At 41.7% G+C, this 253,308-nt stretch overlaps 2 protein-coding genes across 2 annotated transcripts; both read right to left on the bottom strand.

The window, feature by feature from the left end:
- Positions 1 to 16,503: 16,503 nt before the first annotated feature.
- LOC124777349 (odorant receptor Or2-like) lies at positions 16,504 to 59,547 on the bottom strand. The gene is made up of 5 exons (XM_047252723.1): positions 59,437 to 59,547; positions 55,672 to 55,771; positions 49,111 to 49,224; positions 31,627 to 31,782; positions 16,504 to 16,633 (listed from the first exon to the last, which is right to left on the bottom strand). The coding sequence occupies exons 1-5, from the start codon at positions 59,484 to 59,486 to the stop codon at positions 16,574 to 16,576; spliced, it is 480 nt and encodes a 159-aa protein (XP_047108679.1). The 5' UTR covers positions 59,487 to 59,547; the 3' UTR covers positions 16,504 to 16,573.
- Positions 59,488 to 163,772, bottom strand: LOC124783116. Its single transcript, XM_047254000.1, has 4 exons — positions 163,533 to 163,772; positions 138,684 to 138,836; positions 59,593 to 59,927; positions 59,488 to 59,503 (listed from the first exon to the last, which is right to left on the bottom strand). The coding sequence occupies exons 1-4, from the start codon at positions 163,770 to 163,772 to the stop codon at positions 59,488 to 59,490; spliced, it is 744 nt and encodes a 247-aa protein (XP_047109956.1).
- Positions 163,773 to 253,308: the final 89,536 nt, after the last annotated feature.

The following is a 253,308-nucleotide window of genomic DNA, read 5'->3' as shown; positions in this document are numbered from 1 at the left end:
AGGGTGCTTGTGCACGAAAATTCACTATAATACTTCATTAATACACTTGGTTACTGTGGTGCAGTTAGTACAGTACTAGCAGCACATTCATTTCACAGATTCACACAGCAGGCGTCATAGTGGATTCAGTAAGGTAGCAGCACTAGATTCGTATTATAATTCAAATAGGTTCCTGGATAGTTGTAGAAGTAGTTCTAGATTCATCCAATAGATTCCCAACTAGCTGTACTACCGTGACTACACACTTTTCTGATGAATGACAGAAGAGTATGCATAGTGCTCTAAGAATCTCACCAATTCCTGTCCATGGCACAGAGTCGCTACAGCTATGGGACGGAAGACTCAGTTAATGTTCAAACCCCTTGTAAGTATACCTGATTTACAGAGTAGATTCTTTTACCAGTTTGATACAGCTTTTCACTGTAGTACATTCCCAACTGTTCATCTATACATAAACGCAGTACCCTTCATCCAGTTGCACTCAATTAATGTGGTAGGTAGCAGGAGTGTTATGACTAAATTTATAAGGCTATCATAATAGTGATATATATACAGTCTAAATCAATATAGCACAATTCAAGCCTTCTCACACAGACGCACATCCTGCCAGAAGTAAATTTCACACTGGAATTACCATTTGAAAAAAGAGACAGCATTGGTCGTATATTTTTTACTATTGCAAAATCGATTTTCTGTCACTGAGTGACCATCTTCAGTGCTATATTGTATAACTTAAATTGGGATGCACTGTTGTCACTAAGCTTACGACAATCACATAGTCAGTCTATGTGATTGCCATAAGCTTAGTGACAACAGTGCATCCCAATTTAAGTTATACAATATAGCACTGAGGATGGTCACTCAGTGACAGAAAATCGATTTTGCAATAGTAAAAAATATACGACCAATGCTGTCTCTTTTATCAAGTATACCTGTTATCTGGTCATAGTGCACAAGACAACATGGAGTCGCCAATCAATGGAATTACCATTGTAAAGAAAGTTTATGTTAGTGTTACTAGCTATAATTATATGCTCATATGTCGATTCGAGACCTGAAAGAACAGTTTGGAAGCAGGCAAACCCACCTACTTTAGTAAGTTTGTAGAAGACAAATACAAGCCATGTTCTGTAAGGGATTTGATCTCTCTGAACATATACAGGTTGTCTCAAACCTTTTGAGTGAAATTGAATCAGGTGATAGTGCGTCCACAATCGAATATATTGAGACATAGAACCAATGGTCAGAAAAGCAAATGTATTGTGTTATGGATATTGAGACATAGAACCAATGGTCAGAAATGCAAATGCATTGTGTTATGGGCACACAGTGTACACCATGTAACAATAACATAGCTTCAAAGTGACGACTGACAGTCTCAATACATGGATGGCAATGACACAAGAATTTCTGCCACACTCTCTCAAAGCTCCTTGGTGGCTGTTGTATTAGGAGACAGACAGCTTGGATGTCAGCAAGCAGGTCTTCGTCTACTTCTACATGGGTTTCACACACCAACATCTTGACATAACTCCAGAGGAAAAAGTCCAGAGGTGTGAGATCTGAAGATAGCACTGGCTATGGGACTGGGTCTCCCCTTCAGATCCAACGATGAGGCTACGTGTTGTTCAAGTACTTATGGACATTAACATTGAAGTGGGCTGGCACCACTGTGTTGAAACGACACCCTTTGTTGGACAACAAGGGGTACAGCCTCCAAGAACTGTGGCACAACATTTCGCAGGAACACCAGGTAACATGGACAGTCAATTGGGGTGGCAGCAAATAAGGTGGTAATAGATGATTTTGCACAATACCCACCTGCATACGTTGGTGGAGTACTGTTGCTGGCAGTCACCGATGTCGTTGGCGTGGTGTTTGTTCTCACTCTAGACGTGGCTGCTGCAGCTGTTGAACACACCATCATGGATGAATGAAGCCTTATTCATGAACAATACAAACTGTTTGAAGTTCAACAGGACAGCACTGTGATGGACAATACATTTACAGAAAGAACATGGGTCTCAAAATCCGTTGCAGTACTTGCGCAAGTTCTTTATGATAGGGGTGTAATTTTCTATAACGTTTTTCTCTGAACTCTCTGCTCTCTGGAACTGTGGATTACACCATCTTCTGCTGATTTTCGGATTTTTCTGTGTTAGATATATGCATTAAAAAAACAAGAACAATGACTCTAAATTTTTCAGATTGTGTTTTCTCATTCTTATCGCCATGCAGTGGGTCGTCTGGGACTGGAGCGTTTTGTAATTATGCGCTACGGCCATTGCTGAAAGACGATGTACAAGTGTTAGTCTGTTATAATCACGAGTAATTTAGTTTTTCGCCGTAACTGCTGAAAATTAACAGCTTCGTGTTTCATGGTCACTTCAAACCAGATCTGCCACTATCCTATGCCATACGCATTTGTTTTGACAACATAGAACAAGGTGGAGTCATATTCAGTTTGCTTCACTGTCGTCGCAGTGTTGCCTCAATGTGGTATTCTACCTCTACGCTATTCGTCTTAACTGTCTGAAACCCTGTCGATTCTGTGGTCTCAGGCTGCACCTGAGAAGCTGGTCACTGCAGTCGGCACCACAAGGCGCGCCATTTATCTGTACCCATGATGGCAACACCAATTTGCCAGACGTCAGATTCTCAATAAACTGAGACAGAAATAGGATGCTGCCAGGGATAAGTCCACTTTCTAAGTCACTCCCACCTGGGTGCTGTCATACAGTGCCAAAAATCTGCATCTAAATTTACATCTACACTACGTACACATTCTTACGATGTATGACAGCAGGTTGTTTGGGTATCGCTATCAATTACCCAGTTACTACTATTAACTAATAGTGTGCGGTAAGTTTCCATTTCCTCGATTTTTCCGCCAAAGTCATTTTTCGAGATGGATATAGCCCAAATTGATTTATTGCTTGACTCCTCTTGGAAAGCACACTCTCATAATTTTAATAGTAAACCTCTCTGTGGACCACAACGTCTATCTTCTAGCGTCTGTAACGAGTGTTTGACGATAATGTAAGTGACGTAATTGCACTTACTAAACTAGCTCGTGAACAAACGCATCACTGATATCTGGATCTTCCCTATATCACCTATTGGTCCTAACTAGCAACGGTCACGAGCCGGCGAGCAGCCCTTCAGAACTTGTCAGAATGAGGTTTTGTCATCTACATCTTTGTGCGTGAATTACATTTTGTAAATATTCTTCCAATGAATCTTAGTCTGGTATCAGTTTTACCTACATCTAATTTTATGTGGTTATTCTGTACACATATTTTAGAAATTTTTCTTTTGTTACTGTCCCCAGAGACTGGCTGCCGATCTTACAATAAAAAAGTATATTTCCTTTGGCCTACTTCAGGGCAACACATTATATTTACTCATGTTGAGCCTCAACTGTCATTTCCTTCGCCAAGCATTGACCCTCTGCAGGTCTTCCTGCATTTCAGTATGTAACTTTTCTATAAACGAAGTATTATCTGCGAACGGCCCCACAGAGCCTCTGACGTTATCCGCCAGACCATTTGTGTCTTTCATGAAGAGTAACCTCAGAATAGCTCTCCCTTAGAGTTCTTCGGAATTCTATTACGTACGTCGGTTTTGTCATGTTAAGAAGCTTTGAGTTTCGTGTGTTAGGAAGTTCGTAATTCACTCACAAAACTGGTCAGATATCAGGTAAGCTCGTATTTTGTTCACTCCAGTGCGTAACTTTATCGACTGCCTACCAAAGTTAAGGGTCACAGCATCAACCTGGATGACTTTAACTACTGCCTTCTTGATCTTACAGATGAAGAGAGCGATCCGACTTTTACAACACTGATGTTTGCAGAATCAGTGAGGATTCTTACACAGGAGATTTTAAGTCTGCAAAAGTAGCCGTAGCACAGGAGCATGAATCCGGTCAATTGTTCTACAGCAGACTGAGAAAATCAGCTGATCATAGTGATGATCCCTGTGTTCCCCCCCCTCCCCAACTTCGTCATAAATCTCTGCTTTACAACTATACATGAAAGCTTTAAGGGAGAGGGATGGTATTATCTCTGGAAGTAATTGAAAATAGAGACGTGGTGTTCACAGTAACTACTCAGTTAAGAAGAGCAATACCAATAATGGCCTCAACCGCAGCACATCACATCTTTGCAGTACTCTGGTACACTGTGGACTCTTTACTTTGTGATATTCGCTTATGCTGCACCCATTGTTTTACCAAACGGATCACTTTACTGTGATCTAAACTATCCAAAACTTTGTTTGTGGACATACTACGAAATACTGTAAACTGTGCTTTAGAGACCTGTATCACTGTAAGGTTCATTTCAGTGACTGATTCAGTGCATGTTCGGCAGTGCATCAGCTATTCGTTACTATCTTCATTTGTGCTTTGAATAGGAAATAGAGTATATCCAATAGATGGTATTTTTCACAGTTATGAAAGAGTTCAACAATAAACCATAGTGACATCAAAATGACTGATGTATCTGGCAAAAGCAGGACTCTAGCCTAACCTCTTACTTATCTGTAATAGTCCCTACTGTGCTACTATCAAGTGTTGCTTCTGTACTGTAACTCATGAATGATACATTCTTTCTTTTTAATGTGTAACAGAAAACTTAAGCTCGACATAAGCTTTAGCAAGATTACCTGATCTTATTAATCACACCATAGCAATTTTAATGCGTTTCTTATTTTACAGATAGAAGCAACTGAAATTTCACATACCAATTGCATATAGAACTTGAAAACCACTAATTTATGTTCAAATCAAGTTCAAAATGATGACATACAAGGTCTATTCCTTCCTGATTCTTAATACTACTTTTTCAGTGAATAGCAAGTTACTGAAAACATGAGGTAATAAATTACTTGTAACAGTTTCTCTATTTTGGGTAAAGCAACCTTTATAAGTATGCAGATTCACTGTATCAAAAAGAGGTGCATGATATGGCGTCAGGAGGCAAAAGTCCAAAATAAACTGAGCCAGAGCTTAGTGAAAGCACATTTAGTGGCAACAAACGCAGAACACGATTCACTTGTCTCATTTGACTCTGAGTCTACACTATACCTTGTACTTTGCAAGCAAACATTTGGTATGTGATGGAGGATGAATGGCTTGCCATCAGATCTAGAAAAATAAGAAAATAATCAGCAAAGTGTATTGTAGGAAGGATCAATCTCTTTCGAAAAGAACCTACTTGGTGGAAATCACAAGTAGATAAATGCCTACAAAAGAATAAGACCATCCAGAAAACAGTGATGGCTGCTACAGCTATAGGGGGGAGTGGGGCACTCTGAACCACGGGGCACAATGAATCAGGTAGCATAATTTCAGTATAAGGTGGTAAATTATTTTTTCCTCTGTGCATATGTTGTCAGTACTGCTCTACCAACTACCACTTGTTTTCTGCAGGATTTAGTTCCCACCATTAGTGTTGTACTGGTGATATGTTAGTTTCGCGACAGTGAAGTAATTTTTGGGGACATAGATAGATTGAATTTTGTTCAATCCTTTGTCACCAAATTTTAGAGAAAGTAAGTCATTGTAACAATATCAATACTGTATTTTAATGATATAGATCTTCAAATATTAACAATGTTCATACATCACCTCACATGAGATTTGTTTGAAATATGTACTGTTGGGGCACATTGAACCAAGCTCTCCCGGGGCACAATGAGCCATGGTTCATTGTGCCCCAGGAATCTTTTAAGTGTCCAATACAAGCACTCTGTCTTTGTTTCCTTAGCATGGGTAAAACATATGTGTAGGAATTTAAGGCTTTTAAGTCACAGACGTTCAGCAGTCCTGTTTTATATTATCAGGTTTGAAGATGGTTCTTTCATACTGCAGGAAGACGGACAGAGGTAAACTGACCATTACGTTATGCAAGAAGCTGCGCAGGATGTTCTTAATAAGGGCATGGCAGTTCACCAAGCAGCTAAATCTCATTTAATACCTTACCCAACTCTTCATTGATATGTTCAACACATTAAATGTGGTTCCAGAGAAAGATTGACACCAAACTATGACAATCGTAAGGTATTTTCTGTGGAGCAGGAGAAAGAATTAGGTAAAGGATGAAGCTTTTGTTCCAGATAGCAACATACTTTATGTGCTCCCACGACCTGCTACTGATGGTGTGACAAAGAGACAAAAATCATATTTCAAATTTGGAATCAGCTTCGAGTCCATTGATGTTCAGTAATTCCAAAATAAGTAACATGATTGTGTGCCTACAGATTTAATTATATGATTCACACATGGAATATGTGCACACATTACGTTTAAAGTATGTTTACACTTACTTTGTATGCTAAATAGGTTCTTTCAATGAACCTGTTTAAAGTGGTTCATTGTACCCCACATGTGGGGCACAATGAACCATTTACCAAATTTTCTTCAAAGGCCTGCAGCTAAAAAACAATTAATGACAATGAAATCATATAAGGCCATTTGATACTTGAATAATTAAACTGTAACATCTGTAAATCACAACTCTGTAATAAAATTATTGGATGAGTAACATGGAGAGATATTTTTTATGGCTCAATGTGCCCCACTCTCCCCTACACTTTAGGAGGATTAATTTCTGTACAGTATAATATTCATAAAGCGAGGTGGCTTTTGGAGTGTAGATGCAGATGTAGAAGTAGAATTTTTCAGCTATTCTAAAACCACTTTTTAGAAGTTATAGACCGCTTTACTTATTAATAACAGGAATTCGCTAGTGGATGCTGAAAGTTGTGCTTCTGCCTGAATCAGAACGAATCTTTAATTTACAGATATCATTGTTCTTATTGCATTGAGAATATCGAGAATAAGAGACTATAATGATTAATTTTGTGTATAGTTTCTCCTATTGGGATGTGCGTAACATCTAGTATTTTATTTTTGCAACAGAGAAGTAAATCTAGCTGCCAGTGCACCATGATTAGAAATACTAAAGGATGATGCAGTGACATTCCAATATTATGTGCAATCTGAAACACTTATTGAAAGGGACATCCTGTAAATGTGCTCCACCAATTCTGCAACACTAATTCCACCTAAACTGCTCATTTTTCCTTCTAACATTGTGTGTAACATAGCCAAATTTGCACTGCAAATGACACTCTTCACTTCACGAAATGTTCATGTTCACACTATATACATCTATAATGGTATGTATATCCAAAAGAGGTAGTCATATACCCTTATATCATGCAAATTTGGAGGCATGTAACCCAACATAATTCATAAAATAATATCCTGAAGGCATGTGCTGTAGACTAATTGAGTGAAATCGTATCATCTGGCGAAATACAGGTGGGTTATGAGCAGAATACCTGTGCAGCATCCAGAGAATTGAATCCGCCAAGTAACAAGCATATTCTTTTTTCACTACAGCCGATGCATAAAAATGAACTTTGTCTGTTATTGCAGGAACTGCATCACCAGTTGTTTCATTTAAGACAATCTCATATTTTGCATAGGGATGGGCTATGATCACGCTCGAGAAACGCGTGACGCGAAGGCAATTTCTCGAGAATGTCTCGGGTACGCTCGAGAAGTTGACAGTGCTGCGCTCTCTGAGAAATTGCGCAAACCTTCAGTACACGAAGCACTGAGCCGCATCGGTCGTACTCGTCGTACGTACGTGCACGTAAAACTTCGAAATTCTATGATTGATATCAACTGTACTACCGTATTAATGTGTACTGAAGTATTAGTGTATGTCTCATAAGACAAAAATCATAGAATTGTTGTTTAAAACAAAGCACAGAATTCGCATGAAACAGAAGCTTTATTCTTACAAAATAAATTACCTTGTACATTCTGCATGTATGCATGCATGTTTAAACGTAAAAGAGAAGTGCTATAGTCTTTTATATACAGAAACTGCGTACATATGTTTACTTACTGAAGAAAGAAGGGAAACAAAAGTTGCTCAGCAGAAGGCATTTTTACATCCCAATGCTGCACTGCCATCGATTTTTGTTTAGAAATATGATTTTATTAACCAATTGGCCTTTCAGTCTGCTTCTTTGTTTGTTTATAAGTAGTCCTGTTTTCGAAAATATCCTTTCACTGGGAACAAAAGTTGCAGGCATTTCAAGATATTTTTTTGCCACGACAGTTAGATCTGGGTAACTGTTTTAATTTTTTTTCCAGTAGTGTAAAGGATTATCCGTGTGTTGTAGGTATGGTTCTTCCAAATATCGTTGTACCTCCAGGTCTATGCTATCACAACCGCTTTTCATTAGATTTTTATCGGAAACCTCTTCATCGAAAGAAGTCCATATGGCTTTTGTACGAAATGTTAGTCGTGGCTAGTGTCGTTAGCAGCCGAATGAGTAGATCGTATGGTCTCTACCACGTTCGTGCACTCTGCAATTAGGCTTACAATGGCATGTTTTGAATGAATGGGATTCGTAGATGGTAACGTTTTGAATCTTGGGTCGAGAACTGTGGCAACGGCATGTACTTTGTTTGTTTCTATTAATCCTACCCGGGCTATTAGTGAGTTGTGAAGATGTTGCTGTAGCTCTTGCGCTGTCGTGGTAGCCCACTTCCCAATGCGTACGGTTAGGATTAGCTGTCTGATTATTGGAATAGCTTTCGAATGAGAGGTATAGTTTTCAGTTGAGATTTCACTAGTTACCACTTCAAATGGCTCCAGTACACATAAAAATTCGCTCAAAATTCGCCACTCGTCAGCTGTGAGGTCCTCTACACCTGAATACAAAGATGATAAACAGGCTGCAATGCATTCCTTTTGCTCCACTAGACGTTGTAGCATATAAAACGTACTGTTCCATCGGGTTTCGGTTTCCTGAATCAAATGATGAACAAGTTTTTTCATTAGATACTGGATCTCATGGAATTTTTCAATAGCATTTCAACTTGTTTTAAAATAGCTAACAATTTTTCTGGCCTTTTATCACATTATGCAGAGCTCACTGTTGCTGTTCAAAGAACTTTTCACAACTAAATTGATGATGCGTGCTAAACAAGGCACATGTTGCGTATCTATGTTGCCACTGTGAATAAGTTGCACAGCTACCGTCATGTTACTGGCGTTGTCAGTTGTGATGCTTACAACTTTGTTTTCAATGTTTCATTTTGAAATCACGTTATCTAAGGGCTCACGAATATTTAGCGCTGTATGCTTTTCCGGGAAATGGAATGTCTCGAGAGCTAAAGCTTTCAGGTACCAATTAGTTTTAATTACATGACCAGTTTCAGCAATATATGCCTCACTATTGAGTGAGGTCCAAATATCGGTCATTAAAGAAACACAAGTAGAGTCTTCCACGACCAAGTTTACAGCCTCTTTCTGTTTATGGTAATCATCCTCAATCATGAGGCGCAACTTTTTTCGATTTGGTACCGAGTATTGTGGGTCCAACAGTGAAACAAAACGTCTAAAACCAGTGTCCTCGACGATTGAAAGCGGTTGAAAATCGTCTGTTATCATGGTCACTAGTGCTTCATCTAGCTGTTATTACCATTTACTTCCCTCTATGAAGAGAAACGTAAGATTTAGATCAGTGCTCCTGCAAGGGGATATGTTATGGTCGACAACTAGTCCAATAAAATTACATATCGTATCGTGCAAAAGCTAGGATAATATAGGTTTCATTTTGGGGTATGTTGTATGTTATTGGAGTACAATTTAAAAAATCAATGATTCTTAAGCGTGGCGGACCGCTTCGGACACTATCCGAACTTTTGCATGGAATCCACCTTTTGTACCATACGTACCTGGCTGGATATTTTGTCTGCCTCGCACTATTGGAAGAATGAGCCTCTGTATCCACGGACGTCGCTGTTTTATTGCTCGATAAATTGTGCAGTTTAAGATGTCTAATCATGCCCATTGTATTTTTTGATACATTACGCAGATTTTTACTATAGAAGTTGCAAGTAACGTTATCTCCATCCCCCGTAAAGTATTGCCAGCACCATATTGATTTGAATAACAAGTTTACTCGAATGAAACCTGAGACATACTAGTTACGAGCACAGCGAGCAGCGAGCATGTTTGTCTATTGGGCATTCAATTCATAAAACAACAGCGGCGCTGCGTATGTTGTCACAGCCAACTGGTGTGCAGCGGCACACGCCGCCGAGCCGTTTCTCGTGAGCTTATCGAGAATTGTTTGAGAACTAGAGGCTTGAGGAATTCTCGGTGCGCTCGAGTCGCCGCGCCACGCCATTACATCACTGATTTTGCATAGATGCAATTTCAAATCGTTGGGCATCATTTTGTGGATACTGGAGTGGATTTACTGAGAGGTTGACTGCGTGTTTTTGGTGGAATGTTATTGGATTCTTATCAGTCTATACCTCACTGTTGAAGCATTATCCCTATTTTGTACAATTTTGTGGAACCAGATTTTTTTTATTTTGAGCAGACAATAGTTTTTCAAAAGCTCCTGTGATGTGTAATATTGAAATTCGATGGAACAGCTACTATTTCTTCATTGCATATGAACTTACCATAAATAAAAGTTTTCATTATGAACACACAAATTATTATTACGCTGGTCCATCACTACTGGAGTCGCTCTGTATGCCCAATCAGAACTAAAATAACAGTGTTCCCAATATATGGATATTTAAAATAAACCAGATTGCTGGGGTACACCCAGTATTTACTTGTTTCTAATTCTTTATTGCAGAGATTAAATATAAATATACTACATAATATAAAACTAATGCTAAACCATAGTTTATAATTAGTTCATTACTATATCAGTTTAATATTTATTACAGTTCAACTTAAACTAAGGACTGCTGACAACCATATTCATATGAACTTGTCTACTGATAATCAAATAAACAATTATTAAATATTTTCCTATGATAAATCCCAAAATTGTTTTATAAGTGTGAATAATTTCCTTGGTCATGACTTACATTCTCTTCATTTTTGTAGTCAAATCATATCTGTGTCAAACAGATAACTCTCCTGAATCAGTTATGAAGTTGTGTAATAAACCAAATGACAGTAAATTATAGATTCTTCCAGTTTATAAAATTGCAAAATAATCACAAAGAAGTTTTCAGGTAAGTAAAAAATTACAGAGTAGTATACTGTTGGTGAATCTCTGGAAAATGATAATTATTTTCAGAGGAAATGTTGCATGCTATTATGTGGGCTAACTAAGTAGTAAATTACCAGAGAAATTTGCTATAAGGAAATAACACTTTTGATAATGTGCTTTTCTCTTTTGAATTTAAATTATGATGTATTAGTCTAATGCACAGTTATTTTGAAATTTTGTTGGAATTCAATTAAATTACCTTTTTAGTGAAAATGAATAGCTAGTGATGTATCTAGGAATAAATCCTTGAGCATAAACGGGGAGTTATAGAGTGGCTGTAGGGTATGTGTCATGGTGCCAAAACATTAAATTTCTTTTACACCATCTACTTCTAGACGTAGATGTAGATCAATGATGGACACCTAAAATAATTAACATTATATACATGTAGAAAAACGCAGGTTTAAAGTAAAAGTGACAATAAATCATTTTCTTACAAAGAATTTTTACACTTATTGGATGCATGTTGCTGTGGATGTAAGTTACAAATGTAGCCATAAGGCACAAACGAAGATAAAATTTCACTTCATTAATAATATAATCACAACATATATGCTGAGTGACATTAGAAAGTGTTATGTGACTGCACCTAGTGATGTCGTGCCAATGTCTCATGAGTTGAGGAAAATTTATAATGCAGGAGTGCTGTACATGTATGTGTGGTAGAAGTGGGTAGCATGAATCTGTTGGGATATGAAAAAAGTGAACTAAATTCCTTAGACATGAAGTTATTTTTACAGAGTAATAAAATTATTTTCAATATTTTGCATAAACCCATCTACACAGTAAATATATGTCTACAGATTCATGCCACCCAAATGCCCATAAAACCACAGTTGGCCGGCCGCAGTGGTCTAGCGGTTCTAGGCGTGCAGTCCGGAACCGCACGACTGCTACGGTCGCAGGTTCGAATCCTGCCTCGGGCATGGCTGTGTGTGATGTCCTTAGGTTAGTTAGGTTTAAGTAGTTCTAAGTTCTAGGGGACTGAAGACCACAGATGTTAAGTCCCATAGTGCTCAGAGCCATTTGAACCAAACCACAGTTTTTCCCTCCACAATAAATCGTCCTGTGTGCATACTTCTAGCCAAGCACAGTTTTCAAAAAGAAATAAATGTAATCAGATCAATTGCAGTTAATAATCAGTATGAACCACATTTAGTTGATCACATCTTAAACTGTAAAAAATATCTAGTATCTAGTAGATGCTCAAATTTAGGTATGGTATTAACAATAAGAAGATAGAAAGAGAGAACAAGAAGTTTCTTTCAATATCGTTTCTACATAATGTATCATACATAATGGATTCATGAATAAAAAAATATGGTTGAAGAATCAGTCTCCCTGTTATCAGCAATTTGAAACAAAATTTAATACATAGAATCGATGCAGAAGGTGATCTGTACATCTACTTATGTGTATATAGAATTGTGTGTAACGACTGTCCTAATCGTTATGTGGAGCAAACAAGTAGATATTTTAAAATAAGATGCAAACAACATTTTATGGGTAAAGAAGGTTGAAATGTATACAGTTCATGTTTTGTTGAACACTTGCTACTTCCTGAGCACTTGTCATGGGAATTCGAAAATTTAATGCTTTTGAATCATGAAATTAAAGGCCATAGACTTGATTTGTTGGAGAGATTAGAAATCTTTAAACATATCTCTCCTGAAGATGGTTTTATTTTAAATGAACAGGTACAACTTAAAACAGTAATTTTAAGCCTTTATTTTTGATAACATTTGTACTTATTCCTTTTGTATATGGAATTACTTTCGGTCTCTGCTATAGACAGCATATTATGTAACTTGTAATTTTCATTAATGCATTTCATGGTGTTTTTATACTACGTTTGGCATATGTTTTGTGAATTTCTGCTTCGAATTTATGGTGACAGTTACACTGTAGGTAACTAATCGAAAACCCCCTTTCTCTCCCCCTTTTTATTATATTTTCTCATCAATTTACTTACTCCCATCTCCTCCCTCTTTCATCCTCCCCACCTCTCTCCTATCACTTGCAGATGATGTATTTCAAGTTATTTTTTATTTGATTTATGTCACAGGTTCCAAAAAAGTTTTGGATGATTATAAAATAAAATGCTGTATGTTTGTCTTTTCATACAATGATAATGGCATCAAGTTGCCCATTTCTTATGTTAACATGTTAATATTATAATTGTTATCTAGTCAGTTCAGTACCATTCTTTCTCTTACTTTGCCATGCACACACATATGGCACTCTCATGTTCTACATTTTCCTCAAATACTGTGACACCATCATGATATCAGTTCACTAGGTACAATTGAAGCATTTTCTAATGAAGTCAGTCTGTATGTTGTGATTTTATTATTACAGAGGTAAAATTTTGTCTTTGTTAGTGATTATGGCTACATTTTTAACTTAGTTCCACAACATCATGTAACCAGAAGTGCAAGTCGCTTTTACTTTACACCTCAATTTTAATACACATCTAATGTTAATCATTTTAGGTGTCAATCTTTGATTCTTCTGAAGAATCAGTTTTTAAAGGTGTCAAATCATAGGTGAAGAGGCTTTAATAAACTCTTTTATTATTGTAACTGATTTGGCTGTGTTTCACCTTTTGCTCACAAAGACTGAATTGTACAGTTGCTGCCTCCTGACATGTTCAAGACCTTACAGTTGTCTTTAGTCATTAACACTATCCTTATTAATGTACAATCACTATTTACTCATGGAAGATATTATCAGAACTGAACTTGCATTATAAACCTATCTGTAGAAGTTATCCATTATTTAATTTAATTATTTCAGTTGCAAGTGCCAATCTTAATTCTATTGTACTGGATCAGCCAGAGACCTTGAATTATGAGGGTGGCAGTACTTACTGTATTCATGGTTTCCAACTAATTTGAGAATATTATATATTGTGGTTTTTTCTTCAGATAAATGTTTGTCATTCTTTCCCAAAAGCTTGTAGTGCTGCATTATTCTGAATACTGTCATGTATTCAAGCCACATAGTTTTGATAATAGTTTTTTTTTGTATTGCACAATTTGAAAGTGAGTAGGTAACATTTTGAGTACATGAAGTATCAGATTTTACAATCTGTCAGCTTCACTTTTAGTAACCCCTGTGACTGTGAGTGGTATTTCAAACAATTTTAGTGAGGACAAAACTCCCATACAAGCAAGAACACGCAGAGATAGATATAAGCAGTAAAAACACATTGAGGTATGTGGAATTAAGTGTAGGACAAAGTGCAAAATGCATCTAACACCACTAGAATGTTAAGAACAAACAGGTCAATTGAAAGGAAGAGAACCATTGAAACTTCAGAAAAAGAAACGTAGTTTAGTTGAGGAACTGAAACTGAAGGGCTGAAACGATAAGGAATTAATGTCTAATGATGACAAGTACTCATCGAGATGACACACTTTCTTGATTTGTTAAAGAAATATATCAAAAAGCTGATTGTAAGTGTTTGAGGCAGTAAACCCTATTATGTGACTGACATGTGGAATGTGTTTGTTTTCATTTTTTTAAAGTTTTATCAAGCTGGATGAAGTCTTATGAGAACTGTTCACTCAGCAGCTATTTTGAAACGTGGAGAGTTTGTTTTTTTCAGCTAAATTATAATTCTGTGGAATATTTTTTGATAAAAATTAAGCCTCATACAAAAAGTAAGCCTCAAGCAGAATAAGTATTACACAAATTATATTTTACAACACCATTATCTAATACCAAAAATGTCAGTGTGTAGGTGAAGCTGTACTTACTGTTGGTCTGCAGCTGCTTAAATATATCGAAAAGATGTTCACTCTCTGAGGTGTTCAAATAAGGGACTTTCCTGCTAGGTATGACAATTTTTAATAGTTTTATTTCAACAATCATAACAAAACATTATGCTAATTTTGTGGTGGGTATAGCACTGTAAGCGGAGATAAGATAGGATGAGGATCCAAAATCTTCCATTTTATAGACTTGCAGGGTCTACTCTAGAAATGGAATTAAAATATTTAACAGTATTTGGTAACATAAAAATGGAAAATCTGGGATGGAACAGAAGCAGCACATGTTAGGAAAGACTGCTGTTCACCACATAGAGCAAGTGGTGAGCAACATACATGCACATTTAAAAGTAGAATAAGCTGTAGAATACAGTCCTTCTTCAGATTTAGAAAAACACACACATTCATACAATTCATTCAGTTAACACACACACACACACACACACACACACACACACACACACACACACACAATTACTGCTGTCTCTGAGACATGAGATCAGACTGAACGTAATAGTGATCTTGGCTGGAGTAGGTTGTGGGGGTACAGAAGAGGCATGTGGCAGGGAAGAGATGGATAGCAGGGTAGGGGTGGGAGAAGATGACAGTGGGCTGCTGGGTGTAGCACTGAGAGACTGTGCTGCCAAGAAGAAACGGGACTGGAAGAAACAGAAATGGGGAATGGACTATGGAGATGCACTGAGGAGGACAGAAGGGTGTGTGACGCTGGAGTAGGACCAAGGAAGATCATAGAAGCAGGTGGAGAAAAGGAAGAAGCAAATTTTGAGGCCAGGTGGTAACAGAAATGAAGGATATGTTGCAGAGACTGTTCCCAAATATGCAGTTCAGAAAACCTATTGTTGGTAGGAAGAATCCAGAAGCACACCATCTTGCACAGTATGCTGAGCAACTAGGTGAATAATGTATCTTTTGGTCACAGTGGCCATTCATGTGGACAGGAATATTAGCTGACACATTAGAAATCTAGATAATTCTAGAATTTAATAATAATACTGTTATGACCCTGTTCCCAAAATGCAACGAAAGCTTTTTATCTAACACATATAAATTAGTTTTATACAACCATATTTGATATAAAAATAAGGAATTGTGGAATATTTCTGGCAGTGAAATAATTTATTTAGGAATACCAACACATATGAGTTTAAGGGCGAACTTCAAGAACTGGTCATGATATGACAGTGTCTGTAAAAAATAAAAAAATACGAATATTTCATAATGTGATAGTTTAAGAGAAAATTTGACAATGTAGAGATGTGAGATTGCTTTATTCAATTAGTCATTTAGTAAGGTATATGTGTAGCACTACAGGAGCTCATAATAGACAGTGAAACATTTGCAATTAAGTGATGTACAGAGGTCCAGTGTAGTAATATATTGTATACATCAACTGTACATATAATGTTAACTGAAAAAAGTATTTTGGTTATAGAGACACAATGATTGCAATAGCAGAGACACAAGAGACTTTATAACCAGACTGAAGCAACTAAACTGATGCTCTTTAATTTTGCCAAACATTTGTCTACTACGCTCAAAAAGCTGTGTTGTACTTTTCTACATCAAAGCTTTAGACTATTTTGTGTTAAGAGCTTGCTGAAACTCAAGAAACATGCTGGTCTCTGAAATAATATGAGACAGTTATCCACATTTCAGAGGACAATTTCTTAATTTTCTAGATTGGTCTGATACAGTAAATTAAATAATCTGTAGGATCCATTTAGAATCTGAAAATAATGAATTTCATATTATTATTATAACATGTTATAGATTAACAAATAATAAATATTATAACCTATAAAGAGGCAACAGTGCTTACAATATTACCTAACATAACATATATGATGCACATGTAAATCGTGTGCAGATTTATTGTATGCACAACACACACACACACACACACACACACACACACACACACACAACATTAAGATCATGGTATCTGTCAGTCCAAATCTAACAATGTGCATGAGAAATTACACAATAAGTCTACAACAGCACAGCAGGAAAAATGCAGTAGTTTAATCACTACAGTATAAAAGGATGAGTGGATGAGATAGCCATTTTTAACACAGAGACTGGAGTCTTTCAACACACAAAAGTTTAAGAGTTGTATTACATTCGTTTCGTCATCAGGGAAGTTCTCCACTTACCTTTGCTTGACAGTAATGATCTTATAAGTGCATGTGGTGTTGTGTTTAGGCGCCTGCTTCTTGCAAAAATTGCCCCCCTTTCACCAAAGAAATTCAGTACCTGCAGATAAACTGTACTCGACTGTCTCAGCACAAGGAACCAGTTCTTGATGTACAATTAGAATGTGTCGAAAAGCTATCAGCATTGTTGTTTGACACTGACAGTTCGTCGTTTTTCTCATTAGCTCATCTTTTCTTCCCACTGTATGTCTTATCTCTTCATCTCAGGGTCATATTTGTGTTTAGTGCACTATCTATAATCAGGTATGAAAAGAAGTTTGTTTTCCCTGACCAGTCTCCACAAACACCCAAGTGACTTTCCTAATGTTCAGCTCATCATTTCTTGTAAACAGTCATCACTCATTGTGTTATAATTATCAACTCTTGTGTGAGAATGAGATGTGCAGTCTCTCGATTATTATCAACATCATCGTTCACCATCAATCTGGGTTGAGGGCTTGTTTAAGCTTCTGGACATAGATATCTTTATGTACAATGATAGAACCTTCTGCACACTCTTCATCCAACTCTGAACTTCAGTCTTCACTGAGCATTTGGATGTGCATGGAGAACTATCCTTTTCACAAGGCATTCTGTAAACTTGTTTCATTTTTTCAAAAATTAATGAATTCATTTTATTCACTTTCACTACAATGTTCACTACAGCTCTCTGGTCATCAAAATTACTACAGCTTTCTACAAAAATAACAGATTACACATGTATAAAAACAAATATACATCCAGTATGAAGTTGACTGAGTGGCTGAAACAATTAGTTTTTTTATTTTTTGGCAGAGAGGGAGCACAATCACTGTTTCCAACATGGCAGTGTTACTATGGCACCTACAACATATCAGTCCATAAACTTAATAGTCACACCACATTTTTTATACAAAATACTATCTTTTTTATTGCTAATGTTGTTTATGTTTTTGTTTCAGTTTCCCTTTCATTTTGATGAGCTATAGTTTCACATGATGTTATTCTGTTTTTGTTTCTTTCAATAATTTTTGTGTATGTGGTGATGTTGTTGTTGTTGTTGTGGTCTTCAGTCCTGAGACTGGTTTTATGCAGTTTTCCATGCTACTCTATCCTGTGCAAGCTTCTTCATCTCCCAGTACCTACCGCAACCTACATCCTTCTGAATCTGCTTAGTGTATTCATCTCTTGGTCTCCCTCTACGATTTTTACCCTCCACGCTGCCCTCCAGTACTAAATTGATGATCCCTTGATGCCTCAGAACATGTCCTACCAACCGATCCCTTCTTCTAGTCAAGTTGTGCCACAAAGTTCTCTTCTCCCCAATCCTATTCAATACTTCCTCATTAGTTATGTGATCTACCCATCTAATCTTCAGCATTCTTCTGTAGCACCACATTTCGAAAGCTTCTATTCTCTTCTTGTCCAAACTATTTACCATCCATGTTTCACTTCCATACATGGCTACACTCCATACAAATACTTTCAGATATGACTTCCTGACACTTAAATCTATACTCGATGTTAACAAATTTGTCTTCTTCAGAAACGCTTTCCTTGCCATTGCCAGTCTACATTTTATATCCTCTCTACTTCGACTGTCATCAGTTATTTTACTCCCCAAATAGCAAAACTCCTTTACTACTTTAAGTGTCTTATTTCCTAATCTACTTCCCTCAGCATCACCCGACTTAATTCGACTACATTCCATCATCCTCGTTTTGCTTTTGTTGATGTTAATCTTATATCCTACTTTCAAGACACTATCCATTCCGTTCGACTGCTCTTCCAAGTCCTTTGCTGTCTCTGACAGAATTACAATGTTATCGGCAAACCTCAAAGTCGTTATTTCTTCTCCATGGATTTTAATACCTACTCCGAATTTACTTTTGTTTCCTTCACTGCTTGCTCAATATACAGATTGAATAGCATCGGGGAGGGACTACAACCCTGTCTCACTCCATTCCCAACCACTGCTTCCCTTTCATGTCCCTCTACTCTTATAACTGCCATCTGGTTTCTGTACAAATTGTAAATAGCCTTTCGCTCCCTGTATTTTACCCCGGCACCTTCAGAATTTGAAAGAGAGTATTCCAGTCAACATTGTCAAAAGCTTTCTCTAAGTCTACAAATGCTAGAAACGTAGGTTTGCCCTTCCTTAATCTAGCTTCTAAGATATGTCGTAGGGTCAGTATTGCCGCACGTGTTCCAACATTTCTAGGGAATCCTAACTGATCTTCCCCAAGGTCGGCATCTACCAGTTTTTCCATTCGCCTGTAAAGAATTCGCGTTAGTATTTTGCAGCTGTGACTTATTAAACTGATAGTTCGGTAATTTTCACATCTGGCAACACCTGCTTTCTTTGGGATTGGAATTATTATATTCTTCTTGAAGTCTGTGGGTATTTCGCCTGTCTCATACATCTTGCTCACCAGATGGTAGAGTTTTGTCATGACTGGCTCTCCCAAGGCCGTCAGTAGTTCTAATGGAATGTTGTCTACTCCCGGGGCCTTGTTTCGACTCAGGTCTTTCAGTGCTCTGTCAAACTCTTCACGCAGTATCTTATCTCCTATTTCATCTTCATCTACATCCTCTTCCATTTCCATAATATTGTCCTCAAGTACATCGCCCTTGTATAAACCCTCTATGTACTCCTTCCACCTTTCTGCCTTCCCTTCTTTGCTTAGAACTGGGTTGCCATCTGAGCTCTTGATATTCATACAAGTGGTTCTCTTCTCTCCAAAGGTCTCTTTAATTTTCCTTTAGGCCGTATCTATCTTACCCCTAGTGAGACAAGCCTCTACATCCTTACATTTATTCTCTAGCCATCACTGCTTAGTCATTTTGCACTTCCTGTCGATCTGATTTTTGAGACGTTGGTATTCCTTTTTGCCTGATTCATTTACTGCATTTTTATATTTTCTCCTTTCATCAATTAAATTCAATATTTCTTCTGTTACCCACAGATTTCTACTAGCCCTCGTCTTTTTACCTACTTGATCCTCTGCTGCCTTCACTACTTCATCCCTCAGAGCTATGGTGATGTATGGCTCTTATACCATGAGTATAACTTATGCATATGTTGCTCGAACAGTCCATGGGTATACTGCCGGTTCATAGTGTCCAACGGGCACAATATTTCGGCGATCAGACTTATCTCAGGTATTTAAGGAACAGCTAGGCCAGTGACAGGTGACCTCAAATGTAGTCTAGCATAACACATTTGACACACTCACTGTTGTTAACATTGTTGCCGCCGTATAGCTGTACACTTAGTGCCCTAAGTGGTGAAAATGTCAGCCATTTATGAAAGTCATTGCTGTAGGAATAATGTTTTGTGACTTTCCTGCGTAATTTATGAAACAGTTATCAGATGATTGCATTTAATGCGTTATTAAAATATCAAGAGGCGTAAATGACTCTAAAGTAAATGCAGCAAGTCAAAACACATAAGCATAATGACGTAAGCAACAACGTATTCCAGAAGAAATATTTTCGAACTCATTTTGGATTTTTTATTTCGTTCTGCGCTTTTTTTTTCGATGATACCCAGATCTGCCTTAACAAAAAGCTAGAGCGTTTTTTTAAGAACCTGGATCCAATATTTTTAAAATTTGCTTCTCTTGACTAGTTCGTTTTCTGTGATTTTTGAATGGATATCCATTCTTATTATGATAGGCACTTTCCTTGCCACATAGTAATTTAGCACAAGGTTGATAGTTTCCCCTCTATTTCACATCAATTGATTTTGCAACACATGAATAATTTTAATTCAGATACTTTCATTTAAAAGTTGTCTGTTTAATTTTCCAGTGTTGGTGGATCTGATGTTTCTAGCTCTGATTTAGTAAAAATTCTGGAATTAGCTTATTCTATGTGTTCATTTATATTCCATTTGACATTTTATTATCACAGTTGTATGGCAATTTTCTCTTCAGTGAAATATGTGATGGTGTTCATAAAGTGAAAGGACAGTCTTGTCCTTCACAATATACCACCTATTTTATGCTCCTAAAAATAAATGTTAATCATCGCTAAAGGTCTACAAATTACAAGAGATTTTCAGCTATCTAATTATGTAATGTGATATTCATACCTTTCAGGAAACTTAAAGAAAAACAAATGTGTGCGCTTTAAACCCATCCCATTATTTACAGGATGTCTCATATTTTAGGCCAGAAATTTATGTCTCACTTTATTTGTTTTTGTCCAGTAAAATTAGATGAACCCAAGGTTTCTATAAAAGTGGTGGTACTGTCAACTGACAAACCATTGTATTCTGTTTAAAACTATTGCAAACTCTATAGTCGGATCTCTAAACTTCTGGTACAAAAGAAAACTATTTCTGTGTAGTGTTTGTGGTTAAACAGGGAAAACGGCTACAGCAAAAGGGAAATTGCAAATGCTTTCAGGTGTCACTAAAGAAGGACACGTTGTTAATTGGCAGAAGAAGCCAAGCCGGTGGCTTTCCTGCCATACTGTGGGGAAACGAGCAGCAAGTTAGGACGTGTGCTGCAGAGACATGGATTGAGACCAGTGTTCTGACCCGCCCCCAAGATACGAGATATGTTGCCCCCTGTTAAAGACGACACAGCTCTTCATGTGCGCGGTTTGTATTGCGTCCCTTGCGAGATTGCGACAGCGTCTATACAGGCCAGATTGTTACAGTTGCAGTGCGTTGTACCTAGCACAATTGTTGTTGTTGTTGTTGTTGTTGTGGTCTTCAGTCCTGAGACTGGTTTGATGCAGCTCTCCATGCTACTCTACCCTTGCAAGCTTTTTCATCTCCCAGTACCTACTGCAACCTACATCCTTCTGAATCTGCTTAGTGTATTCATCTCTTGGTCTCCCTCTACGATTTTTACCCTCCACGCTGCCCTCCAATACTAAATTGGTGATCCCTTGATGCCTCAGAACATGTCCTACCAACCGATCCCTTCTTCTGGTCAAGTTGTGCCACAAACTTCTCTTCTCCCCAATCCTATTCAATACTTCCTCATTAGTTATGTGATCTACCCATATAATCTTCAGCATTCTTCTGTAGCACCACATTTCGAAAGCTTCTATTCTCTTCTTGTCCAAACTATTTATCGTCCATGTTTCACTTCCACACATGGCTACACTCCATACGAATACTTTCAGAAATGACTTCCTGACACTTAAATCAATACTAGATGTTAACAAATTTCTCTTCTTCAGAAACGCTTTCCTTGGCATTGCCAGCCTACATTTTTTATCCTCTCTATTTCGACCATCATCAGTTATTTTGATCCCCAAATAGCAAAACTCCTTTACTACTTTCAGTGTCTCATTTCCTAATCTAATTCCCTCAGCATCACCCGACTTAATTAGACTACATTGCATTATCCTTGTTTTGCTTTTGTTCATGTTCATCTTATATCCTCCTTTCAAGGCACTGTCCATTCCGTTCAACTGCTCTTCCAAGTCGCTGTCTCTGACAGAATTACAATGTCATCGGCGAACCTCAAAGCAAGAGACATAGTAAACAAAGGGAGCTCGACAAGTCGGTACAGTATGAAAACACAAGACTCTTGGCTCATGCATCAACATTCTGGGACTCTGCTATAAGAGAGGCGGCTGAAGTTAGAATAAACAGCAGCAATTTCAACAGAGCTCAGGGCTACAAGAAGCAAAGGCAGATGCTTGTAGGGAGGCAGGAACGGCAGTTTCGAACGTGGCGCCGGCTCCTCGCGCCACCCGACGTCACTCGGTCTCGTAGTGGGCTGGACTTGTCCAACTCGCCTTTCGCGCATGCGTCGTTTCTGCTCTTCTCTGACTGGTCGCCAGCGGTTGTAATCGTAACTGTATAACCGGAAAATAGTGACAGCCCTGGCAGTCAGTAGTTTTACTCCTGATGACGATTGCAGAGCTAGCCACCGAAAGCTCGAGAATTTTATTGGAATTGATGCGGCTTGAAAACCGAGAAGATTTTATCCGGTTGAATATTGTTTGTCGCATATTTAATGTACGTGACTATGACGAAAATGACACTTTTTCAGTTTCACCAAAAATAAGGAAGAAGTGCAAACAAATGACTTGTTATCAAATATCTTGGAAGGCAACTTATATGGTACTTGGGAAATCAGCACATGGTAATGAGTTCAAAGCGACATGCATAGTATGAAATAGAATTATGGGTCTCTCTGAAGGAGGTGAATCAGATTCGAAGCAGCAAGCAAGGAGTGAGGGACTCAAATTCAACACGTGTTCATAACTTTAGTCTAAAGAAACAGTCCATCTTTATCACAAACTGAATCACCTGAAAGTAATCTTATTTCTGCTGCAGAATTTGCCCTTGTGTTTCACATAATCCGAGCTATTCGAGCATGGGTTGTTCCAATAAGTTAATGTCTGATATATTTTACGCTTCGAAAATAGTAAAATAAGTTTCATGTGCTGAACCAAAGCACCTGATTATGAATGTACTAGCCCCCAGATGTACGGTACTGCAGATATTGTGAAAGTACTCCACCATGAAGATCTGTACTTATCGATTGCATGTGTTGTCAAGATAATAGAGATATGTTTCGGTTATGTTTAACATACTTCACAGTGGAATATCGGATGGAAAACAAATTACTTGACTTCTACGAAACTGCAAATGAATGTGATAATATTATTCCTGAAAATGTCGCTAACATAATTAGTCAGAGTGCTTAAAGAATGTCTAAGATGGTTTCATACTCTGCCAACAATACTAATTTAAATTATGGCAGTCATACACCTGTCTTTAAGCTACCAGTAGTTGAATCTACAAATGAAAAAATTGGCATCTAACTGTTGTGTACATATTGTGCATAATACAACAAAACATGATAATGACTGTCTAGATGTTGATGTGGAATGTCTGAGTATGAATGTGTGTGGCCATTTCTCTGCGTCTGCAAAGAGAAGAGAAGATTTACAAAGGGGTTTCGAATTTATGAATGTTAAATGGAGAGAGATTCTAATCTATGCATCAACAAGCTACCTTTCTTTGGATGCTGCAGTTGATAGACTATCTTTCTCATAACTGGCTTGCTATTAAAAGTTATTTGTACTCAGTAAGGGAGGATTGTCCCAAAGCACTGTAGCAATATTTTGATCCTGAAGATGATACAAACAATGCTGTTGTTCTTCAGCAATAATTGTTGTAAAATGTATCAAGTAATTGGAAAAAGATAATACCTTTATTGTTAAAAAGTCTTTATGTGCATTTCAGCATCAATTCTAAAATTAGAACAGAGCAGAGAAGACAATTTTTTTAAAAATTTTCAGTTAGAAATAATTTGAAACATTTCCTAGGGTCTGACCGAAATAAAAGTGAAAAAGTTAAAATCCCACAAATTTTTATGAAAATAATGTTGCCAAAAGCCTACAAATAATGAACATGGAGAGGAAAATACAGTTCTGTGAGTTGTAACAAGTACTAGAGAAGCTTCATCTGACAAATGACACCAATATGGAAGAATTATATGAAGACATTTGCATCTGTAAAGGTGATTTACATGGAATTTATGGACGTGAACAAAGTCTGGTAGAAAAATCGACTGTTAATGTAAAGCAACATGGCACAGCTAACGTGAAACAGTTCAAAAAGATAGTGCCCTTTATTGCGATTTTTCCATGTTCCAATGCACCTACTGAATGTTTATTATATCTCATGGTGAATAAGTAGACAAATAGAAGAAACAGATGTTCAGCTTCTCTGATTAAGAGTGAGGTTCTGATTAGCATTAATAATAATATGTCATGCAAAGGATTCTATAATGTGGTTACAATGACGTTACACTCTTCAAATGAGCTAAATCTGGCATAAAATACTCTTGGAGGAATTTGTAAAGTGATGGCTGCCAACTTGAGGTAAATAACAGACACTTTAAAGTTACTTTAAAGATGATTTACTTAAATTATTCTAATAAATGATGAATAAGCATTAACTCAATTGTTGAATATCAAACCTTTTTAAATTTCTGACACATTTTTGACAACTGTTTAACATATCCAAGAACCTTATTTATAGGTATTTGTCCCTTTTCCATTGTTGCAATTGTGGCAACCCTGCAAATGTGTGTTCTTGTTACCACTGCAGAATATTACACAGAAAACGCTCCATTCCGTAAATACCATTACCCCTTATCACAAAACAATATAAGTGATATTAGTCACATAAATCATTATATTTAGCAGAGTAGCTTACTGGCTACATGGCGCACTGCAGTCACAGTGTGACTTACAGGTTGTTTAGCACATCACTGTTACTGACTAGCTTACTGGTTACTTGACATACTGATGTCACAGCATAGCTTACTGGCTATTTGGCACACTATTGTCAGGGTGCAGCTTACTGTCTGCTTGGTGAACAGCTGTCAAAATTTAGCCCACTGACTACTTGGCACACTGCTGTTACACTATAACTTACTGGATAGTTGATGCACAATGTAGCTTATGTCTAGTTGGTGCACTGATTTCATGGTATAGCTTAATAGCTGCTCCACAGATTGCTATCATATATAGCTTCCTGGCTACCTGGCAGACTACTGGCACAGTGTTGCTCACCATCAGCTTTGTGCACCATTGTCAGCGGAAAACCTACTGGTTGCTTGGTGCACAGCTGTCACAGTATAGTATACTGGCTACTTAATGCACTACTGTCTTAATGTAGTTTACTGGTTACTTGGCAAATTCCCATCACAGAGAAGCTTACTGGCAGCCTGGCACACTGCTGTCATATTGCTGCTTATTGCTGCTTGCTGGACATCAGTCACAGGGAAGTTTACAATCTGGTTCGCGCATCTCTATTATAGCACAACTTAAAGGATGCTTAGTGCATTATTGTCATAGTGTAGACTGCTGGATATCGTGGTGCACCTCTGCCACAGTATAGCTTTCTGTCTGCTAAGTGCTCCATTGTCACAGTGTAGCTTGTTGGCTACTTGACTCACTGTTATAACAGTATAAATTGTTGGCTACTTGGTGGACCACTGTCACAGGGTAGTTTACTGGATGCTTCACACACTGTTGTCACAGTGTAGCTCATGGCTGGTCAGAGCATTATTGTCACAGTGTAGACTGCTGGGACTTGGCTCACTACTGTGACAGTACAGCTCACTGTCTGCTAAGTGCACCATTGTGACAGTGGCTTACTGGGTACTTGGCTCATTGAAGTGACTGTGTAACTTACTGGCTACTTGGTGCACTGCTGTCACCATGTAGCTTGTTGGAGACTTGATACACTGCTGTCACGGTATAGTTTAATTGTTACTTGGAGCACTGTTGTTGCAGTGTTGCACACTGGCTACTTGGCGACCCAATGTCACAGTAAAGTTTACTGGCTACTTGGAAGTTCACTGTCACAACATGGCTTACTGGACACTTGATGTACCACTGTCATAGCGTAGTTTTCTGAATGCCTGGCACACCACTGTCAAAGTGAAGCTTACTGTCTGCTTGGTGCACAAGAGTGACAGTGTAGCTTACAAGCTACTTGGCGACCCACTGTGACAGTGTAGCTTACTGACAATTTGGTGTACTCTGTCACAACGAAACTTACAGACCACTTGGTGTACTTCTGTTAGTGTAGCTTACTGGCTACCTGGCTCACTGCTGTCACAGTGTAGCTTACTGTTTATGTGGCCCACCACTGTCACAATATAGCTTTCTGCCTGCTTAGTATAATGCTGCTACAGTGTAGCTTATTGTTTGTTTGGCAAGCTGTTGTTTGCAGCATAAATTAATGGCTACCTGGTGTATTGCTGTCACAGAGTGGCTTACTGGCCTCTTGGCCCATCGCTGTCACAATGCAGCCTGTAATACTGATGTCATAATGTAGCTTAGTGGCTGCTTGGTGCACTGCTGCCACAGTGTAGCTCACTGGCTGTTTGCTGAACTGCTTCCACAGTACAGCTTATTGGCTGGTTAGTGCATGCTGTCACACCATAGCTTACTGGCAAGTTGGTGCACTATTGTCACAGTATAACTTGCTGGCTGCTTGATCCACTGCTATCACAGTGTAGCAGTTGGCTACCTGGCACACTGCTGTCACAATGCAGGTTACTGTCTGTTTGGTGCACTCCTGCCATTGTAGCTTACTGGCTACTTGTTGCCCTGCTCTCACAGTATAGCTTACTGGGTGCTTGGTGCACTGCTGTTATAACCTAGCTTACAGGCTGCGTGGCACCTTGCTGTCAATGTGTTGCTTACTCGCTGCTTGATACGTTGCTGTCACTGTGGAATTTATGGGTTGCTTGGTAAATTGCTTCACAGCGTAGTTAGTGTACTGGCAGTTTCACACACTTGTGGCACAGCTCAGCTCACTGACCACTTGCTGCACTACTGTAACAGTATAGCCTGCTGACCACTTGATGTACTGCTGTTATAGTGTAAAACATTAATGTGAATCTGTGTCATGGCTGTATGTGTTAACTGTGCCACAAATGAGAAGCTGCTGGACACTGTGACTGCTATGTCAAGATAGACAGCAGCGGTGTTTTTGCAGTGGGAGTGGGGAAGTTGGTACACAATTACAAAAAATGTGTCAGTTGCAATGGTGATTATGTTGAAAAATATTCGTTACATATATGCAGTGCCTTTATGTAATTCTGTATTGCTTCTTGCTCCTCTACTAATTTGCAGCATTCTCAGAATTTAAAATGAGATACTTCTGCATACAAAAACACTAAGAATATTATAACAGCGAAGTGGTTTGTGGAGTAGTAGGCAATATGGGTGCTGGTGCATTTTGTTAGTTCTGGTATGCACTCAGGGGCATACCTACTGTTCTCCTTTGATTGACAGATCATCAGCCTATTGTTCTGCTAAAAGGATCCTTCCTTTTGATTGACAGGTCCTTAACCTATTGTCCCTCTCCACCACCTCCCCCACACCATACGCCTCAGGAAACCTCCAACCCATCCCCTCCCCCTCACTGATACAGGTACACTTTAAGGTCTGAGTGATTCAAATAGCCTCCTCTCACTGTTATCAATTTGATTCACTACTGAATTAAATTAATCAATTAATTAACCTCTCCCCTCTGGTACCACCCCTCACCTGGCCCCCTCCCCTCTTCTACCGGGAAATTGGCGGCTCTTTGGTGGAGAGGAAGGAGCTCATGACAGGAAATTCAAGGGCATATTGTTTATTTATAAAACATTCTGTTTACAGGGGTTCAATTTCTCTTGCTCATCATTCTCTTCTTTTTGGGAAGATGCACGTCTTGTGAGAAGTAATTAAATGGATTGCCTTTCTTTTTATTCTGATTGCACAAGGAATACTGTCATGAAACACACATCATACGTAATTACACAGTTAAAAATTTTTCCATCATGAAGCATGCACCGCCCGCCATCCCCTGTCAACAGGATATAGAGAATGCCACCGCACATGCTTCCAGTAGTTGGGGTGCATCAGAAGGCCCTACAAAGTGATGACATGACTGTCAGCTGTCAAGCTATTTGCAGGCGTCTGTTTGGGTCCCACAACCATGAGGTGGCAGCATCCCTTTCATACTTGGCACCAGAGAAATTCCCGTCGAAACACATGTTTACCTAGCCACTATGGCTGATGCATAGCCTTTGTGTTAGCGGTAAAGCGAGATCTCACAGCGACTCCCCTCACAGGTGCAGCTAGAAGGTTGTCAGTATTATACTGATTAGAGTGCTGCAACGCTCAATGTTTGACCGGTCACGGCTCGCCTGTTGAAGTGGGGACCGAGCCGCTCGTGTCCGGCCCCATACGACTCGGCTCGGTCGCGTACTCGCCCCATGTCTGTTGTCCGGATTCCGGACCCGCGGATAACCGAGCATGACCGGTCACCGCTGATGTCTCACCTCACCTCACCTCGCCCCGGCTCTCTGCACTCTACTGTACAAATAAAACGCCTCTCTGTCTCTGTCTCTCTCTCTCTCTCTCTCTCTCTCTCTCTCTCACTCACACACACACACACACACACACACACACACACACACACACACACACACACACAATGTATTTGTCTCTCTCTCTCTTTTAATACAAAAGTAACGTTTCCAAGACCGCGTACTTGACACAGCTAAATTCATATAGCTCTTGGAAAGTAAAATGATATTTCAATACAACTGCGGATACAAGACGAGTCTCATTTCCAGTTCCCGTAATCTAGAAGACAACCATCATCATAAAGAAAGCATACAAAGAACATTAAACATTTACAGACGTAACTTGTCATACTTTTCATTTGTTTGTAACAGAAACAAAATTATAGTTATTGTTGATCACCAGTAAATCACTAACGCGTTCCGGATTTAATTGGCGTGGCCATATTTTAGTAACATGCCGGCTTTACTAAAGCATCTTTCACTAGGTGCGCTTGTTGCTAGGATACATAAAATACGTCTTGCAACTGCAGCCAGGCCTGGCAGATCTGTTTCATGTCTGCTCCACCACTTCAAGATGCCATCATCATCATCTCCGGGGTGCAATAAAACGCAGAGATCTACTTCATCTGCTGCGGATGATCTGTTGTTCCTCCATTCCTTGAAACGATATCTCTTTCTGGCTCGTGATGACAAAGTACTTGAAGGATCTATGATAATAAACAAAAGAAACAAGTAATACAGAACTGATGTGGAAATCATCGAAACGTTCCCGTAAAAACGAGGTGTTTTACGTACATTGGCACCCTGGTCGGAGACAAAAACAAAACCGTGCGACATGTCAGGCGAAATGTCCCAGTCTGCCATCCTATCTTCAATTTCTTTCATAATATTTATCCCGTCCTCTTAACGTCCGGGAATTTTGTTGTAAATGAAACATTGTTCACAAGAGACCAGTCTGTGTTAATGTACTGTGTTGTAAGCGTCAAATAGTGCAACTGATTACGCGAATCAGTCTACATATGAACTCTCGTAGCACATGTTTTATTAATAACTTCCGCAATAACAGAAGGGACTATGCTGTTTCTTATTGCATCAGCTTGTTCTTTGACATGTCTGCTTATAGTAGAGGGATGTGGCATGACATCTGCCACGTTAACTTTCCCATAATGCGCACCTAGATGTATTAATTCTTGGCCTAGTTCTCTGAAACCTTCACCGGAAACAGCATTAAAAGGACTGATATCTTTAGCACATATTGCAAGACACTTTGCTGTAGTACTATTTTTTATTATTGCCGGTATCCCTCAAGGAGCTGTATCTTTGTGAGGTTTCTTGCAACTATGTTTCTTTAGATGAGTGGTTCCCAACTCGAAACACAATAATGTTGAGCAGTTTATGCTTGATACGTACCCAGTAGATGCAGTGTTTTCGTCTACAACCAACAGAAATGTACTCCATACTTGACTTTTTAGACCTTCCCGTTTGTTCAGTGTGTAAGCATTGGTTTCAATCTTACGTCTTACTGCACTGGCTTCCTCGCGCAGCATGATTACAGAGAGAGACACACACCACAAATGAGAAGTTTGTACTGGCTGCAGTCTCACACGGATAATGAAATGAAATGTCGTGTGGCTAGGGCCTCCCGTCGGGTAGACCGTTCGCCTGGTGCAGGTCTCAGGTCTTTCGATTTGACGCCACTTCGGCACGGATAATGACACTATAATGTGTTTGAAGTTACGTGCTACGTATCCGGTCACGGCTTCTATGCTCGGTCACTACAACTAGTGCGGGCAGCCTATCCAGTTAGGGTGAGCTCGCCCCACCTCTTATTTTGTGCTCGCCTACTCGGTCATGCAGGACTCTAATACTGATGTCTCATGTGTATGTAAATAACAGCCGAGTCCCCCTCTGAACACACTATAGAAATCTCTTGCAATGCTTCCCAGAATAGCACAGGATCCATTCTTCCTAGCGATCCTAAATGGACAGCCCATCGCAAATGCGAGGCACCTCTGGCCTCGCACTTGTTTATGTAGCCATGGTGTGTACCTGGGAGTCCAGTGGTGGCCTAATTGCAGAGCGAGATGTTTCCATGGCGACTCACCTGTGCAGGTGCAGCTAAAAGGGTTGTCAATGTCATACTGACATCTCATGTCTATGTAAATAAGAGCCAAGTCTCCCTCTCGGAAATGTTGCAGAAATAGTTAACGATCGCTTTTATTGGTGTAGGAGCTATCGTGATGTCTGCATGGAAATTCTTGCCCTAACAGGACCTGTTTACGAAAATAGTCCAGAATAACACCGACTTCATTCTTCCTGATGGCCCTAATGAGGCATCCCGTGCTACCCCTTCCTGGAAATCGTGACGTCCTGCTTTCAACATATGTTATTACAGTAGGTGTAACCATTATTGTGAGCTGCGATCTGTTAATAACCACTACGTAAGAGCCGTAGACCAGTTCTAACGAATGGAGTTTTCTGTGTACTTGGGACGCAAGAAAATCCTAACGGAAAACTTTTAATGGTACTAGGAGCAACCCAGATTTTTATTACGCATTTATGGGCCTCTTCAAACCTGTCACTGACAGAGATTGCTAGGCTGTTTCTCACAGAGGTTTCAGAGTACTGGCCTGCAGAACAGACAGTGTGTGGTGAATGTCTACACCGAAGACAGAGGTCTGTTGCACCTACCTGCAAGAAGGTCTCCCTGGAGAGAGTGTACATCTTGCCGACCCTTATCTCGAGCAGGCGAGCTGACCTCACCATGAACACGGACAGCGACCGCTTGAAGCGGGCATCGGCGTCCGGCCAGGCGCAGCTGAACGCCGAATTCACCAGCCGTTCACTCTGCAACACGGGGTGCATTTCGAGAATCAGTATGTTATGAAGATTCTTTTCTCCTGGAAATTCCATTAATGGTTTGAGTCGTGACTGAATTTACAACAAACTCTTAACAGAAACTGACCAGCAAACGACGGATAAACCTGTGGGTTGTTCATAACCAAAGGAGCCTGAATCTGCCATCGACTGATTGCTTATTAAGTCCTACTAGACACGTCCTTTGTTTGCGGCCTTGTGCGGCCATTACATGTCGCTCTTGGGGAGGTTTGTTGTGTTATACTCTGTCCCAGTTACCCAGTAGTGTTACCATATGACCCGTAGGGCCACCAGTTTTTGAAACCTTTCCCCGAACCCACTCCCCACCATTCAGTTTTGGAATCTTTTACAAAACCAGCTGCCTTTAGTATAAAATAAAAATATATTTTTTATTTATCATTTCAATGTATTTTGAATCCTGGCTCGTGCAACAGTCATCCAGGAAATTTATTACACTTTTAGCACCTGTTTTGTAAATGTATTTTGTTATGATTTGTTTGATCTCTAGTGGGTCTTTGTTTAACTCAGCTTAAAGTTTACAACACCTCTTCTCTTTACTCTTTGTTTTCTCTTTACTTTTATAAAGATGCGATAAACAAGAGAAGCTTCACAGTAATATTTTCAGTGGATCTACATTTTCTGGAGTCTGGGGCGAGTAGTGTGTTATAATATACACAGTATATCGTTATAGGGATCATGATGCCAAAAGATAACTATAAGTGGAAGTTAAAGTTTGTTACAAAACTGAATTTCCTTTTGCTGTGCCAGGTTACAACAAAATGGTTCAAATGGCTCTGAGCACTATGGGACTTAACATCTGTCGTTACCAGCTCCCTAGAACTTTGAACTACTTAAACCTAACTAACCTAAGGATATCACACACATCCATACCTGAGGCAGGATTCGAACCTGCGACCGAAGCAGTCGCGCGGTTCCGGACTGAGCGCCTAGAACCGCTCGGCCAACACGACCTGCAGGGTAAAACAGACATAGAAACAGAACACACGTTAGGGGAGGATGGTACTAGGAGCTCAGGTGGGTGTACGGGATGTTTCTCCTACATGTAAAATGAGAAATCCCATGATTCAGGGGAAAAAATGGATTTTATTCCCAAGAACTACCTCTAAGGCAGGGCTTCCCAACCTTTTCAGCTGGCGGACCCCTTCTTCAGTCGAAAATTCATGGCGAACCCCTAGTCAGTCAAGAGGACAGTAACTTCAAATTTCAGAGCTAAACCCATGGGAACTGAAAGCTTCTTAATGCAGGTGCCATGTTCCCAATGACCCCCCCCCCCTCCACCCCTCCGAAGTATCAATAGTCTTTGGTTTAGAGATGAATGAAAACAACTTTAAATTAACGATCCAATTTAAATTGCCACTGTATCCAGACACTTACTAGTGGATTTACTCCCTTTGTTCAACACACTATAGCCTGATTAAAATTACTTGGTAATTGAAATTTCACACGATGGAGCTTTCTTCCTCCAAGAGCAATCAACGTCACGACCAAACTTTTCGCTGTTGACAAGCTGTTGCTTATGGTCTGTTCATTTCCACTATTTGGCTACTGTTGTGTAAGGAGCATGCATATTTCGTAACAGTCGTGTGTGTGTGTGTGTGTGTGTGTGTGTGTGTGGTTTTTCGTGAAATATGAAGAAAAATGTTCAAATGTATGTAAAGTCTTCCTTTGGTAGTCCTCCCTCCTCATTCATTCCAACTGGAAACTTCCTTGTGAGGGCATGGAGAAACTGCAGCCTTCTTCAATGATCCTGACTTCAGCCACCGATCCATGTTAGAAGTAATAAACTGGTCAAAAATCCACGTATGAAATAAGTAGTGCACTGACAAGGCAAGTTTAAAATTTAATGATGCCTGGGGCCGCATACGTGCCAGCGAGCGCTGTGATTGGTCGACAAAGCTCGCTCCGCGCATGTGTAAAAGGTTTTAGCGTATCTAGCGCCGTGGGCCAGCGCACAAACGACCCCTGTATTGTTGCTAAACAGTCGATCAGAGAAGCCGCATTCTCCGGCACTAAACTGTGTATACGTTCTCACTTAGGAACCGCAAAGGCTGCTTGGGGATACGACCTGAAGTAAAAGTACACATGTTTTTCACACGAAAAAAAAATAGTGATGAATTTGATTTTCACATTTTTATTCAATAATTTTACTCATTATTTTACACGATTTGGTGAAAGATGGCCGCGGACCCCCTAGAAAGAGCCGGCGGACTCCTAAGGGGTCCGCGGACCACAGGTTGGGAAGCCCTGCTCTAAGGGATACAATATTCGTGAAAACTGTCTACAGCCGCGGAGTGAACCGCACATAGCACGGTAAGAGCATTTCACCTTCAATAGGAAGGACTGGTGGACATGTCCATAGAGCAAGGAACCTGGCCGCTACCTCGCCGACCCTCTTGCGTTCCTCACATGACGGCACCCGGTCCTCCCACTGGCGGTTTGTGGCAGAAGATTGGCGTCTCTCACTCAGTAATACCGTGGTGGCGTCCCTAGCTCAACGTAACAGCGCCTGGGAGCCACCCTCAAGTACTGTGGAATAATTTACGTAACTGCTCGCACCACTGCCTTATTTGAACCCTCGAAAAGAGCCAGAGTGGCAAGCAACGAAAATCTGTGTTACTTTTGAAAGGTGTTATTATTGTTATTGATGACTCTGTAGTCTTTGATGAAATAAGTGCTTTAAGATTATAGTACATGACGAACTCTGCAAATTTGGTAGGGAAAACTCTTGTTGATAAATAGTAGCAATACATGAGTGGTAGAATTGATCGCAATAAGAAAGAAGGTTGTATACATGGAAGAACCCTGGAGATACTAGACGGTTTCAGATAGACTATATAATGGTAAGACAGAGATTTAGGAACCAGATTTTAAATTGTAAGACATTTCCAGGGGCAGATGTGGACTCTGACCACAATCTGTTGGTTATGAACTGTAGATTAAAACTGAAGAAACTGCAAAAAGGTGGGAATTTAAGGAGATGGGACCTTGATAAACTGAAAGAACTAGAGTTTGACAGAGCACTGAAAGTCCTAAGTCGAATCATGGCCCCGGGACTTGACAACATTCCATTAGAACTATTGACAGCCTTGGGAGAGCCAGTCCTGACAAAACTCTACCATCTGGTGAGCAAGATGTATGAGACAGGCGAAATTCCCTCAGACTTCAAGAAGAATATAATAATTCCAATCCCAAAGAAAGCAGGTGTTGACAGATGTGAAAATTACCGAACTATTAGTTTAATAAGTCACAGCTGCAAAATACTAACGCGAATTCTTTACAGACGAATGGAAAAACTGGTAGATGCCGACCTTGGAGAAGATCAGTTTGGATTACATAGAAATGTTGGAACACGTGAGGCAGTACTGACGCTATGACTTACCTTAGAAGAAAGATTAAGGAAAGGCAAACCTACGTTTCTAGTATTTGTAGACTTAGATAAAGCTTTTGACAATGTTGACTGGAATACTCATTCCCAAATTCTGAAGGTGGCAGGGGTAAAATACAGGGAGCGAAAGGCTATTTACAATTTGTACAGAAAGCAGATGGCAGTTATAAGAGCCGAGGGACATGAAAGGGAAGCAGTGGTTGGGAAGGGAGTGAGACGGGGTTGTAGGCTCTCCCCGATGCTATTCAATCTGTATATTGAGCAAGCAGTAAAGGAAACAAAAGAAAAGTACGGAGTAGGTATTAAAATCCATGGAGAGGAAATAAAAACTTTGAGGTTTGCCAATGACATTGTAATTCTGTCAGAGACAGCAAAGGACTTGGAAGAGCAGTTGAACGGAATGGACAGTGTATTCAAAGGAGGGTATAAGATGAACATTAACAAAAGCAAAACGAGGATAATGCAATGTAGTCGAATTAACTCGGGTAATGCTGAGGGAATTAGATTAGGAAATGAGACACTGAAAGTAGTAAAGGAGTTTTGCTATTTGGGGAGCAAAATAACTGATGATGGTCGAAGTAGAGAGGATATAAAATGTAGACCGTCAATGGCAAGGAAAGAGTTTCTGAAGAAGAGAAATTTCTTAACATTGAGCATAGATTTAAGTGTCAGGAAGTCGTTTCTGAAAGTATTTGTATGGAGCGTAGCCATGTATGGAAGTGAAACGTGGACGATAACTAGTTTGGACAAGAAGAGAATAGAAGCTTTCGAAATGTGGTGCTACAGAAGAATGCTGAAGATTGTATGGGTAGATCATATAACTAATGAGGATTGGGGAGAGGAGAAGTTTGTGGCACAACTTGACTAGAAGAAGGGATCGGTTGGTAGGACATGTTCTGAGGCATCAAGGGATCACCAATTTAGTACTGGAGGGCAGCATGGAGGGTAAAAATCGTAGAGGGAGACCAAGAGATGAATACACTAAGCAGATTCAGAAGGATGTAGGCTGCAGTAGTTACTGGGAGATGAAGAAGCTTGCACAGGATAGAGTAGCATGGAGAGGTGCATCAAACCAGTCTCAGGACTGAAGACCACAACAACAACAAATTGCATAAAGTGGTGCAATAGTATTTTGCCATACCTGCACATAATGCAGCTGTGTAGAGGATCTTGTGTCTGCTAAATGTTCAGTGGACGGATGAGTGGACTAACATCAATGTTGAAAATGTATAGTTGTTGATTGTTATGTACAACATGAAAAATAAACATGTGTTCAACAATATGACAGAAATACTTTTATAAAAGATTTCATAAAATAGGTCCAAGGAAATGGAACATATGTGAAATAAATCACATTATCTGAGTTCCCCCTGAATTTGAACATTAAAATGTGGTAATCCTAGTGTAAGTGATTAAAACCGCAGAGATGTGTCGAACATATAGACCATGCAATCCCACTATTGTGTCATTGTGAATATAAGTATGGTTGGCGAAGTATCCAATGAAGTGTTACTATTGTTATTGATGACTCTGTAGTCTTTGATGAAGTAAGTGCTTTAAGATCATAGTACGTGACAAACTCGGCAAATTTTGTAGGGAAAAGTGTCGTTGAGAAATAGTAGCAATACATTGTCTTCGCGACATTCCTTCTAAGAATTAGCCATATACAAACACAGTTTATTCATCACAACATACTATTTGTTCATGACGTCTTGATAGAGTAATTGTTTGGGTAATGGGAACGGGGCAAGCAAGTTCCACTCGCCGAAGTGCAACACATAGACAGTCATTGTGGTGGATGTGTGAGGTGGGGGGGGGGGGGGGGAGCGAGGGTTGTACTTTCCTCATGCAGTGCTGGTACTACATGTAAGCTTACTGCGTCGGACTGGCGCAGCACGGTATCACAGTGGCTACAGTATGCACACATAACATATTTTTTGGGTGTTAGCAGCAGCCAAAAACAACCACTGGTAGTCTGAAGTCGACCGCCTTCTACCGACTTCAGTGATCCAGAATTAGGCAGCATGGCCTTACAGGCACATGGCTCATCCGAGTAGGCTGTACTTTTCTGCTGTGTGCAAGAGAGAGTGCGAATAAATTTCGTATAGCTTGGCAAAACTTGCCCAAGGTGACCAATGCTGGCTGACCTAATGACACAGCCCAATGAGCACTGTCCTTGGCCACATGGGCATCACACGCTTGCTCCCACTTGTGCACAAGCTGAGAATTTGCAGTGTGTGCATGCATTTCCCCCATCACTACACATTGTGTTTCCTTCCTATTTCTGCTCAGTGCAGTTAACACCATCAACTATAACGAACTTGTCAGTTCATTTGCTCGAGTTACTAGCAAAAGCCTACACATACGTAACTTGGTTGAAATATATTTGTCAGTGGGATTTACCCATAGACTGAATGCTATCATTATTTCACCAGCTATTCATTCACGCAACTTTAAGAGTCGCTCAGCTAACTCAGTAACCTTCAACGACATTCAGTGTTCGACAATCACTTTAATTTTTGTTATGCGTAAATGTAATGTATCATGTTGTACTGTCTGCAGATTAATTAAATAAAAACTTCAGTATCAGTGAACATGTAATAAGACAAGAAAAAAAGATACTCCATGTTCAGTCACTAAGGGCATCAGCATGTAAAAGTTCCCCAAATCGAAGAAACTTACTGTTCATAGAGAGCGCATTTATATTTACGTAACATCAGATATTACAGAAATTATTTCTGTCAATTTCATAAGAAAGGCTCACAAACTTTTAGAAAACGCGAAGGTGAAAAGAAATTGGATACACCAGCGAGTGAATGCTCTACTCTCTGATTCATTATGGGACATCTCTACTAACTACTGTTCACTGAAGCCATTTTATGTTACAGTTTTCTAAAAGCTATTAGCGCCGAAATGTTAAAACTTGACATTTAATTGTAGCAAGTTCTAACCAGAAAGACGCCTTCTTCATGAATCTCCAATGTGTGCTTGTCTTAAAATAGCTTGCTCTCATAACACAATCAAACAATGGAAAATCCAGGATGAAATATAACAATACCAGAGAAGGACACTTGCTACTCACCATATAGCGGAGGTGCTGAGTCGCGGTAGGCACAATAAAAAGATTCACACAATTAAAGCTTTCGGCCATTAGGGCCTTTGTCAGCAGTAGACACACATACACACACGCACACACAAATGCAACTTGCACACATGTCTGAGGTCTCAGAGAGCTGAGACCACAATGCAAACAGCAGCATCAGTGCATGATGGGAGTGGCGACTGGGTGGGGGTAGGGAGGAGGCTGGGGCGGGTAGGGGGAGGGATAGTATGGTGGGAGTGGCGGACAGTCAAGTGTTTCAGTTTAGATGGAGGGCAGGAGAGAAGGTGAGAAGGTGTGGAGTGGAAAGGAGAGAAATAAAAGAAATTAAAAGACTGTGTGTGGTGGTGAACTGACGGCTGTATATTGATGGAATAGGAACAGGGAGGGGGCTGGATGGGTGAGGACAGTGACTAATGAAGGTTGAGGCCAGGAGGGTTACGGGAACGCAGGATGTATTGCAGGGAAAGTTCCCACCTGCGCAATTCAGAAAAGCTGGTGTTGGTGGGAAGGGTCCATATGGCACAGGCTGTGAAGCAGTCATTAAGATGAGGGATATCATGTTTGGCAGCGTGTTCAGCAACAGGGTGGGCCACTTGTTTCTTGGCCACAGCTTGTCAGTGGCCGTTCATGCAGACAGACAGCTTGTTGGTTGACATGCCTACATAGAATGCAGCACAGAGGTTGCAGCTTAGCTTGTGAATCACATGACTGGTTTCATAGTTAGCCCTGCCTTTGATGGGATAGGTGATGTTAGTGACTGGACTGGAGTAGCTGGTGGTAGGAGGATGTATGGGACAGGTCTTGCATCTAGGTCTATTACAGGGGTATGAGCCATGAGGTAAGGGATTGGGAACAGGGGTTGTGTAAGGATGGATGAGTAAATTGTGTAGGTTCAGTGGATGGCGGAATACCATGGTAAGAGGGGTGGGAAGGATAGTGGGCAGGACATTTCTCATTTCAGGGCACGACGAGAAGTAATCGAAACCCTGGCGGAGAATGTAATTCAGTTGCTCCAGTCCCAAATGGTACTGAGTTACAAGGGGAATGCTCCTCTGTGGCCTGACTGTGAGACTTTGGGAGGTGGTGGGAGACTGGAAAGATAAGACTTGGGAGATCTGGTTTTGTACAAGGATGGGAGGATAATTACGATCAGTGAAGGCTTCAGTGAGACCCTCAGTATATTTTGAGAGCGACTGCTGGTCACTGCAGATGCGACGACCACGGGTGGCTAGGCTGTACGGGAGGGACTTCTTGGTATGGAATGGGTGGCAGCTGTCGAAGTGGAGGTATTGCTGGTGGCTTGGTATGGAATGGGTGGCAGCTGTCGAAGTGGAGGTATTGCTGGTGGTTAGTAGGTTTGATATGGATGGAGGTACTGATGTAGCCATCTCTGAGGTGAAGGTCAACATCTAGGAAGATGGCTTGTTGGGTTAAGTAGGACCAGGTGAAGCAAGTGGGAGAGAAGTTGTTAAGGTTCTGGAGGAATGTGAATAAGGTGTCCTCACCTTCAATCCAGATAGCAAAGATGTCATCAATGAATCTGAACCAGGTGAGGGGTTTAGGATTCTGGGCTTTTAAGAAGGATTCCTCTAGATGGCCCATGAATAGGTTAGCATAGGATGGTGCCATGTGGGTGCCCATAGGCGAACCGTGAATTTGTTTGTTGGTAATGCCTTCAAAGGAGAAGTAATTGTGGATGAGGATATAGTTGGTCATGGAAACTGGGAAGGATGTTATCGGTTTGGAATCCATAGGGCGTCTGGAAAGGTAATGTTCGACAGCAGTAAGGCCATGGGCATTAGGAATGTTAGTGTACAGGGAGGTGGCATCAATAGCGATGAGCAGGGCACCGTGTGGTAAAGGGACAGGAACTGTTCAGTCGAGGAAATGGTTGGTATCCTTTATATAGGAGGATAGGTTCCAGGCAATAGGTTGAAGGTGTTGGTCTATGAGAGCAGAGATTCTCTCAGTGGGGGCACAGTAACCAGCCACAATGGGGTGTCCTGGGTGGTTGCGTTTATGGACTTTAGGAAGCATGTAGAAGGTGGAAGTGTAGGGACTGGTAGGGGTAAGTAGAGAGATGGACTCTTGGGAGAGGTTCTGGGATAGGCCTAAAGATTTGAGTAGTGACTGGAGATCCTGCTGGATTACTGGAATGGGGTCACTGTGGCATGGTTTGTAGGTGGAAGTATCTGACAACTGACGGAGTCCCTCTGCCACGTAATCTGCATCTATCTACATCTACATCTACATTTATACTCCGCAAGATACCCAACGGTGTGTGGCGGAGGGCACTTTGCGTGCCACTGTCATTACCTCCCTTTCCTGTTCCAGTCGCGCATGGTTCGCGGGAAGAACGACTGCCGGAAAGCCTCCGTGCGCGCTCGAATCTCTCTAATTTTACATTCGTGAATACCCCGGGAGGTATAAGTAAGGGGAAACAATATATTCGATACCACATCCAGAAACGCACCCTCTCGAAACCTGGACGGCAAGCTACATGCGATGAAGAGCGCCTCTCTTGCAGAGTCTGCCACTTGAGTTTGCTAAACATCTCCGTAACGCTATCATGCTTACCAAATAACCCTGTGACGAAACTCGTCGCTCTTCTTTGGATCTTCTCTATCTCCTCTGTCGACCCGACCTGGTACGGATCCCACACTGATGAGCAATACTCAAGTATAGGCTGAACGAGTGTTTTGTAAGCCACCTACTTTTTTGATGGACTACATTTTCTAAGGATTCTCTCAGTGAATCTCAACCTGGCACCCGCCTTACCAACAATTAATTTTATATGATCATTGCACTTCAATTCGTTCCGTACGCGTACTCCCAGATATTTTACAGAAGTAACTGCTACCAGTGTTTGTTCTGCTGTCATGTAATCCTACAATAAACAATCTTTCTTTCTATGTATTCGCAATACATTACATTTGTCTATGTTAAGGGTCAGTTGCCACTCCCTGCACCAAGTGCCTAACCGCTGCAGATCTTCCTGCATTTCGCTGCAATTTTCTAATGCTGCAACTTCTCTGTATACTACAGCACATTCCGTGAAAAGCCGCATGGACCTTCCGACACTATCTGTTAGGTCATTTATATATATTGTGAAAAGCAATGTCCCATAACACTCCCCTGTGGCACACCAGAGGTTACTTTAACGTCTGTAGACGTCTCTCCATTGAGAACAACATGCTGTGTTCTGTTTGCTAAAAACTCTTCAGTCCCGCCACACAGCTGGTCTGATATTCCATAGGCTCTTAATTTGTTTATCAGGCGACAGTGCGGAACTGTATCGAACGCCTTCCGGAAGTCGAGGAAAATGGCATCTACCTGGGAGCCTGTATCTAATATTTTCTGGGTCTCATGAACAAATAAAGCGAGTTGGGTCTCACACGATCGCTGTTTCTGGAATCCATCTTGATTCCTACAGAGTAGATTCCGGGTTTCCAGAAATGACATGATACGCGAGCGAAAAACATGTTCTAAAATTCTACAACAGATCGATGTTAGAGATATAGGTCTATAATTTTGCGCATCTGCTCGACGTCCCTTCTTGAAGACTGGGACTACCTGTGCTCTTTTCCAATCATTTGGAACCTTCCGTTCCTCTAGAGACTTGCGGTACACGGCTGTTAGAAGGGGGCAAGTTCTTTAGCGTACTCTGTGTAGAATCGAATTGGTATCTCGTCAGGTCCAGTGGACTTCCCTCTGTTGAGTGATTTCAGTTGCTTTTCTATTCCTTGGACACTTATTTAGATGTCAGCCATTTTTTCGTTTGTGCGAGGATTTAGAGAAGGAACTGCAGTGTGGTCTTCCTCTGTGAAACAGCTTTGGAAAACGGTGTTTAGTATTTCAGCTTTACGCGTGTCATCCTCTGTTTCAATGCCATTATCATCCCAGAGTGTCTGGTTAAAAAAAAAAGTGTGTGAAATCTTGTGGGACTTAACTGCTAAGGTCATCAGTCCCTAAGCTTACACACTACTTAACCTAAATTATCCTAAGGACAAACACACACACCCATGCCAGAGGGAGGACTCGAACCTCCGCCGGGACCAGCCGCCCAGAGTGTCTGAATATGCTGTTTTGATCCACTTACTGATTTAACGTAAGGCCAGAAATTCCTAGGATTTTCTGTCAAGTCGGTACATAGAATTTTACTTTCGAATTCACTGAACGCTTCACGGCATAGCCCTCCATAGCCCACATCGTTTAGCTTCTGTTTGTCCGAGAGGTTTTGGCTGCGTTTAAATTTGCAGTGAAGCTCTCTTTGCTCTCGCAGTAGTTTCCTAACTTTGTTGTTGAACCACAGTGGGTTTTTCCCGTCCCTCACAGTTTTACTCAGCACCTACCTGTCTAAAACGCATTTTACGATTGCCTTGAACTTTTTCCTAAACACTCAACATTGTCAGTCTCGGAACAGAAATTTTCATTTTGATCTGTTAGGTAGTCTGAAATCTGCCTCCTATTACTCTTGCCAAACAGGTAAACCTTCCTCCCTTTTTTGTATTCCTATTTACTTCCATATTCAGGGATGCTGCAACAGCCTTATGATCACTGGTTCCCTGTTCTGCGCTTACAGAGTCGAAAAGTTCAGGTCTGTTTGTTATCAGTAGGTCCAAGATGTTATCTCCACGAGTCGGTTCTCTGTTTAATTGCTCGAGGTAATCCTTGCGGTTCAAAACAACAGTGGTGGAGCCTTTGTCAGCAGGTAGGATTATAAGGTGGGGATCAGTTTTTAGATGGTGGACTGCGGTTCTTTTTGCGGATGTAAGGTTAGTTTGCATGTTGAGGGACTTGGGGAACGTTGTTGAGGCAAGGTTCGAGGTTAAGAAATTCTGGAAAGTTAACAGGGGTGGTTTGGAGGCAGTGGGGGTGGATCACGGTTGGATGGAGGAGTGAACTGAGTTAGGCAAGGTTCAATATTGGTCTTTGGTTGAGTCTGATTGGTCGGGTTGGTAGCGAAAAAATGTTTCCACTATAGGGATCTGGAGAAGGAGAGAAGGTCTTTAACTAGTCCTGCACGGTTGAAATTGGAAGTGTGGCAAAAGGTGAGGCCTTTGGAAAGGACTGATATTTCTGTGGGACTAAGGCTTCTGGAGGAAAGGTCCATAACTGTGTTGCGGGTCTGTTTAGGTTCTGGGTTCTGTGTGATGGTGTGAATCTTTTTATTGTGCCTATCGCGACTCAGCATTTACGCTATAAGGTGAGTAGCAACTTTCCTTAATTGGTATTGTTACTCTCATAACACGCGAACTATAACGCAAAAATAGCTGATACAATAATTCTTTAATCACCCATATGACGTTTTTCGTCATTTTATTGCAACAAATAGTACCAATAACGATTCATGATCGAAATTTTTCAATGTGCTGGTGCTTAGAAACAGTATATATTCATAGGGTATAAAGTATAACATAAAACCCAACGAATATGGGTTTCTGCTGAACACGAAAACTGCAATATACCGTCTCGCTTTCTGCTTGTGATGCAGGGAGAGTTCTTGCTTCTTATTGGGTCTATTTTACATGTTACTTACTTCGAGTTTCACGTGACGAAATGGCTCCTCAACGTGAAATAGCAGGAAATGACGTCACCAGACACGTAGAGCGTCACGTCACCGTCTAGCTATCTCGTCCCATGTCACGACGACAGGGCCACTCGATTCGTACCCTTCACTTTAGTGCGAGCGCGCCCGCGTGATGACGAGTCTGCATATAGCCGGTCGTGTGCTGCCACACCGCGTGCAAAGCGAGTGATGGCAAACGAACGCCGCTGACGCGATTTCGCCACGCGGATGCAGTGATCTTTTTGTGAGCCCTCAGCGAGGACGTTGTGAACAAATAGTACACTAGTTGTGATACGAAGCTTTCCTGGCATATATACTGCTTCCAAGGCTCTCGAGTGTAATGTCGATCCAGTCGTTGAAGGTCCACGGTATTTCGAGGAATAACCGTTCCGCCATCGTCAGGTGGTGCTATTGGAATGATTATCTGCTGACTGGTAGCGGTATTTATGCTTGCCGGTCCAAAGTTCGGTCCTCGCCAGCACCGCGCCATTATTGATGCCATCTTCAAGGGCAGTTGATTACATTATTGCATTCTATATTGCTATTGCAGCCGCCCTGTTCTCGCTTTAGCAGATTATGAGCTCTTACACCACACGTGTGGATTGTTCATGACTGGTGCTGTTATCTGTTACTCGTTTACCAAACGACGCAATATCTTGATCTTTTGGACGACTTTTGGAAAAGCGGACCAAGAAACACCTCATGAAGCTCAGGAGCTTCCACAAAGATAGAGGCACATCTGCAGGACGTATTGACTTCCGACCCGGTGATCTGGCTTTGATTCAAGAGAATGGACGATCAAGACACATGTGGGAGAAAGGGAAAATAGAAAGATGTGTACAGGGGAGAGAAAATAAAATAAGGACGATAATGTTGCACACAACAGAAGGACAGCAATAGCATGTCCGGTTTACAAGGTCATCCCCGTGGAGGTTGACCATGGTGGGGAGGATGTTGGGAACTGAAGTCGTCGGGATATTTATATCTCTGATTAGTGATACTCTTTGTGAGACATAACATATTGTGAACGCTTTTGATATATGTACTTTCGGTGACTGTTAAATAAAGTGTTGTGTTAGACTGCAAATCGCTACTTACTGTTGTGATTTACGACATAAGAATCGCTGTCGAAACCCGGGAGATTTCCACGATTGCTGCTGCGATAACACGATTTTTAACGTACTTCACGCGGCAATAACACCAGAGGCTCGCGCCAGACAACAGTCTTCCGACGGACAACCGCCAGCGCACACAGTTAAGTTAGACTACATTATCACGCTACACTTTTTGCAGTGCAATTTTTAAGAGCATTTGATAACATTAATCTGTTCTATAACTGCTATTGCAGCTTCTCAGTTCTCGCTTTAACGGACTGTCAACTCTTGGACTAAACCTACCGATTGTTTATGAATGGTGCTGCCATCTTTTGGTTGTTTACCAAACTAGGCACTATCTTGATCCCCTTAGACAACTGCAATCGCTTCACGATGTCTGACGGAAAACGCTGATAGCAACCACCAGTTACAACGCTTGAAAAGAGTACAGGTGAGAGCAAGAGCTAATATTACACGTATTTTGAAAGAAGTACACAACTTTAATGACATAACTACCATTGAAGATTATGGATATTTCTAAAAATGGTTCAAATGGCTCTGAGCACTATGGGACTTGACATCTGAGGCCATCAGTCCCCTAGAACTTAGAACTACTTAAACCTAACTAACCTAAGGACATCACACACATCCATGCCCGAGGCAGGATTCGAACCTGCGACCGTAACGGTCGCGCGGTTCCGGACTGAAGCGCCTAGAACCGCTCGGCCACACCGGCCGGCGGATATTTCTAGTATCGATTGATAGGGGGATACATCGGCGCCTCGTAAAACGCCCGTAAAGGACTAAGCGGAAAGAGGGGGGGGAGGAAGAATTTCATTCACCATTTATAGCTCGCAAAGTTTTATTCATGTAAACAATTAATTCAGACAACAATTATAATGAAAAATTTTGCCAAATGAGTGGTTACCATACATCTAAATAGGCACAAGTTTTTCCTTGAGGCAATAATTCTGATACAGATACAATCAGTAAAAGCAACATACTAGGATTAAATAACAATTCCCTGAACAGCTTGTCGTTTTAGTGATTATTAGTTACACATCAGACAGCAGTAGCCGATCTACGCTACGCTAATGCAACTTTCATTGCTATGATTCACAGTATAATGATAGTGTATCAAACGGCAGAAGCCAATTTACGTTAATGCAAATTTTATGGGATTATAGTAATGCGATCACAATAAAATGCTTTCGATATTAAGCAGCTCGAAAACTAGACTGGACACAAACTGAACAGTGACAAAAAAGACTAACAGATAATAAAGAATAAATAGAATAAGCAATTTTAAATATGCAAGTCTTTCATCCGAAACACAACTTAGATACAACCTGAAGAGATCAGGCAAAAATTACATATACAGAAATTACCTTTAAGTTTGTGAACCACGGACAGTAGACAACACTTATAAACACACACATCAAATAATGTTTTGCATCACATCGGTTCCGAGAGTTCCGGAACCTATATAGAAAATTAGACTGGAGATCAACATAAACATCATTCCCGCTCTTTTTATTTATCATGAAAACCACACATTGCATGTTGTACCACCATACAGCGACACTTTCAGAGGTGGTGGTCCAGATTGCTGTACACACTGGTACCTGTAATACCCAGTAGGACGTCCTCTTGCATTGATTTACGCCTGTATTCGTCGTGGTATACTATCCATAAGCTCATCAAGGCACTGTTGGTCCAGATTGTCCCACTTATCAAGGGCGATTCGGAGTAGATCCCTCAGAGTGGTTGCTGTGTCACGTCGTCCATAAACAGCCCTTTTCGATCTATCCCAGGTATTTTTGATGGGGTTCAGGTCTGTGGAACATGCTGGCCACTCTAGTCTAGCGATGTCGTTATGCTGAAGGCCCTCTTTATATCACAACAGGTATGACCATGGAGAAGGCCTCTATAACACTTCACTTGCGCAACGACACGTGCAGTACATTTACCAACACATTTTTGATGGCCTTACAGAGATTTGCTAGTAGATATGAATTGCCGCACACCATCTACGCCGGCCGGTGTGGCCGAGCGGTTCTAGGCGCTTCAGTCAGGAACCGTGCGACCCCTACGGCCGCAGGTTCTAATCCTGCCTCGGGCGTGGGTGTGTGTGTTGTCCTTAGGTTAGTTAGGTTCAAGTAGTTCTAAGTTCTAGGGGACTGATGACCTCAGATGTTAAGTCCCATAGTGCTCAGAGACATTTGAACCATTTGAACACCATCTACACCGCCAATGCAAAGACCTTTCATGCCGCTATCAAAGAATTATCGGAACTATGGAACTCGCAAACCACCTCAGAGATCCAAAGCCTCCTCGCCAAAAACGGAATCACTTACACTTTCATTGCACCCTGGGCATCTTCGTGGGGAGGATGGTGGAAGAGGATGGTGGGCACCGTCAAGCGACGCTTACGGAAAGTGTAGGCACGATCAAGTCTAACTGCAGAGTAACTCTATACAATCTTCGTTAGCATTGAAGCTGCAGTGAACTCAAGACCAATCTCTTCAGGAGACGACGCAGAACCTCTGATACCAGCACACTTTCTGGTTGGTGAAGACCTGTTACATGTGTCCACTGGACCACAACCTGCCGTCACACACGATCTAATCAAATAGTTTAAACTACTGCAGAAAGTGGCAGAAGACTTTTGGGAAAGATGGACCAAGGAGTATATCATGTAGCTTAGGAGCTTCCACGAAGTTAGAGGCACATCTGCAAGATGTATTGACTTCCAACCTGGTGATCTGGCTTTTATTCAAGAGGATAGATGACCAAGACACATGTGGAGGAAAGAGAAAATAGAAAGATGTGTCAGGGAAGAGACAATAAAATAAGGACGATAATATTGCACACACCAGAAGCACAGCAGATAGCTGGTCACTCCCCCCCCCCCCCCCCCCCCTCAACCCCTCCACCCCCGCGCAAGAGGTTGATCAGGGTGGGGAGGATGCTGGGAATTGAAGCCATCGGGAAATTTATATCTCTGATCAGTAATACTCATTGTAATACATAACATGTAAACTATTTTAATATATGTACTTTCTGTGACTTTCAAATAAAGTGACTGCAAATCGCTGCTTACTACTGTGACTTTCGACAGTGGTGGTGACGGTGGTGGTGGGGGGAGGGGGGGAGGGGGGCGTGCAGCTGTGGTGATGGGTGGGTGGAGTCTCAGTTGCCTTCCTCCCGCCACCCTGTCGCATCTCGCGTCCAGATGTCGCGTTCTACTTTGATAGAGCTTAGTACTGGCTCGCACGCCTTGTTCAGTTAGTAGCTTGTGTCCCTCTTGACTGAATTGGCAGCCACACAGAATTCAATCGCTTCTTTGAAAATGGAGTCCCAATATTTGTTGGTGGTTTGCCATTTGTTGTATTTCCTTGGTAAACTGGCTGCTTTCATTGGCGGAATTCAGATGTTCCAAGAATTTCTATAGTTTTTTGGGTCCTCGTGGCCAGATGACAAAGGCGTCGTCGACGTAGCGAAAAAAACAAACAGGTTTTTAGTGCTCAGTCCTCGAACTACACCATGAACAAATTTTCCCATGGCTACGCCATCAGTCTGCTCATAGTATTGTCCATTGAAAATCAAATAGGTCGATGTCAGAACGTGTTTATAAAGCTGCATCAGCTCAGGGCTGAACTTCTAGTTGATTAGTTTTACGGACTCTTCCAAGGGGGGTCGACTGAAATGTGAGACGACATCAAAGCTAATCCTAATGTTGGATCTCTGCAGCCTCAGCTCCTTCAGCGACATGCAAAATTCATTTGCTGGTATAGGAGATTTCAATTATCATGCAGACCATCGTATACTTCCTTTGATTGCGAGTGTAGTGTTAAATGCACAGAGGAACTAATTACGCACGATCCCAGTTGAGACAGAATAACTTTGAGCTCTTCTGAAGTTTCCGTACACCACTTCAGCCGAATACAACAACAAACTATTGAACGAGATTGGACCAATTACTTGCTCGGTACTAGTGTAACTGTCCTCTCCTTTGGTTCTAATACCTCATCTACGGAATATGAGCAAAAAATTAGACAAGTTCTGAAGTTTCTTCAACTTTGTGTCCAGGTATAAATCTGTCATGATGAACTTCGTTACCTACCTGGTCGATTATGGTCTGTCCAATTAAGCAGAAGAGCCCAGTCTGGTACGTGTAGATTGCAAACGCACACATCATCTTGAAAGTCTTGTCAAACTGAATTTCATCCTGCAACAGCTGAAATTATCTTTTAGTCTTAAATCTTTCATAAATGTTAAAAAAAAGAAAAAGATTTCCATTAGAATGAAAACTGTGCTGTGGAGAAATTTTACAAATAATTATAGGACAACACTCACACCCATGCGGTTTAGGGCGCCTTGCCACGGTTCGCGCGGGTACTCCAGTCGGAGGGCATGGGTGTGTGTGTTGTCCTTAGTGTAAGTTAGTTTAAGACACTATCGAGTCACATTGTTTCGACGCCTCTTAGATCTCACGTGCGAAGGAGGTGCGGATCCAAGTTGGAGGTCGCGATCATTTTCCTAAAAACATTTACATTTTGACATATATCAGTAAACAAATTTCTGAGTCAGCTTTTGGAGAAAAGTTAGTAAACTCTTTATTATTTCAAAAGTAATCGCCATATCTTTTAATATATTTGTCCCACTACAAAACGGCCAATACCTTAATGGAACCCGCGCGAGGTAGCCGTGCGGTTTAGGGCGCCTTGCCACGGTTGGCGCGGGTACCCCAGTCGGAGGGCATGGGTGTGTGTGTTGTCCTTAGTGTAAGTTAGTTTAAGTTAGATTAAATAGTGTGTAAGCCTAGGGACCGATGACCTTAGCAGTTTGGTCCCATAGGAACTTACCATAAATTTCTTTTTGTTTTCCTTAATGGAAAAACATTTGCTGTTGTGTACGGTACCATGTTTGTATACAGTCGTGCATTTCTTCGTCCGAAGCAAATCGACGGCCGCGAATCTCTTACAGGGCTCTATAAATATGGAAATCGCATGGGAAGTGATCGGGATTGTACGGAGGATGTGTAAGAACTTCTCAGCAAGAAATACAAACATGGTTCCATAGACAACAGCAAAATGTTTTTCCACTAAGGCATTGACCGTCTTACTTCACAGTGTGATAAATGTATCAACAGTCATGCCGATTGCATTTGAAATAATAAACTCTTCACTTACTTTTTTTCAGTCTGTTCCGTTTTCGTATGTCTGCTCTTAAAACTCTTAAATCAAACGCATGAGAATGTACTTCTAAAATTTTTTGTCAAATGATTTTCAAATGATGTTTTTCTCTATATTACAATTCCTTGGAAGTAACGCTAATGCTATGTTATGGGCAATGAGGTCAACAAATTATTGTTATCATATTAAAAATTTCGTATATTTTACTGTAATTTTAATTATTAAAATCCAAGGCACGTTAAAATGGGGTTGAAGCCAAGTTATATTTGGGTTGGGATGTCGGGGAGTAACAAACTGTTCTATTCCTTCCACCCCCACCCCTTCCCAGGAGCGATCATTGTCTCCTCGCCTGGGCCGTAACCCATATTCCATTACGTAATTTGAGTGATGTCAACTGAGTAACAATGGTCACACAGTTAACTAAAGATTGATAATTTTTACTTACGGACCGTCTGACAGCAACTGAATAAAACACAATTTTAGTGCCATACGCGTTTCGCCTTTATTTTCTGCAAGGCATCATCAGTGGCCTGGAATATACATATGACAGCTATTTAATTTACATTTTTGTCACTGTGCCTATAGGTTATAAACAATTCTGGTGGTAGACCCTATTTCCTATTAAGTAGTAATGTTTTGAACTGTACTTACAGGTTGCGTGGACAATTTCTTACATATTACACTCCTGTTGCATTTTTGGTGTTGTTCTTCTTCTTATGAATGTCAATTTGCGGTTGTTTTCCCCACATTCCACAGCACTATGAACTGAACGCTTGCTTCAATGCAATGTTTTGGTTTCTGTTGCCGACTGTCAAATGTTTTTGCCAAAGATAGAATGTTATTGCCAAACTTTCGAGTGTAATTATTAAAGTATCTGTGATCTGTTCGTGTATGCATTTGTGTGTGCGTTTCTGTATGTGTGTGTGTGTGTGTGTGTGTGTGTGTGTGTGTTTTGGCATACAGCGTTTTACAAAAAGGTACGGCCAAACTTTCAGGAAACATTCCTCACACACAAATAAAGAAATGATGTTATGTGGACATGAGTCCGGAAACGCTTAATTTCCATGTTAGAGCTCATTTTAGTTTCGTCAGTATGTACTGTATTTCCTCGATTCACCGCCAGTTGGCCCAATTGAAGGAAGGTAATGTTGACTTCGGTGCTTGTGTTGACATGCGACTCATTGCTCTACAGTACTAGCATCAAGAACATCAGTACGTAGCATCAACGGGTTAGTGTTCATCACGAACGTAGTTTTGCAGTCAGTGCAATGTTTACAAATTCAGAGTTGGCGGATGCCCATTTGATGTATGGATTAGCACGGGGCAATAGCCGTGGCGCGGTACGTTTGTATCGAGACAGATTTCCAGAACGAAGGTGTCCCGTCCCGACAGGAAGACGTTCGAAGCAATTGATCGGCGTCTTAGGGAGCACGGAACATTCCAGCCTATGACTCGCGACTGGGGAAGACCTAGAACGACGAGGACACCTGCAATGGACGAGGCAATTCTTCGTGCAGTTGACGATAACCCTAATGTCAGCGTCAGAGAACTTACTGCTGTACAAGGTAACGTTGACCACGTCACTGTATGGAGAGTGCTACGGGAGAACTAGTTGTTTCCGTACAATGTACAGCGTGTGCAGGCACTATCAGCAGCTGATTGGCCTCCACGGGTACACTTCTGCGAATGGTTCATCCAACAATGTGTCAATCATCATTTCAGTGCAAATGTTCTCTTTACGGATGAGGCTTCATTCCAACGTGATGAAACTGTAAATTTTCACAATCAACATGTGTGGGCTGACGAGAATCCGCACGCAGTTGTGCAATCACGTCACCAACACAGATTTTCTGTGAACGTTTGGGCAGGCATTGTTGGCGATGTCTTGATTGGGCCCCATGTTCTTCCACCTACGCTCAATGGAGCACGTTATCATGATATCATACGGGATACTCTACCTGTGCTGCTAGAACATGTCCCTTTATAAGTACGACACAACATGTGGTTCATGCACGATGGAGCTTCTGCACATTTCAGTCGAAGTGTTTGTACGCTTCTCAACAACAGATTCGGTAACAGATGGATTGGTAGAGGCGGACCAATTCCATGGCCTCCACGCTCTCCTGACCTCAACCCTCTTGACTTTCATTTATGGGGGCATTTGAAAGCTCTTGTCTACGCAACCCCGGTACCAAATGTAGAGACTCTTCGTGCTCGTATTGTGGACGGCTGTGATACAATACGCCATTCTCCAGGGCTGCATCATTGCATCAGGGATTCCATGCGACGGAGGGTGGATGCATGTATCCTCGCTAACGGAGGACAGTTTAAACATTTCCTGTAACAAAGTGTTTGAACTCACGCTTGGACGTTCTGTTGCTGTGTGTTTCCATTCTATGATTAATGTGATTTGAAGAGAAGTAATAAAATGAGCTTTAACATGGAAAGTACGCGTTTCCGGACACATGTCCACATAACATATTTTCGTTCTTTGTGTGTGAGGAATGTTTCCTGAAAGTTTGGCCGTACCTTTCTGTAACACCCCCCCCCCCTTTCTCTCTCACTCTCTCTCTCTCTCTCTCTCTCTCTCTCTCTCTCTCTCTCTCTCTATATATATATATATATATATATATATATATATATATATATATATATGGCTCTTTTTGTGTGTGTGTGTATTTTGGTGTGATATAATTTTTTTGTGTGGGCTGTCTGTGTGTGTGTGTGTGTGTGTGTGTGTGTGTGTGTGTCCAGATGGTGTGGGGAAGAGTTTTTTTTTGTTTTATGTTATCATTTCCTTTGTTAAGTGTAGTAGGGAGCCTGTGCTGAAGTGTGTTTGTTCATTTATCACATGTTTGTTTTCTGCTATGGCTTTCTGGATGTGGAAGTTTTCTTGCATTTGTGTAAGATGTTTTTCATGGTTGCTTATTCTCATTATTTTGATTTCTTGTTCCATGTTTGTAGGATGATGGTTATGGTGTTTTAAATGCTCTGCAAATGTGGAATGGTTTGTTTCATACTTCCAACATCTGTTATGTTCTTTGTATCTTGTTTCAAAATTCCTGCATGTCATGCCTATGTATACTACATCACAACTTTGACATTCAAGTTTATATATTCCTGATTGTTGGAATTTGTACCTCTTGGCAGCTGGCTGGCTTAGGTGTGATTGGAGGGTTTGTCCAGGCTCATATGCTATTTTGAAGCCCTGTTTCTTTAGGATGTTTGCAACTCTGTGTGTTAGTTTATGTGTGTAGGTCATGGTGTACCATCTGGTTCTTTTCTGTGTGGTGTTGTCATTGTGTGTGCTTGCTGAGTGTGTTTGTAAGTTTTCAGTTTGTGAGTTCTTCTGTATTCTGGAAATGTTGTGTTTGTTTTGTATTTGTGTTTTTATTTTTTGATTGAGCCTGTGTACCACATGCGTGTCATACCCGTTGTTCCTAGCTATTTGTATGATTGTACTCATTTCTTGTTCATAGTTTCTCTTGCTGAGTGGAACTCTGTTTAATCTATTTAACATGTGTCTTAGTGCTGCAAGTTTCTGGCTGTGGGGGTGGTTGGATGTAGAATGTATTATTCTGTCTGTGGCTGTTGGTTTTCTAAAGATGTTAAATGTATGTTTTCCATTTCTTTTTTATTGTAATGTCAAGAAAATTTATTTGATTTTCTTTTTCTTTTTCAAGTGTGAATTTTATGTTCTGATGAGCTTTGTTTATTTCCGAATGGCGTTCATCTATTTTTTCACTTGGCTCATCTACCAGACAAATAATGTCATCCACGTATCTGTACCAATATATGATTTTGAAACTTTCATTAGTGGTTATCTTTTCAAATATCTGATTTTCTAGGTGACTGCTGAAAATGTTTGCTAGTGTTACTGATATTGGGGATCCCATGGGCAGTCCATCAGTTTGTAGATAATATTCTTTCTAAAACTGAAAGTAGTTTTGTTCAGTTGTCAGTCTGAGCATATCTGTTATTTCTTTTACTGCGGCTGTGGTGAGGTTGCTGTGGGATGAGAGATTTTGTTCTATGATTTCTATTGTTTCTGACGGTCCATAAGTAAAAATTATCAATATGCCGTGATATTACACGCAACTGAGGAAGACAGGACTACAAAAGTTGAAGATATTGTAAAGATGTTTTAGAAAAATGCGCGAATGTGTGAGAAAGAAACTTGCACAACAGTGCCCTCACCCACACTGATTTATCAGCGAAATAACTTTGGGCTGGTACAATCATTACAGTTCTTGAACAATAACAACACTCACTTAATTTGGCACCGTGCGATTTGTTCTTCTCTTTGTGAAAATTAACCCTACGCTAAAAAGGAATTGATTTGTGACGGCGGAAGGGATAAAAGACAAATACGTGGGGGAGTATATCTAGTTGAAAACAACTCGTAAGGTGGCTAGACCTCATTATTTATGTTCTGCATATTGTTGAGAAGAGCGTGGTAGGTTTCGTTAGTCCGTCCGCTAAATGAAGAGGAGAAAATAACTCTTTACGATGTTGTTCTATTATTGATATATACTGTATATATGTTTAGTATTTGAAATATTTAAACGAGTTTTGTGCAGTGGAAAACAACATATTATTAAACGATTCATTCAAAGCCGATTCCATGGTAGTAAACTGTTCTGCACGAGTAAATAGGCCTGTCTCCAATGTCAGCTGGTTCAATATTTCTTAGCACTTTATATCATTCAAATAAACAGGTGAGCAGCCATTTTATTCTCTGGTGCAGTGTTTTCTCACACTTGGACGACAATATGGCGATCACGTCCGGGATGTAGTAACGCTTTGTTCAAGTTGACCAGAACTCCCTAGCACTCCCTTACTCCTTTTTTGCAGGACCCCCGAAAAATATTTCGAAATATGTTTGCAAAAATTGCCAATTAGAAAAAAATGATCTTATATATTTCCCTTTCACTCAAAGTCTTCATCTTCAGATTAGTTGCTGTTGTGGTAAAAGCGTCAAAAAAAGAATAAAAAAGAACAGTGGTTTTAAAGTGGTTTTAACTGGTGCTACATAGTATGTTTAGATCTTCTATAAAATCGTATTTGAAAAGAATAAACCACGGTGCCGATCAATGCAAATATTGAAACCATTTTCGAACTTTTTGCTGAATACAGAGTGCTACGATGTCGTCAATAATGCGCTAGTAAAACTGAGTAGCGTGGGCTTCGTTCACATTTGTTTCTTCCCAATGAGTTCGAAAGTTGATATGCAACGATCTATTGCGTACAGATTTCTGTGACAGTTTTCATGGAATGCATTTCATTGTAACAATGTTCCTTCCTGACACATGAAAGTGAAGCTATTTTTGTTAAAATTAAATGAAAAAAACCAGTTTCCCTGTAATTAGTTATGAAGAGATTACAATCTAGAAAATGGGATGCGAACACTGGATACTTGATACACTCAGGAAATTGTGCATAGCTCTCTCTTTCTACCACCAAATTTAAGAATTTTTCCTCGTACTTACCACTGCCGTCACGAAGATGTGTAAGCAGATGCAGACCATATTGGATGACAGGAGTATCAGCGTTGAGTGACTCATCACGGTTTCCAACTGGCTTAGACAACTGAAAGCATGAATTATTGAGTAGCATCTCACTTTATTCTTCACTTTAAAAAAAAGAAAAAGAAAAAGGCAACATGTAACACGAAACAGGACATTGAGTTCTGCGCGCAGAGGTTTTGTTCCCTCGTGACGTGGCAGAACTGTTTCCATTCCTAGATATCAGTGTATTCTTGTGGGGACTACGAACGCACGAATCAATAATTCTAAGTATAAATCGCGGTCACAATATGAAACGCTTGTATGGTGCTGCAGGGTAGGCTGCGCTGAGAAACAGTTGTTTATGAAAAAATCGATACATTTCGCCGTTCCCGAGCTAATTAGCGTTGAAGTTTGCCAATCAGGCCGTTGCGAGAGCAAATTGAACCGGTTCACCAGATACAGTTAGTGTTAGACAGTAACGTACGAGACTGCTCAGCCTTTGGCTTGGGTTCTATTCTTACTACCGACAGATGTCCAGTTCCTGTATAGCTCTCTTGTTCAGTTTTAGGAAAGCAAACGAAGAACACATCTGACAACAGCGTGTGTAACGGGTCGCTTGAATTTGCGCCCGCAACAGTCTGACTGGCTAACATCAATGCTGATTAACTTGGAAGCGACGCGACTTACAGAATTTCTTTCTTAACAGTTATTCCCCAGCACAATCTACCGTGCAACACCTTTATAAACTTTCAGACTGTTTCTGACTATCCTGTGCACGAAACAGGCTAAGGTAATATGATTTTTAACGACAGTCCTTTGTTAGCGTGAAAATCGTTGTGGAATGGTCACTTGTAACTACAAGCACCACCTGATGGATCAGGAGAAGAATTATTGTCATTTATCTAGAATGTGGCTGTATACAGATAAGAATGTACAATACGTTCGAACATATCCACACCAATGACATATGTCTGTGTTTCTTGGATTCTTGTATCTAGATTCCTTTAGAAATGGTAGTACATTCAGGAAAACAAAAAGAGGGAATCAGTCAAGATGTCCTGGCACATCCTGAGAAGATCTGTATCTAGGACTACTTGAAGTACAACCACTCCGAATTTCTACAGGGACAGAAAATAAGGCCGTTCCGAACAGGTAAATTCATAGAGCAGGAAGGTGATTGATACGACGAACATTATTCAAGTTGTGGAGCCCCAGCTTTTGCCGAAGTTCAATTCTAGTGTTCGCTACGATACGACGTGATTTTCCGATCTATAATATCTGTTGATTCATAGTGGATACGGGACAGCGGGAGGTCAGATATTTACCAAAAAAAAAATCACCAAACAGCCGTATATTTCAGAAGTTGTCATTTTATTTACACGACCAGTTTCGGCTGCTTATTCATGTCATCTTCAGGTCCCCTATGCACTCCATATATAGACAAACAGATATGTCGATGTGTCCATAACAGGAGCCGTTTGTGGAGTACACACTCCCTCAAAAAATTCACAAAATCCAGCTATTGACCGCTCCGGTTATGCAAGCATCGATGTATCTGATTCCCCATACAGGGAATGTGTAGGACTTGAAGATGACATTAATGAGATGCCGAAACTGGTCGTGTGGATAAAATAACAACTTGTGAAAACATATGGCTGTTTGGTGATTTTTCTTTCGTAAGGATCTGTAATGTGTGAGCAAGAAAATGTGATTAGAGACACTGTAATTTGATGACTGTGGGCTCACTTCCAACCGGTTGAGTTAATCCGAGAAGATCAGAAGCGGGTAGTCCGCGAGTAACTCCAGTTAAAGATGATCGTTATTATGACAACTGTCCTTTGGACTGGCTATAGAAACAAAATCAAGTGTCAAACCTTTCAGTCAAAGAAATGATACAGAAATTCAGATTAGAAGCTCGGAGGATAATGGTGTGTGTTTCAAGAGTACCGCGGCACGTTAGTGTCTGAAGCCACTGGGCAGAATAATTTCGTGGCTAGGGCACACAGCAAGCAAATGTGATTTATTTTCTGATGAATTGTGATTTAAAGTGGAGTCTGGTTTTTGGAGAAAGGCTGCAACGTGAAACAACCGCACACATCTTGTTTCGATCATCCTATTATTAAGGTGATTGACGAGCAAGCATCGGTACTGGAAAGCATAAGGACCTCTGCATCCGTCAAAATTATTCTTTGACGGCTCAAAAGGACAGAGGGGAGATTTCGTAAGGTTTAGTTCTCACTTATACTGATGTCATTGGTGAATTTTTCCTTTACATGCACGAAAACGGTTCTCCCCCTAGATGACTGTTAAATGACACCGTGCCAGTAAATGAAGCGATCTCTGTAATGTCAAATCAGCATGCTCATCGTACTTAAATCCTACTGATCATGTCTGGTATCCGCTTGAAAGATAAATTTCAATTAGGCAAAAACTTCTCACGACTTTTTCACATGTTAAGATTGCTCTTCGGTGTGCTGACCACACGCCCCTCCTATCCGCATCCTCAGCTGAGGATGGCGCGGCGGTCGGATGGTCGCCATGGGCCACTTGTGGCCTGAAGACGGAGTGCTAAGATTGCTCTTATTGTCTTGAGCCAAAGAAGTCCATGTTCCTGCCCAAAAAAGTTCTCCGATATGCTGAGAAAATGTTCTAGAGCACCTAAACCAGTATATTTCAGTACATTATAGTGTATCTGGATATATAAGTAGAAGCTTTCCTTGAAATTTTAGTTTGCAAATTTCAGTACGTATAACCACTAAAAGCGACAGTTTACAGATACTTAACTGTACATCGTACGGAACTAGTTCCTAACAGTTGTTTGGTTTCGCAACGAACACATTAGCTCTCTTTCTACCCCTTACTTGTAAGTCATTTTCAGCCAGGTGTTCGGATGCTTTTGATCATATAGTGTATGTGTGAGTGACTACCCCTTACTTGTAAGTCATTTTTAGCCAGGTGTCCGCATACTTTTGATCGCATAGTATATGTGTGAGTGACTAAAGTAAATGGTAGTAAGGTTACTGGGATGTTGCCAGCAGTTTTGTAGTAACGAAGAAAATTGCAATTTTCGGTTGAAGATTTAACATTATAATCGATGGTGATTAATAATAACTAATGACATATTTCGAAATATCTCAGAAGCTATTTTTACTAAGGAAGAAAGAGAACGGAAGGGCGTTCTTCCAGCGAGAAAACTTTTAGTGTAAAACAAATAACAGAAAAATAAGGAAATTGTTTGTGACAACAAATTGCATTAACTCATTAGCATAACTATACTCTTGGACAAACCGATTTTTCTCAGTAGCCGATATGAATCCATGCCCAGGATTGGAACTGGATATCAATAAAAGTTTTGCGACCCCAAAGTTGAGTTTTTTCTTAGTAAATAGCTAAATTACCATGACGTTATATCGCTGTTGAAGGGAAACACTTTCACTGCCGTTAACGATAAAGTTAAGATTGATGAATACCGAAAAGAAAAGTACAGAAATGCCTCTAAGTTTTGGATTTGAAACTCTGTAAATGTGTTTGTGTGTGAATCGATTTTTGGAATTGGTTGACGCTGAAGACAAAGGTGCACCCGGCAGCGGACGATACCTTTTAACATCTTTCCGTCAATCTGTGTGGCAGTCAAACATTTCCAATAACTGAGAAACACGTATAAATTATGCGAGAACTTTATATTCTGATGATTGAGTGTCAGTATGGGAATATCACAATAGCGGAAGTAGAGAAAACTTTACTCACCCTATTACTGTTTGGTGGTGCTTTATATTGCTGACGAGGTGACTGTACATTTCATCCTCTGCTGTATCTGTGTGAAGTTCAATGTATCCGAGTCTACCACTGGCTTCGTCCTTTTTCCTCTGCGGCGACACGTCGATTTTGCCGTCCTCCGCTTGCCTTACTTCGGATGGGCCCACTTCCCGGTTGTAGATGGCAGCTACGTTATCGTTGAGGACCTCCAGTTCGGCAGCCAACTGCAGCATCAGGATCTGGAAGGACGTGTCTAGGAAGACGGTTCCCTGGACGACGGCCCAGATGCAGAAGACCTGGACGAGGTAGACGATGTGGTAGGTGGGCGTGGCGCGCATGTCCAGCGGCAGCCACACGGGTACGGGGAAGTCCCGCGCTCCTGACGAGGCCCCCAGCAGCGGCGCCACCGACCACAGGCTCGTGCAGAACACCGTCGACACCTGGCCAACACCAGCACCAGCACACCTGTGGTCTCCAACAGTCTGAACAGATATCACAGCTGCACTTTGCTAATAACACCTAATCATAGCTTGGGACGTGATGCTGTGATTCGCTTTCAAAGTTGTTCTTGAATTATAATGAAACCCCAGACCCACTCACACTCCCCACTCTCTCTTAACGAACCTTCAACACCTTGCTCTCCAAGATAATAAAAGCCATGCATCCATTCTATCAACTCTCACTCTTTAGTTCCTTACCTTACCCCATATCAGGGTTCACACCCCACCCTTTCCACGCCTCCTACTCCTTCTCTCGTCATATCAGGCTGGCCCCCGCCCTAGTCCCATCCAGGGGTGTACCCAGGGGTTGGCAGGAGTGGCCCCCGCCAGGGGCGCAAGAGGAAGGGGGGCGCAAACTCCAAAGGCCGCCGACGATGACGCGACGGAGCGTCGCGCCGAAAAAATAGCGCTGCACCGCGGCCAGTCTGGTACGAGAAATTGTGGGAAAATTTGCTACAGAACGGAGAAGAGATACTAAAGGAAGACCCTCTGATGACGAGAATCCTCTTCGCTTTACTGGGAGGCACTTTCCTCATGTCACTCCAAGTGACCAGTCCAAGAAACGCAGACTATGGCGTAGATGTGCAGTCTGCTCGAAGCAGAATGTGCGTCGCCGCCGGTATTATCTTTTTAGATAAATATATATATTTACTTATATCTGCCAAGAAACGCCTTCACATTTTCTTGGAACAAGGGAAAATATCAATCTCTCACTATTGATAAGGGGGTGCATTCTTTACTTCCTGGGGGGTCCTTTAGAGGGCGCCATTTTAAATTCTTCCAGGGGCGCCACATATGTAGGGTACACTACTGGTCCCATCTACTCACTTTCAGTTTCTTACCATTACGATACCCCTTTTTCAAAATTAGTTGCACTATCGACCATTCCTCAGATGGAATAACTCAGCGTTATTATCTGCGAAGAAAATGATGACATTAATTTCTTTTACGAGGGATTTTGCATCCTTCGCAGTGACACTCTCTCTCTTCTTGTGTATTGTTGTAGACGCCAGTTGTAATTAGAAGTGCAGGTAGTGGTGACTTATTGGCTGGTTAAAAAGGCTCTGAGCACTATGGGACTTAACATCTGTGGTCATCAGTCCCCTAGAACGTAGAACTACTTAAACCTAACTAACCTAAGGACATCACACACATCCATGCCCGAGGCAGGATTCGAACCTGCGACCGTATCGGTCACGCGGTTCCAGACTGAAGCGCCTAGAACCGCACAGTCACACCGGCCGGCGGTGGCTCATTGTTAGTACAGAAGATGAGTACATCTACATCTACATTGATACTCTGCAAATCATATTTAAGTGCGTGAAGTCAGTCGCCTGACGGCGCGTTTCGGCGCGGGCCTGCCCGTTGCCGGCGCGCCGTAAGGCACGGAAGCTCGCATTGGCGCGTATCGCTTCCAGTCGGGTGTGCCGCGGCAGTCCTCACCGGGGGAAGTGATGCGTCTCTCATAGCCTCTCCTTCCCAAGTGGCTCTTTCCGCCTTCCCGTGGTGCCAGATGTTAAGCTTTGCATTCTGCCTTGCGACAAAAGGGAGAGCTGCGACCCAACCCGATGCGAAAGCGAAGGGTGCGTGGCACAGGGGGAGCTGTGTCGAGGGACCGAACACCAGTCCCTTTCTGTTCGCAGGGCACAGACCGGCAGGTGCTCTGCATGCCGGCGACCTCGTTTGTCGGCGTGGGATCGCGGTGCGAGTCGGCAAGGGTGCTTCGCCGCGCCTCTGGGTAACCAGGGCGTGTTCTGCCAAACCCAGGAGGTGGTGACATCGCCTGGGCTAGGTTAGATGGACCCAGACCGCTGAACGACTGGGTGACCGACCCACCACCTGAGTAGGAGTGGGTCCTTGGCCGAGAGGTGGAAGCTCGGGCTAGTAGGCGGCGAAGGACGAGAGGTGCATCCGCCTCTCCGGAGTGCGGGGTGCTCTTGCCGGGGAGCGTCGCGTGAAATCGTCGATGACGGAGCCACCGACGGGGACCAGTGCGCTGGCAACGGCGCGCTGAACCCAGCAGTTCGAGGATGCCCTTGGCCTTGGGGCGAGGCCGGTGGGCGAGCTGCATTAGTCCCCCCCCCCCCCCTCCCCATGCCAGTGGAGCCGGTCCAGGGCAAGAGACGGGCTCCCAACCTTTTTCACTCGTCAAATCAATCATGGCTGAACAAAAGACGAGTGATTCGAGTGTTCTCTCGAGGTGTTCGACACTTACTGTTCCCACCCCTGAAGAGGGCCTGGGGCAGAATGCAGAAAATGTTACTGAATGGCATACTAGAATTAACCAACTGCTAGATTCTAGTATAAAGAATGGCAAAATAAGCAATACACCAGTACTCTCCATCAAAAAGGAACTCGCCGCTTGGGCTATCGCACAAGCGGCCACTAAAACACAAACAACAAAAGAGACCATTGAAAAGGTGTCCAAAAGACCTGATACGGCAGTCTTCCTAAAACCCCTGCCAGGCCAGGACATCAAAAAAGTACAAGAACTCTTTACAACCACCGTAGACCCGGCAGCAGACAAAATAAAAATAAATAAGGTAAAGGCAACAAAAAATGCCGTAATAGTAGATGTTGCCACCGAAGAAGACCGGGAAATGATACTCAACCATGAGAAACTTAAAAAGGTCGTTAAGTGCGAACCGCCCAAAAAGCGGAATCCCTTGGTGATCCTGTATGACGTGCCCACCACAATAAATGAAAACGATATCTATGAAACAATAAATCAACAAAATTTTGAGGACATGAGTCTGGACAATTTCAAAAAAGAATTCAAACTGCCCTTCAGAACTGGACCCAGAGAGTGCGATGTAGTGCATCATGTAGCTGAAGTCTCGGGAAGTATGTGGTGTAAGCTCACCACTATGGGTAGAATATACATGGGGTTCCACTCGATAAACGTAAGGGACTACCTCGTAGTCCCCCGATGTCACAATTGTGGAAAAATGGTTCAAATGGCTCTGAGCACTATGGGACTCAACTGCTGAGGTCATTAGTCCCCTACAACTTAGAACTAGTTAAACCTAACTAACCTAAGGACATCACAAACATCCATGCCCGAGGCAGGATTCGAACCTGCGACCGTAGCGGTCTTGCGATTCCAGACTGCAGCGCCTTTAACCGCACGGCCACTTCGGCCGGCACAATTGTGGAGACCTTGACCATGTACACAAACACTGTGAGCGGAAGCCGGCTTGCTCCAGGTGCGGCGCTGAAGATCACACTAGGAAAACTTGTGGCAAAACAGGGATATGTATCCCTTGTGCAAGAAGAGGGAAAAGAAGTTGTAATGCCACAGGAAGAAACTGCCCCACATACAGGGCTCTAGAACAAAGGCTTATCTCAAGGACTGATTATGGCTGAGTCCATATCAGGCAACAGGAAGTCTAAAAGAAAGTCTCCGAGTAAAAGGGTAAGTGATGCACTTAGGTCCAGCAGATTCAGGGAGTTCCTACAAGGAGCCACTAAAACTCAGACCAGAAAAGTAGAAACAAAAGATGCTGGTGTACAAACGGACCCATGCGGTCAGATTAGTGCTGCCTCTCCCCGAAACCGGGGACTAAGGTCGCTTGAAGAACTAGAACGACCGAAAGGGCGACCTGTGGCAAAACAGCTCTAATAGTAATACCAAATTGTATCAACTAGGAACCACTAATTGCATAAGGTGGTGGGTTGTTATGTATGATATATATATTAAAGAATAAAGATTTTTTTTTAAAAAAAATCACATTTAAGTGCCTGGCAGAGGGTTCGTCGAACCACCTTCACAATTCTCTATTATTCCAATCTCGTGTAGCGCGCGGAAAGAATGAATACCTATATCTTTCCCTACGAGCTCTGATTTCCTTTATTTTATAGTGGTGATCGCTCCTCCCAATGTAGGTCGGTGTCAACAAAATATTTTCGAATTCGGAGGAGAAAGTTGGTGATTGAAATTTCGTGAGAAGATTCCGTCGCAAAGAAAAACGCCTTTCTTTTAACGATTTCCAGCCCAAATCCTGTATCATTTCTGTGACGCTCCCTCCCATATTTCGAGATAATACAAAACGTGCTGCCTTTCTTTGAACTTTTTCGATGTACTCCGTCAGTCCTATCTGGTAAGGATCCCAAACCGCGCAGCAGTATTCTAAAGCGTCGTGTAGGCAGTCTCCTTAGTAGGTCTGCTGTAAAGAAGCACTGACAAGGCGAAATGACCGATTCTCGGGATTAGATGGCCTTTAAAGAAGGTGTGTTTTGTTGAGACTGTGGAAGGTGTAAGAGGAAGATTAAATGATGCAAAGTAAACCATTACATATGTGTTCCATTAGAGGATGAGCAATGCTTGGAATGAGTTTCACACTACAGTCCACGCCTCGAACGAAAAACATACAAACCACGTCCAATACAAACAGTGTTGTATTCTTCGTTATTCCACTTCTGTCGTGAGGAAACGTATGTGTTACGTCAAAAGAAAACGGGGCACACAACAAAGACACTCTTATATCCCTGTGACAAAAAAGCGCGCTGTTTCTTTATTCATTTGCTGATAGCAGCTCGCGTCTATGGGCTAACAGCGAGTTGTGTAGCTATACATTCGTTTCTATAATTTATTTCAATAGTTATTCACCATTTACAAATTGCACTCCGTTTTCATCTCATGTTTTCTTGTCGTTACATACTCGATAAAGCCTCGAAAGTGTGTATATGTCAACGTAATAGTTAGACGTTCCCTCAACGGAAATTAATCATCATCATCATCATCATCATTTAAGACTGATTATGCCTTTCAGCGTTCAGTCTGGAGCATAGCCCCCCTTATAAAATTCCTCCATGATCCCCTATTCAGTGCTAACATTGGTGCCTCTTCTGATGTTAAACCTATTACTTCAAAATCATTCTTAACCGAATCCAGGTACCTTCTCCTCGGTCTGCCCCGACTCCTCCTACCCTCTACTGCTGAATCCATGAGTCTCTTGGGTAACCTTGCTTCTCCCATGCGTGTAACATGACCCCACCATCTAAGCCTGTTCGCCCTGACTGCTACATCTATAGAGTTCATTCCCAGTTTTTCTTTGATTTCCTCATTGTGGACACCCTCCTGCCATTGTTCCCATCTACTAGTACCTGCAATCATCCTAGCTACTTTCATATCCGTAACTTCAACCTTGTTGATAAGGTAACCTGAATCCACCCAGCTTTCGCTCCCGTACAACAAAGTTGGTCGAAAGATTGAACGGTGCACAGATAACTTAGTCTTGGTACTGACTTCCTTCTTGTAGAAGAGAGTAGATCGTAGCTGAGCGCTCACTGCATTAGCTTTGCTACACCTCGCTTCCAGTTCTTTCACTAGGTTGCCATCCTGTGAGAATATGCATCCTAAGTACTTGAAACCGTCCACCTGTTCTAACTTTGTTCCTCCTATTTGGCACTCAATCCGTTTACATTTCTTTCCCACTGACATTACTTTCGTTTTGGAGATGCTAATCTTCATACCATAGTCCTTACATTTCTGATCTGGCTCTGAGATATTACTTTGCAAACTTTCAATCGAATCTGCCATCACAACTAAGTCATCCGCATATGCAAGACTGCTTATTTTGTGTTCACATATCTTAATCTCACACAGCCAGTCTATTGTTTTCAACATATGATCCATAAATAATATGAACAACAGTGGAGACAGGTTGCAGCCTTGTCTTACCCCTGAAACTACTCTGAACCATGAACTCAATTTACCATCAACTCTAACTGCTGCCTGACTATCCATGTAAAGACCTTTAATTGCTTGCAAAAGTTTGCCTCCTATTCCATAATCTTGTAGAACAGACAATAACTTCCTCGTAGGAACCCGGTCATATGCCTTTTCTAGATCTATAAAGCATAGATACAATTCCCTGTTCCACTCATAACACTTCTCCATTATTTGCCGTAAGCTAAAGATCTGGTCCTGACAACCTCTAAGAGGCCTAAACCCACACTGATTTTCATCCAATTGGTCCTCAACTAATACTCGCACTTTCCTTTCAACAATACCTGAGAAGATTTTACCCACAACGCTGATTAAAGAGATACCTCTATAGTTGTTACAATCTTTTCTGTTTCCATGTTTAAAGATTGGTGTGATTACTGCTTTTGTCCAGTCTGATGGAACCTGTCCCGACTCCCAGGCCATTTCAATTATCCTGTGTAACCATTTAAGACCTGACATTCCACTGTATTTGATGAGTTCCGACTTAATTTCATCCACCCCAGCCGCTTTATTGCGCTGGAATCTATTGATCATTTTTTCCACTTCCTCAAATGTGATCCTATTTCCATCATCATTCCTATCCCATTCTACCTCGAAATCTGAAACATTACTGATCGCATTTTCACCTACATTGAGCAACTCTTCAAAATATTCCCTCCATCTGCCCAAGGCATCCACAGGATTCACCAGCAGTTTTCCTGACCTGTCCAAAATACTTGCCATTTCCTTCTTACCTCCCTTTCCAAGACTGCTAATTACACTCCAGAATGGTTTTCCAGCAGCTTGACCCATAGTCTCCAACCTGTTTCCAAAGTCTTCCCACGATTTCTTCTTGGATGCTGCAATTATCTGTTTGGCTTTGTTTCTTTCTTCAACATAATTTTCTCTGTCTACCTGGGTTCTGGTTTGTAGCCATTTTTGATACGCCTTCTTTTTCCTTTTACAGGCTGCCTTGACTGTATCATTGCACCAAGCTGTTTGCTTCATCCTACTTTTACACACTACTGTTCCAAGACATTCTTTAGCCATTTCTAGTACTGTGTCCCTGTATCTTGTCCATTCCTTTGACTACATTCAACTAACTGGTACCTTTCTGAGATCGCTGTTATGTACTTGTGCCTGATTTCCTTATCCTGAAGTTTCTCCACTCTTATCCTCCTACATATGGACCTGACCTCCTGCACTTTCGGCCTCACAATCCCAATTTCACTGCAGATTAAATAATGATCAGTGTCATCAAAGAATCCCCTGAATACACGTGTGTCCCTCACAGCCTTCCTGAATTCCTGATCTGTTATTATATAGTCAATGACAGATCTGGTTCCCCTGCCTTCCCAAGTATACCAGTGAATGTTCTTATGTTTAAAAAAGGAGTTTGTGATTACTAAAAGCCCTTACTGGCACAGAAATCCTGTTGGCCTCCATATCCTCTCCAAATTTACCCATAACCTTTTCATGCCCTTCTGTTCGATTTCCAATCCTGGCGTTAAAATCACCCATGAGCAGAACACTGTCCTTGTCCTTTACTGTAACAACTACATCACTGAGTGCCTCATAAAAACTATCCATCTTATCTTGATCTGTCCCTTCACAATGCGAATATACTGACACAATCCTAATTTTCTTGCTAGACACTGTCAAATCTATCCACATCAGTCGTTCGTTTACGTACCTTATTGCAACTACGCTGGGTTCCATTTCTTTCCTGATGTAAAGCCCTACACACCATTGTGCTATTCCTGCTTTGACTCCTGACAGGTAGACCTTGTATTCTCCCACTTCCTCTTCTTTCTCACCCCTTACCCGACTGTCACTAACAGCTAAAACGTCCAGCCCCATCTTACTTGCAGCCTCTGCCAGCTCTACCTTCTTCCCAGAGTAGCCCCCATTGATATTAATAGCTCCCCATCTCATTACCATTTGTTTGCCAAGTCGTATCTTTGGAGTCCCTGGTTTGTCAGTTAGAAGTGGGACTCCGTCACCTCCAAAGGTCCGAGGCATTTTGCTCTGATTGTTGCCAGCATCATATTTAAAGTACCAGGGAAGCAGGTTGCTAGCCTTACTTGCCCCGAGTCCCATTGGGTTTTACCCCTAACGGCTGAGGGACTAACCGGTGGATTTGGTAGTCTTTGCCGTATGAGCACAAAGGTGAACACGACTCAGAATATGTCCGAGATGCCCAGCCTTATTCCAAAGTAACTGGTACTCCGACTGTCGGGACCACTTACTTGGCCACTCATACGTTGCCCGTGGTTCATGAACTAGGACATGACTACAGGAACCCACACCATGAACCACACGGATATTAATTACTAAAATAAATTTACAGCAGTCTCCGAATAAGTTACGGCTGTATAAATGTATGTATAAACAGATCAATATTCATTGCTCATCAATAAGTCGTTATACTGCTATATAAGTTGCTTTTGTCATTTAGGCAAGTTGGACGTTTTGTGACATTTCAACTTAGTCTTGGGAATGACTATAATGCCGAAATCGTGACTGTGTTACACAAATGAATAGTAATTTACAATTTAATGGCGGAAATTTCTTTCAAGTCGGTTGCGTATGTACACTCTTTGACATAAAACTTGACCGGCGGCCGGCCGCTTCAGAGGCTAAGTCCGCGCGGATCGCGACATGGGACAATAAAACTGGCCAACTCGCTAATTCTCTAAGTCCGGTCATCTGCACAATCTGGCAACACTGCAGACTGCGGCACTTGCTGGAGGAAAACTTGTCCCATGATGGAGAAACTATAGGCTGATTGCACCTGTGGTCTAGCGGTAGCGTGCGTTGTTTCTGTTCATAATGTCAGTGGATCGAGAGCAGCTGGCATAAAATATTTTTATAGCCTCTTCTGCCTGAATACTGAACACGTGAATGTAATAGTAGCGCAGATTCAATCTATTTCGCTTTCTGACACACCGATATCAAAATTTTGTCCAGTAACCATTTTGCGGCAGATTTCCTGCAGACTGTCCTCCTCTGGACGCCGTAATCGGCAAAGCTCCGGGATCCATTTGCTGGCTACTGGCAGCGGCCGTGGCGACAGCAGCGGCGCTGCACTCCCCCGTTCTTTATCGAAAGCGCCTGCTACCGCTCATCGCTTTTGATGATTTAAAACGCTTTATTATTAAATGTTGCTCCACAGAAAATTTCTACGATTTCCATTCACGCTCAAAAGCAACGGAGACAGACGCCCTGATTAGTAGGCGGGTATTATATTACATTAATCGGCAAGAGCTGAGTATGGCCCGAAATTAATTTTATAGACTGGGACGAAATTAAACCACCTCACTACATTCGATGAATTTATAAATGCTTCATACCTCGTTTCTTTTCCTTTCAAACTCAATTATTTGTGCAACTTTTGGTCAATGTTTGGATGTTTTCGTCAAGCCAGAGTGAGCGTCTGTGGTGTAAAGTGTATTACAGTTCTTGTTTCATTTCTTATGGTAAGTCTATGCGATAAACTGTGTGAATACCTTGCAATGCATGCTCTGTAGCAGTGCAGGAACACTGCACATTTGGAGTTCCATGTATGGGTTCATGAAGTATTTATTGTTGATCGGAAGTGATAGTTAAGGTCATCAGATTTAAACCAGAAAAATTTGTCGTTTTGAAGGTTTCAGAGAACGGAAAGGAATTGCTAACGCCGGTGTTAGAAAACGTCTACAGTTAAATGCTATTGCAAAAATTTAGAAGAAGGGAACTATATTAATGAACATGTGCACTTCATAAACAACCTTCTGACATGTTAGACCTATATGACGAACAAAGCTCAAATTTATATCGTTGAAAGTCGGTTTGAATCTTTTCAGGACCTATTTTACAGTGAAGCACCTTGGAATTTGCAAAGCAGAAGTCCATGATATTAACTTAATTTACTAAGTCGAAATCGGACGAAGGTTCATGTTTAAAGGCATTCTTCAGATTTCGCATAAGAAATTTTTACTAGCAGTTTGCAACTCCATTAATTAAAATGGAAAGTAAAAGGTTGTAGTCAGCGGCTTCTACCGTGATTCGAACTGCTATGTCTTATAGTACAAGCACTGCAAAGCACAAGGGAACCTCTGAACTAACGACACACTGGCGGCCAGAGGCGGACTATAGTCACTGCGATGTTGCCTGAGCCTCAAAACGCAACCTTAAACACACAGAGGAGGTGGAGATTACTGTTTTAACGTCCCGTCGATAACGATGTCATTAGAGACGGAGCACAAGCTCGGATTAGGGAAGGATGGGGAAGGAAATCGGCCGTGCCCTTCCTAAGGAACCATCCCGGCATTTGCCTGAAGCGATTTAGGGAAATCATTGAAAACCTAAATCAGGATGGCCGGGTGCGGGATTGCACCGTCGTCCTCCCGAATGCACACACAAACAGGTGTTACTTATGTGAAGAACGCCGTTCTTGGAGTCCAGAAATTAAATATACTTTCTAATTGTGTCATCTTGCAGTGGATTATATCGTACGAGTCTTCGATGTGGGAAACGAATGTCAAGTGAATTTAGCGAGGTAACGCCGACCTACACCCGGAAGTAAATGCACTATCAGAGTGTTGACAAATACTTGCTACGATGCTGCCATTTCTCGGCTCTCTGACGAGGCAGCTCTTCAGCGAAATGCTTGCCGTGATTCTCCGATACGGTTCTTCAGAGTGGAGACGCGCGCGCACGTTTGGTTTTTATGCGGCGTTCTCCCCTGATGGTTTCTGACGTCGCCTTGTGGGCTATGGATACATATGAGACACTCAATTATCATTAATCCAGAATGATACAAGTTTCAGCTTCCGGCGTGGAAGAAGGCTGTTGACGCCGACATTATATCATTTCAACGTAGGGAAAGCAAAACGGATCATTCAATGTTTCTCATTCAACATAAAGCATGTGAGATAAATTTCCGTAACGTTCATAATCATCTAAAAATACAAACGAAGTAAAATTACACCGGAAGCTTATTCGAATTGAATATAATGTAAGATACCAAACGCTTTGCACCTCGATGTCGAATTTGTCCACTTGCAATCTTTTGCAGCATACACATAGAATGTCATGATTACCACGAGAATGAAGAAATATGTTGGTAAGGATGGAAGCAAGAAAGGACGCAGTCAACAAATATTCTATTCCTCATGGCATACATTTCATTTGACACGTAAGAAGAGGTAAAGCGGGAATTTACTTTCGTTAACACGAACGACATGCCGCACATATTGATAGCGAGGAAGTCTGCGTCTTCATACGTTTCCTTAGCAAATATCAACTTTAAATTGCATAACGCAAACATTTTTAACAGACGCGAATTCCTACCCAGCATCTATTGTCCCTGTTAACGAACGACGAGAGATGTTAAATATTGCTTCTTCACAAGTAACTTACTTGAAATGCCGTGAGGTAAAGCTGTGTGTTGGACACGGATTCGAACCCGGAACCTAATCGGATTGCTATCGAAGCACAGTCAAATGTGACATATCGGAATTTTGCGGCAGTAGCTAGATGTTTTAACTGAAATGACGAGACGAAACATTAATTTTTTCCTTCCCAGGACTCCAATCCGGCACCTATCGCTGTTATATTCTAGAGAAAACGAACGTTAAATATGGGTTTGTTGCACCAGCAGTGACATGTGAGCATGTTTGAACTGAAATAATATGACGAAGAGTTCAGCGCTCACTGGGAATAGAGCCCCACACATATCGTTGTTGACTACACACAAAGAGAAGTCAGCTACCGAATTGTTCTCCACCAGCTGCTCAGAATAGCATCTTGAACTTACAGTCATCTCGCAAATAGTTCTGTGTCTCACTGGGAGTTAAAAACGTCAGATATCGTTAGTGTTGACAGCGAATGAAAATACATTAAAAATCAAAATTATTATCCACCAGCAGATAGGTGTTCTCATGATAGAGCTTGATAATACATAATTAAATCTTTAGTGCCGGGCCAGGATTCGATCCCATTCACGCGTAATATGTGAAGGTGTTGAGGAATCTGCAGTTTTGGACAAACAACAAATTGTAGCCGAGCTGTATTGCCACGAAGGGATCAAATTCCGCGTTAAGGGCGGTCTGAGTTGCATTCCCAGTTCAGAACCAATTTTATCGACATACAGAAGCTCAAATAAAAGATGGAATAAGTGTCCTGTGACCATACATAGCGTTTGTGTCGTCACTTGAAATAAATAACTAGTATAAGAAAGGTTACTGGTGATAGAGTTTCTACATGTCGCCACTCCAGACTTTATTGTGGTTCAACCTACCGTCTACTTGGTAAAGAAGGAATATCATCTTTAATGTGAATTTTCAGACCACGCAGCCATTATATCTCCTTCACTTGGTGTAGCCAGGAGAGAATGGAATCTGTCTCTCCCTATCTAAAATCATTGACAGAAGTGGGAATCGAACCCAGACCATAGGTATAACAACCTACCATCCGTCCAACAGACTACGAAATCCCCTTCTCTGCGAGTCATTTTTCTATCGTAACGCAGTTGCGCCACACTGGATGAGAATTCTGACACACAGGCTCCCTGTAGTAATTTGCAGCATGTTCAGTAAATTCATTTACCTGGTTGACCGAATCACCATGAACTAGCTGCCTCGGCTACCCAGTGCATACATTCGACTATTTTGTAATCACAGAAATAAAATCACGTAACTGCCACCTACACACAACTGCCAACAGTGTAGGATGCAGAAGTTTAAATAGGAAGTGTTCCTTTCCACTTGAGCTATTCTATTGCGCTATCTGTTACTAGAAAACGTCGCTCAGTCCAAAAGAAAAGCTGTAACTGTTTGTCTCTCAGAAGTCAAGACCTGGCCATATGCATAATCTCACAGTGCTGTGGAATCGTAAAGTTCTGGAGGAATAGTTGCCGAGCTCTGGAGCTGTTGTAGCTACGTGTCAGCTTGTAGCATAGATAAGATGTCGCGAGTTCGAATACATTCAGTGCCACATTTAATAAAACGCAATTCTGCTCTCTGCTGAAGTTATCAATCTAACTTAATTCCCTTCACTTCTCAACCCAAAGTAGTCGCATGTGGAAAAAGGACTAACTACTGTGACATTTTGTTCTGTTCAGGTTTAATAGACAGCAGGCAGCAGATGCATCTCGAAGATGTGTAGGGAGAGCGCATCGTGCCATAATATGTCAGAAAAGTATTTTCTACATTAGCTGTCGTGTGGTAGTGATATTTTATTCTTCTTCAAACTTTGACAGCTTTAACTCAGAACAAGTTTTCTACATGCATGTAATCAATAAACTGCATGTGCATTGTCAGACTGTCATAGGTAACATCAGAGAATTCGCATATATCGTTGATGATTAATTTCTCTCTCATGTTTACTATTGTTTTAACAACACTAAAGGAAACCTTACGAAAATTGTGCACTGTATTATAAGAAATGAAATAAAACTAACCATGATAACCTTACGACGAAAGTATCTGTACACAAGCATGCCTCTATCGACGCGAATTAGTAAAATACTACTCACTTAGATTTTGATTGGGTCTGTGTTTAATTGGTATGCTGTGTCATACTCAAGAGGTATGCAAATGTGGCATTTCATAAATATAGTTACGTATTCCTAGAAACCCAAAATTCGCTTGTCAGCAGCGGAAAGAGGCGTTACCTGTTGTGCAGCATTGTAAGTTTTTCAACATTGCACTATGAGCTGAAAGCGTTTTCTTGCGATTTCCTTATTGATGTTTGATCTGACTGCTTGTAGCTCTTTCACAGAAGGGATAAAAACGTTACGGTTAGTGAGACTGGAACTGCGAACCGTAACACACGCTGTTTCACAGGTCAGCACGTTACCACAGAGCTGGCGAGGAGGTACGGGTCTCAGCTTCCTATTTCGAAGGCAATAGTAAGTAGAACTCGTAAACCGCTATTTAAAGGTCGAGATCAGTTGCGATTTCCACCTTCAACGACTTTCCTGGGCTGAAAACCGTAATTTTTCAATCTTTTTGTTACCCTTCAAGCGATAATAACTCAGATTATTCAATGGAAATGACAGGTAAAATCAAGTGAACTTTGAGGCTTAATTCCGTGCACACCAGGAAGTAACTCGTCGATCACAGAGTTGCCAAACATACGTTGCCTTGTTGCCAAATCTCAGTTACAGTACCAGCAGGAAGAAGACGAACCGATGTGATCCTACAGCGGTCTGGGACGTGACCATAGCTGGTGTCTCCAAGTCGCGGCTGCTACGGCCTGGAATACGTAATGCGTCTGATTCGCTTTCTGTAACTAGGTTTAGGGACTGGAGCGTAGTTACTAATAATACTCAGAACTGACTGCAAACTGAGCATCATAAATCAGTAACTCTCATTGTTGTTTTTATATTTCTTTCGTAAGTGTACTCAAAACTAAGAAAGTCATTCACAGGCGTTTTCGTGCCTCGCCGATAGTCGAGCACAACAAACAAATAAAAAAAAAAAAGAATGTGTGTGTGTGTGTGTGTGTGTGTGTGTGTGTGTGTGTGTGTGTGTGTGCGTGTGTGTGTGAGAGAGAGAGAGAGAGGGGGGGGGGGGCGGGGGGAATAAAAAGCAATGAGAGAGAGTGTAAAAAATTGTTGTAAAGAAATTGAATCATGGTATTTAAAGAAATTTTTCATTAAAATGACACGTTCCACATCATTACGAAATGTCGTATTCATGATCTATTGAACAAGAGGTAATCTAATGTAATGTAATCTAATCTAATCTAATCACATCATATTGATGATTAGCCATGAAGAGTCATGAATTACCGAAAGTTTTGCCAATACCAGTAACCAAATCTAAACTTGAAAATAAAAGACGACAATTTTTGTAATAAACCGTGACTCCGATCAAGACCCTTTCGTCCCTGTTATCTAACCACGAAAGATGTCTGATATACCTCCATTCTGAAGTAACAAAGTGTGCATGCATTTAAAGATGAAGTGCATGATGTGAAGTTCTGTGACGGAGATACGAACCCAACACGTAATCCGATTGTTAACTAAGAAAAATCAAATGTTACGTATCGGTTTTTCTTACGAGCCGCTAGGTGTCTGACTCTAAAATAAGGATACAAACTTTTGTGCCTAAGCGACAATCGAACTGCACACCTATCGTGCATCCACGAATATGGCGTAAGTATCAGTTACTTACTCATGAACAGTAAGATGTGTGCGTGTTTGACCAGAAATATCGACACCTGTTGCGATTGTTGGCAACACATGAACAGACATTGAAATTGCGCGTTAATTTTCACTAGCAGGTCGGTGTGCACTTGATAAAGCTAGAAATGAAATTATGAATATTTTTGTACTGGATCAGGTTTCAGACCCACATACTTACCTTTGGAGACCTAGAGAAGATTGCAGTCTTGGGAAAAGGAACGAAATGACTGAACTATACTGTTCCGAGAGATTCAGATCCTCGAAAGAGGAGATACGAATTCGAATCACAGTCCAGCACCAAATTTTTAAACGTCTCTAGTTCAATCAAGTACAAGTAAAATAAGAGCCCTGTCCCTTTAAATGGCTATCGGTTCATTAAATAAAATAAAATTTGCTAATGTAAGTAAGCTTACTGGCGACTGTATTTCTGTTTACCATGATTTCCGCTGTGTCATGTCCCAACGTAAACCGGCTCTGCCCAGTCGGTAATGAAGGAACGTGATGTTTAATGCGGATTCTGGATTATAACGTCTTTCTCTTGAGGTTACCAGAGGTAAAATAAATATGTTTGTGCCTCTTAAAAGTAAATGCCTGAACCCACGCATTGCACCTGTGTGTAGATATCTTCCACATGATTTGGTCGACATGACCTGTTTCAAGTAGTGTATAACAGACAGTGTTTTAGAAAATCTATTGTTTCCCTTTGCAATAAACAGAAGTATTTTCATTCTAAGCTGTCCAAGTACAAAATTTTCGCAATATTAGTTCAAATTTAATATTCGCTTCTATAATGTAGGAAAGTCCGCCCCAGTAGCTGAGTGGTCAGCGTGACGGATTGCCGTCCTCTGGGCCCGGGTTCGATTCCCGGCTGGGTCGGAGATTTTCTCCGCTCAGGGACTGGGTGTTGTGCTGTGTTCATCATCATTTCATCCCCATCCGGCGTGCAGGTCGCCCAATGTGGCGCCGACTGTAATAAGACCTGCGATATGGCGGCCGGACCTGCCCCGCGAGGGGCCTCCCGGCCAATGACGCCAAACGCTCATTTCCATTTCCATGTAGGAAAGTATTTCGCAGTCGCAAACTCGCATCCGAAACGTTGACCTTACACTTAGTCGCTGACCATAAAGTCTAGCTCAGAGTGACACCAGTTTAAATAACCTAATGTAGCGAAGACTGTTTGCCAGTGCTCTTTCTCATCGGAAAATACGCAATTCACTCATTTGGCTCCATAACTACACTGTAACAGTAATTTCTGTGTGAAATTTGTCAGTAAGCTTTCGCCTTCCAACCGGCAAAATACGGAAGAGTACGGCCGGTAAACAATTCACAAACCACGATTTAGTGCCGATAAGACGATTTCTTTAAACATTGTCGAAGCTGAGGGAATTTAGTTTCTGCTTAAATTGTCTTAAGCAGCAACGTTCACAGATATCTCAAATAGGAAAAAGCTGAATATCCAGGTACGAAAATTGTAAAACAAACTTCCCACAGTTTGTGTCAGGTTGATCTTTTCGTCTGATAACACTGCTTAAGTATTCTGTCTAAGAGGTATCACAAGTAGTATCCCTGTAGCTGTGGGAATCATTGGTTGAAAACGAGTTTAACACCAATGGGTACAGGGCTGCTAAATTTTCAAAATTATTATCAACCTAAGTCTGAGTCCATCCACAAACTGAGGCGTATTTATAATATTGAAGCTAGACTGTGTATCCTTGTCTTTCTTGAGTGGTCATTGGAAGGCGTTTACACAGACGTATACAATACTATGAATACTTCGAACGGTATGGTTAACGTTGCTCTCTTAAAAAATACATTTTGTTTTAAATTCTTCTGGGTCTTAAGCGTACAATATGTGTTGTAGATACAGTCTCAGACCAAAAAATTGACCGCCGAGTCGTTCACGTAAGGTGGACAATACAGTCATGCTCCTCTCAGAATTCTATGTCTGGCAATATGCTCGATCTGGCAACATGTAGACTGCGGCACTTCCCAGAGGAAGTCTTGACTCCAGTCTTAGTACATTACTCTTGACTACGACCGTAGTCGTGAGGTAAAACGCGAGACCAGCTAATATGATATTGTAGATTCGCTTGTATTACACTCATAGCTTCAGCACCGAGAGGAAAGGGGCGATAAAAATTTTGTCGATATGTGCTTTCGGTCGCCAGACGTCATATTAGCTGGTCTCGCGTTTTACCTCAAGACTACGGTCGTGTTCCAGCAGCGGTATGAATAAAATGATATTAATAATAACAGTAATAATCGAATTATCCGGCAACTTCACACTTCACAGTGGATTTTCTAGAACTACGAAATTTGCTGAATTTGTGAAAAATCAATATGGCTTCACATCCAGCCTATGATGCCTAGAAGAGTCTTTACATCCTGCTGACATGAGAATAGCATAATCTCTGCGACAGAGGCTTGCTTCTACTTGACCATTTAATAGACTCGCATTTTTTCCACCGTGACTAATTTTGTAAGCTAAGCACATCATCCGTTACAGCACACTCCTGGGGCTGGGTAATGTGACCACAATGGTCTGGTGGAACGAGCTATCACAGGTGCAATGCGTGGGTTCAGGCATTTACTTTTAAGAGGCACAAACATATTTATTTTACCTCTGGTAACCTCAAGAGAAAGACGTTATAATCCAGAATCCGCCTTAAACATCACGTTCCTTCATTACCGACTGGGCAGAGCCGGTTTACGTTGGGAAATGACACAGCGGAAATCATGGTAAACAGAAATACAGTCGCCAGTAAGCTTACTTACATTAGCAAATTTTATTTTATTTGATGAACCGATAGCCATTTAAAGGGACAGGGTTCTTATTTTACTTGTACTTGATTGAACTAGAGACGTTTAAAAATTTGGTGCTGGACTGTGATTCGAATTCGTATCTCCTCTTTCGAGGATCTGAATCTCTCGGAACAGTATAGTTCAGTCATTTCGTTCCTTTTCCCAAGACTGCAATCTTCTCTAGGTCTCCAAAGGTAAGTATGTGGGTCTGAAACCTGATCCAGTACAAAAATATTCATAATTTCATTTCTAGCTTTATCAAGTGCACACCGACCTGCTAGTGAAAATTAACGCGCAATTTCAATGTCTGTTCATGTGTTGCCAACAATCGCAACAGGTGTCGATATTTCTGGTCAAACACGCACACATCTTACTGTTCATGAGTAAGTAACTGATACTTACGCCATATTCGTGGATGCACGATAGGTGTGCAGTTCGATTGTCGCTTAGGCACAAAAGTTTGTATCCTTATTTTAGAGTCAGACACCTAGCGGCTCGTAAGAAAAACCGATACGTAACATTTGATTTTTCTTAGTTAACAATCGGATTACGTGTTGGGTTCGTATCTCCGTCACAGAACTTCACATCATGCACTTCATCTTTAAATGCATGCACACTTTGTTACTTCAGAATGGAGGTATATCAGACATCTTTCGTGGTTAGATAACAGGGACGAAAGGGTCTTGATCGGAGTCACGGTTTATTACAAAAATTGTCGTCTTTTATTTTCAAGTTTAGATTTGGTTACTGGTATTGGCAAAACTTTCGGTAATTCATGACTCTTCATGGCTAATCATCAATATGATGTGATTAGATTAGATTAGATTACATTACATTAGATTACCTCTTGTTCAATAGATCATGAATACGACATTTCGTAATGATGTGGAACGTGTCATTTTAATGAAAAATTTCTTTAAATACCATGATTCAATTTCTTTACAACAATTTTTTACACTCTCTCTCATTGCTTTTTATTCCCCCCGCCCCCCCCCCCCCCCCCCTCTCTCTCTCTCTCTCACACACACACGCACACACACACACACACACACACACACACACACACACACATTCTTTTTTTTTTTATTTGTTTGTTGTGCTCGACTATCGGCGAGGCACGAAAACGCCTGTGAATGACTTTCTTAGTTTTGAGTACACTTACGAAAGAAATATAAAAACAACAATGAGAGTTACTGATTTATGATGCTCAGTTTGCAGTCAGTTCTGAGTATTATTAGTAACTACGCTCCAGTCCCTAAACCTAGTTACAGAAAGCGAATCAGACGCATTACGTATTCCAGGCCGTAGCAGCCGCGACTTGGAGACACCAGCTATGGTCACTTCCCAGACCGCTGTAGGATCACATCGGTTCGTCTTCTTCCTGCTGGTACTGTAACTGAGATTTGGCAACAAGGCAACGTATGTTTGGCAACTCTGTGATCGACGAGTTACTTCCTGGTGTGCACGGAATTAAGCCTCAAAGTTCACTTGATTTTACCTGTCATTTCCATTGAATAATCTGAGTTATTATCGCTTGAAGGGTAACAAAAGATTGAAAAATTACGGTTTTCAGCCCAGGAAAGTCGTTGAAGGTGGAAATCGCAACTGATCTCGACCTTTAAATAGCGGTTTACGAGTTCTACTTACTATTGCCTTCGAAATAGGAAGCTGAGACCCGTACCTCCTCGCCAGCTCTGTGGTAACGTGCTGACCTGTGAAACAGCGTGTGTTACGGTTCGCAGTTCCAGTCTCACTAACCGTAACGTTTTTATCCCTTCTGTGAAAGAGCTACAAGCAGTCAGATCAAACATCAATAAGGAAATCGCAAGAAAACGCTTTCAGCTCATAGTGCAATGTTGAAAAACTTACAATGCTGCACAACAGGTAACGCCTCTTTCCGCTGCTGACAAGCGAATTTTGGGTTTCTAGGAATACGTAACTATATTTATGAAATGCCACATTTGCATACCTCTTGAGTATGACACAGCATACCAATTAAACACAGACCCAATCAAAATCTAAGTGAGTAGTATTTTACTAATTCGCGTCGATAGAGGCATGCTTGTGTACAGATACTTTCGTCGTAAGGTTATCATGGTTAGTTTTATTTCATTTCTTATAATACAGTGCACAATTTTCGTAAGGTTTCCTTTAGTGTTGTTAAAACAATAGTAAACATGAGAGAGAAATTAATCATCAACGATATATGCGAATTCTCTGATGTTACCTATGACAGTCTGACAATGCACATGCAGTTTATTGATTACATGCATGTAGAAAACTTGTTCTGAGTTAAAGCTGTCAAAGTTTGAAGAAGAATAAAATATCACTACCACACGACAGCTAATGTAGAAAATACTTTTCTGACATATTATGGCACGATGCGCTCTCCCTACACATCTTCGAGATGCATCTGCTGCCTGCTGTCTATTAAACCTGAACAGAACAAAATGTCACAGTAGTTAGTCCTTTTTCCACATGCGACTACTTTGGGTTGAGAAGTGAAGGGAATTAAGTTAGATTGATAACTTCAGCAGAGAGCAGAATTGCGTTTTATTAAATGTGGCACTGAATGTATTCGAACTCGCGACATCTTATCTATGCTACAAGCTGACACGTAGCTACAACAGCTCCAGAGCTCGGCAACTATTCCTCCAGAACTTTACGATTCCACAGCACTGTGAGATTATGCATATGGCCAGGTCTTGACTTCTGAGAGACAAACAGTTACAGCTTTTCTTTTGGACTGAGCGACGTTTTCTAGTAACAGATAGCGCAATAGAATAGCTCAAGTGGAAAGGAACACTTCCTATTTAAACTTCTGCATCCTACACTGTTGGCAGTTGTGTGTAGGTGGCAGTTACGTGATTTTATTTCTGTGATTACAAAATAGTCGAATGTATGCACTGGGTAGCCGAGACAGCTAGTTCATGGTGATTCGGTCAACCAGGTAAATGAATTTACTGAACATGCTGCAAATTACTACAGGGAGCCTGTGTGTCAGAATTCTCATCCAGTGTGGCGCAACTGCGTTACGATAGAAAAATGACTCGCAGAGAAGGGGATTTCGTAGTCTGTTGGACGGATGGTAGGTTGTTATACCTATGGTCTGGGTTCGATTCCCACTTCTGTCAATGATTTTAGATAGGGAGAGACAGATTCCATTCTCTCCTGGCTACACCAAGTGAAGGAGATATAATGGCTGCGTGGTCTGAAAATTCACATTAAAGATGATATTCCTTCTTTACCAAGTAGACGGTAGGTTGAACCACAATAAAGTCTGGAGTGGCGACATGTAGAAACTCTATCACCAGTAACCTTTCTTATACTAGTTATTTATTTCAAGTGACGACACAAACGCTATGTATGGTCACAGGACACTTATTCCATCTTTTATTTGAGCTTCTGTATGTCGATAAAATTGGTTCTGAACTGGGAATGCAACTCAGACCGCCCTTAACGCGGAATTTGATCCCTTCGTGGCAATACAGCTCGGCTACAATTTGTTGTTTGTCCAAAACTGCAGATTCCTCAACACCTTCACATATTACGTGTGAATGGGATCGAATCCTGGCCGGCACTAAAGATTTAATTATGTATTATCAAGCTCTATCATGAGAACACCTATCTGCTGGTGGATAATAATTTTGATTTTTAATGTATTTTCATTCGCTGTCAACACTAACGATATCTGACGTTTTTAACTCCCAGTGAGACACAGAACTATTTGCGAGATGACTGTACGTTCAAGATGCTATTCTGAGCAGCTGGTGGAGAACAATTCGGTAGCTGACTTATCTTTGTGTGTAGTCAACAACGATATGTGTGGGGCTCTATTCCCAGTGAGCGCTGAACTCTTCGTCATATTATTTCAATTCAAACATGCTCACTTGTCACTGCTGGTGCAACAAACCTATATTTAACGTTCGTTTTCTCTAGAATATAACAGCGATAGGTGCCGGGTTGGAGTCCTGGGAAGGAAAAAATTAATGTTTCGTCTCGTCATTTCAGTTAAAACATCTAGCTACTGCCGCAAAATTCCGATATGTCACATTTGACTGTGCTTCGATAGCAATCCGATTAGGTTCCGGGTTCGAATCCGTGTCCTACACACAGCTTTACCTCACGGCATTTCAAGTAAGTTACTTGTGAAGAAGCAATATTTAACATCTCTCGTCGTTCGTTAACAGGGACAATAGATGCTGGGTAGGAATTCGCGTCTGTTAAAAATGTTTGCGTTATGCAATTTAAAGTTAATATTTGCTAACTGATACTGTCTAAAATCGAGGTATATCACTCTCTGTATGCCTAATCAGGAATGACTGTTAGTGTCCGTCAGTCACGAAATCTTTGCTTAGTCTGCATGAGCTGGGTTTGAATCCAAATGCAGAACAAGACGGTTCGTCGTGTCATTTAATGTTAATACATATTCTCAACTAGCTGCTTGTGAATAACTTAAATTTTTAATGTCATTTTGTGTTAAATAGTTCAAATGGTTCAAATGGCTCTGAGCACTATGGGACTTAACTTCTAAGGTCATCAGTCCCCTAGAACTTAGAACTACTTAAACCTAACTAACCTAAGGACATCACACAACACCCAGCCATCACGAGGCAGAGAAAATCCCTGACCCCGCCGGGAATCGAACCCGGGAACCCGGGCGCGGGTAGCGAGAACGCTACCGCACGACCACGAGCTGCGGGCACATCAATAATAACCTCGTGTATTGCTTCAGTGACTGTTACCGTCTTGTTTGACACCGAGATGATGTAAACAACACAAATTCGGGTCCCTGACAGATAATTCTAGTCTCTTCAGGGACTTAGGCTTGTTTGGTTGTTGTTGTAGATTGGCATTCGCGAAGAATACTACTGTCGCAAATCCTGAGAGGTTTTCGAAACACATACGATACGGAGGGCTAAGAATAGTCTCTCAGTTTTGACCTTTAGAATAGTAGTTGCCGCGCGGTGTGGCCGCGCGGTCGAGTGCGACGTGTCACAGATTTCACGGCCGCTTCTGCCGGAGGTTCGGGTCCTCCCCCGGGCATGAATGTGTGTGTTGTCCTTCGAATAAGTTAAAGTTAGTGTAAGTAGTTTCTACGTCTAGGGACTGTTGACCCTAGCAGTTTGGTCCTTTAGTCATTAGAACTTAAAAAAGAGCACTAGCGGAAGGAATTGATAAGATCAAGCTTCTGCAGAACAACTGGAACTAATGAAAAAAAAAGCAGCTATGGTTACACAATTTGAGCACTTTACTGCAGCAGTGCCTTGTTCGCACAGTAGTAAATACTGCCCTTACCATAATCGTAGCTGACGTATACAGCTCCCAACGTGAAACATGAAGAGTACGACCACCTTTCGCATGAAGCGACCATTTTGAACTGAAATACGTTTCCTAACTCAAAACCACACCTTCTGTGATAATTATTGACAATATTTGATCGAGATGACAAGAAAATATTAAATGGATGTAGCAGATACAATGTAGCCCCACAACCGCAAATCATTCTCATACTAACACAGTTGCCAACAAAGGTGTACGACGTTGTGAGTCCTTGACTACGTTAGTGGCAAGAAGATTCCGTTTCCTTAGCAGGAATTCTTCACGAACGGATGCGGATGCATTGCAGTCCGAATGACAGGTATGGCGGTATGCCTACATGTCTAAAAAGAGCAGAAAACCTAATTGTTAACCCTTTGAGTAATATTCCCACGTCTGTGACTCGTATCATGGTTAAAGCCCATGTATTACCACTGTTCGTGCTTACCTACATCATCAAATAACAGCAGAAACGGAGAGAAATACTTTCGGAGTATACGCCTTGATATTTGAATTCATTTTTGGATGTAGCAGATTTTATTTTTCAATAAAGCTATTGTTTCTATTTCCAGACAACATTTCATATCCTTCTTACTTCTGCGCAGCAGTTATTTTGCTGCCCACATGGGAAACCACGCCTACGACTACCACCGTCTCATTTCCTGACCTAATACATTCTGCATAGCCTTACGTAATTTTACTGCTGCTCATTACCCTTTTATTAAAGGCTATACATCAAGGAAAGAGAAATAACATCTACATGCAATGTTTACCGTGATGCAATCAAAAAATTGTGCTTATAAAAGTGCTCAGAACCGCTGAACGAGCCTTTCAATTTGCAGCACACTCCAGACCGAGTGAAACAAAATAATATTAAGAGGAGCAAGTTGACCATAGCGAGCGTCCGGAGGGTTTGATGTAGTGCCGTGAAGTTGGACCAGTTTCAATCGAATTTAGTTCCTGATAGAACAAAATGTGATCTTGATACAAAAGCATCAGTGTACTCATATGGGAGCTCCTTCCGACGTGTAATTGATAGAATACCTGGTCACGTTAGGTAACGTTTCGCTTGCGACCATCACTGATTTTAATTTCAGCCCATTCCTTGATGACGCACATTTTTTCATTGTTTCCGGCCTCAGATAATTCCTAAAGCGTTATATCGTGTGTTAGTCACACCGTAAGTTAGACACCCATAAAGCTCTGACTTGCTTTAGAGCATCAAATTGAGCAGCGATTCGAAAATACAAAAGACCACTTCTGAAGAAGGGCCTGCTGGCAGCAGCACTGTGGGCAGTATCAATGCCCATGTTTTACGTCACAAGATACAGAAGTGGTTTATATACATTTCGAAAAATTCATTTACTGAATGCTTTCGAGTCTGGTAGCGTATGGGAAGGGTGTTTTTGTCATGATGAAAAGTCGCGTAACGCAGATTTCACTAGTTTCGTTGGATTTGAGAATGGGAGTCAGTTTCTGGGTAGTCGAGTGATGTGATCATGGTCAAGACCGACTGCTATTTTCACACCACGGTGGCTGCAGCAGCGTTCCTGTTTCGTCAACACAAACACCACGTGTCTGGGCCCACTGCTCATGACGTCACATGCTGCGAGTGGCAGTGTCAAGAGGGCGCAGTGTTTTTTCAACATGTTACTCAAGTAATAAGTCAAATAGATTACATGGATATTATAAGTGGGACAGAAACCTTAATTTATCTTTCATTGCTTATTTGTGGGCTGACTTAAATGAACAACAGCATCGTTTAATATTTTGCCTAATGATTATCAAGAATCACTGTTAAGAAAGAAACGACAAAGCATTTTAACGAAGTTTATATTTTTGTGTGTCAGATAACTGAAAAAAGATATTCTTTTATTTTGTCAGTCGTTGTTTCTCCACTGAATTGTAAATGGTTCTCTCTATAAAACGCATGGTAACGTCACAAGGGCGACAGTCGCAATGCAGTCGCAGTGGAATCGAGAGAGTAGGGTGCGCGTGGTTGCACTGATTGAGCATGGCAACTACTCGGCATCAGAAGCTGGAGAAAAGTGTGGAGTACCGGCAAGAACAGCTAGACGCTGGTGGAAAGACTACCAGGAAAGGGGCTATATAGGGCGGAAAAGAGGAAGTGGCCGGCGCCGTGTGTCTACTGCAGCAGATGATCATCGTGTTTTGGAGAATATACGTGCTAATCCATTCCTCAGTTGCCGTGGCCTGAAAGAGCTATCTCAGTTTCCCGGCAGCGGAAAGACTGTTGCGAGGAGACTGAAAGACGCCGGATTATATTGTCGGAGAGCTGCTGTAAAGCAGTCATTGACCGACTATCAGAGGATTGACCGCATGGCTTTTGCCGCACAACATATCGACTTTGACTGGAGCAGAGTCATCTTTTCGGATGAAAAAATATTTTCTTCCTGTAGCGACGCCCCTGTTCAGGTGAGACACGAAATTTTCTCTATAAAGTTATTAGTTTATGCTGTTAGTGACATTACATTTGTAGTAAGCACAAAATAATAAATATAAACAGTTCCCTATATCATGATTTTAGTAGTTCATCCCTCATCTGATAAGTAATTGTAACCCCTGAATTTGTGAATATTTGCATTAACACGCAAATGTTTTTTGCGTTAGGTATACCGCCCACGAGGACAACGCTTCCAGCCAATGTATATTAACGAAAGACAAAGAAGTGGACGGTTCTCTGTAGCTGTATGGGGCTATATTTCGGCTCATGGGGCAGGTCCTCTCTGGAGAATAGAAGGAATTCTCAACGGAGAGGCCTACATTAACATACTGAATGCCATTATGAAGCCGAGTGCTGAAATGCTGTACCCAGACGGTGAAATATATCTTCTGCAGGTGTGAACAGTGGACGTGTGGAACAATTAAGAGTATTTCCGGTTTCTCCTACGATTTATTCATTACTTTGATAGGCTCTACTTCTTATCGAAGCGACTAATCTACTTTGTCCGACGTATAATTTTGATATCTCCACCTTGCTTTGATGTTGATGGCCGTGAAATATAGCTTTCCCGGGCATCATCTTAGTCTCTTTCTTAGTGCCTCGTTCGATAATTGTATGTGTAAGGAAGACGCCGTGTATAAAAAACTGATATACATAAATTTTCCTACTTACCTTTTCTCTTCTTAGGCTTCTCTCCACAGTTACTTCTTACACGACTCTGCGATTCGTTTCTATCTCCGTCTACCTTGTTTTGGTCATTTTCCACAACATTCAGTATCCTGTTACCTGTAGACGGATTATACTTTATTTTTTCAGATTCAGTCTTTCACTTCCAAAGAAAAGAGTACTCCACATCGTCCATTTTGCAGTGTGTTTCTATGTTTCTATCACTTGTATGTTTACTTGAAAGAATATTATTCGTAAACATAAATGGTTTGCTAGCACTTTTATTCGCTTTACTTTTGTTAAGCATCTATTTCTCTCTCATTCTGGTCCTGGCGTGGCTGAAGTGCTATACTTTTAATGCCATCAGTTTTTATTGCTGTGTTCCTATGTTTATTACTTTTTCTCATTGCCATTACCATTGGTGGTTGTTCTTACATTTCAGTGTTATTATCTTCTCGATTTTCGGGTAATACCTGCAAAATGTTGTTCATTTTGTTTCTAAATCTGGAATGATTAGGAAATTGTTAACAAATGTGATGCAGCGTATCTTTTCACAATTGAATTTAACTTTTAATGTTAACTGTTCCGTTGTTTGTATTGCTTCTGTGATATATATACACGGTGTTAAGGAAAGTGGTTTTCCATACTTTGCGAGTCGGTAGTATGGACTAAAACAAGACAAACTGCATATCGTAAGAGCTACACGCACTTCTTCTGTACAAGAAAAGTGTTTTAAGTAGAAAGACAGATGTTTTTCACAGTGGTAAAGGTGAGGAAGTGCTCATTGCTCTTAAGATAATCATTTCAGACTCATTGCTCTTGTTTACTGAATATGTTTGTCTTATTTCTGTCCATCCTATCAGCTCTCGAAATATGGATTTCTTGTTTTTAATACCCTATATTCGAAGCAGATATGTAGACAAAGGACGTCCTCGCTTACTCATTTCCAGACGTCATATTCCCATTTTATTCCATTTGTATTGATTATTGAGCTAATCAACTCAATCCAGGCCAGTTTTTTATAATAGTAAAATTATACCTTCCATTTCGAACCATTCCTAAATCAATGAAGGCATTATTTCTTTATCGGTTCATTTCTTCTCTTTTAACTAGCAGCACATACGAACCTGTAACTGATTTGGTTGTTCTTACTTTGTTCCCGAATTGGCCTGCCCCAATAAACCGATCTATATTTCCTTTTATTAAAATAGTACGATATTCGTACGTTTCTTGGAGGCATGCTGTACTTTTCACTGTTGACTGCCTTGACAGATTTTTCTCTTAAAGTTAAGCATGAGATAAAATATACTTTACAGTACTTTACTAACATTACAGTCATGAATTATAACATTTCCCCCAAGGTATACACTCTTTTTCTCCAGGTCACTTCTCGTAACTTAGAATATAACTGCGCAGTAAACTCCACATGTAAAATTAAAATGTGTTCAACGTCTTCGTAAGTGCATTTCCTCACCTCCTGGCATGGGTGAATGATAACACATCTGTCAAACAGGAGAGACGAGGCCTGTATCACCAAATCCCAGGTCGTTCGCGCTGGTTTCTGGCAGCCACTTTGACGTTGGAAGTGCGTGGTGACGGGGCTAGGAATCGGAGAGTGAACGTACTGGTGACGTAGTTTGAGGTTCCTTGTGTCTCAACCTAAAGCCGCTCACCCTAGTGTGCTTTCTGTCAGGAAATATCGTCCCCGAAAAGTGGACAGGATGGTTTTCTCATCCTTTGAAATTGTGTGATAGCCGGATCAGCACGTTTCCAGGATAGTACACAGTTGTTCATGGGTTCGAGATTTGTTTCTTGTATATCTTTTTCATTATTCATCCTTTACATTCAGTTTTGATATCAGCTGGCAACTGCCCGCATTGCCTTGATTAAAAATTGTATGACAAAGAAACAAACTGTTTTCGTGTTTAATATTCCGTAGGTGCATGCAAATATATGAATTGGGTTACGATTTGCAGATTTCTTGATCTTAGTCATAACAGCAACGTTGCATACACGAATTGTTCTTGAGCAATGAGCATTACATAAAGATACGTACTCGTAGTGATATTTAGTTCTCACTAATATGAAGGGAAGATTATTTTATTAACATTCCTGAAATCAGCCATTTACCTCAACTGCAGGCGCTTACTCCGAGCGCGGGGCCGCGTTGGCACGAGGTGTGAACAGGTGACGTCAGCGGCCACGGCCGCCTTCCGTAAATGCAACACATTGAGCGAACGAGCACGTGTAAAGTCCGTAGAGAATATCTCACTATAAAACAGATTTTTTTCTTCTATATATCTTTGACAGTGGATGTACAGAAGAAAGAATTCTATAGTGAAGGCAATCAATCGTTTTGAATAAGAGAAGCAGATTAGCTTTACAACCATGCAACGAGTCTAACAGTTCAACAGACTGCTGCACTGTATTGAACAACCTACACTCGACCTCATCATTACCAAAGCATAGGAGTGGTCTCGCGGTTCTAGGCGCTTCAGTCTGGAACCGCGCGACTGCTACGGTCGCAGGTTCGAATCCTGCCTCGGGCATGGATGTGTGTGGTGTCCTTAGGTTCGTTAGGTTTAAGTAGTTCTAAGTTCCAGGGGACTGATGACCTCAGATATTAAGTCCCATAGTGCTCAGAGCCATTTGAACCATATTCCGAAAGAAGGCCTACCTGTGTGTTATAACTGGCGCCTTAAACTGTATTACCATTCGCTCTGTATCCTGATCTCCGTCCCAGCACCCTCCCCTTGTCAGCATAGGTTTTTGTCAACAGCTATCAGCAAAGTATTTTGGACTGTGGAATCCTCCGAATGATTTATAGACCTGTAGCTTAGACTACACAGCCATTGCAGTTGTCGAATTTTTTCACAGTATGGAAATTAAGTATTCATAGTATTAGAAGTACTGAATTTCGAAATTAATGGATGATCATTTCTTTACAGGATCATACGCCCGATTCATAATAGCCTAGCAGTCCAGAACTGGTTCCAAGATCAGCAGAGAATAAAACTTCTTCCTTTCGTGCCAAAATCACCAGACCTCAACCCCATTGAAAATATGTGGCCGGAGGTTACGAGGTCGTTACCACCTGGGTCAAGGAATTCGGAAACTCTGTGGGAAAATATAGAGAATACATGGTGGGAGATCAACGATCATCTCAACCTCTCGAGGAATTTAGCCTTATCACTTCCCAGACGCCTTCGAGCAATTATAGAAAACGAGGGAGGATGGGTAGGGTACTGAAAGAAAAATAAAGGTCAAACCAGTTGCGTGGTCCTAAACTGTTCCGGAAACCTACTAAAGCTAAATGGTCGCTGTGTATTCTCATTAAATGTGTCACTGCGTGATTCTTCCACATAGCAACTACTAATTAAATTCTTTACTCAAGGAAATAAATAAACAAATGTATGCACAACGGATAAATGTTTGATTTTGTAGTATTAACCCCAAATTTGGTACACTGTTAATCACCTGACGGTGTTTAAAGAAAAAGCGTAAGTAACCGGAATCGTAACTGGACCTGCATAACAACTCCTCCTCCGTTCTACAATCTATTTCGTTTCATTCTGTCTTACTTTCATCTCTCAAAACATAATAACGGTATTACCAGTAACATACAGGATTAAATTCCCTAACAGATGATCTTGTAACAGCTCATATAAAGATATTTCTACTTCCTATGGTTTCTTACGAAGATAACCATTGTCTCACCTACGGGAAGGAACGAAGGATAGCCCACAATGCTTGATTCATAATGTCACAGCCACACACTATCACTCTTATTACCATTGGACAAAGCAATGATCGTATCTCAACGCGGACTAGTTCTAGAAAAATTCTGTAACTTCTTCAATCACTGTCTCATCCCAAAAACACCTCTCACTTATCGATGTGCCTCGATGTTAACTAAGTCTCGCGTGGTTGGAAAGTTCGCGCGGTCGCGATTCTGAAATTTACGTTCCGCTCATATTCGTGCGCGGCACGTTATTCTAACTGAAAAAAAAACCTCCACAAGTTACTTAGACTGATTTCCTAATAATATCTCGAGACCATTAAATAATATACCATCCAAAACCTCCCTTCCAAAAGATACATAAATACACACACAGAACTTTTCACAATACTTACAGTTCGTGTATAGATTGCATAGCATGGCTACACGAATTACTGTTATGCTGGTTCCCCTTTATTTAATTCAGGAAACCGGTCTCACTGATTCCCACGTATCTTTCAAATCCTGTTGTTCTAAAAATCAGCTTCACACGTAAATTTCTACTGACTCATTTCACAAAACGTGACTTCTTATTCTTTCATATTAAATTAGCAACCTTTCCTTCATCCATGAATTTCAGAAACCCGTCAAAATACAAATTGAAACACATGCAAGCTACAAATGGCTTCTTTGAAAATTAATTTTTTCAGATCAAAATTAAGAACATTACTTTCTAGCATGAATTTCTCGTAGCAGCTCGATTAGTTGAAGCCACGAGTTAATATGTTCCTGCACTTCCAGATCAGATTTTGATACAAACTAACCAAAATCATGAATTGAAATTGACCATTACTAAAAAATTATGGTAAATCAACACATTCCTACTTATAAACTAATGGTTCCGAGCACTCACAAATGGTTCAAATGGCTCTGAGCACTATGGGACGTAACTTCTCAGGTCACCAGTCCCCTAGAACCTAGAACTACTTACACCTAACTAACCTAAGGACATCACACACATCCATGCCCGAGGCAGGATTCGAACCTGCGACCGTAGCGGTCACGCGGTTCCAGACTGAAGCGCCTAGAACCGCACGGCCTCGCCGGCCGTCCTCTCAACCCAGTCGACGTATATTTAGGATACGATAAGTGGGAAAAGTGGGTTTTCATACATTATACCAAAATAATAAACTCATTCAGTTACTCTGATCAATTTCCTTAACACAGCAGGTTGATTCAATAAAAATTAACAGCTCAGATCGAGCGTCTGATAACACATACCTGATACCCGACGTAGCAAGGTATTCTAGCAATTACATGTGGATAGTAATTCCTGTGTGAATATGCTGATATTTTTGTAGTGACAGCGCCTTTGGGTTATCGGGAAGTAAATTCGGAGGAATATGGCCAAATTAAGGGCGCTGCGTTGACAGTGCCCACGCTCAGTATGAAGAGCCTGCTGCTCTTCCTGTTATTTTGTTTCTTTCGTTCTGAGGTGTACCACGAAGTAAAGTTCTCATCCGCTAAGCGATTTTCGCTTCTATTCGAAAAGCTTCTTGAGTAACCCCGCAGTGAACATTACATAGAGATGATACTTATACTTTTTGAAATATGGACATATTTCTAAGGATAACGAACTGTAGTCGAAACTAAACCAGATGATGCTGAAGGAATTAGGGTATGACATGCGACAGTGAGAGTGGTAACCATTGTTTGCTATGTGGGAAGCAAGACACCTGAGGCCTTCAGTTGTAACTTGTATGTCAAATGCAATAACAAGAAATCCTTTTTTATGGGGTAAGGATGCTAAAATGATATATGTCTGAGGTTCAGGAAACATTATCTGAAAGTATATGACAGGCTTCCTGCTATTATGTAATGTCGCTTGCTTTCAGTAAACATATAGATAACCCATAGCAGGGCTTTCTCGTCATCCGAATCACATCAATGGGAATAGCCATCAGAGGGTTATTACTAAATTGTAGGCACATGGCCAAAAATTTGGAGAGCAGAATCTCTCGCGACAGATTGGATGTCTGGATCCTATCATGAAATATTCAGGCTACGAAAATACGTTCTTCTTGCTGTCAGCGTGGTCCTGACTGCAACGTTGTAGGCATCACTTGGCAATCCTGTAGGCATAACAATGATTTGCAGCTGTGGGACAGATTTATTCTGCTAAATTCGCCTGACGTTTTCTTGTCTTCTCTATGAAATATTCTGAATATTTTGTGAATACAAGGTCATTTCATGCAGAAGCTACCCCTTGTCTCATCTTTCATTTTGCGAGTTTATCAGTTATATACTGCAGCCGCGATTGTGGCAATGAGAGTGTTTATGCTGGAATTCCTTGGCAGCGTAGTTGTAGTGACTTTATAAAATGGTAGCTGCCTCCGAAAGCTGTTCCAGGTTTGCTGCAAACGATGTATCAATTCCTTTCAGTAAATTTTAAATCAGGTGATACCTGTCACATGTAAGTGTGTCCTAACAAGTTCGCAGAGGTTGCCATGATCGTAGACCTAACTGATCTTAAGTCACATCAAAATTACTGACAAAATTACTGAACAGATTCGAAGCATCTGTAAGAGTCACGAATTTGTACTTTTTTTAATCAACTTGGTCTGCAACAAGAGGGAAAAAACTACAGGGACAATGACTAAGTTTGTCAGTATACATTATCTGTGGTAGATCTGGAGGTGAAAACGTACGAAAAAGTACAGCTGCGCTTTTGCGAACTGCTTTTTTATTTTCGCATCAATAGTGTTGTGAACCCACCATCTGGTATCGATGCATTACATTAGCATCCATTATATATAATCATTTTGATAGTACACCGGATATTATAGATGAGTAGGACACAAGACGGGACGTATATAATGTCCGTTTGACGTCAACAGTGTGTAACATTTTACTTTTTTTGAATAGGACAATGTTGCTCTCCAATCATTTTAGATTAGTTACAATAAGCTTAAGCTGCAAGAGAATTCGCTTGTATTTTTCAATATGTGATCTGTTATCGGTTTGAAGGTCTTCCATTACATCGGGAACTTAGTGCAGCTCCTCCGAGGGCTCTCTGGAGTAGGGTGCAGATAGCAATGTGAAAGCCGCGAGCTTCATACTGTTAGTGCGATTGGGACTTGGTATACTCTTGACGACGTTTAGCACCTGTGCGGTCAGTAACCCAATTTCAAAATTCATGTTGAGTAATCCTGCTCCATTCAAATAATATTGTCTTTTTATATTGATAAGTAATCTGGATAGTCGTCACGTTCATGTGCCATCTACATCGCAAATTTAATGTTACGATCCTAACAAGTAACCTGCAATACGTTTTGTATTTCATAATCGGAACTATCTGCATTAACCGTCATCAGAGCAGTGTCAGGGAACAGACTGCAGCACTGCCTTGGTAGCTACTTGGAGACCTGCTTGAGTCGTGTTCTAAGGTTCACATTATATTACACTAGCGAGAAGTATCGACTTTTCCTTATTTTCTGCAAACATTCAGAACTAAATTCAGTAACAAAATGCTAAGAAGATTTTGCATTGTGCCAACTCAATGATCAACCTATTTTTATAGATTTTTATTTTCACAGCCATTCTCGTTCTGCATTGCAATAAACTTCATTCATCATTTGCTTGTTCTTGTTACGATTATTATTGTCATTCTCTCACTCGCAAGAGTTTTCACATCCCTATTTGCTATCGATGCACATGAAGAGTGGCTATGAAAGAAGGGAATACTGAATGTTACGTTATGCAGAATACACTCATTTACTTCTACTTCTCGTGATCAACGCTACAGGAGAAAAGAGATACATAAAGTTGACAATGGAGGACAGATATGCTGGCACAACTCTGCAACTATTCCTGTTGTTTTAACACAGCGTTACCAGATAAACAGGTGCTGCGGAATCGAAAATGTAGTACGGACTTTGCCACAGTAGCAGAGAGCTGCTAATTTCGGACCATGACCGTGGATTACCCTTCGGTCAGCTGCTGGTTAGAGTGTTGCAACTGTAAATGGATGACTTTGTTTGATAGTCTTGTGCTGATGTTGTCTGAATAAATTATGCCATTGGATAAAAAACGGTTTAGTTTTGAGACCTAACCCTCGAGGGGAGAAGGCACAGTGGTCTGCTTCATGAATCCCAAGCAAAAAACACAAACAATACAGGAAGGGTTCAAACAACTACTTTCATGCAGAGACACGCATTTGGAACCTGTTCGTCTTTAAGGGCCAAACAAGAGCGTAACATTACAGAAACAATAATCAAGCTACTTAGTATATAATAGAGCATACAGATTTCAAGGAGGAAACGTATGAAGACGCATACTTTCTCGTTATCCATATGTCTGGTATATCTTTCGCGTTAACGAAAGTAATATCCCGTTTTACCTCTTCTTACGTGTCAAATGAAATGAATGCCATGAGGAATCGAATATTTGTTGACTGAGTCTCTTCTTGCTTCCATCCCTACCAACATATTTTTTCATTGTCGTGGTAATCATGACATTCTATACGTTGCTGCAAAAGATTGCACGTGGATACATTCGACATCGAGGAGCAAAGCGTTTAATGTCTTACATTATATTCCGTTCACATACGCTTCCGATGTATTTTTACTTCGATTGAATTTTGAGGTGATTACGAACGTTACGGAAAATTATCTCACATGCTTTACGCTGAATGAGGAACACTGAACCATCCGTTTTGCTTTCCCAACGTTGAAATGATATGTCAGCGTCAACAGCCTTCTTCCACGCCGGAGGGTGAAACGTGTATCATTCTGGATTAATAATGATTGAAAGCCTCAAATGTATACATAGCCCACAAGGCGACGTCAGAAACTGTCAGGGGAGAACGCCGCAGGAAAACCGAACGTGCACGCGCGTCTCCCCTCTGAAGAACCGTATCGGAGAATCACGGCAAGCATTTCGCTGAAGAGCTGCCTCGTAAGAGAGGCGAGAATTGGCACCGTCGTAGCAAGTATTTGTCAACACTGTGATAGAGCATTTACTTCCGGGTGTAGCCCGGCATTACTTCGCTAAATTCACTTGACATTCGTTTTCCACATCGAAGACTCATACGATATAATTCACTGTAAGATGAGACACCTATAAAGTGTATTTAATTTCTGGACTCCAAGAACGGCGTTCTTCACATACATAACACCTGTTTGTGGGTTTAAGGTTGCGTTTTGAGGCTCAGGCAATATCGCAATGACTATCGTGGGCTTGTTGCCGGCAGTGTGTCGTTAGCTCAGTGGGGAAAAAAAAAAAAAAAAAAAAAAAAAAAAAAAAAAAAAAAAAAAAAAAAAAAATGGTTCCCTTGCGTGCTGCGATGCTTGGGCTATATGAGATTGCAGTTCCAATCTCGATGAAAGCTGCTGAGTACAACTTTTCAATTTTAATTAATGAAGTTGCAAACTGCTAGTAAAAATTCCTTATACGAAATCTGAACAATGCCTTTACACATCAATCTTCGTGCAATTTCAACTTAGTAAATTATGTTAATATCATGGATGTCTGCTTTCCGAATGCCAAGATGCTTCACTGTAAAATGGTTCCTGAAAAGATTCAAATTGACTGTCAACGATACGAATTTGAGCTTTGTTCGTCATATATCACTTCCGATCAACGTTAAATAGTTCATGAAACCATATATGGAACACCAAATGTGCAGTGTTCCTGCACTGCTACAGAGCATGCGTTGCAAGGTATTCACACAATTTATCACATAGACTTACCATAAGGAATGAAACAAGACTGTAATACACTTTACACCACAGACGCTCACTCTGGCTTGACGAAAACATCCGAATATTGGCCAAAAGTTGCACAAATAATTGACTTTGAAAGGAAAAGAAACGAGGTATGAAGCAGTTATTAATTGATCGAATGTAATGACGTGGTTTAATTTCGTCCCAGTCTATAAACTTAATTTCGGGCCATACTCCGCTCTCACCGATTAATGTAATATAATACCCGTTTACTAATCACGGCGTCTGTCTCCGTTCTTTTGAGTGTGAATGGAAATCGTAGAAATTATCTGTGGAGCAACATTTAATAATAAAGCGTTTTAAATCATCAGAAGCGATGAGCGGTAGCAGGCGCTTTCGATAAAGAACGGGGGAGTGCAACGCCGCAGCTGTCGCCACGGCCACTGCCGGTAGCCAGCAAGTGGATCCCGGAGCTTTGCCGATTACGGCGTCCAGAGGAGGACAGTCTGCAGGAAATCTGCCGCAAAATGGTTACTGGACAAAATTTTGATATCGGTGTGTCAGAAAGCGAAATAGATTGAATCTGCGCTACTATTACATTCACGTGTTCAGTATTCAGGCAGAAGAGGCTATAAAAATATTTTATGCCAGCTGCTCTCGATCCACTGACATTATGAACAGAAACAACGCACGCTACCGCTAGACCACAGGTGCAATCAGCCTATAGTTTCTCCATCATGGGACAAGTTTTCCTCCAGGAAGTGCCGCAGTCTACAGTGTTGCCAGATTGTGCAGCTTACCGGACTTAGAGAAATAGCGAGGTGGCCAGTTTTATTGTCCCATGTCGCGATCGGCGCGGACTTAGCCTCTGAAGCGGCCGGCCGCCGGTCAAGTTTTATGTCAAAGAGTGTACGTACCGGGAAGGCTGCGTGTCCGCGGTGATACTTGCGATTTCGCGTACTCGCACTCCTTTCTGAAAGAGTCGAGTCCAGTTGTACCCGCCAACAGACGTAATGGCGGGCGAGTGGGTAGCGGCGGTAACTCGCGGGTCGAGTCTACGAGCAGACGGAGACGGCGATTTCGGAGATGACGTCACAGGCCTCGCTGACGAGTTTATACGCTGTATACGGAGCTCATTTCTGATCTCTCTTGGTCTGCCGAAAAAGCGGCGTGTGTGTGTGGATGTATGTGTAAGACTCCAAAGTAATGTAGAACAACGCCTTAAAATCATGTGACTGTGCGATACTTATGGTCGAAATCGACCCACTTGGGATAAGCCACTTCAATGGTGGACAACAAGGGAGACGTGGTGGACCAAAGAGAAGATAACTGGAGCTGGTGTTCGAGACACTGGGGAGTCTCTGGGCTCTGTCCCGCTTGACACGGCTGCCAACTGCACGGTTCCTAGCTCTGAGCTGCCTGACCCCACGGCATTTAACCGCAGTGGGCGGCTGTGTCGTCGGCAAAGGCGAACGGAACTAAGAGTTCGGACGGCCCGTTGCGTTCATACAGGGGTGCGCGCGGCGCGGGCCACGCCGTTCGCCTGCTGTGCAGCACGCACGTCCTGACATCACCTGCTCTCACTGAGGTATTTTCTCAAATATCAATCCTAAAGCAAGATGATCCTAGGTAGAAATAAAAGGCCAATACTGCCCCTGTCGCTCAGTAATAATTTCGGAATAAACTGAGGCGACAAGAGTCATGGGGTACCTCCAAATATCGTGTCGGACCTCCTCTTGCTCGGTGTAGTGCAGCAACTCAACAAGTCGTTGGGAGTCTCCTGCAGAAATATTGAGCATGCTGCCTCTGTAGGCGTCCATAATTGCGAAAATGTTGCTGGTGTAAGATTTTGCATGCGAACTGACCTCTCGATTATATCTCATAAATGTTCCATTGGATTGATGTCGGGCGATCTGGGTGTCCAAATCATTCGCTCGAATTATCCAGAATGTTCTTCAAACTAGTCACGGTCAACTGTGCCCCGGTGAGATGACGCATTGTCATCCATAAGAAATCCATCGTTGTTTAGGAATATGAAGTCCACGAAGGTCTGCAAATGGTCTCCAAGTAACTGAACATAACCATTTCCACTTAATGATCGGTTCAGCTGGAACAGAGAACCAGCCCACTCCAAGCAAACACACACAATTATCGAGTCACCACCAGTTTGCACAGTGCCTTGTTGACAACTTGTGTCCATGGCTTTGTTTGGTCTGCACCACGCTCGATCCCTACTATCAGCTCTTATCAACTGAAATCGGGACTCATCTGAGCAGGCCACCGCTTTCAAGTCGTCTAGCGTCCAACCGATACACTCACCAACTCAGGAGAGGCACTGTAGGCGATATAGTGCTATTAGCAAAAGCTCTCGCGTCGGTTGCCTGCTGCCACAGCCCATTGACACCAAATTTCGTCGCGCTGTCCTGACGGATACGTTCTTCGTACTTCCCACTTTAATTTCTGTGTTTATTCCATGCAGTGTTGTTTATCTGTTAACACTGACAACTCTATGCTGCTCTCTATCGTTAAGTGGATGACGTCAGCCACAGCGTCGTTCGTGACGAGAGGTAATGTCTGAAATTTGATATACTCGGCACATTCTTGACAGTGTAAGTTGCGGAATACTAAATTCCGTAACGATTTCCGAAATTAAATGTCCCATGCGTCGAGCTCCAATTATGACTCCGCGTTCACAAATCTGTTAATTCCCGTAGTGCGGCCATAATCACGCTGGGAAGCCTTTCAAATGAATCACGTGTGCACAAATGACAGCTCCACTAATGCGCTGCCCTTTCATGCCTTGCCTACATGATACTACCGACATATGCATATGTGCATATCGCTATCCCATGACTTTCGTCACCTCAGTGCACATTAATGCAGTGTCTGTAATTCACAGTGTCTGTATAGTTCGATGTGATGTTCTTTCGGAAAATGATTCATGTCCAGAGGAACAGACACTGCAGATAATGGATAACGGTACTAAATCATGAAACGTATTCTTTAAGTGCAAATACGGCACCACAACTGTTACACACTTTACTGGAAACATGTGAAAACTTCTACCGTACCGGGACTCAAAACCTGGATTTCCCGCTGGCCGCGAGCGGTCGCATTAAGTACTGGGGCCGTCCGACCACGCTTTCGAGACCGAACCAACGCTCAATTACGTCCCAGTGTCTGCTTCCCAGCGTGCTCGCATAGTTAAGTGATCCCGGATTCAGGGAGGGACTTATTTTTCTCCTCAGGCTGTCCTGTCTTTGGCATGAAATACACTCATTTTCAGAAAAAAACAGAACATCTTGAACGACTAAAGATAGGACAATCATATTCACAGGACATGTACATCAGTAAGTTCTGCAGAAGTGGTTAGCATTAGAAACATGTCAGCTCGCGTGTTCAAGTTCAACACCGATACCGCGGCGCAACACCACCTACCGATAAAATGTGTGTGCGGAGTCGTTGTTGCTATAAACCGAAGATAATACCTCGGAGACGTATGCGCGACCGTAAAAAAAAAAAAAAAAAAAAAAAAAAAAAAAAAAAAAAAAAAAAAGTTCAAATGAATCTAAGCACTATGGGACCTAACATCTGAGGTCATCAGTCCCTTAGACTTAGAACAACTTAAACCAAAATAACCTAAGGACATCACACACATCCATGCCCGAGGCAGGATTCGAACCTGCGACTGCTGCAGCAGCACGGTTCCAGACTGAAGCGCGTAGAACCGCTCTCGGCCACATAGGCCGGCTTACCGTCAAATCGATGAGTTTGAAACAGGGCTCATTATTGGCATGAGAGAATACAATGCTTCCATTAGACAAATTGCTGCTCGTGGGGAATGTCGTGTTTCAGCAGTGCAACGGGTGTGCGCAGAATGGATCACGGAAGGTCGTAGAAAACTACATGATGGGTCAGACCACACCTTCCAGCCCCCCCCCCCCCCCTCTCAACCCCATCCGCTCCCCCATCCGCTCCCCCTCATCATCTCTAAGCCTGTAAGTACGCTGTTTAGGTTTTATGTTGGTAACGCCATGTAGTGCTCTGTCTGTGGCTGGTTGGACTCATTGCCGGAATATTCGCTTGTGTAATGTTGGGCAGTTGGATGTCAACAGTGCGTAGCGTTGGGCAGTTGGAGGTGAGCCGCCAGCGGTGGTGGATATGGGGAGAGAGAGGCCAGAGTTTCGAGAGGCCACTATGAGAGCAAGATCTGGGCGTGTGTCCGTCAGTAAAAGGAAATTTGTTTAATTGGATGTCACAAAATTATATATATATATATATATATACAGGGTGAGTCACCTAACGTTACCGCTGGATATATTTCGTAAACCAAATCAAATACTGACGAACCGATTCCACTGACCGAACGTGAGGAGAGGGGCTAGTGCAATTGTTTAATACAAACCTTACAAAAATGCACGGAAGTATGTTTTTTAACACAAACCTACGTTTTTTTAAATCGAACCAGGTTAGTTTTGTTAGCACAACTGAACATATAAACAAATACGTAACCAGTGCCGTTTGTTGCATTGTAAAATGTTAGTTACATCCGGAGATATTGTAACCTAAAGTTGACGCTTGAAACCTCCGACGTTCAGTTGCGTGTTGTAACAAACACGGGCCACGGTCGGCGAGCAGCATCTGCAGGGACATGTTTACGATGATGACCGTGTTTACGAGTGTGGCTGTAGTGCACTGTTGTGGTTTGGTCTAGCTGTCGCAGTGTCCGCATGTAGCGCTTGCTGCTATTGTTATTATGCATTCGTCTCAGGACGCAGACCAACTGTAGTACACCGTGTTACCAGACGTCTGTGATAGTGTAATGTTGTAGGAACTGTGACCATGGTGTACTCGAACTCTGAAAAGGCGGAGATGATACTCATTTATGGCGAGTGTCGACGAAATGCAGCTGAAGCCTGCAGGGTGTATGCAGAACGGTATCCGGACAGAGAGCATCCAACGTGTCGCACATTGCAAAACATCTACCACCAACTGTATGCAACAGGTATGGTCGTAGCACGCAAACGGGTCCGTAACAGGCCCGTCACAGCAGAAGCGGGTGCAGTTGGTGTGTTAGCTGCTGTTTCCATGAACCCACACATGAGTACACGGGACATTGCGAGAGCCGGTGGACTGAGTCAAAGTTGCGTCATGCGCATACTGCATCGTCACCGCTTTCACCAGTTTCATGTGTCGCTACATCAACAATTACATGGTGATGACTTTAATCATCGAGTGCAATTCTGTCAATGGGCATTAACAGAGAATGCGTTGCAGTTCTACCTGTTTACCGATGAAGCGGGTTTCACAAACCACGGGGCAGTGAATCTACGGAACATGCATTACTAGTCCGTGGACAATCCTCGCTGGCTCAGACAGGTAGAGCGACAGCGACCGTGGACTGTAAGTATGGTGCGGAATCATTGGTGACCACCTCATTGGTCCTCACTTCATTGCAGGGGCCCAAACAGCTGCAACATACATCGCGTTTCTACAGAATGATCTGCCAACGTTGCTTGAAAATGTCCCACTGGAAACGCGTCGACGTATGTGGTATCAGCATGATGGTGCACCTGCACATTCCGCAATTAACACTAGGCTGACCCATGACAGGATGTTCGACGGGCGTTTCATAGGACGTGGAGGACGCATAAATTGGCCAGCCCGTTCTCCTGATCTTACACCTCTGGACTTCTTTCTGTGGGGTACGTTAAAGGAGAATGTGTACCGTGATGTGCCTACAACCCCAGAGGATATGAAACAACGTATTGTGGCAGCCTGCGGCGACATTACTCCAGATGTACTGCGGCGTGTACGACATTCATTACGCCAGAGATTGCAATTGTGTGCAGCAAATGATGGCCACCACATTGAACATCTATTGGCCTGACATGTCGGGACACACTCTATGCCACTCCGTAATTGAAAACGGAAACCACGTGTGTACGTGTACCTCACCCCTCATGGTAATGTACATGTGCGTCAGTGAAAAAGACCAATAAAAAGGTGTTAGCATGTGGACGTAATGTGCTGTTCCAGTCTCTTCTGTACCTAAGGTCCATCACCGTTCCCTTTGGATCCCTACGTAATTCGGTGTTCTCCGATACACACGATCGAACAGCGGAGGAGTGGTACTCAAGCGTCAACTTTAGGTTACAATATCTCCGGATGTAATTAACATTTTACAATGCAAGAAACGGCACTGATTACGTATTTGTTTATATGTTCAGATGTGCTAACAAAACTAACGGGGTTCCATTTAAAAAAAACGTGGGTTTGTGTTACAAAACATACTTCCGTGCATTTTTTTATAGTTTGTATTAACCAATTACACTAGCCCCTCTCCTCACGTTCGGTCTGTGGAATCGATTCGTCAGTATTTGATGTGGTTTACGAAATATATCCAGTGGTAATGTTAGGTGACTCACCCTATATATATATATATATATATATATATATATATATATATATATATATATATATATATATATATAATGACTTTTGAACGCCGGTAAACACATTGTTCTCCATCAAAATCTTTCATTTGCTACATCTACATCTATACTCCGCAAGCCACCCAACGGTGTGTGGCGGAGGGCACTTTACGTGCCACTGTCATTACCTCCCTTTCCTGTTCCAGTCGCGTATGGTTCGCGGGAAGAACGACTGTCTGAAAGCCTCCGTGCGCGCTCTAATCTCTCTAATTTTACATTCGCGATCTCCTCGGGAGGTATAAGTAGGGGGAAGCAATATATTCGATACCTCATCCAGAAACGCACCCTCTCGAAACCTGGCGAGCAAGCTACACCGCGATGCAGAGCGCCTCTCTTGCAGAGTCTGCCACTTGAGTTTATTAAACATCTCCGTAACGCTATCACGGTTACCAAATAACCCTGTGACGAAACGCGCCGCTCTTCTTTGGATCTTCTCTATCTCCTCCGTCAGACCGATCTGGTACGGATCCCACACTGATGAGCAATACTCAAGTATAGGTCGAACGAGTGTTTTGTAAGCCACCTCCTTTGTTGATGGACTACATTTTCTAAGCACTCTCCCAATGAATCTCAACCTGGTACCCGCCTTACCAACAATTAATCTTATATGATCATTCCACTTCAAATCGTTCCGCACGCATACTCCCAGATATTTTACAGAAGTAACTGCTACCAGTGTTTGTTCCGCTATCATATAATCATACAATAAAGGATCCTTCTTTCTATGTATTCGCAATACATTACATTTGTAATGTAAGTACGCCTATCAGTAGTTAGTGCCTTCAGTAGTTAGAATCTTTTCTTTAGCTGGCAGTATTGGCGCTCGCTGTATTGCAGTAGTTCGAGTAACAAAGATTTTTCTGCGGTAAGTGATTCATGAAAGGTATAGGTTATTGTTAGTCAGGCCCATTCTTTTGTAGGGATTACTGAAAGTCAGATTGCGTTGCTCTAAAAATATTGTGTGTCAGTTTACTGATGATCAGAATAAGTAAAGATAAAACTGCTTGAGTACGTTGAGTTTTGATCAACTGTTTGAAAATCAAATAACGTAAGAGTTTTCCCAGTACTGTCATTCATTACATATAAAGGGGAACTTTCAATTTGAATTGCATTACAGGACAGACCTGCATCCTCCTCGGCTCTGGCGCAGTAGTGGAACAGTGTAACACATCGACCACTATCACGGGAGACAGTCTGTTGCCTCTTATTGCGGCATGGGTTACGTGCGCGTCGTCCAGTTCTCCGTCTACCTTTGACGAATGTGCAGAAACATGCTGGACGGCAATTACGTATGGAACGACGTCACTGAACACAGGAAAGGCATCAGGCAATGTTTTTGGACGAATCCAGGTTCTGTTTGTTTGAAAGTGGTGGCCGCAGTTTGGTTAGCCGAAGACAGGCGGAGCGGCATCACAGTGATTGCATCCGCACAAAACATACTGCGCTAACTCAAGGCCTTACGGTGCGGCGTACAATCACAAATCACAGCTGGTGTGTGTCCTGGGCACTGTGACGAGTGCGACCTACGTGAATGACATCCTGTGACCCGTAGCCACACGGTTCCTACACAATTTCCCAGACGCCACTTTTCAGCAAGACAATGCACGACTACATGTTGCTGTACGAATACGTGCCTTCTTGATGTCACAAGACTTCAGGCGTTTCCCTTGGCCTGTCAGATCACCAGACTTGTCACCAATCGAAAGTGTGCAGGATATGGTGAACAAGTGGCAGTGCTGTGACCCAGTGGCAACCACCACAGATGAACTTTAGAACCAGGTGATTGGAGCGTGGATGGCTGTACCACAGGACGCCATTCGCTCCTTACACGCCTCGACGCCGTCATGAATGGAACGAGTTATCAGGATCCATGGCAGACCTTGTGCCTACTAGGCAACAGGAGATATGCTGAACCGAGATGACTGAAATGGTAATTATTTGTGCAGAACATACATCTCCTGTGAATATGTGCGTCCTGTCCCTAGTTGTTCAAGGTGTTCCATTTTTTTCTGAACATAGGAGTACATCAGTGTAGTTGCTGTATTGGCAGTGTCTGTATAGTTCGATGCAATGTTCCTTCGGACATGCACGCATGTTAACGCAGAACAGCGCGACAAGCGGAAAACCCGCTTTCGAATACCGGTCTGGCACAAATTTTCATATGTTTACAGTAAATTGCGTAGATGTTGCGGCACCGTATTCGCACTTTGCGAACACGTTTTATAATTCAATAAATCAAAAGTAAATTGAAAAGCAGTTGTGGTAATTCAAACACAAGCAACAAAAATGTGCAACAAACGAACACACTTTCACAAGTAGAAACCACAGAAAATGAAATTTAATACACAAATTTAGTTTCATGACACTTTTTCACTCATTTTTCTCTGATAGAAAAGTTACAGTGACTAAAAACAAGAACATCAACATTTTCCGGGTGTAAAAGTAACCGTCTCAGAGTGACAATGCAACTGGCTGACCTAAAATTTCTCCTCGAACCCGCGTTGGATACTTGTATACACAGTATTTTTCTGGCGATGTTATAAAGACTTTTGTCTGTTCGTAAGCAAGTAAGAAGTCACATTTTCTTCTATTTTACAGTATTGTTTTTAAATACTTCCACGACCTGTCATTTTTAGTAGGACTATACTCGATATCCGATCACAAAGCGAACTTCTTTACTTCCGCTGATAGAGAATATGACGAAAGAATGGCCTTTTTCTTGACTCAAGGCCCTTTCACCATAAAGCTTTTCACCCAATTCTAACTACACAAAGACTTTTTGATGTATTGTTTGGCAATTCAGCGCCTATGTGAGCCCTACTGCGAACGTGATAGTGCCACTGGAAACAAAACTAGACGTTCTGTTCTGGAAGATAGTTGGGTCGTTTCGTAGAATTTCGGGGCTCGGGCAAGGTCGGTCCCAGATTCGACCCAGGAATCTGATAAGGCGTACCCGCATATCCTGCACTTATTTTCTATGATAAGAAAAGATAGAATGGTTGGTGATAATATAAAGTGCCATACAGACTACGGCGCACGGAGCAAAGCAGTGCCCCTCCCCGACGTTTCACAGACCACAGCTCGCCGCGGCCGCCAGTGCTACCGCCAACCCGCGGCTGCTCGCAGCGCAGGCCCGCCATTTCTACAGCTTCTGTATAACAAGCTGAATAGTCCGCCACGTTCTCTCCATCTCTGAGGATTAGCAGTGTTTGCGTTGTGGGTGATTAACCTATCCACGCAACTTTTTACAGTATTTCTTATAGCATATTTGATATTGCATGTATGAATGAACCAAACAGCAATTACCGTTTAAGGAAATATTTAAAATGCCCTTTTTATGCAAAAGAAAAACATAAATGTAATATTACACGGCTATAGAAACGGAGGCTCGGAACTTGCGCGATAGTTTTAAACATCAAATGTAATGGGTTAAGAACTCTGTACTAATGTCTTCAAATATGATTGTTGTGCAGTGACAACCTGTGGCTATTTATTAACTTTGCCTGCATATAGCCGTTTGTAAAACAGGTCTTTATTTTTTATTCAAAAGAAGGTACTTTAAGAAATGTCGCATTTTTATTGCACAGAGGTGGGGGAAAGTATAGTTTTATCTTACAGTGATACGAACTTTTATTAACAGTTTCATGTATCCTTTAACCAGTATTCATTTTACGTACTTGATGATAGTTGCTTGTTGAGCTGCGATAAAAACTTCATTCTTTGAAGGTTATGTTACCTGTGCAGTTTCCCTCACAATGACCAGTTCCCAGTTCGCTATCAAAATATCCTAATTATCACTTGTTCTGTCGGGCCTATATAAGAAATGGAGTTAAGTAATATTCAGTTTGTGTATGTTTATGATAAGACGTATAAATACATCAAAAATATTCCTCTTCACTTTTCCACTTGCAAACGTATCACAGCGATCGAAAGATTCTGAGACGAACTGCTTGAGCACAGTGTTCGACTGGAAAGAAACGTAGTTTCATACAATTGGTTTCATATTTACAACCACTTTTATTACCTTATATTTACAATACACAAATAAGCGCTGAGTGGTTCCCAATTGTCTCTCCGGCGGTCTATGGCTCATCTTTTTCTTCATTGGATCACTAGGAAATCTAAACATGCGGAAACCACTTTTGCAACAGTTAGTGCCGTTCACGGATGAGCAGCCACCCGTATTTACGACCAGTTCTTCAATACATTTAATTACAAATCTCCACTCGCATCGTGACTCGTATCTAAACAAGTATGAGTATCCAGAATGAGATTTTCACTCTGCAGCGGAGCACCGATATGAAACTTCCTGGCAGATTAAAACTGTGTGCCCAACCGAGACTCGAACTCGGGACCTTTGCCTTTCGCGGGCAAGTGGTAGAGCCCGAGAAAGGTAAAGGTCCCGAGTTCGAGTCTAGGTCCGGCACACAGTTTTAATCTTCCAGGAAGTTTCAAGTATGAGTATCCTATACTTGCGGAAAAGTGGCGGACACTTCAGCCAGGTTGTAGGAATCTTAGCCCGCATCATCACGTCACTGGTTCGTTTCGTCAGATATTGTTTTGTCCGAGACAATTTACAGAAGATCTGAACTTATGGACTGGTGGTCCAAACAATCGTTGGGACAAGGACCTAAACGTCGAGAGTCACAAAAAGAGGACATAAATTTTCAATCATTATATACACTACTGGCCATTAAAATTGCTGCACCACGAAGATGACGTGCTACAGACGCGAAATTTAACCGACAGAAAGACGATGCTGTGATATGCAATTGATTAGCTTTTCAGAGCATTCACACAAGGTTGGCGCCGGTGGCGACACCTACAACGTTTAGACATGAGGAAAGTTTCCAACCGATTTCTCATACACAAACAGCAGTTGACCAGCATTGCCTGGTGAAACGTTTTTGTGATGCCTCGTGTAAGGAGGAGAAATGCGTACCATCACGATTCCTACTTTGTTAAAGGTCAGATTGTAGCCTATCGCGATTGCGGTTTATCGTATCGCGACATTGCTGCTCGCGTTGGTCGAGATTCAATGACTGTTAGCAGAATATGAATAGGTAGGTGGCTTCAGGAGGGTAATACGGAACGCCGTGCTGGATCCCAACGGCCTCGTATCACTAGCAGTCGAGATGACAGGCATCTTATCCGCATGGCTGCAACGGATCGTGCAGCTACGTCAAGATCCCTGAGTCAACAGATGGGGACGTTTGCAAGACAACAACCATCTACACGAACAGTTCGACGACGTTTGCAGCAGCATGGACTATCAGCTCGGAGACCATGGTTGCAGTTACCCTTGACGCTGCATCACAGACAGGAGTGCCTGCGATGGTGTACTCAACGACGAATCTGGGTGCACGAATGGCAAAACGTCATTTTTTCGGATGAATCCAGGTTCTGTTTACAGCATCATGATGGTCGCATCCGTGTTAGGCGACATCGCGGTGAACGCAAATTGGAAGAGAGTATTCATCGTCGCCATACTGGCGTATCACGCGGCGTGATGGTAAGGGGTGCCATTGGTTATACATCTCGGTCACCTCTTGTTCGCATTGACGGCGCTTTGAACAGTGGACGTTACATTCAGATGTGTTACGACCCGTGGCTCTACCCTTCATTCGATCCCTGCGAAACCCTACATTTCAGTAGAATAATGCACGACCGCATGTTGCAGGTCCTGTACTGGCCTTTCTGGATACAGAAAATGTTCGACTGTTGCCCTGGCCAGCACATTCTCCAGATCTCTCACCAACTGAAAACGCCTGGCAATGGTGGGCGAGCAACTGGCTCGTCGCAATACGCCAGTCACTACCTTTGATGAACTGTGGTATCGTGTTGAAGCTGCATGGGCAGCTGTACCTGTACACGCCATCCAAGCTCTGTTTGACTCAATGCCCAGGCGTATCAAGACCGTTATTACGGCCAGAGGTGGTTGTTCTGGGTACTGATTTCTCAGGAGCTATGCATCCAAATTGCGTGAAAATGTAGTCACATGTCAGTTCTAGTATAATATATTTGTCCAATGAATACCCGTTTATCATCTGCATTTCTTCTTGGTGTAGCAATTTTAACGGCCAGTAGTGTAAGTATTTCCTTACAAAATATACGAGTATTATGAACAAAGTTGGTAACAAGTACAATTGTACTCAAAAGTACTGTTCTGTTCATCAAAAGGATCAGCCTGAGGCAGGTAGCAAGGAATTTCCGCCTCGTTTCAGCATAACTCCGCAGACAGGGCCGGATGTACGGGCAGGCAACCGTTGTATCTGCCCCGTACAGCAATTTCACGAGACGCCAAACTCATTTTCTTGAATAAGAAACCCTTGTTTCACAATGCGCCTAGCATCCTGCGCACGTTGGTCTATCGATTATTCATATGATTTTGAAACGCATCCCAAGTGATTTTTGAACATTTTTGAACACATTCTAAGTTGATTTCTTAACGAAGTTGACTTTTGAATGCGTGCATAGTGCACTTTATGTCTCTGTCAGGGGAATACCCGTCGCCTTGATGAACTTGTGGACAGTATGACACCACCAGGCATGCGTCAATGCAAGAGGACGTGCCACTGGGTATTAGAGTTACCGGTGTGTACAGCAATCTTGACCACCACCTCTGAAGGTCTCGCTGTATGGTGGTACAACATGGAATGTGTGGTTTTCATGAGCAATAAAAAGGGCGGAAATTATGTTTAAGTTGATCTCTATTCCAATTTTCCGTACAGGTTCCGGAACTCTTGGAACCCACGTGATGCAAAACTTTTTTCGAGCTGTGTATTACTACAAGCTTTCCCGCAGACAAAAGGGGACAGAGCTACACGAGCTGAGCCGAATAAACCAGAACGAGTGAATGAGAATCGCTGGTTGTTTATGTGCTTGATGGGTGTGCGAATGGTCAGCGTTGTTTATAATAATTATCATAATCAATAGATTCAGACTAGCAGAGTAGAAATTAGCGACTGACAGGAATAACAGGTAAGAAAGATTACCTATTATCTTCTCGCTGTATCCAAGAGAACGAAATTTTCACAAAATTTTTGCCAGATCGCTGCACTACTGACGACCAGTTGTGCAGACCCTGGTTACCAGCCGCCTTATGTTCTATTCTCGGTATGGGGCAGAAAACGCGTTGTACGAATACGTAATAACGCCTAACCGGAGATTGAACGCGGGCTAACTGAACCGGTTATTCTGGCAGCGTTAATGAAGTTAACCGGAGAATAAGTTTTGATAATGGCAGAATTAATGATGTCCAGATTTTCTATTAGCACGTAGAAGGAGAAGAAATGGGGACATCACTCAAATTATATGGACGAATATGACGATTCCAAATGTATATAAAAATTTCGTGCTACTTCTTTTCTATCCCGTGCTTGAGAAACTGCAGCGTATGAGTGAAATGTGAACTATTTCCTTACTTTTTGCTTGTAGTAGGCCTAATAGCAATTTGATATTGATAATTCGTGAATTAGATTTCGTTCTGTTATTTATGTAATTGAGGTATATAAAAATGACCATCTGTGCCAAAGCAGTCTCGCTTATTTGGCGTTTGTTACAATTGCTGCGATATTAGCAAGGCCTATTTCGTTCCATCTAGCAGACAGTGTAAAAATAGATAATCAAATCGAGAAACCACTCCAGTCTTGGGTACTATTCACATCAACAACGTTTTAAGTGTTAGACAACGACATTTTCATTTTTCATGCAGGGAAACGTTTGACGAACTTTGATGAGGTAGTAGATTCTTTCGCAGAAAGAAAGACGCTGTGTACAGCTGTTGCAAGATTAGAGAGACAAAAATGCTGGGATCCAAAGATTGAAGATATGTGTACCCTGTTGGTTTATCTTGCCTTTACTGTTTTTATGTTTACCGTATTTAATTTTATGTCACACAAAAAAGAAAGTTATTAGTTAATAGGCAATAAAGGGTGTAGATTTTCTGACGAGTTCTTATTCTACTGGTCACAAATAATGCCACCCAATTGTGAGGTTTTATTTTAAGGTGGGTAGGATATCAAATTGGCCAACTGGGAGTTGGAGAGGCACCATAGGACATTTTAATTTCCACTGTCCTGAATATAGGTTCGATAGCTTCCATTACAAAATATACATGTTCGAATTCCAAAGATCGAAGTACAGTGACGTGCGATAGAATAATGGTGTGCGAAGAGGCGTGGCACAGCACTCTGGTGCACTTAAGATCAAATAACATGTCTTATATTTACTCGGACATGTGTGTTTTATATATCAAACTCGCCAGAAAGATGTTCGCTACAAAAAATATTTTTGTAAAATCGATTTTTCTAAATTTTTGACATCCTATCTAAACCTCTCGAGGGTGGCGGGTGGGGGCCGACTATCAAGTTTTTGCCCATGTTCGGAAATATCGTAGATGCGGCTTTGTCCGCATATACTTAGATATTAACGATCATGTTCTCAGGTGCAAATTCATCTATTAGGCTACGCGCTCGCGGTTTGACGTAATAGATTATTCCGAGTTGCTATTCATTGCAGTGAAGTACGCAATCTCTGTGTGTGCCGTATTATGTTACCATGAAGGTGAGTGTGGGCAGTGAACTGGTCTGGCGCACGATCAGTATGTATGTTTACACTATGAAGGTACAGAAATATTCAAAATGTGTTAATTCCTAAGGGACCAAATTGCTAAGGTCATCTGCCCCTAGAGTTACACATTACTTGAATTAACTTAACTAACTTATGCGAATAACAACACACACACCCACGCCCGAGGTGGGACTCGAACCTCCGGCGGGAGGGGCCGCGCTATCCGTAACATGGCGCCTCAAACTACGCGGCCACTCCTCGCGGCGGCTACAGAAATATTATTAAATTTTATGCGACCTTTTCCATATTTCATATACAGTCTTGTATTGCTACTATAAGCGCAAACCTCAGCTCATTATATTCAGTACTTCCGAAGATATGAAATCTTAACCTGAAAACTATAATAACTTTTGTTATACTGCAAAACAGAGCTAGGGGTTGTAATATATTACTTATAATATCATCTGAAACTGCAACTAAAAAGATCACTTCATATAAATTCTTTATTTAAAATTATTTTTGTTTTCGCTACAACACACTGCTTAAATGAAAGATATCATTTCGAAATTATTATTTAATTATGTTTTGTTATGTAAGTGTTATGGACATAGTACGAGAGTGTATGGAGGATATACGTGAAGTAAGGATGTTTCTTTTTATTGAAAACTATGTAAAACTATGCAAAGCCAAATCTTGAGCAATCATGAGGCATGTGAAGTACGTCCAACATTCATGCTTTTGTATAAAAGCAGCCACAACGAAATTAGTGTTTTAAAAGGATTAATATTTTATTTATGGGAATAATTTTCGTTTTCATTTTAATTTTTTTCGTAAATTCAGAAGGTCTTTCACTGTTACTTTCGGTAATTCTACTGGATGAATTACGAATTCCCGTGAGTATTTCAGGGCAGGAGCTTTTGTAATTGGCTGTCCAGATAGTCAGCCAATGGGAGGCAATCGCTGCGCTTAGAGTAGGGCTTTGTGCTGCAGTTCTATGTCTCGAAGAGTCGCTCGGGAACTCTGTAAAATGTTTAAGTGTGTGTGAATTCCTAAGGGACCAAACTGCTGAGGTCATCGGTCCTTAGACTTACACACTATTTAAACTAACTAAAACTAACTTATGCTAAGAACAACACAGACACCCATGCCCGAGGGAGGATTCTAACCTCCGGCGGGAGAGACCGCACAGTCCGTGACAGAGCGCCTCAAACCGCGCGGCCACTCCGCGTGGCGGAACCGTCTCAATGAGCAGAACATATGTAACGGCGCGACACAAATTTCGGCTAAGATGAAGAAAACCATTCATGTTTTCTGTTCTTTTACCGTCAATGTGAAGCAACTACAATTTTAAAACTTATAGTGAAGTTCTGAGAATTTTATGTGATTTATTTTGGAAGTTGTTCAAATAATTTACGGAAGTGCAACCGGGTGGCATTGCCGACGACCGCCAATATTTCGACTGGAGCGCACCCTGCCATTTTCAAAGCTAAACTGCAGCAAGTAAGAGCTGTGTAAGGGAATTTAAAACCTCAGTTTTCAGAGAAACTCCGGAAAGATAACACTCACACACACTGTAAACACTAACGTCATCACAATCCGAAGATGATCGAAGTAAGAAGTTCTTGATAGTGAAATTAATAAATAGTGGGTGAGTGAGGTAGCATTAACTCTGTCTCCCTGTTTTTTGGCAAGCGAGAGGGCAGGATTCGATGCAGAATTTAAACAAATTTTTAAGGTTACTTGCTAATTTAATTTTAACAGCTTCCTTAATAACAGTATCCCAATAGCTGGAAGTGCATGACAGAATCTCCGTGTTGCTATGTTCCACAGGATGACCGGTGCCGGATACAAATGGTGCAATGATTGAAGGGCACTGAGTGAAACGGAACAGACAAGAAATTTAGGAGAGGAAGAATGCCTCAGCTGCTCCAGCGCCCGCAAGATCGCAGACAATTCTGCATCAAAGACAGTAAAAGTCTGAGGCAGTCGGACCTTGAGGACACGATCCGGAAAAACAACTGAGCAACCAACGGAATCCCCTTGTTTCGACCCATCCGTAAAAACAGCTACATAGTCGTGGTGCTCAGATAAAATAGCAGAAAATGCTGCATTAAAAACGGTAGCAGGAGTGCAATCTCTCTTGTACTGCAATAAATCTAAAATCACTCCGGGCCTCTTCAGTAACCAGGGTGGCAGGCGGTTAAAACCTTGGATTTGGGGTTTTACAGACTCCACACTGAGCGACTCTAGCACACGTTGCACACGGATCCCAAATGGCAACGTAGCCCGGGGACGGTGGGAAAAAAGGCGGTCCAGAGGTGGATGGGCAACAAGGCGATGAGCAGGCGAGCTGGGAGCTGCAAGAAACTTACAAGCCTGGCGCATCAGCAGGAGCTGCCGCCGGATGGTAAGTGGCGGTTCGCCAGACTCAGCACAGAGGCTGGGTACGGGACTGGTCCGATAAGCACCCGTGGCCAGTCGAATCCCAGCATGGTGGACAGCGTCAAGGATCTGCAAATAAGACGGCCTTGCTGACCCATATACTGTGCACCCATAGTCCAGCCGTGAGCGCACAAAAGCCCGATAAAACTGACGGAGACGCGCCCTGTCCGCTCCCCAAGACCTGTGGCTGAGGCACTTGAGGATGTTCAGTGCCTTCAGGGTTCTGGCTTTCAAGTCACGTAGGTGTGGCAGCCATGACAACCTGGAGTCGAAAATTAGGCCCAGAAACCGCACTGTGTCTCTAAAATGTAGGACAGCATCTCCCATATGCAAGGCAGGCAAAGTAAAAAGACGACGAGAACGATTAAAATGAACACAAACACACTTATCGGCAGAAAACCGAAAACCTGTCTTTGCAGCCCACTCCTCTAACCGCCGCACTGTTAGCTGCAACTGACGGCTCACGGTTGCAACACTGGAGGAGGAACGGAAAACAGCAAAGTCGTCCACAAACAAGGAGCACTGTGCTGGACTCCTCACTGTAGACGTTATACTGATGGCTATGGCAAAGAGGGTAACGCTTAAAACACTGCCCTGGGGGACACCGTTCTCTTGCTCAAAGCGATCAGACGGTGTGGTACCAACGCGGGTCCGAAAAAACCGCTGAGACAGGAAAGACCGAATGAAAATGGGGAGGCGGCCACGAAAGCCCCATTGATGCAGTTGTCCAAGAATACAGTGTCTCCAAGTAGTATCATATGCCTTACTGATATCAAAGAAGATACCAATACAGTGATGCTGACGGAGGAAAGCCTGCTGAACAGCCGCCTCTAGGAGGGTCAGGTTGTCGACCGTGGACCGAAATTTTCGGAATCCACACTGAAAGCGACTAAGGAGCTGTCTAGTCTCTAGCAGCCAGACCAGACGACGGTTAACCATCCGTTCCAGGGTCTTTCCGACGCAGCTTGTCAAGGCGATACTACGATAACTACTGGGACATGTGCGGTCCTTTCCTGGTTTGAGGAAAGGGATGAGGATTGCCTCCCGCCACGAGGTGGGGAACACTCCTGTCTGCCATATGAGATTAAAACATTCAAGGAGGATTTCCTTTGACGCCGCTGGCAGATGTCGAAGCATGTAGTACCGGATGCGGTCGTAGCCTGGTGCAGTGTCAGAAGTCTCAGTAAGAGCCGAGTCAAGTTCCCACGTGGAGAAAGGGGAATTGTAGGCCTCAGAACTGTTCGACCGAAAGTCCAAGTTCGCTCTTTCGACAGTCGCACGGTAGCGACGAAACGCTGGATCCTGGGTTGCAGTGGCAGTACTTCGTGCAAAATGCTCTTGCTGCGACTGAGCTATGGCTCTGGGTGTCGTTTGGAGGCATCCCTGGTTCAGGACCGCAGCTATTGGTAAACGGCTGCGTTTACCGGAAATCCTCCGGATGGCTTCCCATACCTTTGTGGAACAAGTGGAACGGTTGATGGAGTCCAGAAACTCCTGCCATGACCTTTTCTTGCTCTCTTTAATGACACGGCGTGCCCTGGCTCTCGCGATACGAAAGGCGGTAAGATTGACCGCTGTTGGGCGGCATTTAAATCGGCGAAGAGCCGCACGCCTGTCCCGGATGGCTGAACGGCACTCTTCTGTCCACCAAGGCACAAGGCGCCGCTTAAGAGTGACAGAAGACTGTGGTATGGATAGGTCAGCAGCATGGTGGATCACAAGCGTGATGTGATCCACCCATTCCTGTATGCTGTCGTGGCGGTCAAAGACAGCCAACCGAGTGAACAGTGGCCAGTTAGCCCTACCAATCATCCACGATGGTGGCCGCTGTTCCAGCAATACACCATCCAGGAGATGAATGCGGATAGGGAAGTGATCGCTGGAATGTAGGTCGTCGATGACCTCCCAGTGAACGGAGTCAGTGAGGGTTGGAGAGCAGAAAGATATGTCAATGGCTGAGAATGACCCTGTAGCACTAGAGTAATTAGTCGGAGTACCTGTGTTGAGGATGCACAACACTTGAGATGTTAGGAGGCTCTCCAAAATTCGACCTCGAGCGCAAAGAGAAGTGGAGCCCCACAGGACATGATGGGCATTGAAGTCTCCCAGGAGGAGAAACGGGCGGGGGAGTTGGTCGATAAGGTCTGTGAGAGCCTCTAAGTTCACTGCATCCAGAGGGGGTAAATAAAGGGAGCAAACGGTAAGCCTCCGACGGGAATAAATTTCAACTGCAACTGTTTGCAGGTCAGTATCCAGGGGGAGAGCAGAGGAGTGGTGGTCATTATTGACAAACACGGTGACTCCGCCTTTGGCCCTTTCTCCAGTCAGGTCATCTCGGCGATATAACGTATAGCCCCTGAGTACAGGCGCATCAGATGGTTTGAAATGCGTTTCCTGTAAACACAAGCACAGGGGGTGTTGCCGTGCTAGGAGATTCAGTTCCACCACATGTGCCCAGAATCCATTCATGTTCCACTGTATAATGGGAGCCATCTATCAGGGTGGAAGTACCTTCATTCTCACTTTCTGTCGGGGAGGAGAGCCCACAACAGGTGGAGGCTCAGCTTTGGGGCGAGATGATTGCCCCAGTCTGACATCAACCTCCATCGCCTCAGAAGAGGAGTCGAGAGAGACGTCAGAGAGAATGACATCCACATCAGGAGACTGTATAACTGCAGTCTCCTTTAGTGGGCGAGTTTTCACCTTTGTCTTTGGCTTCGATTTTCTGGCCTGAGGTGGCATTGGAGCTAAAACCTCAGAAGCAGTAGGGGGTGTAGCAGCGCTGGGCAGTGCACAAGACTGGACCCGGGAAGGGGCAGGAAGTTCCATGATGTCAGCTATCACGGCCTGGTCAGAAGGCCGGGGGGGAGCAGCAGGCTTCACAGGAACGGCAGCAGCACACGTACATTGACAAGTGCAGGTGCTAGTGCTAACAGTAGCAACCTCCGTTTGTTTAGCGGCATCGGTTTTCAAGACTGGTTGTTTGAGAACGGAAGAAAAGGAAGCAGCGAACGTGGGCGGCTGCATGGACTTGTAAATTTTCTTCGCCTCACCATACGGGATGCGTTTTGTAGTTTTTAGTTCCTGGATCTTCCTCAAGGAAAACTCTGCATTCCCTACTCCACACAGGGTGATCCCCAGAGCAGTTGACACACTTGGGAGGAGAGGAGCAACCAACTCCCTCATGGGTGGCTTTACCACAATTCCCGCAAGTGGCTTCCCCTTTACAGCCGAGAGTAGTGTGTCCAAAGTGTTGGCATTTAAAGCACCGCATGGGGTTCGGGTGATAAGGCCGTACACTGAGACGTAGGAAACCTGCCTTCACATGCTCTGGCAATTTGGTGCTGTTAAATGTAAGGATAAATGAGTCAGTCTTTATGAGAGCACCATCCACCCGTTTCATAATGTGTTGCACGTCGACAATTCCTTCCCGGGACCATTCAGCCTTCAGTTCGTCTTGGGGAATGTCAACGAGATCTCTGCAAGTCACAACACCCTTGCTGTAGTTCAAGGTGTTGTGAAATTCAGTCTCTATCGCAAACTCCCCAAGAAAATGTGCCTTCTGAAGATTGTGGACTTGCTGGAAGCTAGATGTTTCAACCAACAAGGTGCCACTTCGCAAGTGCTTTACAGATTTTAATGTGCCAGCAATACCTTCTAAGCCTTTCTGGATATAAAATGGTGAAACTTTGTCGAAACTCCCATCTTTTCTTTTAATTATAAGAAACACATTCTGCGAAGCAGCATGCGTTCTGTTACTACTACCTGAATCAGGAGGACTGGCTACACGAGCCCTCTTGTGAGATTGGGTGTGAGAACCTACCAGCGGCCCATCCTTTCCGCTGGGAGGAGAAGAAGAAAAGTTCGAGGGTTCCATCTCGGTCCCACGAGCAGCTAGGGAACTAGGAGTCCACCTAGACAGAGCCCCACGTGCCAAGGTAAGCCTCATACAACTGAGGTGCGGCAGGTTCCCCAGAGGTTGCCCGCTAACGACTGTTCCACCTCAACAGCCATGCATCTCATCAGGGCGCAGCACACCTTGAGATTGAAGTTTTTTTATAGAGGTTCATTCCATCCTCGCGATCCTGGCGGTCAAGCCAAGATCCCCATTCCCTGAGACACACAACGTTCCACCGCCGCGCCTCACGGTGGTCGCTGAAGTATGCTCAGAGGTTACGGTGACAGGGGACTGGCGGCGCTTACCAGTCCCCAGCTCAGGAACCCCGGGGTCGCCAAGACCGTACCCAGCAAATGAATGCTGAGCCCCTGGGGGCTGTTTGATAGGTACTACTCGTTGTTTCTTCAACGTGCTTTTCATCTTTTGAACCAACATCAGTCAACACTGAGTGAACTGGACGCACTAAAATCTGTCGAGGTAGGTCGACTGAATTATCTGCACCGAAACTACAAAATTGTATTTTTAGACGGAACTGTGATCTGGAGCAGGTGTAAGGAGTAGAGTAAAGAGTCTCTTTGATTAAATATACGCACAAAAGATGTTGTTGTTGTTGTTGTTGTTGTTGTTGTGGTCTTCAGTGCTGAGACTGGTTTGATGCAGCTCTCCATGCTACTCTATCCTGTGCAAGCTTCTTCATCTCCCAGTACCTGTGGTGGTGGTGGTGGTGGTGGTTAGTGTTTAACTTCCCGTCGACAACGAGGTCATTAGAGACGGAGCGCAAGCTCGGGTTAGGGAAAGATTGGGAAGGAAATCGGCCGTGCCTTTTCAAAGGAACCATCCCGGCATTTGCCTGAAACGATTTAGGGAAATCACGGAAAACCTAAATCAGGATGGCCGGAGACGGGATTGAACCGTCGTCCTCCCCAGTACCTACTGCAACCTACATCCTTCTGAATCTGCTTGGTGTATTCATCTCTTGGTCTCCCTCTACGATTTTTACCCTCCACGCTGCCCTCCAGGACTAAATTGGTGATGCCTCAGAACATGTCCTACCAACCGATCCCTTCTTCTAGTCAAGTTGTGCCACAGACTTCTCTCCAATTCTATTCAATACCTTATGTGATCTATGCATCTAATCTTCAGCATTCTTCTGTAGCACCACATTTCGAAAGCTTCTATTCTCTTCTTGTCTAAACTATTTATCGTCCATGTTTCACTTCCATACATGGCTACACTCCATACAAATACTTTCATAAAATACTTCCTGACACTTAAATCTATACTCGATGTTAACAAATTTCTCTTCTTCAGAAACGCTTTCCTTCTCATTGCCAGTCTACATTTTATATCCTCCCTACCTCGACCATCATCAGTTATTTTGCTCCCCAAATAGCAAAACTCCTTTACTACTTTAAGTGTCTCATTTGCTAATTTAATTCCCTCAGCATCACCCGACTTATCCTCGCTTTGCTTTTGTTGATGTCCATCTTATATCCTCCTTTCAAGACGCTATCCATTCCGTTCAACTGCTCTTCCAAGTCCTTTGCTGTCTCTGACAGAGTTACAATGTCATCGGCGAACCTCAAAGTTTTTATTTCTTCTCCACGGATTTTAATACATACTTCGAATTTTTCTTTTGTTTCCTTCACTGCTTGCTCAATATACAGATTGAATAACATCGGGGAGAGGCTACAACAATGTCTCACTCTCTTCCCAACCACTGCTTCCCTTTCATGCCCCTCAACTCTTATAAGTGCAATTTGGTTTATATACAAATTGTAAATAGTCTTTCGCTCCCCATATTTTACCCCTGCCACCTTCAGAATTTGAAAGAGAGTGTTCCAGTCAACATTGTCAAAAGCTTTCTCTAAGTCTACAAATGCTAGAAACGTAGGTTTGCCTTTCCTTAATCTAGCTTCTAAGATAAGCCGTAGGGTCAGTATTATCTCATGTGTTCCAATATTTCTACGGAATCCAAACTGATCTTCCCCAAGGTCGGTTTCTACTAGTTCTTCCATTCGTCTGTAAAGAATTCGCGTTAGTATTTTGCAGCCGTGACTTATTAAACTGATAGTTCGGTAATTTTCACATCTGTCAACACCCGCTTTCTTTGGGATTGGAATTATTATATTCTTCTTGATGTCTGAGGGTATTTCGCCTGTTTCATAGATCTTGCTCACCAGATGGTTGAGTTTTGTCAGGACTGGCTCTCCCAAGGCTGTCAGTAGTTCTAATGGAATGTTGTCTACTCCCGGGGCCTTGTTTCGACTCAGGTCTTTCAGTGCTCTGTCAAACTCTTCACGCAGTATCATATTTCCCATCTTCATCTACATCCTCTTCCATTTCCATAATATTGTCCTCAAGTACATCGCCCTTGTATAGACCCTCTATGTACTCCTTCCATCTTTCTGCTTTCCCTTCTTTGCTTAGAACTGGGTTTCGATCTGAGCTCTTGATATTCATACAAGCGGTTCTCCTTTCTCCAAAGGTCTCTTTAATTTTCCTGTAGGCAGTATCTATCTTACCCCTAGTGAGACAAGCCTCTACATCCTCACATTTATCCTCTAGCCATCCCTGCTTAGCCGTTTTGCACTTCCTGTCGATCTCATTTTTGAGACGTTGGTATTCCTTTTTGCCTGCTCCATTTACTGCATTTTTATATTTTCTCCTTTCAATAATTAAATTCAGTATCTCTTTAATTCAATATTTTTTCTGTTACCCGAGGATTTCTACTAGCCCTCGTCTTTTTACCTACTTGATCCTCTGCTGCCTTCACTACTTCATCCCTCAAAGCTACCCATTCTTCTTCTACTGTATTTCTTTCCCCCACTCCTGCCATTTGTTCCCTTACGCTCTCCCTGAAACTCTGTACAACCTCTGCTTTAGTCAGTTTATCCCTGTCCCATCTTCTTAAATTCCCACTTTTTGCAGTTTCTTCGGTTTTAATTTACAGTTCATAACCAATAGAAGGTGGTCAGAGTCCACATCTGCCCCTGGAAATGTCTTACAATTTAAAACCTGGTTCCTAAATCTCTGTCTTACCATTATATAATCTATCTGAAATCTGTCAGTATCTCCAGGCTTCTTCCAAGTATACAACTTTCTTGTATGATTCTTGAACCAAGTGTTAGCTATGATTAAGTTGTGCTCCGTGCAAAATTCTACCAGGCGGCTTCCTCTTTCATTTCTTAGCCCCAATCCATATTCACCTACTACGTCTCCTTCTCTCCCTTTTCCTACTACCGAATTCCAGTCACCCATGACTATTAAATTTTCGTCTCCCTTCACTATCTGAATAATTTCTTTTATTTCATCATACATTTCTTCAACTTCTTCGTCATCTGCAGAGCTAGTTGGCATATAAACTTGTACTACTTTAGTAGGCGTGGGCTTCGTGTCTATCTTGGCCACAATAATGCGTTCACTATGCTGTTTGTAGTAGCTTACCCGCATTCCTATTTTTTTATTCATTATTAAACCTACTCCTGCATTACCCCTATTTGACTTTGTATTTATAACCATGTATTCCCTCTTGTTCCCCCTGCCACCGAACATCACTACTTCCCGCTGTATCTAACTATAACCTATCCATTTCCCTTTTTAAATTTTCTAACCTACCTGCCCGATTAAGGGATCTGACATTCCACGCTCCGACCCGTAGAACGCCAGTTTTCTTTCTCCTGATAACGACGTCCTCTTGAGTACTCCCCGCCCGAAGATCCGAATGGGGGACTATTTTACCTCCGGAATATTTTACCCAAGAGGACGCCATCATCATTCACCATACAGTAAAGCTGCATGCCCTCGGGAAAAATTACGGCTGTAGTTTCCCCTTGCTTTCAACCGTTCGCAGTACCAGCACAGCAAGGCCGTTTTGGTTTGTGTTACAAGGCCAGATCAGTCAATCATCCAGACTGTTACCCCTGCAACTACTGAAAAGGCTGCTGCCCCTCTTCAGGAACCACGCGTTTGTCTGGCCTCTCAACAGATACCCCTCCGTTGTGGTTGCACCTACGGTACGGCTATCTGTATCGCTGAGGCACGCAAGCCTCCCCACCAACGGCAAGGTCCATGGTTCATGGGGCGACAAAAGATGTACAACGTTGTAATTTGTAACAGAGCAAGGAAATTAATTGTTACGGGCATCTTTGCACATGTGTAGTGTATACAAAGATCACAATACATTAGAGAAAATAAAATGGGATTTTTGATTGGGCTTGCTGACATGTATCATAAAATCGCTCGTGAAGTCCAAAATGAAACAAAAACTTGCATTAAAGAGTTAAATATGAGTAAACGTACTCTCTATAAAGAGATGTATGCATCGACTTTCTTATGAGTATTAGCGAAATTTTGAAACCTAAGACGGATTGATCTTTACGCTTCTAGTGTACGGTAATTACTTAATATTCTGAACTGGCATCTAAATTCATTTAAATTGTTTGTGTTCAGGCCTACAGCGTTTCGAAATAGATATACAGGATGTTACAAAAAGCTACGGCCAAACTTTCAGGAAACATTCCTCACACACAAATAAAGAAAAGATGTTACGTGGACATGAGTCCGGAAACGCTTAATTTCCATGTTAGAGCTCATTTTAGTTTCGTCAGTATGCGCTGTACTTCCTCGATTCACCGCCAGTTGGCCCAATTGAAGGAAGGTAATGTTGACTTCTGTGCTTGTGTTGACATGCGTCTCATTGCTCTACAGTACTAGCATCAAGCACATCAGTACGAATCATCAACAGGTTAGTGTTCATGACGAACGGGGTTTTGCAGTCAGTGCAATGTTTACAAATGCGGAGTTGGCGGATGCCCATTTGATGTACGGATTAGCACGGGGCAATAGCCGTGGCGCGGTACGTTTGTATCGAGACAGATTTCCAGAACGAAGGTGTCCCGACAGGAAGACGTTCGAAGCAATTGATCGGCGTCTTAGGGAGCACGGAACATTCCAGCCTATAACTCGCGACTGGGGAAGACCTAGAACGACGGGGACACCTGCAATGGACGAGGCAATTCTTCGTGCAGTTGACGATAACCCTAATGTAAGCGTCAGAGAAGTTGCTGCTGTACAAGGTAACGTTGACCACTTCACTGTATGGAGAGTGCTACGGGAGAACCAGTTGTTTCCGTACCATGTACAACGTGTGCAGGCATTATCAGCAGCTGATTGGCCTCCACGAGTACACTTCTGCGAATGGTTCATCCAACAATGTGTCAATCCTCATTTCAGTGCAAATGTTCTCTTTACGGATGAGGCTTCATTCCAACGTGATCAAATTATAAATTTTCACAATCAACATGTGTGGACTGACGAGAATCCGCACGCAGTTGTGCAATCACGTCATCAACACAGATTTTCTGTGAACGTTTGGGCAGGCATTGTTGGTGATGTCTTGATTGGGCCCCATGTTCTTCCTCCTACGCTCAGTGGAGCACGTTATCATGATTTCATACGGGATACTCTACCTGTGCTGCTAGAACATGTGCCATTGCAAGTACGACACAACATGTGGTTCATGCACGATGGAGCTCCTGCACATTTCAGTCGAAGTGTTCGTACGCTTCTCAACAACAGATTCGGTGACCGATGGATTGGTAGAGGCGGACCAATTCCATGGCCTCCACGCTCTCCTGAGATCAACCCTCTTGACTTTCATTTATGGGGGCATTTGAAAGCTCTTGTCTACGCAGCCACGGTACCAAATGTAGAGACTCTTCGTGCTCGTATTGTGGACGGCTGTGATAAAATAGCCGGCCGCGGTGGCCGTGTGGTCCTAGGCGCTGCAGTCCGAAACCGCCGGACTGCTACGGTCGCAGGTTCGAATCCTGCCTCGGGCATGGATGTGTGTGATGTCCGTAGGTTAGTTAGGTTTAAGTAGTTCTACGTTCTAGGGGACTGATGACCACAGATGTTAAGTCCCATAGTGCTCAGAGCCATTTTTTGTGATACAATACGCCATTCCCCAGGGCTACATCAACGCATCAGGAATCCCATGCGACGGAGGGTGGACGCATGTATCCTAGCTAACGGAGGACATTTTGAACATTTCCTGTAACAAAGTATTTGAAGTCACGCTGGTACGTTCTGTTGCTGTGTGTTTCCATTCCATGATTAATGTGATTTGAAGAGAAGTAATAAAATGAGCTCTAACATGGAAAGTAAGCGTTTCCGGACTCATGTCCACATAACATATTTTCTTTCTTTGTGTGTGAGGAATGTTTCCAGAAAGTTTGGCCGTACCTTTTTGTAACACCCTGTATCTTCTATGAATTACACTCCTGGAAATTGAAATAAGAACACCGTGAATTCATTGTCCCAGGAAGGGGAAACTTTATTGACACATTCCTGGGGTCAGATACATCACATGATCACACTGACAGAACCACAGGCACATAGACACAGGCAACAGAGCATGCACAATGTCGGCACTAGTACAGTGTATATCCACCTTTCGCAGCAATGCAGGCTGCTATTCTCCCATGGAGACGATCGTAGAGATGCTGGATGTAGTCCTGTGGAACGGCTTGCCATGCCATTTCCACCTGGCGCCTCAGCTGGACCAGCGTTCGTGCTGGACGTGCAGACCGCGTGAGACGACGCTTCATCCAGTCCCAAACATTCTCAATGGGGGACAGATCCGGAGATCTTGCTGGCCAGGGTAGTTGACTTACACCTTCTAGAGCACGTTGGGTGGCACGGGATACATGCGGACGTGCATTGTCCTGTTGGAACAGCAAGTTCCCTTGCCGGTCTAGGAATGGTAGAACGATGGGTTCGATGACGGTTTGGATGTACCGTGCACTATTCAGTGTCCCCTCGACGATCACCAGTGGTGTACGGCCAGTGTAGGAGATCGCTCCCCACACCATGATGCCGGGTGTTGGCCCTGTGTGCCTCGGTCGTATGCAGTCCTGATTGTGGCGCTCACCAGCACGGCGCCAAAGACGCATGCGACCATCATTGGCACCAAGGCAGAAGCGACTCTCATCGCTGAAGACGACACGTCTCCATTCGTCCCTCCATTCACGCCTGTCGCGACACCACTGCAGGCGGGTTGCACGATGTTGGGGCGTGAGCGGAAGACGGCCTAACGGTGTGCGGGACCGTAGCCCAGCTTCATGGAGACGGTTGCGAATGGTCCTCGCCGATACCCCAGGAACAACAGTGTCCCTAATTTGCTGGGAAGTGGCGGTGCGGTCCCCTACGGCACTGCGTAGGATCCTACGGTCTTGGCGTGCATCCGTGCGTCGCTGCGGTCCGGTCCCAGGTCGACGGGCACGTGCACCTTCCGCCGACCACTGGCGACAACATCGATGTACTGTGGAGACCTCACGCCCCACGTGTTGAGCAATTCGGCGGTACGTCCACCCGACCTCCCGCATGCCCACTATACGCCCTCGCTCAAAGTCCGTCAACTGCACATACGGTTCACGTCCACGCTGTCGCGGCATGCTACCAGTGTTAAAGACTGCGATGGAACTCCGTATGCCACGGCAAACTGGCTGACACTGACGGCGGCGGTGCACAAATGCTGCGCAGCTAGCGCCATTCGACGGCCAACACCGCGGTTCCTGGTGTGTCCGCTGTGCCGTGCGTGTGATCATTGCTTGTACAGCCCTCTCGCAGTGTCCGGAGCAAGTATGGTGGGTCTGACACACCGGTGTCAATGTGTTCTGTTTTCCATTTCCAGGAGTGTACTTACCAGTCGCGTTTCCAGTGACTGAACGAATAGAGAGCGCCGATGAGCGTTGTGCACGCATGTAAAAGTAAACTATCTCGCGCGTTTCGTTCCTCACTGCCAACAAAAGCACGAAACCAACAACTGGGCGGAAGCAACTGGCGGTCACTGTTGTCGAATGGAATCACTAATTGTAACTCCAAGAGAAGTCGCGGCCTGTCTGTGGACGAAACGCGGTAGAAGTTCAAACGCTGTTCAGAAAACAGCGGCGTGGTGACAATACTACAGTGGAAGTCCCTCCTCCGGAGAGTCGAAACTAAATTAAAATCAAATGGAATTTTTTTAAAGTGGGGCCAAAACGATCTTAGAGTCTTGGCAATGGATTTAGTCATTCAGTTCATTATTCCCCAAGCCACCTTACTTTGTGTGCCAGGGAGAATGTACTCCCTGTACCAGTGACCTGTGCTCCCCCTCCGTTTCGAATTGTGGGCGCCGAGTATTAGCAGGGCTTCCGATCTGCCACGGCAGCACACGCTTCGCGCTTCCTTTTGGGGAACTACCTGCTTTGACCCAGTTGTTGTCATTGCGACTATTGTTAGACTGCTTGGCCAGAATTCAGGAGGATATCTAAACAGTTTGGGCGCCTTCGCGTGACACTACCGAGTAGTGCTTCTCCGCAGCCCCTGAGCCGACTTTTCATAGATGGCATTCGAGGCTTGGCCGATAAAACGCGCCACCGGCTGCCGTCCTGTGTAGACCGCTATTGGAAACAATGTCCCGCCAGCGGTAGCTCAATGTGAAGGGGACGTCAGTCTGGACAGTGTGGAGTTTTGGAGTTTAGCGCGACGTGAAACAAGTTTCAAAAATAACATCATTCATCTCTGAAAAACAGAAGATAACATATAAGTGACTCCTCGCGTATTATTTTGACCAGTGCCTTTTGTTCCTACATTACCTAATTTCGGAATAATGTTAGTAATGTAACATTATTTGAGATTAGTCGCAAATTTTTACTCGTTCTCGACCATAGTGGACTGTTTTTAATGCTAAAGTTAAATTAGAAAGTACAGAGAATGTCTACATCTGTCGTTTTACTTGATAAGCATGAAGTATTTTTATGTTCACCCATCATCTTCAGGTGGTAAATTGATCAACTAATTGATGAAACTAAATTAGTTTTACTGTATTTACTTAGGCAGCGAAAAGTGAGTTTTCGTGGATAGACGTACTTGTTGATGCAATGAGTCCTCCTGAGTGGATGATAGTGTATATTACATTCCAAACTGTGGCTTTACATACCTGCAAGTAAGCATTGAGCTACTGTAACGTTGTAATATCATTCTCGCTGTTTACATTGTACTTCTCTGGAGCTATTAGTCTCAAATACTTTGTTTTGATAACGTAATTAATATAGTTATTGCATTCTTATTACCACTATGTTTGTTTAAAATCGAGTATCATTGTGAATTGTATTGAAAATAAAAATTAGAAAGAAATATTTGTGTGTCTATTGAAGATTTTACAACCATTATCTTCAAAACATAAGTGTATATATATATATATATATATATATATATATATATATATATATATATATATATATATATATATATCCTTTTTGCCGATGATACTTCACTTTTTACCTCAGGTGTAGATAAACTTCAACAAAGACTACAAAAACATGATACAGCAGTTTTGAAAGTTGGTCTGCAAAACAGTTATAATATAACTAATGTAGTTATAGCTACCAGATGAAAAAGGAAGCAGTACCAATTAACAGTGAACTCACAAAAACCCTTCACGAATTGTTATACTTAGTATCTTTTACAATAACGACTTGACGGACAGGAAAAGAAATAAACAGAAGTGAAAAGACGGTTTGGAGTACCTTTGGTGAACAAAATGGTGTTTTCAAAATTACGCTTACTATGCGACTGAAAGACAATCATTGTGTGTTGCCTGTATTGACTTACAGCAACGAGACATGAACTTTCAACGCGAAAATAATTGAAAGTTTCTCATCGAGACGCATGTTCTGAATTACGAGGAGAGACAGAAAAACAATCAAATTGATCAGGGAAGTGACTAGAATCGAAAATGCAATTATGACTGTAGCGAACAAGGAATGGAGTTGGGCGGGACACACGTCCAGGCGAATAGATGGAAGATAGACCAAGAAAGCTTTTTGCTGGTCTTTAATACAACCGACACTACGACCTGATGGAAGCTGGCATCAGAAAACGAGAACGAGCAGTGTGGATGTATGTACCCAAATACCGCAGTACACGGAAAAAATCAAGAAGTGGATGTGAAGTCAGTGCTGTTATTGCTGCTGCTGCTCATGATGATGTATGTCCTGCAAGATGGCTATGGGTGAGTGGACGAACATCACATGTTTATCTCACCCTCAACGTTAATGAAACGGAAGGAAGATGATAGTTTATCGTCAACAGGTCTGTCAATGGAGACGGAGCACAAGCTCGGATTACAAAAGGGTGTGGAAAGAAATCGGCGGTACCCGTTTCAAAGTACCCATCTGGCACTTCCGTCGAGAGATTTAGCGATTCATAGTAAACACAAATTCGAATGCCATGATGAGTATCTAAACCATCGTCTTGATGAAAGCGAGTCGGATGTGTTAGGCACTGCGCCATCTCATTCGATCCACGCGCTGAAGAAAACCAGCGAATATTTAACGTCGAATAAAGAAAGATCTGAAGAGCTCTCAGCTTCGCTAGTATATCTTCTGCCATCTACCTGTAACTAACACAATATCCTGTAAAGTCTAGAATTACGCAGAGCAAATGGGAATAGTTGTGAATTCTAGTGCAAGTTAACAACTAGCAAATTAAATTGTAGGAGAGGTCACTGGAATTCAGACTGTGGAACACCTTTATCGAGGAGCAAGAAAGGAACAGTACATGTCTGATGGGTCATATACACCAAATGCAAACTTGATGATGACGAATACTCCACCTACTTGTCAGAGCAACCTAACGGTTACGGTAGTTCGTTACCAAGTCACAACACTGGCCGCTGACTCAATCTACAAATATCACATCGGTCAATGAGCTAGACATTATATCCTGCACGCCGACAACATCGGCTCCTTTCATCAACCCCATATTTCGAATCCGCCAGTTACGAAGTTATTTCCGTTTTAGTACCTATAACGCAATGGTCGGCGTGACTGACATTCCAGAGATTGCTACGTTGGTATTATGAACGCCTGAAAGACAACTTTTCTCTATGGGTTAATGGCGATAGCATCCTCTTTGAGTTTCTGAGTATAAAGTATTCCTCTATTCGGATCACCGGGGACTACTCAGGAGGATGTTGTCATCAAGGAAAAATAGCTAACTTTCCAGTGGTCACAATGTGAAATGTTAAATTCCTTAGTGGGATATGCACGGCTAGAGAATTTAAAAAGTGAAATGAATAGGTTGAAGTTAGATAAAGTGGGAATTAATGAAGTGCGATGGCATAATAAATAGCACTTCTCGTCAGCTGAGCTCACGGCTATAAAGAAAAAAAAATCAAATAGGGGTAACGCATGAGTAGTTCTAATAATGAACAAGAAAATAGGAAATCGGATCAGCTACGTATTACCGTAACTGAGGTAGACACGAAGCCAATATCCACTACAGCAGTACATGTTTATAAGCATATTACAAAGAGTGAAACAACGTATGATGAAACAGAAGAAATTATTCAAATAGTTAAGGGAGACGAAAACTTGAATGTGGTGGGTCATAATGCGAATACGGAGAGAAGCGAAAAGTGGTAGGAGAACTTGGACTGGGAGAAATGAATGAAAGGCAGCTGGTTTAAAAATGATGTAAGGAATTATATATGTGGAAGAGACCTGGAGACACTGCAAGGTGGCACATTGATTCTATAATGGTAAGACAGATTTTAAACTACAAAACATTCTCAGGGGCAGATGTGTGCTCTGACCATAATTTATTGATTACGAACTGCAGATTAAAACTGAAGAAATTAGAGAAAGGCAACAAATTAAGAGGATGAGACCTGGATAAATTGGAAGAACCAGAGATTGTTGAGTGCCTCAAAGGAAGCAACGATTGATGGAAAGAGGGGAAAAAAACACAGCAGAAAGCGAATGGATAGATTGTACAAAACAAAATAGTCAAGACAGCAAAGAGTCAAATACGCAAAGAGACAAGGCCGAATAGAAATCCTTGGATAGCCCACGAGATATTGAATTTAACTGGCGAAAGAAGAAAATGTAAAAATACAGTAAATAAAGTAACAGAAGAGAATACAGACATCTAAAAATAAGATTGAGCTTAAGTGCAAACTGGGTAAGTAGGTATTATAAGGGGACAAGTGCCAGGCATGGTGACATGTATGACTAGGGGAGACATAGATGACGCCTATAGAAAAATCAAAGGGACCTTTGGAGAAAAGAGAAGCAACTACACTGAACAGCTAAAGAAACTGGTACACCTACCTAATATCGTGTAAGGCCCCCGCGAGCACGCAGAAGCGCCGCAACACCGACGTGGCATGGACTCGACTAATGTCTGACGTAGTGATGGAGGGAACTTACACCATGAATACTGCAAGGCTGTCCATAAATCCGTAAGAATACTAGGAGTTGGAGATCTCTTCTGAACAGCACGTTGGAAGGCATACCAGATATGCTCAATAATGTTCATCACTGGGGAGCTTGGTGGCCAGCGGAAGAGTGTTGCTGGAGTCACTCTGCAGCAGTTCTGGACGTGTGGGGTGTCGCATTGTCCTGCTGGAATTGCCCACGTCCTTTGGAATGCACAAGGCACTTGAATTGATACAGGTGATCAGACAGGACGCTTACGTACGTGTCACCTGTCAGAGTCGTATCTAGACGTATCAAGGGTCCCATATCACTCCAGCTGCACAAGCTCCACACCATTACAGAGCGTCCACCAGCTTCAACAGTCCCCTGCAGGCATGCAGGGTCCATGGATTCATGAGGTTGTCTCCATACCCGTACACGTCCATCCGCTCGATACAATTTGAAACGAGATTCGTCCGACCAGGCAACATGTTCCAATGTCGGTGTTGACGGGCCCAGGCGAGGTGTAATGCTTTGTGTCGAGCAGTCATCAAAGGTACAGGAGTGGGCTTTCTGCTTAGAAAGCCTATATTGATGATGTTTCGTTGAATGGTTCGCGCGCTGACACTTGTTGATGGCCCAGCACTCAAATCTGCAGCAATTTGTAGGAGGGTTGCACTTCCGTTGAACGATTCTCTTGAGTCGCTGTTGGTCCCGTTCTTGCATGATCTTTTTCCGGCCGCAGCGTTGTCGGAGATTTCATGTTTTACCGGATTCCTGATATTCACAGTATATTCGTGGAATGGTCGTATTGGAAATCCCCCGCTTCATCGCTACCTCGGAGATTCCGTGTCCCATCTCTCGTGCGCCGACTATAACACCACGTTCAAACTCACTTAATTTTGATAACCTGCCACTGTAGCAGCAGTAACCGAGCTAACAACTGCGCCAGACACTTGTTGTCTTACATAGGCGCTGCCGACCGCAGTGCCGTGTTCTGCCTGTTTACATATCAATGTATTCGAATACGCAAGCCTATACCAGTTTCTTTGCCGCTTCAGTGTATATGAACATTGTGGAAAGTGAAGAGCAAGGAAAACATGGGGGATATTGTACTGCGAGAAGAATTTGACATAACACTGAAAAGAAATCAAGGCCCTTAAAGCAGATGACATTCTTTCAGAATCACTGATCCTTCGCAGAGCTAACCATGATAGAGCTATTCCACTTGGTGTGCAAGATATATGAGACTCCCGAAATACACTCGGACTTCAAGCATGTAATAATTCCATTTCCAAAAAGGCAGATTCTGACAGATGTGAATGTTGCCGAACTGTCAGGTCAATAAGCCGTAGTTGCTAGATACTGACGCAGATTACTTACAGGTGAATCGATAAACTAGTAGAGGCCAATTTTGGGAAGATCAGGCGTTTCGGAGAAATGTGAGCACATGTGACGCAGTACTGAGCCTGCGATTTATCTTAGAAGATTGGTTGAGGAAAGATAAGCCTCTGTCCGTAGCTTTGACGAAACCTTCTCGGCTTATCAGCCAAATTGTGGCTGCATTTTTAACTCATAATATCCTGCCTATGCTGATTAGACAGATGTTAGCATCGGGAATAAAGATGGCTACCAACAGCATCACTGTGTATACCCAGGAGGCTTTCACCATCTTGAAAAACGGGCTAAGTAAAATCAGAGACATTTCGGGAGGACGTTTTTAACGTCTCATAACTATGCAGCGATGATACGTAGTTTCACCTCAGTATCTTATGATGATTTCAGAAAATAGCTGACGGGGCACATAATATGTAGAACTTTGATTTAATGAATTATTCCTCAATACCAACGTCAATATTTTAGACCCCACTCTTTTATGAACTTTCTTTCTACAAGCTTAGCCGCGTGCAATTACTGAGGAGCTGACCCTCTGGACACAGCACTATGAAGACGCCAAATAGTAAGTGGATACTAAACCAGTACAGAACGGTAACCATCAAAGGCGGCGATAAAGCTAAATTAATGTTCCATTATTGACTGCCCTATTTAATTTTTGTTAAGAAACACTCTCTTTTTACCTTTTAAAGCACTGCTGTAGCAAAGATGATAATTTACATTTTTTACAGTAGATGCTTGTTACTAAATGAAGTAGATATATTTACTGTCTTTTGATCTGATGCCAGTTGTGCTTAAGTTCTTCCAAGAAGTTGACGGTCAGCTTTTATCATTGTTGTGGAAAGTGTCATATTAAATTGTCAATTTAATATGGGATAGTGGAATAAATATAGTAAGTTTTCGATGAGTCGGTGTCTTATGCTACAGCCTATTGTATAACACCACATTTCAGAAGTTCGTATTCTCTTCTTGTCTAAACTGCTTGTCGTCCACGTTTCATTTCCTTCAGACAAGTACATTGAGAAAATACCTCCTAATATCTAAGATTATATTCGATCTTAACAAATAGCTTTTTCTCAGAATGTCTTTTCTTTCTATTATCAGACTATTTTATATCTTCTCTACTTCAGCCATCGACAGTTATTTTCCTATCCAAAAAGAAAAACTCACCGACTACTTTCATTGCCCTACTTTCTAATCTAATTGTATCAGCATCACATGAATTAACTCTATTACATCACATTACCGTTGTTTCATTTTTGTTGATATTCATCTCATAATCTACTTCTAAGACTATATCCATTCCATTTAACTAATCTCGTAAGTCCTTAAGTGTCTATGGCAGTGTTGGAATGTCACCGGTGAGCCTCAAAGTTTGTATTTCTTCTCCCAGAACTTTAATTCCGTTTCGAATTTTTTCTTGGTTTCTTTTACCGTGTACAGACTGTATAACATTGGGGAGAAGCTACAACTTGGTCTCACTTCCTTCTCAACTATTGCATCCCTTTCGTGTTCATCGACTCCTATAACTGCAGCTTGGTTTCTGTACAAGTTGTAAATAAAATTTCGCTCAGTATTTTATTCCTGCTACCTTGAGAATTTCAAAGAGTGCGGACCCGTCATCATTGTCAAAAGTTTTCTTTAAATCTACAGGCGCTACAAAACATATAGATTTGCCTTGCTTCAACTCATCTTCTGAAATACATGGTAGGGTCAGTATTACCTCGCGTACTGCTTGATTTCTCTGGGACCTAATCTGATCTTACCGTGGCCGGCTTCTATCAGCTTTTTCATTCTTTTGTAAATAATGTGTCACTATTTTACAACCATGTTGTATTAACGTTCACACCAGTTAGCATGTCGCTTCTTTGGAATTGGAACTATCATATTCTTTATGAAGTCTGAAAGCGTTTTGCCCGTCTAATATATTTTGCATGCAAGGCTGAATAGTTTTGTACGGAGGTTCTGCCAAGGATCTAACATATCTCGTGTGCAATGTTGAATAGTTTAGCAAGGAGGTTCTGCCAGGGATCTCAATTACTACGAAAGAATGTCGCCTACTGGAGATGGCAGTTTAGGTCTTTCAGAGTTCTGTCAATTCCTCTTGCGGTTGTGAACATTTTACTGTAATATTTCTTTTTGTTTTTTCTTTTTTCACAGCAAAGAGAATTGCAACAGTGCAAGTTTCCGTTCCTTTCTGTATACGTTCTGTAACTGCCGTCTACGGAACTGTTATTCTTATGCTATGTGCTTAGAATATTTCTAAGTGCATAAAATGGTATATTAATGTAAAATTGTAATTTCGATTGAAAGATTAAAACATTGTTCTCTATGCAATTTCTGCCAGAAAAATCAGCTTTGGAAATGAGTTTGGGGAGGATAGCAGAGACTGATTGTTGTCGTGCTTGAGCGAGAGAATGTCGTCTTTCTAGCATATGTATTTAAGAGTGTGTTTTTGGTGTACAACACGGACCTTTCGATACACATTGCAGACTTTGAACTTAGAAGACACACAATTAATGCGTTTACCGTGTGGACCATCATCTCACAAAGTAAGCTTCAGAACTGCCATGTCCACGTAGGGAAGTAACGTGTTGGCTGAGTGGACGGTTTTCGCTGTGTGGCATGGAATGGATGTGCGCATCAAAGGAATTTTGTTATAAACTACTATTTCAGAAAATATTAATCCGAAAGCTAAGATGTTCGAACAGTGGAGTAACGTTTCTGGTGGCTTTGCTGCTTTCGAGGTATAGCGTATCATACAGTGAAAGCTATAAAAACGGAAGAATGAAGAGGCAAGTTTATCACGTTGACTGTTTTCAGTGCACTGGGCGGACTGTGCAGTTTAATCACAAAATACACCCCTGGAAATTGAAATAAGAACACCGTGAATTCATTGTCCCAGGAAGGGGAAACTTTATTGACACATTCCTGGGGTCAGATACATCACATGATCACACTGACAGAACCACAGGCACATAGACACAGGCAACAGAGCATGCACAATGTCGGCACTAGTACAGTGTATATCCACCTTTCGCAGCAATGCAGGCTGCTATTCTCCCATGGAGACGATCGTAGAGATGCTGGATGTAGTCCTGTGGAACGGCTTGCCATGCCATTTCCACCTGGCGCCTCAGTTGGACCAGCGTTCGTGCTGGACGTGCAGACCGCGTGAGACGACGCTTCATCCAGTCCCAAACATGCTCAATGGGGGACAGATCCGGAGATCTTGCTGGCCAGGGTAGTTGACTTACACCTTCTAGAGCACGTTGGGTGGCACGGGATACATGCGGACGTGCATTGTCCTGTTGGAACAGCAAGTTCCCTTGCCGGTCTAGGAATGGTAGAACGATGGGTTCGATGACGGTTTGGATGTACCGTGCACTATTCAGTGTCCCCTCGACGATCACCAGTGGTGTACGGCCAGTGTAGGAGATCGCTCCCCACACCATGATGCCGGGTGTTGGCCCTGTGTGCCTCGGTCGTATGCAGTCCTGATTGTGGCGCTCACCTGCACGGCGCCAAACACGCATACGACCATCATTGGCACCAAGGCAGAAGCGACTCTCATCGCTGAAGACGACACGTCTCCATTCGTCCCTCCATTCACGCCCGTCGCGACACCACTGGAGGCGGGCTGCACGATGTTGGGGCGTGAGTGGAAGACGGCCTAACGGTGTGCGGGACCGTAGCCCAGCTTCATGGAGACGGTTGCGAATGGTCCTCGCCGATACCCCAGGAGCAACAGTGTCCCTAATTTGCTGGGAAGTGGCGGTGCGGTCCCCTACGGCACTGCGTAGGATCCTACGGTCTTGGCGTGCATCCGTGCGTCGCTGCGGTCCGCTCCCAGGTCGACGGGCACGTGCACCTTCCGCCGACCACTGGCGACAACATCGATGTACTGTGGAGACCTCACGCCCCACGTGTTGAGCAATTCGGCGGTACGTCCACCCGGCCTCCCGCATGCCCACTATACGCCCTCGCTCAAAGTCCGTCAACTGCACATACGGTTCACGTCCACGCTGTCGCGGCATGCTACCAGTGTTAAAGACTGCGATGGAGCTCCGTATGCCACGGCAAACTGGCTGACACTGACGGCGGCGGTGCACAAATGCTGCGCAGCTAGCGCCATTCGACGGCCAACACCGCGGTTCCTGGTGTGTCCGCTGTGCCGTGCGTGTGATCATTGCTTGTACAGCCCTCTCGCAGTGTCCGGAGCAAGTATGGCGGGTCTGACACACCGGTGTCAATGTGTTCTTTTTTCCATTTCCAGGAGTGTATATACTTCCTGCCATGGACTAATATTTCACAAAATAACAGTCTGAAAGCTATCCAGTTTGTACAGTGGAGTGACATGTTCAGCAAATGATTCGTTTTTGATGTGCAACGCAGACTATGAACTACAAATGTACTGCAGTGGATCTTGCCATAAACTAATATCTGAGAAAATAATATAAAATTATAAGATTCGAAGAGTGGTGAGAAGTGTTCAATAAGAGCAGTAACGTTGCTAAACATCAGGTTTTTCTCGGTGAAGCACGTTTGCTCCACATCGCCGGCTACAGATATTTCAAACAACGAGGGAAGGGTAGTTTCTAGTGCATTGCTATACAGGTGGATGACAATTCCAGGAGCTGTATTTCATACGAGTTGCACTAAAACGGTTTATAGACGGCGTGGGATGAGGGGATGTTATTTCTTACAGCTGTCTTACAGTGTCTTAAGTAACAAACAAACAATTTTTTGGCAGAAGTTACTTTTATGACTTGTTGTTGTTGTTACCAATCTCACGTATATTAAATCCCAGGCATATCATATGATACTTTCAGTAATTTGAAAACATTAAGTGAAATTAATTTATTTTATTAAATTATCTTTTATAGCAAAATGTTATGATTTTGAGAATACTATGCCTTTTGAACTCGTTTTTGTAGCATTGATCTACACATTCACTTAAATAGATATAGTTTTTTTATTTTGTATTCTCTCCATCTTCTACTACATATAGCCTAATAGTTTTTTGGCAGTGTTTGCGAGTGTTGCTTCATTCTTTTGCAAGTTTACCCATACTGCCCTCCGAATTACGAGTTTTTTAATGCAATGTGCAATGAAATACGAGCGTCATATATCGTTCGCCATGAAGCCAGTTGACATCGAAAAATCAGGAACGAGTGAATGGATTTTCATTGATGAAGCATTTAGACAGCATGAAAGTTTTAAATTTGACAAATGAGTGTTGGGTGAGGTTTGTCTACGTAATAGAATTCGTCTTACTATGATATTTTACGGCCATTGTGGAGCCTTGCTTACTTGTTTGTTTCAGTCTCAGTGAATTCTGGGAACAGTCAAAATTTTATGTTTTTTACTTGTTCCAATATTATGTACTATGTCATGTAATTAGAAACGTGTCAAGTTTCCACCTCTTCCTTATGTTTTTGGATCAAATTCTGCTTTAATTGGAAAGAACAGTTATTCCTGTAGAAGTAATTTTAGGGTAAATTTCTGTTTCGTCATATAGTTTCATATCTTCCATCTCATATGCATTTACATTGAGGCAACAGAAGTCATGGGTAGTGATATGCACACGTACAGATGGCGGCAGTATCGCGTACACGAGGTATGAAAGGGCAGTGCATTGGCTTTCATTTATACTCAGATAATTGATGTGAAAAGTTTCCAACGTGATTACGTCCACACGACGGGAATTAACACACTTTTAATGCGGAATGGTAGTTGGAGCTCATGGGACATTCCATTTCGGAAATCGTTACGGAATTCGGTATTCTGAGGTCCTCAATGTAAAAGACTGCGCCGAGAATACCAAATTTAAAGCATTGCCCCTCACCACGGACAACGCAGTGGCCGTCGGCCTTCACTTAACGATCCAGAGCAGCGGCGTTTGCGTAGACTTGTCAGTGCCAAGCGACGGTGTATGGGGTAGCTGCAGAAACCAATGTGGGACGTAGGACGAACGTATTCATTAGGACAGTGCGGGGAAATCTGGTGTTAATCGGCTGTGGCAGCAGATGACGGACTCGAGTGCTTGTTCTAACAGCACGACATCGCCATTCGCCTGCAACGCCTCGCTTGGGCTCGTGACCATATCGGCTGGACCCTAAACGACTGGCCTGGTCAGATGAGTCTCGACTTTAGTAGCTAAGAGCTGATGATAAGGTTCGAGAGTGACGCAAGTCCCACGAAGCCACGGACACAACTTGTCAACAACGCAGTGTGCAAGCTGGTGGTAGCTCTATAATGGTGTGGGCTGTGTTTGTACGGAATGGACTGAGTCCTCTGGTTCAACTGACCCGATTACTGAATGGAAATGGTTGTGTTCAGTTACTGGTAGAACATCTGCAACCATTAATGGACTTCATGTTCCCAAACAACTATGGACTTTTTATGGATGACAGCTGTAGCTGCCCTTTTTCTGTTTTCGCTTTTTCGTCTAATAGGAGAAAGTTTGATTTTATGTTTTACACATTGACTGTCATTGAAAGGTTTTACTTTTATTTAATATTGTCCCGGCTAAGTATCAGTTTAATTACTTTTAAAACCCAATGTTAAACGTGGGTGACTACACGTACAGTCTTCCCAACTCTGAGGGAAAAAATCTTTAGTAGCTTTACTACCAATGTTTACAGACGACGATACTTTAACCTTTTGTTCAATTGTTTTAGTTACGAATCGCTAGTTTGTTCTTGGCATAGATCACGTAACCTTAACGTTTATTAATCTAAGTTAAATTAATGTTCAAGATTTGTATTATGTTTCAAATTATCAACGTCAGTTTATTGACTAGAATTATTAATAAATAGGTTCACTCATACGATCTCATTCAAAGACGTTTTTGAATTAGATCTCTAAGTAGGATTCCCGCTAGCATCAGAGATGTTAGATAATATCCTGTCACTTTCGGTAAATAAGTTATTTCTATTTAATATCCGCAAACTGTCATTAACTGTGATGACTAGTCGCGTAAAGTTAAAGTTTCTCACTATCACAATTCAAAGTCCGAATCCGGTTAAAATTCTCAATTCAGTAAAGCGTTTAAATATTCACACGAATTGGCATTAAAGCCAAAGAGATTACTATTCACCTTCCCGTTTATCTAATCTAATAAATGTCCAAATTAAAGTCTTGAATTGACAATCCTCAAAAACAATCTCGTCACGATCTATTCTTGATCCCCGTTTAAAAAAGTCCCAATTGTTGTTCTCTAAAGCTGTACGTCCTAAATAACTTCAGAACTAGAACAGACTAGAGAATGGAGTATCGTAATTACGACGTATGGCTATTTATACTTTAATAAACACTGTCTTTGGTGTCCCAGACCTACGTTCTGTGACAATAATATTGATTTTCTTACGTATTGGAACAACTAATAGTTTAATATTTTCTACTGTTTTTCCCCCTTCCCATGTTTCTAAAATTTACAATTAAATTTTTCTTTTCTTTTCTTTTGCTTTCTATACTAGATATTTCCCTCTATTTGTTTTTTATTTATTTTTCGTAATTACTACTTGTGGAGGGACTTGGGTCATTTTGTGAATTGATATTTTAAGGAAATGGGAGCTAATTTGGGAGCTATTTTTGTTTATTCAACACCGAGAGGCGTTGTAGGTGTTACACAGTGCGCCATGTCATTGGGCCAAAGTTGTTCACAATTGGTTTGAAGAACATTGTGGACAGTTAGAGCGAATGATTTGGCCACCCTGATCGCCCGACAAGAATTCCATCGAACATTTATGGCACATAATTGAGAGGTCAGTTTGTGCACAAAAACCTGCACGGGCAACACATTCGCAATTCTGGACGGCAGTAGTGGCAGCAAGGTTCATTATTTCTTCAGGGGACTTGCAACGACTTGTCGAGCGAGACCTTGCCATGTCGAGCTGCTGCACTATGCCGGTGAAAGGATGATATTACTAGGTGTCCCGCGACTTTTGTTCGTATAATTCTTCGCCAGATTCTGTACCATTTTCATGACACTCATTAATGTTATTCGCTGCAAGATAGGTAATTTACGAAGGCCGCTCTGGCCGAAGCATAGCTGTAAATGTGCAAGGGACTGTGAAGAGTGTGAGCTTTCATCCTGAGGAGAGCTGCGCACCTGTGTGAACCTGTAGAGCGCGGTGCCGAAGGCGAGCCTGCGGGCGCGCGTGGCGGCGTTGCGGCCGCCGGGGTCTGCGTGTGCGCGGCGAGCGGCCGCCAGCCGCGCCAGTAGAGCGTTGAAGCTGCCGCGGTCCAGCACGTACGACACCACCTGCACACAGCAAGCTGTCACTGGCTGTCCCAGCACTCTCGGTCATTCTTATATCTAGTCTACTCGCTAAGAATATAGCCTGTGCGTATCAACGTATCTTCCACATACTCGTTATATCTACATCTACAGGGTGTTACAAAAAGGTACGGCCAAACTTTCAGGAAACATTCCTCACACACAAAGAAAGAAAATATGTTATGTGGACATGTGTCCGGAAACGCTTACTTTCCATGTTAGAGCTCATTTTATTACTTCACTTCAAATCACATTAATCATGGAATGGAAACACACAGCAACAGAACGTACCAGCGTGACTTCAAACACTTTGTTACAGGAAATGTTAAAAATGTCCTCCGTTAGCGAGGATACATGCAGCCACCCTCCTTCGCATGGAGTTCCTGATGCGCTGATGCAGCCCTGGAGAATGGCGTATTGTATCACAGCCGTCCACAATACGAGCACGAAGAGTCTCCACATTTGGTACAGGGGTTGCGTAGACAAGAGCTTTCAAATGCCCCCATAAACGAAAGTCGAGAGGGTTGAGGTCAGGAGAGCGTGGAGGCCATGGAATTGGTCCGCCTCTACCAATCTATCGGTCACCGAATCTGTTGTTGAGAAGCGTACGAACATTTCGACTGAAATGTGCAGGAGCTCCATCGTGCATGAACCACATGTTGTGTCGTACTTGTAAAGGCACATGTTCTAGCAGCACAGGTAGAGTATCCCGTATGAAATCATGATAACGTGCTCCATTGAGGGTAGGTGGAAGAACATGGGGCCCAATCAAGACATCACCAACAATGCCTGCCCAAACGTTCACAGAAAATCTGTGTTGATGACGTGATTGCACAATTGCGTGTGGATTTTCGTCAGCCCACACGTATTGATTGTGAAAATTTACAATCTGATCACGTTGGAATGAAGCCTCATCCGTAAAGAGAACATTTGCACTGAAATGAGGATTGACACATTGTTGGATGAACCATTCGCAGAAGCGTACCCGTGGAGGCCAATCACCTACTGATAGTGCCTGCACACGCTGTACATGGTACGGAAACAACTGGTTCTCCCGTAGCACTCTCCATACAGTGACGTGGTCAACGTAACTTCTCTGACGCTGACATTAGGGTTATCGTCAACTGCACGAAGAATTGCCTCGTCCATTGCAGGTGTCCTCGTCGTTCTAGGTCTTCCCCAGTCGCGAGTCATAGGCTGGAATGTTCCGTGCTCCCTAAGACGCCGATCAATTGCTTCGAACGTCTTCCTGTCGGGACACCTTCGTTCTGGAAATCTGTCTCGATACAAACGTACCGCGCCACGGCTATTGCCCCGTGCTAATCCATACATCAAATGGGCATCTGCCAACTCCGCATTTGTAAACATTGCACTGACTGCAAAACCACGTTCGTGATGAACACTAACCTGTTGATGGTACGTACTGATGTGCTTGATGCTAGTGCTGTAGAGCAATGAGTTACATGTCAACACAAGCACCGAAGTCAACATCACCTTCCTTCAATTGGGCCAACTGGCGATGAATCGAGGAAGTACAGTACATACTGACGAAACCAAAATGAGCTCTAACATGGAAATTAAGCGTTTCCGGACACATGTCCACATAACACCTTTTCTTTATTTGTGTGTGAGGAATGTGTCCTGAAAGTTTGACCGTACCTTTTTGTAACACCCTGTATACTTTCTATAGGGTACTATTTGTTATTTATTTATTTACAGGTCTAGTTCCCTAGGAGCAAATTGAGGAGCGTGTCAGTACATGAAATTACAACATTAAAGTAATACCAGATAAAATAAATTGTTTGTTGTTGTTGTTGTTGTGGTCTTCACTCCTGAGACTGGTTTGCTGCAGCTCTCCATGCTATTCTATCTTGTGCAAGCTTCTTCATCCCCCAGTACCTACTGCAACCTACATTCTTTTGTATCTGTTTAGTGTATTCATCTCTTGGTCTCCATCTACGATTTTTACCCTCCACGCTGCCCTCCAATACCAAATTGGTGATCCCTTGATGCCTCAGAACACGTCCTACCAACCGATCCCTTCTTCTAGTCAAGTTCTGCCACAAACTTCTCCCCAATCCTATTCAATACTTCCTCATTAGTTATATGATCTACCCATCTAATCTTCAGCATTCTTTTGTAGCACCACATTTCGAAAGCTTCTATTCTCTTCTTGTCCAAACTACACTCCTGGAAATTGAAATAAGAACACCGTGAATTCATTGTCCCAGGAACGGGAAACTTTATTGACACATTCCTGGGGTCAGATACATCACATGATCACACTGACAGAACCACAGGCACATAGACACAGGCAACAGAGCATGCACAATGTCGGCACTAGTACAGTGTATATCCACCTTTCGCAGCAATGCAGGCTGCTATTCCCCCATGGAGACGATCGTAGGGATGCTGGATGTAGTCCTGTGGAACGGCTTGCCATGCCATTTCCACCTGGCGCCTCAGTTGGACCAGCGTTCGTGCTGGACGTGCAGACCGCGTGAGACGACGCTTCATCCAGTCCCAAACATGCTCAATGGGAGCCAGATCCGGAGATCTTGCTGGCCAGGGTAGTTGACTTACACCTTCTAGAGCACGTTGGCTGGCACGGGATACATGCGGACGTGCATTGTCCTGTTGGAACAGCAAGTTCCCTTGCCGGTCTAGGAATGGTAGAACGATGGGTTCGATGACGGTTTGGATGTACCGTGCACTATTCAGTGTCCCCTCGACGATCACCAGTGGTGTACGGCCAGTGTAGGAGATCGCTCCCCACACCATGATGCCGGGTGTTGGCCCTGTGTGCCTCGGTCGTATGCAGTCCTGATTGTGGCGCTCACCTGCACGGCGCCAAACACGCATACGACCATCATTGGCACCAAGGCAGAAGCGACTCTCATCGCTGAAGACGACACGTCTCCATTCGTCCCTCCATTCACGCCTGTCGCGACACCACTGGAGGCGGGCTGCACGATGTTGGGGCGTGAGCGGAAGACGGCCTAACGGTGTGCGGGACCGTAGCCCAGCTTCATGGAGACGGTTGCGAATGGTCCTCGCCGATACCCCAGGAGCAACAGTGTCCCTAATTTGCTGGAAAGTGGCGTTGCGGTCCCCTACGGCACTGCGTAGGATCCTACGGTCTTGGCGTGCATCCGTGCGTCGCTGCGGTCCGGTCCCAGGTCGACGGGCACGTGCACCTTCCGCCGACCACTGGCGACAACATCGATGTACTGTGGAGACCTCACGCCCCACGTGTTGAGCAATTCGGCGGTACGTCCACCCGGCCTCCCGCATGCCCACTATATGCCCTCGCTCAAAGTCCGTCAACTGCACATACGGTTCACGTCCACGCTGTCGCGGCATGCTACCAGTGTTAAAGACTGCGATGGAGCTCCGTATGCCACGGCAAACTGGCTGACACTGACGGTGGCGGTGCACAAATGCTGCGCAGCTAGCGCCATTCGACGGCCAACACCGCGGTTCCTGGTGTGTCCGCTGTGCCGTGCGTGTGATCATTGCCTGTACAACCCTCTCGCAGTGTCCGGAGCAAGTATGGTGGGTCTGACACACCGGTGTCAATGTGTTCTTTTTTCCATTTCCAGGAGTGTAGTTATCGTCCATGTTCGTCTTCCATACATGGCTACACTCCATACAAATACTTTCAGAAACGACTTCCTGACACTTAAATCTATACTCGATGTTAACAAATTTCTCTTCTTCAGAAATGCTTTCCTTGCCATTGCCAGTCTACATTTTATATCCACTCTACTTCGACCATCATCAATTATTTTGCTCCCCAAATAGCAAATCTCCTTTACTACTTTAAGTGTCTCATTTCGTAATCTAATTCCCTCACCATCACGTGACTTAATTCGACTACATTCCATTATCCTCGTTTTGCTTTTGTTGATGTTCATCTTATACCCTCCTTTCAAGACACTGTCCATTCCGTACAACTGCTCTTCCAAGTCCTTTCCTGTCTCTGACAAAATTACAATGTCATCGGTGAACCTCAAAGTTTTTATTTCTTCTCCATGGATTTTAATACCTACTCCGAATTTTTCTTTTGTTTCCTTTACTGCTTGCTCAATATACAGAATGAACAGTATTGGGGAGAGGCTACAGCCCTGTCTCACTCCCTTCCCAACCACTGCTTCCCTTTCATGTCACACGACTCTTATAACTGCCATTTGCTTTGTGTACTAATTGTAAATAGCCTTTTGCTCCCTGTATTTTACCCCTGCCACCTTCAGAATTTGAAAAAGAGTATTCCAGTCAACATTGTCAAAAGCGTTCGCTAAGTCTACAAATGCTAGAAACGTAGGTTTGTATCCATGGCTTTGCCTACATACACGCATGTCAAATATAATACACATATATTTAACATATTTCACACGTATTTGTACATATATTTCACTTGTATCTCTGGTGTATTTCACCCAGCCATTTTAATATCACGCACCTCTATGTTTATTACGCCGTATCTACTTGAATATGTACTGTGAAAAATTTAATTTTGGAGGTACATCCAGTGGTATATGGAGGAGAAGTAGAACGTACATACATACATATATACATGCATGCATGCATATACAGGATGAATCACCTAAAATTTGCGCCGCAAATATTGCGGAAATGCAAAATGCTATTGATGTGCGGTTTTCACAGAGAGACTCGTAATGTTAGGCAACAAGCATATTGTAATCATACTTACAAAATGTATTTTTTGTGTAAACATACACTTTTTAAATGGAACAGTGCCTATTGACACCAAAAAACGAAAAGTAGAATTGATTATAATGCCAGTGGTGTCTGTTGGAGGAGTAGTGCGAGTCGTTTACGAGATATCGTATTTTGAAGTTTTCGCACTGACAATAGTTTGTGCCAATTAGTCTGCATAGTTGCTAGGTACAATGTTGTTATGTTTGCTTACAGTGTGCTTGTGTGCTCCTTGAGCGCACTGCGACTTGCCAGTCAGGTAATGTGTGTCATCTGAAGCAGTAGGCTCTGAGTGGACGACGGGATTTGCCAGTGCACTAAAAGCGGACGTGTTCATGGCGTATGGAGAGTGTTGGAAGAAAGCAGTTCGTTCTTGTACGGTGTATGAGGCAAGATATCCCATTAGACGTCAACCATCTCGGCACTTATTTATTTACATCTTTAACCAATTACGTGAAAGTGGTGGTGTAACACGACAGTGTAACAGAAGGAAGCAGGTGACGACAGAAGAGAGGGAAATTAATGTTCTTGCTGCTGTTGCAGTTGATCCGCACGTAAGTTACCACGCTATCGCACGAGGAAGTGGCTTGAGCCAGGCAAATGTTCTAGGCATTCTCTATCGACATAGATGCCATGCCTACCACATCTTTCTCCATCAAGAGCTGCATGAAAACAATTATGAGAATCGTGTTAACTTCTGTACATGAGCATTAAGACAGGACACACCAGATGTATCATGTCTCTTGTTTAGTGACGAAGCCACATTTACCAGTCGTGGGCGGGTAAACAGCCGAAACATGCACTGTTGGTCTATTGACAATCCCCGCTGTCTTCCTCAGGTGGAACGTCAGCACCCACGAAGTATAAACGTGTGATGTGGGCTAGAGAACCATCAGCTCGTAGAATCGTTTTTCATAGACGAAATACTGAACGCGCACAAGTATCGCAGCTTCCTAGCAGACCATCTTCCACGGATGCTAGGAGACGTTCCACGGTAAACCAGGAGGAACCTGTGGTACCAAAATAATGTCTGTCCAGCCCATAGTGCACGAAGTAGTACACCGTGTCTTCACGAACTTTTCCCAAATTGTTGGTTTGGACGCAGACGTCCCCCGGATTTGACACCTTTAGACTTTTTTCTGTGGGAAAATCTGAATGACGTTTTCTACAGGTACATATCAACTACACCCGATGATATGCACACGTACTGCTGCGGCCTCCTTGGGCATCTCTGCCGAAATGCTAGCACCTGTGCAGCAGTCGTTCCATACCAGACTGGAAGCGAAGCGTGTATTGCCACTGCTGGTGTGACGGTGAATTGTCTCGTTACGAGTCAGAATCCACATAACTACACTCATGCTCGTAAATTAAAGATAATGCTGATACACGGTGAAACGACGCTCTGGTGGGCGGTTTGCGGGTTTAAATCACCTCTGGGTATGACCATGTGGTGCATCTGTCCTGCGGTCGTCGCACAGTGGCGATGGCGGCAGTCCACATACGCAGAGGTGTGTTGGTACATGTCAGAGTACGGTGCAGTAAGTAAGTGTGCAGACGTTTTCAGACGTGCTAATGGTGACTGTGTGTTGAAAATGGCTCAAAGAACACATATTGATGACGCTGCGAGGGGTAGAACACTAGGGCGACTGGGGGCTGGTCAAACACAGTAGGTCGCAGCATGGGCCCTCCGTGCGCCACAAAGTGTGATCTCAAGATTATGGTAATGATTCCAGCAGACAGGAAACGTGTCCAGGTGCTACAGTACGGGACGTCCACAGTGTACAGCACCACAAGAAGACCGATATCTCACCATCAGTGCCAGCAGACGCCCACGGAGTACTGCAGGTAGCCTTGCTCGGGACCTTACCACAGCCACTGGAACAGTTGTCTCCAGAAACACAGTCTACAGACGACTGAACAGACATGGTCTATTCGCCCGGAGACGTGCAAGGTGCATTCCACTGACCCCTGGTCACAGGAGAGCCCGTAAATCCTGGTGTCAAGAACATAGTACATGATCATTGGAACAGTGGTCCGAGGTTCTGTTCACGGACGATTCCAGGTATAGTCTGAACAGTGATTCTCGCCGGATTTTCATCTCGCGTGAACCAGGAACCAGATACCAACCCCTTAATGTCCTTGAAAGGGACGTGTATGGAGGTTGTGATTTGATGGCGTGGGGTGGGATTATGATTGGTGCGCGTACACCCCTGCATGTGTTTGACAGAGGGACTGTAACAGGTCAGGTGTATCGGGACGTCATTTTGCGCCAGTATGTCCGCCTTTACAGGGGTGGAGTGGGTCCCACCTTCCTCCTGATGGATGATAACGCTCGGTCCCACCGAGCTGCCATCGTGGAGAAGTACCTTGAAACAGAAGATATCAGGTGAATGGAGTGAACTGCCTGTTCTCCAGACCTAAACCCCATCGACCACGTCTGGAATGCCCTCGGTCTATGTATCGCTGCACGTCTTCAAACCCCTACGACACTTCAGGAGCTCCGACAGGCACTGGAGCAAGAATGGGAAGGTATACCCCAGCAGCTGCTCGACCACTTGATGCAGAGTATGCCAACCCGTTGTGTGGCCTGTGTACGTGTGCATGGTGATCATATCTCATATTGATGTCGGGGTACATGCTCAGGAAACAGTGACGTTTTCTAGCAGATGTGTTTCTGGACGATTTTCTCAACTTATCACCAATACCGTGGACTTACATATCTGTGTCGTGTGCGTTCCCTATGTGCCTATGCTATTAGCGCCAATTTTGTATAGTGCCACGTTGTGTGTTACCACATTCTGCAATTATCCTTAATATATGAGCATGAGTGTAGTTGCACACGTGTTGTGCTTTAGTATGTGCTACGACAGGTATTGTACAAGTGTCGGTTTATGAACTTTTCAAAATACGATATCCCGTAAACGACTTGCACTAGAATTCTGCTACACCATTGACATTCTAATTTACTCTACGTTTAGTTTGTTAATGGCAATAGACATTGTTCCATTTAAAGAAGTCTATGTCTGAACAAAAAAATTCACATTCTAATACTATTACATCATGTTGACTGGGTAACGAAACGAGCAGCTGACTACCAATCCATTCTGTGAAAACCGCACGTCAATAGAACTTTCTCTGTACCCGCAATATTTGCGGTGCAAGTTTTATGCGATTCGCTGTGCATACGTACATCCATTTTTTATTATGTATGGATGTGATTGGCAGCTAAATGCCGATCCATAAACGTCAGCTAACGCTAAGAGCCTATTAAGAGGGTAGTTCTCTTACTCATTATCAAGAATTATTGTTCGCCCCCGGTAACTGAGTGGTCAGCGCGACAGAATGTCAACCCAAAGGGCACGTGTTCGATTCACGGGTGGGTCGCAGTTTTTCTCTGCTCAGGAACTGCGTGTTGTGTTGTTCTGATCATCATAATTTCATTCCCACCGACGCGCAAGTCACCGAAGTGGCGTCAACTCGAAAGACTTGCACCCCGGCGAACGGTCTACGCGACGGGAGGCCCTAGCCGCACGACATTTACATTTTTTACATAAAAAATTGTTACACAGCCAGTAATATTTTAAGATGTGCTTAATTTTAATTGACGTTGGTGAATTTCGGTTGTGAGCTAAGCAAAGTTGAAGCTTACCTCAAGTAGCGCGGCCGCTGCCAGACTAGCGGATGTGAGAGTGGGGATGTTTTATTATTAGTCTTCCAGTGCTGACAACTCGTGGGCGTGGGTGCCTTGCACCGATCGGCAGGAGAAGTGTAAAATTCAAACGGAAGTAACATGGATTTGTCTACTGCCTTAAAGAGACGGTGACCTTCACATACATTTCGTAGTTGTACCAAGGAATTTGAAATAAAATTAGGGATGCTGTAATACAACACAAAGAGTAAAAGAAAAATGACATTCAAAACACTTAGTAAACATTTATGATCATGCCTCTAATTGTACAATGCATTTAAATTTAGGCCTAAGTGCAGTTACTGTTATTTATCAGTTACTCATTCGCTCACACAGGCAACACAACCCTTAGTCAGGAAACTACAGTGCCATAACACTGGTATCGTTGTAGATGGCAACAACAGGAAGCAGAGAATAGTAAAGACGAAGTGTTCTGAACGATGCAGACTTTTAACGACCAATGCTGGGGGCCGCCGACCAACAGACTTTTAACGACCAATGCTGGGGGCCGCCGACCAACTTGTCGCACCCTTACTATAGCTAGACTAATTTGACCTCACAACATACTAGATTACGTACGCTACCAATTAACAATAAGGTCGGTACATACGCAGTCCGAGGTAGCGGCTCACAATGTCAGCACTTGCTCTAGAGCAAAAAAAAAATAATTGACGACTACCGCTCACTGCCCTACAGTTTCATCACGTACCATTGAAAATATTACTCATTCTTTATCTTACCAGCCCATCTACTTTTCAACATTCTTCTGAGGCACCAAACGTAAAACAATTTGGCTCTCTTCTGTTCTGGTTTCCCCCACAGTCCATTACTGATTTCCGTAGAATGCTGAACTCCAAATTTACATTCGCAGAAATATCTTCCTCAAATTAAGGTCGACGATTCATATGAGTGACTTCCTTCGTCCAGGAGAGCCTTCATTGCCTGAGGTCGTCTACTTTTTATGTCCTCCTCGCTTTGTCCGTGATAAGTCATTTTGCTTGCAAGGTAGCAGAATTCTGTCACTTCGTCTGATTCGTGATCCCCAATTTTATTTTTAAGTGTATCGCTAATCTAATTTCTGCTACTCGTTATTACTTTCGTATTTCTTCAGTTTACTGTCAGTCCATATTCTGTAGTCAGTAGACAATTCCATTCAACACGTCCAATAAAGCTTCTTCGCTTTTAGTGAGGTTAGCAATGTCATCAGAGAAACTTATCATTGGTCTTCATTAACTCTGAATTTCAGTCCAATTCCTGATTTTTTTCCTATTTCTGTCATTGCTTCTTCGATGTACAATACGGATGAAGTACTACACCCCTGTCTTATACCGATTCTCATCTCAACATTTTGTTCTTTGCATTCTCTACTTATTTTTTCCTCCTGTTTCTTGTACATACTGTTTATTGCCGGTCATTCCCAATAGCTTACACCTATTTTTGTGAGAATTTTAAACATTTTCTTCTATTTTATGTTGTGGAATGCTTTTTCTGGGTGGAAAAACTTGATTTTTCTGAAGTCTTGCTTCCATTATCAAGCACAACCTCATAACTGACTCTCTTGTGCCTGTACCTTTCCTAAGTCCTAACTGATCGTCATCTAGCAGGACCGCCATTTTCTTTTCCATTCTTATGGATGTTATTTTTGTCAGAAACTTGGACGTATGACCTGTCAGTCCGATAGTTTTTGCACTTATCTGTCTTTGCTACTACGGACTGAATGGCTGACTTTTTTTTTTTCAGAAGTCTGATGGTATGTCTCAAGTTTCATAGATTCTGCGCTCTTTAATACTCGTTTAGTTGCGACTTCCTCCAATGGTCTCAAAAATTCCGAAGCCATATTACCAATTTATTCCACCTTATGTTACCTCACCTCCCCCCATGAACCATGGACCTTGCCGTTGGTGGGGAGGCTTGCGTGCCTCAGCGATACAGATGGCCGTACCGTAGGTGCAACCACAACTGAGGGGTATCTGTTGAGAGGCCAGACAAACATGTGGTTCCTGAAGAGGGGCAGCAGCCTTTTCAGTAGTTGCAGGGGCAACAGTCTGGATGATTGACTGATCTGGCCTTGTAACATTAACCAAAACGGCCTTGCTGTGCTGGTACTGCGAACGGCTGAAAGCAAGGGGAAACTACAGCCGTAATTTTTCCCGACGACATGCAGCTTTACTGTATGATTAAATGATGATGACGTCCTCTTGGGTAAAATATTCCGGAGGTAAAATAGTCCCCCATTCGGATCTCCGGGCGGGGACTACTCAAGAGGGCGTCGTTAGCAGGAGAAAGAAAACTGGCGTTCTACGGATCGGAGCGTGGAATGTCAGATCCCTTAATCGGGCAGGTAGGTTAGAAAATTTAAAAAGGGAAATGGATAGGTTACAGTTAGATATAGTGGGAATTAGTGAAGTTCGGTGGCAGGAGGAACAAGACTTTTGGTCAGGTGATTACAGGGTTATAAATACAAAATCAAATAGGAGTAATGCAGGAGTAGGTTTAATAATGAATGAAAAAATAGGAGTGCGGGTTAGCTACTACAAACAGCATAGTGAACGCATTATTGTGGCCACGATAGACACAAAGCCCATGCCTACTACAGTAGTACAAGTTTATATGCCAACTAGCTCTGCAGATGATGAAGAAATTGGTGAAATGTATGACGAGATAAAAGAAATTATTCAGGTAGTGAAGGGAGACGAAAATTTAATAGTCATGGGTGACTGGAATTCGTCAGTAGGAAAAGGAAGAGAAGGAAACATAGAAGGTGAATATGGATTGGGGGGAAGAAATGAAAGAGGAAGCCGCCTTGTAGAATTTTGCACAGAGCATAACTTAATCATAGCTAACACTTGGTTCAAGAATCATGAAAGAAGGTTGTATACCTGGAAGAATCCTGGAGATACTAAAAGGTATCAGATAGATTACATAATGATAAGACAGAGATTTAGGAACCAGGTTTTAAATTGTAAGACATTTCCAGGGGCAGATGTGGATTCTGACCACAATATATTGGTTATGAACTGCAGATTGAAACTGAAGAAACTGCAAAAAGGCGGGAATTTAAGGAGATGGGACCTGGATAAACTGACTAAACCAGAGGTTGTACAGAGTTTCAGGGAAAGCATAAGGGAACAATTGACAGGAATGGGGGAAAGAAATACAGTAGAAGAAGAATGGGTAGCTCTGAGGGATGAAGTAGTGAAGGCAGCAGAGGATCAAGTAGGTAAAAAGACGAGGGCTAATAGAAATCCTTGGGTAACAGAAGAAATATTGAATTTAATTGATGAAAGGAGAAAATATAAAAATGCAGTAAATGAAGCAGGCAAAAAGGAATACAAACGTCTCAAAAATGAGATCGACAGGAAGTGCAAAATGGCGAAGCAGGGATGGCTAGAGGACAAATGTAAGGATGTAGAGGCTTGTCTCACTAGGGGTAAGATAGATACTGCCTACAGGAAAATTAAAGAGACCTTTGGAGAGAAGAGAACCACTTGTATGAATATCAAGAGCTCAGATGGCAACCCAGTTCTAAGCAAAGAAGGGAAGGCAGAAAGGTAAAAGGAGTACATAGAGGGTTTATACAAGGGCGATGTACTTGAGGACAATATTATGGAAATGGAAGAGGATGTAGATGAAGATGAAATGGGAGATAAGATACTGCGTGAAGAGTTTGACAGAGCACTGAAAGACCTGAGTCGAAACAAGGCCCCGGGAGTAGACAACATTCCATTAGAACTACTGACGGCCTTGGGAGAGCCAGTCATGACAAAACTCTACCATCTGGTGAGCAAGATGTATGAGACAGGCGAAATACCCACAGACTTCAAGAAGAATATAATAATTCCAATCCCAAAGAAAGCAGGTGTTGACAGATGTGAAAATTACCGAACTATCCGTTTAATAAGTCACAGCTGCAAAATACTAACGCGAATTCTTTACGGATGAATGGAAAAACTGGTAGAAGCGGACCTCGGGGAAGATCAGTTTGGATTCCGTAGAAATGTTGGAACACGTGAGGCAATACTAACCTTACGACTTATCTTAGAAGAAAGATTAAGAAAAGGCAAACCTACGTTTCTAGTATTTGTAGACTTAGAGAAAGCTTTTGACAACGTTAACTGGAATACTCTCTTTCAAATTCTGAAGGTGGCAGGGGTAAAATACAGGGAGCGAAAGGCTATTTACAATTTGTACAGAAACCAGATGGCAGTTATAAGCGTCGAGGGGCATGAAAGGGAAGCAGTGGTTGGGAAAGGAGTGAGACAGGGTTGTAGCCTCTCCCCGTTGTTCTTCAATCTGTGTATTGAGCAAGCAGTAAAGGAAACAAAAGAAAAATTCGGAGTAGGTATTAAAATCCATGGAGAAGAAATAAAAACTTTGAGGTTCGCCGATGACATTGTAATTCTGTCAGAGACAGCAAAGGACTTGGAAGAGCAGTTGAACGGAATGGACAGTGTCTTGAAAGGAGGATATAAGATGAACATCAACAAAAGCAAAACGAGGATAATGGAATGTAGTCAAATTAAATGGGGTGATGCTGAGGGGATTAGATTAGGAAATGAGACACTTAAAGTAGTAAAGGAGTTTTGCTATTTAGGAAGTAAAATAACTGATGATGGTCGAAGTAGAGAGGATATAAAATGTAGACTGGCAATGGCAAGGAAATCGTTTCTGAAGAAGAGAAATTTGTTAACATCGAGTATAGATTTAAGTGTCAGGAAGGCGTTTCTAAAAGTATTTGTATGGAGTGTAGCCATGTATGGAAGTGAAACATGGACGATAACCAGTTTGGACAGGAAGAGAATAGAAGCTTTCGAAATGTGGTGCTACAGAAGAATGCTGAAGATAATGTGGGTAGATCACGTAACTAATGAGGAGGTATTGAATAGGATTGGGGAGAAGAGAAATTTGTGGCACAACTTGACTAGAAGAAGGGATCGGTTGGTAGGACATGTTTCGAGGCATCAAGGGATCACAAATTTGGCATTGGAGGGCAGCGTGGAGGGTAAAAATCGTAGAGGGAGACCAAGAGATGAATACACTAAGCAGATTCAGAAGGATGTAGGTTGCAGTAGGTACTGGGAGATGAAAAAGCTTGCACAGGATAGAGTAGCATGGAGAGCTGCATCAAACCAGTCTCAGGACTGAAGACCACAACAACAACAACATGTTACCTCAAGTCCTCCAAAGTTGTGTGAAACGCTGACTATGTCTATGTATGAGCTCTAATTTCTCTGAGTTTGTTTTTATTGCCACTTTTGGAAGTATGTCGGTCTAAGTAATACGTTATCGGAGTCTGAGTGGAATGTAAGCTTTCGGATTTTAACGACAAACCTCTCCGTGATGCGTAACACCTTTCCTGTAAAGTTTGCCACTGGAGTTCGGCGAGTATCTGCGTAAGGCTCTTGCGCTCACTAAACGAACCCGTGACGAAATGCACCGTTATTCTTTGGATGATCTCTGTCTTCTCTGTTAACCCTACCTGGAAAGTGTCCCATTGTGTCTAGAATATTCAACAATTGACCTAAACGCGTGTTTCATAAGCCACTTATGTCGTGGATATTTTACATTTCTTAGGATTATTCCAATGGTATCTGTTTTCCATACAATTAGTCACAATTTAAATATCGTGGTCGATGTATAAAACTTTCTCCTAACGTCTCCTCTCCGACTGCGGGAGACATCTTCGGAGGTAAAACAGCTAACTGCAACCAGGGCTCGAGAGAGCGCTGATTATATAGGCAGTGTAGAGGCACCACAGTATTTCAACGTGACGTCGGCTACGTGATTATCACTGGTATTGCTAACATTTGTCACAAGCACAAAGGAATGAGCTGAGGGATATCAATCCAGACAAAAACGGGCCGACCGGGGTGGCCGAGCGGTTCTAGGCGCTACAGTCTGGAACCGCGCGACCGCTACGGTCGCTGGTTCGAATCCTGCGCCGGGCATTGATGTGTGTGATGTCGTTAGGTTAATTAGGTTTAAGTCATAAGTAGGGGACTGATGACCTAAGAAGTTAAGTCTCATAGTGCTCAGAGCCATTTGAACAAAAACGGTATCGTTCTTACCACAGACAAGGGTAATACCGCGGTCCTGATGAGGAGTGGGGACTATCATGAAAAGATCAATAGTATTTTCGATCCCACAAATTACGAAAAAACTTCTGAAGGATCCGACTCAAAGATATTAAAAATCACTAATCGACTGGTGAAAGAGTCTTCACTCTTCTCTGACGATATGAAGCTGCCCTGCAAAGTGTGTCACCCGCCTAGGCTCTATAGACCACCCAAGGTACACAAACAACAGATTCCTTTCAGGCCTGTTGTAAGTGCTATAGGGTCTCCCACCCACGAATCAGCTATACACCTTGCCTCACTACTGCAACCTTATGTTGGTGGAACTGATAGTCATATTAAAAATACATATCATTTCACTGACAAATTAAAAGAAATGCGCGTGGGCGAAGATGATAGCCTTGTTTGTTTTTATGTCGCGTCCTTATTTACCATGTTTCCAGTGGACGAAGCTATCTTATGTATGGCTTATACTTTTCCAGCAGATATTGTGGAGGTATTCAGACACTGCCTCATCACGAACTATTTTTAATACAGTAACGATTTTTATGAACGGATTGACGGAGTGGCTAAGGGCAGTCCTCTTAGTACAGCCGTTGCCAATTTGTTTATGGAGAACTTTGAACAACAAGTGCTGCAGACTGCCAGAAAAAGACCAGCCAGGTGGTACCGATATGTCGATGGTACTTTCGTAGTATAGACAACTGGATGCCTTTCTGATACAGCTCAACGGCATCAATCCGAAAATACATTTTACTATGGAGACGGAGAATAACAGCCAGCTGAATTTCTTGAATTTGTTTGTTATCGAGCGAGGGGACGGGACTTTGGGCCATAGAATATACAGAAGAGCCACGCATACTGATCGTTACATGCATAAAGATTCTGACCACTACCCCAGACAGAAAAGAGGGGTGATTAAAACGTTGGTAGATAGGGTGCACAAAAATTGTGAATCGACTTACTTAAAAGATGAGCTTTAACATCTGCGGTCGACATTCAAGAAGAATGGTTATTCTAACAAGAAGAAAGATAGAGCACTTTGTCCTATGGAGAGAATCGGGACAGGTGAGGAATGAAGGACGCCCAAAGCGAAAGTTTTCCTTCCGTTCATCAGTACGATTACAGATCATATAGAGAAAGTGTTGAGCAAATGTGGTGTAGAAACCACCTTCAGACCCTCTAGCAAAATAAAAGAATGTTTAAGATCGGCAAAAGATATACGACATCGTTTGGTTACACCCGGTGTAGATAAAATTCCTTGTAGTTGTGGACTGGTTTATATTGTTACCACAAAAAGAAGTGTAACATCCGTCTCGTTGAACACAAGAAGAATTGTCACCTAGGACACACGGATAAATCTGCTGTAGTGGAACATCTTTACCAAGAAGTTGATCACGAAATAAAATTCACTGAAACGAGTGTCATATCGAAAACATCGCATTATCATGCGCGTATGTACGGAGAGGCTACTGAGATCTATAAGCACAACAGAAGTTCAACAGAAAAGGGAAGTTGTAAAATTAGACAAAAATTGGATGTCAACATTGCAAAGGAAGGATGACGATCGGTTACTTTCAACCGAGATTGTTAGCAATACGAGTGATAATCTCGTAGCCGAGTCACGTGATAGACTGTGCTGCCCTCTACATCGCCTAAATAATTGGCGCTTCTTCGAGTTCTGGTTGCAGTTAGTCATTTTATCTCTGAAGACATCTCCTGCAGTTGGAGAGGAAACGTTCGGAGAAAGTTTTATACATCGACCACGGCCTAATAGCCCGGAAGTTTTAAGTGATGTCAGAAATTAAAATAAATAAAAAACCATTTTGCAGCCGATACTGCCTATTTTTTCTTGAACATCTCAACAGATTGCTGTATCATTAGCTGAAAGATGGAGTGTGTGATTTTCATTGTTGGAAGTTGTGATACCAAGTGTTTATTTTGATCTATCTTGAAATGTCCAGAAAATCTGAGGAATATGTTTTTTATTTTTTAAAACAAATAAAGGAAAATGAAGCTGCAAAGTTGTGGGTGTCATTGTCCTGCTTAAGTCCATATGTATCATATATTATACCATCTGTAATATATTCACTATGGTTTCAAACTTTTTGTGAGTCGTTAGTTGTTAACTAGCATTAAGACAATAGTAGCTAACTGGTGCTTTTAGTATGTGTTCTGGACAGAAAAGGATTTACCCTTCTACCCATAAAATTGCAGCACCTTGAAGGCAGGCTACAACAAAGGCCAAATTGGCAGAAGTGTAGCACAGGCTCAGATATGCAAATGATTACTAATTCAGCAAAACCCTGCAAAGTAGTCCTGCAAAATAGAAGTAACTCCATCTACACTCTTCACTTGAATTTTAATTGTTTGTGAGAAGATCGTGTCACCCTTCATATAATAAGGAGAGACATCTAGCAGCACATGTCGGAATTCGACAGTGGCTCGCTATGGGCATATCAGGACTGCAGCCTGACTTTCCAGGATACTGCTGCTAGTGCTCTACGGGATCCTGTAATGAAGACTTACAACCGATGACTTCAAGAGGACTGAACTCAACGTCACACAGGATCTCAGCCGCCTCAGACACATGCTCAGCCGCGCAGAATCGCACAAGAACATAACATACTTTAAATCAGGAAATGGCAAGTATCCAGGCAATCAGCATAACGACGCCCAGAGCACCACAGACTGTCGCAATGGCGACCACTGTTGCGGTTTCTCTTGACGTGTGATCAGAGAGACGCGCACTGACAGACTGTTGCATTTGTGACCATTGTTGTGGCGTCTCTCGACGAATGATCAGAGAGACGCGCACTGACAGACTGTTGCAATTGTGACCATTGTTGTAGGCTTCTCTTGACGAGTGATCAGGGAGACGCGCACTGACAGACTGTCACAACTGTGGCCATTGTTGCGGCTTCTCTTGATGCATGATCTGAGAGATGCGCGCTGACAGACTGTTGCAGTTGTGACCATTGTTGTGGCTTCTCTTGAGGACTGATCAGAGAGACGAGCACTGATAGACTGTTGCAATTGGGACCATTGTTGCGCCTTTTCTTGACGAGTGATCGGAGAGAAGCGCGCTGAGAGTGGTCGACCCAACGACAGCATTGCACACTGGAATGCACCACATCGATCTCTCAGACGAGTCTTGATTGTGCGTACAGCTGCACGACGGTCATACCTGTGTATGTGGCCTCCGAGGACAACGAACATCGCCACAGTGCATTCGTCATTGTAATGCGGCCCGACTCTTCTGTGGAGTGCTGGCCAGCTCGTTCCCCAAATCTCTCATACAACGACAACAGCAGGCCACAGGTTGCTGAGACACTGGCACATCGTCACTCTCCAACCACTACGATTGATGAACATTGCCATAAACTTGAAGCAGCATGGAAGGACACTCCTGTGTCACTCGCGCTCATTTTGACTCGACGACCAGCCAGGTTAGAGGTGTCATAGCTGCCAGAAGCGGCAGATCTCTGCACTGAATTCTGCATCTTGTATAGCCCCAAATCACCTTCAAATTTAGTATTTTTTCCTTACTATAAATTGTACACTCCTGGAAATTGAAATAAGAACACCGTGAATTCATTGTCCCAGGAAGGGGAAACTTTATTGACACATTCCTGGGGTCAGATACATCACATGATCACACTGACAGAACCACAGGCACATAGACACAGGCAACAGAACATGCACAATGTCGGCACTAGTACAGTGTATATCCACCTTTCGCAGCAATGCAGGCTGCTATTCTCCCATGGAGACGATCGTAGAGATGCTGGATGTAGTCCTGTGGAACGGCTTGCCATGCCATTTCCACCTGGCGCCTCAGTTGGACCAGCGTTCGTGCTGGACGTGCAGACCGCGTGAGACGACGCTTCATCCAGTCCCAAACATGCTCAATGGGGGACAGATCCGGAGATCTTGCTGGCCAGGGTAGTTGACTTACACCTTCTAGAGCACGTTGGGTGGCACGGGATACATGCGGACGTGCATTGTCCTGTTGGAACAGCAAGTTCCCTTGCCGGTCTAGGAATGGTAGAACGATGGGTTCGATGACGGTTTGGATGTACCGTGCACTATTCAGTGTCCCCTCGACGATCACCAGTGGTGTACGGCCAGTGTAGGAGATCGCTCCCCACACCATGATGCCGGGTGTTGGCCCTGTGTGCCTCGGTCGTATGCAGTCCTGATTGTGGCGCTCACCTGCTCGGCGCCAAACACGCATACGACCATCATTGGGACCAAGGCAGAAGTGACTCTCATCGCTGAAGACGACACGTCTCCATTCGTCCCTCCATTCACGCCTGTCGCGACACCACTGGAGGCGGGCTGCACGATGTTGGGGCGTGAGCGGAAGACGGCCTAACGGTGTGCGGGACCGTAGCCCAGCTTCATGGAGACGGTTGCGAATGGTCCTCGCCGATACCCCAGGAGCAACAGTGTCCCTAATTTGCTGGGAAGTGGCGGTGCGGTCCCCTACGGCACTGCGTAGGATCCTACGGTCTTGGCGTGCATCCGTGCGTCGCTGCGGTCCGGTCCCAGGTCGACGGGCACGTGCACGTTCCGCCGACCACGGGCGACAACATCGATGTACTGTGGAGACCTCACGCCCCACGTGTTAAGCAATTCGGCGGTATGTCCACCCGGCCTCCCGCATGCCCACTATACGCCCTCGCTCAAAGTCCGTCAACCGCACATACGGTTCACGTCCACGCTGTCGCGGCATGCTACCAGTGTTAAAGACTGTGATGGAGCTCCGTATGCCACGGCAAACTGGCTGACACTGACGGCGGCGGTGCACAAATGCTGCGCAGCTAGCGCCATTCGACGGCCAACACCGCGGTTCCTGGTGTGTCCGCTGTGCCGTGCGTGTGATCATTGCTTGTACAGCCCTCTCGCAGTGTCCGGAGCAAGTATGGTGGGTCTGACACACCGGTGTCAATGTGTTCTTTTTTCCATTTCCAGGAGTATATATTCACAATGACTAAAACTTCATTATTTGCTGTCCTTCCTGGTGTCGCAATTTTAATGAAAAGCAGTACACAGTGCGATTCTGTGTTCATGTTACAAAGTATGAGGGGTGATGGAGAAGGATAAATGCATCAATTTGAGGTAATGGACCCTCGTCCAAGAACGACTGAATCAAAAGTTGCAACCGTAAATCGTTCTGAATCCTCTTCTACTACAAACTCTTTGTTTTCTAAGTTTTGGGAGGAGGTGGTATGGACTAAAACAAGAAATAATTGTCTAGTAAACATCCGCTGTAAAATGCATACCTGGCTACAGAGTCCTTGTTCAGTCAGAGATGTGTTTCACAATAACAAAAATGAACAAAGGTCATAGGTCTTAAGGTATGCACTTCAGAGCCCACATTTACTGGACATTTTTTCTTGGTTTGATCCATACCACATCCTCCCAAAATATGGAAAGCAGACAACTTACAGTCCAAGCTATCAGAACGATTTTCGCTTCTAACTTTCGACTCGGTTGTTTTCGGACCACGGCCCTCGTAATTTATAAAGCTCAGAGTTTCTAATAGTCACAGTACTGAACATCTTGCTTAGGTGATGGTCAACAGCACGTACAGATTTTAAAAAATGTGTAACACGGTGCTGTCTGTAATAATGTTATTTTTTATTTTGCTTCTGGTTTCGGTTCTGAACCATCGTCAACGTTAGAACAATTATCTTAGATATGTCACATGCCATACATGCTTTAACATATGTTATTACATAAAACCATAACTGCCAAGAAAAATCATAAATTGTGACAAGAGTGAAATATAATGGCACGCCATATTGCTGCATAGAATATATTGCTTAATAGATACTTTTTAACAGTATTTTTAAGTACGTTCGTTTTAGTACTACCTTTAATTTTCCCAGGCTGTGTATTGTACAATTTTTTTTCTTGGTAGAAATTGGCGTTTTGAATTTGATGTTCATTCTCTCTTGGTGAATGTAAGTTCAGTCCAGATCCTGTGGTATGATCATGTCAGAGCTGTTTGTGGACTAATAATCAACGTTAGTTTTGATGTGCACAACAGAGTGGTATGTGTAGTTAAAATCGCCGCTGTGTTGAAAACATATTTACAATGTACCCGACTACTATTTTTGATTGATAGTCTTATGTCCCTTTGCTGTAGTTGGAAAACTGTTTTCGTTCTTTGTGCATTTGTGCCCCAGAAAAGAATTCCATAGCTAAGAATTAACTATACATATGAAGAGTATCTAACTAAAAGACACCAGCTTTTATACTCTAATGACTGGACTTAAAGGGCACATGCTGTTGGCACTGTGTTTGCAAATGATTTAATGTGCTCACACATCTTCAACTAAGAATCAGTGTTCATTCCTTGAAAATTTGTTTGTTACACAGCCTACATTTATTTTAACAGTATCATTTTCCTTCTTCAAACTGAATATCATGCCATTTGTTTTCTTTATGTTCAATACCGCGTTATTGCACACTGACCAAGTGTAAGCTTTCTTGAGGGTTTCATTTGTTTTTTCTGCATGGAGTTCTCTTGTTTTATGACTGACTATAATATTGCCATTATCGGCTAAGATAATTTTTTCCGTTTGATGTACTCTACTGGGACAGTCATTGATGTAATTCAGGAACATTATTGCCCTTAACATGTTACCCTAACACACATATTTATGTATTTTGGTTCTGATAAATGTTTCACTAAAAGTTTCACCTTATTTGACGTAATTCTGCTACACAACCGTGTTTAAGACTCCATCTACAAATCTACACCGTCGACGTAGACATTAAATGGTGATCACTCTTTACTGCAACCACCTGCCTCGGATTTTTTCCCCCGCTGGAAGCCAGCTGGCGTCGGTGCTGTCGGGGAGTATACTGGATATTTTCCCTCCGCTGCGAGGTCTTTGGTTGCGTAAAAATCTTGTGCAGGTAGGTGTTTGTTAGGCGACGCAATACAGTGTATTGAGTGAAAGTGTTTCAAGTGAAATGGCGAAACACAAGTATTCTATCTGCCAAAGAGTATTGATGTATGATTCATACTTGAGTACAGAATCAGTGCGAGCAGTAAGGAGATTATTTCAAGAGGAATTTCCTGATGTTCAAGTTCCTTATCGGAGTACGATTCATCGAAAAATAAATAAATTTCGTGAAATGGCAAGTTTTCGTGACAGGAAACATAGACAACGACATATAATACTCACATAGGAACCTCTGGATATCACTGAGCATGTTCTGGGAAGGTCTCCTAGAAAATCAGTTCCACATCCTTCTTAGCAAATGGAAATATCGTGTGGCTCCGTTCAAATGGCTGCAAAGTTACTGAAGGTCTCTATAAAATAGCTGCAGTGTAAGTACTTAAACTGGGTGACTTTACAAAAAGGTAGCGGTTTTGTGTATGGATTTTGAAAAGGGGGCATCACGTAGAAATTGAGCCTAATCTATCTTTATTTTCGGTTTCCTAGAAAATCAGTTCCACATCCTTCTTAGCAAATGGAAATATCCTGTGGCTCCGTTCAAATGGCTACAAAGTTACTGAAGTTCCCTATAAAATAACTGCAGTGTAAGAGCTTAAACTGGGTGACTTTACAAAAAGGTTGCGGTTTTGCGAATGGATTTTGAAAAGGGGGCATCACGTAGAAATTGAGCCTAATCTATCTTTATTTTCGGACGAATCATGGTTGCAACAGAGTGGATACGTTAATTCAAAAACTGACCATAGAGTTCAGAGAAGCCGAGCGTAATACACGAGGCACCTCTGCATGATCAAACAATAGAAGTGTGATATTTTTTCGGGAAACAATAAACAGCGAGAGATATGTGTAAAACGTTTTGTGCCTAGTTTCTTGCTAATTTAGCTTTCGCGACCTATCTGCAGGATTTTGCAACGGCACATACAGTCAATTTCTCATTACAGATGGGCGCTAATGACCATTGTAGTTGTGCGCCCTAAAACCACAAAAAAAATTTCTCATTACAGAAAATTCATGACGTGTTTCAAGACAGAGTTATCACTAACGACATATGGCCTCCTCATTCCCCCGTTGTAACCCACTACGATTTTTCTCTCTGGAAGCCATTAAAACAGAAAGTGTACAAATCAGTTCCACACACTTTAGATTAACTTAAACTAACATTCGTCAAGAAATTGCTGCCATATCTCAGAGGGAAACGCATAGTGTAATGAGCAAGTGCCTAAGCAAGTGTCAGGAATGCTTGAATAACGGAGGGAAGCAGTTCCAGTCTCTCCTTGCTAAATATACGTGAATAATTTACTTTTCATTTTAAGTGTTTATGTTATCTGTTTAGAAATAACTTATTCGACAAACCGTACTACATTACCTGACTTTACTTGGCATTGTTGCACTCGACCTCGCATGGCCGTTACCGGAAACACGTGGTGACGTTTCAATTAACACGTACAATGCTAAGGAAAACTCACCGCTCTGTGAACTATATCAAAGAGTTGTGCAAATACTATCGAGTGTTTCAACATGTCCTCGTGGAATATCACGATAAAAACTAACGAGAAACTGACCAAAGCCCTCTCTCTCCCACGCGCAATAACACTGCGGCCGACTGATACACTACTGGCCATTAAAATTGCGTACTAGAACTGACATGTGATTACCTTTTAACGCAATTTCGGTGCATAGATCCTGAGAAATCAGTACCCAGAACAATCACCTCTGGCCGTAATAACGGCCGTGATACGCCTGGGCATTGAGTCAAACAGAGCTTGGATGGTGTGTACAGATACAGCTGCCATTGCGATTCAACACGATATCACAGTTATTCAACAGTAGTGACTGGCGTATTGTGACGAGCCAGTTGTTCGGCCACCATTGACCAGACGTCTTCAATTGGCGAGAGATCTGGAGAATGTGCTGGCCAGGGCAGCAGTCGAACGTTTTCTGTATCACGAAAGGCCCGTACAGGACCTGCAACATGCGGTCGTGCATTATCCGGCTGAAATGTAGGGTTTCGTAGGGATCGAATGAAGGGTAGAGCCACGGGTCGTCTGAAATGTAACGTCCACCGTTCAAAGTGCCAGTGCGAACAAGAGGTGACCAAGTCGTCTAACCAATGGCACCCCATACCATCACGCCGGGTGATAACCCCAGTATGGTGATGACGATTACACGCTTCCAATTTCGCCAAACACGGATGCGACCATCATGATGCTGTCAACAGAACCTGGATTCATCCGAAAAAATTACGTTTTGCCATTCGTGCACCCAGGTTCGTCGTTGAGTACACCATCGCAGGCGCTCCTGTCTGTGATGCAGCGTCAAGGGTAATCGCAGCCATGGTCTCCGAGCTGATAGTCCATGCTGCTGCAAACGAACTGTTCGTGTAGATGGTTGTTGTCTTGCAAACGTCCCCATCTCTTGACTCAGGGATCGAGACGTGGTCGCACGATCCGTTACAGCCATGCAGATGAGATGCCTGTCATCTCTACTGCTAATGATACGAGGCCGTTGGGATCCAGCACGGTATTCCGTATTACCCTCCTGATCCCACCGATTCCAAATTCTGCTAACAGTCATTGGATCTCGACCAACGCGAGCAGCAATGTCGCGACACGATAAACCACAATCGCGATAGGCTACAATGTGACCTTTATCAAAGTCGGAAACGCGATGGTACGCATTTCTCCTCCTTACACGAGACATCACAACAACGTTTCACCAGGCAATGCCGGTCAAGTGTTGCTTGTGTATGAGAAATCGGTTAGAAACGTTCCTCATGTCAGCACGTTGTAGGTGTCGCCACCGGCGCCAACCTTGTGTGATTACTCTGAAAAGCTAATAATTTGCATATCACAGCATCTTCTTCCAATCGGTTAAGTTTCGTGTCTGTAGCACGTCATCTTCGTGGTGTAGCAATTTTAATGGCGAGTAGTGTACTTACTGTGGACCTCCTGTCACCCACCCCACGGGCACTACATACGGCCTCGTCGGCCAGTCGCAGGCCGTGAAAGCGTTTTGCATTCACGACTGATCAGCCTATAGAATCGGAGATAAACTACATCCTTCTCTCACTCCTTATCTTTGTTGGTGCTGACTCAGTATGCACTTACATCCAACACAAATGTGTTTTCGAACAGGGTGAGTTGCTGTTACCAGATTGCAGGAGAATCGCCTTAGCTTTGAAAAGGCTTTATGCTACTAACAGCAGCCAGAAAGTGGTTGTGACCTTGACGATCATCCCGAGTGTGGTCATGCAGGCGAAGGCGTTGATGGTGAGCACCTCCAGGTCGTCCGGCGTGTCCATGATGAGGTTGGCGGTGGAGGTGGAGAAGAGGGCGAGGTGCGCGGCCACTACCAGCGCCAGCCGCAGCGACCCCCCAGGGGGCCCTGTGTCCCCCGGCGCCGCCCACAGACCCAGGTGCCGCACGCCCACGGCGCTGGGACCCAATAGCGAGCTCTCCTCCATGGCCGCTGAAAATCAGCGAAAAACACCATGTGTAGCGCCTTTCATCACAAGTCCTGTCCTACCTAGAAAACAGAATGAAGTCAGGGCAGCACTACAAAAAAATACCATTTTCACTGCAAGAACAATATTTTTATGTTTATAATATATACCTAAAAATGAAAATATTTCCTCAATAACTTCGGTACTGTCCTCTAATTATAGCATTTTTAAGTATTATAAGAAAAATAGTATAACTAAAATAGACAAAATACAAATCTTAAAAGGTACATCTTAAAATTTCAATTATATCAATTTTGGATATAATTAATCATGTAAATAAACAAACTGCATAAATCTTGACCACCTAATTGTTCGCCTCATCAATAATCCAAAGACTATGATGAATAATAACCTACATTTAAAATTAAATATGTGAGACATTTAGTTGAAAGGACAGGTGTAAATCATAACAACCTTCAAATTTAACAAAATATGATGTATTCAAAGAAAATAATATGGGAGAAGAATCAAGTTAGAAATAGGATAATTCAAATAAGAACCTAAAATAACTACAGTAATTTTTAAAAACATTGAATAATAAGGAAAAGCAATCACATGAACAATATCGAAAATTAATTGAGGTATAAGACTACCCCCAAAAACAGCAAAAATAATAAATTAATTACACCTAAAGAAATATAATGACCCTCATCATACACAAAAATTAATGAACTCCAAAGAAAAATATATATAAACAAAAAACATCCAGGTTGTATATGAAGTATGAAAAAGAATAATGGAGTGCTTGATTGAACAATTACCTTGAAAGGGTAAATAAAGCAATTAAAATTACCTCCATTAACAATTATATAAGATAAAATTAAACTACCTTATTTAGTATCGAAAACTAACATGCATCATACACATTAATGTAATATTACACAAAGGTAAACAAATAAAGGTGCCGGGTTCATATCCCACTTGTAGTAGTATCAGTCCTCTCCTTTTAATGACTAACTACCATCCAAAACTTGTCTTTTGCATCATAACTTTATCACATTATTAAATGGAAAGCTAGTTAAGATAAGGGTCCATATCCCATTAATGGAATATCAGACCTCTAATTCTTAATGAGCAAAAACTGTACAAAACATCTCCTGTATCAAAATTAATTATGGGAATGATCCTGTTCATTTCATCAAATTCCTAAGGAGTTTCCATAGGGCTAGAGATCAGTTTACTCTCATCTATCCCATTATTAGCAAATAATGGAAAGATAACAACAAATGAACCATCTATTATACATTTTGTCATTCAAAATAGCAGCAAAAATTTCATTATTTTCAATACTTTTGATTCGGGTAAAACATCCAGTAGGATGAGAAAGACAACTTATTCCATCATAATAATAAGATCTACATTATTGTAAAAATTGAAGTGGGTCCATTTCACTTTTGATTTCCAGAAATTATAGAACTATGAAGATGAACTAATCGCTTAATGTTGATAACATGAGATTACTCACTACATTACTGACATAAGCATTAAATAGTTACATATGTGAGATAGAATTTATGTATGACAATAACTTGAAAACACTGACAAAAGATATATGAAAGTGAAGCACCATGTCTCCTACACATATCGACATATGTAATCAGATGGGCAGTGATGACCCTTTGTTGGTATGTCTTTGAACAGCTGTTTCCTGTAAACTGCACAGTGTTTAATCAAGCTAGGTAGGGCAACGTTCTGGGCAGTATAGCATAAGTTTTTACTTTTATGTATACATGCCACCATAGCAGTGATATCATTAGAAAGCACTGATGAATATGGAATGTCGTTTGGGCCTGTGTTTACAGTGACAGTGGTTACATATTAAAATGACAAATGCGATAGTGTGAATTAAGAGTGTAGGAGTACATACTTGAAAATGACACAAGGCTGAAATCAGCTGAATGTGTATAAATGTCACTTATTGTGTAACGGCAAGAGTGGAAACTATAATTTTATTTCAATAAATTTGTGGCTAGGGGACCAAAACTTAAAAAAAAAAAAAAACTTGTGGAAACTAATGTGGCAGAATTTTGTGCATTTCATTGGTGGGAGATAAGGTGGATAAGTTGAAGAAGTTGCTCGTCAATGAAATATTTGGAAGAAACACACATTGGGTATTGGGGTCCGTTAGGTGACTTATAAAGTGATGATGGATTCATTGAGAAACTATAGTTTCAAGGATTTTGCTGAAAATCAACGAAATAGGCTTGCCACGGCCATTGAGATCTCTCATCAACGCTGTTGGTCGTCTGACATGAAGAGTAGCCAGATATTTAACCAGGTTAATGACTCCAATAGTTACCCTCTGTGAACACTGTATTGAAAACTCTCAGACATTTACTGAACAAATCAAACTAATTAAGATTTGTCCAAATGATAATTTAGTCAGCCTGTATATGGTCACACTATTTACAGAAGTTCCTATGGAAGTATATTGAAACTGGTGATAGAAATTATAAAATTATATAGTTGTTCTGACATGCTGTGACGACCACCCACTCCTTGTACAGTAGCAAATTTTATGAAATGATCTACAGAATGACTATGGCTTCTACAATGTCTCCAGTAGTGACCAAATTCTTTATGGAACATTTTGAAGAATGTACCTTAAGTTGGTTCCATTTTCCCATATTCATTTTATAATTATGTTAACATCACGTTGATGGTCTGACCACATGGCAATGAAACTCTTCAGCAGTTCCAGTAACATGCATCCAAACATCCGGTTTACCGTTGAGACAGGGAGAGAGAGAAACGTTTTTTTTACAATGAAAGTCAATGGGGTGGTTCGAACAGTCTGTATACTGTAAGCCAACATACACTGATTTATATCTCATGATGGAGAGTTTCCACCATCCAGTCTAGAAAATGTGTTGTGTGGAAACGAGCTGTCGACGCTGAGAACTAACAGAGAAATTTACAGAATTGTTTACACCCTTAGCCAAGCAGTGGTGGCACCATTGCTGATGTTTACACAACTTGTGACAGAATGACGACTTATGACGACCAATTAGAAGCGGTCCATGAGCTATATAAGTCAACTGCAGAAGTCAACTACACTACCATGTTACTTACGTCACAATTAACCAAGCCCACTCCCCTGTATTTCACCTCGATGCTGGTGTGCCTCAAGACTGCGTTCAGTCTCCTTCCGTTACATTCGGTACATTGCAGATATTCGCAAACCACCACTCTCTTAACTACTTCCTGGAATATGCTGATGGCAGCACATACCTAAACCCAACGCTCCGATGGCTCTCTCCAAGCCACTTTTATCTCCTAGCGAAGTGGTGTAATACATTGAAACTCGACAGAAAAGCCAGTACTTGGTGTTTCTGTTGCCCAGACTTTCATCTCTCCTTCTGCAAGCAACACATCATTTTGACTAATACGCTAACGTATTTAGGAGTAATTCTTGATGGAAGATTGAACTGGAGTGCAGACCTCCTTACTGTCCAATATAAAGCCCAAAGCCGACTAACACTACTAATATGCCACTCCTAGAGTCTAAATTCTTCTACCATTATCCTAATCTATAAGTCCCTCACACGCTCCATTCTAACTTAAGCCAAATGCCATGTCCCTTGGAGGCTTCGAAAGGCATGCAATCTGCCTCGCCTTCCACAGACGCCTACCTTCCGCAACTCATCTCCTGTATCGTGTTATCCACTTTTCAGGTCTTCTTCTCTGCTCAGAGCAACTTTGGATCCAATACATTAATCGCAAAACCCAGTCCCAACACCCAGTATCCTATTTACTAATCACCAGTCCAACTACTGTACTGCGCCACTACATATATATTCCACTTTCCAAGCACCTTCATGCCTTATCCATCCTTTTCCGTCATAACATCAATCAGCTCCCACTATCAAACACTGAAATCCTTTCCAGAATATACCTCAGCTCTAGTGACAATGATCAGCCACACACCATACTTGCACTTGCCTCCCTCTGCCCCTTCCTCCACTTCACTGACGTTTAGTCCTTACTTGCGGTTCCTCAGGGCACATTACTCATCATTCCAGTCCATCAGACCATGATCATTTTCATGCACTGGCAGCATCACCAGCATCACCCATCTACCATAGCCTCATTTACATTATTATCACTGATTATATAATAACTGAAATTTAAAACCGTCTAAGAGGTTTTAAAAATTGTTGATCACTGTATTTTTTTTAAAAAAGAAACATCTTTTGTTGTCATCTCTCTTTCATTATACCGAAACTTGTTTTAGATATGTGCAACCTTTGGCTGAAGAGCGCTTTTTTTCCATTCCCAGGCCGGTCCTTCGCGAGGAGTTGAAAAAACAACAAAGAAAAAAATAACAGCAACAGTCAGTGGCGCCTGAGAAAGCTGATGGTGGTAATCGTCAAAGGCTTGAAATTTATCCAGAACTGACGTACAAGAAGTCCGACAATGTTTTATTCAAGAGTGTCTTCGTGAGAAACTTCTTTCTCATAACTACAACTTTTTTCGAAACATATCTCTACGTGTATCTAGCAGTGATAGGACTTAAATCTTTCAATTACTTTCTTCCTCTTAGAATCAGAAATGGCTGGTGGTATGCAGCAGAGATTGTTCCGCCTGTGTCATGGGTGATCCTGGTGGTGTGTGTCTGTCGTGTTCACGTATCAGGCTCCACTATAGACATTCTGCAGAATTCAGCTATTTTTTCGGTGAATCTTATTACCTGTTTTAATCTTTTGTTCGTCTAAAAATGAAGTCTTTAAAATTTCTTCGATAATTTCCTGTTTCTCCTGTCTCTTCCCTTGGCAATGAGAAACGCCGCCTGCGATGTGTACTTCTTGTTTTCCAGTGTCTATGGTATCCAAGCTGTGGAGGATGCCTGCCACCATAAGCTACTAGCAGCTTATCCACTACCCTCGAAGAGAATGTATTCCGCCGGACGCACTTAACGGTATTATTGTTTCATGACTCTGCGTCATAGTGAATTCCAATTCTTCAAGTACTGTCCTTTGCTGTTGCCAAAAATACACATATATAGAGCTCTTCTACAACTGCAAATCACTAAGAATCTTGTATTTACTTGGAGATTAGATGAAATTACAAACACTGTTCTTTCCGTATACACGCAGTGAGGAGATTCTCAAGGAATCGAAAGACGTCAGAAATGTGAAGAAAACATCACACAGACTTACAAGGAAACCGGTTTGCTAGTGTCCCCTTGACAGTTCTTAAGTAAAACCGTCGTCAAAGATGTGGAATAAGTCAAAAGTTTTAAACATGTTCTTACTAAAAATTTATCCAAACATGTAAATGTATGCGTAGTAGAGCGAGCCAGATAATTCTGAGGCTCTTGTAGCCAAGCATTAAAAAATAGAAACATAGTCTGTTATTAACAGACATTTCGTAAAGGGCTCACTGTGCCTGTAGCTTATAGCTTTGGCTCTTGAAGTGAATGTCTGTAATGTTGATCATTGCACCTTTGGCATGGTAAATATTTTAGAGAGTATTGATATAATTCGCTGTGTTTCTGGTTTCGAGGCCTTCTTGCAATGTACAGCTAGAAAATATTGTTAACTTGCGAAACACTGATGAACACATGCAGAAGTCATACACTACATAATATGTTATCGTATTGGCGGTAATATACTGTTTATTAACAGTGTAGGAAAAGATAGATTGATACTGTAAAGGAGACATATCGAGTTGCACACAGACACGATTAAAACACACTCGCATGTAGCTTTCGGCAACAGCTTTCATCAGTAATGTGAGAGACATACGCAACATTCACACACAACATTCACACACGCAGACAAGAAAGCACACCGACCGCCAGTTCCAGTATCTCGGCAGGAATGCAGTATCACGTGGGACGCAAGAAGCACTCTGCAGGGAACAGGGAAGGGGAAGGGGTAGTAGTGTACAGGCAGGAAGAGAGACGAACGCTGTCTGTCAGAGTGTACAGGGACTAGACTCCAACAGGTGCAGCATCAGAAGGTTGTGGGGCAGGGAGGTGGGGAAAAAGGGAACAAAAAAGATAGGAGTAGGAAAGATGGGCGGATGCGTTGCCAGAGGGCTGCGAATAAACAGGGTGGGAGACAAGAATGGGGAAATGATAGAAGAGAGGGGGTGGAAACTGTAGGATGGAGGGTGTGGGGACAGTATGTTACTGTAGATTGAGGCAGGGATGATTATGGGAGCACAGAATGTGTTGTAACAATAACTCCAATCTGCACATTTCAGAAATAGCTGGTGGGGGAGGGAAGGATACAGGTGGCTCAGGTAGTGAAGCAGCCATTGAAATCAAGTGTGTTATGTTCAGCTGTACATTGTGACACAGACTGGTGTACTTTGGTCTTGGCCACAGTTTGGTGATGGTCGTTCATCCTGGTGGACAGCTGGTTGTAGTCACACCAATATAAAATGCTGTGTAATGATTTCAGCAGAGCTGGTAAATGGCATAGCTGCTTTCACAGTGGCCCAGCCCCTTGTGGGCTAGGATAAAACAGTGACAGGACTGGAATAGGAAGTGCTGGGTGGGTGGATTTGGCAAGTTTGTACCTGGATATTCCACAGGGTTATGATCCTAGTGGCAAGGGGTTGGGATTGGGAGTGGCATAGGGATGGACTAGTATATTGTGGAGATTCGGTGGGCGATGGAACACCATTTTAGAAGGGGTGGAAAGTATCTCAGGTAGGATGTCCCTCATTTCAGGGCACAATGGTAGGTAATCAAGGCCCTGGCAAAGGATGTGGTTCAGTTGTTCCAGTCCAGGGTGCTACTGGGTAACGAAGGGGACACTCCTCTGTGGCTGGTTTTTGAGGATGGTGGGAGGATTGGGATTGCGAGGGGAAATGTCACAGGAGATCTGTTTGAGGGCTACGTCTGGGGAACAGTGCTTGTCTGTGAAGGCCTTGAAGAGACCCTCAGCACATTGAGCAAAGGAGTTTCTGTCACTGCAGACACGCCATCCCTGGGTATCCAGGCTATATGGGAGGCATTGTTTGGTGAAAGGGATGACAGCTGTCAAAATGAAGGCACTGTTGTTGGTTGGTGGGTTTAATATGGAGAGAGGTGTGGGTGGAGCCATTGGAGAGGAAGATGGCATGCTGTGTTGAGGAGGACCACATGAAGCAGGTGGGAGAGAAGGTGTTGAGGTTGTGATGGAATGAAGATAGGGTGTCTTGGCTCTGGGTCTACATCATGAAGATATCATCAATGGATCTTAAGTAGACTAGGGGTTTGGCGTTTTGGGTAGTCTCCTCTAGATGTCCCATGAAAGTGTTAGCATAGGAGCACACCATGTAAGTGCCCATGACTGTGCCACAGGTTTATTTATATACCTTCCCTTCAAATGAGAATTAGTTGTGGGTTAGGATAAAGTTAGCAATGAATGAGGTAGTAGGTTTGGAGTCTGAAGGACGTTGGGAGAGTTAGTGTTCAATAGCAGTAAGACCATGGGCATGAGAGATGTTGGTGTACAGGAAAACGGCGTAAACAGTGATGAGTAGGGATCCAGGAGGTAAACGGGTGAGGATGGTGGAGAGTTGGTGAAGGAAGTGATTTTAACTGCAATTTAAATTCATCAAAAAGATTTAAAAATCGTAAAAATTGTTTACCAATGTATTTTTTGAAAGACATCATTTATTGTCAACTGTTTTTATCTATTCTAAAACTTCTTTTAAATTTGTGTAAGCTTCAGCTGAAGAGCTGTTTCTGTCTGATGCTGGACCACCCCTTTGTGGGGAACGGAAATAACAACAACAAAGAAAGAAAAACGCCCACGGTGGTCCGTTGGCCGTGACGAAGATGGTCGTGGCAATCGCTGAAAATTAGAGGTTTTATACAGGGCTGATGTGGCAAGAAATACGAGAACGTTTTGTTCAATTATAGTTATATCTGCTTAGTAATATTAGTTATACTAACATGCTCAAACCATCCTGGTTCTATCATTTTATATTTAAGATTCGTATTCTCCAAGAATTAGCATTCATCATATACGATACATTAATACGAATTAAATCCACTACAGGAAAAATTTAAAACATGGAATAAACAGAAATTCTGGTCGTTTCCACGAGTTATGTAACGTGAAGTGTGAACAAAACAAGCGTGAATAAAAATCAACTCGACTTAGAGTAGTTGGGCAGTGGATGTGTGTCAGTACTCAGCACATGTCTAAGAACCTAGATAAGAATTTTTGTGTTAACAGTAAACCTCTCTGCCAGTTTCATTTGTACATTGTATATTACTGAGGTGTGATAATTTATTTAAAAGTGAACATTATGTGTTCGAATTTGGATCACCGACTACAACGATTGATCACCTCAAACAACAAGAAGTATGGGAACGGTACCAGTGGACAATGAAAGCATGATTGTTCAAATAAAGCTCAGTACAGCTATCGACAGTGTTGTCATGTATTGTGTGTCTTGTACCTGGTGGGGCAGTAGAGAAGACACAAAGGATATCTAAACACAGCTCCTCCGATGTGTAAGACCAGTGCCTTATCCACTGCATAGTTTGGCTCTAAGGGTTGATAAACACTTGGACCTGTATAGAACTTGAACCCTGCTCCTCATTCCCAAGTGCCACCCCTCAGTCCACTACAGACATAAACACTAGGTGGTAGCAGAACGCCTACTCATTCCATATCCAAAAGTAGGGCACAAAGAATTAAGACTGTACTATTAAAAATTAAGAACTTGAGTTGGAAACCCTTCAGGACTGCATGTTGACACCAACACTACTTTAACGTAAATCAATAAATTCCTGCAGCGTTAAACAGTGAACACCAAAATTCTGATTCAGAATGACAACAGAATCATAGCTCACATAAAACTTAATTACTCTTATAGAATGTTAATGAGATAACAAAGGATATTTACAAACCTAAATATGTACACTACTGGCCATTAAAATTCCTACACCAAGAAGAAGTGCAGATGATAAATGGGTATCCATTGGACAAGTATATTATACTAGAACTGACATGTGATTACATGCCGGTGGTTCTAGGCACTACAGTCTGGAACCGGGCGACAGCTACGGTCGCAGGATCGAATCCTGCCTCGGGCATGGATGTGTGTGATGTCCTTAGGTTAGTTAGGTTTAATCAGTTCTAAGTTCTAGGCGACTGATGACCTCAGAAGTTAAGTCGCATAGTGCTCAGAGCCATTTGAACCATTTTCTTGTGATTACATTTTCACGCAATTTGGGTGCATACATCCTGAGAAATCGGTATCCAGAACAACCACTTTTGGCCGTAATAACGGCCTTGATACGCCTGGGCACTGAGTCAAACAGAGCTTGGATGACATGTATAGATACAGCTGCCCATTCAGCTTCAACACGATACCACAGTTCATCAAGAGTAGTGACTGGTGTATTGTGACGAGCCAGTTGCTCGGACACCATTGACCAGACGTTTTCAGTTGGTGAGGGATCTGGAGAATGTGCTGGCCAGGGCAAGAGATGAACATTTTCTGTATCCAGAAAGGCCCGTACAGGACCTGCAACATGCTGTCGTGCATTACCCTGCTGAAACGTACGGTTTCTGAGGGATCGAATGAAGGTTAGAGCCACGGGTCATAACACATCTGAAATGTAACGTCCACTGTTTAAAGCGCCGTCTATGTGAACAAGAGGTGACCGAGACGTGTAACCATCACGCCGGGTGATACGCCAGTATGGCGATGACGAATACACGCTTCCAATGTGCGTTCGCTGCGATGTGGCCAAACACAGATGCGACCATCATGATGCTGTAAACAGAACCTGGATTCACCCGGAAAAATTTCGTTTTACCATCCGTGCACCCAGGTTCGTCGTTGAGTACACCATCGCAGGCGCTCCTGTCTGTGATGCAGCGTCAAGGGTAACCGCAGCCATGGTCTCCGAGCTGATAGTCCATGCTGCTGCAAACGTCGTCGGACTGTTGGTGCAGATGGTTGTTGTCTTGCAAACGTCCCCATTTGTTGACTCAGGTACCGAGACGTGGCTTCACGATCCGTTACAGCCATGCGGGTAATGCCTGTCATCTCGACTGCTAGTGATACGAGGCCGTTGGGATCCAGCACGACGTTCCGTATTACCCTCCTGAACCCACCGATTCTATATTCTGCTAACAGTCATTGTATCTCGACCAACGCGAGCAGCAATGTCGCGATACGATAAACCGCATTCGCGATAGACTACAATCCGACCTTTATCAAAGTCGGAAACGTGATGGTACGCATTTCCCCTCCTTACACGAGGCATCACAACAACGTTTCACCAGGCAACGGCGGTCAACTGCTGTTTGTGTATGAGAAATCGGTTGGAAACTTTCCTCATGCCAGCACGTTGTAGGTGTCGCCACCGGGGCCAGCCTTGAGTGAATGCTCTGAAAAGCTAATCATTTGCATATCACAGCATCTTCTTCGTGTCCGTTAAATTTCGCGTCTGTAGCACGTCACCTTCGTGGTGTAGCAATTTTAATGGCCAGTGGGGTAGTTAACTAGGGAATAACTTGAAGGAAGATAACAGCACAAATGTAGATGTAAGAAACAAAATTAGCTCAATTGAATTAGATTCAAATAATAACTCCTCAACAGTATGGAATGCGTACTGACTTTCAAATTAAAAGATATAACCAACAAATACCCCATCAGCATATAATATTGTTAAAATTCTTATGTTAGATCTTAACATCTTATGTAACGTAGCTTGAAACTGCTATATAGAATCAAAAATTAGTTACGGAATCATATTTCCGCTATAAAATACATAAAGTTAGGAAGCTATTTTGAAGGCACAAAAATAATAATAAGTAAAGTTATATTCTATACTAACTAAATGAAAATGCAGTATGCATTAAAAATATACTCAATATTGTACATCATTCCATTAATTAACAAGTGACAAACTATACAGAAATTGCACAGGACTCAATTTAGTTATTAGGAAAATTAAAAACAAACATTGAAGATAAGTTAAACGGATAAAAGAAACAAGCGTCGTCCTTTCAGTGTACCGCTTCAATAATAATCGTTACACAGCTAAATTCTGTCTTAGTGAATCAGTAAAGAATGTATAAATACGAAGAGTTTAAAAGAGTATGAGTTCTGATCCACTTTCAAATGGCGTATTCAGCAGTTTCTATGGTCCCTGTGGAAACTGAATCCCTACACATTAGAAAATGTTTCTTTGCCGCTGCAATTACTAGTCGACAGAATACATGACGTCGTCAACATTGAATGATTTGATTTTCTTTTTTGTCACTATAGTCTTTCTTCAGTTACGGAAATTTTGTTGTGATCTAGGGTCAAGTCACTCCCCTCTGCAGCTCACCTAAGCTGTGGCTGTGCTCAGGCACCGAATTATACCCTGTCCCTGTGCTTCATCAACAACCGCACAAACACAGCACTTCACTGTGTGAGCACTAACCAGAGTCATCCACAAGGCACAGAGGCACACTTCACACGTCGTGACAGACCGGGGAAAGGCAATGAGTAAACCACCTCCATTAGGATCTTGTCCAAAACGGCAATGCAGGATTCCCATTTCTGTTCGCAATGCTCATTTCCTGAGTTCCAGTCTGACTTTGACTTCTGAGGGCCAAGCCAGGAACTAGTGTGGGTACCCAAGTGGCAGCTTCTGCCATATCGGAGTTAGTGATAGTAACAAAACGTCTTCCACGTCTCGCTATTTTCACAGTATCGCGGATTTGGCACAGTACCATCCTATGATTTAGAGAAACTTGGTCTGCCGACAGTAAGAAAATTTACTTCATGTGTGTACCATGCTTGTATTTTTGGATCATTTTTTTACGTCAGTAAGGACGGCAGGTGAAAACTTCCCAAGCCAACTGAACGCACTCTTGTCATCTCCTTGTAAGAATGTATCCATTCTAGGACAGTCAGTTACACTATTCACGAGAAGGCACAAGGTGGGGCAAGTGGGGGAATACGGCCTCTGTGATATTCTCAATAAATGTTAGTAGTAATGGCGTCAGGAGCCACAGCTTTGGCACAATGGGAGACCATTCGAAGTAAGATGGGTTGGCAGAATGAACCTTGCAACGCTGTAAACATTAATAAGTTTCACAGTGAAATGATAACTGAGTTAAAATGGTTAGGCTTTAGTATTTGAGTTGTTTATTGTACTTTATTTTTGATTCGGTTTCAACTAAAACACTGTACTTCTATGACTAAGTTACTAAGCCGGACGTGGGAACAATTGCGTGGTAGTAGGCTTCTAACTATAAAGTAGGAATGTGAAAATCTCAGCTATACTTCACAGACATGTGATCTTCTACCTCAAGTAAAAATAATACCCCAACAGTACAAATAATTGAGAAGAACCGATATTAGTGTCGAATCAATAGTTTTCGGGGTCACAGGCTGTTTAGTGACAGTACTGAAAACGTTTAAGTCCACGTTTAGTAGAATAAAGGTTATACAATTACGAAGCAGTTTCCGGAAATTTTTGGAAAATAATAGAACTCTGTAGAACTTTCAGGCAGAAATTCATTTTATGTTATAGATTGACTTGATTCCTTTTCGTGAATAGGAGATTAGGATGCATAAGGAACCGAACAATAAGTTACTGATAAAGAGTAAACCTGATGCAGTTATAAAAAGTTTGTTTACCGAGATTCTGAGACTGGCTAGAGGCTGGTCTCACTGGATGATTCACGGACGCGGCACGACAGCTTACTGGGAGACTTTCTGTCACGTCGTTTGCGGTAACGTTCTCCGCAATGCAGGCAGGTTCCTGTAAGTTTAATGAATTTCTGTAACTTGTTTTGAAATATTGCGTTGTTGACAGGCGTTACCTGCCTGGGCTAGCGGAAGTTTTTCGTTGCTTCATTTGTGAGACTGGCGAGGTCTCCAAACATGTTGCGAAATGTTCACTTCTCGTACCACGAACCCATATTCGGCCCTCCTGCATTGTGAAACGTACAACGTGTTGTGTTTACTGTAATACTTGCTGTTTTGGAACTATTGACGAAATGCTCGTACGTAAACACTCCATGAAACTGTATGTATGGTGGAACAGTTTACTCATTCGAGGGATGAGGGGAACACGGACTTGCGTGATGCACACACTGTGGCATGGCTAAACTGCCGCAAAGTTACAGGTTGCGTACCTAACGCCTTCCAGGGGCAACAAAAATTTGATTGCGAGTATTTCACTTAATTATTGACCGAATTTAGAAATTTAAAATGGTGTCTTAATCTACTTGTTAAAATGGATAATTTCAGGTTAAAGGCTAAACACAGTAAAACAAGTGTTACAGTTCGAACCTCTGTGTATGTCTTGAGGTAGCGTAACTAATTACGAGGAAATTACCAGACTTTATTCATCCAGTATTTGAGCGTGAGAGCACTTACCTACTTTTAGCAAACAAAACGCCTAATCTGAAATCATTACGAAGCTTTTTCTGGCTGACACCCCTCACAAAATGATGAAAAGAAAAAAAGTTCATCGCTTACTAAACTTTCGCCGTTCATGCAGCATAACTTCAGCAGCAGGCATGACGTTTTAGTTTGTTACTTCTTTATTACTGACTTTATTTGAAGCACATTTTACGTACACTATCCGCATATATTGCCGAACATACCTCCGAAATTATATTATTATATGGTACTTAAGCCAGAAGGTATGACGTCATATCACGCGTGAGAGACTAGCTGTTTATTAAAACGGAGCGCAAATACTCAGACTATACTCATCCAGCGTTTGAAAATGAGACGACTTAGTGTCTTTCAACAACTTTTATACGTAATTTCAAACCTTTTCTAATCCTTTTCTCACATGCAAGTATTTAACACGTTCACTCATGTATAAGATGACCAAACGTTTCAAGGTTTTTTATACAAGAGAGTTCGATTCTTTAAAGACTTTCGGGATTGTTTGTTACTTCTAGTACTTCGGTAACATTACCGGAAAGAAATGAGAATCCTGGGACATTGCAGTACACATTTATTTGAGTAGTACAAAAGTTGTAAGTACAATGTTATTGCTTTGATATAAAAAGTTTGCTCGTAATCTAATGCTTCCTGTCTTTCTGCCGATACAGAAAAGAATAATCCAAAATGAGACTTCGCTCACATAAGCAGTGTAAAAGCATTTAGACTTACAGTCTCTGAAAGTAAGTATTTCAAAATTTTCTTATACTCTTCGGTGTATACACATTTATGTGTGTGACAAGTTGGTTATTAAATTTTAAATTTATTTGTTTATCAGGTTCTGTGGGGCCATACACTTGGTCATAGAACGAGTCCGTTCATAGCGTAGAGAATGGTAATTAGAAAAATTAGCAACAGATTAAATTAAACAAGTAATAAAACATGAGAAAATTATACGTATAGCAGTCGAAACGCTGCTATGTTCAAAGACGTTCTATTAAGATGTGAAACTTCTTTATTTTCATGAGTGTGGCTGTACTTAATTTGCTGTATGACTGAGACCCACAATATCCTAGCTCAACGAAATCTGACTGCTCAAAAAATATAACCTGACCTCAAATTATTAATTCAAAAGAATGACCCTGACTAAAAAGAAATCCTAGGAATAACCTATACATTTCATTAAGCACTTACCTCACAAAAATGTTCATTACGCTAACTACTGCAATACAGCGAGCGTCAGTACTACCAGCTAAATAAAAGATTCTAACTACTAAATCCACTAACTACTAATAGGCATGTGGTTAGCAAAGGAAACATTTTGTTGGAAACCAAATAATGTATTTTTTACGTTAATAATGTGACATCCAGTTCAAACACGAATATAAATCGTCATTGACATCTAGTACAAGGGCATATAATATGAATAATATTCAATTTCCAAGTCAAACATGTACAGATCGTTAGCCTACGCTAACACTTCAGACCTCTACCCTCCATCAATGCTGACTTCTCACATCTAACATCCGTCACTGCACGCTGTTCACCTCCAACTGCCCAACAGTACTTCCATCACCGATAGCGACTAACTTCCAACTGCCCAACACTACTGGCGATTAACTTCCAACAACGAGTCCGACCAGCCACAGAGTCTCTTACAAAGAAAGTGCAGTCAGAGATCCAATACAAAGCGCTACGCAGCGCTGACAACACAGAAGCAGCCCACTTACACACCCCGCCTGCTCACCACAAAAAATTTTATTATATTTTAGGCAGTGGCCAGGACCAATTTGTGTTTTTATATTTATTTGGGTTGTTTATATCAACAATATTAAATAGATCAAATGCTCACAATTATTAATAGCTCTATACTGTTGGTGAAAATCAAAAATTGTCCTCACAGTCCCTAAAGACTGTCCTAATCATTTATCAGAGTGGTAATCTATGTCAGTTTTATGCACAAAGTCAGAGCAGTAAAAGAAAATGCACACGCAAGTGGTGGATGTCCATGCAGTCTTGAAGAAGTGTTGTCCTCCCAACGGAAACACAGTGTTGACTCTTGATATGAAGATTGGTAATGGGCCACAACAGAGCAAACCCACAGCAGAGTCAGTCGAAGTCTTGAAGAGTATTGGTAGAATTAGACCCACAGTATTTCTTGTAGAGATTATGGTAGTAATGGTCCACCAAGGGTGCAGACCCGCTGTAGTCCTTGAAGAGATGGCCAGCAGCCATCAATTGCGAATTTGCAGGTGCACAATCACAACTGAAGAGTTTTGCGGATAATAAAGCAAGCCCATAAATCGCCACTTGTGCATTCACTAATTCGTTTTTGCAATGTCCTTAGAACTAGCAATGCTGTTAGCCATCCCTTGCTGAATTATCACCACACGTACAAATGCTAAAACAGTCATTTAGCTCTGAGATTTTACACATACAGTACGACAAACAGAAATGTGTGAAGTAAAATGAATCCCTACTATTTACTTAACTGTCTATACAACTGGTGTCTATACAATTTACAATTTTATGTCATAAGAATACAATTACAAAGGAACAGAAAACATCATTAAAGAACATAATAATACACATAACATTTGTAGTAATGCAGGCTTTACAAAGGAATAGAAATAAGCATATACATGAGCCTTATAGGAATTGTGACATAAGTAAATAAATGAATAATGAGAATATCAATTGAAATATTGACTTGGCACATGAGCATTAAAAGAAAACAGAACAGAATATAAAACAAAGATATATAATATAAATCAAAGATAAACGTCTTTCCAAAGTAAAGAATATAATAGGTTTGAGGATAACAGTATTCCTCATCATAGTGAATGCAGCTTAGTACTATAAGAGAAAAATTCAATTAATCTCATCAGGTAAATACACAAAGACAGGAAAAACGCAGACACGCAAGAGTACACATAAACATATATCAGAATAACACAAAAGCAAAGGACAGGGTTTGTTTTCAGTGTAACATTTGGTACTACAATACTTGTGGTACTTCATTTCCAATAAAAACTTCGTTTTCCCACAGATCTTTTCTTGTTATTTCAACATTTGTTCCCACAAAGAAAATCCTATCTAAGCATGCTTTCTGTATTTACTTTCACATATTTCTTACCTCATCATTTATTTTAGGTTATCTTACCTCATCATTTGTTTCCAATAAAATCCTACCTAAACATGTTGTTCCTAAACCTTACTTACCAGTTCATTTCCTTTTTCAAAATAACTATTCCTCAATATACAATACTCTTTAGCCAATTTTTTTTCTTATAGCTTCTCAATACATTTTTTCGCAACTCATCACAATTCATTTTCTTATGTAGCTTACCCTCTCTTAAACTAACTTGAATCTACTGAACTCAGATACATAAACTATAGGACGAGGCAATGCAGCAGCACAAAGCAATTAACACAAACAGCAATGACAAAAAATGCAAATTGGCAAAGCAAGCAGCAGTATATATAAATAAGCAAAGCAAATGCAACATCACAACTAATATAAGGCAATATGCAGCAAACAAGAAAAATAAATCAGTGGTAAAACTGGCTTATAAGAGTAGTATAAAGTAAAATCATACTCAGTTAAGAAGACAGATGAAGTGGCAACTAAAATTAAGGACATAAATATTTCTCCAGGTGCCAGGTTTAGCTCTTTTGATGTAACCAACCTATTTACAAATGAAACCATAGACATAATCTTTGAAAAATTAATAAAACATAAAAAATTGTTAATTGCAGAAATATCAGAAGTCAAGGTCATGTTACAGCTAATATTGTCTCACAATTACTTTATATTTAATGGGAAAGTTTACCGACAGAATGAGGATCTTGCCATGGGCAGTAGCATTTCAAGTTTTCTGGCAGACATATTTCTCAATCATCTGGTAAGTGAGTTCTTTAATGAAGACAATAGACTCAAAAGCAAAATAGTATATTACTCGAGATATGTTGATGACACCTTGCTGGCATTTGATGGAACAAAAGATGAGTTCGAAGATCTACTAGCAGTATTCAATTGTTTCCACAAAAACATAAAATTCACAATAGAACATGAGAACAACAGAAGCATAAACTTCCTGGATCTTTAAATCACCACCCACCAACAAAAACAGAAGTTGAGCATACACATAAAACACACAGACATAACACTGGACAACTCATCATGTCATCCCACCACACAGAAACATGCTGCATTTAGGTCCATGCTACACAAAGTACATTCCCTTGATTTAGAAGAAAACACTGTCAAGAATGAGACAGATGCAATAAAGAGCATTGCCATAAGCAGTGGCTACACAGCCAAAACAATTGACAATTTAAGCTGACAAATACACGAAAGCAAGACAACGAATGGACACACTGTGAAAGAAGAGAAAATATTCGCCAGTATCCCATACCTGGGACTCATATCACAAAAAATCGCCAACTTTTTCATAGTAACAAATGTAACAGTTGCATTCTCAACCAATTATAAGTTATGAAACCTGCTCATCCATAACGTAAAATCAAATACGCAAACATACAACAACAGCAGAGTGTACAAAGTATCATGCCCCAGTTGTACCACCTACTATGTAGGGAAAACAGGCAGAAACTTCAAGACCCGTTTTTTTTCAAGAACATGTAAATGCTTTCAAGCTCAAGAATTTCTAAAAATCAGTCACTGCAAAATATATGTTGGAAACCAAGTATGACATCAACAGTCTAGAAAACAATTTGGTAACACTACATAACGAAGCCAATGGTAAGACTCTAAGTCTGTTAGAACAACTGGAGATATACCTCAACAAAATCAAAAAATCAGAATCTATGTTAAATGAACAAACAGATTTCGCAAGCCATAGTTATTTCAGTAATTTTTAAAGACCTATTCTAAAGTTATCAATTGTTTAATAGTTTATATTTAGCACTACGAATAAATCCATCTTTGACAACCGCATGTACAAAAATATCTGTGAAGCGTTTAGAAACGTGTGTGTGCAAATGTACGTCTTGAATGAAGTGACATGTAGTAAAACGACGGAGAAAAGAATGTTTTCCGGTACTAAAACGTTAAAAATGCTTTCCTTGAATTATGTGGTAAGTTTACACTTTTCATTTTCCACTATTTTGCACACATTTTCAGTGTTCGACTTACGAAATTCATAACCTAACATTAAACCTTTTCGTGACAGGAATATGCCTTTCACCTCATTCAAGAGAAGAAATAAAACATGTATTAAGACAAATTACATCTGACGATGGACCCACAGGGTCCGAAATGTATCGTGTAGTTAAAAAACACGAAAACGTTGTGACTGAATGCGTTGTTTAATTCATGCCTCCAATGTTTTGAATACAGTCACGTTTTAAGCTGCAAAATATGGATAAAAAAACTGTTTGCTACACTCAGTGAACTGTACAAAGACACTTCCCCATATAAAATACAGTAAACAAACACCTTCAAATATCCGAAAACATCTGTTTCTCAGTCCCCTCCCCTCGTTTTATCTATGTATGTATCACACACATACAAACACACATACACATCATGTAAGTCTCCGCAGCAGATACACCACAGTAGTTATCACCAAAACATTCAAAATATAGCAACGCTGTGAACAGAAGCAAGACGATGAAGTGAACGGCGACAATAATATAGCGCCTCTCAATGAGAATGGAAACGTAAGTCTGTGCACGAACATCATTTTGCGAAAAATACTTCTGAAGAAAAAATGGCGGGAGTGAAATATAAGAACAGGTGCGGAATGCAGTACACACAATAGCAGCAGAAAGATAAATGCATCAAAAAGGGAGAGCTGGACGGAAAACGTAAGTACAGTAACATACACAACCACTACTCACGAAAAAATAATCGCATTTCAAAAATAAGCAGATTTCTTCAGGAGTACTTAGCAGATGACATGCTGTCATAACAATAAAAAGGCACAAAAAAGCTTAGGTGTAAAGAACAATTTTCAAAAGCAATATTATTCCAGGTAATCAATCGAAAAAATAAAACAAAATGCGCATTTATAGCTTTTAGGCTTAAAACAGGAAACCAATCATAAAGTTTGTAGGAGATTTTACAGAAATTAATCGAGATCCACAGAAGGTGACACGTAGGTTTTGACACACATCTGTCTAAACAAAAAAGAATTACATCGCGATTTGCATAAAGTGGAGTTAAAAAGATCCAGGGGAATGCAAGAGTGAACGTCCTAGTGAACCAACGAAAGGACTAAAATCTCTGGCTGACAGTAGTGAAGTATCAGATTTTCTAAATACGCCTCACGTATGCGTTGGATTATCTGTGTATTGCCGTTTATGTTCGTTAGGGTTAATCACCACAGGTACTTTTTGTGCACTCGAGGATATCTCTGAAAAAGACGAAGGGCGGGGGCTGGGTGGGGGCAGTAAATGGCTTAACTACAGTTTAAAATCTCTCATAAAATGAAGCTCTCGTTATGTCACGAAACATGCAAAAATGAACTTTTGCATGTTATTGTTGCTGCTGTTGTTGTTTTCTTCAGTTCAAAGATTAGTTTATGATGTATAAATCTTTTCATCCCTGAATAACTACTGCAAGCTGAATCAATTTGGAATTGTTTGCCACAATGAAGCCTTAGGTTCTGCACTATGTCGGAGTAATTAACAGCTACGTTATTACGTCGCTACTTCATGCATTGTTTTACGAGAAGTCGATTCTAGTTGCGTTTAGCGGTTTTTACTCTGGTGACTGAACATATATCCAAAGAACTCTCATAAGCTGGTTCAGGTATTGTAGTATTGGTAGACAGGTAATCCTAGCTAAAACCAATACTCCCTAAACTGATACGAAAGACAAGGCTTGAGATGTGGATACGTATATGGAGAAACATATACGTGTCATGCTCGTAAAATAATATTACTCCATACCAGCACAAGTTCAAAGTTTTCTTCATTTCAGTTCATACAACCAGTTGTGTAATGATGGCACCCGAGCTGCCTGGCTGCCTGTTCATAAATTTATACCAGGTGTCTTTACTTAGTTTGCTAGCATATTGTAGAGTTTTTAAATAAGTAGTAGATAACAGTCGACATAGTTTCAAGTAATTAAAATTTAATACTATCCTTGTATGTTTGTAACCCCCTTGTGACAAATGCTGACTAAAAGAGGAACTACTACTTCATTTGCTCAATAAAGCAATACGTATCTGTACCGCATATATTTACCGATATACAGAATGATGTATCTGCTACGTATCAGTAAGTAGCGTTGTTCTCTCCAGAATTATTCGTCCATAACATTTATGCTTATTTCACGAAATGCAGCAGGAGCTAATTTATTTGGAATAATAATCTATTAACAATTAATTTAATATTGATTTTCAGAACCAAACTGTAAGTACATAGCGCGTCTTAATGCGCAGTCCAAGCACAGTTACGTTGATGACTACTGCACGACTCAAATTACGTAGCGATTCAGCTCCCCAAATAAACACAGAATCCAGCGAGCACCTCTCAAACAAGATTAATTAATTTGGGGAAAACCTAACACTTAAGGAATTTGTTTTACTTACAGTATTTTACAACACATTATTCTTAAATTACTTTCACATTATTCTTAAATTACGAATTAATGTCAAACATTTAAATCAAGGGCTAATTTAACACTGACTCAGCGATACAGTTTTAGTCGATGCCATTTTATCTCTGTTTTGCTTTAGGATAAGGTAAACGTCTTTTACCTCTCCCTTACTTTCTTTTCCAAATTATTTACTATGAAGGAATTTTGTAAATATTAACCAGGTAGAAGGATAATATATTCTCTTATTATTTACCTTGATGCAGAAACTTTTTACTTAAATAATATTATCAAGTTGGACGTATTACTAAATAATTACTTCTCTGAACTTTGTTTCTTTCGTTCAAGTAACTGACAGTTGTCCGCCGCTCGTGATCTCGCGGTAGCGTTCTCGGTTCCTGAGTACCGGCTCCAGCGTTCGATTCCCGGCGGAGTGAGGGATTTTCAACTGCAAGGAGATGATTCTGTCGTCTTCATCATCATCATTCATCTCCCATTACGGTCGGAGGAAGGCAACGGCAAACCACCTGCATTAGGACCTTGCCTAATACAGTGGCTCCGTTCTCCCGCATCGTTCCCCTACGCTGTGTCAAGAAGCATGTGATTTCATCACCAACTGACAGTTAACTAAACATATCTTGTCTTTTATATGTTTCCTTTTACGAACATGCCAAAGTTTCGTTTCTTTAATTTAATTTTCTTAAGTATTTTTCTTTTGGGACTCAAGTTACTTTGGGGATTATTCTATTATTTCTTTCTAAATAATATCCGGAAACTTCTTTATTACATGTTGCTGCACCGAAGCTTTACTTGTCCTTTTATAGTACATCAGAAATGGATTGCAGTGAACGAGTGCAGCAATTATACAGGGTGTTACAAAAAGGTACGGCCAAACTTTCAGGAAACACTCCTCACACACAAAGAAAGAAAATATGTTATGTGGTGTCCGGAAACGGTTACTTTCCATGTTAGAGCTCATTTTATTACTTCTCTTCAAATCACATTAATCATGGAATGGAAACACACAGCAACAGAACGTACCAGCGTGACTTCAAACACTTTGTTACAGGAAATGTTCCAAATGTCCTCCGTTAGCGAGGATACATGCATCCACCCTCCGTCGCATGGAATCCCTGATGCGCTGATGCAGCCCTGGAGAACGGCGTATTGTATCACAGCCGTTCACAACACGAGCACGAAGAGTCTCTACATTTGGTACCGGGGTTGCGTAGACAAGAGCTTTCAAATGCCCCTATAAATGAAAGTCAAGAGGGTTGAGGTCAGGAGAGCGTGGAGGCCATGGAATTGGTCCGCCTCTACCAATCCATCGGTCACCGAATCTGTTGTTGAGAAGCGTACGAACACGTCGACTGAAATGTGCAGGAGCTCCATCGTGCATGAACCACATGTTGTGTCGTACTTGTAAATGCACATGTTCTAGCAGCACAGGTAGAGTATCCCGTATGAAATCATGATAACGTGCTCCATGGAGCGTAGATGGAAGAAACTAAAGTCAGCTCTAACATGGAAATTAAGCGTTTCCGGACACATGTCCACATAACATCTTTTCTTTATTTGTGTGTGAGGAATGTTTCCTGAAAGTTTGGCCGTATCTTTTTGTAACACCCTGTATATCCCACTGTACAACGATATAAAATTCTTAGAAAAACGCAGACATAAAAACCTAAGTGCCACCACCACTCTGAGCCCTGATGTTAAACATTCCAAACAAAAATTATGCGTCCGCAGGCGTTGGTAAATCGCGACCAACTATCTTTAACTAATTGAATGGTCACTCGTCACTTCAAAGCTTAAGTGATTATTATACTGTGATGTGTCTGCATGAGTGGTTCCATTGGTTTACTATTTATTGTTACGGAGAAGATCTAGACAGTTTACGGGCAATAAACACAGTACAACCAATATATAGTTTCTTTCCAAAACTGTCTAGTGCCTTTTCTGTTGTGTCGGGTAATGTGGGAGTCAGCACCGACACAAACAAGGAAGGGGAGAAGCTGTTATGGCTGGTGGCAGGAATCCGAAATCATTTGTACAAAACACTTTCCAAATAATACAAAAAATTTATTTCTAAAAAGGAAATAAACATCAAGTAACTTCTCATTATGAAGTGACCTGTGCTTCCTGTGCTTCTTGCCCCTTCTAATTGCAATTACTTTTCACAATATTACTACTCGCACAACGCAGGGTAAGTATCACCTTTCTATTACCCGAGCACCAATCGCCGATTCCGATACACTTTCTATACGTTGTAATTTGGGTAAAAACGCCAAGAACTGTAAGTAATCACTTGTTTGCATAAAAAAAACGAGACGTAAAGTGTTTTGTAATATACAAGTAACATATATCAAAACAATACCGTATCAACCCTGATCGCACCGAAGATGCGTTAAAGTGAAAAGGGCGAAACGCGTCTGGGAGAAATAAAATACAGTACAGCGGGAAAAGGTTGTTTATACTTAAAAAAAGAAATTTTTGTGTTTACTACGTTCGCTGCGGAGGATGACCACACAGACAAACTTGTTAATAGTTATCCGACCTACCGATATAATCTCCAGCAGTATTCAGTGGTACCGCACTTCAAAAGTTCCCGTTCTCTTTTTTTCTGCATGGTGTAGAGTCTACGTTTCATATCCGTAAGAAGTTTCATCCTAGACAAAAGTCTTCCTAACATGAATTAAAACGCTGGCTTCAGAGTTCATCTTCATGTGATAATTATTCGTGGATAGAATCATTTGCCTTTTAACATACTGCAAAAAAATGGTTCAAATGGCTCTGAGCACTATGCGACTCAACTTCTGAGGTCACCAGTCGCCTAGAACTTAGAACTAATTAAACCTAACTAACCTAAGGACATCACACACATCCATGCCCGTGGCAGGATTCGAACCTGCGACCGCAGCGGTCACGCGGTTCCAGACTGAAGCGCCTTTAACCGCACGGCCACAGCGGCCGGCTAACATACTGCAAGCATGAATATGTTCAAATATCGCGTATTGTGATGCGCAGTACATCTAAGCCAAAGAAATTCAGTACGACACGCTGAGAACCTGTTGAGACATTGTAACCTTAATTCGTTTTGTATTCAGAAACGAACTGGTGTCAGAGTGGACTCTAAAAGTGGTTCCATTTTACGCTGGGTGTTTGTTTCTAAGTCCCCCCTATAAACTTCCCGAGGACGTTAAATGTCACCAGCAGATAGAGACTCACGTCCAGAATTGTACCGTTAAGAATGACAAGAAAAAAAGAAAGAAGTACGGAAAGTAGTGCGTTCCATTCCACTACGCCTGTTGTCTGAAAAAGTTTGACTCGTAACTGTTGCGCCTGTCCCCAGCTAACTCTTGTGATAACAAGGCCCAACGTTAACCGCTGTAGTGGTAGAGGGACGGGACGGAGACCATTTGAGTAAAAAAGAGCAGCACGTGTGTAACGCGACGCCACAACGTTGCACGTTTCATTTGTTCTTTAGAACAGAGAGTTGTTGCATTAATTAACTGGTTACTTAACTTCTGTACCCATTACTAGCGTCACGATACGGTACTACCGCTATTTCGCAGAGCAGACACTTGTGAGAGAAACGACCTATTCATTGTTTGTTTCTGTTGCATGCAAATTGTTTGTTTCCAGTCATGACTTCCTGTTCATCTTCGTCCGGTATCAACTACATGTCGCAGTAGTTTAACAGAGACGTTCAGGAACATACCATACACCATTATGGATTGCGCAGTGCAGCACTTACTTTGTCTTCGATACACTTTCTCGTGCTGTGACTATATGAAATCAGACTATATCTGCAATATTTTTCAAGTAACGGAGTTACTAAATTATTTTTATTGTGGTGAAACAAACAAATCCAATTTTGCAGCCGATGAAATCCGTGTCCTACAATTAGACTGGATCAAGGTCTTTCCCTATTATCAGCAACACCTTTATAGCCATCTGTCAAACTACAGCTAAAGGGTGGAATGATAGTTTCCATAAGCCACGGTTACGTTTCTAAAATTCTAAACTGTACGGAAGAACTGCGAACGCCTCAGGGCTGCTTCTCCTAAGTGTAATGTTAGACGGGACAGTCATGTCAATGCAGCTCTCGCACGCTGTGTAGCAGAAAGTGCAATGAAATGAACCTTTGAGAAAGAGCAAATTGATTAAAAATGTGTACCTATCAGTCTATAAAGCGGATTTCTGGTTTTTACGTGCAGTGTTTCAAGAATTGATTAAGCTATAGTGTGAAAGACGTCAGTCATCTACAGTTACTATCCTAAAGCTCGTAAAGGTTCATCCTAACATACGCTCCGGTCTGAAGTGGACTCATCATTCTGGAACCAAGAGCTTAGCTGTCAGTCTCTCACTGTTATTATTTTAACGAATATTAGGCTTGTAAGGTCGTTGTAATGTATCTGAAAAATTTCAGATTGTAAGAGAGAGAGAGAGAGAGAGAGAGAGAGAGAGCGAAACAGCAGCAGATTGAAGCTTTGACTCTATTTCTGAATATTTATCGGATTGCGGAACTGATATAACTCTATTGATAAGAAACTGAAGCACAATTTAAAGCTCGTGCACGATAGTTCGCAAAAATAAGACTGAAATCGCTATCTTCCCTTTTCAAATGCCGTGCCTTAGTAATAATACACAGCATCATGTTTGGCTTATGTTTCCTTCAAAATGACAACAAATAGCAATAACAATAACTAATATTAGTATTGATATTAATCGCATAAATATCGAATATTTTTGTAAGAAAGGTGACAAAAGAAGATGCAATAACTATAGAGGAATATCTCTCACACCCGTTGAATAGTATTTTCAAAAATTATGCTAAACGGAAGTGAATAACTCCCGACCAACGACTAAACAAATATCACGAGCCCTTTAGAAAATGCAGATCATGCTCAGAACAGATATTAAATTTGAAATATACAATCCCCTACAGACTATTGAACACTAAAAGAGAGTTATAATATTTGTCGATTTTAAGAAGGAATTTGACATCGTTGATGGGGAAACCCTAAATAAAGTAATCCGAGAATTTTTTCGTAGCCGTAAATTGGAAAAACTAATGCGTGAAGCACTGAGACACGCAGTCTTAAAAGTAAAGTTCGTGACTGAAATTTCTAAGCTCTGTAAAATAAATGCTGGTGTAAAACAAGTTGATGGCGTTACTCCAGTCCTCTTGAACTGTGTTTTAGAAAAAGTAGTATGAATATGAAACGAAAAACTAAAAGAAAAGTCGATTATCATCAATAAAACTTGGATGAAAAAAGCTGTGTTTTGAAGTAAACTACCTAAATTTTATGGACGACATTTCTCTAAAAATGGGGAATCAAGCAAGTGAAGAAAACAAGTCAGTCTCTTAAAACAAATAGCCAGTAGAGCAAGTTGAAGAATCTATGCAGAGAAACTAAACTTTATAACAAATATAAAAAGGCACCAACATTTTACATAAACAGAAAAGATCAAAAATTTCAAATACCTACGACATACAACTGAAGAAAATGGGCCAGAAAAATTTACCATAATGGAGCGATTGGTAAAATGGAACGGGCATATTGAACAACAAAAAATATTTGCAATTAGAAGTAAATATCAACCAATGGGAAAATAATGCAGACAACACAGTGTCTAAATCAGAATGGCTCTACGCAAGTGAATGAAGAGCGCTGAATTGTAAATTAGACAATCTAGAAATATTACAGAGTCGAAACGTGAGGAAAGTATTGCGTCAAATAAGAAGCACATAAGTCTGGAAATTAAGAAGCACTGGTGAAATATATCAAAATACAGAAAAAATAAGGAATGGATGGCTGATGGTTTTCGCACATTTATGTAAAAGGAATCAGAAAAGGCTGACGAAACAAATCTGCAGGCATCTCAGGAGGAAGAAGTTAGTAACGAGCTGGATCAGAGAGGTTAAAAAATTAGAAATGCATAACATTAAACCTAAAGAATAGAGAAAGGTTTCTAGACGGAAAGCAGTGAATTCAGAAGGGTTTCAGAGCAGTACAATTAAGAGAATATTTGTAAAGTAGTTTGAACAAATAAAAAGAACAGACATGACGAGAAAAGAAAAAAAAAATGGAGGAAAGGGAGGAAGCAAATGAGCAGGAAATTAAACTGTGGCAACGGCTGTCCGTGACAATCTAAATCGGAAGGCAAAAAATATTAATGTAAACCAGAACTGCCATGTAACATTCAAACAGACATTTAAAGTTTGACGTGTTTCTGTGCCTAGCGGCTTCCGGCATTTGGAACCTTATGTGCTTTAAATGACGCTAGTCAAAAGATCCACATGGCAAAGGACCACAAAGGAAGTGTTTAACTGTTGACGTAACTTTATCTACGTAACAGTCTTTGCCGTTCTACTACATGTCTGTAAACTGAGAATATTATTCCCTAACATAAATATGTTAATAGTATATTGGCTGCAGCCCATATAATTTCGATTTTGAATTACTTTTACGAAGTTTATAATCTTCTGGTAACTATTTGAGATTTAATTAAGATATTGGTTAATACACTCAAATTGTAACCCAGCGTTATTCTGTTGATTCAAAATATATACCTGAAAATGTAAAAACTTTTTGCACTACAATTAAGAAAACATTTATATAGTGTAATCATGAATACAGATAAATAAACTCTACTTTTATTTTACTAATATGAAGACTACTTGATTTTTTTCTGTTTTCGGCGTTACTTTACAATTACAATACAATTACACTGATCCACAACTCGCCAAAGTACAAGGATGTGTCACTAAATCTATTACACAGACATTGTCCATAGAGTACGGTACATAATCTATGGAATGAGTATAGTCTACTGCGCATGTTCTGGAAATCAAACCGGGCTAGTCACGTGATTTCGGGACGACGCTCTTTGTCTACAACAGTAATAGTAAACTTGAATATTACATGTATTCGCCTTGTTTTATATACGTTTCTGCACATTTGAGTTGTAGTATCAACTATGGAGCAGTATTGTCGTTGGTATCAACTATGGAGCAGTATTGTCGTTGGTATGGAAGTAAAGAGAAATATGTGGAAGGAGGACTAGTTACCTTTTACAGGTATGTGCAACAAACATATAATTTTAAATGTCATGTTGATATGAGATACTTTATATGTTGAAAAATATCAAGGCACAGTATTATAAGGTCTTGTACTGTAGAGATAATTTCTGTAGAGATAAAAATGGCCATGTGTTTACGAGGCAAGTGCTAGATAAATTTGCAAGCGTGTTTGAGTAAACTGCCAGTCAGTGTACACATATTATGCTATGTTCATTTGCGGATAAAGTTTATACACGAGAGTCTGATTAATTTCCTCCAATTTATGTAGGTTCTCAAACCTTTGGGTGTTTCTAAGCATTTCTGCATGGGATTATTTCCTGTATAGTTTCACTGTAACATAATTAATCGGAACAGATTCAACAATATGAATCAGAGAAATAGAAAACCTAAAAGGATTGTTGGCTGCCACTTATTTATTACTCCAAAATTCGAGCACTGGTGTATTTTTTATATTTTGTGCGTAGTGAATATTTTTACTTTTATGATGAAAGGACGAAAAAATGCTATAGATATTTTTATTTGTCTATAAAAAGCAGAAGGGCGAATACAGAAAAACTGAAAATAGTAATGGACAAACAGGTGGTGCAAATCGCTTGTCGTATTTGCGTAACAATTTCATAGTTCCAAATACGTTATTTTCACGTAACACTTCGGCGCCATCCACAGTGTCATTGTAACACAATTAATTAGAACAGATATCCGTCAATATGAGTAAGCACAATAGGTCACGAAAAAATATTGTTGGCTGTCAATTTTTACCCCGTTACCGAAAAAATGTAAATAAAGTGAAATCTGAGCTATGGTACTGTGGAGAAAATGCATAATGCCATTGCTCTTCACATCTTTAACCCAACTTCAGTTTCTGGTGTCAAATTGTTAAGATGTCTGTAAAACGCATATGCCAATTTACGGTACTTTTGAAGGTGATCTATCTGTATCAGCGAAGTAATAGCAATCAAAATACGCTAAGCCCCATACCGGCTAAAATGCGTCGTATCAGAACACGTGACTGCTGCAGGAAATATTGCAGACAGAATTCTCGTTATGCGCATCAGAATGCTCCCTCCATAGATATTTATACTCTATGATGTTGTCCCACGTATCCACAGATATATATTACTAAACTGACGATACTTATACAATATCATTGACGTTACTGAAGCCAACACTTAAGATTCTGAAGTTTAGTATCTCAGTACGGTGGCGAGCGCAAAGGAGGTGTAAACATCTGTTTATTAACTGATAAAAAGTCCCCAGAAATGGGGATATTCTGATATAACTACGTTACCTTTACAATTGCGACATAGTGGACAATACGTGTGTCGTATTTGGCTGTTACTTTTCGAAGAGCAGACGGAACATACAAGGAAAAGACCATGTCTCAATGCGAGCATAACTAGTAACGTTTTACGTAATTTTGCTTTCGTAATGTATTTAAGCCTAAATAATTACACTACAGTTAGTCTTATTTGAAACACCAGCAGTGTTTAAATAGTTTATATATATTTTTTAGTAGTTTAATAAATCTAGTATCAACAGACGTAGCTTAATGATGTGTTTAAACCAGTGTCGATCAACTTCGGCTTTTAGTAATACTCTTGTTATGAAATTGCTCCTATGAGTAGAACTTGCTACTTGTCGTTGATAACAAGTGTCATTATTCATTTGAATGTTCTTACGAAAACTACAGTCTGCTTTAAAGATGTGTGCATGTAACTTGATCTCCTCATAACAATGTATGTGCTAAACTCAACTTAGACGCAACTATTTGGTCAATTGTAGAACTTGTTTAGATCACCTCTTAAAGCTTACAATATCAGTTTGTTTCGTTAAGTCGTTGTAGTACCATACACAAACTTTCTGACGCCGCCTTCTTACCTCACCAAACATTAGGGTTTAGTGAAAGACGCAGCTTTGCCACTAGAGTGATGTAGGTCGGTGCATGTATCATACAATCCCCGCATCTTTCACTTTATTTTTTTCCCGACGTATTATGTGATAGATGTGATTCCCTCAGTTACTTCAGTTAGTGCTCAGTCTCTGGCATTTAACTTGTTCATTCAAATTCATATTTTTACAAACTGTTCACTATTAGATATTTTTCACTTTGAGTCACTCAACTTTACAGTCCAAAAAGCAGCTGTTGACTACATAAGTTCAATGATTATTTCCAACTTGATATGAAAACTATATTTACGTAAATCATTCATACAATCTTTTTTTCATGCCACAGCTTTAAAGGAAATTTCATACACTAAAAAAAGATTATCTACATACCAAGACGGCGGATTGATGGATGTATCGGTGCTAAAGGAGAGCATTTTGAACATTTCAGTAAAGAGAGTGTCCTGTGGTATTGTGTTTCTTTCTGTTCCTGTGTTTCCCACTCCCACTATTAATGTACATCTACATCTACATAGATACTCTGCAAATAACACTTAAGTGCCTAACAGAGTGTTCATCAAACCATGTTAACAATAGTTCTCTATCATTCCACTCCCGAACAGCGCGCGGAAGAAGCGATCACCTTCATATTTCCGTGCGAGCTCTGATTTTTCTTATTTTACTATTATGATCGTAGGTCGGCATCAACAAAATATTTTTGCATTCGAAGGAGAAAGTTGGCGATTGAAATTTCGTGAGAAGATTCTACCGCAACGAAAACCGCCTTTGTTTTAGTGGTGTCCATCCCAAATCCTGTAACATGCCCGTGACCCTCTCTGCTGTATTTCGCGATAATACAAAATGTGCTGCTCTTCTTTGAACTTCCTCTATGTACTTCGTTAATCCTATCTGGTTAGGATACGAGACCGCACAGCAGTTATCAAGAGAGGACGGACAAGCGTAGTGCAGGCAGTCTCTTTAGCAGATCTGTCACATTTTCTAAGTGTTCTGCCAACAAAACGCAGTCTTTGGTTTGCCTTCACCACAACATTTTCTGTGTGTTCTTTCCAATTTAAAGTGTTCATAATTGTAATTCCTAGGTGTTTAGCTGAATTTACGTCCTTTAGATTAGACTGATTTACCACGTTGTCGAAGTTTAGTGGATTCCTGTTAGCACCAATGTTGATGACCTCACGCTTTTCATCGTTTAGGGTCAACTGCCAATTTTCGTACCATTCAGATATATTTTCTAAATCGTTCTGGAATTTGTTTCGATCTTTTGATGAGTTTAGTAGACGGTAAACGACAGCATCATCTGCAAACAACCTGAGACGCCTGCTCAGATTGTCTCCTTCATTGCTTATACAGATAAGGATCAGCAGAGGGCCTACTGCACTACCTTGGGGAATGCCAGAAATTTGCTATGAAGTATAAAATTGGTTCTGACAGACAAAGAAAGCATTTCCGGATCAATAGCCGGATAATAAATTTCCTCTTTTACGTACGAGGAATGCGTCCAGCGAATTTGGCCGTAATTTTTTGCTGTACCATTTACATGTTGTACGTCACATATGACACTTGCAAACACGTTAGACGTGCGGAAATTGTATGCTTCCGCTAACAAAGTCGGATAGAAAAAAGATAAATGTGAACCATTCCAGCTAGCAAGTTATTAAGGGATCATATACGAGAGAATGTTCCAGATCGTTGGATGGCGTGTGGCTTGAGAACTTTGTCAGGTGTTGGGGAGATGACGCAATGTACACCGAAGCCGCCGGCTTGTACTGCGTTTTATGGAAAGTGTTACGATTTGAAAAATTCACGTGCGCAGCACACCTCCTCTGGCGACACTGGCTGCAACAAAGGACAGGGGGAGAATGATCGTTAGCGGGGGCGGGAGCTCGGTGTCGTCGGGTCCGGCCCACTGTAATCTCCCTTCGCAGTCAGCCATTATGCAAGGCCAAGGATTTTTGCGTGAGGCACAAGACTACTTTAAGGGGAGTAGCTCTTGTCATAAAAAAGAATATGACCCGAGGTTAAGTTTCATGAATATTAAATGCGTCTCCCTTTTCAGAGACAATTTTCTATCCTCAACTACATACGTAACATTGGGGAGATAAAGATGCATTTGACGTCGTATCATTTAAAGAATTTAAGTGGTACAAAAAGAAATATATTTCGTCGTATCGGTTCTCAGGTGAAGGTCTGTCTGCTACCGCTGCAACGCCTGTTCCGCTAACCGAGCTTCCGAGCTTCCAAGTCAGCAGGACTAAACTCTACTGAGGTGGGAGTACAGCTTGCTTGTTTATGTTACTCACTTTACTGCAGAATCTTTTCAGTGTTCCAGTGAACGCTGTTAGCGTAAGTGTATCCAGACAGTCCACTGAGGATGTTCAAATGTGACTACAGCCAGTCTGTCCGACACGAGATGGCAGCATGATAGACACATTTTATGTCAGACTCGTGGGAGAGAACTGTATGGGTTTTAACAGGACATGTTGCAGGGGAATTCTAGTCTTGAAATTCACACAACCAGAAACCACACTGCGCGTAAAAACCTGTCAGTAAGAGCCTGACAAGCCTTTTATTTCTTCCTCTCTACTTCGAACGCAAATTCGTCTGAGAAAGAATAATATCCCCACACGAGTATTTTTACTGTGTTCCTTGTTCAGAAATACTTTTACCGAAATCAAAACCCACCGTGATTCTTCATTAACCACAGACGTGAAAAGGAAGCAAAACGCACAAGCATATGTTTTTTGCCTATACTGCGGATCCTACTGTGCGTAAGAACCTCTGTAATGTATTAAAAAATAAAAATAAAATCGATATTCTCATGTCGTGGTAGGTGAAACTGCATTAAAAGTTTGTTATTTCTTTTGTGCTCGTCGTCAAACGATAAACGTATCGACAAAACTACATCCTCAATGCATAAAACAAGTCACGCTTGAATGAAATGCAGTGTAACAAGAAGCTCCATGTCCAACACGTTTCTCACTTTCACCTTAAAACTGTTTAAAAATTGTGAAACGGAATTTCGTAGTGCAAATAGAAATCCCTATTCTCTTTGCTTACTACAACGATTTCCACTAGTCGTAGTAACGCTATGTTAATTTTGCGTTACATTGAACCTACCTGAGAAAGTCTTGGGTACAATTAGCAAAGAAAAAACAAAATAAATAGGAATAAGGGCCTCAGTTTCTTGACATGTGTAATTATTACGTCCCTTTCGTCGGATGTGACTACTTCGCTTGAACTCGGAAGGCTTAATGAATAGTTTATTCATTAGTATGAAGTGTTGAGAACATCTTAATTTTCGTAAAATCAGGAAAGTCAGATCCACAAAAATCTCACCTATGTCAGAACTCACAAAATGAAGCAGATAAATCTGATTCTTGTACTCTTTTGCCCCCAATAACATGTTTAAAGAAATAACCGAACTTCTGTCTTGGTAACCTCACATAAATTTTCAAGTTCAGAATACTTAAATGCCAGTTTTGAAAACCGCAGCTGTTTGTTCCAACAGAAATGAAGTAATAAAATCGGTCTGAAATTATGAAAAGAATTATATGAAAGAATGAGAAACACATAAAAAATAACAGTGTTATTCAGTATACAATCAATAGCTCTTAACATTTATTAACTCTTTTCACAAACAGGACTGAAGGTCTGTCCGTCTAGTTTAAGTAAGCCAAAACAACGCATTTATATTCAGAGAGCGCATAAAACTACAAATCAAATTTCTTCTTTTCCATCCTTGTGGCTGATACAGCGACCAGTATAAGATTTGAGGTAAAAATATAGTCTTGGTTACGGCGTTTGTTATTTTAAAATTTCATTTAAATTTTAAATTAGAAACCTCCGCAACCATGACTGTATTTTTTATCACTAATCAGGTCGTTCTTCACCTTATGCAAATGCTTGAAAACGCCGCAATACTTCGCAATTGCTAATACCGTATGGGAACTAATCTACGTCCTAATCTGGAGTGTTCCTGGGAATTGTTTCAGGGCGCAAATTTCGGCACCTCGTTGTGACTTCACCCAGTTTGAAGGTATGAGGCTGGAATTTATAACAAATCGTATAGAATATGACTCTCTGTTTCTGTCTTTTATTTTATTTTTTTAACTTCGAATCAACCATCTTTGGGGTACGTCAGATCAATTACTTCATAGATGCTTGTGCTCCCTTTTTCTCCCAATAGCTCTTCATTCTATGTATCTTTTATTGTTTATAAGTTACTTTAAGTTTTTTTGCTACACAATACAATTACAAAGCGTGAGAATGTACAACAGTTTTCGTTTTAGGCACAGTGTGCGGTAAGAATATGAAGTACTTTTACTGAACTACCAGTTCATGAAAGGGCGACATACTACCGACGACGCAAGAAACATTCTGATCGTAAATCAGTTTCAACGTCTTTGAATGTCGTTTATTGTAATCACCTCGTTTATTGTTATCGCAAACTAAAGCTAGTTAGGAACCGAAGTCGCTTGAAATGAATGGATAAATCTCCTGGGATCTTTGGTAAAGGGCAGGACTGAGCAACAGTTTTAGCTCGTGGGTCACTTTGTGGGAGCGGAGCGCCGCACGTTTTAAAATAATCTCGTGCATTAGTTTACTTTGCAGTTCTGAGAAGGTATAAGACGTTACATAAAAATTCTGTCGATCTTGGCGGGTCGTGTGGGGGTATGGAGACGCCTCTCCGCCTGCTGAACACTTCAAGATAGTAGCTAGGACGAAATTACTTCTCATAGATTTATTCTGCATGCGGGTGCCGTTTCAAACACTCAGAGGATTGAAACTGCATAGTGGTACTGCTCTACTAACGCATAGAATAACAAATTTCAGACGATACATATTACTTGGTGTTATTTTAATTGCAAACCCATAGCGTACGTTTACAACTTTAGTAATATATAGGTTTTCTGTTTTAACCGACTGCGAGGAAGAAAACAAAACAGCGCGGAAAAACATTACACAGGACAACCAACTCGTCTCGTGGTTTAAGCACTGCTATAGTAGATTAAACCGTCTACGACAAAGTAAAAGAAATCCCGCATTTTCACAGCACAGCACAGCATTTTCTTTCTCGAAGACGGTTGTAACAGAAAACCAGTACATTGTTGTTTAAAAAATATATTTAGAAATGTCCGTCCGTACGTTTATTAGAGTATCGTGTAAACATTTAAAGTAAATTGGTCAAGAAATTTTCGAAATTTTTGTTAACGGCTTTCTATATAAGAGTATCGCGTAAGCATTTGAAATAAATTGGTCAAAAATTTTCGAAACTTTTGTTAACAACTTTCTATATTTCTTGGCTCTAAACAACTTTTGTCTCTAAGTGCACTCGAACAACGAATGCATGGAATGGAGTGTGTAAGGGAACGAAGCAAGTACCTTTCGTGAGCCACACAAGAGAAGAATTAGAATTTAGTACTTTTCATTTACACATAATACGGTATATTTCTGTTAACAATACTGGTTGCTGTCACCTTTCTAAACAATGTGGTCAGTTTAGTAACTTTAGGCGATCCTCCCGTCCCTTACATACACGGCAGGCCAGAATAAGATTGTTCTCGTAACTAAAAGGATCGTAGTATGTACCGAGAAAAAGAGAAAACTAATGTGATAGTACGGTCTTATCAGCTCTTACACAGATGACAAACATCATGATGTTGCATAAAATAATCTAAGGAAAATGTTCTGTGTCCATTCAAGTATACACGCCAGCACTCGAAAAAAATGATATATAGTTAACCATAGGAAAAAAATAAACACACTCGGCAATGAAAAGTATAAGAAAATTGAAAAACGTTACCAAAAGAGTTGACGCCGTCAGTTTGCAATCCTGACTCGACTGCGTATGAATAAAACCAGTAACAACAGCTGATGATGTTATCGTTACTACGTATAACATACAGTAACATTTATTACTCCAAAATCCGCCACAAGATGGTTTTACAGAGAACCTCAGAAGTGGTTGAACTGAGTTGTGTAAGATGCTCTAAAGTGCACTTCATTCCAATTTAAATTCCCATTTGTAATTAAAACGAAAAATTTAGAAGATTCTGTTTTACTTATTAACTTCTACCCATAATTTAATTCATCACATGTATCGTACCCTTTGATCTACATGATTATATGCACACCATTTTCTTTGAATTTAGATAGAGAATATTTCCGGAAAACCAATCAATAATTCTTCAGACAAGATGTTTACCATACCCTTTACTGTTATAGATTCTTGCACACTACGATAATTGTAAGTATCTTGAGCCAGAAATCGGTAACAGATTTTTCATAGTCCTCAGTTAGGCACAGCTAATTTCTATCTTCAAAGCTATTTAAGTAAATATTATATTGGTGAAGACATTCTGGAGGAGTTGGTTTCAAATCCTCTAACCGCCTTTCTCTATTCTCCACCAAACGCATATGTTAAACACATATAAGTGCTAACAGCAGCTGTATTAGAAACTATTTATCCTAAAGAGAATGTACTATTCTTGTAGTTGATGTTAAAAATCTTTTCTTTAGACGCCTTGGTTCACAATATCTCCATGGAACATTAATATTGTGGTAGAAAGTTTTTGTCATTCATATGAAAGTGCTGATTTCAATCGTTTCCATTTATTCTGTTTTCATATTTGCTATATTCAGTTATTCATTTAAAAGCTTTGTATATTTTGCTCACAAATCCACAAGCTTAATCAAGACTATGCAGTACATTAAACATTAAACTGCCACTAGATTGCTCTAATGAGCGTATTTAAAAGACACAGCGTAACTTCATATTTACGAGTAAACAAGAACAGTTTGCAATTTTTCTGTAATCACAAATTTTCAGCTGAAAGCAATACATACATCCTTTAAATAGCAAATATACGAGGTTGGAAATTTTTGAAGCGAATTTTTTTTACACACACTGTACTAGCAATGACTGATAATTTTGGAGACCCAAATCTTACAACTGAAATTTTTCGTTAAACAATATATTTTAACCCTTTGTTTCCTGACATAAGAAAATGTTTACTTTTTAACATTTTCTTTGCAGAATTTATGCTATTGTGGCCTCAAATGACGGTAGGATTTTTTGTAAAATTTTATTTTATTTTTTGCAACTTTTCTCTCTCCTGATACTCAGAAGTACCGTCAGACTCCATGGACAGAATCACAACATGCGCAGAAAAATGCTCCAATTTTTATAACTTGTACTTTATTCCACATAAATATTAAATATTTTTACATTAGAAAATTAACAGAAATATGATATTCCTGAATTTTTTTATAAATTTCGCATAAATTTATTCTAGAGCAACTTCACAATACATAGTAACTTGGCTATACATTTTTGACAGTATATACATATCACATATTTAGTGATACCTCATGAAATTGTAGGAAACAGTTCTTTTTCTCATTGCAGCACAAATACACTTTACATGTACTACATTGTGAATGTGGTCTCGACTGAATTTTATTTTTTGCACACATTTCGCATCGTCCTCTTTTACAACTGAACACTACAAAATGGTTTCCTCGGTTGCCAAGACGTACATCCTTCGGAACAGAAAAGTTATCCTTCCTTCTCTTTGGGAGAGTTATTTCATCTTTACCAGAGTTTCTCTTTTTGAGATTTGGCACTTGCTGTTCATTCATTAGCCCTAGTGCCACAGCACGCCTGAATTCCAGCAGTGGCAGTGCCCCATGTAGATCACTGAAAATGACGTAAGCATTGACAAAAGCAATTTCTATTGCTCCCCAGAAGAGACGGTGCCACCATTTCTTTGATCGCTTGTCAAGACCATAAGTTGAACGTAATCTGTCTGCATGATCCACACCACCCATATTTTTATTGTAATCACATACAATAACTGGACATGGTATAGTCACACTAGTTCAATCTTTCTGTTTTCTTGTCACTACGCTCTGTTCGATGCAATGGAAGTTTGACGCAAAATACACTACTTCATTTTCCTTCCATTGAAATACTGTTAGTTCTAAAGATTTGATTTAGACATTTTTCTTTAGGTAAATTCCCTGGCAAGCCTTTCCTGTTTTTTCTAATTGTTCCACAGGCAAATGTATTTACGGATTTCTGTGTGAGAAAAAGTGGACAGAACAACTAGTGAGAGGTAACGCGTTGCTGCTACAATAAAGTGTTCGCACAACCTGACGGTACTAATAAGTCCGCCTTATATTTTCCACTTTATCTCATTCACTTGTAACGTAATGCTTCAAACTGTTATAAAAAAAACAAAGAAGGTAAGTATGTACAATGGAAAACTCAACGGAAGTTTCAATAAATTGCGCACAAATTCAGGCAACACCATGGAAACAAGCACATACAATCTTCTGTTTTCACAGCAGCGCGCGAAAAACAATTTCAAGCTCTGACCGCCAGAGAGGTCTATGTATTGCACTATAACAACTATGAAACAGTAGAGCAGAGTTACTGTTACGCACCGACAGGCTCTCAGATCACGAAACTGCACCACGAGAAAATAATGAGAGTCAAAACTTACTGGTACTTTTAAGTACCGTCAGGCAACAAAGGGTTAAATAACGTTCATCACTTCTACTGTCAGTAAAATCAGGGCTATAAATAGTGGAACTGGAGTTTTGAAAGGTTACGAGCAAAGATTCGAATATTCTGCACATTTTATGATAACAACAATTTTGGATTAAGATGTTTCTTAAAACATAATTTTTATAAAGAGGGAAATGGAGGCTTTGTGAAGAGAAATAAAATAGTAAAAACCACTGATTATTAGTGTCCTCAAGGTATTAAAGTAATTTGATATACAATAGTACTACACAAATTACTTATGACATAAGTGTTAGTGAAAACTTAGTTACATTCAGAATAATAAATAATGAAACTGTAAATTAGAAGTTAAGTTCCCTTAGATTCCCTAAATCAGTTACAATGAATGCCAGGATGGCTTCTTACCCTGTATGAGCTTCTGCTGCTTCTATAATGACCTCATTGTTGACCAGATGACAAATCCAACTCCTCGAGCATCCTTCCTTTATTTCTTTGGGACAGTTTCAGTTTGTACATCATTATTTTATGGCACAGTAAACAAGTTTAATATATCAGGAAGTTTCACAGCAGCATAAATTCCGATGCATTTACTGGGTAGTTAGTCTCCTGTGAAATATATTTTGAGATTTAATTACGTTTATTTTCTGGTATTTAATAGAGCTCGCACCAGTAGATACCCAAATTCACAACTCTGATGGATGTACTTATCTTAGCTTGTGTCGTTTCGTTCAGGTTCCCCCATCCACTGCTTCATTTGAGTTCCAAGGTGAATCTAAGGTTCGAATAACAAATAAAAACTTCATGGAATATTTATTTATTGTTACTTTCCAGCATAAACAGCAACATATCGATTTCTCTCTGGTATCACCGTCATTATCACCGTGTCATTATCCAAAACGAAAATGCAGTGTCATCAAAAATTACTCACGGTATGTTTAACCTTCAACTACCTGTCGCTGTCGATATTTTCTCCATACTCTACCGTTTTAAGCTGAGATAATTTCTTTTGTAATGGCAGCTATACAAAACTACTCGTCTCATCTAAAACATGTCCTGTAATTCAAATAATCTGTTATAGGATTTCAAAATTCGCTGAAAGCCAATTTTAAGCAAACATCCATGCATAAAAATAAAGAGTGGAGATACCCTACAGAATTATGGCTTTCTTCGCATGCATGTTTACAGTACATTGATTGAACCGGGTTGACATGGTACTGGAAGGTTAAAAACACACAAAAACAAAAATCAGTACAAAAAAAAACAAAGTTAAAACTAACCAGAATGTTGCTACTGGGTAGATCAAGTGATTGCACTAGATCAACGAAAAGTATAAATCTGAAAATGGATTTTGGCAAGCGAAAGTGTTTCGAAAATTATCGATGTTTTTCCACCAATGTTCTAATTAATTAAATTTATATCCAGGTCCTCAGTCTTCTGAGTGGTTTGATGTGGCTCGCCGCGAAATCCTCTCTTGTGCCAATATCTCCTTCTGGGCATAGCACTCGCACCTGATGTCCTCAGTTATTTGTTCGGTTTATTACAATATCTGTCTTCCCCTTCAGGTTTTCCTCTACAGCTTCTTCCAGTACCATGGAAAAACCTCCGTCTATAGCCTCACATCTTACATTTCCCAAATAAATTTGACATCGTTCGGTAATAACGATCGAACCTGAGCTAAAGTCTAAGCGTTCTCTTGCGCTATCGTCTATGCTACAAGAAGAACTGACACTGTACGTGACAGGCCTCTTAAATTTACGCGCGCTACCGCCTGATTGGGTAACTTCAGTGTTAATTTGCTCAAAAAGCAGAAACAATTTTTTTTCTTAACCATTATTTCTCAGCACGACCTATCCGGAAACACCCTTACAATCTTTTCAGACCGCATCTCATCACATTATATACAACCTACTCCAATTTTTTTCGGAATTTCTACATACTGCACTATTTCACAATGTCTAAGGAGTTTTATTTGTCAACAAATCCTATGAACAAGTCTTGAATTTTCTTCAGTCTTGCTTGAACTATCAATTGCAGTCAGAACTGTCTCTCTCCTGCCTTTACATGTCGTAAAGCCGAACTAATTGCCACCTTAGATTCCCAATTTTCTTTTTCCATTCTTCAGTATATTATTCTTCTCAGCAAACTTCGATGGATGATATGTTAAGTTGATACTGTGATGGTTCTTCCATCGTGCTGTGTCGAATGGAATGGTTGTTTTCCTACCTCCAGATATTCACTTTAGCACACGGTCACCATGAAGAATGCGGTTGGCGTGGGCAAGTAACTGCCACGAGCACCACTGTGGCCAGGTTGATAGAAAGCACGAACAGCGGTGTGGTGAATCAGCTGCAGCCAAGTGGCACCAGTAACATCTGCTGGAGGCCAGCGCCGTGGTCATGATGGAGGCGGTGGAGAAGCCTGCCAAGCGCTGCCAGGGACCAGATTAGAGCGATCGCTAAGGTGTCCGTAATGGCAGGCTGTACCTGGAGGTGTTGGAGGAGTAGACAGTGGCTGCATGGGGATGAACGAGCGAGTTCTGCACAGAGCCTTAAGCGGGGGCCTCAATAAAATAGTGTGCTGTGGTACTCTCAGCTGGACGTCACTACCATCTGCACGGAGCGTGGGCAGGGCATCGGCTCAAACTGTCTGGTAGAGCAGTTGATGTCTTTTTCTACTTGGATGAACAGCAGTTACAGTGGAGGCGGAGAAAGAGACTTCTGTATATCAAGAGGGGCACTAGCTGAGTGCTTTTGCTGCTGACTCTTTCACGCTGGTAGCTTTTTCGTGGTATCGTGCACTGTGTAGTGTAAGAGCAAGGCATTGGGTGTATCTTCTAGCGATAGTATTCTGCACGGATCTCTGTGATTGTTGAGTGACAAGTTGTAGTTGTTCACTGATGACACACAGGAGTGTGAGTGCGTTCAGCGTGAGTGAGAGCTGCTCTAACTGTTAACTACGCCCTTTGAGCACGATTAATTGTATTAATACCAAAGTGTGGGCGTAATGCCGAGATATCATCCTGTTATTTTCTTCTACACTGCAGAAAAAAATTGTACACCCTTTTAGAGGTTTGCAGTCCTCTGAAGGTTTATTGTTGCAACAGTGCATATGGAGTACATGAAATGATTACGTTTACAGATTAATAGCACAAGTCACTCAGAGGTACGAGGTATTGATCTAATGAGAAAGACCCATATTAGTTTGTTGTGTTGCCACCACGGGCGGTAATGTAGGTGCTTGCTCTAGCATCCAGTCGATAGCGCATATGGCGAATACTGCCCTAGGTATGCATTTTTCCTTGCCTGCTTGACCTGCTCACGTAGTTCTCTTAAGAGTTGTCGGTTACTGAGTCCTATGAGTCATTTCGTCCCATCATATCCCAGATTTGTTCAAGCTCGAGCGTTATACGTTTAGAAGAAACGATCACCTCTCTGCTGTAAGAACGACAATACAACGGGTCTCACAACATTCTGCACGTACGAAGCGCTGGTTAGCGTCTCCTCCAGAAACCCTAAAGGTTAACGAGAGCTTATCGAACCGCAGACCATAAGGCCTGGGGTGGGGCCAGTTTGCCTTGGACAAATGCAACGCTCACCATCTAAATCTACATCTACACAGTACTCCGCAAGCCACCGTACGGTGCGTGGCGGAGGGTACCCTGTACGACTACTGGCCTTTCCCTTCCAGTTCCACTCGCAAACTGAATGAAGGAAAACGACTGCCTTTATGCCTCCATATGAGCCATAATTTCTCGCATATTATTTTCGTGGACCTTGCGCGTACTGTATGTTGGCGGCAGTAGAATCCTTCGGCAGTCAGCTTAAAATGTCGATTCTCTAAATTTTCTCAATAGTTTTTCTCGAAAAGAAAAAATAAACGCCGCCTTCTGTCCAGGGATTCCCATTTGATTTCTCAAAGGATCCCCACAACACTTACGTGTTGTTCGAACTTACTGCTAACAAATCTAGCAGCCTCCCTCTGAACTGCTTCGATGTGTTCCTTCAATCCGACCTGATATGGATCCCAAACACTCTAGAAGCGATCAAGAATAAGTCGCATCAGCGTCCTATATGCGGTTTACTGTACAAGTGAACCACTCTTCCCTAAAATTCTTCTAATAAACCGAAGTCGACCATTCGCCTTTCCTACCAGATTTCTCACATGCTCTTCTCATCTCATACCGCTTTGCAGCGTTATGCCCAGATATTTAAATGACTTGACTAGTAATACTGTATCCGAACATTACAGGTTTGATCCTCCTACTCACCCACATTTTTTCCACATAGCTGCAGTTCATAACACCAACTGGAAATTTTGTCTAAGTCGTCTTGCCTCATACTACAAAAAAATGGTTCAAATGGCTCTGAGCACTATGGGACTTAACATCTATGGTCATCAGTCCCCTAGAACTTAGAACTACTTAAACCTAACTAACCTAAGGACAGCACACAACACCCAGTCATCACGAGGCAGAGGAAATCCCTGACCCCGCCGGGAATCGAACCCGGGCGTGGGAAGCGAGAACGCTACCGCACGACCACGAGCTGCGGAGCCTCATACTACAGTCACTTAACTTCGACACCTTACCGTACGCCACTGCATCATCACGAAACAACCATAGATGGCTGGTCACCCTGTCAGCAAAATCATTTATGTATACAGAGAACAACTGTGGTCCTATCACACTTCCCTGGGGCACTCCTGACAGTACCCTTGTCTCCGATCAACGCTCGTCGTCGAGGACAGCGTACTGGGTTCTATCATTTACGAAGTCTTCGAGCCATTGACGTATCCGTGAACTTATTCCATACGCTCGTACCTTCGTTAACAGCCTGCACTGGGTCACAGCGCCAAATTCTTTCCGGAAATCTATAAATATTGGCCCTGCCTGTTTCCCTACATCCATAGCTCTCAGTACATCGTGTGAGAAAAGGAAAAACTGAGCTTCGCACGATGGATGATTTCTAAAACCGTGCTGATTCGTACACGTAAGCTTCTTACTCTCAATAAAGTTTATTATATTCGAACTGAGAATATGACGAAGGATTCTGTAGCAAACAGAATTTAGAGATATTGGTCTATAATTTTGCAGGTCCAGTCTTTTACCTTTGTTATGTACTGGACTCACCATGTATCCGTTGTAAGCGCAAATGACCAACAGCTGCATGCAGGCAGAAGCTGCTTTCATCGCTGAAGACCATAGCCGCCGCTCCATCTTCCAAGAGAACCTCTGACGTTACTAGTCGAGCTGTGCACTCGATGCTGTGGCGTGACTGGAAGACGGTTGTGACAGATCGTGCTGTTGCTGCGCCGTCTGCAGTGGCGACTAAACCTGACGAAGTTGTTTTCACTATTTTCGATAAACTCAAAGTAACAGACCAACGGAAGAAAGGTGCTAGTGGACCAAGCTGAGCTCAGGAATAAGGAGTTTAAAACGGAACACAGTCGGGCATTAAAAAGAACAGTGATGCCACTACAATTTTTTTGGTGTGGTGTCGCGCTCTATTTATCGCTGACGTGAAGATGCATCATCTTGATACTAGAAACATTTTGTTGTTGGTTGATAACGTTCCAAATCGACCTTAAATCCTTTCGCTTGAAACAGTAAATGAGTACTTTAAAGGTTTTATTTATTTATTTACTTTTGTCTCACAAGGTTACTTCAGCTCTTCAACCAAGGGGCCTAGGCGTTACTGAAATAGCCAAATGTTATTACAAACAGGCATTGTTGTGCATGGTACTGACTAGGCTAGAAAATGAAAATAAATTTAACGCCTGTAGAAAGAAACTGACTTCAAGGATGCTGTGTATTATGTAATATGCTTCTTTTGCACTTAAAATTCAGTAACTTGGCTTCATACTGGACGTTAGCCACTTTTTTATCACAGTTTGTTATGTGTTCTTCAACGCAGCCTATTCAATAACATGTCTTCGAACGAGACGTTGACCATTTTTGTAGTTAGTGTGCACTGAGTTCACTATCACATCTATAGTTCTAAGTCATTACATGTTTAGTTTATTCGTTGTTGGGCTTGTTGTTTTCGATGGAGTACGTTGCTAGTCCCACGTTGTTGTCCTTGTACCAAGAAACGTTAAATGATCAAAGAATTCTTATTGAGCTAACTTCCGATATTTATTCAGATAAATGCAGTTTCTGAACTCTGAAATAGATATATTCTTCAGCATTTCCAAACTCAGCACTAATAGCGTATAACACTTCTGCTCTCAGCAGTACTACAAAAAATATCAAGTCTCTTTGCAACAACTCTTCTACTAAGAGCGTCCATTCTCCAACATGTTCTCTTGGAGTCTTTGTATCCCCACTCTAACAAAATGAACAGTGATCTCATGTTGGGGTCAAAGAGTCTATAACATTACCGATAATAATAACTGGTATAGTTTCGAGACGACTAATGAAATAGAATTCAAGTGAAAGCCTTCAAGATTAATTTAAATCCGCATGCTACAATTATTTAAGTATGGAGTAACTCGTTTTAATGAGAGTGTGTATGTAAAAATTATTCTTACCCAACTGAAAAGATTGATACCTACTGTTATCATACATTTATTACTATATTATTGGCTTGGTTACATTATACAAGACCCCCATAATTCCATAAATAAGTATCTGCTAGTCCTGTGATGCAACAAGTAATATATATATATATATATATATATATATATATATATATATATATATATATATATATATTACAAATGTTTTAAAATAATTCATGTCCTATCTTCTGGTTATTGATCCATTGTCCATTCTTCATCCTTCTGCTGTAGTGCAGTATCAATAGGGTCTTATTTCATCGTCTTTTTTTGCCATACAACATGTGGCTTTTTGGCATTAATACACAGAACAATGTTTCCTAACACAATAATTTACTTTCTATCCCAGTAACTGAATTGGAGTTATGTGAATTAATATACAAATATATCAGAAATGTATGTGAGATGAAATTTATCAATTGTCTAATCCTGAGTTTACAGCAAAATAGGCATGGTCATTCAGCAGTTATAGAAAATAATTCGGATGTATTCAGTCAGAGACATTCAACTGCTATGCAAATACTTGCAATAAGTGCAAAGCTGAAATTCAAGAATATATATACTCAGTAGAACTTACCTCAACATCTTTGTATATTACAATAGTACTTAAATAGGGATGTAATACATTAGATTAAACAAATTTCAAATGTGTATCTATAAATTGTCGTGGTAGATATGACATGAATGAAATGGCAAAATCGGGCATTCTAAAAATTGATATTATTGATTATGAGACACAAAACAACTTATAAGATATTTTAAAAACTTTCGAAGATAATACTGTCTAGAATAGCTGTGTGCAGGCGGGCATTATCTTGCTGAAATGTAAGGACAAAATGGCTTGCCATAAAGGGTAATGACGTGGGGTGTAAAATCTCATGGACGAATCACTGTGCTGTATGGCAGGCAACCGTCAAGTTCGTACCCCATAACTGTCTGGGAACTCTCCAGACAAGTCTTCGCTGGTCATCGGAGATGAGATTCCTGGACAGAGCCGTGTCTGGAGATACCCCAGATAGTGGTTGGACACCGACCTGATTGTCGCCCGCCATATGGGCCGACAACCAAGAGCGATGGTCTGTGGTACGATTTCTTTTCATATCAGAAACCCGGCTCCCTAACAGCACAGCGGTACGTCGATATTCTATGACCCGTTTTGTTGTTCTTCATGATAAGCCATCCTGGGCTTACAAATCAGCAAACTAATACCTGCCTGCACACAATGACAGTTTCTACTGCTTGTCTTCATGTTTTCCAAACCCTACCTTGGCCAGTAAGATATCTCACAAACTGCAAACTTTTGGAGCAGTATGGGCAAACGCTGCGACCATTTCGGGATTTTGATGATCTATGCACCAGTTGGCTGGAACATGGCACAATATCCCTCAGAAGTACATCTAAAAACTATCATTCAGTGTCAAGCTGAATAACTGCTTGCATAGGGGACAGACTTTCTCAACTTGTGAAGCCTATTCGGATAATTCCTTTGTGATGTGTCGTTCTTCTTTTCTCAGAGTTTATTTAGAAAATATGTCCACTGTGACAAATATAAAACAGTAAGCTCTCTTGTCCCTGTAATGAGCCGTATAAATCGATAGCGAGGAGACTTATAGAATTCTCAGGTAGTATATTTTGCATCTGTATCTGACAAGTTGTATTAGTTTCATTCGTTAGCCTCTGTCACCAGTTGAAATTTCCTTCCTTATTCTTTTCGACAGTTTATAAAAATTTATATTTTCTTGCAATTTGTTTAGATATTTCTGAAGACAATAGTGTCCATAGCTTGCATAATTATACATACTAAGTTTGTCAGTTTACTGTTCTGGTCAACGCAGTCTCCAATGGTTTGAGTCTAATTTCATTCTTGTAAATAGTATTCCCTTGTGTACCTTGTAATCTTTGTTGATTTTCCCGTAGGTCTTTTTATCAGAGCAACTTCTTACCAATTTTCAATTATCACCGTGAATCTGCTTTTTGTGAATGACATTAGAGATGCTCTTAATTACCTTCTCGTCTTTAACCCCTTAGGAGACATGGGTTCTTTGTTTTCTTGCTCCTCAATATCATTGTTATGCTCCTCTAATGGTATCTGAGACAATGTATCAGCAGGTAGATTCTCAGATCTCTTAACATACTTAATGTAATTGTCAAACTGTACTAAAAATGTGACCCATCTTGTCACCCTACTGTGATATAACTTGCATCCTTCCAAATATGTTAAGATATTGTGGTCTGAGTGCACAATAGCTTTATGTCCTTACAAGTACTTTCTAAAACTGGTATCCGATCAATGTACAGCTAGCAATACACGCTCAGTTGCAGTATAAATTCTTTCATGTTTCGGAGAATCCTACTTGTGAAAGCAATTATTTGATGTGTGTCTTCCGCATTTACAGTCTTTATTTGAAACAAATGAGGGCTGAGTAAAATGGTAAGAATAAATCTGGTCTATACAGCAAGTTATAATTACACAAGGAACTTTTTATAGCGCCAAAACCTTCCTGCAATTCCTTATCCCAAACCCAGAAGGAAAACTTTTCAATAAATTATACAAACTTTGTGCATTCTTATTTCGTTTACTCAGGTACCTCCTATAATATTCACATGTTTTAAAGAATGATTTTAGTGGTTTCTTATTTTTTGGTATTGCAAACTCAGCAATAGCCGTAATTTTGTCAGAGTCTGATAACTTATCTTTCTCAGTAACGCAATGTCCCAAAAATTTCAGTTCATTAACCACAATTTACATTTTTCTAATTTCAGTGACACTTCTCTTGCTATTTATCCGGCTCTTCTTTTAGTACAAATAATGTTCATCCCAACGCTGATACCAAACAAAATGTCTTCAACATATTTAGCTAATCAGGAAGATAATTCGTGTCCTAAGCTTCATCCAAAGCTCTGATGAACTCAGCTACTGATAATTATGTCATTATATTATTATATGATAATTATGTGCAAAAATGCTGCGTATTCCGAGATTCTGGAGCAAGTGAAACTTGATGGAATGCAGAGGTTAACCTAAACTTGTCATCAGTTTGCTTCACTGAAACGTACGTAATAAGTCATTTATATCCTCAGAATGACCATTTTCTCTATGTAAAAATTTGTTCAGGAGTCTAGTCTAAAACAAATCTAACAGCTCCATTACGTCTTACTACAGTTACTAAAGGATTGTTATAATCACTACAACTTCTCTTAATTATGCCATATCTTTCCATCCTCTGAATCTATTTTTCAATAACTGGTCTCTTTGCAATTCACACATCATATAGTCTTTTAAAGAACTGCAATTGAGGTTTCAATTTCGGTACACATTCAAAATTCTTCACATTTGCTGGTTCATTACTGAACACATCCCCCTGTTCCCATGACACACCTTTAAGCTCAAGTTTTTGTTGACTCTTCAACCTTCAGCCCCACAGCTTCTCATACCTTTTCCTTAGTTATTTTCACCAACTTCATCTCTTCAGCTTCTAGATTTAAATTATCCTCTACTAAATGACTTTCCTCTTTCACTACCGCCAATCTCTTCATGTGTTCACAGTCTCTTCCCATTCCTCCTCTGTGAGTTTTGTTTGTATTATATTCCCTGTCACATATAACGTTTTCTCTCTTCATTCAAGAACTGCACTAACTTGATGTAACCAGTCAGTCCCCAAAATAAATTCTTTACTTAACACTGAAATTATTAAACAACCATGTTCAAATTCTACATCCTCAATATCAAATTCAGTGAAGGTGGGTATTTCCCCAAGTTACTGTGTCTACCAGTAGCCCCTCTAATTACTAAGTCCTACCACTGGCATCTCAGTATAATTCTTATTTTTTCTAATTTCATTGCTTAAAGCTTCTGATATTCCAGAAATTCTGCTGCTCGAATTCAGTAATGCTTCCACTTTCCAGTTTCCTATATTCTCGAGAGCATATGGACTCTCCATTTCATCACTTGTCTTTGTGTCAATGTTTTCATCTAATAGGTCCTTTTCAGCTGCTTGAGATTGGTAAGGAGTTCTTGTGGTAGGGAGTTCCATTCCTCAACCAGCGTCGTTGACAACTGCTGGATGGTCGGTGGTACATGTGATTGTGCCACAGTACATCTTGCTAAAGCATTACACAAGTGCCCGATGGGATTTAAGTCGGAGAAACAGGCAAACCATTCCATTCGACGAATATCCTCCCATTCCAAGAGCTGTTCGATGTGGTTGCACATTGTCAGCCACAAAAATGAAGTTAGGGTCCAATGCAGTCCTGAAAAGACGCACATGGGAAGGAGTATAGTGTCATATTAGTTGCCTGGTGAGCGTGCCATGTTCATAGATCGGAGGCCAGTACATTCATGCAACATTCGCCTGTTCACACTATAACACCTGGCCCAACAAAACACTGATGTTCGAGAATGTTCCATAGCGCATTACATGTTCCCACCTCTCACCATCGTGGGTACGTCTAGCACTCTCAGAAGCTGTCGTTTTGGTGTTACAGATCTTATGGTGTGGGAAGACATAATGTTGCGTGGGTTTACTAGCTTCGAAGTGTTTGAACATGGTAGGCACACACTAGACACCATTGTAACACCATGCCTCAAGACCACACTGGTACTTATCTACCGTCACCCAACTGGACATGCTACAGGTTATATTAGTCATCATTCATTGGATTCAGAACCAAATCAATGTTCAAAAATTTATCAAAGAAAGTGAAAATTTAACTAATTTGGCGCACATCGTTATCACACTTAACTTACTTACTCATACTTCCCTGTAATAAATTTTTGTTAATTGTTGCTAATTTGTGTTGCTATATTTTTTTCCGCAGTGTGCCGTAAGCTGTATGGCTCTGTGATGAAGCTGTATCGTTGGTGTGTAAGCAAGCCATATCAATAACATCAAATACTTTCAGTGGTCGAAAGTCCCCTTCCTGCTGCATATTTACGTTGAAGCTATGTGGATACAACATAAAAGAGGAAACTAGTTATAACTAACTGTGGAGTAGAATTGTATCGGGAATTGAGACTAGTGCTAATGTTGGGTTGGAACTAAGGCAGGGCTACGGTCGCAGGTTCGAATCCTGCCTCGGGCATGCATGTGTGTGATGTCCTTAGGTTAGTTAGGTTTAATTAGTTCTAAGTTCTAGGCGACTGATGACCTCAGAAGTTAAGTCGCATAGTGCGCAGAGCCATTTGAACCAGCCAACTAAGGCAGACTTTCGAAAATTCTTATGTGAAATGGAGGGATTATTTAGCACAATATTTCGATTGGGTTGTGCAAAACAAGAAGCACTGGATAATAACAGAAAAAACCTGATGAACACCAAAATTGGCGGATAAAAAAAATATGACTTGAAATGGTCAAGTTTGTGGAATACGCGATCTTGGTTTTCGATATAAAATTTATTTTGTCTTGATTGTAAATTTAGACAAGGGTGGCAGGTTTTGATTCATTGTGCAAAATAAATTTTGTGTTGAAGATGAAATAGAAGGAGTGTAAGGATTCTTTACGTTACGACTTAATCTATGGTCTAGAGCAAAACAGTGGTCTACAAGTATATAGAAGAAATAATTGAAACGGTGCTACCGGGGCACATGTTTGTGTAGGTATTTTGTGTTGATTCTAGAGATACCGGAGAGAGAAAAAAAGTTGCGGTGGAGCATTTTTTAAGCTACGCAACATGGAAAGCTCCAAGGAAATTATCAGATAACCTATGAAATACTGAGCTACTAAACAATAAAAATTACAAGAAAGAAGTCTGTGGTTTTTCTGGCAGAGGAAGGGACGTGTCTTTGCGGCATATTCTAAGGTACCCATGATCAGAGGATTTGGTGAGGGAAGGCAAACAGAAAGGAAGGAGCAGACAAACAATGGCGTGTATAGAACGCTCGTAAAGGACATTGATTGCACGGAATATGCGGATTCGCGTTACCAATAAATAGAGATCAATACCAAAGCATCCAAAATGAAAAATTACGTGTATCTTAATATTCTGACTCAGCAAATCATCCTGGTGGATGATACTTCTTGTACTACTGTCTTGTTTAATTTTGTCACTACTTGTTCCATTCGAGAATGGTGTGTGGGAAGACTGACTGTCAACACTTTATAAGGTGGAATATGTCTGATTTGATTTTACAGCTACAGCCATTTACAGCGATATACTTGGGAGGAATTAACATACTGCTTGATTCTTCTTGGAATGCGCATTCTTCGAATTTCAGCAATGAGACTGTACGTGAAGCACTATCCCTTTGTAGTGCACTTTGCATTTATTGTTGAGTCTGCCGCTATACTCTGTTCAAAATTACTTCATAATTAACAGCTACAAAGAAAGCAGTGGGCGGAGGCAGACGTCGGAGGCACGGTAGGGGTTCAACCAATACCACGAGCTTTGTGGCCGCAGCAACCACGTGCGGTTGCCAAATCTCTACCACTTGTGCTAGCAGGCCCGTTACAGTAACAGTTTCTCACACACGCAACGTGTCATTTAGTGTCACTACCCCTCTCCTTCAGACGCTGGTTGCCTTTCCTTGGGGTTTTGGTTGCCTATATAAGACAATAAATGTCTGGCGCAGTAGTTAGATCGATTACTGCTGCTACAACGGCAAGTTTATAAGATTTAAGTGAGTTTGAACGTAGTGTTATAGTCGGCGCATCGATGGGACACAGCATCTCCGAGGCAGCGATGAAGTGGGGACTTTTCCGTACGACCATTACACGAGTGTACCGTTGAATATCAGAAATACGGTAAAACATCCTCGGACATCGCTGCGACCGGAAAAAGATCCTGCAAGAACGGGACCAACGGCGACTGAAGAGAATCGTTCACCGTACCAGAGGTCCAACACTTCCACAAATTGCTGCAGATTTCAATGCTGTGCCATCAACAAGTGTCAGCGTACGAACCATTCAACAAAACATCATCGATATAGGTTTTCGGAGCCGAAGGCCCACTCGTGTACCCTTGATGACTGCTCGACACATAGCTTTACGCCTCGCTTTGGCCCGTCAAAACCGGCCTTTACACAGTTGATGAATGGAAACATGCTGCCTTGCCGAACGAGTCTCGTTTCAAATTGTATCGAGCGGATGGACGTGTACGGGTATGGAGACAACCTCATGAATCCATGGACCCTGCTTGTCATCACGGGACTGTTCAAGGTGGTCAAGGTTATGTAATGGTGTGGGGGCTGTGCAGTTGGAGTGATAGGGGACCCATGATACGTCTAGATACGATTCTGAGAGGTGATATGTATGTAAGCATCCTGTCTGATCACCTGCATCCATTCATGTCCAACGTGAATTCCGACGGATTTGGGCAATTCCAGTAGGACAATGCGACATCACACGTCCAGACTTTTTACCGAGTAGCTCCAGGAACACTCTTCAGAGTTTAAACACTCCCCAGTCATGAACATTATTGAACATATCTGGGACGCTTTGCAACGTGCTGTTCAGAAGAAATCTCCACCCCCTCGAACTCTCGGATTTATGGACAGCCCTGCAGGATTCATGGTGTGAGTTCACTCCAGCATTACTTCAGACGTTAGTTGAGTCCATGCTATATCGTACTGTGGCTCTTCTGCGTGCTCTTGGGGACCCTACACGATACTAGGCAGGTGTACCAGTTTCTTTGGTTCCTCAGTGTATATGAATCATAATCAGTACTAATTTCTTTTGTTACTAAGAATCCCTGGCACAGGATAGGAAGAACGCACAATTTGTTATCAGTGTAAAAATTTTGTGTAGTGTGAAGTATAGTTTCTAAGTTAGATATCGTCTGTTAAAAACGATTTACAGCTTTATCTTTTATAAGTTATTACCTATTATTTTGAAAACAGCAGTTCTCCATCACTTTTAAAAAATTCTGTAGGTCTTTATATTGGTTTTATGTTATCAAACAAGATGTAAAAATGTTGCCTCTCAAAAAAAATCTACAGGTCTCCTCAACAGATTATCCGTTACAGAAGTTTTTTTCCATTTCCTAGAAAATGTGACTGAGTGGAAAAGTGTTGTTTAAAAAATAAACGGTTCTGTTTATAAACAAAGGTTTTAATGTGTCTTAATATCTTCTTCTTGCCACCCAGTTGCCAGTAGTTGAACTAATGGTAATCGGACGGCGAGGAAGAGTTATCAAGATATACGAAACACTACTATTAATTACATAGTAAGCACAGAATACATAAGAACTTTATGGTAGTACTGAAAGAATAATAGTTTGATGATGTTAAACTGCTAGTTTCAAATTTAAAAATATATATTCGTGGCCACCTTGGATTTGCAAGCGGAAATGGCAAAGTTATGTATCTGTAAAATTGTTTTTGACGAACCTGAGAAATCTTTTAATCTTCATGTTACGTGTGACTAAATGTCACATGTATGTTTCAATTACAAACCTGTGGGTATGTGTTGATAATTATGAGATTTGTATTAAGAAGTTGGGAGTATTGATACCAACACCAATAGTGTTACTAACATAATAATGTTACAGTTAACGTTTTTCAGAAAATAAACGACTTCAAGAGCTTGATGTTTTCGTTAGCCTCTCATATTCACTTGAGCCCCACTGCTATACTGCTCTATATAGGGAACTACGACCATCGTTTTCCCCTTCGTTTGATGTAGTCTGCTGTTTGCGATTGTCTGCAGCTGCATCATATGACACTTCTTACTGTACTGGGCTCGGTTGTTACGTATGGAGTATAGGATGTGTTACGTATTTCCGGAAGTTTTCACTAAAATAATGCCGTGATGTGTTTTCGGTTGCACTTTTCGAGATCAGTAGGAAGGTAAATGGTGTAGGGTTTGTGCTGAAGGGAGAGATGCAGCAGAAAGAATGTTTATGCATTAACGTAAATCACCTCATTAAATGTTATGTTTCACCGACGAGTATATCGCAAAGCAAAGAGCTCCAGTTTTTTAATTTGAATATTCATAATTAAAGTTTTTACATAATGATGTATGGTTAACTTCTTTCTGTATCGACTATTTTTATTTCTCTGCAGATGAATGAAACACACAATTAAATATGACGTATAACTGAGGCAACAAATCTGTTTATTGTTTAATTTCGTTCCGTAGTTAACTTTAAATTGTTTAAGACTGTTATATACGTTTCCGATTCGTTCGGTAGCGTTTAGTGTAGGGTTACAGCAAACGAAAAATAAAAGATGGAAAGCAAAAAAGAGATGTAATCGGAACAGTAAAGTCGAATTTTTGTTCTCATAATTTTACAGATGTCTCCTTTTTAAACTGGCGTAAGCAATTTCAAACTCAGGTACTATGTACAATATGTGCATATACAATGTTTGTTGTTTAATTTTGCAGAAAATTTGAGAATGTTACTACAGTGATGTACACGACGAATGTATCAGTTACACTCGTTGAGATATGGGCTGTTAGCTATTAAGGAAGGACAGTGTGAACGCTCTGTGCTTGGTTAATACATCTGTACGGAGATATTGTTCGTTGCATACCCATTTTACCTAAAGCATTTATATTTTTCATAGTGCTTTGCTTCTGTAAAAATTCCATGAGAGAAATACAATATTCAGTATCTACATCTGCATATATACTCTGCAAACTGCTGTGAACTACATGGCGGAGGATACTTCCCACTGTACCAATAATTATGTCTTCTTTTACTCAGTTCCTGTATGGACCTCGGGAAGAATCTATACATACAGAGTGACCCAAAAATCGGAAGAAGCTCTAATTACACGACCGATTTCAGCCAGACGTGGCGCACATATCCCTTACTGTCTGGAAATCATCACTGTGCGGATAAGTGTCATCGAAGGAGTGGGGGTGAAAAGGTGTTGTTGGATATACCACGATGCGCGAACAGTCGTACTTTAGTCATCCAGTGTTGGACAATGAGCACATTTCGTGAACTGGAACAGCTTCACACATAATTTCAAACTTCTATGGAGACTTTTTATCGCTGACAACCCACACAAAAAAATGAAAGTAAAAAAGTTATCCCTTACGACATTTTCGCTATTAATGCAGTAAAAGAGCCGTATGGAGCATGAAGTTTTAATTTATTACTTCTTTACTACAGACTCTACTCGCAAAAATTTCATAGACAGTGTGCACATATACCTCTGAATGTACCTAGGACAGTATATCGCTGTACAACACATACTTCAGGGGATACGACATCATAAACATTGAGACGTGTGAAAAACTGCCGAGTCATCCATGATGTTTTAATCTACACTTCGTTACTACAAACTCTATTCACAACTGTAACCTCCCCACAAAAATTTACATGACAGAAATATTATTTATGAATGCCAATGGACATTGCGCTAAGTGTAACCTCTCCGCTGAAATTTTAAAGACAGAAATAATAAATGAATAGGAGCCAAACGTCCAAACGTACCCTCCCTGCAATTAAATTTAATGACAATAAAAGTGAGAATCGCAATCTGACTCAAGTATAAGTTCTTCATAAAAAAATTAAAGTCCATTCAGTGATAAGAAAATCTCAGTGATAATAATGATTCAATTAAACCGAAATATCGGTCTTTGGCCCTGTGCAAAAATCAAAATTAAATTCTTACCTCATTGCAACACCTAGTCAAATTTCTGCTCTTGTTGTTGCGCACCGCTTGGAGGAACTGCATTGCAAATAATAATATTCCTTTTTTTTTTTTTTATAATCTAATTGAAAACTGAAACTTTTGTTTAGGGGAAGTGGAACGAAATAGTTACTTCAATTAAATGAAAATTTTATGTAAAATTGCTTTTGAAATCAAAGTTATTATTGGGGGCACTTGTTGAAAATTAGTTACAATAATTAAACTTTACATTATCCGTTGATTATCTTAATTAACAGTATACCTCATTCAGCATCTTGACCAGTGTTGTCGCCAGACCACATCACGCAATCCCACTGGACTGCTACCACTGACCGACCGCTCTGCATGACGACTACTAGCGTTCTGCACGCCACTGAACAGAGCTACTGCTCGCGACGACTACTGACAGAGTACTGCCCTCAACTAGACAGAGCTACAGACTCGCAACGACTGACCGACAGACTGAGACCCGCTCGCAACACTCGCGCGGTCAAGCGCATACTCTCTGGTCACAGATGCTACAATGCCTCGCCATCGCTGCTATGTTACATACGTGTTTCATAACCCTCCACTGGGGGGGCAAAAATTTGGCAGCGATGGTGAGTCATTTGGACTTGCCAAGCGCGGCAAAATTTTTCTTTAATTAACAAAATTCTACAACTTACAGATTATTTAAATGTTGTGCACACGCACTAAGTACAAAATATATCAGACAAAGACAAAATGTGAGTACAAAACATAGTAGCAAATCAGAAAAATGTATATACAAATTATTTGACAGATAACAAAGTGTACAGGCACTGAAAAAAAATTCTTTAGCATATTCAGAACAAATAAACAGACTGGCAATATATTATGTTGACAAGTGACATGAGTGCACATCCAATGCAGTTGAGAACATATCAGTAATTGATGAAATGTATGTACAATTAGTAACAAATGACGTAAGTGCATTCGCATTAAAGTATTGAATATACAGAATAGTAGAAATCGTATTGAAAAATGAGAAAAGTGTACAGGCACTGAAGTTCAGTAGAAAACATATTAACACCTAACAGAAGTGCACATGCACTGTAGTTCAGAAAATAAAAAATGTATATACAATATAAAAGACAAAAGTGCACATATACTGTACTTCAGAACAAATAAAAAAAATGTCTTTAGCATTTTGGCAATAAATAAACATAATAGCAAAAAATCATCATATTGAAAAATGAGAAAGGTGTACTCGCACTGGAGTTCAGCGAATCGAAAAAAATGTGTAACCCATGAACATAAATAATGTTAGCAAAAGTGATTTTCACTATGTGACAAGAATTAGGATAGGAAAGGGAAGGATTGCATCATGGTTGTAGCACTTTAGATTGCACACAGCTGTTCTGAAAGTCCATATCTTTCCACAGAAGTACAACACCACGTGACACAACTTGAAGTTCTTTTCCCCTCAGAATTTATCAGCGTAGCCAAGACACTGAACTGTCGTAGTAATATTCCATTTTTTTATTTTGGCAGTATATTAGGTACACCAAACAGTGGGACCATCATAACGTCTTCATCGCTCACGGTGATGGACAGCATGTCGTGTCAACACCACGCTCTTACAAGGCACACCAACGTAGAATTAGTGCAAAACCAAAGATAGTGCTCCATGATCACTAGGATAAACAGGACAAATGGACATTGCAGTAATTCAGGGTAGTTAGCTCATAAGGTGAAGGACATTAAGTCACATAATATTGACAATTACAGTCTTCATTAGTAGTTTGCGGCATTCATAGCCCAGTTATTGAACATTTCTGTACCAAGTATGCAGTATTACAGAAAAATGTTCATTAATTGTTTTACATAGAATCAGTAATCTTCTTTTCCTAGTTACAAAGCATTATTAAATAATCGCATTCTTTTCCAGTTACAAAGCATAGTATAGTTAATTAATCATTTGTCATTCCAATATAGTATTAATCATTAACCTTCTGCTAATTACAAAGCATCATGAAACAATCGCATTCTTTTCCAGTTACAAAGCATAATTAATAATCATTAGCCTTCTCCTAATTACAAAGCATTATTAAACAATAATTAAACAGTCGCATTCTTTTCCAATTATAAAGCATAATTAATTAATCATTTGTCATTTCAATATAGTAAGAATCATTAGCCTTCTAATTACAAAGCATTATGAAACAATCGCATTCATTTCCAGTTATAAAGTATAGCATAATTAATTAATCATTTGTCTTCCAATAGTAATAATCATTAGCTTTTTCCTAATCACAAAGCATTATGAAACAATAGCATAGTTAATTAATTATGTGTCATTCCAATCTAGTAAGAATCATTAGCTTTCTTCTAATTACAAAGCATTATTAAACAGTCACATTCATTTCCAATTACAAAGTATGAACATTGAAAACAAGAGCTAATTAATGGCATAATTAATAACAATTCATTAAGTGACACTAATTATTGGCACTCAGTGGCCATCAGGTATCGAATAGTATAAAGCATTGTTCCTCATTCAGTATTATTCAGATCGTTACGAAGTCATTATTAAAAATCAATTAATTATAGTCATAACATTAATAATCATGGGGATTATAAGTAGTCTCATTACAATAACAGTGGTAATTACTAGCCAGTTACTAAGCATTATTTTATATATATGTGTATTTTTGTTGTCTCATTAAGAAGTCATTACTCAAGTGACATACTATTCAGAGCTAATCAGTATTATTCAGAATTTTCTCAAACTGGTATCACTATTTGGGACTGTTAATACATTTTTTTTTGTTAGCAATGCATTGCGTTGGGATCGATAATTAAATTGCTGAGGCATAACACTTTTTGCTTTTGACCTATTGCTGCAAATGAGGATAGGTAACGTCATTCATCATGAGTCAGCTGTAGCAAGGTTATGTAACAAGGCAGTATATGTGATTACATTTATAAATGGTAAACACAAATGGGTAAAAAAAAATGCAAGTACAAGAACAGGTATAATAACTAACAGGTTTAGTAAGTATCATGAAAAGCTTCTCCTGGAAAAAATACAAAATGGATTATTGACCTGAAAGAAGAAACGCACACTATGCTGAAAAGTAGTGAACTTCGAATTAACAGGTAGTGAAATGTGTATAAAAATGTGTTCCATAGCTGTCCTTTCCAAAACTTTCCGTCATCCTACTATGCAATATAACACCTGCTGTCAAAACAAACTGCAACAAATACTTAAATAACTACATAGCCTAAATACACAACTTCAACATTATCTTCATCTGTAAAGAAAACTTCATTATACATATCATCATAACTTCATTATTCATAACAGCATATTCTTCATCATTATTCGTCAGCATTCATTATCATCTGCAAAAATCACTTCATTACTCATTACATAACTATTCCTTATCTCTAGCATATTTCATCACTAAAACTAAGATGTGTAGTTCTGTCTGACAGCCTGCATCAATCACCTTGTATTCTGAAAGAAAAAATTAGTTAAGACTGCTATTCTACGATGAGTATAGTATATTCTTGTTAATGCTTATTAATCCTGATCCATTTACTCTTCCTCATAAAGTTATTGCATCTTCTTTCGTTTATTCCGTAGGTGAAATTCCCATTTCTGTTGAATTTATTTCTTACACGCGCCATTTCTTACTGAAATTGATGAACAGAGATTAATGTCTTGCATTTAAATCATATACCCACTAAATAATGACTGGTTTATGGTAACATAATTAACCATACAGCATAACATGACAGAAAACGTAATATGTTAAAGGCATTGACAGTGTTCAGATGCAAAAATGTACACAGAATAATACAATGCAGCAGCAAAATGTAAAACAGTCACGATGTTGAGACGTCATAAGGCAAAAAAAAATGTCAAAGTGAACTGGTGTGTGTTATATCTGAACTATTTCACAGTACATACAAACAAAACTGGAGTACAATCATATACACAAAAAAAAGTGAAAAATGTGCACGGTCTGATGTGTAACGACAAGAAAAGCGACCTGCTAACCTTACCTTGCCGGGCACTTGCCAAGAAAAAATACGATAATCATCAGTAATTAGTCAGGTGAAATAATTGCATTAGTAAATGACATCATAGTGTGTTGAATCATAAAGTGTCTTCATTCAATAAACGGTTTAATGTTTGAGATATGGTGGTTGCCTTTCGATTTTCTGGTTCTCAAAGTTTCGACGTGTACAACATTGGGGTGAGGGATGCTGCGAATCCGATATGGACCTGCGTATAGAAGTTCAAATTTACTGCACTTACCTTTTATTTTGCTGGATAAATAGTGTGTACGTACTAATATCTTCTGTCCAACGTGAAAGTCTCGGCGTCTACAAACCTGTTTTTGCCGTCTTCTCCGGCGCTCTGCGGCACGTTTGATGTTGTTCAGCGCAATGTCAATTATTTCGTGGTGTCTTAGTCGACGACATTTAGGGAAGTTTACTAATTCTTTAATTTTGTTCGGTGGTTCAACGTTTTTGAGTATAACAGACGGAGATAGCATAGTGGATTCATTTGGAATGGAATTAATTACATCTTGGAATGAGAGTATGTGTGTATCCCAATCAATATGTCTTTTGTGGCAGTATATTCGGCACAGCTTACCAATTTCTTTCATTAATCTTTCACAGGGGTTCGAAGAAGCATGGTACTTGGATATATAGATCGGAGAAATGTTTCTGGCTCGTGACATGCGTGTCCATACGCTACTACGAAATTGAGATCCATTGTCAGAAATTACTTTCATCACATGCCCTACATGAAATAGAAAATGTTTTACAAATGCTTTCGAAACAGTTTTAGCAGTAGCTTTACGTAACGGAGTGAAAGTAACAAATTTTGAAGTGAGCTCAACAGCGACAAAGATGTAGCAAAAACCTCTGTTAGTTCTCGGAATCGGACCAAAAATATCTACAGCGGCCATGTGTCTTAATTTAACAGGTATAATGGGATATAATGGAGGAATATGTGAAGTGGTGTCTGATTTAGCTTTCTGGCAAATTTTACAAGACGCTACAACTGGTCGTATACGTTTCTCCATGTTGGTAAAATAACAGTTCTGCCTCAGTATAAGAAAACATTTTCGTGCTCCGTAATGTGCGTAACTTAAATGAGTGTACCAGATTAATTTGTTGACCAGTTCGTCAGGAATGCATAATAACCAATTGTTACTGTCAGGATGAGAGCGGCGAAACAGAATGTCATTGCGTACAGTGTAATGGTTTCTAATCGTAACATTATTCTTATCTTCCCAAAGGTGTTTAATTTCTTTCCACAGATTGTCTTTATTTTGCTCTTGTGCTATGTCCTGTAATGACGATGAAATAAAGTTTTCAAATGCAACTTGCTGAATGTACATGACACTGAAATTTGTTTTGCAGAAGTTGGTTGCTACGTCTTGCTGATTGTTGCCGAGAGAACGCGATAGTGCGTCTGCTATAACATTTTGTGTGCCGGGAATGTGAACAATCGTAAAATTAAATTCTTGCAAATAAAGTTTCCATCTGCTTAATCTGTCGTGAGTAAATTTAGCTGAAAGCAAAAATTGTATTGCTCTGTGGTCTGTGTAGACGGTGGTATGTCTGCCATAAAGAAAGTGCCTAAATCTCGTAAAAGCCCATACAACACATAATGTTTCCAATTCTGTAACAGAATAATTTCGCTCAGCAGGTGACAGAATGCGGCTTGCAAATGCGATGTTTTGAATTACTGTTGAACCATCTTCTTCAATTTCCTGGAAAATATGTACGCCTAAAGCGGTGTTGGAACCGTCGGTGGCAATGGAAAAATTTCTAGTAAGATCTGGGTGCGATAAGAGTGGAGCATTCAACAAAGCATGTTTCAAATAACATTCTCGTGAACAAAATTCTGCGTGTCAAAAGTAATGTTTGCGTTACTGTAATATGCAATCTGTGCTGTATCTGGTTAAAATCTATCGTACGTGTTATTATTTACTGGAGAATGCTGTGGCATATCCATTATATGAACTGCTCTGTTATTTCTTACTGACGTATTACGCTATAGATGACACCTATTGTTTGGATCATTCATGATTATTCGTTGTTGCTGATGTTCTTGCTGCTGAAAAGATCGACTGTTATTAAATGTACGCTGAAAATTGTGCTCGTTATTTTTACGTCTGTCATGATAGTAATTTCTATACGGCGCATTGCGATACGAGTTGAAATAGTGTGTTGTCTGTACGTAGTTATTTCTTTGCTGCCATGCGTTACTATTTGTTGGGGCTGGGACTATACGTGCACGCGGCGAAACATTAAAGTTTGGTTGACCTTGTAGACTGCATTGTTGGTTAGGTATGCTAAGCGGTTGACTTTCATGCTATTGTGGTGAAAAACATCTATTGTTACAAAAATGTGGTTCCGATTGCTCAAAATTTTATACATACTGATGATTACGATTTTATCTGTTATTAAAGTTCTCGTAGTTCTGGAGTGCCTAATGAAAATTGTCACATTCGGTAAAGATTTGTCATATCCGGTTTTCTTTACATATTCTTAATCCTAGGTAGAGCAACAGTTAAAGAGCAGTTTTGATAGATATAAAGGATAGTAGAAGAAAAGGCAGCAGTGCAGAAAACTAAAGATGAAACAGCACTACTACAGCTCGGGGCCCTATGCTCGCTACGGCACATATTCATTAAAGCGTAATGAATCCCCTGAGGTCATTTACGCACTGCAAATCAATTTTAGCTTTTGCGTTGCAGGAAATGGCGGTACAAATTCAGAAATAAATTGCTGTCTGCATGCTAATTCTAGTTTCTTCATTATAGGCAATGCTGTTGTAAATATAAAAATAAATTGTCGCATCTGGTTCAAAGCTAGCTTCTCCATTACAGGTAATAGCGGTGAATGTACAAAGGTAAATTGTCGTATACAGTGCAAAGCGTGTACCTGTACGCTGTCATTATTAAATTCCTTAGATTTTCTTACAAATGCAAACTGCTTGAAATCTACGTTCTCGTCACTCGGTTTGATAACACGTTCGGGTTTGTGAGTGAATCTGTTCGTCTGTGTCATTTCGGATTTCAAGTTGCATAGCTTTTCAGATTTTAAGTCGCGTGGCTTTTCGGATTTTAATTCGCGTATTCTCTGTAAATTGTTCACATTATACACGCTGCGTGAGTCAGACAAATGTTCGCAAATTGGCGGATTCTGTGACGTATTGGTGACTGGAATAGTTTTCAACTCTGTTACTGTAACACTTTCGTCAATTTGGTTGATCTGTCGTGCAAATTTCTCGTCAACTTCCGTATTCGGAGTGTGCGAAACTTCCACTGACTCTAAATTAACCTCGTCGCGAATCTGTACTGCGTTTTTACGGCATTATTCGGTGACTGCATTAATTTCGTGTATCAATGTTGCGTTTGCCGAACATTGTTCGGTGACTGCAATAATCTCGTCTTTATGTGATTCTGTTGTGTCTACACGTGTGCTACTTAATTCTTGTGCAAAAGTGCTAACTTCTTTATTACTGTTTTTAGCACAATCCTCAGTATCCTCACGTAATTGTTCTTTATTGTCCTGACATTGAACGGTAACAGCTGTAATCTGTTCACTAACTTGTTTCTTCTGTTCATTAACGTTGTCGTGTTTTTCGTTCTGCTGTTTAAAATTTTCAGAAAATTGTTTGTTCTGTTCTATAAATTCTTTGTGCTGCTCATCAAATTTTTCACAAATTTGGTCAAGTCGTTGCAACACTAGTGCCAAAAATCGATCAAAGCCAAAATTAGCGTTTATACTCTCTGTGCTGTTTAGTGGTGGATCTGGAATTCTCTCGCTTTCTGTAACCATTTGGTTATTCTGAGATTTACAAAAAGGTTTGCCAGTCAAATGTATACTATCAGTCATTGTTTCGGAATTAAATAAATCTGTCCTACTTTGTGATCTGTTCATTTTCATTAGACAAATTTGTCTGTACATTACTTGAGTTTTCCGAATCGGGTGTGTTAAGCTGGGCAGCGCTCATTACAATAGAGATTCCCGCGTCATCAATTGTCGTCAAATTAACAGACGAGACAATTGAGTTCGTTTGTTCATCATTAAGATAAAAGTCATCATCAGTGGTTGTAATGCAGTGATTGTTAGTGAACGCAGGATTGTCATCATTACACTGCGCGTCACAAGTCCTATCGGTAAAGTTGTTTGGGTCGGTAATTTCATTCAAAATACCTCGCGATACACTATTCACAGTCTTTCGCGGCATTTTAACAATAGTCAAAATTATTCACAAAATAAATAAGCACAATGCAAAAACAACACACAAATACAACAGAGCAACGAATTGCCGTTGACCTGTAGAGAGAAAGTCACAAGATTAGTAAAAGCGTTGCGCTAAATCCTAATTATATTTAAGCAAATAAGAGCAGATATCTGACTGTTGCTCAAAAGACTCTCAACGAAATACGATCCTGGACTGGGTGTCGCCAAGTGTAACCTCCCCACAAAAATTTAAAAGGAATGTAATGACAATACTTAATAGAAATGGGAGCCAAACGTAACCTCCCTGCAATTAAATTTAATGACAATAAAAGTGAGAATCGCAATCTGACTCAAGTATAAGTTCTTCATAAAAAAATTAAAGTCCATTCAGTGATAAGAAAATCTCAGTGATAATAATGATTCAATTAAACCGAAATATCGGTCTTTGGCCCTGTGCAAAAATCAAAATTAAATTCTTACCTCATTGCAACACCTAGTCAAATTTCTGCTCTTGTTGTTGCGCACCGCTTGGAGGAACTGCATTGCAAATAATAATATTCCTTTTTTTTTTTTATAATCTAATTGAAAACTGAAACTTTTGTTTAGGGGAAGTGGAACGAAATAGTTACTTCAATTAAATGAAAATTTTATGTAAAATTGCTTTTGAAATCAAAGTTATTATTGGGGGCACTTGTTGAAAATTAGTTACAATAATTAAACTTTACATTATCCGTTGATTATCTTAATTAACAGTATACCTCATTCAGCATCTTGACCAGTGTTGTCGCCAGACCACATCACGCAATCCCACTGGACTGCTACCACTGACCGACCGCTCTGCATGACGACTACTAGCGTTCTGCACGCCACTGAACAGAGCTACTGCTCGCGACGACTACTGACAGAGTACTGCCCTCAACTAGACAGAGCTACAGACTCGCAACGACTGACCGACAGACTGAGACCCGCTCGCAACACTCGCGCGGTCAAGCGCATACTCTCTGGTCACAGATGCTACAATGCCTCGCCATCGCTGCTATGTTACATACGTGTTTCACAACACATTTCGCAGACGGTAGCTATATATGCCAACGGATGTACTTCCAACACTATGTCATTGTACAGCAAAAAGTTCAAGAGATACGATGTCGTAAACGTCAAGTTACGTGAAAATAAAGCTACAGGGAGAACTTTGCTAGAGATACTGATGAAATATGTGCACAATTACTAGTGGAATGTGTGATTCTTGAGTTTCTCCCGGCGTATTTGATAATCAAAATATCCACGGGTGTGCTGCCGGTCTATAGTGTCCAACGGGCACAATATTTCGGCGATCATACATGTCGCCATCATCAGGTGAACTGACGGACTGAGCTCCTGTGAACGTGCCGGCACAGAGATCCGTACGCTATGGCTGCTCAGAGGGAACTGGGTTCGGTCACGGCGGCGGCCGATTTAAATACCCTCCGCCCGCGGCGCGCTCCCTCCGCCGTCCGCGCCCCGCACCACGGTGGCGCTTTGGAACAGATTGCGACGGCGTCTGAGATGACGACGGTGTGATGGCTCTGTCCGCTGTGGTCGTCACAACTATATGTTTGCTCGATTTACTCTTGATTAACCCGATCGCTGGTTCCCAAGCCTTCCTAAGATTATAGCCACAGTCACGGTTTATGAGGTCGTCATTGGTGCGAATTTCGATGGCCTCTCTGACAACGCTGTCCCAGTATCTAGACGTCTGTACCAGAATCCTCGTGCGGTCATACTCCATGGCGTGATTTTCCGACAAACAATGTTCAGCGACCGCCGACTTGCTCGGATACATCAGTCGAGTGTGCCTCTGGTGTTCACGGCATCGATCCTCGACGGTACGCATCGTCTGACCAATATACGACTTGCCACATTGACACGGAATCTGGTACACGCCGGCCTTCCTCAAACCGAGGTCATCTTTGGCGCTCCCCACCAGTGCACGAGTCTTATTTGGAGGACAAAACACAGTTCCGACCCGGTGTTTCTCCAGAATGCGGGCGATTTTCCCCGAGAGTGCGCCTGTGTATGGAATAAATGCAGTGCCTACCTCCTCCCTCGTGACTTCATCCATCTCAACAGGTTGTGCTGTAGTGGTTGGGCGGAGAGCACGTTGAATCTGCCACTCTGAGTACCCATTTTTTTCGAAATACAGTTCTCAGATGTCCCAATTCCTGGGGTAGACTCTCTGCGTCAGAGATAGTGCGCGCCCTATGTACTAGAGTTTTAAGTACCCCATTCCTCTGTGAAGGGTGGTGGCAGCTGTCTGCGTGCAAATACAGATCGGTGTGCGTAGTCTTCCGATACACCCCATGATCTAGGGTGCCGTCAGCCCTTCTCTTGACCAAGACGTCAAGGAAAGGTAATTTACCCTCCGTTTCAGTCTCCATAGTGAATTTGATGTTGGGGTGTATGGAGTTTAGATGTGTAAGGAAGTCAAGGAGTTTATCCATACCATGTGGCCAGATGACGAACGTGTCGTCCACGTAACGGAAAAAGCAAGTAGGTTTCCATACGGATGACGACAGGGCTTCCTCCTCGAAGTTCTCCATGTACAAATTCGCTACCACCGGTGAGAGTGGGCTACCCATGGCGACTCCCTCCGTTTGTTCGTAGTATTCTCCATTAACAAGAAAATACGTGGAAGTCAAGACATGCCTAAAAAGTTCAGTGGTCTTCTCGTCAAACTTCTGACTAATCAATTCTAGTGACTCTCGCAGTGGTACCCTCGTAAACAGGGAAACGACGTCAAAACTCACCATGATATCTGACTCATCCAACCTGAAGCTATCAAGGCGTTTAACAAAATCCACGGAATTACGGATGTGATGAGGGCATTTACCCACATAAGGACTTAATATTCCCGTCAGGTATTTGGCCAACAAATATGTAGGTGCCCTGCTGTTGCTGACAATGGGGCGTAATGGTACCCCCTCTTTGTGAACCTTCGGGAGTCCATATAGTCTAGGCGGTACTGGACCTTGGGGTAACAATTTCTTAGCGTCACCCTCCGGTAAATCTGCGTCCTTGAGAAGCGCCCTCGTCTTGTTCTCCACCTTCTTTGTAGGGTCAACGCTGATCTTCCGGTAGGAATCGTCATTTAGCAGGCTCCGCATCTCATCAGTGTAGTCCTTATGGGAGACAACAACTGTAGCATTGCCTTTGTCAGCCGGTAAGACAACGATTTCAGAGCGCTCCCTCAGATCACGAATGGCCGCCCTCTCTTTACTGCTGATATTTGACTTCATTGACTTGGATTTCGTCAACGCACGACAAGTTTCACGACGTATTTCCTCGGCTGATTCTGGGGGAAGTCGAGCTGCAACCTGTTCAACAGCACTAACAATTTCTGCGACTGGAGTGAACTTGGGGGTGGGAGCGATGCGGAGCCTGCTAAATGAGGATTCCTACCGGAAGATCAGCGTTGACCCTACAAAGAAGGTGGAGAACAAGACGAGGGCACTTCTCAAGGACGCAGATTTACCGGAGGGTGACGCTAAGAAATTGTTACCCCAAGGTCCAGTACCGCCTAGACTATATGGACTCCCGAAGGTTCACAAAGAGGGGGTACCATTACGCCCCATTGTCAGCAACAGCAGGGCACCTACACATTTGTTGGCCAAATACCTGACGGGAATATTAAGTCCTTATGTGGGTAAATGCCCTCATCACATCCGTAATTCCGTGGATTTTGTTAAACGCCTTGATAGCTTCAGGTTGGATGAGTCAGATATCATGGTGAGTTTTGACGTCGTTTCCTTGTTTACGAGGGTACCCCTGCGAGAGTCACTAGAATTGATTAGTCAGAAGTTTGACGAGAAGACCACTGAACTTTTTAGGCATGTCTTGACTTCCACGTATTTTCTTTTTAATGGAGAATACTACGAACAAACGGAGGGAGTTACCATGGGTAGCCCACTCTCACCGGTGGTAGCGAATTTGTACATGGAGAACTTCGAGGAGGAAGCCCTGTCGTCATCCGTATGGAAACCTACTTGCTTTTTCCGTTACGTGGACGACACGTTCGTCATCTGGCCACATGGTATGGATAAACTCCTTGACTTCCTTACACATCTAAACTCCATACACCCCAACATCAAATTCACTAAGGAGACTGAAACGGAGGGTAAATTACCTTTCCTTGACGTCTTGGTCAGGAGAAGGGCTGACGGCACCCTACGTCATGGGGTGTATCGAAAGACTACGCACATCGATCTGTATTTGCACGCAGACAGCTGCCACCACCCTTCACAGAGGAATGGGGTACTTAAAACTCTAGTACATAGGGCGCGCACTATCTCTGACGCAGAGAGTCTACCCCAGGAATTGGAACATCTGAGAACTGTATTTCGAAAAAATGGGTACTCAGAGTGGCAGATTCAACGTGCTCTCCGCCCAACCACTGCAGCACAACCTGTTGAGATGGATGAAGTCACAAGGGCGGAGGTAGGCACTGCATTTATTCCATACACAGGCGCACTCTCGGGGAAAATCGCCCGCATTCTGGAGAAACACCGGGTCGGAACTGTGTTTTGTCCTCCAAATAAAACGTGTGCACTGGTGGGGAGCGCCAAAGATGACCTCGGTTTGAGGAAGGCCGGCGTGTACCAGATTCCGTGTCAATGTGGCAAGTCGTATATTGGTCAGACGATGCGTACCGTCGAGGATCGATGCCGTGAACACCAGAGGCACACTCGACTGATGTATCCGAGCAAGTCGGCGGTCGCTGAACATTGTTTGTCGGAAAATCACGCCATGGAGTATGACCGCACGAGGATTCTGGTACAGACGTCGAGATACTGGGACAGCGTTGTCAGAGAGGCCATCGAAATTCGCACCAATGACGACCTCATAAACCGTGACTGTGGCTATAATCTTAGCAAGGCTTGGGAACCAGCGATCGGGTTAATCAAGAGTAAATCGATCAAACGCGTAGTTGTGACGACCACGGCGGACAGAGCCATCACACCGTCGTCATCTCAGACGCCGTCGCAATCTGTTCCAAAGCGCCACCGTGGTGCGGGGCGCGGACGGCGGAGGGTGCGCGCTGCGGGCGGAGGGTATTTAAATCGGCCGCCGCCGCGACCGAACCCAGTTCCCTCTGAGCAGCCATAGCGTACGGATCTCCGTGCCGGCACGTTCACAGGAGCTCAGTCCGTCAGTTCACCTGATGATGGCGACATGTATGGTCGCCGAAATATTGTGCCTGTTGGACACTATAGACCGGCAGCACACCCGTGGATATTTTGACTAGTGGAATGTGTTAAATAAATGTAAAATGTATTTGACATGAGCGTACGTGGGCAAACGCGGGAGGAGTATATGGACAGCGAGAAGGAGGGGGAACTGTACAAAGGGAGGGGCAGGTGGGAGATGAACAGAGAAAGGAAAGATCAGCAGATGAACGAGGAGGGGGGGGGGGGGCTGAGGAGATGGACAGAGAGGGGGGAGGAGGAGATAGACATAGAGGGGGTGTAGGATGAGATGGACACAGAGATCCAGAAGACAGACTAAAAGAACAATGGAATATATTGGGCTGTTGCATAAGTTCGTAGCGTAGTTCCATAAGTTTAAGTTAACAGGACAGATATTCATAACAGAATGTGTAGGCAACAGAAATAATTATATTCTTCTTCATGATTTACAACAGTCTGCCCACGCTGGGTTAAGTTTTCGATTTCGCGATTGGAGAATTCACCCGGTTGTGAGGCGAAGAACTCATCGAACCATGTTCGAAGAATATTTTATACGAAAATGAAGTTCTTTATAAGGATGGTGCGGAATGAATTCCCAACCTAGCTCCCGAACAGTAGTGTTTGTCAGTCTAGCAGTACACAGGTGGGCGTTGCTGTGGAATTGCATGACTTCACTTTGTCGTCCTGATCGTTGTTCTTGGATTGCATCAGCAAGTTGTTCACAATAAGTGTCAGGCCCCCGGATCTAGGAGGGGGCGGGGGGGGGGGGGGGGCGGAAACCGGGGTATCTACCTCGGCCAGCAATTTCGGGGGGTGGGCGCCAAATTCACATTCTTGAAGAAAATAACCTTGTTTCAGAAAGCGCCTAGCACTCAGCACACGTTCGTCTATCGACTATTCATATGACGTTGAAACGCATCCCGGTTGGTTTTTGAGTATTTTTGAACACATTCAAGTTGAATTTTGGACTAGTCGTTAGTTGATTTTTGAATGCGTGCATCGTGTAGATGATGTCTCCGCCAGGGGAAACCCCTTCGCATCAAGAAGTAAAAAAGTTTCCCTGAGACAAAAGGGGAGGGGGCTATACGAGCTGAGTCGAATAAACCCAAACAGGTGAATACCAATCGCTGCTGTTTGTTTATGTCGTTTACTGGGTGTGCGAATGATAAGCGTTGTTATAATTACTAGCGAAATCCATATATTGAGACTACCAGAGTGCAAATAAACGACTAACAGGAATAAATGGAAGAAAGACTGCACTTTATCCTTTCAGGGTATCCAAGTAAATGAAATTTTGACTGAGAATTTTTATCAAATCGTACCTGCTAAGGGGCAGTTGCACTGTCCCCGGTAGGCAGCCACTGAAGTTCTGTTCTCGGTATAGCGAGGAAAAGGTGTTGTAACAACATGTAATAACGCCTAACCGGAGAATAAATGCGGAATAACTAAACTGGTGATTCTGGTAGGGTTAGTGAAGTTACAGAATTAGTGTGACAAGACTGTTTGTTAGAACGAGGAAGGAGAAGAAACGAGGACATTACACAAATTACATGGAAGAATATGATAATTCCAAATTTATATAAAAATTTCGTACTAATACCACTTTTAGATCTGATGCTTGAGAAATTGGAGCATATGAATGAATTGTGAACCTGTTTCCTAATATAAAACTTTGTGTTTGTGTATAATAGGCCCGATACGCATTTGACATTGGTACTTCGTGAATTATATTTTGTCGTTTTACCTATGTAAACGAGGTAGATAAAAATGAGCATTTGTGCCAAAACAGTCTTGCTTATTTGGTGTGTGTTATAATTACTGAAATATCAGAAAGGCCTCTTTCGTTTTATCTATCAGACAGTGACAAAATAGATGTAATGAGATCAAGAAACCAAACCAGTCTTGGTTAATATTAGTATTAACAGTTTTTTCATAATTATACAGTGACATTTTGATTTTTCATGTAGCGAAACGTTTGAGGAACGTCAATGAGATAACAGATTCTTTCGCAGAAAGGAAAGCACGCCGTGTAAAGCTATAGCAAGATTAGAGAGAAAAAAATTCTGGGACTTACGGATTGAAGAAATGTGTCCTGTCTTGGTTGTCTCTCGTCTTTACTGGTTTTGTGTTTCCTGTATTTAATTTTACGTCACACAAAAGAGAAAGTTATTAGCTAATAGGCAACAAAGACTGCAATTTTCCTGAAGAGTTCTTATTCTCCCAGTCACAAATAATCCTACCCAGTATTAATTGCTTTCTTTTTCTAAAATTAACAGAGGGCTAGGATGTTAGACCAGTCAACTGGGTGAAGGAGAGGCAGCACCGACCATTTCAATTTTCTCTGTCCCGAATATACACTATGTGATCAGAAGTATCCGGACACCTGGCCGAAAACGACTTACAAGTTCGTGGGGCCCTCCATCGGTAATGCTGGTATTCAATACGGTGCTCGCCCACCCCTAGTCTTCATGAAAGCCTCCATTCTCGTAGGCATATGCTCAATCAGGTGCCGGAAGGTTTCTTGGGGAATGGCAGCCCATTCTTCACGGAGTGCTGCACTGAGGAGAGGTATCGATGTCGAACGGTGAGGCCTGGCACGAAGTTGGCGTTCCAATACGTCCCAACGGCGTTCTATAGGATTCAGGTCAGGACTCTGAGCAGGCCAGTCCATTACAGGGATGTTATTGTCGTGTAACCACTCCGCCACAGGCCGTGCATTATGAACAGGCGCTCGATCGTGTTGAAACATGCAGTCGCCATCCTCGAATTGCTCTTCAACAGTGGGAAGCAAGAACGTGCTTAAAACATCAATGTAGGCCTGCGCTGTGATAGTGCCACGCAAAAGAACAAGAAAAACACGACCAAACCATAACACCACCGCCTCCAAATTTTACTGTTGGCACTACACACGCTGGCAGATGACGTTGACCTGGCATTCGCCATCCACTCTGCCACTGGATCGCCACATTGTGTATCGTGATTCGTCACTCCACACAACGTTTCTGTCTGCCTATTGCACATTACGACCCGCTTCAACTGTCAGCAGTCTCTGTCAGTCAACAGACGAGGTTGGCCTATACGCTTTTGTAATGTACATGTCCCTTCACGTTTCCACTTCACTATCACATCGAAAACAGTGGACCTAGGGATGTTTAGGAGCGTGTAAATCTCGCGTACAGACGTATGACATAAGTGACATCCAATCAACTGACCACATTCAAAGTCCGTGAGCTCCGCGGAGCGTCCCATTCTGCTCTGTAACGATGTCTAATGACTACTGAGGTCGCTGATATGGAGTACCTGGCAGCAGGTGGCAGCACAATGCACCTAATATGAAGAACGTATGTTTTTGGGGGTGTCCGGATACTTTTGATCACATAGTGTAGGTTTGATGGCTTCCATTACAAAATATACCCGTCTGAGTTCGACAGAGCGAAATACAGTGCCGTTCGATAGAAGAATGCTGTGTGAAGAGGCGTGGCACTGCACTTCGGCACACGTAAGACCAAATACCATGTCATACAGTTATTCGAACATATGTGTTTTACATATCAAACTCCTCAGAAAGATGTGTGCTGCTAAATGAACATATTTTGGAAAAACCGATTTTTTTTAAATTTTTGACGTTCTATCTGAAACGCTCGTGTGGGACAGGGGGGCGCCACTATCAAGTTTTTATTCCGGTTCGGAAATATCGTAGATCTTGGGCTGACAAATGTCAGCAGTGGTGGTTACACTGTAGTACAGCACACAGTCGCTGTTCAGTCAGTTGCAGAGCTTAGTTTTTTGTAGATGCGCGCGGGTCTTTGTGCTCCACTCGCTATCTCCTAATGACAAAATGACAATATGTGAACTCAAATAGCAACAGTGAACTACAAATAAAGATGAAAATCGGTAAATAAACCCATATTAATTACTTTTGAATACATTGTGGGAATGAACATTGATCAATGTGTTACAAGTATTTGTAGGTCTGAAGATGACCACAGTAGTGGTCGAAACCGGTCACCGTAATAAATAAATTGTGATCAAGACTGTTTTTGATAGTAAAAATCCATATTAACCGGAACACCAACACACGAAACAAATACGCTACGAATTTATGCACCCACCTAATGCATGCCCGGACAACGCTGGGGACACAGCTAGTGGTGTACAAATGTGTCTGTGTGCGCTGTAATTAGTCTAGTCCTGTTCTTCGCAATCCCTGTGGGGGCGTTACGTAGGACGTTGTATTTGCGCCAAGAATTTTAAGTTTTCGGCACGTTGTTCTTCTTGCGCACTCAGCCAGCTACGGCGGTATTGCTCTGGTGCTCGTAGCTTGGGGAGAGTGCGCGGTTGGCGTTGCCTGAACCGCAGCAGCGCCGCTCCGAGCCTAGCTGGTGCAGCGCGACACGGAAAAAGTTAGCCATCTGCACAGAGTGGTAAAGACGACGTCATCTGGAAGCCAGTGCCGCCTCCAAGCCGTAGGGGAGGGGGGGGGGGGGGAGCGCTGGTGCGTCATCGGGTCCAACAATCTGCCTGGCGGGCGAGACTGTCCGTACAGGCACGCTGGGTCTGGATGTGGCAATCAGTGCTGCAGCGACGAGAACTTCAACCGACGGAACTCGCATTGGTTAGCGGCGGACGAGTCACACGTAGGTGGTGGTCCTGCTAAAGGGCGCAGTCCAGACACGTTTTGGATAAGGTGTGACAGGCCTAAGTTTTGGTCAAGGGCCACAGCTGGACCGGACGGAAGTTGGCTGGCGACCAAAAACCGAGGCGGAAGGTCAACTGGAACGTAGTGTGCCGAGCAGCTAGGCAGCAGTCAACGGTCAACAAAGCTTAGCTGTTGCGAACACCGCCTACCTGGTGGGTAGATGGGCCTGTAGCCGGTGGTCAGAGAAGTGACCACAACCAGATGCAGGGAAGGGTGGTTTTTGTTATTGCGGTAATAAACTGAACACTAAAGAGCGTGCTTTTGTGACCTGCAGGCTTTGGTAGTCAATTGACAAGTTGGCAGATTGAGATTATTGTACAACATGTAGTGTGTAGAATTAACACAGCCAGAGGCTAGTGTGAGAGTTTTCAAAAGTTGGCACAATACAATAATAAAATAAATAAAAACCTTCCTAAACAATATACATATTCATTACAAACACTCAATGTCCCCTTTCAGTCCCCTTTAGTAAGTGTCCCATGCACATGAGCATTATTCTAGTATAGTCACACAAGCATTTAATAAGCAGTCTCCTTTGTGAATTGACTTCATTTTCCTAATATACTACCAATGAACTGTAGTCTGTCAAGGTGCTTCACCTAAGACTGAGGTTACGTGATCGTTCCACTTGATAACTATTGTACCCTGGTGTCTGTGTGACTTACCTGATACAGTATAACTCAAATGTGGTTCATCCCATATGCCAACAAGCGGGCACCAACGAAGTACAAGTTTTGATACTGCACAGTGTGGTCTTGGGGCCGCGATGGTGTGATTCCTGTGTTGTGTCTTATCTCCTCATTATATTCATGTTCAGCTGTTACACAAGAGAGGGTTCTGTATTCTGTTTGTAATCTGGTTGAAAGGGTGTTTAATAAATGTACATGCTCGTATCTGTTAGTTTCCTTAATTTTATGTTGCTGTTGTTATCCGTACACTAGGTCCCATTGGTAGCATTAAATGTAGCAGTAGTAAGTTGCTGGTGGACCTCTTTAGTAACAGAGTTATATCCTGTTGCGATTTTATTAATTTGTTGTACAGTGTTTATAGGACTGCCCAGTCGTAACATACAACTACTGCTCAGTGCAATATTGTGTTTTCTGTTCTGTCATACTTTTGTGTGGCACATGGGCTGAATCACATTTGAGTTACATGAGTTATATTTTTACATAAGCATTAGCTCTTGGCAGAATATTGTTGATTTACAATTAACTGTCTACCATCCTATGGATGTCATTGTGTTTGTGTGAAAATACTTCAGGTATTAATAAATGTCTTTAAAAAACAAGTCCACACCTGCACAACCCAGAGTCGAAACCCGTCCCCACCCAAATTTTGTGCTAAATACTGATTTCCTACTTTCCTCAGTCAAAACTGGTTCTTGAAACTTCGTAAGGGGGCTTTCACGGGACATTCTGCATATGCATTCAAGAGTCTCGCAGTTCTGTTTTTGCGGTATCTTCGTGACGTTCTTCCACGGGTCAAACGAAACTGTGACCACTCGTGCTGCCCTCCATTATATACAACGCTCAGTATCCCCTCTCACTCATATCAGTTAAGTGTCCCGTACACCTGAGCATTATTCTAGGATGGGTCACAAGAGCGTTTTATAAGCATTCTCCTTTGTAAACTGACTCTACTTTCCTAATATATTACCAATGAACCGAAGTCTGTCAACTGCTTTACCTTAGACTGATGTTATGTGATTGTTCCATTTGATATTTGTTACTGGCTCTGAGTTAAATGATTTCAGTTGCGACTAATTTATATTGTAGTCATACGATACTACGGTATTTCGTTTTGTGGAGTGCACAGTTTTACTTGTTGAACATTTTATGCATAATTGTCAATATTTACACTGAAACCTTATCAAGATCTGCTGAATATGTATGATGCTTGTTTCAGACAGTGTCTCGTTATACTTAACTACATCATCTGAGAAAAGTCTGTTACTATTTATATTGTCTGCAAGGTTATTAATATACAACATGAAAGCAAGAGTCCCTACCATTTTCCTGGGGGGACATCTGCAGTTACCAGTACATTTATCGATGACTCTCCATTCATGACAACAAGCTGTCCTGCCTAGCAAGAAATCGTCAATCCAGAAACAAATTTCGCTTGACACGGCTGTGTTCACACTCTCTGTAATTAGGCTATTTGTGCTACAACCTCAAATACTTTTCCAAAGTCAAAAACATTGTATCTACCCGACGTCTTTACTCCATGGATTTCAGGACGTCGTGCGAGAAGAACACAAGTTGTTTTTCGCATAAATGATGCATTCAGAATCCATGCTGGTCGGCATGCGGGAGATCAATCTGTTCATGACACCTTACTACGTTTGAGATCAGTGTACGTTCTAAAAATCTACAACAGATCAACGTCAACAATAGTATTGATGATTACGTCTGCTACTTTTCTTTTAGACAAGTGTGATCTGTGCATTCATCCAACAACTGGGCACAGGTGTTTCCGAGGGACACTTGGTGCGTTATGGTTAGAAGTGGATCTAACACAGCGTAAATTCCGTAGCGATCCCAGTGGGCTGTGGCTCTTCGTTTGGTTTTAGCTGTTTCAGGTGTTTCTCAACGTCACTCACATTAATATCTACTTCAGTCATCTTTGCATGGTGCAAGAATTAAATTAGGAGGTTACATCTGTTTTTTTTTTCTATATAAAGGGACATTTTATAACCCAGTTCGCCATTTGTTTTGCTTTGCGGCCTTCAGTTTCAGTTCCTATGTATTGCATAACTACCTGCCTATTCACTGTACATAATGAACAGTGATTCTGTCTCGGTGATCAATGAGATCGTACGATAGTCGGAGCTGCAGCCCATCTCAGGAGTTTTGTTCCAGAGTTCACTTGCGATTGGTAAAGACTAATAAATCAGAGCAATGTATTCATAGCACGAGGTCTGTTACGAAAATGCAGTTCACAGAGTTCACAATAAAGACAGCCATCTATCCTCCCCCCATGAAACTTGAAACCTTGCCGTTGGTGGGGAGGCTTGCGTGCTTCAGCGATACAGATAGCCGTACCGTAGGCGCAACCACAACGGAGGGGTATCAGTTGAGAGGCCAGACAAACGTGTGGTTCCTGAAGAGGGGCTGCAGCCTTTTCAATAGTTGCAGGGAAACAGTGTGGATGATTGACTGACCTGCCTTGTAACACTAACCAAAACGGCCATGCAGTGCTGGTACTGCGAACGGCTGAAAGCAAGGGGAAACTACACCCGCAATTTTTCCCGAGGGCATGCAGCTTCACTGTACGGTTAAATGGTGATAGCGTCCTCTTGAATAAAATATTCCGGAGGTAAAATAGTCCCCCATTCGGATCTCCGGGCGGGGACTACTCAAGAGGACATCAGGAGAAAAAGAACTGGCGTTCTGCGGATCGGAGGGTGGAATGTCAGATCCCTTAATAGGGCAGGTGGGTTAGAAAATTTAAAAAGGGATATTAATAGGTTAAAATTAGATATAGTGGGAATTAGTGAAGTTCGGTGGCAGGAGGAAATATATAGAGGGTCTACACAACGGCGATATACTTGAGGACAATATTATCGAAATGGAATAGGATATAGATGAAGATGAAATGGGAGATATGATACTGCGTGAAGAGTTTGACAGAGCACTGAAAGACCTAAGTCGAATCAAGGCCTCAGGATTAGACAATATTCCATTAGAACTACTGACAGCCTTGGGAGAGCCAGGCCTAACAAAACTCTACCATCTGGTGAGCAAGATGTATGAGACAGGCAAAATATCCTCAGACTTCAAGAAGAACATAATAATTCCAATCCCAAAGAAAGCAGGTGTTGACAGATGTGAAAATCACCGAACTGTCAGCTTAATAAGTCACGGCTGCATTAACCCTTGGCGGGTTAATGTATGGTCCGTCATTATGGAAGAAAGGATAATTGGGCCTCATTTTATCGGTGGCAATCTAAATGGTGCAATGTATGCTGATTTCCTACGTAATGTTCCACCGATGTTACTACAAGATGTTTCACTGTATGACAGAATGGCGATGTACTTCCAACATGATGGATGTCCGGCACATAGCTCGTGTGCGGTTGAAGCGGTACTGAATAGCATATTTCATGATAGGTGGATTGGTCGTCGAAGCACCATACCATGGCCCGCACGTTCACCGGACCTGAAGTCCCCGGATTTCTTTCTGTGGGGAAAGTTGAAGGATATTTGCTATCGTGATCCACCGACAACGCCTGACAACATGCGTCAGCGCATTGTCAATGCATGTGCGAACATTACGGAAGGCGAACTACTCGCTGTTGAGAGGAATGTCGCTACACGTATTGCCAAATGCATTGAGGCTGACGGACGTCATATTGAGCATTTATTGCATTAATGTGATATTTTCAGGTAATCACGCTATAACAGCATGCGTTCTCAGAAATGATAAGTTCACAAAGGTACAAGTATTACATAGGAACAACTAAAATAAAATGTTCAAACGTACCTACGTTCTGTATTTTAGTTTCAAAAACCTACCTGTTAGCAACTGTTCGTCTAAAATTGTGAGCCATATGTTTGTGACTGGTACAGCGCCACCTATCACAAAGCGAAAAAAGTGGTCCAACTAAAAATTCATATTTCTTTACGTACTACACGAATATGTAATAAAAAATGGGGGTTCCTATTTTTAAAAAACGCAGTTGATTTCCGTTTGACCTACGGCAGCGCCATCTAGCAGGCCAACGATAGCGCCATCTGGTTTCCCCCTTCAAGCTAGACAAGTTTCGTTCTTTGTAGTTTTTTCGTTTGACGCTTATTTCGGGAGATATTTGGCCCGGTCACGATCAATGGACCACCCTGTATATACATATATACCTTGAGTGAACATGTGTTACATCAGTTTAGGTTAGGTTCAAAGAGTGTATTGCTAGATATAATCGAATTTGCTGCAATAGTCAATAACTGATTATGAAATTATACAGTGAGATGATCAATTATTGACAGTGAAAATTGAAATTATACAGTGAGATGAGAAACCAGATGGCAGTTATAAGAGTCGAGGGACATGAAAGGGAAGCAGTGGTTGGAAAGGGAGTGAGACAGGGTTGTAGCCTCTCCCCGATGCTATTCAATCTGTATATTGAGCAAGCAGTGAAGGAAACTAAAGAAAAATTCGGAGTAGGTATTAAAATCCATGGTGAAGAAATAAAAACTTTGAGGTTCGCCGATGACATTGTAATTCTGTCAGAGACAGCAAAGGACTTATGGAATGGATAGTGTCTTGAAAGGAGGGTATAAGATGAACATCAACAAAAGCAAAATGAGGATAATGGAATGCAGTCGAATTAAGTCGGGTGATGCTGAGGGAATTAGATTAGGAAATGAGACACTTAAAGTAGTAAAGGAATTTTGCTATTTCTGGGAGCAAAATAACTGATCATGGTCGAAGTAGAGAGGATATAAAATGTAGACTGGCAATGGCAAAGGAAAGCGTTTCTGAAGAAGAGAAATTTCTTAACATCGATTATAGATTTAAGTGTCAGGAAGTCGTTTCTGAAATTTGTATGGAGTGTAGCCATGTATGGAAGTGAAACATGGTCGGTAAATAGTTTGGACAAGAAGAGAATAGACGCTTTTGAAATGTGGTGCTGCAGAAGAATGCTGAAGATTAGATGCGTAGATCACATAACTAATGAGGAAGTATTGAATAGGATTGGGGAGAAGAAACGTTTGTGGCACAACTTGACTAGAAGAAGGGATCGGCTGGTAGGACATGTGTTGAGGCATCAAGGGATCACCAATTTAGTATTGGAGGGCAGCGTGGAGGGTAAAAATCGTAGAAGGAGACCAAGAGATGAATACACTACGCAGATTCAAAAGGATGTAGGTTGCAATAGGTACTGGGAGATGAAGAAGCTTGAACAGGATAGAGTAGCATGGAGTGCTGCATCAAACCAGTCTCAGGGCTGAAGACTACAACAACAACAACAACAGCAACAGTGAGATGATAAAAGTCACGGGAGAGCGATATGCACATGTACAAATGGCCGCAGTATCGCGTACACAAGGTATTAATGCATTGGCTGAGCTACCAATTGTACACAGATGTCTCATGTGAAAAGGCTTCCGACTTTGAACGCGGAATGGTGGTTGAAGCTAGACACATTGGAGATTCCATTTCCGAAATCATTAGAGGATATAATACTCTGAGATCCACAGTGTCAAGAATACCAAATTTCAGGCATTACCTCCTACCATGGAGAACGCAATAGCCGACGGCGTTCACTTAACTACTAAGAACAGCGACGCTTGCCTAAAGTTGTCAGTGCTAACAATCAATACTGCGTGAAATAACCGTAGAAACCAATGTGGGATGTACGACGAACCTATTTGGCATTAATGGGCTACTGCAACAGACGACCGACGCAAGTGCCTAAGCTAACAGCACGGCACCGCCTGTACCATCTTTCTGGGCTCGTGAGCACATCAGTTGGACTCTAGACGACTGGAAAACCGTGGCCTGGTCAGATGAATCCCGATTTCAGTTGCTGAGAGCTGAAGGTAGGGTTCGAGTGTGGTGCACACCCCTAGAGGCAAAAGCTGGTGGTGGTTCCATAATGGTGAGGGCTGTGTTTACGTGGAATGGACTGGGTCGTCTGGTCCGACTGAACCGATAATTGACTGGAAATTGATGTTTTCGGCTACCGGGAGACGATTTCATCCATTCATGGACTTCCCAAACAACAATGGATAACAATGTGCCATGTCACCGGGCCACAATTGTCCGCAGTTGGTTTGAAGGACATTCTGGACAGTTCATGCGAATGATTTGATTATCCATATCGCCAGATGCGAATTCGATCAAATATTTATGGAAAATAATCGAGAATGTCAGTCTTTGCACAAAATCCTGCACTGGCAACACTTCCGCAATTATGGACGGTTGTAGAGGCAGCATACCTCAATGGAAAAAGTTCAAGGCAATCGTAAAATGCGTTTTAGACAGGTACGTGCCGAGTAAAACTGTGAGGGACGGGAAAAACCCACCGTGGTTCAATAACAAAGTTAGGAAACTACTGCGAAAGCAAAGAGAGCTTCACTGTAAGTTTAAACGCAGCCAAAACCTCTCAGACAAACAGAAGCTAAACGATGTCAAAGTTAGCGTAAGGAGGGATATGCGTGAAGCGTTCAGTGATTTCGAAAGGAAAATTCTCTGTGTTGACTTGACAGAAAATCCTAGGAAGTTCTGGTCTTACGTTAAATCAGTAGGTGGCTCGAAACAGCATATCCAGACACTCTGGGATGATGATGGCATGGAAACAGAGGATGACACGCGTAAAGCTGAAATACTAAACACCTTTTTCCAAAGCTGTTTCACAGAGGAAGACCGCACTGCAGTTCCTTCTCTAAATCCTCGCACAAACGAAAAAATGGTTGACATCGAAATAAGTGTCCAAGGAATAGAAAAGCAACTGGAAACACTCAACAGAGGAAAGTCCACTGGACCTGACGGGATACCAATTCGATTCTACACAGAGTGCGCGAAAGAACTTGGCCCCCCTTCTAACAGCCGCGTACCGCAAGTCTCTAGAGGAACGGAAGGTTCCAAATGATTGGAAAAGAGCACAGGTAGTCCCAGTCTTCAAGAAGGTTCGTCGAGCAGATGCGCAAAACTATAGACCTATATCTCTGACGTCGATCTGTTGTAGAATTTTAGAACATGTTTTTTGCTCGCGTATCATGTCATTTCTGGAAACCCAGAATCTACTCTGTAGGAATCAACACAGATTCCGGAAACAGCGATCGTGTGAGACCCAACATGCTTTATTTGTTCATGAGACCCAGAAAATATTAGATACAGGCTCCCAGGTAGATGTCATTTTCCTTGACTTCCGGAAGGCGTTCGGTACAGTTCCGCACTGTCGCCTGATAAACAAAGTAAGAGCCTTCGGAATATCAGACCAGCTGTGTGGCTGGATTGAAGAGTTTTTAGCAAACAGAACACAGCATGTTGTTCTCAATGGAGACACGTCTACAGACGTTAAAGTAATCTCTGGCATGCCACAGGGGAGTGTTATGGGACCATTGCTTTTCACAATATATATAAATAACCTAGTAGATAGTGTCGGAAGTTCCATGCAGCTTTTCGCTGATGATGCTGTAGTATACAGAGAAGTTGCAGCATTAGAAAATTGTAGCGAAATGCAGGAAGATCTGCAGCGGATAGGCACTTGATGCCGGGAGTGGCAACTGACCCTTAACACAGACAGAGGTAATGTATTGCGAATACATAGAAAGAAGGATTCTTTATTGTAGGATTATATGATAGCGGAACAAACACTAGTAGCAGTTACTTCTGTAAAATATTTCGGAGTGTGCGTACGGAACGACTTGAAGTGGAATGATCATATAAAATTAATTGTTGGTAAGGCGGGCACCAGGTTGAGATTCATTGGGAGAGTCCTTAGAAAATGTAGTCCATCAACAAAGGAGGTGGCATGCAAAACACTCGTTCGACCTATACTTGAGTATTGCTCATCTTTGTGTTATCCGTACCAGGTCGGGTTGACGGAGGAGATAGAGAAGAACCAAAGAAGAGCGGCGCGTTTCGTCACAGGGTTATTTGGTAAGCGTGATAGCGTTACGGAGATGTTTAGCAAACTCAAGTGGCAGACTGTGCAAGAGAGGCGCTCTGCATCGCGGTGTAGCTTGCTGTCCAGGTTTCGAGAGGGTGCGTTTCTGGATGAGGTATCGAATATATTGCTTCCCCCTACTTATACCTCCCGAGGAGATCACGAATGTAAAATTAGAGAGATTCGAGCGCGCACGGAGGCTTTCCGGCAGTCGTTCTTCCCGCGAACCATACGCGACTGGAACAGGAAAGGGAGGTAATGACAGTGGCACGTAAAGTGTCCTCCGCCACACACCATTGGGTGGCTTGCGGAGTATAAATGTAGATGTAGATTTCTGCAGGGGCTTCCAACTACTTGTTGAGTCCCTCTCACGTCGAGTTGCTGCGCTACGCTGGGCAAAAGGAGGTTCGAAACCATATTACGAGGTATGCCACGGCTTTTGTCACCTCAGTGTATGTACTGTAGCGGTCAGTGTATGAGGAGCAGCACAGTGGGCCCAAAATGGTGGTCACTGGGAAGCTGGCTGTGCATTAGCACTTCTGTGCACAGTGTAGGCTGTGTGCCGGTGCAACTGATCACTACACAAGTGTGCATCCGCATTTGGGCCGCAGATGCGGAGCAAGGCGCTGGCGGTGGGCGCTGACCTGTGCCCCTGCTTCGCGGGCCTCCACAGGCTGGGGCTGTGGCCCTCTCAGCCGGCCGGCCCTGCAGCTGGTGGTGGCGTGTGGCGCGGATTGGCGGCGTGGCTGCACGCCGGGCTGCTGACCGTGGCGCACGTCGTGCTGCCCCTCACTTTAGCCGGCAACTTTCTCAACTGCCACTTTGACAGTCTCGATCTGCTCGCCACCAACGTCTTTCTCTTCTCTGGCATGGGAGGTGTGTCGTTAAAGGTACGTCATCTATGTTGTCGTCGTAGCGGCACTGTTTGTTTTTCGTTATTGATTTTCGATTCCCCACCGCCCCCCCCCCCCCCCCCCCCCGAAGAGGGCGGGCTGGCAGCAGCTTAGTACGCCGCTCTTCAGCCTACAGAATTTTTAAAACATAAGAAGAGGATAATAAACAATAAAAGCAGGCGATAAAACAGTGACTTAAATTGTGAAATGGCGGAAAATTGTGGAAAGTTTAAACATAAAACAAAGGGTTGGCAATGCTAATAAAATACACAGGAAGCAGACAGGTAAAACAGTAGACAGACAATTAAAAAAACACGGTGACAGTGTGGTTTCTGTTCACAAGAGGTATAAAAATCACACCCAGCGACAGTGTGGTTTCCATTTGCAACACTTTGGAAAAGACGCACAACACTTAACACTCACTGGAAACACTGCACTAAGAAGTCGGTTCGAAGATGACACACCACAGCCAAGTGGCTGATGCGGGGAGGGGGGACCTGGACAGAAGAGGGGAAAAAAGGGAGAAGGAGAGGAAAAACGAAGTTGGGGGGGGGGAGAGAATCGATGGAGGGAGAGGACTTATAGGGGGCGGGGGGGGGGGGGGGGCAAGACAGATGCGAGAGGGAATGGAGAAAGGCAGAGGAGAGGAATGCAAAAGGGCTCGGGGGAGAGAAGGGAGACAGAGAGAGGGTAGGCAGGGAAAAAACAGGATGGAAGGGGGGGGGGGGGAGGGCGCCTGGGAAAAGGACAGAGGAAGGGAGGGAAGGTGAGGATCAGAGTTGATAGGAGAGATAAATGGAGGGAGAGAGGACATTTGGGAGGGGGAGTCAATGGAAGCAACCTTGGGAAAGGAAGGGTGTAGAGATGGAGGGTAGGGGGGATAAAACAGTGAAGGCGCGGCAGAGGGCGAGGGTTAGAGAAGAGAGGAGCAATCAGGGGATGAGGGAGATCAAGGCGGCGGGAGATGTAGAGTATGCGGATATGTTCGAGGAATCGGAGCAGATGGGGAACGGAATCAGGTCGTAGAGGATCCGCGTGGGGAACTGGAGGTGTATACGGAAGGCGAGGCAGAGAGCATGGAGCTTGAGGATCTGGAGGGACTTATAGAATTTGGGGGGGGGGGGGGCGTAGATGGGAGAAATCAAGGAGGTGGAAGGAGCGAGTGGTACGACCTACAATGATTGCCTTATTTTAGTTTTTAATTTTTATTCACCTTGATTATTCTGGCTGTTAATGTAAGCAATTCATCATCAATTTTTAGAACGCCATTGTTCTATATATCTGTTATGATTTGTTGTTACAAGATTTAGCAATTGAACACTATTGAAGCTCACAACCTGTTTGCGCCACCTGCCGCGAGCTACGTACAGTAGTCTTAGGGGCCTTGTACGTTTTCTTATCCAGTGTGGTGTGTTCTGCCAGAATCATAGAGTATAAGTATCTATGGAGTGAGCATTCCGATGCACAGAACGAGAAAGATTTCCTGCTGCTCAAGTCACGTGGTATTGGGGCGGTGCATGTTAGTCTGCATAGTGCTTGGCGTATTTCGAATGTTATTATTTCGCTAGAACAGATAGATCACCTTCAGAAGTATCCTGAAACTTTGTATATGCGTTTTATAGACATCTTTACAATTTTATACCTGGAACTGTAATAGTTTTAAAGCTGTCAAGAGCAAGGGTATTGTGGTTTTTCGCCAAAGTATTATAGTTTAGTTCGACTTTACTTACGTTTTTTCTGGTGCGGGAAAAGAAGTGACAGCGAATAACACCTTTCTAGGTTTTGTATTGCACTTATTCATGTCGTAGAATCTCCGTTCTAATTAATTACGTCACAATGACACTGTGTCGGCGCCGATGCATCATCTGCAGATGAACATAGCACGAATACGTAAACACTGACTGGCAGCTTAAATGCACTTGCAAATTTATGTAGCATTTCTCTCGTAAACACATGGGCAAAAAAAAAAAAAAAAAAAAAAAAAAAAAAAAAAAAAAAAAAAAAAATAAAATAAAAAAAAAAACCGCAGAAATCGGCTTTATAATGCAAGACATTATAACACCGCTTCTCGATATTTTTAAATATATAAAGCGTTTCACATCAATATGATATTCACTATTAGAGATTTTTTTGTACGTACTTATGAAAAGTAACTGATCCTCCTTTCACGTACTTCTCTTTACATTCGTAGTAATAAGAGCACTGCACCATGGCTGTTATTACTACGAAAAAGATTAGAAACGTATGTAAAAACAGGTGAATACGTGTTACCACAAGTTTCGCTCTTACCACAAATTGCAGACGAGCAGCGACGTCCAATTACCACGTGACTAGCCTGGTTTGATGTTGAGAACATGCGCAGTAGGCTATGATCACTCCATAGATATTTTTTTACTCTATGGGCAGAATACGCACTACACGTCCGGCATGTTTATGGTTTAATGTTTGCTGTAGGCCTGATCCCTTTTGGTTTACATTGGACTGCGCCACATGCGAATCCACAACTTACTTCTTGTTTTTGTTGGGGGTCGTCGGCTTAGCGACAAAGCGGGTCACATACTTTTTTAAAATACCTTTGTGTCATCTTCTGTTTTATTATATTTTACAGAACACCGTGCAGTATTTTTAAAGCTTTGACAAGACACATTTACCTGCTGGGATATTTTGTACGCGGTATCCCATGTGCCCGTCGCTACCAAATATCAGTAAGTTCTTTTATATTTTCTTGGTAATTCAGTCACACTGAATGGAGTCACGCCACTATTATGAAATTTTCTATTTCTGCCGTAGGTCAGTGCGAAGGTGCGTAAGTAAAGGTGAAATGCGTCATTGGGAAATCACAAAAAAATTTGACACTGCAACCAACACTGCTTGTTTCTTCGTGTCGTACGTACCTGTTGCTATACCAACCTCGTCATTTGCTGCCTCTGGATCACGGGGGCCCGGATTCGATTCCTGGTCGGGTTGGGGATTTTCTGTGCTTGTGTTGTTATCATCATTTCATCACCATCATCATCATTCGTGACAGCGGCTAGATTGGACTGTGTAAAAATTGGACTGTGTCAAAATTGGGACTTTGTACGGACGCTGACGACCGCACAGTTGAGCTCCCCACAAACCAAACATCATCGTCATGAACTGAAAAATGTTTTAGAATCAATGTAATCTGCTTGAAAGACCAGTAAATTCTGTCACTCATCCAAGAAGTCTGTTTTATGTATTTCTCAATTTTTTTTTAAAAGATAAACGCTCTGTGACTGTTTTTAAATATAAGGCAGGTAAGTCGGAAAACATTGAGCAATGTAAAATAATTTCCTCTTCAATATTACATTCTATACAACAGAGCTGATGACCATCACACCACCTTTTTCAAACATTTCACATGAAAACGAAACCGTACAACACATTAAAAAAAGAGAGCAGCAGATGCTTGGCGCCTTGTAGTCCGTCTTCCTAGGACCTTTGGCCAGCACAGCAGGCGTAATAGTGGCCAGATCACGAGCTGTAGCGGACGAACTCTCTCAGCCACAGCACTCTCTCGCTCCGCTTGAAAATAAGGAACACAACGCTCCAGATTCAACCCAAATGAAAATAGAAATTACATATGTTAACACTGTAGTGCATTAAAATACGAAATGTTCTAATCTAATAGTAACATACTGAATTACAAAACGTGACAAACTTTGACATTACCTGTGAGAGTGTAAGCAGTAGGAGTATGAGTGCCAGTGTCAACAGCCTGTGACATCCACATATTCTCCTCACTTGTTTCACAACACAGATAATGAAGTCTGTTTAACATCAACATATTTATTGTCTGATGACATATTTACGTAATATTTTGGTATACGGGATGTCAAAAAAGTCTCTCTGCAGTGCTGTGTGATTGCTAGCCGCGCATGCCGTATGATTGTTCGCCTGCTTGGGTTACTTTCTTTCAAGTGGACTCTCCCAACATTCCACTGTTTCGTTTATCTCAGCCAGCGTCAGAAGTATTGTTGGTGTTTGTCGTTACGTGTTGACGTGAACGTTTAACTTTAGTTCCTTTGTTCGTTTGTTTCGTTTTTGTCACTGCTAAAATGCTAACCATTGAAGAACGTGTGTTTTCAGTTGAACAAGTGTTCAAAGCTGGCGGTAAATATACAGTTTCAGTTCGTCAAACATTTAATTCAGTTTTCCCGGAGACAACACTCTCACAGCGCGATACTGTGCGAGATTTGATTAACAAATTTCGAAGTACGGGTTCAGTGACAGATGCATCGAGAAGTGGTTGTCCTAACGTTTTGTCTGAGGATAAACTACTCAATATTTCCGATAAAATGTCCATGAGTCCAAACAACTCAGTAAGAAAACTCGCGCAGCAAATCGATGTTAGTGCCGGAACGGCCCACACAGCTGTAACGAAAAAATTAGAACTTTTCCCATACAAAGTGACAGACGTGCAAGAACTGAAAAATACTGATCAAGGCAAGAGACTGTATTATTATCAATGGTTCAAAAATTTTTTCACTGATGAGGCCTGGTTTCATCTATCGGGGTACATGAACTCGCAAATTTCTCGTATGTGGAGTACTGCAAATCCACTGTGTATTCATCAGGAACGACTTCATTCTGTGAAAAAAGAAGTTTGGGATTGCAATTTCTAGCCGTCGGGTTGTTGGTCCTATATTTTTCAACGAAACAATAAACACACAACGATACTGCAGTAATATTCTGTACCCATTCATAGGAGAACTTCTGTTAAGTGAAATACAGAACGGTTGTTTTCAACAAGATTGTGCAACCGCGCATACAGCTCGCGTTTCAATGTCACTGCTTGCTGACGTTTTTGGTGATCGCATAATTTCACAGGGACTTTGGGCTCCACGATCGCCTGATCTAACACCACCTGACTTTTTCTTCTGGGGTGCAGCGAAAGCAACTGTCTATAAAAACCGTCCAAAATCCATCAATGAACTGAAATATCCACTTTCACTGCTTCTGTTACAGCAGAAATGTTACAGCTTGTGTTTGGAAACATGATTAGACGAATTGAATTGTGTATTCAACAACAGGGGGTCACTTTCAAAATTTAACGTGAATAATTACTATTAAAAACAGTCTTGATCACGATTTATTTAACAAGGTGACCGGTTTCGACCACTACTGTGGTCATCTTCAGACCTACAAGTTGTATACTGCAGTGTCACCGCCAGACACCACACTTGCTAGGTGGTAGTTTTAAATCGGCCGCGGTCCATTAGTACATGTCGGACCCGCGTGTCGCCACTGTGTGATCGCAGACCGAGCGCCACCACAAGGCAGGTCTCGAGATACGGACTAGCACTCGCCCCAGTTGTACGGACGACGTAGCTAGCGATGCACACTGACGAAGCCTCGCTCATTTGCAGAGCAGATAGTTAGAATAGCCTTCAGCTAAGTCAATGGCTACGACCTAGGAAGGCGCCATTAGTAACATTGCATGTATCTAAAGAGTCTCACTTGTATCGCCACACTCTCCAGATGTACCAAAAGGATGGATTAAAGTTAAGTATTCCAGAAGCTACGTACTTTTCTTTATAGCATTCATTACGTATCCTGATTCAGACCTCACGCCATCCTGCTTTAGCTTAGCGCGTGCCTTTCGGCTTCCTCTCATTGTGTCTAGGCTGTCTTGTCTAGACACAACATATACAATGCTCTAATTAGAGGGCTACATACATTAAAGAAAATACATAAAGTTATAAAGCTATAAAGCCATAAAACGTTGAATTACCATTGAGTAGGAACCTCTTACTGTTGGAGAATCACTACTGGAGAAACCAGTGCACGTCTTACTACGAGGCCTGTTCAGAAAGTAAGCTCCGATTGATTGCCAAATTGAAACCACAGTGAACATCAGAAATGTTTTACTTGTAACAATTAGCTACACCTTTCAGCTACTTCTCTACGTAGTCGCCGTTCTGACTTAGACTTTTGTCATAGCGTTGTACCAACTTTTCAATAGCTTCATCATAGAAGGCAGCCGCCAGTGCTTTCCGCCAATTCTCCACGCTGGCCTACACCTCGTTGTCTGTGTCAAAATGTTGTCTTCAAAGACAGCGGTTCATGTGACCAGAGATGAAACTCAGGGGGAGACAATTGCGGACTATATTGTGGGTAATCTCACATTTCCATTTGAAAACGATGCAGGAGCATCTTCATTGCCCCTGCAGAATGCGGCTGAGAATTGTCTTGAAGAAGAAACAGCACGACAGTTAT

Source organism: Schistocerca piceifrons, chromosome 1 (genome assembly GCF_021461385.2).
Source record: "Schistocerca piceifrons isolate TAMUIC-IGC-003096 chromosome 1, iqSchPice1.1, whole genome shotgun sequence".
Taxonomy (NCBI): Eukaryota; Metazoa; Arthropoda; class Insecta; order Orthoptera; family Acrididae; genus Schistocerca; species Schistocerca piceifrons.
This window is presented reverse-complemented; position numbering and strand designations above follow the sequence as displayed.

Coding starts and splice junctions, on each gene's coding strand:
- LOC124777349 (XM_047252723.1), bottom strand. CDS start 59,486: ATGTACAGTCACCTCGTCAGCAATATAAAGCACCACCAAACAGTAATA. Junction 49,225..55,671: donor ACATCTTCGTGACGGCAGTG/GTAAGTACGAGG, acceptor AGATAATTTCAG/CTGTTGCAGGATGAAATTCA. Junction 16,634..31,626: donor CCAGGGAGACCTTCTTGCAG/GTAGGTGCAACA, acceptor CATTATTTTCAG/ATTCTAAATGGATCCTACAG.
- LOC124783116 (XM_047254000.1), bottom strand. CDS start 163,772: ATGGAGGAGAGCTCGCTATTGGGTCCCAGCGCCGTGGGCGTGCGGCAC. Junction 138,837..163,532: donor CACTCGGGATGATCGTCAAG/GTCACAACCACT, acceptor TGCTGTGTGCAG/GTGGTGTCGTACGTGCTGGA. Junction 59,928..138,683: donor CGCTCTACAGGTTCACACAG/GTGCGCAGCTCT, acceptor ATATCTGTTCAG/ACTGTTGGAGACCACAGGTG.